The 288,358-nt window shown below is 43.1% G+C and overlaps 2 protein-coding genes and 2 long non-coding RNA genes across 6 annotated transcripts; 1 reads left to right on the top strand and 3 right to left on the bottom strand.

The window, feature by feature from the left end:
- Positions 1 to 88,533: 88,533 nt before the first annotated feature.
- LOC139187296 (uncharacterized) lies at positions 88,534 to 114,256 on the bottom strand. Its single transcript, XR_011570841.1, has 2 exons — positions 109,760 to 114,256; positions 88,534 to 90,264 (listed from the first exon to the last, which is right to left on the bottom strand). It is a non-coding gene; the product is annotated as an uncharacterized lncRNA (long non-coding RNA).
- Positions 114,257 to 124,402: 10,146 nt separating this feature from the next.
- On the bottom strand, positions 124,403 to 136,425 carry SC5D (sterol-C5-desaturase). 3 transcript variants are annotated; one of them, XM_019975346.2, is made up of 5 exons: positions 136,285 to 136,425; positions 130,007 to 130,223; positions 129,109 to 129,241; positions 126,897 to 126,997; positions 124,403 to 126,564 (listed from the first exon to the last, which is right to left on the bottom strand). In XM_019975346.2, exons 2-5 carry the CDS (start codon positions 130,214 to 130,216, stop codon positions 126,109 to 126,111), a joined length of 900 nt encoding a protein of 299 aa, XP_019830905.1. In that variant the 5' UTR covers positions 130,217 to 130,223; positions 136,285 to 136,425; the 3' UTR covers positions 124,403 to 126,108. The 3 variants fall into 3 exon arrangements, with proteins under 3 accessions (XP_019830905.1, XP_019830907.1, XP_019830908.1); XM_019975348.2 differs by lacking the exon at positions 136,285 to 136,425 and adding an exon at positions 136,004 to 136,160; XM_019975349.2 differs by lacking the exon at positions 136,285 to 136,425 and adding an exon at positions 135,770 to 135,922.
- A 29-nt stretch (positions 136,426 to 136,454) lies between these two features.
- LOC109569274 (uncharacterized) lies at positions 136,455 to 203,575 on the top strand. Its single transcript, XR_002182330.2, has 3 exons — positions 136,455 to 136,583; positions 198,830 to 199,014; positions 202,382 to 203,575. It is a non-coding gene; the product is annotated as an uncharacterized lncRNA (long non-coding RNA).
- Positions 203,576 to 203,885: 310 nt separating this feature from the next.
- TECTA (tectorin alpha) lies at positions 203,886 to 288,011 on the bottom strand. The gene is made up of 23 exons (XM_070803557.1): positions 287,605 to 288,011; positions 284,272 to 284,405; positions 281,328 to 281,615; positions 277,122 to 277,259; positions 276,609 to 276,774; positions 270,544 to 270,956; positions 263,690 to 264,260; positions 261,155 to 261,747; positions 259,283 to 259,856; positions 249,792 to 250,393; positions 239,996 to 240,557; positions 229,640 to 229,839; positions 225,093 to 225,476; positions 222,446 to 222,732; positions 220,126 to 220,406; positions 216,895 to 217,005; positions 215,491 to 215,693; positions 214,164 to 214,327; positions 212,995 to 213,243; positions 208,043 to 208,205; positions 206,302 to 206,389; positions 205,840 to 205,956; positions 203,886 to 204,818 (listed from the first exon to the last, which is right to left on the bottom strand). The coding sequence occupies exons 1-23, from the start codon at positions 287,666 to 287,668 to the stop codon at positions 204,718 to 204,720; spliced, it is 6,453 nt and encodes a 2,150-aa protein (XP_070659658.1). The 5' UTR covers positions 287,669 to 288,011; the 3' UTR covers positions 203,886 to 204,717.
- Between the last annotated feature and the right edge of the window lie 347 nt (positions 288,012 to 288,358).

Genomic DNA, 288,358 nt, shown 5'->3' with positions numbered 1-288,358 from the left:
CACCTTCTCTCGTCTGTATATGGATTGAGAATTTCATGAGTCTTGGGTTATGAGTGTACCTCCTGCTTTCCCAGGTGATGACTCTTGGGCAGGGATCTTCTTTTTTGTGTCTATATAATTATCCCTTTACTCTCCCCTCATCCCCAGACTGCTTTTGCTGTTGTTCAGTCGCTAAGGTGTGTCTGACTCTTTGATGAAGAACAGCTGTGACAGTGTGCGACTCCAAGGACTGTAGCATGCTAGGCTTCCCTGTCCTTCACTATCCCCAAAGTTTGCTCAAACTCATGTCCATTGAGTCGGTGATGCCATCCAACCATCTCATCCTCCTGCCCTCCATCTTTTCCAGTCAGCTGGCTCTTTGCATCAGGTGGCCAAAGTATTGGAGCTTCAGCTTCAGCATCAGTCCTTCCAATGAATATTCAGGGTTGATTTCCTTTAGAATTGACTAGTTTGATCTCCTTGCTGTCCAAGGAACTCTCTTTAAGCAAAGACAAATGAGGAATTTATTTGCTGGTGTAGTGAGAGATCCTGGGCTCTGAAAAATCGCAGAGGTAAAATTCCAGCTCTCCTATTCACAGCTGCGTGGGAGGAAAGGATCAATATTTAAAAGCTTAATTTTCTTCCATGAAAACATAAAACATGATAATAAATTATTGAGGGTTTGTGCGATAATTAAGTCAGATCTGTGTTCAAAAGCACTTAAGGATCCTTGAAGATCCTTCAAAAATTAGTGATAGGATTGCAGAAGCTGCTGAATCTATGAAATATCTTTCTCCTTTGTTGGTGGCTTTAAAAATTTTTTTCCAGAAGACAAAACCTTTTATACAAGATTAGAAAGAAGATGGAGGGAATTGCCCGATGGCCCAGTGGTTAGGAGTCTTCACTTTCACTGATAAAGGCTCAGGTTCATTCCCTCGTCGGGAAACGAAGATCCTGAAAGCTTTCAGGATCTTAAATAAATAAATAAGGTTGAAATTGTAAGTAAGCTTGAGGATAAGGAACAATCAAGTCAAATATATTCACTCTGCCACAAACCCCATGATGCTGAAGCTGAAGCCCCAATACTTTGGCCACCTGATGTGAAGAGCTGACACATTGAAAAAGACCCTGCTGCTGGGAAAGATTAAGGACAGGAGGAGAAATGGGCAACAGAGGATAGGATGGTTGGATGGCATCAACGCTTCACTGGACATGAGTTTAAGCAAACTCTGGGAGGTATGTGAAGGACAGGAAAGCCTGGTGTGCTGCAGTCTGTGGGGTCGCAAAACGTTGGGCACAAATTAGCAAATGAACAACAACAACCACGTCCTCCATCACTGCTCTTTCCCTAACCGTTGCTGGACACTGCATTGGTCAAAGCAGAGTATCCCATTCAATCTGTGATATTAATACATCTGAGAATTCTCAACAAAGGGCTCTAGACTGACACTGGCAACAAACTGGAGTTTGTCCACTCATGCTAACAAATACTACTGACACCAGGCTACTTTCAAAAGGGCAGGATTTGATTAGACACTTGGGGGACACTTGGAGGAAGAGAGTGAGGGGGCATTCATCACTGGATGTAGATGTGAAAACGGGAAAGGGAAAACAGAGGGAAAAAAGTGCAAGTTCTGCGGCCTGATATCTTTTGTTATCAGTACCGGTAGAGGTATTTCTCGGGGTCCGTTTGAAAGAATTGTTCCACAGACAACTAAATAAAATCATTGCCAGTTATGCAGTATTTATCTGGGTGGTGTGGTAGGAAATAGTGTGAGCAGTCCTGCTGCAGACAGACTGGTCCGTGGAGGCCCCTCTAAGAAGGAGTCACGGGGGCTGAGATGTAAACCATGGTCTTCAGGAACCAGCCCCACACAAAGGAGAGTTTCAGGCCAGGAGCAAGGAGCAAGGGGGGGTGGCAAAGGACAGTATAAAGGGGAGCAGTGCTGGGTCACACCTAATTCTGGGGCCTAAATAGGGAGTTTACATACATGCTAAAGGGCTTTTAGGGTCGTTACAAGATCTTAGGTAGACTTATTTTATCTTCTTTTTTAATGAATTAAAATTGCTTTACAATATTGTGTTAGCTTCTGCTGTACGACAAAGTGAATCAGCTATGTGTAAACACACATCCCCTCCCTCTTGAGCCTCCCTCCTACCCCACCCTCATCCCACCCCTCTAGGTTGTCACAGAGCACCCAGCGGAGCTTGCTGTGCTATGCGCAGCTTCCTGCTAGCTATCTATTTTATACATGGCAGTGTGTATATGTCAACGCTATTCTCCCAATCTGTCCCACCCTCCCCTCCTCTGTGACCACACGTCCGTTCTCTACATCCGCGTCTCTATTCCTGCCCTGCAAATAGGTTCATCTGTACCATTTTTTTTAATGTGTTAATATATGATATTTGTTTTTCTCTTTCTGACTTACTGCATTCTGTATGACAGACTCAAGGTCCACCCACATCACCACAAATGACCCAGTTTTGCTCCTTCTTATGACTGATTAGTATTCCTTTGTTTGTAAGTATGATCTTAGGCAGATTTTAAAAGCCCTCTCTGGTTACTGTGTACAAACCAGGTGGGAAGTGGAGATGGGTCAAGATTTGAAGAGAAGAGACAGATTAGGAGACTGAGTGAAAGAGGACCATGGTAGTATATATCATACATTCAGGGGACAGTGTCTGGGAGGTTGACACTCCAGGACTTGCTGATATGCTGAGAAGGGGGTAAGGAGAAAAGAGGAATCATGGGTGACTGCATTCTTGATGATGGTGCCTGTTATCCAGATAAGGGCCAATAGGAGGAGAAACTTAAGTGTGGAGAGTGGGAGGCAGTGATTTTCTTGCAGAACAAGCTGCATGTCATTCAGTAGCCACTTACTCTTATCTAGTGGGGAATTCTGGGCATGAAATCGAGAAAAAAAAAAAGAGAGCGAGAACAAGAGGAAATGTGTGCTCTTATGAAGATCATTCATTCACTCAACAGATATGTGTCATACGCCAGACCCTCTTCTAGGTTTTGTTGTTGTTTCGTTGCTTCAGTTGTATCTGACTCTTTTGTGACCCCATGGACTGTAGCCCACCAGACTCCTCTGTCCATGGGATCTCCCAGGCAAGAATACTGGAGAGGGTTCTCATTTCCTCCTCCAGGGGATCTTCCAGACCCAGAGACTGAACTCAAGTCTCCTGCATTGGCAGGTGGATTCTTTGCCGCTGAGCACCAGGAAAACACTCTCCTAGGTTTGGGGATTGCCAAAGTTCTCGGTCTCATGGAATTTCTATTCTACTGGGTATGGTGTATACATGTGTACACACAAAAAGTACATAATATACCAAATGGTAATGAGTACTATGAATAAAATGAAAAAATATAAAGGATAAAAAATTAAGTGTATCTATGCATATGGGAGAAGGCAATGGTAACCCACTCAGTTACCATTGAGTACCCACTCAGTACTCTTGCCTGGAAAATCCCATGGGCGGAGGAGCCTGGTAGGCTGCAGTCCATGGGGTCGCTAAGAGTCGGGCACGACTGAGCGATTTCACTTTCACTTTTCACTTTCATGCATTGAAGAAGGAAATGGCAACCCACTCCAGCATTCTTGCCTGGAAAATCCCGGAGATGGGGGAGCCTGGTGGGCTGCCATCTATGGGGTCGTACAGAGTCAGACACGGCTAAAGCGACTTAGCAGCAGCAGCAGCATATGTATGGGGAATGGTTTGCTGTTTGATATATGGTAGTGCCGTATATGTGACTCATATATGAGTGGTGGCTCAGATGGTAAAGCGTCTGTCTACAATGTGGGAGACCTGGGTTCAATCCCTGGGTTGGGAAGTTCCCTGGAGAAGGAAATGGCAACCCACTCCAGTACTCTTGCCTAGAAAATCCCATGGACGGAGGAGCCTGGTGTCCATGGGGTCGCAAAGAGTCAGACACGACTGAGCGACTTCACTATCTACTATCTAGTGCCATATATATAAAGCCTCTATAATAAGGTGACATTTGATTAGAAAACTGAAGGAGATGATGAAGGAAGCTACATGGATACCTGGGGGCATTTCAGGCAGAGGAAGGGGAAATGCAAAGGTCCAGGAGCTGAGAGGAGGCCTAAGTGACTGAGCAGAATGATGGAGGGAGACTGCAGTGAAAGAGGAAGGTGGAGAGATAGTGCGGTGGGGTTTTATATGGCTGGTCGTGGCCACTTTACGAACTTTGGACTTGACTGTGAGCCAGATGAGAGCCCCTACAGCATTTCTACCTTTACTGGAAGACACACTAAAGATTCCCATGTGTAGTCCTTATTCTTATTAAATAAGGAAACATTTTTTATATCTGGCCAGTTTGTGGTGAAGCATAAAAAACAGATCAAGAATAAAATGAGCATGGTGGTATCGTCTAGCAAAAATCACCTAGCCCAAAAAGCTATCAACATTTCTCTCACCCAGGCCATTTGTATCCCCTGAGCATGTGGGGATACAATCCTTGCAGCTTGCAAATTCTGCTGTAGGTGGGGCATGATTTAGGGAAAATAGGGAAGGGACACCCTTCTCACTCAAAACTTCTCAACTACCAAAAATCTTATCCATCCATCCAGCCAGTCAATATTTATTGATCTTGGTAGGATGGCATCACTGATTCAATGGACATGATCTTGGCTGAACTCCAGGAGATGGTGAGGGACAGAGGGGCCTGGTGTGCTGCAGCCCATGGGGTCTCAAAGAGTCGGACACAACTTAGCAACTGAACAACAGTAACAAATACTACATGTACAGTGGTGAACTGCTGCTGCTGCTGCTAAGTCACTTCAGTCGTGTCCGACTCTGTGCCACCTCATAGATGGCAGCCCACCAGGCTTCCCCATCCCTGGGCTTCTCCAGGCAAGAGCACTGGAGTGGGTTGCCATTTCCTTCTCCAATGCATGAAAGTGAAAAGTGAAAGTGAAGACGCTCAGTCGTGTCCGACTCTATCGACCCCATGGACTGCAGCCTACCAGGCTCCTCCATCCATGGGATTCTCCGGGCAAGAGCACTGGAGTGGGGTGCATTGCCCTCTCCGACAGTGGTGAACTAGGCACTATGAATACACACAGATGGATGACTCCCAAGATCTGTGTTTCCTCAGATTCTGTTTGTCTATTTGCATCCATTAATCACAGGGTCAAATTATAGCCAAAGTATTAATAGTTTATGTCTCTCTAGTGATCCAGCTTAAGTGGGTTCACAAAAATCACATTTAAAACTAACCAACCAATCCTGAGGCCATACTCCCAATCACCTTCTCTAACTCTCCCACATCAAACCGGCGTTTGCCCTGCCCTGAATCAATCAACACAAGGCCAGGGACCAGGAAACTAGGGCCCGTCCCTCTGCCCCAAAGCTTACAGGAATGATTCAAACTAGCCGAACCTCAACTGTTTTACCTTGTCCAACCCAATCTTTCCCACGGGAAAAGAGTGGAGCCTGTGCTTTCCTCTAAGTCCTATTTCTGCCTCATGACCGAATCTGGTGCTTCTCCATGTGGCCCTGTGTGGCACCAGTACCTCCTACTCGCAGGAATTTTAATTCCCAGGTGGCGCTAGTGGTAAAGAACCTGCCAGCCAATGCAGGAGATGTAAGAGACATTGGTTCAATCTCTGGGTGGGGAAGATCCCCTACAGAAGGAAATGGTAACCCACTCCAGTATTGTTGTCTGGAGAATCCCATGGACAGAGGAGCCTGGAGGGCTAGAGTTGGACATGGCTGAAATGACTTAGCATGCACATGTCTTTCAATAGCATTAACCTCTTCGTGTTGACACGCAGTCACCTTACAACTTCCTTCCTCTTCTCCCTCTCCTTTCTTTGAGTCAAGAAATCTCATCCTTCCCTTTGTCTCTTACCTAATTTCCTGTTCGCTTTGCTCAAGCAAAAGGTATGGTTGCTTTGCTCAAGCAAAAGGTATGGTTGCTTTGCTCAAGCAGACTGATCCATGTTCTTCCTGCCCTCTGAGACCTGGAACATGGGCACTGTGTGATTCTTGTTTCACTTAGGTTCACCTGGCCTCATCGCTTGTGGACAGCAGGCTCCCTCTTATTTGCCTTTTGACACTGCTTCAATGCCCCTTGCTCCTGATAGTCCTCAATGAAAATCTAGCATATCTTCAAGCCACTGCTCAGTCTTATAAATACATTTCTATTTAGTGCCTCTGAGAAGTTATCATGGTTAATGTCTGTGCTTTAATATTCCCTCTTGAGTGATGGTTCATCCAGCTAAGTCACACATTTGTTTTAATTACAAAAGAGGTGACCAACAAGGGGATTTGATTTGATGGCTTAGATTGGGAGAGCAATTTTTCTATTATTAACTTATATGACAAATCTAGAGGTACTCTTGGCTAGCATTCATTTAAGTGGGTGAGAGGTTGTGTTTTTCTGTTTAGTTGAGCTTGCTGACCTTTTTAAAGTCAGCGAAATCCAATAATATTGTTTAAGCATCCTTGTAGAATCTATGCTAAACACTAGCAATTGAGTTCAAGTGGATATAATTGGTGTCCTCTGAATATTTATATTCCAAAGCTGACATGAACACAAAACAGTTTAACACAGTACTGTGAAATATGCTCATGTGTCAAAATGATTAATACACAGTTGCTTCCTAGCTGAAGTTTGAACAACTAAATGCTGAGTCTCCCCTCCTACTAGATCTACTGAAATATGCTAGAGCTACCTGGTGCTCAGAACTGCCTGATCCCAATAACAGTAAGAACATTGAGTGAAAGCTTTTAAGCTTTCAACAGCAACAAAAATCTTAAAATTTGTTGTATTCCCCTCTCCCCAGGGGCACTAGTGGTAAAGAACGCACCTGCCAATTCAGGAGATTTGAGAGACGGAGGTTTGATCCCTGGTTGGGGAGGTCCCTGGAGAAGGAAATGGCAAAACACTCCAGTCTTCTTGCCTGGAGAATCTCATGAACAGCTGGCGGGCTACAGTCCATAGTGTCGCACAGAGTCACACATGACTGAAATGACTTAGCATGCACCTTCTCTCCAGAAAACATCTTAGGCTTTTTCCTCCTACTGCTTTTATTCTGAATTTCCCTCCTCAATGACTGGTGTTTTGATTCAATATTAAGTTTGAACTGACTAGAATGCATCAGGAAACTCCATTCTCCACAACATACATTTATTGAACACCCTATTCTTATTCTTCAGGCATCATTTAAGAGACCCTGCAGTGACATGGGAAGTCCATCTGTCTTTACAGCACAAATCTGAATGCACCTCTCCATCCCTCAGGAAAACTGTAACTCTCCATCTTTTCGTAAAGCCAGTGGGAGCAAATCTTGCTGCTGCTGCTGCTAAATCGCTTCAGTCATGTCGGACTCTGTGTGACCCCATAGACGGCAGCCCACCAGGCTCCCCCGTCCCTGGGATTCTCCAGGCAAGAACACTGGAGTGGGTTGCCATTTCCTTCTCCAATGCATGAAAGTGAAAAGTGAAAGTGAAGTCACTCAGTCGTGTCCGACTCTTAGCCACCCCATGGACTGCAGCCTACTAGGCTCCTCCATCCACGGGATTTTTCCAGGCTAGAGTACTGGAGTGGGGTGCCATTGCCTTCTCCGTGGAGCAAATCTTAACGACAACTTAATCCTGCATTTCACAGGTCAGCTGGCATTTATTGAGTAATTAACAAGCCCAGTTTCCTGCTGTGCTAAGAAGCTTTCAAAATCCTACAAAACTGGACCTGAAAATTCCTAAGCCCACAACCACACCCTGGCACAGAACTTGATGTCAGTCATTTTGTGTGAGATTATTCTTTAGAGTACAATAGGAAAATCATTCTGCACTTTGGGCAAGAAATCTCAAGACAAGAAACCGAGGTAGGGGGAGAGAGAGGTCCTTTGTGAATCTACTAAAGAAAAACCTCAGGCTGCCAACTTCAGCTCTGCAGGGAAATGGTGACTATGCCAAAGAGATGGATTTCAACCCTATGTCAGCTGAAATTTAAAATGCAGTCAGTTGTTTGAACTGTAGCTGCAAGTTAGTTCTATGTATTCGTAACTTTGAAAAGGCAATATAAATTGTGATGCTATTTCCCTTAGACTTGGGGCAAAAGGACTTGAGTGTAAGGTTCCAATTACTACAGCAACATTTGAAGGGGGGAGAAAGAACAGTACATTTCTCATTTGGAGATTTTATGTACGCCTCAAGACTGATCTTTCTTATTCCTTATGCAGTGGTCTTGCAAACTGGCCTTAAAAAAGAAAACCTCACTATGTCTTACAGTGCCATCAACTCACACTTTGAAAAGAGAAAAAGTGTCTTTACTAGTATGAAGTTAATTAATTAATTAATATATATATACACACACACACATACACATTGCTGTTCAGTCATTCAGTCGTGTCTGCCTCTTTGCATGGATTGCAGCACGCCAGGCTTCCCTGTCCTTCAGCATCTCCCTAAGCTTGCTCAAACTCATGTCCTTTGAGCTGGTGTTGCCATCCAACCATCTCATCCTCTATCATCCCCTTCTCCTCCTGCCTTCTATCTTTCCCAGCATCAGGGTCTTTTCTAAGGAGTCAGCTCTTCTCATCAGGTGGCCAAAGTATTGGAGCTTCAGCTTCAGCATCAGTCCTTCAAATGAATATTCAGGGTTGATTTCCTTTAGGATTGACTGGTTTCCTTTAGGATTGACTGGTTTGATCTCCTTGCTGTCCAAGGGACTCTCAAGAGTCTTCTCCAACACCACACTTCAAAAGCATCAATTCTTTGGTGCTCCCTTCTTTATGGTCCAGCTCTCATATCCATACATGACTACTGGAAAAACCATAGGTTTGACTAGACCTTTGTTGTCAAAGTAATGTCTCTGCTTTTTAATATGCTGTCTAGGTTGGTCATAATTTTTCTTCCAAGGAGCAAGCGTCTTTTAATTTCATGGCTGCAGTCACCATCTGCAGTGATTTGGGAGACCCCCAAAATAAAGTCTGTCACTGTTTCCATTGTTTCCCCATCTATTTGCCATGAAGTGATGGCACTGGATGCCATGATCTTCATTTTTTGAATGCTGAGTTTTAAGTCAGCTTTTTCACTCTCCTCTTTCACCATTATCAAGAGGTTCTTTCATTCCTCTTCGCTTTCTGCCATAAGGGTGGTGTCATCTGCACATCTGGGGTTATTAATATTTCTCCTGGCAATCTTGATTCCAGCTGGTGCTTCATCCAGCCCGGCATTTCACATGATGTACTCTGCATAGAAGTTAAATAATCAGGGTGACAACATGCAGCCTTGATGTACTCCTTTCATAATTTGAAACCAATCCACCATTTCATGTCTGGTTCTAACTGCTACTTCTTGACTTGCGTACGGGTTTCTCAGGAGGCAGGTAAGGTGGTCTGGTATTCCCATCTCTTTAAGAATTTTAAAGTTTGTTTTGATCCAAACAGTCAAAGGCTTTAGTGTAGTCAATAAAGCAGATGTTCTTTCTGGAATTCTCTTGCTTTTTCTATGATCTAACAGTTGGCAGTTTGATCTCTGGTTCCTCTGCATTTTCTAAATCCAGCTTGAACATCTGGAAGTTCTTGGTTCACGTACTCTTTAAGCCTCATTTGGAGAATTTTGAGTATTAATTTGCTAGTTTGTGAGATGAGTGCAATTGTGTGGTAGTTAGAACATGCTTTGGCATGCCCTTCTTTGGGATTGGAACGAAAACTGACTTTTTCCAGTCCTGTGGCCACTACTGAGTTATCCAAATTTTCTGACATATTTATTGCAGTACTTTAACAGCATCATCTTTTAGGATTTGAAATAGCTCAGCTGGAATTCCGTCACCTCCACTAGCTTTGTTCGTAGTGATGCTTCCTAAGGACCACTTGAATTTGCACTCCAGGCTGTCCGGCTCTAGGTGAGTGATCACACCATCATGGTTATCTGGGTCATGAAGGTCTTTTTTGTATAGGTCTCCTATATAATCTCATTACTTCTTTTTAATATCTTCTGCTTCTGTTAGGTCCATACTATTTCTCTCCTTTATTGTGCTCATCTTTGCATGAAATAGTCCCTTGCTATCTCTAATTTTCTTGAAGAGATCTCTAGTCTTTCCTATTCTATTGTTTTCCTCTATTTCTTTGCCTTGCTCACTGAGGAAGGCTTTCTTATCTCTCCTGTTACTCTTTGGAACTCTGCATTCAAATGCATTCAGATGGATATATCTTTCCTTTTCTCCTTTGACTTTCACTTCTCTTCTTTTCTGAACTATTTGTAAGGCCTCCTCAGACACCATTTTGCCTTTTTGCATTTCTTTTTCTTGGGGACGGTTTTGATCACCACCTCCTGTACAGTGTTACGAACCTCTGAACCTCCATTCATAGTTCTTCAGGCACTGTCTATCAGATCTAATCCCTTGAATCTATTTGTCACTTCCACTGTATAATCATAAGGGATTTGATTTCAGTCATACCTGAATGGTCTAGTGGTTTTCCCTACTTTCTTCAATTTAAATCTGAATTTTGCAATAAGGAGTTCATTATCTGAGCCACAGTTAGCTCCTGGTCTTGTTTTTTCTGGCTGTATAGAGTTTCTCCATCTTCAGTTGTAAAGAAGATAAACAATCTGATTTTGGTATTGACCATCTGGTGATGTCCATGTGTAGTGTTTTCTCTTGTATTGTTGGAAGAGGGTGTTTGCTATGACCAGTGTGTTCTCTTGTCAAATCTCTGTAGTTTTTGCCCTGCTTCATTTTGTACTCCAAGGCCAAACTTGCCTGCTACTTCAGGTATCTCTTGACTTCCTACTTTTGCATTCTAGTCCCCTGTAATGAAAAGGACATCATTTTTTTGTGTTAGTTCTAGAAGGTCTTGTAGGTCCTCATAGAACCACTCAACTTCAGCTTCTTCAGCATTAATGGTTGGGGCATAGACTTGGATTACTGTGATACTAAATGGTTTGTTTGCCTTGGAAATGAACAGAGATCATTCCATCATTTTTGACATTGCATCTAAGTACTGCATTTCGGACTCTTTTGTTGACTATGAGGGCTACTCCATTTCTTCTAAAGATTCTTGTCCAGAGTAGTGGACATAATGGTCATCTGAATTAAATTTGCCCATTCCAGTCCATTTTAGTTCACTGATTCCTAAAATGTCGATGTTCACTCTTGCCATCTCCTGTTTGACCACTTCCAATTGCCTTGATTCATGGACCTAACATTCTAGGTTCCTATGCAATGTTGTTCTTTACAGCATCAGACTTAACTTTCACCACCAGACATCCACAACTGGGCATTATTTCCGCTTTGGCTCAACCTATTCATTCCTTCTTGAGCTTTTGGTCCACTCTTCTCCAGTAGCATATTGGGCACCCAGGGAGTGCCTACTGACCTGGGGAGTTCATCTTTCAGTGTCATATCTTTTTGTCTTTTCATACTGTTCATGGGGTTCTCAAGACAAGAATGCTGAAGTGGTTTTCCATCCCCTTCTCCAGTGGACCACATTTTGACAGAACTTTCGATGACCCATCTGTCTTGGATGGCCCTACACAGCATGGCTCATAGTTTCATTGAGTTAGACAAGGCTGTGATCCAATGTGATCAGTTTGGTTAATTGTCTGTTTGTGGTTTTCATTCTGTCTGCCCTCTGATGGATGAGAATAAGAGGCTTGTGGAAGCTTCCTGATGGAGGGGCTGACTGTGGGGGAAACTGGGTCTTGCTCTGGTGGATGGGGCCATGATTACTTCAGTTCAGTTGCTGAGTCATGTCCGACTCCTTAAGACCCCATGGACTGCAGCACGCCAGGCTTGCCTGTCCATCACCAACTCCCCGAGCTTGCTCAAACTCAGTCCATTGAATTGGATGCCATCCAACCATCTAATCCTCTGTTGTCCCCTTCTCCTCCTGCCTTCAATCTTTCCCAGCATCAGGGTCTTTTCCACTGAATCAGTTCTTTGCATCAGGTGGCCAAAGTGTTGGAGCTTCAGTTTCAGCATCAGTCCTTCCAATGACTATTCGGGACTGATTTCCTTTAGGATTGACTGGTTTGCTCTCCTTGCAGTCCAAGGCTCAGTAAATCATTTACAAGCCTTGCTCAGTAAATCTTTAATCCAATTTTTTGCTGATGGGTGGGGCTGTGTTCCCTCCCTGTCATTTGGCCTAAGGCCAAACTATGGCAGGGGTAGTGGCCACCCCCTTCAAAAGAACTTAGGCTGTGACTCCCAGGACTATTGTAGTCAGTGCCCCTGACCCCGCAGCAGGGGACTGTTGACCCACACCTCTGCTGGAGACTCTTGGACACTCACAGGCAAGTCTGGCTCAGTCTCCTGTGGGGTCACTGCTCCTTTCTCCTGGGTCCTGGTATGCACAAGGCTTTATTTGTGCACTCCAAGAGTTTGTTTCCCCAGTCCTGTGAAAGTTCTGCAATCAAATCCCATTGGCCTCCAAAGTCAAATTCCCTAGAAGTTCTCAGTCCTCTTGTCAGATCCTCAGGTTGGGAAATCTGTTGTGGGCCCTAGAACTTTTGCAACAGTGTGAGAGACCTATTCTCCAGTTAGTGGGTCATCTGCTTGGCAGCGCTATGGTAGTGCTAATGGTGATCTCCTCCAAAAGGACTTATGCCACCCACCGCCTCCCAGGTCTGCTGCAACCAGAGCCCCTGTCCCCATGGCAGGCCACTGATGACCTGTGCCTCACAGGAGACACTCAAACACTCAAAGTCAGGTCTGGCTTAGTCTCTAATGGGGGTCACCGCACCTTTCCCTAAGTCTTGGTGCTTACAAAGTTTTTGTTTGCACCCTCTGAGCATCTCTGGAGGGTCTGAAGTTTGATTCTAAATATGATTTCACTCCTCCTACATCTACTATATATATATATATATGTGTGTGTGTGTGTGTGTGTGTGTGTAATATGTATTATATATATATAGTTTTTGCTTAGAAACTAAGTCATGTCTGACTCTTTTGTAACCCCATGGACTGTAGCTTGCTAGGCTCCTCTGTCTGTAGAATTCCCCAGACAAGAATACTAGAGTGGGTTGCCATTTGCTCCTCCAGGGGATCTTTCCAACCCAGGGATTGAACTCGTGTCCCTTGCATTGAGATGAGGATTATTTACCACTGAGCCACCAGTTGTTGTTGTTCAGTTGCTAAGTCGTGTCCAACACTTTGCAACCCCATGAACTGCAGCACACCAGGCTGTCCTGTCTTTCACAGTCTCCTAGAGTTTGCCAAGTTCGTGTCCATTGAATTGGTGAAGGCATACAACCATCTCATCCTCTGTTGCTCACTTCTCCCACCTTCAATATTTCCCAGCATCAAGTTCTTTTCCAATGAGTTGGCTCTTTGTATCAAGTGGCAAAAATATTGGAGATTCAGCTTCAGCAACAGTCCTTCCAATTAATACTTATGGTTGATTTCCTTTAGGATTGACTGGTTTGATCTCTTGGCAGTCTAACAGACTCTGTCTTTCCAGCACCACAATTAGAAAGCATCAATTGTTCAGCACTTGCCTTCTTTATGGTCCAGCTCTCACATCTGTACATGATTACTGGAAAAACCATAGCTTTGATTATATGGACCTTTGTTAGCAAAGTGATGCCACCAGGGAAGCCCCTATATATATAGTATTGATAAATATGATAAATACAATCTCCCCAGTGGACTGTAGACTTGGGGAAAGGCAGTAATTCAGTATTAGTTAAAGCACTGCAGAAATAGTGCCCATCAGACTTGGCTGTCGCTCATCCCCATCTTGACCATTTCCCTTAAGTGTTTCTTTCAGTGATGGTGAATAATAATCACAATCCTTGGAAAGGTATGATCATAACTTCATGACTATATAGAAATAAATGTGTGGGTTTGTACATCCAGGGGCAGGATGATGAGGGAAAGCAGCCCCTCCATCATCAAAACAATTTGATAACACCTAACATATTCTAAATGTTCAAAACACAGCTAACAAAAATATCCCTGATATTTCTCTCCTTCAAGGTCAAATCCCTTGTTCTTCAATAAATACCATGACTCCCTTTCTTTTAAAATGCATACCTAGGACTTTCCTGGTTGTCCAGTGATTAAGAATCTGTCTGCCATTGCAGGGGACGTTGGTTTGATCCTTGGTCTGGGAAGATTCCATATGCCACGAGGCGACTAAGCCCAGCGCCACAACTACTGCAGCTCACTTACCTGGAGCCCGTGGTCTGCCACAAGAGAAGACCACTAGAAGACCACTAGAGCCCGTGGTCTGCCACAGAGAAGCCACTGCAGTGAGAAGACTGAGCACCACAAGTAGAGAGTAGCCCCTGTTAGCCACAACTAGAGAAAAACCCGTGCAGCAACGAAGACCCTGCACAGCCCCCAAAATAAGTAAATATAAAAAATAAAACGTATTCCTGAATCTTTCTTTAGACATAAACTTCATCTTGTTTATTACCCTCATTTTCAAAGTGCTGCTATTGCTTAACAGCAATAAGACATTTCCCACATTTTCTTTAGAACTTGTTCACAAGTCACCCCCAGAATCAGTTTGGATGTTTTATAATTATTCAGATCAGATCAGATCAGTCACACAGTCATGTCCGACTCTTTGCGACCCCATGAATCGCAGCACGCCAGGCCTCCCTGTCCATCACCAACTCCCAAAATTCACTCAGACTCACGTCCATCGAGTCAGTGATGCCATCCAGCCATCTCATCCTCTGTCGTCCCCTTCTCCTCCTGCCCTCAATCCCTCCCAGCATCAGAGTCTTTTCCAATGACTCAACTCTTCGCATGAGGTGGCCAAAGTACTGGAGTTTCAGCTTTAGCATCATTCCTTCCAAAGAAATCCCAGGGCTGATCTCCTTCAGAATGGACTGGTCGAATCTCCTTGCAGTCCAAGGGACTCTCAAGAGTCTTCTCCAACACCACAGTTCAAAAGCATCAATTCTTCAGCGCTCAGCCTTCTTCACAGTCCAACTCTCACATCCATACATGACCACAGGAAAAACCATAGCCTTGACTAGATGGACCTTTGTTGGCAAAGTAATGTCTCTGCTTTTGAATATGCTATCTAGGTTGGTCATAACTTTCCTTCCAAGGAGTAAGCGTCTTTTAATTTCATGGCTGCAGTCACCATCTGTAGTGATTTTGGAGCCCCAAAAAATAAACTCGGACACTGTTTCCACTGTTTCCCCATCTATTTCCCATGAAGTGATGGGACCGGATGCCGTGATCTTCGTTTTCTGAATGTTGAGCTTTAAGCCAACTTTTTCACTCTCCACTTTCACTTTCATCAGGAGGCTTTTTAGTTCCTCTTCACTTTCTGCCATAAGGGTGGTATCATCTGCATATCTGAGGTTGTTGATATTTCTCCCGGCAGTCTTGATTCCAGCTTGTGCTTCATCCAGCCCAGCGTTTCTCATGATGTACTCTGCATAGAAGTTAAATAAGCAGGGTGACAATATACAGCCTTGACGTACTCCTTTTCCTATTTGGAACCAGTCTGTTGTTCCATGTCCAGTTCTAACTGTTGCTTCCTGACCTGCATACAGATTTCTCAAGAGGCAGGTCAGGTGGTCTGGTATTCCCATCTCTTTCAGAATTTTCCACAGTTTATTGTGATCCACGCAGTCAAAGGCTTTGGCATAGTCAATAAAGCAGAAATAGATGTTTTTCTGGAACTCTCTTGCTTTTTCCATGATCCAGCGGATGTTGGCAATTTGATCTCTGGTACCTCTGCCTTTTCTAAAACCAGCTGGAACATCAGGAAGTTCATGGTTCACGTATTGCTGAAGCCTGGCTTGGAGAATTTTGAGCATTACTTTACTAGCGTGTGAGATGAGTGCAATTGTGCGGTAGTTTGAGCATTCTTTGGCATTGCCTTTCTTTGGGATTGGAATGAAAACTGACCTTTTCCAGTCCTGTGGCCACTGCTGAGTCTTCCAAATTTGCTGGCATATTGAGTGCAGCACTTTCATAGCATCATCTTTCAGGATTTGAAATAGCTCAACTGGAATTCCATCACCTCCACTAGCTTTGTTCGTAGTGATGCTTTCTAAGGCCCACTGGACCTCACATTCCAGGATGTCTGGCTCTAGGTCAGTGATCACACCATCGTGATTATCTGGGTCGTGAAGATCTTTTCTGTACAGTTCTTCTGTGTATTCTTGCCATCTCTTCTTAATATTTTCTGCTTCTGTTAGGTCCATACCATTTCTGTCCTTTATTGTGCCCATCTTTGCATGAAATGTTCCCTTGGTATCTCTAATTTTCTTGAAGAGATCTCTAGTCTTTCCCATTCTGTTGTTTTCCTCTATTGCTTTGCATTGATCGCTGAAGAAGGCTTTCTTATCTCTTCTTGCTCTTCTTTGGAACTCTGCATTCAGATGCTTATATCTTTCCTTTGCTCCTTTGCTTTTCGCTTCTCTTCTTTTCACAGCTATTTGTAAGGCCTCCCCAGACAGCATATGGTAGCTGATTGCTAAATATTTGCTGACTGATTTTAGAATGCCCACAGAGTTCCCTTTAGAAAGTAACATATCAAAAGTTTCAACCCTTCAACCTTAAAGTTTTTTCTCATTTTGTATAAACACCCACAGCCCCCTAAGAGAACGTGACAAGCTCTAAAAGTGCCCCACGTCACATTTATCTACCAGACAGCCACACTGGTCTTCTTTCATCTCATGGGACTCCCCTCGGAGTAATCACTCTGTAGCCTTGGAGAGGCAGGGTACCTTTTGTGTTGGGCCTGTGCAAGCAGTTGTTTGGCCAATGCGTTATGTCTCCATGAGAAACAGTCCCAGGAGGCAAGCTTTCTCTTGGCAAGGGGCTCCCCGCCTCCTTGCTGGCACATGTTTTCAGAAAGTTGACTGGCCTAGATCCAGTATTGGCTAACTTCCCCTCACTTGCTCCCTGTACACAGATCCAGGCCCACGTGGTCAGCTTTGGGCTGTTAACAGACTGCAGCCACTCTGTGGCAACTAGAAGCACTCTGTGGCCCTGCTTGCTGACATTTTAGATGCCTTTATTGGCCCCCAGGAGCCACTAATGCACATGTGCCTGTGGTCTGTGGGCTCCAGGGGGGCACTCAGTGAAAACCCATCTTAGTTGGACAAATGAAATGCTCTTCTTCCAGCTTTCCTGGCGCTCAAGAAAGCAGAGTATTAGAAATGCAGGCTGAGCGTACGCCCACAGCGCATGCTCCGTGTGCCTCTTCCCCGGGAGCCGTGCCAAGGGCGGAGAATGACAGGTTCTTTCCGTCGGGTTCTACTGCCTTCAGTGGTTGGCTCTTTTCCACTTTCATGTGGTTATAAGTCATTTTGGTTTTAGATTTCAAAGCATTTTCATACAAGTATTAACTCATATCATAAGCACAGGTTTTAGAACCTAATGTAAAATATATTTAAATGAGTATATTTCCTTTCCACCAAATTTCATTTCAGTAGACATCAATTTAAAAATTAATATAAAAAAATAAAAAATTAATATGTTCAACATTTATTGTTTGCTCATTATACATTGCTCCCTTAAAAAAAAAAACAAAAACCCAAAACACAGCTATATATGTAAGGGAGATTGAGAGGTACAGACTTCCGGTTCCAGACTTTCAGCAAAATAAATGAGTCACAGGTACAAAGGCACAGTGTGTGGAATGTAGTCGTAACCTGGGTAATATCTTTGTATGTGATTGATTTACAACACTACGTTAGTTCCACTGTGGTTCAACGTTTCCATGTTTCAAAGTGATCAGATTGTGATTCCTTATCATGGTCATCATTTTGAAATATATAAAAATATTGAATTACTATGGAACTAACATAATGTTGTAAATCAACATTTTACACTTACACTTACACTTCAGATTCCTTACAAACCCTTACACTTCAGAAAGGAATAAGCAGACTTATAGAAAAAAAAAAAAAAGATTCGTGGTTTCCAGAGGTAGGGAGTGAAGGGAGGAAGAACTGAATGAAGGCAAGTCAAAAGGTACCAACTCCCAGTTATGAGATAAATAAGTACTAGAGATCTAATGTAAATGGTAAATATAATTAACACTGCTGTATGTTATAAATGAAAGTTGTTTAAGAGTAAATCCTAAGAGCTATCATCACAAGCAAAAATAACTTTTTTTCATACTTCTTTAATTTTGTGTGTATATGAGATGGATGTTTACTAAATTTACTGTGATAATCATTTCATGATGTATGTAAGTCCAATCATTATGCTGTACACCTTAAACTTATACAGGGATATATGTCAATATATCTCAGTAAAACTGGAAGAAAAAAAGCTATGTATGTTCAGTTCAGTCACTCAGTCATGTCTGACTCTTTGCGACCCCATGAATCTCAGCACACCAGGCCTCCCTGTTTATCACCAACTCCTGGAGTTTACTCAAACTCACGTCCATCGAGTAGGTGATGCCATCCAGCCATCTCATCCTCTGTCATCCCCTTCTCCTCCTGCCCCCAATCCCTCCCAGCATCAGGGTCTTTTCCAGTGAGTCAACTCTTCACATGAGGTGGCCAAAGTATTGGAGTTTCAGCTTTAGCATCATTCCTTCCAATGAACACCCAGGACTGATCTCCTTTAGGATGGACTGGTTGGATCGCCTTTCAGTCCAAGGGACTCTCAAGCATCTTCTCCAACACCACAGTTCAAAAGCATCAATTCTTCAGCACTCAGCTTTCTTCACATGTTACTCATTAGCTAATTAAAATTTTTTTCCCAGTGTTGTTGCTTTCTTATTTACTCTATCCTTAGAATATTGTTACTGTCTCTCCTCTTCCTTTCAGTATTAATCCTTAATACCTTTCTTTGACTGTCTGGTCCATCCACTGTAGGGCACATCTATTCTTATTTACAGCACCCTCCCTTCCGAAAAGAGCGCTCACCACACACCCTTGTTCCTCCAACCAAGACATCTCAGAAGAACTTTTCTCTTCTTACTCAGCTCTGACTGGCTGACACAGGGATGGACAACGACACAATTTAACCAATCACAGACCTTTCCTGGAACTATTCCAATTGAATTGATAGGGAAGTGGGCTCTTTGCTCTCTGATCAAAATGTTCTCATGTTTGCTTAAGCAAGTCCCAGATGGGTACTGTCATTTGCAACCAAAAGCTTTAACTTATGTATCTACTCTTTTCCTATAATCTTGGCCGCAGTCTTTCTGGTTGTATAAATTTTTTTTTTTTTAACTGAGTTTGAAGTCTGCAAATTAAAATAAAACACATACTGTAATACTTTTGCACTGTCCTATTTTCTTTTAGTAACCTAAGGATTTTGTAATTGCTTTAAGGATTCCAACAGAGAAGACGTAAATATAGGAAGGTGTTTAGAAACCACATCACTATGGAACATTGCAAACAACTGAGTGTTCAACTAAGAATACAAACAAACAGCCTCTGGGGAAGAGGTGGTGGAAGTAAAGCCGTTTGCAATTATTTGAAAAGCTGTTATGCAGAGAAGGAAGTAAAGTCATTGCTTGTCATTTTTATAGAGGCATCAATCCCCACAATTGAAATTAGCAGTCTGATTACTGTTCTTTATAAAAAGAAAGTACTTTCTAATAACCAAAGGGTACCAAAAATGAAACAGGCCTCCACTCAAAAAGTAAGATTTCCAGAGACTTAGAAGTGACTTTTTTTAATTTGTCTGAGCCTTGCAGCTTGTGGGATCTTATTAGTTGCCCACCTCCACCACCAGGTATAGAAACTGGGTCCTGCAGTAAAAGCGCTGAGTCCTAACTACTGGATTGCCAGGAAATTCCCCCCACTCCATATATATATGGAGTATAGGGCTTCCTGGATGGCTCAATGGTAAAGAATCAGCCTGCATTGGAGTATAGGTGATTTACAATGCTGTGTTAATTTCAGTTGTACAGCAAAGTGGTTCAGTTATACATATACACATATCTATTCTTTTTCAATTTCTTTTCCCATATGGGTTATTATAGAGTATTGAGTAGAGTTCCATGTGTAGGTCCTTGTTGATTATCTATTTTCTATATGGTAGTATGTATATGTTAATCCTGATCTTCTAATTTATCCCTCAGCTACCCACCTTTTCCCTTGGGTAACTATAAATTTGTTTTCTATGTCTGTGAGTCTCTGTTTTGTAAATAAGTTTATTTATATCATTTTTAAGATTTCACATATAAGTGATATCATAAGATATCTGTCTTTCTCTGTCTGACTTACTTCATTTAGTGTTGTAGTCTCAAGGTCCATGCAGTTCAGTTCAGTTCAGTTCAGTCGCTCAGTCGTGCCTGACTCTTTGAGACCCCATGAATCGTAGCACGCCAGGCCTCCCTGTTCATCATCAACTCCCGGAGTTTACTCAAACTCATGTCCATCGAGTCGGTGATGCCATCCAGCCATCTCATCCTCTGTTGTCCCCTTCTCCTCCTGCCCCCAATCCCTCCCAGCATCAGAGTCTTTTCCAATGACTCAGCTCTTTGCATGAGGTGGCCAAAGTACTGGAGTTTCAGCTTTAGCATCAGTCCTTCCAAAGAACACCCAGGACTGATCTTCTTTAGGATGGACTGATAAGATCTCCTTGCAGTCCAAGGGACTCTCAAGAGTCTTTTCTAACACCACAGTTCAAAAGCATCAGTTCTTCGGTGCTCAGCTTTCTTCACAGTCCATCTTTCACATCCATACATGACCACAGGAAAAACCATAGCCTTGACTAGACAGACCTTTGTTGACAAAGTGATGTCTCTGCTTTTTAATATGCTATCTAGGTTGGTCAGAACTTTCCTTCCAAGGTCCATTCATGTTGCTGCAAATGGCATTCTATCATTCTTTTTTATGGCTGAGTAATAGTCCATGGTATGCACCGCATCTTTATCCATTCATTTGTCAATGGGCATCTAGATTGCTCCCATGCCTTGGCTATTGTCAGTAGTGCTGCAATGAACATTGGGGTGCGTCTGTCCTTTTGGATTATGGTTTTCCTCAGATAGGTGCCCAGGAGTGGGATTGCAAGATCATGGAGCCTGGTGGGCTAGTCCATGGGGTTGTGAAGAGTCGGACACAACTGAGCGACTTCACTTTCACTTTCCACTTTCATGGGCTGGAGAAGGAAATGGCAACCCACTCCAGTTTTCTTGCCTGGAGAATCCCACGGATGAGGGAGCCTGGTGGGCTGCCGTCTATGGGGTTGCACAGAGTCGGACACGACTGAAGCAACTTAGTAGTAGTGGTGGTGTAGAGGTGATGGTTTAAGGCTTCCTGAGTGAGACATACTACTTGGTGCTAAAGTGGAGATGGATGTGGAGATACTGCCAGAGAGAGAGGTCAAGAGCTCAGAGTTCTGCCTAGGATTAGGCCCTGGCTTCCTCTGAGACAGGAACAGGTTCTCATCCTGTACCCCATCATGCTGGAGTGATGAATCATTAACATCCCTGATTGCCTTCATTTAAATTATTTGAATGGTAACTGGGATATCTGGCCTCTCTGGATCTTGGTTTTTCTCAAATTGGAAATGGGAAACTTGGACTGGCTTAAAAGTCTCCAGATTTTCTTGTTAGGGATCAGACAGGGAGGACTGAGAGGGAATCCTAAAGGTTGGAGAGGTGAGGTGATGCAAACTCCAGTGTTCCGCATACAACGCTCCCTCATTCTCTCTAGGCATTGAAGTTGCCTTATGGCTGGAGAAGGCGATGGCACCCCACTCCAGTACTCTTGCCTGGAAAATCCCATGGACGGAGGAGCCTGGTAGGCTGCAGTCTATGGGGTCGCGAAGAGTCGGACATGACTGAGCGACTTCCCTTTCCCTGTGGCTGGAGAGGTACCTGGAGGGAGGGGATGATGGAGAATGAGTGGGTATATGCAGGACTGGTGACATAATCTGCAGGGCCCTGCATAAAGTGAAAATTCAGACCCCTTGTTAAGAATTTCAAGATGGCAACAACAGAGCATTAAACAAAGTGCAGAGTCCTAAGTGTGGGGCCTGTGTAACTAACTGCACAGGTTGTGTGTCAGTGAAGCCAGCCCTGGGTATATGACAACACCTGAATCAACTGGACCAATTTTACTCAAGGCTCTTTGCCTTGATAATTTCAAAACTCTCCTTTGGCTATAATGGGGATATTTCAATCAACAAATCCATTGAAAGCTTCACTGATCATCTATACACTAAAAAATTGACAATTCTTTAATTAAACAATAGAAGGAACAAATAAATGCCCCACAATTACTAAATTTCTGTGAATTCTCTAAAATTGGAATGATTGTGGCTTTGGCTCATTATGGCAATCTGTCTCCAAATAGGCCTGCCGATTAAGGGGATTTGTCTGCATTGTATACCATGCATTTTTATCCCCATCTGTCTTTATTCAGAATCAAGTGCATGCATTTATCCTCTCCTCTGGGATGTGTGTCAGTGAGCTACGTTTCTTCTCTTATTTATTCAGCAACTACTTTCTACACTTCCTGAACTTTATGTGGCCCATGCTGTGCTAAGTATTATAACCACTAGGGACCAATCCACAGATGAGGATGACTGCCGTGCTGGGATGAAGGGGCATCCAAAAGAAGACAATATTATGAGCCAAGGCATGAAAGTCAAAATCTTAAATTGGTAATTTGGTGTTCAATCCCTGTGTGACTCACCACTACTACCACCAAAAAAAAAGCTCATTTGGTGACCTTTCCAAGTTGTTGGATGTAGGGTTTGAAGTTACCCGAGCCATTGTTTCTGCACAGAGATGTTTCAAAACCTTATTAAAAATGTTTGGGAAATTCCCAGGCAGCCTGCTGGTTAGGACTCCGTGTTCTCACTGCCAAGGGCCTAGGCTCAATTCCTGGTCAGGGAACTAAGATCCCACAGTCATGTGGCATGCCCCTCCTCCAAAAATTTTGGATTCCCAGAAAGCCCTATTATATTTAAGTTTACCAGAAGATTGGGGAGGGGTGGGGTTGATGGGCTTCATTGTTTATAATACCAGAAGTGCTGGTGAAAAGAAGTAAAGTTTTGAGTCCTACAGACACAGAAAGTAAATATATGGATGCCAAGGAGGGAAGGGTACGGGGTGGGATGAACTGGGAGATTGGGATTAACATACACACTATTGATACTATGTCTAAAATAGATAACTCTTGAGAACCTACTCTATGGTACAAGGAACTCTACTCAGTGCTCTGTGGTGACCTAAATGCGAAGGAAATCCAAAGAAGAGGGGACATATGTGTAGGTGTGGCTGATTCTATTCGCTGTACAGGAGAAACTAACACAACAATGTAAAGCAATTATTTGCACGTGCATGCTAAGTCGCTCAGTCACGGCCAACTCTTTGCAACCCAATAGACTATGGCCCACCAGGCTCCTCTGTCCATGGGATTTTTCCAGGCAAGAATACTGGAGTAGGTTGCCATGCCCTCTTCCAGGGCTCTTCCTGACCCAGGGATCAAGCCCACACCTCTTAACTCTGTTGCATTGGCAGATGGGTTCTTTACCACTAGCGCCACCTGGGAAGCCTACGCCAGTGAAAAGAATGAAAGAAAATTTTGAGTCCTGATTCTGCTCATGGTCATCATTAACCAGCTTTACTTGGAGCACACATCAGATGGAATATCAGTCTGGCTGTAAATTTAAGAAAGCTCTTTTAGATGGGAACATGAAATATCACTATACACGTGGCATGAAGAAATGTACCTGTAATATGCAAAAAAAAAATTTTAATTGGACAATGGCAAAGAATCCAGTGTTGTTGAAATGTAGGAGGTGTGTGGGGGATAACTGGGGAGATGAATATAGAAAGGAAGCTTGGAATCAATGGTGGAAGGCCAGGGAATGCCAGAGGAGTTTGTCACTGATTCCATGAACAGAAGGAGTTTCTGAGCAGGGAAGTGCCAAGATCAGAGCTGTCCTTTAAGGAATTTAATTTGTCCGTCACAACTGGCACTCATAAGTGGTAGCAATTATTATTATCTTATTATGTAATAGTTTAAGCAGTATGTATTTAGAAAAAGTAACCATCAACCATGTACAGAAATGCCATTTCCCCACAGTCTCCATAATCTGGTGAATTATCAACTGTCATAGTCTATCTCTCTAATGTATTTAGGCTTTTTTCAATTTCTCAGTAGTTCTCAATCTTCATTCATTAAATTCATCCCCAAGGATTTTTCTTAATATTATTAGTGGAATTCCCCAGGCAAGAATACTGGAATGGGTAGCCATTCCCTTCTCCAAGGGATATTCCCAACCCAGGTATTGAACCTGGGTCTCCTGCATTGCAGGAAGATTCTTTACTGTTTGAGCCACAAGGGAAACCCATTATAATTAATACTTTAAAATTATTTCTAATGGTTTATTGCTGGCATATAGAAATATAATTGACTTTTTATGTTGAAATTATATACTGTGACCTGGATAAATTCAGTTATTTCTATCAAGTTTGGGTTTTGGGGTAGATTTTTAGAATGATTTTCCAAGTACACTATCATATTGTCTATGAATGGAGTTCTTTTTATCTTCCTTTATTATCTGTAGGTCTTTTATTTCTTTTCCATGTCTTTTTTGCTGGCTAATACTAATAGAATTGTCAGAATAGATATTCTTGCCTTGTTTCCAGGCTAAGGGGAAAGGCTTTAGCCCTTTAACGTTAAATATGGGTGAACTATGGATTTTGTAGATGCCCTTTCTCAGACTGCTCTTCTTTCTCTAGTTTGCTGAGAGATTAGTTGGATTTTGTCAAATTCTTTTGCTGCATCTATTAAGGTAATCTTGTGACTTTCTCCTTTATTCTTTTAATGTAGTGAACTATGACTGATTTTTATTATTGAACTAACTTTGCATTCTTGCCTACAAACTGTTGACCATGATATACTATCCTTATATTCCATACATTGCTGAATTCAGTATGCTAACATTTTGTTAAATACTTTTTCTTTTATGTCTATGAAGGTTGTTATTGTTGTTTAGTTGCTAAGTCATGTTGGACTCTTTTGTAATCCCATGAATTGTAGTTCATCAGGCTCCACTGTCCATGGGATTTCCCAGGCAAGAATAATGGAGTGGGTTGCCATTTCCTTCTGCAAGGATCTTCCCAACTCAGGGATTGAACCTGAGTCTCCTGCATCTCCTGCATTGGCATGTGGGTTCTTTACCACTGAGCCACCTGGGAAGCCCTATAAAGGTTACTTATCCAAAATTACCTCTTACTGTAATGTCCTTGTCTTATTTCGATAACAGGGTAATTCTGGCCTTGTGAAATTAAGTGGTAAGTGCTCTTTTCTTTTTTCCCTAAAAGTATATGCACAAACTGAGTACTGTTTCTTGTTTAAATATTTAGACCACCTGATGTTGTCTCATAATGAAACACCAAGGTTCTTTTCATTTTATTTTCACTCTTTTTATCTCTTTATGTCCAGTTTGTTTAATTTTCATTGCCCCATCTTTCAGACTACTAATCTTTTCCCACTAAAGTATCCAATATTATGTAAATATGCAAAAATCCAGTGATTATTTTCATTTTGAATATTGTAGTTTTCATTGTTGTTTCACTATTATTTTCATTCGCTTTTAAAACATAATTCTCATTTCTCTGTTGAGCTCCCTCTGTATTCCCTCATTGTATTGGTTTCCTGCAGTTGCCATGATAAATTACTACACACTGGGTTCCTATTGTTGTTCAGTTGTGCAGTCTTGTCTGACTCTTTGTGACCCCATGGACTGCATCACACTAGGCTTCCCTGTCCTTCACCATCTCCTGGAGCTTGCTCAAACTCATGTCCATTGAGTCAATGATGCCATGTATTCAACGGGTTTATATGGCATATATATGACAGCATATAATGGGTTTCTATAAACAACAGAAAAAGTTTTCCTTCACTGTTCAGGAGGCCAAAAGTCTGAAATCAGTATTACTGAAGTACAGGTATCAAAGGGGGTCACCCTCTCTAAGATTCTAGAGAGAATCTGTTGCATGCCTCTTCCAGCTTCTGGGGACTACCAAAATTTCTTGGCTTGTCGTCATATCACTCTAGTCTTTAGGGTCCACACCTTCAAATCTCTCCCTGCTCCGTCTTCTCTTCTGTGTGTGTGTTTGAAGGGGAGGTTTAAATCTCCTTCTGCCTTCCTCTTGTAAGGGTACATGTGATTGTACTTCAGGCCCACTCAGATAAACTCCTTTTGGCTAAGATCATAGGGGCTTCCCTGGTATCTCAGTGGTAAAGAACCCACCTGCAAATGCAGGAGATTCAAGAGCACAGGTTGCATCCCTAGGTTGGGAAGATCCCCTGGAGTAGGAAAAGGCAACTTGTTCCAGTATTCTTGCCTCCAAATTTCCGTGGACAGAGGAGCCTTGTGGACTACAGTACATGGGATTGTAAAGAGATGGACATGACTCAGCAACTGACCACACACACACACACATAACTCCCATCTCAAGATTCTTAACCACATCCATAAAAACTTTGCCTCATAAGGTAATATTCACAGGATTCAGGATTAGGATGCAAAATCTTTGGGGAAGCTATTTTTCAATCTATCATACTCATTATATTCATTTTTCATTTAAATTTTCTAACATATTTATAATAACTCTTTTTAAAGTCTTTGCCAATTCCATCATTTCTTTTTCTATGGACTTTTTTCCTTCCAGCTATAAGTTATATTTTTCTTCTTTTTCATATGCTGAGTTATTTCTGATTGTCTGTTGGGCACTGTAAATTTTTCCTTTTTTGGAAGGTAGATTTTGCTTTCTTTTTTCAAAAAGTCTTGAAATTTCTGTTCTGACAGGTTATTCATCTGTTGAGGGGTCTACTTTTTCTTGTTCAGACTTTTTTTAAAGTTTTATTAAAATGGATCTAACTCTGGGCAAGAGTAGTCTTACTCTTAAGGCATGAGTTTACTGTGGTCTTAAGAGTTGTTGAGTAACACTACGGTTGTTCAGCAAGATTTCTGTATTCTGGTTGGTTGGAATTCCAATATTTCCCAGTACTGTGTGACTACCAAAGCCTCAGATGATCTCACTGATCCCCTAGTAGCTATTTTGGCCAGGCCTACATTTGTCTTGGAACGTACATATTTAACTTTGTATTTAACCAAAGACTCAAGGTTACCCTAGGCTAATTTCTGGAGGTCTTTCTTTGCATGGCTTGCTGCCCTCTAATGCTCCACTCTGCTTATTTAACTTATATGCAGAGTACATCATGAGAAACGCTGGACTGGAGGAAGCACAAGCTGGAATCAAGATTGCCAGGAGAAATATCAATAACCTCAGATATGCAGATGACACCACCCTTATGGCAGAAAGTGAAGAGGAACTAAAAAGCCTCTTGATGAAAGTGAAAGAGGAGAGTGAAAAAGTTGGCTTAAAGCTCAACAGTCAGAAAACTAAGATTGTGGCATCTGGTTCCATCACTTCATGGTAAATAGATGGGGAAGCAATGGGAACAGTGACAGACTTTATTTGGCGGGGGGGGGCTCCAAAATCACTGCAGATGGTGATTGCAGCCATGAAATTAAAAGACGCTTGCTCCTTGGAAGAAAAGTTATGATCAACCTAGACAGCATATTAAAAAGCAGGGACATTACTTTGCCTACCATCTAATCCAAGCTATGATTTTTCCAGTAGTCATGTATGGATGTGAGAGCTGGACTATAAAGAAAGCTGAGCGCTGAAGAATTGATGCTTTTGAACTGTGGTGTTGGAGAAGACTCTTGAGAGTCCCTTGGACTGCCAGGAGATCCAACCAGTCCATCCTAAGGGAAATCAGTCCTGAATATTTATTTGAAGGACTGATGCTGAAGCTGAAGCTCCAATACTTTGGCCACCTGATACGAAGAGCCAACTCATTGGAAAAGACCCCGATGCTGGGAAAGATTGAAGGCGGGAGGAGAAGGGGACAGCAGAGGACAAGATGGTTGGATGGCATCACCAACTAAATGGACATGAATTTGAGTAAACTTCGAGACTTGGTGATGGACAGGGACGCCTGGCGTGGTGCAGTCCATGGGGTCACAAAGAGTCAGACACGACTGAGCGACTGAACTGAACTGAACTGCAAAATCTGGCTGCCTTCATGGCACCTTAAAAATAACTCCCAGGCAGAAAGATGTGATGCATGGGGAGTCCATCTAAAGTTTTTAATTTTTAAAGGATAAAATCCTTCCTACATCTTTGTGTAAAGCTTGAACATAACTTTTCAAACTCAGAAAATGGAACACGATTTTTAAACCTTGAATGTAACACAACAGTTATACAATCATTTACAATATAAAAATAAATTTGAAGGCTTCCCTGGAGGTGCAATGGTTAAAAGTCTGCCTGCTGATACAGGGGACATCCTTGGTCCGGGAAGATGCCACATGCTGTGGACCAACTAAACCTGTGCATCACAGCTACTGAGCTGGCACTCTAGAGCCCACCAAGTGCAACTACTGAAGTCTGAGCACTCTAGGGCCCATGCCCTGCAACAAGAGAAGCCATTGCAATGAGAAACCGTGCACTACAATGAAGAGTAGCCCTTGCTCACAGCAACTAGAGAAAGCCTGCGTGCAGCAACAAAGACCCAGTGCAGCCAAGAAGGAAAAAAAAAAGATCAAATAAATAGGTAAATAATTTTAAAAATAAATTTGAGATCTATTTCCCATCACGGTAAAATCCCAAGTCCATCCTGAGAAAACCATAATTTAAAAAGATATATGTACCCCAGTGTTCATTGTCGCTAGGTTTAGCCAAGACAGGGAAGCAAACTAAATACCCATTAACAGATGAATGGATGGAGAAGATGTGGTACATATATACAATGGAACATTTGCTCAGCTATACAAGAATGAAAAAATGCCGTTTGCAGTGACATGGATGAACCTAGACATTACACCGTCGCAGAAACCAGTACTCGAGAAACCAAGCACCACACTCGGAGAACTGGAGAACTCAGGTTTATTATGCTGCTGGGCCCAGAGGAGTTAACACTCCAAGCTCTGAGCGCCGAACAAGGGGATTACAGAGTTTTCATAGACAGACTGTAGTGGGCAACTCTAACTGTTAATAGGCTAGTTTAAACTAAGGGGAATCACTCGAGGGAACAGCAGTCAAGATGGGGAGGGGGACGTCTGGCCTGGACAGGTGTAATTAAGCAGGTTTGTAGGGGCTGGGTGATTGCAAAGAGCAGGACAAGGGTGAGTGAGATAAACTCCAGTTCCTAGTATTGCAAGTCCCCACTTTCTGAGACCTACGTGATGTAGACTTTGTAAGGGGCAAGCTGAGTTACAGAGGTAGAAGGAGAAGGAGGTTATGTAAAATTTTAACTTTTCCTCTTCAACACTTGATGCTTTTGAACTGTGGTGTTGGAGAAGACTCTTGAGAGTCCCTTGGACCGCAAGGAGATCCAACCAGTCCATTCTGAAAGACATCAGCCCTGGGATTTCTTTGGAAGGAATGATGCTAAAGCTGAAACTCCAGTACTTTGGCCTCCTCATGCGAAGAGTTGATTCATTGGAAGAGACTGATGCTGGGAGGGATTGGGGGCAGGAGGAGAAGGGGACGACAGAGGATGAGATGGCTGGATGGCATCACTGACTCGATGGATGTGAGTCTGGGTGAACTCCGGGAGTTGGTGATGGACAGGGAGGCCTGGCGTGCTGCGATTCATGGGGTCACAAAGAGTCGGACACGACTGAGCGACTGAACTGAACTGAACTGAACTGAAGTTCAACACTAAGTGAATAAGTCAGAGAAAGACAAATATCATATGATATCGTTTATATGTGGAATCCAAAAAAAATAGTACAAGTGGACTTATTGACAAAACAGAAATAGAATCCCAGGTATAGAAAACAAACTTATGGTTACCAAAGGCAAAGGGTGGGAGGAGGATAAATTAGGAGATTGGGATTAATATATATACACTACTATATATATATATATATATATATATATATATATGGATTTACTGTATAGCACATGGAACTCTACTCAATATTCTGTAATAGCCTATATGGGAAAAGAATCTAAAATAGAATGGATATATGTGTATGTATAACTGATTCACTTTGTTTTATAACTGAAACTAATACAACATTGTATATCAACTATACTCTGAAAAATAAAGTTTTAACTAAAGGTCAAGTCCAATATTACTATTTTTTTCCCTGGCCACATTGTGCAGCCCAGTTTCCTGACCAGGAGTGGAACCCTAGCCCCTAGCAGTGGAATTGCAAAGTCCTAACCACTAGACCACCAGGGAATTCCCTTACTATGATTTTAAAGCTTGCTTTCCCTGGGTTGGGAAGATGACCAGGCAGCGGAAATGACAGCCCACTCCAGTAATCTTGCTTGGAAAATTCTGTGGACAGAGGAGCCTGGCAGGCTACAGTCCACGAAATCACGAAGGGTTGGACATGACTGACAGAGCACGCCCATACAGTTACTGAGCATTTGTGTGGAAGGCTAAACACTTTACATGCATTTCTCATGTAACTGTGAAACAACTCTATGTGGTATATACTGTTTTGTAGTTGGGTAAATAAGATTTGTGGAGGTGTAAGTAACTTTCCCAAAGTCACAGTCTTTGTAGGTGGCATATTCAAGGTTTGAATTCATCTCTATCTGATGAAAAACCCAAGTTCTGTTTTTGTGTGTGCGTGTATGGTTTTCTTTGCTTTGTTTTGTTTTAAAGCTGAGTTCTTAAGCATTACATAATACAGTACACTTAAGAACACCAAGACCCATATCTGGCAATATAGTTGAAACAGGTGAAATTCAATGACTCAGTAAGGCAGGCTTATTCAAGTTTCTAGTAATGCAACTGAACAAATGCTTTAGCGTAGCTGGCTATGCATTTGCCTGTTTGATTTTACCTACTTCTCCATTTTTCTCTTTGTTGTTCATTATTGCAGGAAACCACATTTTTGCCCATCAGAATTTCTCCTCTTTGGATTCAAGGAATAATAAAAGAAAAAAAAAAGACATAACCAAGGGATTTCTTCAGAATTAAAGCAAGTGACCCCAAGAAACAATTCAAATCCACATAGTAAAAACAAAGAGCACCAGTAAAGATAATAATGTAATTTAAAAAGACCGTGTAAATGTCTTTGTGTTCTTTCATCTCTTAACTGATTTAAGAGACAATTGTGTGGTTGGGCTTAGAGCGTATAGAAATAAGTGGGATATTGTGATTTAAAAGAAGAAGTGTATGCTTGGTCTTCATCCCTATTCCTGGCACGTAGCTCTCAGAACCCTAGGAATTTCCCAAGCTGGAAAAGTAATGGGAGCATCTTTTGCTGCAGTATTTGATCATTTGTCCTTGGCTCCTGAAACAGCTCCAGAGCCAGAAAGGTCAGAGGAATGTCTTGTTATTTGTAACAAACCCCTTTTGGTCATGCCTGATTTTATGAGTTTAATCACCTAAGGCCAATGATTTAATCAATCATGTCTATGTAATGAAGGCTCCTTAAAAACACAAAAGCGCAGGGTTCAGAGGGCTTCTGAGTTGGTGAAAACATGGAGGTGCTGGAAGGGTGGCGTGCTCAGAGAGAGCCTGGGAACGCCACACCGCTTTCCCTATACCTTGCCCTAAGCATTTCTTTCTTCCATCAGGTTGTACATCTGTTACATCTATATCCTTTTTTTTTGTTTTGGAAGAGCACGTTAGTTCCCCTACTGGGGACTGAACCTGGTCCCTTGGCAGTGACAGCTCAGAGTCCTGACCGCTGGACAGCCAGGTGTCCAGGGTGTCCTTGTGTCCTTCATAACATCTTTTACAATAAACCGGTAAATGTAAGCAAATGTTTCTCTGAGTTCTGTGAACCACTCTAGCAAACTCATTGAACCTAAGGAGAGGTTTGTGGGAATCTCCCATCTATAGCCCACAGGTCAGAAGTACAAGTAAGAGCCTGGACTTGTGATGGGCATCTAAAGGGAGCAGAAGGGACAGTCTTTAGGGCTGAGTCCTTAAGCTGTGGGATCTGATGTTAACTTCAGGAAGAGAATGTCAGAAATGATTTAATTTCTTGGGTGTTGGAAAAAACAGTGGAATAAAAGGAAGGGATGAGTCAAGGATGACCTCCTGAAGACCAGTATTTGGAAGGCATCTCCATTATTTTAATATACAATTTATGACTAGTATCACAAAGATCCAAACATGTGGCTTAACCAGGCAGAAAATTTAACTGGATAGTTTCTCTCTTAGTTAACAGTTTGTGTAGTTCAAGCCGAGAGAGGAGTGTTGGATATTGGTACTGGGAACTCAAGCTCCTTCCATCTTGTTGCTTTGCAGTTTCTAGGTTTGTCCAGAGGATCAAAGATTTCTCATGACCACATTCCAGACTGTAGGGAGAGTGAGAGTGAAAGAAGAAATGTGTGCATGCATGCGTGCTCAGTTGGGTCCAACTCTTTGCAACCCCATGGACTGAGCCCACCAGGTTCCTCTGTCAGTGGAATTCTCCAGGCAAGAATATCGGAGTAGCTTGCCACTTCCTCCTCCAGGGGGTCTTTCCAACCTGGGGATTAAACCTGTGTTTCCTTCATTGGCTGGTGCATTCTCAACCACTAAGCCACCTGGGAAGCCCGGGAAGAGGGACTGCTCCTTTTCTATGAAGTGTACGAGCAAGTGGATCATTTCTGTTTACACCCCACTGGCCCGAACCTAATTTCATAGCCATACCAAGGAAGAGTAGGAAACGAGTCTTCAGTGGGTCAGCCAAGGGTCCAGCATAAAGTGCTATCACCAGCAAAGCAAAGAGGAGATTGGATGGTGGAAGGGAAAGGCAGGGTCCACCACAGATGTGAGTAGATCCCAGTTGTTAGAAAGTTCTGTGCTCCCTAAACTGAGTCTGCCTCTCTGACATTCACCTGTTGGTCCTACATCTGCCCGCACTCAGGGAGCATAAATCTATCTCACTTTTTACACAATAGCTTTTCAAATATTTGAAGACAATTAGCAAAACTAATACAATTATATAAAGTTTAAAAATAAAAAAATAAAAAAAAAAGAAATGTGAAGACAATTGTAACTTCTCCCTAAGACATTTCAAGGTTAAATGTCCTGTCAATTTCCTTCAACTATTTCTCATAGGACGTATTCTTCAGATTCTCATAACATTGGCTGATGTATGCTGGTTATTGTTTTATGAATTTTGCATTTCTTAAAATGTGGAACCAGAATAGATTGCTTATGTAACATGGATAGACTAGAATTACCATCTGTTCTGGAGAGTATATTTTAGTTAATATAGCCTAAGATTGTATTTTAACAACTGAATTATACTATTGACTTATGTGGAATCTGAGATCAGTAAAAGAACACAGCTCTCTCTTTCAGATCCTGAGTCTTCGCATTCAGTTCAGTTCAGTTTAGTTCAGTTGCTCAGTCGTGTCCAACTCTTTGTGACCCCATGAATCGCAGCACACCAGGCCTCCCTGTCCATCACCAACTCCCGGAGTTCACTCAGACTCACATCCATCGAGTCAGCGATGCCATCCAGCCATCTCATCCTCTGTCGTCCCCTTCTCCTCCTGCCCCCAATCCCTCCCAGCATCAGAGTCTTTTCCAATGAGTCAACTCTTCGCATGAGGTGGCCAAAGTACTGGAGTTTCAGCTTCAGCATCATTCCTTCCAAAGAAATCCCAGGGTTGATCTCCTTCAGAATGGACTGGTTGGATCTCCTTGCAGTCCAAGGGACTCTCAAGAGTCTTCTCCAACACCACAGTTCAAAAGCATCAATTCTTTGGCGCTCAGCCTTCTTCACAGTCCAACTCTCACATCCATACACGACCACAGGAAAAACCATAGCCTTGACTAGACGAACCTTTGTTGGCAAAGTAATGTCTCTGCTTTTGAATATGCTATCTAGGTTGGTCATAACTTTCCTTCCAAGGAGTAAGAGTCTTTTAATTTCATGGCTGCAGTCACCATCTGCAGTGATTTTGGAGCCCAGAAAAATAAACTCTGACACTGTTTCCACTGTTTCCCCATCTATTTCCCGTGAAGTGGTGGGACCAGATGCCATGATCTTCGTTTTCTGAATGTTGAGCTTTAAGCCAACTTTTTCACTCTCCACTTTCACTTTCATCAAGAGGCTTTTTAGTTCCTCTTCACTTTCTGCCATAAGGGTGGTGTCATCTGCATATCTGAGGTGATTGATACTTCTCCCAGCAATCTTCATTCCAGCTTGTGTTTCTTCCAGTCCAGCGTTTCTCATGATATCTTCGCTTTATAGTCATGCAAATGACTTCATAAACTTAAAAGTGCTACTTTACCCCTACGACTTTTTCTCCTATTACTTTTACCCTAAGGTTCTAAGATATCAATAGGATTTCATCATCTGATCTACTATTACCTATAACTTTCTGAATAGATTTTAAAAATTTAAACAATAAAAAACCAAAATAATTATTATCTCTAGGAAAAAACATTATACAACAAGGGAAACAATAATAACATATGACTCAATTTTTACTAGTATACTACCAATATAATACTCCAATGAATAGTAATAAATGTTATTTATACAGGTATACTAATGTAAGTATTGAATATGGATTTAACAAAAATTGAGATTAACAGTAAAGAAAGAGATGAAAAAAAAGAGGTATAAGAGCAAGAAATCCTCATTTCCTGAAATATAAAAATGAATAGATATTACCTAAAATTGTTGAACAAGACATATTAATATAAGCAAGTTATTTACAAGTACAGAAATAAATACCAGAAGAAATAGCTTAAACATTGAAAGTCAGCGCATCTGAGGAGTGGGGCTATTGACAAGAGATATGCAGGCAGGATTTGATTTAGGTCATACCTGAATGGCCTAGTGGTTTTTCCCTACTTTCTGTAATTTAAGCCTGAATTTTGCAATCAGGATCTCACAATCTGAGCCACTGTCAGCTCCTGGTCTTGTTTTTGCTGACTGTATAGAGTTTCTCCATCTTTTGTTGCAAAGAACATAATCAATCTGATTTCAGTATTGACCATCTGGTGATGTCCATATGTAGAGTCTTCTCTTGTGTTGTTGGAAGAAGGTGTTTGCTATGACCAGTGTGTTCTCTTGACAAAACTCTGTTAGCCTTTGCCCTGCTTCATTTTGTAAGCCAAGGCCAAATTTGCCTGTCATTCCAGGTATCTCTTGACCTCCAACTTTTGCATTCCAATCCCCTATAATGAAAAGGACATCTTTTTTTTGTTGTTGTTGTTGTTAGTTCTAGAAGTTCTTGTAGGTCTTTATAAAATGGGTCAGCTTCAGCTTCTTCATCATCAGTGTTTGGGGCATAGACTTGGATAACTGTGATGTTGAATGGTTTGCCTTGGAAAAGAACCAAGATTATTCTGTCATTTTTGAAACTGCACCCAATTTCAGACTCTTTTGTTAATTATGAGGGCTACTCCATTTCTTCTAAAGGATTCTTGCCCACAGTTCAGTTCAGTTCAGTCGCTCAGTCATGTCTGACTCTTTGCAACCCCCTGGACTGCAGCACACCAGGCCTCTCTATCCATCCCCAACTCCTGCAGCATGCTCAAACTCATGTCCATCGAGGCAGTGACGCCATCCAACTGTCTTAGCCTCTGTTATCCCCTTCTCCTCCTGCCTTCAATCTTTCCCAGAATCAGAGTCTTTTCTAACGAGTCAGATCTTTGCATCAGGTGGCCAAAGTATTGGAGCTTCAGCTTCAGCAGCAGTCCCTCCAATGAATATTCAGGACTGATTTCCTTTAGGATGGACTGGTTGGATGTCCTTGCAGTCCAAGGGACTCTCAAGAGTCTTCTCCAACACCACAATTCAGAAGCATCAATTCTTCAGCACTCAGCTTTCTTTGTAGTCCAACTCTCACATCCATACATGACTTCTGGAAAAACTATAGCTTTGACTAGACTACACAGTAGTAGATATAATGGTAATCTGTGTTAAATTTGCCCATTCCCATCCATTTTAGTTCACTGACTCCTGGGATGTTGATGTTCTCTCTTGCCATCTCCTGCATGACCACATCCAATTTACCTTGATTCACAGATCTAATATTCCACGTTCCTGTGCATGCCAAGTTGCTTCAGTCATGTCCAGGTCTTTGTGACCTTATGGACTGTAGCCTTCCAGATTCCTCTATCCATGGGATTCTCCAGGCAAGAATACTGCAGCAGGTTGCCATGCCCTCCTCCAGGGGATCTTTCCAACCCAGAGATCAACCGGAGTCTCTTATGCCTCCTGCATTAGCAGGTGGTTTCTTTACCACTAGTGCCACCTGGGAAGCAATGCTGTCCTTTATAGTGTTGGCCTTTACTTTTACCACCAGACGCATCCACAGCTGAGCATCCTTTCTGCTCTGGCCCAGACACTTCATCCTTACTGGAGCTATTACTAATTTTCCTCCAGCCTTCCCCAGTAGCATTGCGGACACTTCCTGACCTGGGGGACTCATCTTCCGGTGTCATATTTTTTTGCCTTTTCATACTCTCTCTGGGGTTCTCCAGACAAGAATACTGAAATGGGTTGCCATTTCCTTCTCCAGTGACCCATGTTTGGTCAGAACTCTTCACTATTACCTGCCCGTCTTCTGTGGCCATGCAGGGCATGGCTCACAGCTCCATTGAGTTATCCAAGCCCCTTCATCATGACAAGGCCATTCAGGAGGTGACAAATAGATTCAAGGGATTATATCTGGTAGACAGAGTGCTTGAAGAACTATGGACAGAAGTTCATAACGTTGTATAAGAGGCAGTGACCAAAACCATCCCAAAGAAAAAGAAATGCAAGAAGATAAAGTGATTGTCTGAGGAGAATTTACAAATAGCTGAGAAGAGAAGAGAAATAAAAGGCAAGGGAGAAAGAAGAAGATATACCCAACTGAATGCAGAGTTCCAAAGAACAGCAAAGAGAGATAAGAAGGCCTTCTTAGATGAACAATGCAAAGAAATAGAGGAAAACAATAGAATAGGAAAGGTTACAGATCTCGTCAAGAAAATTGGAGATATCAAGGAAACACTTCATGCAAGGTGGGTGTGATGAAGGATAGAAATGGCAAGGATCTAACAGAAGCAGAAGAGATTAAGAAGAGGTGGCAAGAATACACAGAAGAACTGTACAAAAAGATCTTAATGACCCAGGTAACTATGATTGTATGGTCACTCACTCACCTAGAGCTGAATATCCTGGAGTGTGAAGTCAAGTGGACCTTAGGAAGCATTACTACAAACAGAGATAGTGGAGGTGATGGAATTCCAGCTGAGCTATTTAAAATCCTAAAAAATGATGATGTTAAAGTGCTGCAGCAAATTTGGAAAACTCAGCAGTTGGCCATAGGACTGGTAAAGGTGTTTTCATTCCAATCAAAAGAAAAGCAAGGCCAAAGAGTATTCAAACTATCACACAATTGCACTCATTTCACATGCTAACAAGGTAATGCTCATAATTCTTCAAGCTAGGCTTCAACAGTACAGGAACTGAGAACTTCCAGATGTACAAGCTGGATTTAGAAAAGGTAGAGGAACCAGAGATCAAATTGTCAACATCCGTTGGATCATAGAGAAAGCAAGGGAATTTCAGAAAAACATCTACTTCTGCTTCATTGACTATGCTAAAGCCTTTGACTGTGTGGGTCACAACAAACTGTGGAAGATTCTTAAAGAGATGAACTACCAGACCGCCTTACCTGTCTCCTGAGAAAATGGTATTCAGGTCAAGAAGGAACAGTTAGAACCAGACATGGAACAATGGACTGGTTCAACACTGGGAAAGGAGTATGTCAAGGCTTTATATTGTCACCCTGATTATTTAACTTTTATGCAGAGTATATCATGTGGAATGCCATGCTAGATGAATCCCAAGGTAGCATCACAATTCCCAAGAGAAATATCAATAACTACAGATATGCAGAAGATACCACTCTAGTGGTAGAAAGGAAAGAGGAGTTAAAGAGCTCCTTGATGAAAGTGAAAGAGGAGAATGAAAAAGCTGGCTTAAAACTCAATATTCAAAAAAATAAGATCATGGTATCTGGTCCATTACTTCACAGCAAATAGAAAGGGAAAAAGTGGAAGCAGTAACAGATTTTATGTTCTTGGCCATGAAAATCACTGTGGATGGTGACTGCAGCCACTAAATTAAATGACACTCTTTGGAAGGAAAGCTACGACAAACCTAGACAGCATATTAAAAACAGAGATATCACTTTGCCAAGAAAGATCCATATAGTCAAAGCTAAGTTTTTTCCAGCAGTCATGTACAGATGTGAGTGTTGGACCATAAAGAAGACTGAGTGCCAAAGAATTGATATTTTCGAATGGTGGTGCTGGAGAAGACTCTTGAGAGTCTCTTGGACAGCAAGGAGATCAAACCAGTTAGTCCTACAGGAAATCAACCTTCAATATTGTTGAGTCAGGACTGTTGCTGAAGCTGAAGCTCCAATACATTGGCCATCTGATGCGAAGAACCAACTTGTAGGAAAAGACCCTGATGCTAGGATAGATAAAAAGCAAAAGAAAAGGGGGCGACACAGGACAACGAGATTGAAAGGTAGCATCGCCGACTCAACGGAATGAATTTGAGCAAACTCTGGGAGATTCTGAAGGGCAGAATGGCCTGGCAGGCTACAGTCCATGAGGTTGCAAAGAGTTGGACAAAACTTTGCAACTGAACAACAATGAAAGCAAGAAAAACCAAGTTTTCTTCTGTCTCTTCAGTGCCACTTGACTTTTTTTCTATTTTACTGTGTACATTTATTACTGTGTTAAAAATAAACGTAATTTAAAAAATAAACTCAGTTTAATTTGAGCTGTTCAGTAAGCTGAAGTTTAGGAATCTTTTTATGTGTCATTTCTTCACAGTTTAGACCAGGAAAGGCAAAGATGCCTTTTTCTACACAATAAAACACTGCATCTGGTATGGAGTTATCTCTTGTGTCAGGGAGTTAAATTTAATCACCCTTTTGCTGTCCTCTTGTTATGAAGTGACAAAATTAATGCAATTTATTCAGTATTATATTCTATTATTAATGTGTCACTCAGAGTAAGGCTCTAATTTTGTGAAATAATTTTTGTTCTGGGTTTAAAAATCATCACTTCTGTCAGTTTGCTTGCAAAAAAAAAATCAGAAATTTGAATGAGACATAGTTCAGATCCAATTCCCTGAATTATTTTAATTCAGGGAGAAAATTTTTTCTTGGTGAGAAAATTTGTTACTTTTCCCCTAAAAACGTGACAGAAACCTTAGTGGATACCTAGTCTAGACTCTTAAGAAATATAAACACAGGCAGTGAGGAAGGTCAGAATTATGCGAGTATTGTGACGATGCTAAAGTAACCGGTTCTTTTAATGACACAGTTTTCTAACTAACCAGTCCTATTTCTGTGCTTTGTATTTTGGCTCAGGTGGAAAGAGAACCTGGATCCTGTCCTTTGTTGTGCTCCACATGCCATGGGTGTCCAGTCAACTTTCATTATTTAGCAAATATTTACTTGGCTTCTCTAGTACGTGAAGACGGTGGATTGAGTAAGCAGCCTGGTTCTCCCTTTTGAGAAAGAGAACACAGGGGTTTAATAAGACCTTTACTCTTCTGCTGCCCTTGGCAGGGTGGACAAATACTCCATGTGCCTGGGCAGAGACTGAGTGTTCATAGCAATTCATACCTGCCCATCAGCCCCTGGAGGGAGGACAGCAATTCTTTAGAAAAACAATGGACTGTTGTCCCCTGGATGAACTCCCTTTTGTTCAAAGCGTGGTTGCAGCCGCTTGTGGGGGAGGCATGGGGTTTTGCACAAAGTACCAGACACGTGGAGGTAAGCGTGTGCCCTGGGGTCTTTGTAGTTCGGTATGTTGCTGCTGCTGCTAAGTTGCTTCAGTTGCGTCCGACTCTGTGCGACCCCATAGACAGCAGCCCACCAGGCTCCCCTGCCCCAGGGATTCTCCAGTTCTGTATGTGTGCCTGCCAATGGGCCAAGGCCAACTACCTGATGTAAACCCTCTCCCAGGCATTTTGGTTTGCAGAAGCAAAAGGGGGTAAAAATGATTACACAGACAATAATGCCTTGCCTACTGTGAAGAATTGCAAGGAACTCCTGTTCAGATCTCTGTCCCTCTGCATTTTGACTGTGTGACTGGGGAAACATCTTGGGAAGAGCACAGGCAAACCTGGGTTCAGACCCCAGTTCACACCTTATCCCAGATGACACTGCACAGGTCACTTACTGACTGTGAGCTGCAGGTTCTCCTACTTTGAGACATAACGTGTTGTGTAGAAAGCTCCTGAAACACAGCAGGTATCCAATTAAAATTATTAAAGCTATTAAAGTTATGTTTGTGGAACACCAGCAGGATTCAATATAAAACTTGCAGGCTGGAAAAGTGTCATCAAGACACTTGACATATTTTTTTTCTGAAGAGATGATCATTTTCCCAACTCTTGTGAGCTCTGGCTCCTGACTATATGCAGATGCAGTGCAGATTTCTGGCAGAGACCTCTGTGTAGTCATTGTCAATAAGAGATCATGTCCCATTTTAGCATCCTTCCCCAGACTTCTATCAACTAAACAAATGGATACCCCCATAAGCTGGAAACCAAGAGGGAGTCAATCCTCTTTCTGCCTGGGAAGTACTTTTTGATTGTCACTAATTGGTATTTATCCCAAGCCATCTTACAGCATCTTTCAGTCTGCATCTTTTGCACAGGCTGAAACTCATCCTTACCATAGGAGAGAGTAACTATACCCAGGAAGCAGGAAGAAGGCTGAGGGCCCTCCAGGCAGGAAGAGAGATGCAAACTGGTTCTAAAGGTGGAAAGGGCTAGAGGACAAAGGAAGTTGCTGTTCAACTGGTTTACTGAATGGAAACTCCTCTGAACTTTCCTAAGAATTCTGCATGGAAAGAGAAAGAAAGCAGACAGTTTCTTCAGAGCCTATCCATAAAGGGAAACTTGAAAAATATCTAAGTTTATCGACATTGTGGCTTGGACTTCCCTGGTGGCTCAGACGGTAAAGCGTCTGTCTACAATGTGGGAGACCTGGGTTCGATCCCCGGGTCGGGAAGTTCCCTGGAGAAGGAAATGGCAACCCACTCCAGTACTCTTGCCTAGAAAATCCCATGGACAGAGGAGCCTGGTGTCCATGGGGTCGCAAAGAGTCGGACACGACTGAGGGACTTCACTTTCACTTTCCCGTTGTGGCTACGTCAAGGCTGGCCAAATGCCTCTATTTCTAAGAACCCATGATATCCCAATGTTATGCGCTCATATGCAACAGGGATATTCATTCCTTGCAGCCCCAGCTCAGAGTGTGCTAATACGGTGGCCATCAACTCTTGTGGCACTCTGGTGTTCTTGAGCGTCCCGGGGAATTGTGGGTTGGCAGGTGAGCACAGACAGGGCCAGCATCCCGCTTATGCCCTGATAAAGGGTTTCTAGGTTGAGATTCTGGGGTTCACAGCTCCTAGACACACACAGGACTCTCATGCATTTCCTTGGGATCCATTTCCCCTGGCACTCTGGGGGCAATGAGCCAACCTGATCCAACTCTCAGGAGTAGACGCCCCCAGACTCAGAGCCCCTTTCCTTATTTCCTCTTCAACTCCACCCCCCACCCCCATTTTCTTTTTTGGCCTCACTCTCAAAAACCCCTATTCTTCTAATTCATTTTGTTTTTTAAACCATAAAAGGGCTTAACAGTTCCTCTAAAGAGCCTGATGGTTGATAATGGACTGGAAAATTTGTCCAACCCTTTATGGGACAACCTAAAACTTGTTTGCCCTCATGTAGGGGCAGAGGGAACTCAATTCCTAGAAACAGATGTTGATTTTTTCCCAGAATAAAACAATGTTTCCCGTCCTTTCTGATGAATCATCATCTATCAGAGATGGACAAAGGGACTCTTTGCTAGAGTTAACAAGGCATAAACAAAATAGAAAGCCCCAGTAAAATAAGTTCTTAATGGTCTAGCCTGCAAGCTAAGTTGTGAGTTACCTTGTACACATTTATGTAAATGTCCCCTGGCCCCTGTGAGAAGAGGAGCAAGTATGTATCCTTCTCACCTTTTTTTCTGCCCCATGTCACTTGGCATGTCACTTGTGCCTTACAGCAGCAAATAAAGGGTCCTCTCATATCTTTATTGCTGCTCCTTCAACTCTTTCTTATATGATCTGAACTCAAGTGCCTCCACCATTTCGTTACCGTTTCTGACATACTGTTTTGTATCTACAGCCCTCTACAAGTGAGGCCTTTGGAAGAAAATTAAGCATTTCAGCTGTGCTCTGTCCTGTCCAGAGCATGGACAAGGCCATAACATTAAAACCTCTGCAGAGATTAATACCAATCTGTTCATCTCTATCCTTACAATCACTCAAGCAGTTATACCACCTAATTATGGCTTTAATCCATATTTCTCCAGCTTGAGTATATTGAAATCATAGGAGATTTTGATAAATGTTGCTAAAGTACCAAAATACTAAAAATTATAGCCCCTTGGTCTTTTAGAATCATGTATTATCAGGTATGAGTCTATCTGCAAGAGTTAAATAAAACAGGAATTTATTTTGCTCTTATGTAAAAGTTCAAGTTGGTATACTAGCTTTGCTCCAAGGGATTGTCAGGGATATAGGCTCTTGTTGCTGACCCACATTTACATACTGACCTCATCTGCCTCGTCCAAAAGGACCCACCCATCCCCATTTTAGCAAATAACATGCATCTCTGTTTGGGGGCATGACTCAGAAAAGGTGTACTTTGCTTTTGCTCACAGCCATTGGGCACAACTTGGTCACATGTTCTAAACCTAGCTGCAAGTGAGGCTAGGAAATTTATTTTTTTTAAGGTAAGTTGAATAAAGTCCGTTACTCTCAAGATGCCCATGTCCTAATCCATGGGACCTGTGAATATGTTACCTTATGTAGCAAAAGGACTTTGTAGATATGATTAAGTTAAGGAAGGTGAGATGTGAAGATTATTACTGATTATACAGGTAAGTCCAATGTATTAAAAAGCAGTCTTTAAAATTTTTTTTTAAATTTTATATTGGACTGTAGTTGACTTTGAAAAAAAAATGGCAACTCAATCCAGTATTCTTGCCTGGGAAATCCCATGGACAGAGGAGCCTAGTTGGCTACAGTCCATAGGGTCACAAAGAGTAGGACATGACTTAGTGACTAAACCATCACCACATACTTGACTTACAATGTTGTTTTAGTTTCAGGTGTGCAGCAAGTGATACAGTTATACATATACATATATCTATTCTTTTCCAGATTTTTTTCCCATACAGGTTACTACAGAGTACTGAGTAGAGTTTCCTGTGCTATACAGTAGGTCCTTATTGTTTATCTGTCTTAAGTGCATGCATGTGTGCTAAGTCACTTCAGGTGTGTCCAACTCTTTTCGACCCCATAGACTGTAGCCTGCCAGGCTCCTCTGCCCATGGAGTACTCCAGGCAAGAATACTGGGGTGCGTTGCTGTGCTCTCCTCCAGGGAATCTTCCAGACCCAGGGATCGAATCCACATCTCTTATGTCTTCTGCATTGAAAGGCAGGTTCTTCACCACTAGCACCATCTGGGAAGCCCCTATCTTAAGTATAGCAGTGTGTGTATACCAATCCTAATTTCCCCAAAAGGTCCTTTTAAGAGAGATGCAGGCAAGTCAGAAGGCAGAGGATGAAAGCAGAGGTCACTGATTGGGAGAAAGAGAGATTTAAAGATGTTATGCTGGTAGTTTTGAAGATGAAGGAAGGGGCCACAAGCCCAAGAATGCAGGCAGCCTGTAGAAGCTAGAAAAGGCATGAAAGAGAAAGTGTTAGTTGCTCAGCCGTGTCTTTGCTACCCCAGGGACTATAGCCTGCAAGGCTCCTTTGTCCATGGAATTCTCCAGACAAAGTACAGTAATGGGTTGCCATTCCCTTCTGCAGCAGATCTTTCCAACCCAGGGATCAAATCCAGGTCTTCTGCATTGCAGGCAGATTCTTTACCATCTGAGCCACTAGGGAAGCGGAAAAGGCATAGCAATAGATTATCTCCTAGAACTCCCAGAAGAAATGCAGCTCCGCTGATCCATTTAAACTTCTGGCCTCCAGAATAGAATAAGTTTGTGTTGATTTAGACCACTAAATTTGTGACAGTTTGTTATCGTGGCAACAAGAAACTAACATAGTATCTATTTGCTCTGCTGAAATTCTGTTACTTTGGAAAAAGGAAAGACTGGATATTGGGAGATAACTAGAAGTCTCTACAGCAACTTTTTTCAGGGGGCTGGGGTGGGGTGACAATCTTAATCCTAGTCCTAAAATTCACTTCTTTCTCTTCCAGTAGTCCACAAACATTGTTTTGACAATCCCATTGTTTACCTTGCTTGGGCTCACTGTTAAACTCAGAGGCTGTATGTAGTTCTAGGAATCCTTTCCGTTTCTGAAAATAATTTCGCCTTTCAGTCCTCTTTTATTGTCCCTGATGCATCAGAGATAACCAACTAGAGTTCAACTACTTACCTGTTCTTTTGGTGTAAGTTGCAGGAGCTCAAGATCTGAAGTCAATTAAACCATTAGGGTGCTCATGCACCTTGGAGCACTTATCCCCACCTAGGAATGGTCATTCACCCTTTCAGTAGGGGGATCATCTTGTTGAGACAGAATTCAGAAACAACATAGGTGCTGAGCAGTTCTGCTTGCTTTATGTCATCTCCCAGCAGTATACCTTCAGCATTCTGCAACAAACTTTGAAGTTCTGGCTTAAATTGCCTGTGGTGATGTTACATCACCTCCACAGGTTTATGAAGGCCTGAGCCATTGCTGCTCTGTATTGCCCAACTGAAAAAATGCAAAGGATTCAGATTTCTCCAATGGCTGTCTTAGCAATTGCTTGACTGCTTTTCAAGAGAGATCAAGTGCTCATGTTTCCGGGCCTCCAGCCCTGTTAGGCCTCCGCTCCCTATTCCAGCAATAGTTCCAGGGTTGCTAAAACTGATGCACTGCTTACCTTGGCTCACCCAAGATCTGCTGTTTCTTCTAAGAGCCATTTGCTCTCAGAGAAACAACCTATGGGATGACAGCCAGGATAATAGGGGAATCAAATAATTCTAAGGCTTAAGGTTTCCAACAGATGAGCACATCTCTGTTTTTTCTCCTCACCTGCTCCGTATTCTCTTTGCCAACCCTCCCTCTGCCCCAGATTCATTGGCAGTCAAGGCAGGAGCCAACTGCCTACCGAGTGTCCTCATTAAAATGCACCACTCTTGCTAATTAGGAGCCAAGGTTCTCCCACGGTGGGCTTGGCCTGAGTATTGCCATTATCTTCATAAATAGACTCTTTACTTTGCAAATGGTGCTGTCATAGCCAGGCATTCCCGACCTGGCAAATGCTCTGTGCATTCTTAAGTGGAGCAGGGAATGTGTTAGCAAGAGAAGGCAGAGGCATTCACGCTGAAACAGGGGCTCTGTCCTGACTTCACCCTGCTGTCTGGGCAGCAGGCAGCCAACACAAGGGCTGAAACTGTGTAGACAACCACGGTGTGCAGGAACCATATGGCCCAGATTTTCTGGGCGATCTTATTTCTCATCATTTTAACCTTTATAGTAAAGGCAACTTTTTAAATGCATAAATATATATATTTTAAGTTATCCAATGGCTTTACCTTTTAAAAGACCATTCCTATCAATACATTCACAAATGGGGGAGGGGTAAATCAGAATGACTTCTTGGTCTCCCCAAAATGCCTTATGCAATCTTCTGAGAATGTGTTTACTTATTTATTTTCTTTCACCTTTACAATCTCTCTCTGGGAGGACTTTCCTGGTGGTCCAGTGGTTAAGAATATGCCTTCCGAAGCAGGGGACGTGGGTTCGATCCCTGGTCAGGGAACTAGATCCCACATGCCACAATTAAAGATCCCCCATGACTCAATGAAGACTGAAGATCCTGTATGCTGCAATTAAGACCTGTCACAGCCAAGTAAATAAATAAAAATAAATATTTTTTTAAAGAAGAATTTCAGTTTAAAAATATAAAATGACGATTTTGCAGCCTATCTGAGGCTTCCCTGTCATTTCTAGTGCTAGTTCTTTTGCGAGGCCTGTCTTGACTCCCTCAGTGAAATGTGACTTCTCCTTTTTTCTGTAGCATCAGCATATTTGTTTCTCTCCCTTTTGTGCCATCTATTTCTGAAATGCCAACACTGTGCCAGGTCTCATCTTGAGCACTTTATACCTGACACCTCTAATCCTTACAATGAACTTGCATTATGAACCAATTATGTGTTATACCTATTTTTTTGTATGAGAAAACCGAGGCTCACTGACATCAAGAAACTTGTCCAGGGATAGCCCTTAGCAAGGAGCAGAGCAAGGCATGAAGCTGAGTTGCAGTTCATAGTGACCTAGGTTGCAGACTCTGAAATGAAAGATTCTGTCTCTATCATATCAGCATTATCTTTCTGCCTGAGGCACTTAAGAGTCATGAATTGAGGAAATATAGTCCTTGATTATAACCTAATTAGGGAGATAAAAACATGTCTTCAAGAAAAATAGCTATATTAATAGTTGTTGTTTAGTTGTTAAGCCCGACTTTTTGTGACTGGATGGACTGTAGCTCACCAGGCTCCTCTGTCCATGAGATTTCCCAGGCAAGAATACTGGAGTGGGTTGCCATTTCCTTCTCCAAAGTATCTTCCTGACCCAGGGATTGAACCCATGTCTCCTGCAATGGCAGGAGCCACCTGGGAATCCCCTATTATTAAGAAGATAGTCTAAAATGCAGCTGGTACAAGCATTATACGTTCTGCAGGTGAACTTACATTCTGCAAAGTTTATTATTAAACGGTTTGTGTGATTGATTCAGTTATAGGGCAAGTTGTTAGCCTTCCTCCTGATACCACAGTATTGTGTTAATTTCAGGTGGGAAGCATAATGATTCAATATTTTACAGATTATATTCATTATAGGTTATTACAAGATAATGGGTATAATTCCCTGTGTGTGTGAACCACCTCAACATCTTGTTAGAATGAAGATTCTGATGCACGTCGGGGATGGGACCTAAATCCGCATTTAAAACAAGCTCCCAGGTGATGTTACAGCTGCTGGTCTGCTGGTCACACTTTGAATATCAAGACTGTAAGAGATTCTAATAAGAAACTATAATCAGAAGACCATGGGAAAAAAAAGAAGAAGTGGTAGGAGGGGCCTGGGGGATGGTGGTGGAGATTAGAAACCAGGAAGGATTAGAAATGGGAGAAAAGTGCAGGGAACATTTCACTGCTGGTTGGTGTCTCTCACACACAGGTCCCCATGCTTTTCCCTGGGTTGAACTCTGCCTGCAAATTTCAGAGACACACTTTTGTTTATCCTTTAAAATAGCTCAGAGGTCACTTCCAGAAAACTCTGCTGAGTGTCCAGGCTGAGCTAGTGCTCCTCCCACGTAAGTTCATAATGGTCAGCGCACACCTCCTCCTGTCTATCTGCTTCCCCACCTGCTGTCAATCCCTGGAAGTCAAGGAGTGTGTATTAAAGATCTGACACATGGTGGATGATGGATGCTCTCTAATAAGGGAGTTTATGAATGGAGACCTAGGGGTGGGTAGTGAGAAGGCAGTAGTATAGCACTAGAGAGAGGAAAGAAACAAAGCTAGGGCAGGGAAGGAGTTCTGTTTCCGTCATCTGTCGCCACAATAAGATTATGTAAGAAACAATCCCCAAACCCAGTAACTTACACTATGAGAAACAGTAAGGAGTTTCCTTAAAAAGCTAAACTTAAAGTTACCATGTGATACAGCAGTCCCACTCCTGGGCCATATATCCAGAAAAAGCAAGAACTCTAATTTGAAATGATAACACACACACCCCAGTGTTCATTCCAGTACTATTTACAGCGTCCAAGGCATGGAAACAAACTAAGTGTCCATCAACAGATGAATGGGTCGAGAAGATGTGGTACATGGATACAGTGGAATATTACTCAGCCACGAAAAAGGTAAAAGAATGCCATTGGCAGAAACATGAGTGGACCTACAGACTATCATCCTAAGTGAAGTAAATCAGACAGAGAAAGACAAATATCATGAGGTGTCACTTATATGTGGAGTCTAAAAAATAGTACAAATAAACTTATTTACAAAAGAGAAATAGACTCACAGACAGAATACAAACATGGTTACCAAAAGGGAAAGGAGAGGGGGATAAATTAGGAGTTTGTGATTAGCAAGCTTGGGATTACATGCTATTAACATGCAAAATAGATAAACAACAAGGATTTACTGTGTAGCACAGGAAACTATATTCAATATCTTGTAATAAGTAATAAAAAATACATATAAAGCCATCTGGCCCCTATAAGAGAAAAGAATCTGAAAGAATATGCATTATTTTTCAGATTGTTTCATATATTCAGTTATATATATCTAACTGGATGGATATGTATCTGGCTGGATGGCATCACCGAAGCAATGAACATGAACTTGGGCAAACTTTGGGAGATGATGAGGGACAAGGAGGCTTGGCGTGCTGCAGTCCATGCGGTTGCAAAGAGTCACACATGACTGGATGACTGAACAACATAACATAACTGAATATATATATAAAACTGAATAACTTTGCTGTACACCTGAAATGAACAACACATTGTAAATTAACTATAGTTTAGTTAAAAAAAAAAAAAAAAACCCAGTGGGTTAAAACAATAAGCCTCTATTTAAGTCATGAGTGAACAGGTCAGCTGGACTATTCTGATCCCAAAGAGGTGCTCAAGTGTCAGCGCTCAGCCGACAGGCAGACTGTCTCCCACAGTGGGGACCTCAGCCCAGGTCCATGTGGCCTCATCACAGCAGTTAACCCATATTTGGGCTCAAGTCCAAGGCAAGGTTCCAAGAGAGGAAAAGAAGTGTGCAAGGCCTCTTGATTTTTTAGGCCTGGACATGGGGTATGACTACTTTTGCTTCATTTTATTGGCCAAAGCCAGTCAAAAGGCCAGTTCTGAGTCGAGAAGTTGGGCAGTAGACTCTACCTCTCGATAAGACGAGCTGCAAGTTAAAGAGTAAGGGTGTGACAACATGAAGAGGAGTAATTGGGGGTCATTTGGGGGATCAACCGTCATCATTTTAAATTGACTCACACGCTTTGACTATTTGTAAGAATATGCAGATTCCAGGGCACCCTAGCAGTGGGTCTTGACCTTCACACTGTCACCATCAGGAGAGAGCAGGGCTGAAAACGTAGCCAGTCTCCATTATTTGCACATCAGTCACTCAAGGCAAATGTTCTTTCCCAGAATGGATTCTTAACTGCTTCCTCCTACTGTCCAGCTGGTGTGTATGTTCATATAATTCAGATTTGGCCTAAAATTAGGGTGAGCAAAATACGATTAGAGAGGCAAATTTTTTTTGGAAAAAAAAAAATGAAACCAAACTAAAACTAAATATAAATACTTCAATGTTTAGCTTCATTTGGATTACATGTATTCCCTCAATGCACAGTTGTTAGTGTACATATATATTTTAATTCGATGTTTTGACCAGGTAACCCATAAACTAAAGTATAAAAGGCTATAGGTGAATTCTCCCTCATACCTTATATACCCATGTGTGTTTGCACGTGGGTATTCACACACACACACCACCAAATAGTGTTTTTTCAGAAGCAAACAATGTTATTATTTAAAGATGTCCTTTCTGGAGTGCACATGTAATCAGATATAAACAAATGCATACATATGTCATTTCCTTGATTCTGCATTTTGCTTTAATTTTTCAATTAACATCACATTTATAAACATTTTTGCCAAATCAGGACACACAAACTTTTCCTTTTTTAGGACTGCATCATTTTCCACTGTATCCTTTCTCATGTAATCAGCCCTTCATTGACAGGCATTTGATTTGTTTCCATTCTTTTTCTCTCACAGAATTAAATCTTGAGATGATTTGTGTTAGGACAGCAATGAATTCCAAAATTTGGCCTTATGAATGGATAGATGACAATGACTGCTCTCTTTCTCTGTTCTGATGGGAATCTTTGTCTTGGTTTGTAACCTTGCAACATTTGAAAACAAACAGAAAATCCCATAAAGACGCTGGTTTGGGCCTGTGCCCAGGATTTTTTGAACCTGATGTTCGAAGTGACCTGTAGAGGTAAGGCATGGGGGATCGTGAGGAGAGAGTGAGTGAGCTGAATATGATTAAAAATACAGTCAGTTCTGTTGCATTTTTAAAGGGCTGTTGAGAACTGTTTAGGGGAAACGCCAGTTTGTTCAAGCGTCTCTTTGTGCTTAAGAGCTTTTCCACATTAGCCAGCTCTGCTTTCTCCAGTCAGCATTTTCTGTGCCAGAGGGTGAATTGGAGATGTGCAGAGCTGATGTCCTGAAAAAACTATGGTATGGCTTTGCGAGCTGGACTCTTATGGGTCCCTGAACAACTCAGAACAGTCCAAGTGCCACAGTCCCCATCTAAGGTCAGCTCATCTCGCTGATTGATCCAGTCGTGACATACGCCCATTGTTTCCAAATGTCAGCCTGGTGCACCTGCTGCCTCAGAGTTACTCCAGATGTGTTGTGAAGAACAGATTCCTGGGCTCCAGCTCATCAGACCATGGAACCAGCCCCTCTGGAATCCCTAATAAGCTCCCTAGGTAACTCAGAAGCATCATCAGGCCTGGGAAGTCTACCAAGGCAACAGTGCAGATAAACATTTCTGCATTTAGAAACTAGGAAGCTCAGGCCTTGCAGACTCTATATGTGGGACACACCAAATGTTCTGTGCTCCATCAGCCTCATGCTCAGGCGTGGAAAAGGCTTACCGTTCCCTCTGGCTTCAAAGGGATCAAATGTGAAGTTCTGGCCCTACCTAGGTCCTCGTCAGTCATGACGAGGACCCTGAACGGGACTCTGAAATGGTGATTTATGGGGAAACATGCTGTAAGGCACTGCTGACTCAAGTGCCAGCCCAATTCTCCCCACTTTGCCTTGTGTTAATAGACACGAGCCCTTCAGAGTAAGCAAGCAGTGGTCTCCTTGATGGAAAGGGGGTTAGATCAGGTGCTGGGGCCGGTCAGGCTGGCAATGAAGCTAATCTGAAGAAGCTAGATAAGGTTTGGCAGAGAGGTGGCCCTGCCCAAGGAAGAGCAGCTGCTTTGTCAAAGAAGAGACTTAGGACTTTGGGTAGTGGTAGAGGAGGGGAGGAAAGGAGACTTGCGTTCCCTCCCCCAACACATACTCGCACTCCAGGGAGAACTGTCTGGTCTTAAAGTTCAGAGTCTATTTAGGAAGCTCTGGGACTTCTATGGGGGTCAAGTGGTTAAGACTTTGCCTTCTAATGCAGGGGTCTTCCAGAGAAGGCAATGGCACCCCACTCCAGTACTCTTGCCTGGAAAATCCCATGGATGGAGGAGCCTGGTAAGGCTGCAGTCCATGAGGTCTCGAAGAGTCGGGCACGACTGAGCGACTTCACTTTCACTTTTCACTTTCCTGCATTGGAGAAGGAAATGGCAACCCACTCCAGTGTTCTTGCCTGGAGAATCCCAGGGACGGCAGAGCCTGGTGGGCTGCCGTCTATGGGGTCGCACAGAGTCGGTCACGACTGGTGATTTAGCAGCAGCAACAGCAGCAGCAGGGGTCTTCCCAGGTGGTGCTAGTGGTAAAGAATCTGCCTGACAATGCAGGAGACATAAGAGCTGCGGGTTCAGTCCCTGGAATGGGAAGATCCCATGGAGGAGGGTATGGCAACCCACTCTGGTATTCATGCCTGGAGAAGCCCACGGACAGAGGAGCCTGGTGGGATACAGTCCATAAAGTCACAAAGAGTTGGACACAACTGAAGCAACTTAGCACACACACACACACGCAGGGGTGGCAGGTGTGATCCCTGCTTGGGGAGCTAAGATCCCCCATGCCTTGTGACCAAAAAACCAAAACATAAAACAGAAGCAATATTGCAACAAATAAAGGCTTTAAAAATGGTCCACATAAAAAAGTCTTTTAAAAAAGGGAAAAAGAAGCTCTGCTTTCCTAGAGGGAGATAGGCCATACGTGTGTCCAGCCTTGAAAGGGAACCGTTCTCTTTGGGGGTGAACTGTCAGGGATGGCCATTCTCCCTTACTTGAGTCTTCATGTAGGTGAGACAGACCTTCCCACTTCTGCTTGAATGCACTAAGGGTTTAATTTCCGAGCTCCAACCAGGACTCTGGAGAAGCAGGCATTAATACTTTGCTATTTCAGGATGGAGCTGTGCAAACAAAGCTTCTAACAGTCAAAAGCAGTTTCTCAAAGTTTTATTTGTGCTCTGCTTATAGTTGCTTCTCAATAAATATCTGGCAAATTAATGACAGCAGATCAAGTAAAGTAAGTGATACCTAGATATAGAAATATACCCCCTCCTATGATGAAGACATGGTAATGTTCTTATATTTTTAAATATCCTGAATCCACAATGATTTGCAGTAATCCTTGGTGCTTTGAAAATATTCCACTTCTGTGAAGGAAAAAATGGATAAAGGATTCATTGAAAATGTCTTCATGGATTAAGGAATTTTAGGTAAGTACTTCAGAAAGACTAAGAGAACATATTCTAAACCCTGTTTCTCTGAGCATCAAACTCTGGTTAAGCCCAAAGCAACTAGGATTGCCTTGACTCTACAGTGCCTTATAGTTCATATCTAGGGCTTAGGTACGGAGAAGGCAATGGCACCCCACTCCAGTACTCTTGCCTGGAAAATCCCATGGACAGAGGAGCCTGGTAGGCTGCAGTCCATGGGGTCGCTAAGAGTCAGACACTACTGAGCGACTTCACTTTCACTTTTCACTTTCATGCATTGGAGAAGGAAATGGCAGCCCACTCCAGTGTTCTTGCCTGGAGAATCCCAGGGATGGAGGAGCCTGGTGGGCTGCCATCTATGGGGTCGCACAGAGTCGGACACGACTGACGCAGCGGCAGCAGCAAGGCTTAGGTAACTGACAGTAACAATTTGGACTAATGACAAATTTTTGTCTTACTGAGTTGGATATGAAAGGGGATTTGGGGAGATGTGGAAAAGGGGAAAAGGAGGAAAAAGACAAAGGCATTCCAAAGAGAAAAGGCTGTATACACAGGGAGAGCATGGGAGGGAGGAATGGAGTAATTAACACAAGAAATGGGGCTTCAAGGGGCTGAGGTTGTGGGGATGGGCAGATAAAGACAAAGAGAGTTATCAGTGTAACTGATCTTTTTAAGGAAACAACTTTTGGTTTCTCTCTATTGGTTTTTTGTTTTCAATGTAATTGATTTCTGCTCTTATCTTTATTAGTTCCTGTTGTGGCCTTTCTCTTAAGTTGCTCCCAGGATTTTTTCTCTTGTTTCAGCAATTGTGATGCATCTTGGTATGGATGACTTCGGATTTTTACTTTTGTGAGTTTGCTGAACTGCTTGATTTTATACATTAATGTTGTTTTGTTGTTTAGTCTCTAAGTTGTGTCTGACTCTTTGCGACCCCATGGGCAGAGGAGCCTGGTGGGCTCCTCTGTCCATGGGATTTCCCAGGCAAGAATACTGGAGTGGGTTGCCATTTCCTTCTCCAGGAGATCTTCCCAATCCAGGGATTGAATCCAGTCTCAAGCATTGGCAGGTGGATTCTTTATCACTGAGCCACCAGAAAAGCCCCTATACATTTATTTGCTGTTCAGTCACTAAGTCGTGTCCGACTCTTTGTCAAACTATGAACTGCAGCATGCCAGGCTTCCCTGCCCTTTTTATCTCCTGGAGTTTACTCAGACTCATGTCCATTGAGTCGGTGATGCCATCCAACCATCTCATCCTTCTTCTCCTGCCTTCAATCTTTCCCAGCATCAGGGTCTTTTCCAATGAGTTGGCTTTTTGCATTATTGGCCAAAGTATTGGAGCTTCAGCTTCAGCATCAATCCTTCCAGTGAATATTCAGGGTTGATTTCCTTTAGGATTGACTGGTTTGATCTCCTTGCTGTCTAAGGAACTCTCAAGAGTTTTCTGCAGCACCACAATTCGAAAGCACTACAATTAATATCTTTCACCAAATTAGGAAATTTTGGGCCATTATTTCCTCAAATGACTTTTGCGCACTGCATTCTTTCTAGGACTCCAGTGACATCAATATTAGACCTAAAAATGTCCAGTGACATTTGGCAATGTCCCATATGTCCCTGAGGAACTGCTGTTCTGTTTACTTTTTCCAATTTTTTTCTTTACTGTTATTGAGATTGGGTGATTTCTACTATTTTCCAGTTCATTGATTCTTCCCTCTAACATCTCCATTCTTCTATTTTAAAATATAATAAATAAAATGTACCCCATCCGTGCATTAAAAAAATTAGTTATTATATTATCTAGTTCTAAAATTACCATTTGGTTCTTTATTTAATATCTTCTATTTCTTTATTGAGACTTTCTCTGTTTCCGTTTGGTTCAAGAATATTCAACCTTCTTGGAGGATTTTTTATAATAGTTGCTTTAAGTCTTTGATTATTCCAACATCTGTATCATCTTACTGTTGACATGTTGATTTCCTTTTTTTTGTGCAATTTGAGATTTTTCTGATTCATTGTATGCCAAGTAATTTTAGATTATTCTGGACATTTTCAATATTCTTCTATGAGATCCTGGGTCTTATTTATATCCTGTGAAGAGTATTGATACTTCTGTTTTAGTAGTGACCAACTTGGCTGGGCTCAGGACATAGGTTCCAACTATATACTTCTGTGTGTGTGGTTCCAATGTCAGTTCCATTTTCAAAGCCTTTGCCGTGTTACTCAGATTACTCAGTGTCCTCCTGTGGTCAGTCTGGGATGGGGGCAGTGGTCTCTCCCATAGTTCAGTTTTCAAAGTCTTTAGTATGTTGCTTAGGGTCATATTCATGCATGTCAACCTTATGGATGAGCTCAGGAATTCATCAACAATGTCCCTAGGTCCTCCTTCTCCATAATCTCCTCAGTACTTTCTGGGGCTCCCCTTCTCATTCCTTTAGTCAGAAAGTTGGGGCTTTAATTTCCTTGGTCTGCTGTGTACTTTCACAAGGGCACCTAAATCTGGGTCCAGGCAGCAGGAGAACAAGAGAGATAGTAATAGCAATGGGAGGAGCACCCCCTGGAGACCACAGCTTCTCCAATCAGAGTGGGAAGTTCCTCTTCTCATGATTTTAGATGCCCAGGGGCCCCTCTGCTGCCATGCCACCACCACCTCAGGATCTTCTGGGGCCTGGGGCAAAAAAAGAAGAGAGAGGAGGAAAAATGGACCATTTTCTCTACTCTCCCTAAGCATTAAGGAGTCTCCTTTCTGTTTGTTGAGCTGGAAGTGGAGGCTTCTCCTGGAACTCTAACCATGTCTTGTTCTCACTTCCAGTTTTCAGACTGCCTTGAGTCCAGCCAGCAGACACCAAGGGGAACAAGTGGGAGGAGGAGATTCATTGCTGGTTCTGCGGTACTTCAAATCCTGGTCTCCTTTTCCAAGCCACCTGCCATCATCTTTTCAGCTGCCCCATGCATTCTTTCCAGTTTTTATAGCTGCCTTCAGTGGGAGAGATGAGGTAGAGTATGCTCGCTCCATCTTCATGCTTCTGTTTTGCTTTGCAAGGACTCTACCTAACTCTGCTCGGCAACTTATAAACTAACGAAGGAGGTTTTTAACTTTTACTTTATTTCATTCTGAGATGAGTGTACGAAAACCAAAATCACTACAGAAGAAGGTTATCATTAAGGAAAGCAACATATGTTTGACTTCTTAACTTTTTACATTACTTTGTTTCCTCCTTAAGATCATTGGCAAGAGAAATCAAAGATAGATCCTGGTTCCTATGCAATTTACATAGTTGCTGAGAAAACTGTCTGTGATGCCTTCAGGTGCTTATAGCAGGAAGTAAGCCTAGGACTTGACCTCAGAATTGTGGTTTAGGAAAATAGCTTATTGTCCAAACAGAGAAGTCTTTCATAAATGCCTCGGGATTTAACTGCACTTCACAGAAAAACCCTAATGATCTTGCTTTCTCATAACTTTTTGAAAAGACACAGTAAATTGCCAAGACCAGTACGTTCTTCATCAAGGACTTCCGAGGAGATAAGATGTAATTTGCTCTTTTGTTGGCCTTACTGGGGAGGGTGAATTCCAGGGAGTGATGTATGTTTCCTGTAAATTCAGCAAGCCATTGTGGAACAGAATTTCTTCAGATATTGTCAGTGGGAACATAATTTGGGTCAATGAATCATAGACTCTATTTGGTAGTCTATTGCAGAGAACACTAAGAACGCTATCCCGGTGGGAAAAACTAGAAAGAGACACTCATAGCTAAACAGCATGAGGGCAGGAGGGGAGGAGAAGTGGGACAATCTGCCCAATAGACTGAAGACTTGATTTCAGCCAGTGAGTCACTGAGCAGGGAGGGTTGCTGTTCTTTCCCTCCAGATGGTGAGAGTAACTGTGAAGCCAGAACACAGACTGCACAGCCACAAACAGAAACGTGACCCTTGAGGTAAGTCCCCTAAGCCCCTCAGACGACCACCTCTGTTCCGTTTTTCAACACCTAGACTTGTCCCTTGGAACAAATCTATGGATATTAAATGCAACAGTCTCATACTGTCCTTGTCATCCTATTTTCTGCTACAGAGAAGAGCCAGTTCATATGCTGGCTTTATTTGCCCTTCTTTTTGCTTCACAAAATTCAGGTGAAGCTATTGGTGGTGGTGGTGGAAGTTGGGGGAGGCCCAGAGCGGTAAAATAAGTGCAAATAAGGATGATTCATTCCTTGTTATCAGTGCTGTTTAGTCACTAAGTCGCGTTCAACTCTGTGAGCCCATGGACTGTAGCCCACCAGGCTCCTCTGTCCATGGGATTTCCCAAACAATACTAGAGTGGGTTGCCATTTCCTACTCCAGGGGATCTTCCTGACCCAGAGATCAAACCCATGTCTCCTGCATTGGCAGGTGGATTCTTTACCACTGGGCCACCAGGAATGCCCTGATTTGTTCCTTAGATGAGGCCTTCCCTCAAAACAATGTTATCCCCTCTATAAGTGAAGAGACATAATGAACAATAACAACCCCAAGTCACAGTTACTCATTCCAGGAGTGAAACTTAGGAGCCTTCACTTGAATGACCTTCTGTTTAGCTCATTAGGGTCCCGGAGGAAGAGAAGAATTTCACCTGAGGGCTTACACAAAACCAAGGTCAGACAGTTCTGTCTTTACCCTCTGCCACCAGCCTCTCCACCAGCTAGTCCTCGGGAGATCTGTACAAGGGGAACAGCGGTTCTTTGTTTCAGACAAGGACAGACAGGAAAACTGCCGTTTCACTGCAGCGGGAGGGGTTTGGAATACATGTGAGAAAGAACTGTTAGACTCCAAGTATCGTGAGATGGAGGAATAAGGGACAGGGGAGGGCAGCAGGCTTCTTTCTAGATTTTAGAGATAGCTCTCCTTATGGGGCTGAAGAAGGCGATGGCACCCCACTCCAGTACTCTTGCCTGGAAAATCCCATGGACAGAGGAGCCTGGTAGGCTGCAGTCCATGGGGTCACGAAGAGTCGGACACGACTGAAGCAACTTTGCAGCAGCAGCAGCAGCTCCTTATGGGGTGGCTGACAACAGTCCTTACCAGAGGACAAACTACCAGAATCCAGGCTTCCAGTGTCCCTGGTGGCTCAGTGGTAAAGAATCCACCTGCCAGTGCAAGAGAAATGGGTTCGCTCCCTGGTCCAGGAAGATCCCACATGCTGAGCAGCGTGTGCACCACAACTGTTAAGCCCATGCTCTAGAGCCCGGAAGTCGCAACTACTGAGCCCACGTGCTGTCACTACTGAAGCCCATGTGCCCTCGCGTCCATCCTCCACAATAAGAGAAGCCACTGCAATTAGAGGGCCAAACATGGCAACTAAAGGGTAGCCCCTACCTGCCGCAACTAGAGAAAAGCCCAGGCAGCAACGAAAACACAGTACAGCCCAAGGCGAAAAAAAAGAATCCAGGTCTCTGATTCCACCCTTTCTATTCTCATTCTTCTGACTATAGAGAGGGTTCTGATTCTGGCCCTCGATGCAGTTTCTCCACCAGGACTGCTGAGGCAGAGAGCTTTTGTCTGGAGGGCCTCTGCTCTCATGAGATCCCAGCACATAGGGATTCTCTGGTCCACGTGGGGAGGGAAAGAGAAACAACTTTTTCTCAATATGAGCAATTGCTTCCTTCTCATCAGAGAAGAGTTACTTAGGTTTCTCCAGGAGGAAAGAAACACCACTTTCCCAAATTTAAAAGACATTCTTAGCACCAGACCAGCAGCAATATCCTAGGGTTGGGCTTCCTAAACATGGTCACCCATTAGAATCCCTGGGGACTTTGGGCAAGCTCCTAACTCAGTTAAGCCAGAAATTCTGGTTGGTAGGGCAGAGCTGTGGGGTTTTTTTGTTTTTTTTTTTTTAAGCTCTTGGAAAGAGCATCCAGGGTTGAAAAACACCATTCAAGGAGTACAGTTAACACCCAGTGGAGATGGGGGCAACAGAGGATGAGATGATTGGATGGCATCATTGACTCAATGGGCATGAGTTTGAGAAAACGCTGGGAGACAGTGAAGGACAGGGAAGCTTGGCGTTTTGCAGTTCATGGGTTCACAAAGAGCTGGACATAACTGAGTGACTGAACAAACTAGCAGTTCAAACATATGATGCTGGACCAAGGGAGGGGAGTACCAAATGTCCCACGCGTCGCCGCAGTTTACTGCCATTCAGCGGCTCTGTGGGAGGATTAGAGCCCCGGGCATTATACTGTGGAGACAGGTGGCTGGCTGGCTGGCTGGCAGGCAGCCCCGTCCATAGCCCTGTTTCAGGAGCCTAGGAAGGCAGACTCCTAGAACAAAGTCTTGAAGGCTCCCCACAGGGAGCAGGAAGACGTGAGTCTATTCTGAGGGTAGGTGGCTCCGTGCCGCTACTCACAAGCTGCTCCTCCATCTCCAGCCCTCAAAGGGAAGAATGTGTAACAGTTGTCCTCTGTAAAAAAGAGACATGGTATCTGTGAAGACTTAGTGGCTGGGAACTTGTAGGGGCAGCCAAGTGCAGGAGTTAGGAATTACAGTTCTGGATCTGGACCAACCTAAGGTCAAAGTCCTACCATGGCCTAGCTTCATGCTTGCAGGCATATTTCTTAATTGCTTTTAGTTTTGATTTTCTTATCTATAAAAGTGAAAGACAGTGAAGTCGCTCAGTCATGTCCTACTCTTTGTGACCCCATGGACTGTAGCCTACCAGGCTCCTCCATCAATGGGATTTTCCAGGCAATAGTACTGGAGTGGGGTGCCATTTCCTTCTCCAGGGGATCTTCCCAACCCAGGGATGGAACCCGGGTCTCCTGCATTGGAGACAGACACTTTACAGTCTTAGCCACCAGGGAAGTCCTTTCTTATCTATAAAATGAGGATAATAATAGTGACTATCTCGTATGGTTGTGATGATTCAGGGGAAAAATGAATGTAATACTTGGGATAAGGCATTCAATAGAAAGTACCTGTATTTCCCTTGTTGGGGTGGGCATTGCAGTGGAGGTGGTAATGGTGGTGGAGGAGGGGAGGTTTCCTCCACAACAGGGTGGTGACACAGGGCATGAAGGAGGAGGTGGGAGGGAAAGGCATTGGCCAGGACACCAGGCGGGCGCTGACGGTCTCTGCCCAAGTCAAGGGGCATGCTCATTGGGCCTTCACAGCTCCTGCATTTTTTTTTTTTCCAGTTGCACCAGGCATGTGTGATCTTAGCTGCCTTACCAGGGGTTGGACCAAGCCTCCTGTAACAGAAGCATGGAGTCTTAACCACTGGACCACCAGGGAAGTCCCACAGCCCCTGCAGTTGATAGGGAAGGAGGACACCCCTCTGTGTGGGGGCTTCAAGCAGCCCAAGTCTAGATGCTCAACCTTAAGAGCTAGTGCGGAGAAGGCAATGGCGCCCCACTCCAGTACTCTTGCCTGGAAAATCCCATGGACGGAGGAGCCTGGTGGGCTGCAGTTCATGGGGTCGCTAAGAGTCAGATGTGACTGAGCGACTTCACTTTCACTTTTCACTTTCATGCATTGGAGAAGGAAATGGCAACCCACTCCAGTATTCTTGCCTGGAGAGTCCCAGGGACGGGGGAGCCTGATGGCCTGCCGTCTATGGGGTTGCACAGAGTCAGACACGACTGAAGCGACTTAGCAGCAGCAGCAACAAGAGCTAGTGACGTTATCACCCAGGTGCTTGTCCTCTTCATTAGCCCTGGAGATTCTGAGACAGAAAGTTCATGGTGGAGCCAAGGAATCTGTTTCTTTTTGAGTTCTCTGGATGACTTCTCTGCACAGACAAGTTTGAGAACCACAGTGCAGCCTGCTCAACTCAATGAAAAGGGGTCACAAAGGCATTTCTACTTGAACTCATGGGCTCCCTCTGTGTCTCACTGCCAGAGATCAGCAGTCCCAGAATCTTAAATTACCAAGTCTTTTCTTTTAAACACACTTGGGCCTTGATGGGACACTACAGAGTCCTACTGCTCAACATCAATGGGACAAGTACATGAAATTCCAAAGAGGTGGAGAGAGGTAAGAGGTGATTTGGGGATGGGTGTGGTGTGGGAATGAGAAGGCTCAGGTCAAGTGTAGTTCCTTTCAGCTTTCCAGGACTGCCCATGTGGGTGTGTGTGTGGGGGGGTCCTTCTGTTGGTGGGGAGTCCCTGACCTTCAGCAGCCAATGGACACACTCAGCGTGTCATTCTGCCCCCATCTTACATCCTTCTCCAGGGGAGACAGTCCTAGCTGAAGCTGCTCAGGCTTTGAACCTACCACCCAACACGGTCTTTCTTATTACTTTTTCCACCAGATGCCCTATGTTTCAGTGATATAAATGACTTATCATTTCACTCACTTGCACTGGAATCCACAGTCTTCCAAAACCCCATCTACCTTTCTCTTCCTGATTGTTATACACAAAGGAAAACCCAGCCTACTGCAACTACTGCTACACCACAGCTGACATTTGCTTAGCACTTAGTGAGATTAACTTACTGTGTCTTCATAATAATGTTCTACAATAGGCACATTATCCTTACTCTAAATACAAGGAAGCTGGGGCCGTCTGGTTCCAAACTTTGTGCTCCTAACCATCGTGTTATGCTGTTTTTTTAGTGAACAATCTCTGAATGGAAAGACGATGGCCTTTGAGGTTGGAAATACCATTGGCTTTGACATGTATTAGTTGAAACATCTTGAGCAGATTACTTAACTTTCCTGAGCCTCCATTTTATTATCTGTAAAAGAAGCATAATTCCAACACATAGTAATGGATAAATAAGGAAATTGAAGGATCTCATGTCTTGGTCTCTTTAGTCAACTCCGGAGGTTTGTTCCTCAATATCTAGCCTCTACATCTTCTGGACCCTTTCTTGCACTGCTAGCAATAAGGCTGTTTCACTTTCTTATCATTCATGTGTTCACTGCAGCAACACTTACCATTTTCTTCGAGAACTTTTCCTTTGGACTTCCTTGGTGGCTCAGTGGATAAGAATCCACCTGCCCATGCAGGTGACATGGGTTGGATCCCGGATCTGGGAAGATCTCACATCCACGGGGCAACTAAGTCCGTGCATCACAACTGCTGAGCCTGCGCTCTAGAGCCTGTGCTGTGCGACAAGAGAAGCCACCAAAATGAGAAGTCTGACAATGCAACGATGAGTGCCCTCTGCTTCCCACAACTAGAGAAAGAAAACGAAAAAAAGGCTGTGCAGCAATGGAGATCCAGCATAGCTATATATATATATATATATATATATATATATATATATACAGACAACTGAAATTTGCATTCACACCTTGGCAAACTTTGGCACAAGAAGCCTAGTTTTGGCTCATCTTGGCTTCCAATGTAACTTCCTCACTAAGCTGAATCATTTGTAAATCATTTTTACTTAAAGTGAGAGACATGTGACTCTTCCTTTTGCTTGAACACTTGGAGGTCATTGTAGGTTTTTTTTTTCCTTTATATTTGGCTGTGCTTCGTGGCATTCAGAATCTTAGTTACCCAACCAGGGATTGGACCCATACCCTCTGCAGTGGAAGCATGGAGTCTTAACTGTGGGACAACCAGGGAAGTCCCCATAGGGTTATTAATTGGCCTAATTTCAATACTTTTATGTGTCTGGGAATAAGGAGGTCTGAGGAGAGGGAAGAAGGGGCAACAGCTGGTTGATGGAGCATTCAGAGCACATTAACATCTAGTGATTAAGTTCCCTGTCTTACATGGTGAGGCTACTGGTGGTGCCTCAAGACAGTTACAACAGTAACATCAAAGATCACTGACCACAGATCGCCATAACAAATATAATCAGAGTGAAAAAGTTTGAAATATTGTGAGAATTATCAAAATATGACACAAAAGACGTGAAATGAGCCAACGCTGTTGGCCAAGGGCACTTATATAACAACTCAGGGTTGCCACAAACCTTTGATTTGTTAAAACAAACAAACACACAGAAAAACACTCTAAACGATAAAAACAACTCAGTATCTGCAAAGTGCAATACAATGCAGTGTGCCTACACTGAAGATGCAGTTGACTCCCTCTCTACACGCCCACCTGTGGTTATAGTTCCGTGTGTCCTATGCCCCGAAAAGGCCCCCTGAAGGCAGTTCCCATGGAAGGGTGTGACTGGATGCAACCAACTGTTCCGTCACCCTGTGTATTCAAGTTCCTGGCAGTAAGGTGCTCAAAAAGGTTTTATTGAACAAAGAACAGTTGCTCCTTATTTTTGGCTACAGGTTCTGCTAATGTGTTGAGTCTGCTCAATTCCAATACCAACTCGGTATTGCAAATACACAAAACAGTAATATTGAAAACCTAGTATTTGTGAGGTCCCAGGCTACCATGAATCATCTCATTTGATCCCCAAAATGACTGTGAAGAAGGACTATCATTGTCATTTTATGGATGAGGAGGAGGCCTGAGTTTAGGGGAAGAATGAACGTGTTCAATATGAAAAGAAATCATTGGAAGAGCCCACACTCAACCTCTATCAACACCAGAGCGTTGTAAAGCCTTTTTATTATCTCCCTCCCTCCTTATTAAAGGCTGTTTTCAGGACTTCCCTGGTGGTCCAGTGGCTAAGACTCCATGCAGGGGGCCCAGGTTCCATCCCTGGTCAGGGAACTAGATCCTACATACTGCAATTAAAAAAAGAGTCCCTCATGCCACAACAAAGATTGAAGATCCCGAATGCCACAACTAAGACCCATCACAGCCAAACAAAATAAATAAAATTTTTTTTCAAAAATTAAAAAGAATAAAATGAAAGGCTGTTTTCGTCTGGATAACCCCACTCACTGTGACTTTCTCCAGGGCTCTCTAGCAAGAGCTCTCATTCCCAGGCCTCTTCAAAATCCTTGCAGGTCTGGCTAGGTGCCCCCACCAGCATCACCTACCTAGACTCTCAACTCTGTCCCCCATCCCTCCCCCTTCCCTGCCTGGCTCCTCTCCCTCCTCCTTGAGTTCCCAGTGGCCCTGCCTGGTGGTCTTGAGAAGGTGTTGGTCAAGTGAGCTTGGTGGTAATGGAAGCATGACCCACCCCACTGCTTTATTTCCCTCCTGCATCCCCATGGGCCTTGGTTCTCTCCCCTGCCCCCAAATACCATCAGCTGGTGACAGAGAAGAAAAAAGGGCCATCTTCTGCTGGAGCTTAACTTTTTAATTAATTCTCAATTTAGTGACCATGTAAAGTTAGTTTCTTATCATGCCTCCTTTTTCAAGTATTTTATTGACTTGCATTTGCTATCACAGAGAACACCCTTTCCCTCCCCCTCTCCCCCAACTTTACACAACTTCCCTATGGATCTTCAGGGTCTGTAAGATAGATTGTTCATCTCAAAATCAACTCCCTCCATTGGACCTGGTGAGAGTCCCTGGCTGCGCTGGTGCTCCGAGGTCAGGCTGAGTCTCTTCTGTGCTGCTTGAAGAAGGGCTCTGTCCCATGGCCTTTCTTTGAGAGCATCAGTCTAACCTGAATGCCAGCTGCACTGCCAGCTCAGTCCTTAGGTTCTGTCACCTGAAAAGGCAAAGAGCCAGCTCTTACAGACAGTGGGGAAGCCTGGATGACAACTGAACTGATGAGGCTGAAGTCAGAGGCTGTGAGCTCAGCTCTAGCCATGCTTGAGAAATGGCATCGTTACACCACAGAGAGTCAGGAGTTGTCAATGGGCTTTAGAAAGCAGAATGATGTGTCTGGCTGGGGAGAGATGAGACAATGGGTATAGTCAAGGTGCTGAGTTTCTCTTACTACTCTGCCTTTGACATGTGCCCTGTCAGTCACTCAGTCAAACACTTAGTAGATGTCTATTCGAAGTGCCTGGGGACATCACCATGGAGACAGAAGGGTCCTGGGCCTCATGGAGTCAAGAATGAGTGGACACTGACTGTCTCTTTGTCCCTGTTGCCTCCTGAAAATGAAGCTGAATGACAAAAAGCCTAATGACTGGCTTTTTCTAAGATATTTTGAGTACCTGGAGGATAAACTGCCATTTTGTTCCATCAATTATTCCCTATAATTCCCTTTGGGGTTGGGATAGCACAATGAGGAGATGGAATGGAAATGGGAAAGAAGATAAGCAGGGAAAGAGTAGGACCCACTTGTCCCAGACGATTGTTGTCATAACCTTCCTGAGCCGTGCCAATCTCAGGGCACACACCTTATTCATTCATCGGTTCGATCATTTATCAAACATTTACTGTATGCCTCCTGTATACCAGGCACAGAACTAACTGCAGAGAGCTCAAAGTCAAATGAGACATAAACCTTGAATTCAATAAGCTTTAGTCCAGGATTAAGATTGTTTGGAGGCACATATGCTATCTTGAAGGTGTGTATAGGATATACTGGGGAACCAAAGAGAGATGGGTCAGTACCCCTTGAGTTGAGTTGTTTTTTTTTTAGATCAGTAAGTCGTGTCTGACTCTTTTGCAACCCCATGGACTATAGCCTGCCAGACTCCTCTGTCCATGGGATTCTCCAGGCAAGAATACTGGAGTGGGTTGCCATTTCCTTCTCTGGGGGGTCCTCCAGACCCACGGATCAAACCCAGATCTCCTGCATCTCCTGCATTGCAGTCAGATTCTTTACCACTGCACCCCTGGGGAAACTCTTTAGCTGAGTTTTGAAGGATGGGTGTGAGTTCACCAGGCAGCCAAGTAGCAATGACAGGGTATGTATGCAAACAGCAAAGCATGGTAAAGAAGTGGTCAGTTTGTTTGCAAAGCTGGAGTGTAGCCTATGAAGTGATGGCAGTGCTTAGGGGCATAAGGAAGGAAAGGGAAGTAGTGATTAGAAGTGAGAATGCAGAAATAGTCAGCCATCAGACCATAGGAGACTAATATGTTATGATAAGGAGTTTCGAGTTTATCCTTATCTCAGATACAGAAATCAGTGATATTTCTGAGATAAGGAAATCAGTGATATTTCTGAGATAAGGAGATAACACAACCATATTTGTATTAATATTTTATACATCTTTTATAAATCATAATATATTTTAGAAAGTTAACTCTGGTAGAATCAGGGAGAACAGATTGAAGGAGGTAGTGGTGAGATGAGAAGCAGGGACACCGTCTAGACGTCCAGATGTGTATTTGTCAACTCTTCATTTAAAACACAAATCCAATTCAAACTAACTTCAGATAAATAGAGAGAGAGACACACAGAATCATAGAGCAGGGTGTAAAGGCACCACTGGATCCAGGAATGTAAAAAAGGTTGTCAGATCTCTCTCCATCTCCCTCTCTCTCTTTTTAATTTGGCCACACCGGGCCTTCATTGTGGTAAGTGGGATCTAGCTCCCTGACCTAGGATCTACCTTGAGCCCCTGTATTGCGAGGGCAGAGTCTTAACCACTGGACCACCAGGTAAGTCCCTGTCTCCATCTCTCGACTCTGCTAGTTTTCTCTTTTCTTTATGTGTTATAGCCTCTCATCCTACAGACAGGTTATGTCCACAGGGCAGGAACAATGGTTGCTGAAAACTTCAAGACTATATCCTTATAACTTTTGATTCAGAAGTGAAAGAGGAACTTCCCTGGTGATCTAGTGGCTAAGACTCTGTGTTCCCAATGCCGGGGACCTAGGATTCTATCCCTGGTGAAGGAACTAGATTCCACATGCTGCAATGGTCAGTATGCCGTAACGAGGGCTGAAGATCTTGCATGCCGCAGTTAAGACCCAACACAGCTAAATATTAAAAATATTTTTTTAAAAGAATCAAAAGAGACCTTCTTCGTCCCTGAAACTTCATATCAAATTTCACAGACGTGCTCTGATTGGCTCTGCATGGAACACATCCTCCTTGCGGGCAGGTGTGTTGGGCACTAGCACTCCCCGGGGCACAGTGCCAGGCCCACCCCTGTAGACTGGATAAAGGACCCTTCCCCAGGGATAAGCTGGTATAGATACCAAAACAAGAAGGAACTGAGGACATATAGGACAGATACAGCTATTAATACATCTGCCACGATCAACTTCACTGAGGTCAAAATTAAGGAAGAATTGGGCTTGAGGAGGAAGGGATAGATTCAATAACTTTAAAAAAGGAACTTGGTGAGAGATAAGAAATGGGAAAGAGAGGAGGGAAGGGAGGGGAAAGCTTTAATAAATGCCTGGTGATTGACCGAATGCATGGCTGAAGCTGAACGACTTCCTCCTGTTGGCATCACACGCTCGGCATGGAACAGCTAGTGTGCTGAGTGCAGGATGCTCGTGCAGCTCCTGCACACTACAGTTTCTGTGCAAAGAATACTACTACTGGCTGCTAGAGCTCAGGGGACTTGGTGCCCTGAGGACCGTGAGAGCCCCTTGTAGTTCAGGCTGCTGGGCAGAGCAGTTGTCCGGGGCAGCTCGTTGCTCAGAGGTGCTGATTTCTGGAGAGCAGCTTTCTCGCCAGGCTTGTTGGCAGAGAACACGAGGATGATGGCCGTCCACCCCCTGCCGCCCCGGGTCTGGGGAAAGACTGGTTGGCAGGGCTACAGGAGGCTCCCAGCTGCTAAAACTCTCTCAGCTGGCTTCTCAGGCTGGGAGAGGGGCAGTGGGGGCTGCCAAGGACGTGACATTTCTCATGCTAATTAGGAAGGGAGGCAGCATCCACAACTCACTGATTTATGTTTTTATGCTGCACGTCAGCCTTATCTAAGGCTAGGTGAGAGCAAGGGCCTCTGCTTTGGAACCGTTCCCACGTTTATGCTCCCAGAGCTTTCATGTCCATGGTCCTGAATTTCTATGGCTACAGAGAGTGCCTGATCTCAGCCTCTTCTCATGCTGCCTCCAGCAGGATCACCCTCTCGCCTTTCTGAGCCTGGTCTGGTATCTAGAGAGGAGCAGAGCTGAGACTGGGAGCACCAATGGGAGTCATGGAGAAAATTCATCCTCTTGCTTTTCTTAGTTCAATTCAGCCCTGACGCTGAACTTCTTGAACTCTGTGGGCATTTTGGGGGGAGGAAGCTTCTGTTTGCAAGGGATCCAGATGCTGTGGGAACATGTGAATGAGCGTGATCACACGAGCACAGAGGGTTTATATGGCCTTGGAAACAAGTCCACAGTATGTTGTTAAATGAAAACAACAACAACAGTATTCAAACAGTAGATATAGCAGGAACCTGGTGTCACAAAATCTACTATGAATACCTGTGAGTGAGTAAAGTCGCTCAGTCATGTCCAACTCTTTGAGAGTCCATGGACTGTAGTCCACCAGGTTCCTCAATCCATGGAATTTTCCAGGCAAGAATACTGGAGTGGTTGCCATTTCCTTCTCCAGAGGAATCTTCCCAACCCAGGGATTGAACCTCGGTCTCCCGCATTGCAGGCAGACGCTTTACCATCTGAGCCACCAGGGAACACAATTACTTACAGAGAAAGTTTGGGGAAATATACAGTAAAATGTTAGTACTGGTTTTCCTTGTATTATAAGATCTGGCATGGTTTGTGTATATGTGTGTTTAGAATTTTGCCTTCTCTGATTTATTTTTCTTTTCTGATTTTTCTTTAATGAATATATATTAATTATAGCAAGGACTTCCCAGGTGGCACTAGTGATAAAGAACACATCAGCTAATGCAGGAGACATAAGAGATGTGAGTTTGTGCCCTGAGTCGGGAAGATCCCCTGAAGGAGGGCATGGCAACCCATTCCAGTACTCTTGCCCGGAGAACCCCATGGACAGAGGAGCTTGGCTGGCTACGGTCCACAGGACTGCAAAGAGTCAGACATGACCGAAACGACCTAGCACGCAGGCAAATAATAATAAACAATACTACTACTACCAAACATATGGCAACAAGAGACTTAAATGACCTGCTACTATTTTGATACCCTTTCAACACAAGTCCTGAAAGACAGTCAGGAAGGATCTAAGAGAAACCAAGACCATTGCAATGGACTGAATCATTTTGTTCCCCAGATTCATATGTTGAACTCCTACCGCCCCCATGTGATGGTATTAGAAGGTGCGGCCATAGGTAGGTAATTAGGACATGAGGGTGGGTCCTGAAGAGGATTAGTGCCCTTGTAAGAGAGACCCCAGAGAGTGCCCTTCCCCCTCCGCCACATGAGACACAGTGAGATGACAGCTATGGACCAGGAAGTGGGCACTCACCAGACTCTGAATCTTGGACTTCCCAGGTGCCAGAACTGCGAGAAGTAAATGTCTGTCATTTATAAGCCACCCCATCCTTGATATTCTGTTATAGCAGCCCCAATGGACAGAGAAAACCTTGGATCTAAAAAGATTCGGAGGACTCCGCCCCTCAGTCCTATTTAGTTCAGCTCAGTATGGTCGCTCATTCGTGTCCAGTTCTTTGTGACCCCATGAACACCAGGCCTCCCTGTCCATCACTAACTCCCGGAGCCTACCCAAACTCATGTCCATTGAGTCAGTGATGCCATCCAACTATCTCATCCTCTGTCGTCCCCTTCTCCTCCTGCCCTCAATCTTTCCCAGCATCAGGATCTTTTCAAATGAGTCAGCTCTTTGCATCAGCTGGCCAAAGTATTGGAGTTTCAGCTTCAATATCAGTCCTTCCAATGAATACCCAGGACTGATTTTCTTTAGGATGGACTGGTTGGATCTCCTTGCAGTCCAGGGGATTCTCAAGAGTCTTCTCCAACACCACAGTTCAAAAGCATCAATTCTTCAGTGCTCAGCTTTCTTTATAGTCCAACTCTCACATCTATACATGACTACTGGAAAAACCATAGCCTTGACTAGACAGACCTTTCTTGACAAAGTAATGTCTCTGCTTTTTAATATGCTGTCTACATTGGTCATAACTTTCCTTTCAAGGAGTGTCTTTTAATTTCATGGCTGTGATCACCATCTGCAGTGATTTTGGGGCCCCCCAAAATAGTCAGCCACTGTTTCCCCATCTATTTGCCATGAAGTGATGTTAGATGTTAGATGTTATGTAACATCTTACATAAAAAACCCGAATGAACTTTTTGGCCAACCCAACGCTTGGGCTCTTCTGTATGGACATCTGTATCTAATATGTAAAAAATTCCAAGTGTGTCAACCCACCTCAGAGACTGGTGTTCCCTGGGCTTATTCTGCAGGGAGCAAGAGACACAGCTAATTAAACTGATGCAGGATGTGATGTAAGGGTGGGGCATGTGTGGACAGGTAAATATGAGAAGAACTTCTGCTGAGTGCATTGGTTAACTGTAATTTCTGCTGTGGAATTACCCATGAATGATGTTTCTATGATGCTTGAGTGAAGCAAGTGGAACTCATTCCAATAAAAAAAAAAATTTTTTTTTAACCCTTCCTATTTTACCCATCCACCTCCCCAACCCCTACTCCAGGATCATAAACTTCATTGCAAAATTGGAGCCGCTGAGTTTTTTGGAGTCTGACACAGTTGCAAGTGTGAAATGCAGCCATCTGGCAGGCCAGAAAGCAAGTGGTTTGAAATATTTATTTCCGTGAAGCATTAGCTATGATTTTTAACCATGTGTTGGAAGTTCTGAGCAGAAGCACAGTTTGAGGCTCTGGTCAGCCAACAAAGGCTCTTTTTTAAATTTTATTTGATTAAAGTATAGTTGATATACAATGTTGTGCTAGTTTTAGGTATAAACAAAGCGATTCAGTTATACATATATTCTTTTTTTTTTTTTTGGCTGCGCTGGGTCTTCGTTGCTGCATGCAGGCTTTTTCTAGTTGCAGTGCTTGGGTTTCTCATTGCTGTGGCTTCTCTTTGCGGAGCACAGACTCCAGAGTGTGGCTCAGTAATTGTGGTGCACAAACTTTGTTGTCCCACGGCATGTGGCATTCTCCCAGATCAGGGATCAAACCCATGTCCTCCTCACTGGCAGGTGGATTCTTAACCAGTGGACCACCAGGGAAGTCCTACATATTCTTTTTCACATTTTTTTCCGTGTGGTTTATCACAGGATATTGAATAAAGTTCCCTGGGCTATACAGTGGGACCTTGTTGTTTATCCCCAAGATTTATTGGCTGGGCTATTTTCCCCTAGGATAAAGCAGGTAACTGGCCTAAAGAGAAAAAGCAATGACTTCCTTTCTGTAGTTTTGTGGGGTTTTTGTAGGAATCTTAATCGAGAGAGAAGGGTTCTAATGCTGAGATTAACAACCAGGAGAATTCTCAGAGACTCTGTGAGCTTTAAAAACATTTTACAGAGCTGGGTGAATAAAAGGAGGCAGGGAGAGTCCATCTTGGTAGCATGAGTTTGAATTTGGGGATCCCTGGCAAAGTACCTGCAAGGGCCATTACCTTTCATTAATCACACAATGAACAACTCAGAGTGCAGGGCCACTGGCTGCAAGAAGCAGGGGAGGGATGGCAGCTTAGATGCCCTGTGGGTGACGGTCGCAGCCTGGACCAGGCAGACAAAACTCCCTTCTGCACCTGCCTGCAGAGAAGCTCATTTCTGAATGGACCAGCCCTTTCCTAGGGCAGGAGATGGGGCCCCTCATCTACATAGGGTGAAATCATTACATGCTATTCCTTGGTCTGCTATTGTCAGGAAAATGGGAGGAGCAAAGACTGAAAGAACAAAGATTTTTTTTTTTTCTTCACATTTCCAGCTGAAGCAGTGAATATTGGATCATATGGAAGATGTTCTTGGGACTTTTCCAGATTATTTTAAGAAGGCAGGCATTTTCTGAGAACGGGCATTCTGCTTTTGGGTTAATTTTTTGAAGGCCATCTGTGATTGATTTACTAGAGAGCTAATAATATTTTGCTTTCCTCTGTTTTCTCTCCAAAGCATCCCAAATTTCTTCTCCAATTCCATATACCCAGCCCAGATGTAGAGAGGCCAACATCACAGGCTAAATAGGCTCTCTGGTATTTATAGCTTAATGGGAACGCTAACTTATGGGCTGGTAATTTTTCTGGTAACCCTAAGACTATGCAGGGGATCTTCTGTTTAAAATAAAACTGCACCCATCCCAAGGTTCATAGCAGCACTGTTTACAATAGCCAAGAATTGGAAGCAACCTAAGGATTCATTGATAGATTATGGGTAAAGAAGATGTGGTATATATACACAATGGAATATTATTCAGCCATAAAAAAGAATGAGAGAATGCCGTTTGCTGCAATATAGATGGACCTAGAGATTATCATATTGAGTGAAGTCATACAAAGACAAATCTCATGTATCACTTATATATGGAATCCTTAAAAAAGAATATAAATGAACTTATTTACAAAACAGAAATAGACTCAGATGTAGAAAACAAATTTATAGTTACCAGAGGGGATAATGATGGAGAGTTGGAGCAGTTGGGAGATAAATTAGGAGTTTGGAATTAACATAACCACACTACTCTGTATAAACTAAACAAGGACCTTCTGTATAGCATAGGGAACCATATTCAGTGTCTTGTAATAAACCTATAGTGGAAAAGAATTTGAAAAGGATATATATGTGTGTATATAAATGGTGGTGGTGGTTTAGTCACCAAGTCATGTCCAACTCTTGTGACCCCATGGACTGTAGCCTGCCAGTCTCCTCTGTCTGTGGGATTTCCCAGGCAAGAATACTGAAGTGGGTTGCCATTTCCTTCTCTAGGGGATCTTCCCCATCCAGGAATCAAACTCAGGTTTCCTGCATTGCAGGTAGATTCTTTACTGAGTGAGTAACCAGGGAAGCCGTATACACACACACACACACACACACACACACACACACAACTTTGCTGTACACACAACATTGTAAATTAACTATGAGGAAGTGAAGTGAAGTTGTTCAGTCATGTCCGACTCTTCCGACTCTTCGCTGCCCCATGGACTGAAGCCTACAAGGCTCCTCTGTCCATGGAATTTTCCAGGCAAGAGTACTTGAGTGGGTTGCCATTTCCTTCTCCAGGGGATCTTCCCGAGCCAGGGAATGAACCCAGGTCTCCCGCATTGCAGGCAGATGCTCTACCATTTGAGCCATCAGGGAAGCCCCAAAAATGGTTTAAAAAATTAGGCTCTTGTTTTTGGATAAATGCTGTGACTTTTCCATAAAAAAAATCTAAAACAAAACAAAAGAGAATTGCACCTAAGATTTGAGGATTTGTGTTATGGATACCTTCTGTACCACAGAAATTAAAAATCATAGAAGAGAGGACTGAGCTGAGAGGACATAGAAGAGAGGGCTGCAGAGAAGTCAAAAAAGAGGTACTACGTCAAATATGGCTATAACATTAATAGCTGCTGATGAGTATTGTCAGTCACTGAGCTGATTGCTTATAATGAATAATCTCATTTAATCCTTAATAGGTCTGTGAAGAAGGTACTATTATGACCACAGCACAGATAATTTAGAAATATTAAGTACCATCCAATCTTTTTTTGAATTCTAATTTTTGAATTGAGGTACCATTGACAAATAAAATGGTATATATTTAAAGTGTACAACATGATGATTCATGTACATATACACTGTTAAATGATTACCACAATCAAGTTAATTAATACATTCATCACCTTTTTTTGGAGAGATGGCAAGAATGCTTAAGAGCTACTCTCTTGGGACTTCCTTGTGGTCCGGTGGCTAAGACTTGGCACTCCCAATACAGGGGGCCCAGGTTCAATTCCTGGTCAGGGAGCTAGACCTCATGTGCTAGCACAGTCAAATAAATAAATATTAAAAATAAACAAATTAAAAATATTTTAATCTATTCTGTCAGCAAACTTCAAGTATACAACACAGTAATATTAACCATAGTCACCATACTGTACATTAGAGCCTCAGAACTTACTCATTAGAAATGTTATTAGTGTATTAGTTGCTCAGTCATGTCTGACTCTTTGCAACCCCGTGGATTGTAGCCCACTAGGCTCCTCTGTCGGAGAAGGCAATGGCACCCCACTCCAGTACTCTTGCCTGGAAAATCCCATGGATGGAGGAGCCTGGTGGACTGCAGTCCATGGAGTCGCTAGGAGTCAGATACGACTGAGCAACTTCACTTTCACTTTTCACTTTCATGCATTGGAGAAGGAAATGGCAACCCATTCCAGTATTCTTGCCTGGAGAATCCCAGGGTCGGGGGAGCCTGGTGGGCTGCCGTCTATGGGGTTGCACAGAGTTGGACACAACTAAAGCGACTTAGCAGCAGCAGCAGCAGCAGCAGGCTCCTCTGTCCATGGAATTATCCAGGTAAGAATACTGGAGCAGGTAGCCATTTCCTTCTCCAGGGGATCTTCCTGACCCAGGGATTGAATTCTGGTCTCCTGCATTGCAGGCAGATTCTTTACCATTTGTACCACCAAAGAAGCCCAACAAGAATTTATTCACCTCATAACTAAAAGTCTGTACATTTGACTAACATATTCCCATTTCCCTCACCCCTCAGCCTCTGACAACCACTATTCCACTCCTGTTTCAGAGTTCCCCGCTTTTTGTTAGATTTCACATGTAAATGATACCACACAGTATTCATCCTTCTCTGTTGCCCATGTCTTAATGAGGGTTTAGGAAACAGGACTGAACCAGATTATCCTCTACAGTAACTTGTGTTTCTGCACCCAACACTGTATTCTCGAGAAGGTAAGGAGGAGGTGTTTGGCAATGAACTCATCCTCCTAAAAATCATCCTGAGTAAGAACCATTTCCTGTCTCTAACCTGGCTCGTTCCTTGGCTCCAGATATAGAGCCCATGCTCTGTGGCCTAGAGGATATTTTACTCTCTTTGCACTGCACCTCGCTGGTGTTAACAGAACTCATTTGCTTAAAGGACTGAGGTGTCTCCTGCCAGAGAATACATCCTGAGAGAAAGAGCTGCCAGCAGAGGGGTAATTCGGTACAATTTAATACAGCATGGCGTGAGTTACTGGGATTTGTCCCTTCATCCCACCTCTGAGTCCTACTGAGAACAAGGAGGGGGCTGATTAGCTGGCCTATTTCTAGTCTTCTCCTGACAATACCATTTTGTTTGTGTGGCTGGCTAGAGAACCTTCTCGGGGCATCATGGTGAAAGACATCATTAGGATTGCTTGCCCAGCCAGCCCATCTTCCTTGACACTGCGGTTTACAGCTATGGGGGTTGACTCTTGGTTCTAGCTTTGTGGGGCTGCCTCTTCCTTGCTTTACCCCATGACCGCTACACCTGACTGATGCAGCAGTGGGCTCTTATTCACAGCTGGGCCAATCAGAGCCCCTTCCCAAGAATTAGGAATTGGGACTGAGAGAAAGTGAATGGTTAGCCCTGTAACGTGAATTTAGGAGCCGCTTCCACCAAGTAGGCGAATGCACGGAGGAAGGTGGTCCTCTGATAGAAAATCAACTATAGAGAGGTGAGCAGAGACAAGTGGAGAACAAATACAGATGGACTTCCTGCTCTTCTTTCAGTCCTCTCCTGTGACCCGTTGCTCTGGGCACACCTAGTTTTTTTTTGTTTCTGTTTTTTTTTTTTTAATATATAATAAATTATTTTTTCCCCTTACACCAGCTTAAGATGGGGACTTCTCTCATAGCTCAGTCAGTAAAGAGTCTGACTGCAGTGCAGGAGACCCCAGGTTCAATCCCTGGATTGGGAAAATCCCCTGGAGAAGGAAATGACAACCCACTCCAGTATTCTTGCCTGGAGAATCCCATGGTCAGAAAAGCCTGGCAGGCTACAGTACTTGGGGCTGCACAGAATCAGACATGACTTGGCGACTACACCCCCACAGCTTGAGATGGTTTCTAAACTTGCAATGAAGAATTCTAATTTTTCTGAGTTTTACGAGTTAGTGTAACATATAATCTGTTAAGTCATGCTGTGATGATAGGTACATTTCCCTGTAGGTAAATTAATTTTGCTTAGTCCTAAAGCAACAGTTTTAGGTTTTACAACAGTTTCTCCTTATCTGTTCTCACAAGGTATGAGTCGGGGTATGGATCAGCATCACTGGTAGACAAGCAGTTTAAAAGCAAATGTACTTTTGATAGTGAGCATGTTTTATCTTGGAATATGATTGACAGCATATTATCTTTTTCTTCTTCATGTAACCTTCAACCCCAAAGATTGCCAGGAGGACAAATCTTATACACAAAACCACTTTCTTTTCTTTTCTTTCTTTTTGGCTGTGCTGGGTCTTCATTGCTGTACTCGGGCTCTTCTCTAGTGGCTGTGAGCAGGGGCTGTTCTCTCGTTGTGGTGCGTGGGCTTTTCATTGCAGTGGCTTCTCTTGTGGAGCATGGGGCTCATGGGTGCATGGGCTTCAGTAGTTCAGGCACCTGGGTTCAGTAGTTTTGGTTCCTGGGCTCTAGGGCACAGACAAGCTCAATAGTTGTGCATGGGCTCACTTGCCCTGAGGCATGTGGGATCTTCCCAGACCTGGGTTTGAACCTGTGTCTCTTGCATTGGCAAACAGATTCTTTACCATGGAGCCACCAGGGAAGCCCTGCTTTTCTTTAATGTGTTAGCCACTCAGTTGTGTCTGACTGTTTGTGACCCCATGGACTGTAGCCTGCCAAGTTCCTCTGTCCATGGCATTTCACAAGCAAGAATACTGGAGTGGGTTGCCATTCCCTTCTCCAGGGGATCTTCCCAACCCAGGGATCAAACCTGTGTCTCCTGCATTGCAGATGGATTCTTTACCATCTGAGCCATCAGGGAAGCCCAGGTTTTCTTTATGTTCTAAAATGTGAGCAAGGAAGACAAAGTTTTTACTTTTGGGAAGCCAACAAAGGTCTCACTAGCCTGCCATGGGAAAGGGAGTGAGCAAGAGCGAGGGTCAGGTGGCCCTGGGGATAAATAATGCAGTTGTAGGGTAAAAGGACTAAAGTCAGACACACAGTTTTATGAAGAGCAAAACCATAGGCTCCCTTCTTGCTTTGAATTCCTGGGAGGAAGAACCTAGAGAGTAACATGGCATCTATATTAGCCTTCTACGGCTACCATAACCAAGTCCCACAAACGAGGTGGCTAACACCAAAGAAACACTGTCTCATGGTTCTGGAAGCTATAGGTCTGAAATCGGCATCTTGGCAGGGCCACATTCACTGTCAGACCTGTAGGGGAGGATTCTTCCATGCCTCTTCCAGATTCCGGTGGCCCCAGGCATTCTTCGGCTTGTGGCAGCATCACTCCAATCTGCCTCCCAGCAGCCTGGGTTTGTGTGCTTGGATTAAGAAAAGGCTGATACAAAGGATCGCTCATAGTTAGATACTGGATCTACATCAGCTTGATTACTAGAATTTCTTATCTGCCTCTCCACCTGAAGGAGTAGGGATTATGTCCTTCATATCTTTATTCCCATCATAGTATAATATAGGGCATGTTTTAAACCAAGGGCTCAATGAATAGCTGTTAAATGAAGGAATGCATGCAAGCACAACTCGCTCAGGGTTGGCTCAGAAGTAGGGCAGGGCTGGGACTTCTCTGGAGGTCCAGTGGTGCTTCCACTGCAGGGCCGTGGGTTCAATCCCTGGCTAGGGAACTAAGGTCCTGTATGCCATGCAGCGTGGCCAAATAAATAGAAACCAAACAAACCAGAAGGAAGTAGGGCAGGGCTGAAGTTACATAATTAGACACTACAGTTGAGAGAGGCTGAGGGGCAGGCACTGCCATGTTCTGCCTTAGCATTTATGCTATCTATCCTTGGATGGGGTGAGGAGGAGGAAGAGAAAGAGGAAAATGAGGTGGAAAGAAGAGGAGGGGAAGCTGGAAAGCACTGTCACTCCTGCTGAGCTGGTGCTTGCTAATTAAGTTGCATTACCAGGTTTGTAATATATCAGTAGGTGTTCCATATTCAAATGTGAAAATTTATTATCTTCTAACTGAGAGATGAATTTGAATTATCCTTGTCATTGTTCCTTTCTGCTCTTTAATTGGTTCTATTGATTTCTTCTTCTGGGAAATATATCAGAACCAAGGCATAATTACCATGAAGAAGCCTTATTCCTGTTAAAGTACTAGTAAAGTATTCTGGGAGGGTTAAAACTCCACTGGTGCCTGGATCCTTATTGTTTCAGTCCATGAGTCCACCAGGTCACTAGTGCTAAGGCCAGAGAATCTGTGGGACATTTAGTTAAAAGGTCAGAGACTTTGGAGGTAATGTCAGAGAGATTTTTTAACTCAAAGTAATTCCCAACAAAGAAACTTCCACTAAATTTACTGAAATCTGATCATCTAGCCTCTTCTCAAACATGTCTAGTGATGTGTTTGTTAGAATCAATGCTGTGTTTTAGTTTATTTGGTAGTAGGTTTTTTCCTTCAGTTCAGTTCAGTTCAGTTGCTCAGTTGTGTCCAACTCTTTGCAGCCCCATGAATCGCAGCACACCAGGCCTCCCTGTCCGTCACCAACTCCCAGAGTTCACTCAGACTCACGTCCATCGAGTCAGTAATGCCATGCAGCCATCTCATCCTCTGTTGTCCCCTTCTCCTCCTGCTCCCAATCCCTCCCAGCATCAGGGTCTTTTCCAATGAGTCAACTCTTCGCATGAGGTGGCCAAAGTACTGGAGTTTCAGCTTTAGCATCATTCCTTCCAAAGAAATCCAGGGCTAATCTCCTTTAGAATGGACTGGTTGGATCTCCTTGCAGTCCAAGGGACTCTCAAGAGTCTTCTCCAACACCACAATTTAAAAGCATCAATTCTTTGGTGCTCAGCTTTCTTCACAGTCCAACACTCACATCCATACATGACCACTGGGAAAAACAATAGCCTTCACTAGACAGACCTTTGTTGGCAAAGTAATGTCTCTGCTTTTGAATATGCTATCTAGGTTGGTCATAACTTTCCTTCCAAGGAGTAAGTGTCTTTTAATTTCATGGCTGCAATCACCATCGGCAGTGATTTTGGAGCCCCCCAAAATAAAGTCTGACACTGTTTCCACTGTTTCCCCATCTATTTCCCATGAAGTGATAGGACCAGATGCCATGATGTTCATTTTCTGAATGTTGAGCTTTAAGCCAACTTTTTCACTCTCCTCTTTCACCTCCATCAAGAGGGTTTTTAGTTCCTCTTCACTTTCTGCCATAAGGGTGGTGTCATCTGCATATCTGAGGTTATTGATATTTCTCCTGGCAATCTTGATTCCAGCTTGTGCTTCTACCAGCCCAGCATTTCTCATGATGTACTCTGCATGTAAGTTAAATAAGCAGGGTGACAATATACAGCCTTGACGTTCTCCTTTTCCTATTTGGAACCAGTCTGTTGTTCCATGTCCAGTTCTAACTGTTGCTTCCTGACCTGCATACAGATTTCTCAAGAGGCAGGTCAGGTGGTCTGGTATTCCCATCTCTTTCAGAATTTCCCACAGTTTCTTGTGATCCATACAGTCAAAGGCTTTGGCATAGTCAACAAAGCAGAAACAAAATAATGCAACATTTACAATAGGTGGTGACTTAGATTTAGTGAAATCCAGTCATTTGAACTTACTTTCCCTCTTTCTTTATGAAAGCAGTTTATCCTGGTGACCTCAAACATCCCTGGGGCTTGACTCTTTAACTGACTTTGGATTTGCTCTGAATAAATGACAGCTTTTGTCGAATGTTCGGATGAAAGGAAAGACAAAGCATTTCCAAGAGCTACCAACCTAGTGACTATTTTTTAATAAAAGCAGATCATTAACTCAATCAGCAACTTTTTACTGAGCACCTATTATGTATCAGCTATGGTTCCAAATTTGGATATATATTTACAGTAAACAACACAGATATGTTCTTTCTTCTTAAGCCTTTTCTTTCCTTACTAGATCATCACATATCTTCACTGTTGTTTTTCTTTCTCTTGTGCTCTTCTTTTTAGTTTGAAGTTCTCACTTGATGGCTAAGACATAATATTTACAAGAGCAACTGAACTGATTCTGCTTTCCACTGGTTGTTAAAACTGTACCATTTTCCCTACCTTCTTTTTTGTTCTGAATGTGCTAATCTTGGTTCAATTTTTCACATGAATTTTAGCTCATATCTTGTATTGCTTTCTAAATATTGGTGTTCACATGACCTCATTGTCGTTTATGTTTTTAACAGTTGATGGTGGTAATCATCTTTCTCCCAGGTCCCCAAACAACAGGGCATTTTGACTCTTCAGTTTTCCTTATGTCAAACACTTGGCCACCAGTCCTTCTGCTTAGGACTCTCTGTTGAAAGTTGGAGAACAATAACCCAATTGATTTATGTCAAAGAAAATAGACCAACTCATATGATTGGGAAGTTCACTGATTTTCACTATGGTAGGACCTAAAGTCCCAAAGATATTAATAGGACTCTGTCTTTTTGCTTTGTTTTTTTCTATTTGTTTTCATTCGTGGAAAGCTCTTTAGCTTGGTTACCACCCCGCCCCCCCCCAAAAAAAATCTCTTTTCTGATAGCACCAGTCCTCAAGAAGATATAATGTTTTCATCGGCCAAGTTTGGGGTATGTGCCCACTCAAGCCATATGGCCTGAAATGGTAACAGGTGTCTCCTCAAGGGAAGATCCATCAGAGCTGTTATGAAAAGAGAGGATGGATACTAGGAAAGTGAAAACTAATCTATCTCCCCACAGTCTCACGTCTTACATGTCTCCCTCTATAGTGTTGTTTGTATTTGTTCTCCTTTCCCCATTTGCCTCTGTCTTAGCTGAGTTACGTTAGAGCTTCTCCTAGACTGTTGAAAAGGATTCTTAACTAGTCTTCCAGGTTTTGGTTTCATCAGCACAGCCATGTCACACAATTTCATGGACACAGATTGTATAAAGGTCTATATGCAAACACTGTGGAACACCCTGGACTAGACTCTCTTCCCATCTGCACTCCCTCCCATGTGAAATTCCCAGAGGAATCTTCCAAAGTGTAATTCTGAATGTGTCATAATCTTCAAAAGACCACCAGTCTAGGAAAAGAGTCAAAAAAGTCATTATGTAGAGGTGACAGAGAGATACCATATTTAAAAGGCGGAGACTGAAATTGATAGAACAATGAGAAAAAATGACTCTACTATGTAGCACTAACTAACTGATGAAAGAAACACGAAGGCTGCTTTGTGTCTGTGCTCAGTCGGGTCCCACTCTTTGCAACCTATGGACTGTAGCCTGCCAGGCTCCTCTGTCCATGGAATTTTCCAGGCAAGAATACTGGAGCAGGTTGCCAAAACACAAAGCAATACAAGAGATGTCCACTAATCACAAAGAATTCTTGCAAGACGATAAAAATGGGAACCTTACAAATATCAGTACTATATACCATTGTGTAGGAAGGGCCATATGAGGTCCTGTCCATATTTAATAGATAACTTGTGGCTGGAATGATGAGGGACAGCATCATGATAGAGGTGGTCTTTGAATTGGCCCTTGACAAACAGGAGCAGGGGGTTTACTGGCTAAGAAGAGGTGAGGAAGGGGCATGACTGGCAAAGCAAATGGCTCAAGCAAAGACACGGCAAGTTTGATAGAAGGTTGGAGAATGGGCACTTTCCCAGACTGGCTGTGTCCTAGTAGCTGGAGACGATTTTGAGACTAAGTTCATGCTAAATTGTTGAAAGTATTGGATTTGGGGGATGATGGAGAAGTGTCATGTACTGAAAAAAGAAGTAAAATAAAAAAGAATGCAGCAATAGTAATGACGGCAAATATATTTTGTTGGGTTGGATTAATTTGAGGGGGCTTCTTTTTTAGTTAGTATCTACAGAAGCTGGAATCAAGATTGCTGGGAGTAATATCAATAACCTCAAATATGCAGATGATACCACCTTTATGGCAGAAGGTGAAGAGGAACTAAACAACCTCTTGATGAAGGTGAAAGAGGAGTGTGAAAATTTGGCTTAAAACTCAACATTCCGAAAACTAAGATCATGGCATCCAGTCCCATCACTTCATGGCAAGTAGATGGGGAAACAATGGAAACAGTGAGAGACTTTATTTTGGGGGGCTCCAAAATCACTGCAGACAATGACTGCAGCTATGAAATTAAAAGATGCTCGCTCCTTGGAAGGAAAGCTATGACAAACCTAGACAGCAAATTAAAAAGCAAAAAAGCTTACTTTGCTGACAAAGGTCCATATAGTCAAAGTTATGTTTTTTCCAGTAATCATGTATGGATGTGAGAGTTGGACCATAAAGAAGACTGAGCACCAAAGAATTGATGCTTTTGAACTGTGGTGTTGGAGAAGACTCTTGAGAGTCCCTTGGATTGCAAGGATATCAAACTAGTCAATCCTAAAGGAAATCAGTCCTGAATATTCATTGGAAGGACTGATGCTGAAGCTGAAGCTTCAAAACTCTGGTCACCTGATTCAAAGAGTCAACACATTATAAAAGAGCCTGATGCTGGGAAAGATTGAAGGCAGGAGAAGGGGACAACAGAAGACGAGATTGTTGGATGGCATCACCGACTCAATGGACATGAGTTTGAGCAAGCTCGGGGAGATTGTGAAAGACAGGGAAGCCTGGCGTGCTGCAGTCCACGAGGTTGCAAAGACTCTGACATGACTGAACGACTGAATAACAACAACAAAGAAAGGATATTCTTGATTGTAAGCTGAGGTGACTAAGTGGTCTACTTTATCCTAGTATTGTCCTTGTATCTTTTTAGAGTATAGTCTAATCAGATTTGTTTTGTGAATTAATTCTTGTTTAATAGAAAACTAATTGAGTAGTTATGTATTGCCTTTGCTTTAATGTGATATTGTTTCCATGTATTTATGCAAACACATGGCATTCAATATACTTTGCTATAAAAATTCTTACCACAGTTTTAGAAGCATTCTCAAGTAAAGATGTGGTAATCTGAACAGGAAAAGAAGAAGTGCAATCTGAAGGGCAAGCAGACATTTATCAGGTGGTCTGTAGGGTCATTTGCACTTTCTATGCTTTTAAGAGAGTGAGTAGGAAAGTGGTCTGAGCTCTTGAGGTCCAGCATGGGGAGCACATTTTCCACTTCTGTGCAGCCCGCATCCTCCTGCCTTCTGTGGGATGGAGTGGGTCTGTGCCTTAGCTACCAGGGCTCATGCCTCCAGAATAGAATCAGCACATGGGTCCCTGGGGCCAGCCTGATATTGAATCTTATTCTTGGCTCCATCTTTGCTCCTACTTACCCCCCAGCCAGGCTGTATTTGTTTGGGATTCTGTGCTGCAACTGAGGTGGGCCCAGGCGGGCTATGCAAGGTCATGGAGCAGCTGCAGAGAGAGTAGCAGAGAGATACAGTGTGGGCCCTTTTTGCATGCTCAGTGTGGGGGATAACTTCCCAGCTAGCCTCAAAGGTCAGCCAGGGGATCTCGTTTGTGAAAATATAAAGGAGCATAAGTTGCTGGCTGTTTCTTTCTTCATTTTCTCTCTCCCTTTTACCCTGGGACTGGGAGTTGGGTTATACTACTTGCCAGGATTGTTCCTTCCTTGTCAACTGACTGCCTCTCTTTCTTCCCTTCTCAAAAGAAAGGATGGGTTTCTTGGCTGGATTTCTGATAGCTTCTGAAAGGCCTTCCATTCCCTGCTGACAGAGGCTGGCTTCAGTGCGACTGGTGCAACATGCCACGATATGTCAGGACTTGGCACCAACGTGTCCCGGGAAACACACTTCAGAAAGGCAGTCCTGCAATCACTGCAATGGGGAAGGATGTGGTGGTGGACTTAGAATGCATCTGTGTGAGGTGGGCTCCATGGCCAATTTGGGCGGCTTCCCGTTCCCCATCATGGCAGGCCACCAGGATGAGGTCACAGATGCCTGCTCTCTGATCCAGATTAGTTCAGAAAGTGCTGGGCAACACACAGATGCCCAGATATCCTGAGGGGAAGATTTATCTCTATAAGACCTTTTCCAGCTCCCAGACTGTATTTCAACAATAGCCTGCTCCTGTTTTTCCTTATGTTCTATTAATAGTGGTAGGATTAGGAACAGACCTTACTAAACCAAAATGTAGATGCCTCTACCCAAGTTCAGCAGAAAAACAGATATTTATATGTTGGTTAGAAATATTTCTGGACTTTGGTTGTAAGATGCTAGAGTGGCTAGATACCCCCGTGACCTGCATGAAGGAAGACCACCCTTGACCCTTTGTAAGAAGGAAGTACCCATTGCAGGTTAAGAAAGTCTGATAAATGGTCAATAGGTACATGAAAAGATGCTCAATTCTGCTAGTTGTTAGAGAAATACAAATCAAAACAACAAGGGGGTATCACTTCATACCAGTCAGAATGGCCATCATCAAAAAGTCTATAGAATACAAACTCTGGAGAGGATGTGGGGAAAAGGGAACCCTCCTACACTGTTGGTTGGAATGTAAATTGGTGCAGTTACTATGGAAAACAGTATGAAGTTTCCTTAAAAAACTAAATATAGAGCTACCATATGATCCAGCAACCTCACTCACGGATATATATCTGAAAAAAAAAGAAAATTCTAATTGAAAAAGATACACTCACCCCAACATGCTCACAGCAACACTATGTACCCATAGCTGAGATATGGAACCAAACTAAATGTCCATCAGCAGGTGAGTGGATAAAGAAGTTGTGTTTAATATATATATATTCGTCTTTAAGGCCGAGAAGGAATCAAATATTGCTATCGGCAGCAATATGGATGGACCTAGAGAATACTAAGCTTAGCGAAATAAGTCAGAGAAAGACCAACGCTGTAAGGTATCACTTATGAATAGAATCTAAAAAAATAATAGAAATGACTCTGTAAGCAAAACGAAACAGACTCACAGGCATAGAAAACAAATTTATGGTTATCAAAGGGGAGACAGAGGGGAGGAGGGATAAATTAGGAGCATGGGATTAACAAAGTACCATACAGAAAATAGATAAGCAACAAGGATTTACTGTATAGCACAGGGAATTATATTCAATATCTTTTAATAACCTATAATGGAATATAATCTGCAAAAAAAAAAAAAAACATCAAACAACTGAATCACTATGCCGTATGCCTGAAACTAGTGCAATATTGTAAATCACTATAATTTTAATAAGTAAAAAAATACTAGTACTGCTCACCTTGCAGTGGTGTGAGGACTAATCAAGGTATGCACACAAAGGGTTTAGCACAGAGCTTGGCGTTTAGTGAGCACTCAAGAAGTGGTAGATACAGTGATTATTAAGGCAGCAGTTCTGCCTTTATGGTTTGGCCCTGATTAACCAAAGGAGGAAGAATGGGGCTCCACACACATCCAGCCGCTGTTGATCCCACAAGCAGTCCTGGCAGCTCTTAACCAAACAGCACTTACAGAGGGGGCTAATTTAACACAGTATTAATTTTAAGATGCAGCTGGGTCATCCCCAGGCTCCCATGCCTTCCCACTCCTGTCTGGCACACTGCCCTGGAGAGACAGTCCTCTCTGTGCTGTCCAGATGGACCTCAGGAGGGTATTTGTGACTCAGCGATCAAAGGGTTGTTAATTTTACACCCATATCACATTAACACACGTTTTAAATGGTCTCATTAGTTTTTCTGCTGATATCCAGCTTTGAAATTATTGCTTTGCCTGCAGAGCCCCCGCGGACATGAGCTCTCATTTTTAGGACTAACACCCCCGCACATCCATAAATCTAGGATGGCTGCCATTTGGGCTTTCTCTGTGTTTCAACTGGTCTGTGAGATTGGAGAAGTGGGAAGTCAGAAACCACTACTCTGATGTCAGGTTGGGATAAATGCAGGTAGAGCCACTCCTCTGCACAAATGCAAGGGGAGAGTTGATGAAAAGAATCAGACGCTATCCGTGGACCACAAGCTTGCGGGCAGTCAGCAGGGCACCTTAGTTCAAGTGCCTGATACAGATGATGTTAAGTGTATGGGTGTCTGTCCCTATGCTCAGCCTGGTAATCAATCCCCCTCAAAGAAGAAACATTTGACAAAATAGGGACTCAGTACATCTTACAAGACTTTAAAGGAGGTTTTACTTAAGATCGGCTCTGGAGAATATCTCTACGACAGCCCTTCTGGCAAAGACTGCCAGGATGTTACATTTTTTATTTAGTCTCTCTGCAAACCTCAGAACCTTTACTTCTCGGGGATTCCTTTAAAATATGTTAAAAATTACTTCCTCAAGCTTTCGTTGTTGAAATAGCTAGCTCTGTGTGGTACTGTGTTGAGCCCCTTTCAAAGGAAAAAAAACAACAAGTGGGACTGGGTAGCCTAAAAAGTGTTCCTCTCCCCTCTTTTGGGCTGGTGCCTGGAGCAGTGTCCAGCTCCTTCCGACAGGGCATGAGTGACAGGTGCTGAGAACACAGGGCCGTTTGTCAGAATCGGGCCTCCCGTCAGCACACAGGAGACTGAGGCTCATGCCTCAGTTTTGCCACAGCTGTCCTTCATGAACTGGAACCCTCAGCCAAGCATAATCTAGCCCGAGGGAGGACGGCAGTGCACACCCTCTGGGTGTGTCTCACCAGCAAACTCGATCACAATAAACTTCAGCTGTGGGGCCCTTCTGCGGGTAACTGCCGATTCAGAGCCAGCACTAAGCCAGCATGTACGGGCACTCACCAGATGCCGTTGCCCTTCCTGGGTACTGCCCTCATAGCAATTCTGTGAGGTAGATGTCAAGATTCCCATTTTACAGATGAGGAAACAGAATTTGAGAGGGAAGCAAGCTGTTGCCTTGGGTCTATCCACTAAATGACAGGATCAGGATTCAAGCCCCGATTCCTTCCAAGTGTGTGTTCAGTCACCTGGCTCCTCTGTCCATGATATTATTCAGGCAAGAATACTGGGGTGGGTTGTCATTTCCTTCTCCTAGGGATCTTCCTGACCCAGGGATCAAACCCACGTTTCTTGTGTCTCCTGCATTGGCAGGCAGATTCTTTACCATTAGTGTCACCTAGGGAGCCAGATTCTCTCCAAAGCCAGTCCTAATCATCTGAGGAGACCCAGGTAGGATCTGACACATGGAGAGGTGAATCTGGGCAACACTCTGCAAACCCACAGATCCTTAGGAAGTAGGGCCACTGCCAGATTTATTAGCAACTGTCTGATACAGTCTAGCCTTTTTTTCTTTTTCATATTTAAGCATTGTTGAAAACAAGTCATTAAAAACATTTGAATATGGTTTTAAAGATGGTACATCTTAAAATAAATCAATTTGTTTGATAGATCCTTATTACAGAAAATTTAGATATAGAAAAGAGAAGAAATTATCAGTCATTGGTAATCCCACCATCATTAGCATTCTGGCCTTTTTTCATTCTATGTGCATATAAATGCATGACAAAATCCAAACTGGAGTATAAATAAAATCTTTTTTACTTCCATTTCCCTCTCAACCTTACATAATAAGCATTTCCCATAATTTACATATTCTTTGAGAATAATATTTCAAAAGCTTTGAACAGGTTCTAGAACTTATATAGTAAGTGCTTAACAAATGGTAACTATTCCTATTTATCATAAAATATCTCACTGAATGAAAGGACTGTAATTTATTTTACCTTTCTGATTGTGATGAAAATTTAGTTTGCTTCCCCCTCATTATTATAAGAAATTGTACCAAGAACTTTTTGTAACTAAAGTTTCACATTAATTTCTCAGGATAGATTCTTGCTAAGGAATTTCTGGATCAAAGCTTAGGCCATTTTAAGCTTGTTATTTCAAATGCAAGCTTATTTGTATTTCAAATACAAGGGCTTCTCTGGTGGCTCAGATGGTAAGACTCCACCTGCCATGCAGGAGAGCTGGGTTTACTCCCCCGGTTGTGACGATCCCCTGGAGGAAGGCATGGCAACCCACTCCAGTATTCTTGCCTGGAGAATCCCTATGGACAGAGAAGCTTAGGGGGCTACAGCCCATGGAGTCGAAAAGAGTCAGACATGACTGAGTGACTGAACACATTTCAAATACATGTCACTAAATTGCTTTCCTAGAATGGGTGTACCTGTTTAAATTCTTACAGTGGTGTAGGAGAGGGTCCATTTCTTCCCACACTGAACTTGGGTGATCCTTTGACTTTGGCAAGCAGCGTTTTATTTAAAACACAGCCTGAATGACCCAGGAGCTTCTCATGCATGGAAAGACTCAGCAGGAAGGCAACTTGGCCTTGACATAATGTCAGTGAGATCTGGGAATTACCTCTTCGGGTACACAGTTCTGAGCTACCACCATCCTGCCCTAATCTGGTGCTTGTTCTATATCCCTGAGAACGCTTGCACTTCTCTTTATGTAATTTTCACCCCACTGGTGAGGGCTCATTTAGCGTCCATCCTCCCTGCTGGACTGTAAGCTTCATGAGACCAGCTCTCTTTCATAACATTAAGGTCTAGCCCAGAACCTGGTCCCTGACACACAGTCAGTATTTGTGAATGGATGAACTGCAGCTGTACGTCAGCATGCCCTAAATTAAGAGCTCTGAGCTGAATCATCCTCTTGTGGCTGTCTGTGTTTAAAAATGGAAAAAGCATTTCTTATATATGGTTAAACAAAAAAGCAAGTTGCAAACATTGTGTGCTTTATGATATATCAGTTTTGTAGGATGGAGGAAGAAGTAGGGAGAGACAGAGATGAAGAGATCTTCAGAGGAGGGGAGACCCAGAGTGTTACCAAAAGTGGGGTCCAGCTGCTCACCATGCTAGAGCCAATAAAATGCCCAAGTGACACTCAGCGCCCACAAATGGTCCTCAAGGTCAGACAACATCAGAACCAACTGGCAAGAATGCCTAATAGTACTTTGTGCTCAAAAGAGAGGTTTCCCTGAGTGCACATCCAAGGACTTACTCAGTCCTGGAGCTCATCAGCTTGTCCAGATTCATGTTTCCATTCCACCAAGGAAAAGCATACATTGGCAGCCACTGCTCAGCAGGGGAGAAACAGACAATCCCCGAAACAAATGGTTTTGGCAGCTGCTAGGAATGTCCCCCGGGAGAAGGCAATGGCAACCCACTCCAGTACTCTTGCCTGGAAAATCCCATGGACAGAGGAGCTGGTAGGCTGCAATCCATGGGGTCGTGAAGAGTCGGACATGACTGAGCGACTCCACTTTTCACTTTCATGTATTGGAGAAGGAAATGGCAAGCCACTCCAGTGTTCTTGCCTGGAGAATCCCAGGGGCGGGGGAGTCTGGTGGGCTGCCATCTATGGGGTCACACAGAGGAGGACACGACTGAAGCGACTTAGCAGCAGTAGCAGGAATGTCCCCCAAATCCCCCTCTCGAGGCCAGAGAAGCACAAACAGCAGGATCATCACCACCATCCCCGCACATCACCATGGCCAATGGCTCTTCTTGGGCAAATCCCGGGATCCAGCTGTCTCGAGAGGGCAGCCTCACGCTGGGCACCAAAAACCTGTTAGCAAAAGTGGAGTCCAGCTGCTCCCTGTTCTAAAGCCAATAAAGAGGCCAAGCTGGTGGAAAGAAAGGTTGGCTTTATTTCAGAGGCCAGCAATGAAGTGGGGCAGACTCCTGTCCAAAGGCTGGCTCCCCCCGCTGACAATCAGTGGGCAAGGACTTTCATAGATGGAGGGAGTGGGCTACGTGCAGAAACAGCACAAGCAGATCTGACAGTCATCATGAAACTGGTCATCGGTAGTCTGATCAGTATCATCCTGATTGTTTTAAGTACAGTTAGTCTTCAGTTTCCTGAGAAGGCAATGGCACCCCACTCCAGTAGTCTTGCCTGGAAAATCCCATGGAAGGAGGAGTCTGGAAGGCCGTCCATGAGGTCGCTGAGGGTTGGACACGACTGAACGACTTCACTTTCACTTTTCACTTTCATGCATTGGAGAAGGAAATGGCAACCCACTCCAGTGTTCTTGCCTGGAGAATCCCAGGGACGGGGGATCCCCTGGTGGGCTGCTGTCTATGGGGTCGCACAGAGTTGGACACAACTGAAGTGACTTAGCAGCAGCAGCAGCAGTCTTCAGTTCCAGGGTCGGTTTGTTTCCATTTCTGTGAGACCAGTTCTTGGAATTGTGGCAGCTGACATCATGGCTAATCTGGTCACCTTGTAATTAACTTCTTCACCTGGTGGGGGTTTCAGTATCTATGAAGTGAAGTCGATCAGTCGTGTCCGACTCTTTGCGACCCCATGGACTGTAGCCTACCAGGCTCATCTGTCCATGGGATTTTCCAGGCAATAGTACTGGAGTGGATTGCCATTTCCTTCGCCAGGGGATCTTCCCGACCCAGGGATCGAACTTGGGTCTCCCGCATTGTAGACAAATGCTTTACCGTCTGAGCCACCAGGGAAGTCCTTCAGTATCTATAAGACAGCTCAATGGATAGGGCTCAGAGTATTACCTGTAGCCTTTGAGGAGGAACTAAAGGTTTTTGACTTTGCAAATAAAGTATTATTTGGTCTCATTTGACTGTTTTCTTTCTTTTCTCACTTCTCTGATTAAATTTATTCTTTGAATAAAATTTTTCTACAGACAAAAGTCAGGCTGAGGACATGAGGGAGCAAAGACCATAAGGTCCTGCTCCTTTTCAAGAGAAAGACTGAATCCTGAAATATTAATCATGGTCATTGCAGCCTAGTAACAAGATTTTCTTTTTTGTATTTCTGTTTTCCAAAAATGTTTATTATGCCCATGAATTGGAAATGTTTTTTAATTAAAATTATCAGGTGTCAAATACTTTGAAATCTGTGTGGTATTATTGTGACTTGGCAAATTTCACCTTATTTATAGAGTTCCTTTCATCAGCCAGAGTCACCTTATTTATGTATGCTTTTTTCTTCCCAGGGCTGTAATTTTTATTTTAACTTAAAGAACTGGGGTGAAGAGGAGAAAGAAAAGTTTACAAAGCTCCTAGCAATCTAGAAGCTGATTTTTTCCAAGCCAGCAAATCTCTTTGGAGAGGTGAGAAATGATTTTGCTGAATGAAGAGGGGATCTAAGATCAGCACTAAATAGATGTGTTGCTTTTCCCAGAGTTGGCTGAAAAGATCAAATGACTTCTTCCACTGAGAAGTTACAATTAGATGATTAACAGAATTTCCTCACCACTTTAAGGGCTTCAATTCTTATTCCCCCAATTGCTTGGCCTTGGTGCCTTCTCTCTTCTCCAGGGACCAGCACTCGGAGATCCCAGACCCCAGGGAGGAATGGCAGAGTCGTAGTTTCCAGGGCGAGATTCCGCACTAAAGGGGAAGCATAGGAGAGGAGGCTGGGGGTGAGGAAAAAGTAGTCTCTAATCCACAGGGGCTTATAATTTATTCAATGTGGCTTTTACTGTTAGAAAATTTCTCTTTCCACTGTCACCCCCGCCCCCAGCCCCCAGGGAATGTAGGATCCTATAGCTATAAATGCGTAGTCCCTGAAACGACATACTCCCTGAATTTTCTGAAATCATATAAAAGAAAATATATAACTCTCTTCATCAGACATGAGTTAGAACATGTGTTTCTCTTTCTGCCTTAATTTCTGGCATTTGTGAATTAAACTCATTGCTTCAGTGCAGTGACTATGTCATCCTGGATGCTTTTGCTTATTACCCTTATCTCCTGGTGGGTAATGTCTTATTTATTTGGTCCATCTTTATGTGTACTTGTAATTCACCTCGTAAATTATTCTAATCCACCATAGATGCCCTTTGGTATTAAAGTGTGATATATACGCATTTATTCATTTATTTATTCTATGGGATGGGTTAAGGATAAGCTGCTGTAATAAAAGTGAAGCCCCGTTCTTTCTTATACACACTCCCGCTGTGAGTGGCCCAGGCTGGCAGGTGAGCAGGGGCCATGGGTGTGGCCACGAGTCGGGCTCTCAGGGTCTCCATGACCTGTCATATAATGGAATGACATCATTGAATGATCAAGGGTGAGCCATAAGAACATCTGTATCTCAGCCTATGGGAAGTTGAGAGAGAAAACTTCAGGGCAACCTGCTAATCTTTTTTAAAAATTAATAACTTTATTTTTTAGTTATTTTAGGTTTACAGTAAAATTGGTCAGAGTACAGAAAACTCCCATATCCACTCCCCCACCCATTCCCATTTATGAGCATACTTCCCACTTATGTACAACATGGATACATCATTATCAACCAAAGACCATGGTTTACACTAGGGTTCACTGGTGGTGGTGTACGTTCTATGGGTTTGGACAAATGTATCTACCACTGTAGAATTATAGGGAATAGCTGGCCTAATCCTCTGTGCTCTGCCTACTTCTTCCTTCCACCACCCCTTGGCAACTACTGATCTTTTTTTCTGGCAGCACCAGCATGTGGGATCTTAGTTCCCTGACCAGGGACCAAACCTGTGCCCCCTGTGTTGGAAGCTCAGAGTCTTAACCACTAGATTGTCAGGGAAGTCCAACCGCAGATCTTTCTACCGTCTTCATGGCTTTCCCTTTCCCAGAACCTCAAATAATCAGAATCTACAGTATGTAGCATTTCATACTTTGCAGTATTCAGCCTTTTCAGATTGTCTTTTTTCACTTAATAATATGCATTTTGGCTTCTTCCATGTCTTTTCATGGTTTTGTAGCATTGAGTAATATTCCATTGTCTGATACACCATAGTTATTCTTCTCAACTACCAAAGGATATCTTCACTGCTTTCAAATTTTGGCAATTATGAATAAAGCTGCTATAAATATTTGTGTACAGGTTTGTTTGGGTTTTTTTTGGTCTGGGCATAAGTTTTTCTATTTTGTATATCTTTAAAAACCAGCTCTTAATTTCATTCATTTATTTATTTGATTGCACTTGGTCTTGGTTGTGGCACAAGGAATCTTTAGTTGCAGCATGTGGGATCTGGTTACCCGACCAGGGTTCGAACCCAGGTGCCCTACATTGGGAGCATGGAGTCTCAGCCACTGGACGACCAGGGAAGTCCCCTCATTGATCTTTTCTGTGGTCTTTTTAGTCTCTATTTTATTTATTTCCACTCTGATCTTTGTAATTTCCTTCCTTCTAACTTTGGGCTGGGCTTCCCTAGTGGCTCAGATGATAAAGAATCTGCCCACAATGCAGGAGACCCAGGTTGGATTCCTGGGTCGGGAAGATCTCCTGGAGAAGGGAATGGCAACCCACTCCAGTATTCTTGCCTGGAGAATTCCATGGACAGAGGAGCTTGGCAGGTTGCAGTCCATTGGGTTGCAAAGAGTAAGACACAACTGAGTGACTACCACACACACACAAATTTGGGCTTCTTTAGTTCTTCTTTTTCTAGTTCCTTGAGGAGTTAAAGTAGGTTGCTTATTCAAGATCTTTCTGTTTTTCTTAATGCAGGCATGGATCTCTATTAACTTCCCTCTTAGAATTATTTTTGCTACATCCCATAGGTCTTTAAATGTTGTATTTCTATTTTCACATCTCTCAAGATATTTTTAAATTTCTTTTTATTTTTTTCTCTGACCCATTAGTTTTTTGGTAACATGTCATTTAATTTCCACATATTTGTGAATTTTCCAGTTCTTTTCTTGTCACTGATGTCTAGTTTATTATCATCGTGGTCAGAAAAGATGCTTGATACACTTTCAGTCTGCTTAAATGTATTAAGACGGGTTTTGCGGCCTCACATATGATCTATCCTGGAGAATGTTTCATGTGCTCTTGAGAAGAATATGTACTGTGCTGATGTTGTGGCTCTCTGTATCTGCCCATGCCTGCCTGCCTACCTGTTAAGCCACTTCAGCCATGTCTGACTCTTTGCAATCCTATGGACTGTAGCCCACCAGGCTCTCCTCTGTCCATAGGATTCTCCAAGTAAGAACACTGGAGTGTGTTGCCATGCCCTCTTCTAGGGGATCTTCCCAACCCAGGGATCAAACCTGTGTCTCTTATGTCTCCTGCATTGGCAGGCAGGTTCTTTATCTTCCTGTCCTTCTTTCCAGTTTTAGGGGCAGTGGTTTGCCTTGTGATCTAACTTCTTCAACAGACCCAAGAAGAGTTATTGATTTTCCTGTTTGTTTAGTTTTTTACTTGTTAGGCTGGAGTGGTGACTTCCAAGCTCCTTACATGCTGGACTAAAAAGCTGCTTATCTTTCAAATTAGAGATAAAGTAGAAGTTGTGTTCATCACTTCTGTTTGCACCCATGGCCCAGACTTACCCACAGAGCCACCTAAGCTGCAAGGGAGATTGGAAAATGTAATCTCTATCACATATAAAATATTTTTGTTTATCCACTATATGTTAGACATTGTTCTGGGCACTAGGGATACAGCAGTATTTGTCTGTTCAGGTTAGAGAGGGATAAACTTATGAATGAATGAATGACTAAATTAACTACTTAATAGGTGATTTGTCAGTTGGTGATATATATGTGATAGAAAGGAACAAAAGGCAGGGCAGTGGGGACAGGGAGAGTGGAGAGTAGAAACCTCAATTTAAAATATAACAGTTGGGGATGGCCTACTTAAAAGGTGACATTTCAGCGCAGGCCTGATGGAGGTGTGGGAGTGATTCATGGCTATACCTGAGGTGAAGAATGTTCCAAGCATAGAGAGTAACTTAGTCCAGAGGCTCTGGGGAGTGGGGGGTGGGGGTGGGGTGCTGGCATAGAATGAGGAGCAGCCAGAGGGGCCGTTAAACAGAATGGATGGTAGGGCTGAAGGTGAGGATTCAAAGCAATGAGGTGAGTCCTCGGACTGTACTGTGTAAATAATGATCAAAATCTTTTCAATTTATTTCGAAAGTAGTTATCAAGGACCCATTTTTTCATTTATTTATTTATTCATTAAATAAAACTATTGTGCTTCTCTTATCTGCCAGGCCCATTATACATGTGGGCAATATAATAATAGGTTAGATAAAGACTTGCTGTGAATCATTAAGGAGAGACAAGGCCGTGTCCACACAGAGACTAGATTCCCTCTGGTGATAAAGTTTATCTTTTAAAAAGAGAAAACGTTATCCAGTGTGATAGGTAATCTTATGCGTCAGCTTGGCTGGGGCATGGGATGCCCACATATCTGGTTAAGCGTTATTTCTGGATACATGTATTTGTATGGCTAAGTCCCTTCACTGTTCAGCTGAAACTATCACAATGTTGTTAATTGGCTATACCCCAATACAAAATGCTTTTGGTGTTAAAAAAATAAAAAATATGCACAAGAAAGCAAATATAAGAGAATACTTTAAAATATTAATTTGAGATATTACATTAAAGGTATAGAGTTAAGTGATTTCTGTTTTTATACCTTTATTTGCAAACTCCTATTATACAGATCTATTCTATAAGGAAAAAACTGAAGTCACAAATACAAAACAAAATAATTTGCAAAAGATAATCATTTGTCACCGAATTTGTCTAATATTTGGCATGAGAAGTATATTACCTAAATAGATACAAAAATTATTACACCAAAAAAAAAAAAAAAAAGACGTTTCTGGCACTAAGGTGAGTGCTCTGAGAGATGTGAACCCAGAGGAGAGTCACGTTCTGGGGATTCACAGAGGGTTTCTGAAGGAGATCAAGTCGGACCTGAGTCTTGGAGGATGAGTGCAAGGGAAGTAGATGGAAAGTGGGGGATAGTATTCTAGGGAGTCAAACAGAATGAGAAAAGGCACACAATGTGAGGTGACATGAAGGGGACACTCCTTCTCCATTCCTGTGGCTTCTTCCTGCCTGGAGGAAGCGCCCCTGTCTCACCCTGTCCACTCTCTCTCTCTTTACTTCTCTTCCAGAGAAGTGAATTCTCTATTTTGTTTTGTTGTTTTGCTTCGGCCACACCATGTGGTATATGGGATCTCCCCTGACCAGGGATCAAACCTGTGCCTCCTGTACTGGAAGCTCGGAGTCTTAACCACTGGACCACCACAGAGGTCCTGGAGAAGTAAGCTCTGATTGGAGAATTCTGAAACTGGAGTGAATTCTGATGAGTAAATCTGAGAACTCTGTGAGTGTGCTTGGTTAACTCTCTTCTCTTCCTGATAGGAGTGAGCTGTAGATAGTGGGCACAAGGCTGTCTTTCTGGGGTTCACTCACCTCAAGGAAGGCCCCTCATCTACACAGGAGTCGCCTTCTCCAGCATGGACTTTGTCAGTGCCAAAGGGGGTGTCTTGGTCTTTCACATGTGGTCTCCTTGTTGTATGACTCAACTGATCCAGCAGGGATCAGAGCTCTAGCAAGGAAGGCAGGTGCTATTAGTGGGTCTTCTGGAACCCATATAAAGGGGATGTAAGGTGTGACGTAGTGAGGGCAGAGAAGAGGGTCAACAGATTTGGAAGAGCTGGGTCATAGGATGCCTTTGTCTTAACAGCCGTGTGTGGGATCCACTGAATTTGGTTTTAAACTGGGGACTAACCTGCTTAGAATCGCTTTCTATTCCGTGTCCCTCTGGCAATAGTATGATTTTGGGGATGACAGAAATCAGATCAAAGGCAGGTAGGCCAATCTAAAATGTATATTTGGAAGGTGAGAGTCCCATGTAGCCGCAACATCATCCACTGTGGCTGTGATGGTCTCTGGGCAGCTCCCGTGATGATTGGCTGGCCACCATGGTGTTCCCACAATGCAATGCACAGCACACGTGCATTGGGACCATCAAGACTGCACTGATGTTACCTGATAACTGGGCTCACCTCTCAGAGGATGTTGAGCCAAAAGACACAACTAAGGTAAAGAGTGGGAGAAGGAAGGATTTGTTACTTGCAGTCTTTGATTACTTAAGGAAATTACTCCTCCCTACTCAGAGAGCTAAGTTTTGGAGAGGGAGACAAGATGGCAGAGTAGAAGGACCTTGAGCTCACCTCCTCTCACAGGCACACCAGAATCACAACTATTTGCTGAACCACCATTGACAAAAAAGACTGGAAGCTACCCCCCCAAAATATTCTACATCCAAAGATGTAAGGAAACCACGAGACAGTAGAAGGGGTGCACTCGAGATACAATCAAATTCCATACCGTCCAGGTGGGTGACCCACAAACTGGAGAATACTTATATGATAGAAGTTCTCTCACAGGAGTAAAAGCTCTAAACCCCACGTCAGGCTTCCCAGCCTGGAGGTCTGGGATTGAGAGGAGGAGCCTGGGGAGCAGGAGAAGGGAGCACTTGACATCAGTAGCCAGTGGGGCTTGATTATAGGAGTTCCACACGGTTGGGAGAAACAGAGACTCCATTCTTAGAAAGAAAAAAGTGAAAGTGAAAGTCGCTCAGTTGTGTCTGACTTTTTGCTACCCTAGGCTCCTCTGACCATAAAATTCTCCAGGCAAGGATACTGGAGTGGGTTGCCATTTCCTTCTCCAGGGGATCTTAATGACCCAGGGATTGAACCTGAGTCTCCTGCATTGCAGGCAGACTCTTTACCATCTGAGCCAAGCTCACAGGGTGCACACAAAGTCTCATGTGCACTGGGACACAGAGCAACAGCAGTGACTTCACAGGAACCTGGGCCAGACCTACCTACTGGTCTTGGGAGTGTCTCCTGGAGAGATAGCTGGCAACAGTGGCCCTCTCTGAGGTCATAAAAGCTGGTGGTGGATTTATTAGGAGTATTCATCTTCAAGCCCCTCGCTGAAGCCAGACATATTGCTTCGGTAATTAGCATGGAGACCTGGTGCCACCCAATATCCTCTGACCTCTGATGCTGATGCTGAGATGCCTCAAACCAAACAACAAACAGGGCTGGACACATCTCCACCCTTCAGCAGACAGGCTACCCAAAACTCCCTGAGCCCACAGCCACCTCTGCACCCCTGCGTGGACACAGCCCTGATCCCCAGAGGTCCAAGATCCAGCTCCACCCACCAGTGGGCAGGCACAAGCCCCTCCCACCAGGAAGCCTGCACAAGCCTCTGGACTAGCCTCTCCCACTAGGGGGCAGACACCAGAAGCAAGAAAACTACTATATTGCAGCCTGGGAGCTGAGTCTGCAAACACAGCTCAGAACCTACGCTGGGATCAACTGGTTGCTGGCCCTTGGGAACGTATTTCTGGGACAAATAGAACATCCTCTACAAAGAGCCAATTCTTCAAGGTCTAGAAACATAACTAAGCCATTCCCTTTTCCAGGGGGTCTTTCTGGCCCAGGGATTGAACCCAGGTCTCCTGCATTGCAGGCGGATTGTCTGAGCCACCAGGGAAGCCCTAACTAAGCTACTGCATACATAAACATATAGATAGAAATGTAAACAACATAAGACAGCAAAGAAATACGTTCCAGATTAAGGGACAAGATGAAACCCCAGAAGAACAACTAAGTTGAGAAAGGCAATCTGCCCGAGAAACGAGAGTCCTGAGCTACTTCGGAAAAAAGTGCAGAGGGGAGTCTGACCCAGCAAATGTCTAGAAGACCCTATAAATAAGACTGAATGATTGGCCAGTTGTAATGCCATGAATTAGTGGGAGTAATTTGTGATGTGTCCCAACTCTCTGACTTCAGTAGCCAAGTGGTTTGTAATTTCAGTTACCACGAAAGTAAACACAAGAAAAGGATCCAACCTGGGGCAGGTGAGGCAATAATGAATTTAGTTTGGACCACATTGATTTTCGTGTCTGAGATCTCCAGGTGAGATGTCTACAGACTGGAGTTGGCTATGAGTCTCAAGTTGAGCAGTGATGTCGGTATTGGAGATTTGAATTTGGAAGTCACCAGCAAAGGAAAGGGAACATTAAAATCATGCCTGTGTTGAATAGTGTAAGAAAATGAAAGAGTAGGACAGAAAGCAACATCCCACTTGTGGGGAGTGGGGGTCCAAAAGTTTAAGAAGTTGGCAGACAAGGAAGACTGTGAAACAGGATAAAAAGCAATGATAGAGGTGTAGGAGGAGACTCATAAGAGATGTCAAAGAAGTAGAGAATTTCAGCAAGAATTGAATGAGAAATAGTGTCAAACACAGTAGAATGGCCCAAGTAGACTTAGACGGGGAGTATCCAGTGGCATTGGCAATTTGGAGGTGATGCTTTTTGAGGTTTTTTTGTTGTTGTTGTTTTCCCTTTTTAAAAACAATTAATTAATTTATTTGGCTGCATCAGGTCTTAGTTGCGGCATGCAGAATCTAGCTCCCTGACCAGGAATCAAACCCAGATTCCCTGCATTGGGAGCAAGGAATCTCAGCCACTGGACTACTAGGGAATTCCCCGGAGGTGATGTTTTTGAAAGTGGTTTGAATTGAATGGTCGGTCAGAAGTCAGGTGGCAGTGGGTGAAGAAGTGAAGACCCCAATTACTGGGGCTATTTCCAGGATGCCTGACTGAGAGGTCAAGGGGGTGTCAAGAGAGACTTTCTCCTCAAAAGGTGAATCTTGATGCATTTACAGGCTGAGGGCAATGAACTAATAGGACACAAGAGAGTGAATTTATAAAACAAAGGGGAGTATGGATGGAACAAGATGCCCAAGGGTAAAGGAGATCCTGAATACAAAGCTGGGATGGGAGTAGGGAGAAGTGTGTGTGTGTGCCCGCACCAACAGAGGGGGGTGGGGATTATCTTGAACTCGAGATGAATTATCTATTTTCCTGAGACCTGAAAAAGAGTGAAAGGTATTTCTTTCTTTAATATTTACTTTATTTGGCTGCACCAGGTCTTAGCTGCAGCATGCAGGATCTAGTTTCTTAACCAGGGATTGAACCCTGGACCCCCTGCATTGGGAGTGAGGAGTCTTAACCATCAGGCCACCAGACAAGTTTGAAGCAAAGGGTATTTCTAAATGAGATAAGCGTTGTTTCATTGTTGCTATTTGGGTGGAGTTTGGAGATGGAGGAAGCAGAAGTTCATGCTGGCGGCCTCAGTTTTCTCAATTAAATAGAAAGCAAGGTCATGTGCTGAGAAAATGTTGGGGCTTGAGAAGGGAGTGAAGGTCTGACATGAACACCAGGCAGAATGGGGGGTGAGGGGAGACAGTAACGATGGAAATGTTGATCTCCTCTGAAGCTGGCTGGGTTAGAGAGGAGAGAGGGAGGACTGGAGGCTCCTGCAGACTGAGTGGAAATGGAAAGAGCAAGAAGTGCAGTGGCCCATGAAATACTAGCGATGATAATGAGGGCATGAAAGAGAAGTGTTCGGCAGCAGATAGCAGTGCTTTTCAACGACTTAGTTCTAAAACAATAACTAACACGTGAACAGCTCTCCACATTTTAGGACATGTTTTTGCAGACCTATTTCATTTGTTTCCATAGCAGCACTATGAGGCATATGTTATTATTTTCCTGTTCCCCAGAGATGAAGTGAGACAGAGAAAGTGACTTCCTCAAGGTCAGACAAGTAGTAAAAACAGGACTTCAAACTAGATATTTGGTCTCCAAGCTTCACACAGATAGGACTGGATATTTAAGGACATGGATGGTCCAAGTCACGGATAAAATATATGCGTTGGGTTGATTTTTCTAGGAGGAAGGGTGCGTCTTCTCTACTTGTGCGCGGGGGCAGCCGGCTGGCTCGCTGGCATGAGGTTTACATCACGGTAAATCTTGGCTTTAGTAGGCTAACTGACCCTCAGAGCCTACAGAGGTCCATGCACGCCCTGTCCTAATCCACACCCCCATGCTTTTGTACTTGTTGCCCTTCCATCTAAAATAGCCTCCCTGTGGTTGTCTCCTAGCTAACTCCCATATCTTTCAAAGCTCCCCAACCACCTTTCCTGCAGGTTGAGCCCAAAGCCCTATTTTGTGCTCTTCATCATACCCTGGGCTCTTCTTTAGTCCATCACATTGAACTTGTCACCTGTGCACCTGTCTCCCTCACTTGACTAAGAGCACTTTGAGGCCAAGAACTGTGTCTTATGTCTCTGCATCTTTGTACAAAGTGCCCGGCACAGTACATGGTGCAAATAAGGGTCAGTCACCTGCATGTATGGAAAATATGACCCTTTAGTGCAACTAAAAGCATGTGTTAATCCATCCCATGGTCAGTCTGAACACAGCCTCGCTCTTCTTTGTGGAGATGACAAGATCTGGCAGCTCATTAGCAAGAGCTTTCCTCTCTTCCACTGACTTGTCTGAGACTTGTCTTCTGTTTTACCTTGAAAGGTCTAGAAAGTATCCAGAAATAGATTACTTTCTCCCACTTCTACTACTACTACTGCTGGTCCACGTCAATATCATCTTTTTTTTTTTTTAATGTTAATTTGTTTCCTTATTTGGCTGAGCTGAGTCTTACTTGCCACACTCAGGATCCTCCATTTTCATCGCAGCATTCAGGATCTTTAGTTGCAGCATGTAAACTCAGCTGTAACTCAGTTCCCTAACCAGGGATAGAACCCAGGCACTCTGCCTTGGGAGCGTGGAGCCTTACCCACTGGACCACCAGGGAAGTCCCTGAACAGCATCCCTTGCTTGGATTATTGCAACAGTGTCCTAACCGCTCTCCCTGCTTTGCCCTTCCCAGGGTGCAACCCATTCCTAGCACAGTGCTGGAATGATCCTGTCAGCATGCAGGTCAGATGATGTTCCTTCTCTGCTCAGTGTCTCCCAGCTCACCCAACATGAAAGCCCAAATCTTTTCAAGTCCACTCAGTGCCCTACGTGATCTAGCCCCTGTGAGCTTCTGATTCCACCCTCTACTCAACTACACTGGTGTCCTCACTGTTTTTTACACACCAGGTCCACTCACCCCAGGACCGTGCATTGCCATGCCCTTCCCTGGAGTCCTCCACCAGATTTCATCATCACCCTCTCCTTTCCACCCTCAGCTCTCTTACTCAGCTACATCCCCCTTTATAACCCTTCTTATAACCCTTTTATTTTTATTTTTGGCTGTACCACGCGACTTGCCGGATCTTAGTTTCCTGTCTGGGGATGGAGCCTGTGCCCCTGGCAGTGGAAGCATGGAGTTCTGACCACTAGATTGCCAGGGAATTCCCTCCCTACTTTATTTTTTACTTAGACCTCAAATGCTGACTAGAATACTAGATATCTTACTTATTCATCTTGTTTCTTTTCTGTCTCCCCCAGTAGAGTAGTGAATTAGAACCGCCTGGGTCATTTCTGTATCCCTCATTCCTGGACGGTGTCTGGTATAGAGGAGATGATGAACATATGCTGAGTGAAGGAGTTCTAATTCAAGGCTGACCTCTTCACCTCCTGGTTAAAAATGACCAGTTCTCAAATTGGTTTCATATGTGTTAATTTGGTTTGTTTAACTGCAGTATGTTCTTTTCGAAAGTAGAGAGCTGGTGTACACTTTATGCCTGTTGATTAATGCAAAGTGATGGCCCTCATAATTCAACCACATCTGTCTTTTGCCCCATCCTCCCACTCCCTTCCCATGCCTGGATCAGCTTGTGCCTTCTAGACCACTGTTTTCCTTTTTACTCCCTCTCTTCTCCTGTTTCCTTGTATCACGGAAACCTCATCACTCCTGGAGAAGAATCTTCCTTTCCATTGCTTCTGCTGATTTAATCTTTGCTTTTTAATCAGATACAAAGAGGTGGGGGTGAGAGTGGGGAATATACTCAGACCATCATACATCATTTTATGGAAGGAAAAAACCTGACATTTTCATTGGCAAATAAATTCTGGAGCTCCGGGACTGGAGAGGACCTACGAGGCCGGCTCATTCATCTTCACACCTCTGTGTCCTTTTGTGTTGAAAAATCATTCCCCAAATGCAACTGTCTAGCCTTTTCTCTGACTGTGCTCTGAAGACGCTATTAATACTTCCCTAACCTCCTTAGGGGTTTTAGTGTCTTAGTGGAAAATACGAATGTATTATTAAAGCACCTGAAGTGCAGCAGTTACGGAATTGGAGCACTGTAAATGTAGAAATATACACTCAGTGAATGATTCTTCTGTTCTGCCTTTCTCCCATTCCTCTCTCCACACGACCCAGGTGCATTTCATGTTTAATAAACTAAGTCTTCACTATAGAATTTTCAAATCCAAGAGAAACTTTCAACTTGATGATTTCTCCTAATCTCTTTTTAAGACTGTCCCTAAATCGTTCCCACCTGAACATAACTGTAGTTGACTTAGAAGACAGACTGCACCATCTACGGAGATTGGGTTTGAATCCAGTTCTAAAATGAATCAGTAGGGTGAGTTTGGGCACTTGACTTCTCACTGTCTTTGTTTCCTCGTCTGTAAAATAGATGTAAAATTGCCAAGATATGGAAGCAATCTAAGTATCCATCAACAGATTTACGGATTAAAAAAGATGTGGTAAATATACACAATGGAATATTAATAAAAAAGAATTACATTTTATGATTTGCAGCAACATGGACTTCGAAGGCATTATAAGTGAAATAAACCAGAGAAATACTGTATGATATCACTTATCAAATACTGTATGATATGATCACTTATATACGGAACTTAAAAAAATATGACAAACTAGTGATTATACCAAAAAGAGAAGCAGACTCACAGATATAGAGAACAAACTGGTGGTTACTATTAGGGAGAGGGAAGGGGGAAAGCAAAATAGATGCCGGGGATTAAGAGATACAGACTACTAGGTATGAACTAAGCTACAAGGATATATTATACAACATGGGGAGTACAGCCAGTATTTTATAATTACTACAAATGGAGTATTGGGCTTCCCAGATGGCACAGTGGGAAAGAATCCACCTATCAATACAGGAGACACAAGAGACTTGGGTTTGACCCCTGGGTCAGGAAGATCCCTTAGAGTAGGAAATAGCAACCTGCTCCAGTATTCTTGCCTGGAAAAATTTATAGACAGGGAAGCCTGGAAGGCTACAGTCCATGAGGTCACAAAGAATCAGACATGACTGAGCAATTGAGCACATAAATGGAGTATAATCTTTAAATATTGTGAATCACTATATTGTACACCTGTAATTTATACAATATTATATATCAACTATATATCAATTTAAAAAAAATACTCAACTTTTAAAAAAATAATTAAAACAGGTATAAAGTCCATTCTGTGACATTCTTGCAACCATTAAATAAGATTTAGCTTTGAAAGGATTCATATACCACCCTGAAACTTGGTGTGTTAATCCATGAGAATGATGATAATGATAATAGGTAATACTTAATATATATCACCCACTGAATATATACCAGGCATTAAGAAGTATTTTATATATGTTAGTTCATTTAATAGTAAATCATGGAGGAGGTTATTCCTTTCATTATCATTATGATGATCTTTTCTCATTATTTATTTATATATATATATATACATTTTTTTGGCCACATGGCATTTGGGATCTTAGTTCCCTGAGCAGGGATCGAACCCACACCCCCGGTAGAGGAAACACAGAGTCCCAACCACTGGTCCCACAGAGATCGTTTTAAAGGCCTATGAAAGAAGGTGAGCAGGTGCTTTTTTTCTTGAAGGATCTGTTATTTGTTGAATGGTTAAAGTTCACACAACTAAAGAGAAAGGAGAAATGGACTGAGAGAGGAAGGATGGGGGGGCAGCGAGTGAGGGAGGCTGTTTCCTGTGTTGTGGCTCAGGCCTGAGTGCAGCAGACTCGTCCTCCGCAGGGCAGTGGCGTGGGCAGGGAGGGGCATCAGGGGCGGTGTGCAACTTTGGGGTCATGTCGCTCAGTTTCCGTGATTTGTGACAGCCCATCTCTCTGGAAGTGAATGCAGAAGGGAGGGAGAGGGGTGTGTTTTCAAGCTGCAAAAACCTCACAACAGGTCAAACTGACCCAACCAAGAAGAAGCTTGATTAGAGCCTAACAATGGCATTAATAGTCTTGTCAGAGTGCTCCGAAAATATTTGCATTTAGCTCGCAGATGGTTTTTTTCATTGTAAAAAAAAAATGTGCAATGATGATTCTCAAAGACACTAAAGAAAATTGAAGAGAAGAAAATTTTGGAAACACGACTATATTGCAACTCATCGTAAAAGAGAAATCTGCTCCATGATAAGGCTGTAGTGGGTGCAAATCCAGATGGTTCCTGACACAAAAGGATGTGAGGTGTAATCGTTTTTGTACTAGAAATTGGAGATGGACCATTGAAAGTAATAACGCAATTCCTGTTACCAGTTCAGGTTCCCAAGCCCTAAATGTCTTTTCATAAGTTGTGATGCTCTATTGAAACTTCCGATTTGTTTTAATAACATACTAATAATTTTTAACTTGTGAAATATGTAGGTAGGTGCTGAGAACATTTTTTCTTTTTGGAATGGCAACCCACCCCAGTGTTCTAACCTGGAGAATCCCAGGGACGGGGGAGCCTGGTGAGCTGCCATCTGTGGGGTTGCACAGAGTCGGACACGACTGAAGCGACTTAAGCAGCAGCAGCAGCAGTTGATTTACAATACTTAAATTGTATTTAACTTAAATTGTTAGCTTCTGGTGTTCAGCAACATGATTTGGTTTTATATATATATATATTCTTTTAAAAATTCTATTCCATTAGTATATTACAAAATATTGGACATAGTTTCCTGTGCTATTCAGTAAATCCTTGTTGTTTATCTATTTTATATATAATTGTATCTTTTCATCCCACACTCCTAATATATCCCTCCGTCCTCTTCTCCTCTTGTACCATAAGTTTGTTTTCTATGTCTGTTTCTGTTTTGCAAATAAGTTCATTTGTACTATTTTTTAGATCCCACATATAAGTGATATCTTATATGTCCTTGTGTGACTTACTTTACTTAGTATGATAATCTCTAGGCCCATCCATGTTGCTGCACATGGCATTATTTCATTCTTCTTATGGCTGAATAATATTCCTTTGTATATATGTACCACATCTTCTTCACCAGCTCATCAGTCAGTGGGCACTTAGGCTGCTCCCATGTCTTGGCTATCATAAATAGCGCTGCTAAGAACAATGGAGTGCATGTATCTTTTCAAATTAGAGCTTTCATCTTTTTCAGATATATGCCCAAGAATGGGATTGCTGGATCACATGGTAGTCCTATTTTTAGCTTTTTAAGGAATCTTCATTCTATTTTCCATAATGGCTGTACCAATTTACATTCGCACCAATAGTGTGGGAGGGTCCCCCTTTCTCCACACCCTCTCCAGCATTTATTTATATACTTTTTGATGATGGACATTCTGACTGGAACAAGCTGATACCTCACGGTAGTTTTGATTTGCATTTCACTGAGAGCATTTTTGAATGGGTTTCTGAAATACTCAGGGAGGCAACAGGAGGAACAGGATTACCTTCTGAGAAAGTCCTCCCACTTCCAGCTCTCGACAATTTTATTCCTTCAGCTCCTAAAGCCACACCTAAAATTTTCTAACCATTATTCCTTCCACCTGATGCTTCCTGTTTTTTGGAGGGATGGTGCTACATGGCATGTGGGATCTTAGTTCCCCAGTTGGGAATCAAACTCATGCCCCCTGTACTGGGAGCACAAGGTCTTAATCACTGGACCATCAGAGAAGTCCTGCTGTTTCCTCTTTAGGTGACAGTTTCTCCCTTCCCATCCTCTTGGTGGTTGGCTTCTTATCCTTTAAGTTCAGGATTAACTATCACCCTTCTACAGGCCTTTACTGACCAGCATGAAACCCCTACTATGACTCCAGCTTACAGTGGGCTGGTTGTTCTGTGGCCACAACAGCTTCTTTTATTTGTTTGTTTTCTTGTCAATGGGATCTCCTACAACTCTAGGGTCCACAAGAGCAGGTGAACAGGGCCATCCTGGCACTAGCATCCATCACAGTGATCATCACCTCATTCAAAGAAGCCCAAGAAACATTGGTTAAGTGAGAGGAACGAAAGTTGCTGCTTCCCTTTTCCCCTGTTTTTTCTTTCTTTCTTCTTCTTTTTTTTTTTTTTTTTTCCCATTGGAAAAATTGCTTTGGGCTTCCCTGGTGCCTCAGTGGTAAAGAATCCACCTGCCAAGGGAGGAGACTCAGGTTTGATCTCTGGGTCAGGAAAATCCCTGGAGACGGAAATGGCAACCCAATCCAGTATTCTTGCCTGGGAAATCCCATGGACAGAGGACCCTGATGGGCTACAATCCATGGAGTCACAAAAGAGTTGGACATGACTTAGTGACTAAACAACAACAAAATTGCTTTACAATGCTGTGTTAGCTTCTGCTGTACAACAAAGTGAATCAGCTGTATGTATACATATATCCCCTCATTCCCACCCACCCCATCCCATGTTTCCTTTTTATTTATCATGCACTCATGGAAAATATACTAAGCATGAGCCCTTCTTTAGCTATGTCCTAAGATCTCTGTAGGAAATTTTCACAGCTTATTTAGCTCAGAATGGGTGCCATTTGACCTTGGGCTACTGAAGACTCAGAATAGGACTGTCACGATGTATTATTATTCAAGTTAATACAGTTTGATGTAAGGCTCATCTCCATTTGAGTAGTCGGTGATTTTTCTTCTTACCTTTCAAGAGAAATGAAAATGCCCTCACCTGGCCCCTTAGTATCTACAAAGCAATACCTTATTCAGCACGGGGACCAAAAAAACCACAGTCCCTTTCCTTTCTTTACAAAATTGTGAATGGTAAAGGTCAAATCTCAGACTTCTTTTCAACTTGGAGTATAGTTGCTTTATAGTTGTGTTGTTTCTGCTTTACAACAAAGTGAATCAGCTACGTGTATACATACATCCCCTCCCGCCAGGACCTCCCTCCCACCCCACCCCCGTCGCACCCCTCTAGGTCATCACAGAGCACTGAGCTGCACTCCCGGTGCTATTCACCAAGTTCCCACCAGCTATGCATTTTACACATGGTAATGTATGTATGTCAACCCCAATCTCCCAATTCACCCCACTCCCCGTTCCCCTTCCATCTTTACATGTCTGTTCTCTATGTCTGCATCTCTATTTTTGCCCTCCGAATAAGTTCATCTGTACCATTTTTCTAATTCCACATATATGTATTAATATACAATATTTGTTTTTCTCTTTCTGACTTACTTCACTCTGTGTAACAGACTCTACATCCATCCACAAAATCTCAGACTCTTAATAACAGCGGGATTATTGTGTCTGTGGATACCCTACAGTAGTACTTGCCATAATGATTCTCATTTTCATATTGATGAAATGACACCCAGAGAAGCTAAATAACTTTCCCCAGGCTCCAAACTTAGCAAGTGACAAGCGGCAGGATTCAAAGCCATGTCTGTTCAATGCTGAGACTCACGTACTCGACCCTATTACAAATAAACACTCTGATTGTGAATAGCATTGTCTGAGCCTGCACTACCCAGAACCAGGAGTAAGCATCCTAGGAAACAAGAAAAGAAAAAGAGGGACTTCCCCGGTGGTCCAGTGGCTAAGACTCCACACTCCCAGTGCAGGGGGCCCAGTTTGACCCCTGGTCAGGGAACTAGATCCCACATGCCACAACTAAAGATCCTGCACGCTACAGCTAAGACCGGGTGCAGCCAAATAAATATTAAAATTTAAAAAGAGCTGCCCAGGATCCCTTCCTTAGAACACATCATCACAACATATACAAAATATCCCTAAATGCACCAAGCTAGGACAGACCTGACACTTCCTACTGGTGACCTTCTTAGCGGACAGGAGAATGAAATGACAGGGGTAGGTGGGGCTAATTGGAGAGACTTTCTAGAAGGTACATGTCATTCACTAGATTTTAAAAGAGAGAGAGGGATGAAGGAAGGAAGCATACTAGCGGGGCTTCCTTAGTGATCACTCCTACTAGCTGTATGGCCTTGGGGTCCGGGCCTGAAATACAGCCAGGAAGGATGGGAAGGATGACCAAGATATTAATTACTTGTCTTGGCACAGCACTATTGGCCTAGGGATTCGAGGCACCTTCAGGCTTCAAGATTCTTGAGGAATGAGGGTGGTGAGTTTCAGGAAAAGAGTGAATCTTAGTCTCCTCTGCTGTTGTGAATCACTCACTCCAGTGCGGCCAAGGGACAGGAGGCTGACATCAGCAGTTCCTGGCACTTTCGCTGGAGTAGGACCTGTGGGAGAATGGCTTCCAGTACGGCTGTACCAAATCTGAAGTCATAAATATATTTTGAGTGGGGCAGGGAGCTTCTGTGCTTTCGTACAACTGGATTTCAAGTTAGCCTTCCCACTTTATTATAGAGGACAATGAATACCTGGTTACTTTTTGTAGAGAAGAGATTCAAGATGCTCAGATCGGAAGAAATATCATAATGATTACTTGGGGGAATTTTCCTGTCTATATACCTGAGTTGAAGACAGATAAAATTGTAGGTTTCGTTATAACAAAAGGAACGTTGGTTCCTGCTCTTCAGGGGACCTCCTAATGTTTTGTAGGTCCTTTCTAGAGGACAAGGGCTTCCTTCTCTCAAAATTGATACCATAAAGATCTCAGCTTCAGTTAGGACAATTAACTCTTTAATGGCTTGGAACAGTGGATTCTGCAAAATGATAAGACAAGGAAGCAACAAATTTTCAAGGCCTCCCTATATAGCCTCCCTCCCTCCCCCAGGGTGGGCTCCATATGAATAAAAGTATAAATCATTTATTCTAATTTCTTCAAACTTCACTGACTCTGTGTGTGTATACTCTTCCTGGACTGTGCTGTGCTATTTAGTATGCACTTAAAGTGCATTTTAGTGGATATTAAAGAAGGCACTTGCTTATTGCCAGCATTTTCTATGAGTATCTAATTAAGTTCAGGTTCTTGTGTTAATTATCCAGTTCTGTAACGTTTATTAAGCTATCTGATTTTAATATAATCCTACTGCAAGCAGTGATTATGTAGTCATTCAACTGCTCAGAGAAAACGCATTAAATCCCAGATGTGTAAGGTGAATTGCTTGAATGCAACTGGCCATTAGGTTTGATCATAAAACGTTTATTACAGGAAGAGACACCATTTTAGTTTGACTTCATATCTTTAGTGCACCCACCATCAACTGATATAAGCAGAATTTCACAGTGTTTCTTAGTTTCAAACTCGGTCTCGACTGTGAATTACATTTGTCTCAATTTGTTTTTAAAAATACAATACTAAATAAATAATACTGTTTGTTTTTTAAGTATTTTCTCTCTCTCAACTTCAATAATACCTTTTGTTTTTAGGGATACTTTTTAAAAAACACCCTCTTCATGGGAATTCCCTGGTGGTCCGGTGGTTAAGACTTTAAACGCTCACTACCAGGGGTCCAGGTTCAATCCCTGGTGGATCCCACAAGCCCCACAGCATGGCAAAAACAAAACAAACAAACAAAAAAAGTCCTCTTCAGCTAGGATTTTAAACTTGCACAACAGGTATATCAAAAAAGGTACCCTTAGTCCTTTTTTCCCTCACAGAGAAAATGACTCACCCGACTCGAACACTCTCAAATTCTTGTCATGGAACCCACAAACATCCCAGGTCCAAGCCCATTGGCCACTCCTTTGACCTCCTGTGACAGCAGAGGGGGCTTCCTCCTCCCACTCTCAGCTTCTGTCCTACTTGTCCCCTAACGTCAGCCTCTCCAGCCTTGTAAGTAAGCTCCAGCCTGGACCTTCTTTAATCCCATCAGTCCATTAGTCACTTCCTTTAGTACTTAAATACCCTCCAAATTACTCATATTTATAAACCACCCCCAACCTTGACCCAACCCCCTACCATCCACTACTGGCTCCAGTTCTCCCCCCAAATTTGGAGCTTCACTTCCTGAAGTGCATGTCCTTCCCAACTGTTCATTTTGTACCTACATTCATCTAGCTTCCGCTCCCACCATCCTTCATCCATTGGCCGCTGTGAACTTGCCTACGACCTCCCTGTGCTAAATGCCCCTCAGTCCTTACTGTGCTTGGCTGCTGGGTAGCATTCATCACCAGCTTTGGTTCCCTCCTTTTTGAAGCAGTCTCTTACCCTGGCTCCTGCAAAGCAACGTTCTCCTGGATAACCTCGTGTCTCTGGCTCCTTCCGAGTTCCTTTGTTAGTGGTCATCCTCCTCTGCTCCTCCTCCCCTTCTTCCTCCCTTTGCCTTTTCACTTCCTTCTCCTCGTCTCCTCCTCCCCTGCCTCTTCCTCCTCTTTCTCCTCCTCCCCTTCCTCCTCCTTCAGCTCCCATTCCCAGTTCTTCTTCTTCCTCTTCTTCTTTGACTTGTCCTTCAAATATCCTTCAGGATTCTGTTCTTGGCTATTTCTGACTCAGCACCCACTCTCTGGGCCACCTCTTTCATGGCTTTTATGAGCATCTATATGCTGCTTTCAAATCTATATCTCCCCGCCGCCCATTCATTCACACAGCAGGCAGCATGATATTTTGTCACACACAGATCTGTCACTTCACTGAATGCACTCATCCATATGTTCCTTTACTTTTAGGATAAAACCAAACCTCTTTGCTGATAAAATTTTTAAAAGCCCACCCCCACCCCTGCTCGAGAGGATTTGGTCTTACCTGGCACTCCAGCCTCAGCCTCTTTCCAGTCTCCTTCTGGAATTCTACATTCTAGCCCTACTAAGACCCTCACTTCTCTCATGGTCCATGCTCTTTCAACTCTTAACTTCCCTCTATCAATTCTTTCTACCTGGAGTCCTCCTCTAATGGGCCACTCATATGTCACCTTCAGGCCTCTGGTCAAGAATAGCATCCTTCAAGAGAGCTGTCCTCACCCCCAGGTTAGGTCCTGCTGATTTCTGCACATTTCCTATGAAAATATTCACTACACCTTTTTGATATTCATGTTTAATTGTTCATTGTTTTCTCCCAGCTCCTAGCCCAACACCCAGTATGCATTAGGTGCTCACAGCTATGTTATAGTTGAATGAACAAGTTTATCTAAATGATAATAGCATTATCCCTACATATTTGAGAATTTCCACAACCCTTCAGGAAGATGGTCCTTGTGTTCTCCCATCTGTGAATCAAACTGTGCTTCCAAACCAACCTGTTCATGCAAAATAATTGTTCATGCAAAATAATTAAGCATTTGTGTAAAACTGGGGTGGAAGAGGCAGCAACACCAAAGGCAGCTGAGCTACTCTTCTGCTGCAGAAAAGTGGGTGAGAGTTTAAATGGGAAGGTGTCTAACATCTGGCTTTCTTTCTTAAATCCTGGCTTTCTTTCCCTTACTGGGAGGTTTGCACATATGCTCTGTAACCTACTTGCAACATTATGATTAATAGCGATCATGACAACATTGTCCTTTAAATATTTAAAAGATATTTAGGTCCTAAAAAATACCTGGTCCAGTGGCACAGATTCCATTCTCCCAATATAGGTGGCCCAGGTTCAATCCCTGGTCAGGGCACGAGAACCCACATGCTGCAACCAAGAGTTCTTGAGCCACAACTAAAGATCCTGCAGGCTGCAACTAAGAGCCAGCACAGCCAAATACATAAATATTTTTAAAAATATTTAATATGTCCTTAAATGTGGCTGGATTAACTGTGAGACCTAGATTTTTTCAAAGCAGGGGAAACACTGTGATTTCTAATGGAGACACAGGATTAGGTATGTAGACATTAACATTGTAGAAAAACTTCTAGGATACCTTTTGTTGTTCAGTCACTAAGTTGTGTCCGACTGTTTGTGACCCCGTGAACTGCAGTGTGCCAGGCTTCCCTGTCCTTCACTATCTCCCGGAGTTTGCTCAAACTCATGTCCATTGAGTCAGTGATGCTATCCAGTCATCTTGTCCTCTGCCCATGTTCCTTTTGCCTGCAATCTTTCCCAGGATCAGAGTCGTCTCCAATGAGTCAGGTCTCTGCATCGGGTGGTCAAAATATTAGAGTGCCAGCTTCAGCATCCGTCCTTCCCATGAACATTCAGGGTTAATATATACGAGTTTCATATAACTGAAAAAAATCTTTTCATGTACCTACTTCTGGATGAGCAACAGGTGATGGGATGCGGTTTTCCTGGGGCCACAGGGATGCAGCTTCTGTCCGGGTCCTGTCATTTTGTAAATATATTTGCCTGAATTAAATATATATAAATACATATATTTGCTTGATGTTTTCCCTGTCTATAGCAGGACCCCAAATACTGAGAAATCTGCCTAAGATAAAGAAAATGTTTGGTAAGAGTCCAGAGATGACATTTCCTGAACCATCAGAGTGTAGAGAACCACCCTGATCTCCAGCAGCACACGTTGGGTAAATATATATATATAAATAATATCTATTTATTATTATTCACTCATATATAAACCTACAGTGTTTGGTGTATTTCATTGTTGATTCTAAAATACGTGCCCAGGGACGGAACAGTGGAGCTTTAAAGGCAGTTAAAAGCAAAGTAGCAGGGAGGGTACATCGTCGCCAGCCTGGCTGAGCAGCAAGATTTTCTAAAGACACAAGAGGGAGTAGATGACCTTTCCAGAGCCCTCTCGTCCAAAGATTTTATGATTGCATGCACGTCCTCTGTCTAGACACGAAGGGTGGGTGCTCCTGCTTTTTCTGTGGTAGCATGGGGAAAAGTGTGATTGCTCCACCTACAGTCACATCGCAGAAACTACTCAACCTCAGCCAGAAAAATCAACAAAATCACAAACAAAACAGGGGAGAAAAAACCCACCGAGAACACAATTCCAGAGTCTGTTACAAATAATATTCTCCCCAAATTATATTTGCATTTAGTCCAGGCTTTCAGAGAGACAGTAACTTCCATATTCTGTGTTTTGCACAGTTATCAAGATTCATTCATATACTTAATGCCTAATATGGAAGACCATTTCACGAGAAAAGGAAGAGATTGAAAGTTTGGCCCTTCCTTTGACAAGTGAGGAACAAAGACCTGGACAGGTAAGTTAGATGACCATGGTTTTTCAGTGACTAAATGAAGACACAGGTGTTTGACTACTGATAGGACAGTGGTGTGAAGATTTCTCTACTTCTGAGACTGATCCAATGCTGCAGTGCTGTCATCAAACATACCTCAGATTCTTTCTCCTTTCATTCTTAGGCGCTGGTCCTCACGCCTCTGTATTTCAGGCCACCTGCAGGCACCTTGTCCCTCCTCTGGCCTCCTCACTTCCTTACCTCTGCCCTAATAAACTCCCATGCAATTCCATAAACTTGTCAGCTCTTACCAGGCTCAGGTCACACTAAAGACCTGCCCTGAACACTCTTCTCCAGACACCACATGACTTTGCTATTTCTCTCTCTCTCTCCACTCAGGTCTCTTCAAATGTGTTAGGTAGTTAGAATAGGAAAAAGGAGTCCAAGATGGCAGTGGCTGAAAGACAAAGAAAGAGAAAAGCCTGTGAAAATGGAACAAAAGAAAATCCGTGGACTGAAGTGAGAACTTTAGGTGAAACAAATATGCCCCCTTCTTGGCTAGCCCAATTTGCGTAAGGCAGGCTCAGAAGGGAGGAGACAAAATGTATAAAAAGAGGATTGAGGCCTTTCCTTTGGGGTCAGCCCGCCCTCATGCCTTGAGGGTGTACTATCCTTTGTTTGCCGAATAAAACTCTGAGCTGTAACCGAGCTGTGACACTGGTCCACCATTTCAAATATTTGCTGTGGCAAAACAGAACTATGGAAATTACACACTCCCCCGACAGTCACTCCTTGCTGAGACCTTCCTTAACCACACTCCCTAAAATAGTGAGTTCTTCATTCATTTTATTTTTAAACCATCAGTCAAATATACTTTGAAACTTTACTTTGAAATAAAATGCATATATTGAAACTTACAGGAACCACAAAGCACTCCTTAAACTTCTGGAACTCCAGCACCTACAACCAGACTGTCTCTGACATGCAATCTTCCCTCCTTGACCCTACCTGATGGTGGCAAGACTGAACTGCTGAGAAAGGGGACAAGGAAGAGAGAAAATCCTTCCCTTCAAAGAGAATATCCCTTTGATTCCTCATCCTTCATCCTGACCAAGTTCTAAGGTTGGGCCCTACATCTTACATGTTTCTCTATCAAGAAGCACCTAATTTTCTTTTCTTCCCCCTATTCCATTTTATTTTTTGAATTTTTATTTATTTATTTTTGTTGTTTTGCAGAGGCTAAGTTGTGACTGACTCTTTGCTACCCCATGGACTGCAGCACTCCAGGCTCCTCTGTCCTCCACTATCTCCCAGAGTTTGCTAAAATTCATGTCCATTGAGTTGGTGATGCCATCCAACCATCTCATCCTCTGCTGCCCCTTTTTCCTTTTGCCTTCAATCTTTCCCAGCATCAGGGTCTTTTCCAATGAGTCAGCTCTTTGCATCAGGTATAGTTGATTCACATTGCTTTAATTTTTTCTGTACAGAAAAATGATTCAGTTATATATTCGTTTTCATATTTTTTCCATTATGGTTTATCACAGGATATTGAATATATCAATAATTCCCTGTGCTACACAGTGGGACCTTGTTATTTATCTATCCTATATATACAAGTTCGCATCTGCCAACCCCAGACTCCTACTCCATCCCTCCCTCCCCACTGGCAACCATATATGCTCTCTCTGTCTGTGAGTCTGCCTGTTTCATAGGTAAGTTCATTTGCATCATATTTTAGATTCCACACATAAGTGACATCATATGCTATCTGTCTTATCTGACTGACTTAATATGATAATCTCTAGGTCCATCCACGTTGCAGCAAATGTCATTGTTTCATCCATTTTTATGGCTGAGTAATATTCCACCGAGTGTAGGTACCACATCTTCTTCATCCATTCATCTGTTGATGGACATTTAGGTTGCTTCCACGTCCTGGCTATTGTGAGTAGTGCTGCTATGGACACAGGAGAAGCAGCACCTAATTTCTAATTGTGACTCAAGTAGCTGGAAACCTAGCACCCCAAAGAAGGTGGAAACTTCCCAGGCCAGCTCTTAATCAGAACTCTGATGAGCAAATGCCTTAATTTCCTATAGGATGGGACTTCAAATGATGGAATTTTGTAAGAATTATGCGTAACTGCCCAATAAATACATCAAGGCATTATTTTTTCTACAACTTCAGCACCACACAAAAACGTTTACAATTGGAGTGATATCTCTAGTATAGTTGCTTTAGAGAGAATCTGAATATCCAATTTATGATATTTTGTCTCTCTCTTAACATTCTCACCCAAGTTATCATTCCAGCCTACAAACTCTCAGCGTGACTGAGTGTAACTCAGTGTGACTCAGTGTAAATTGAATAATTTACATTTTTGTATTTTTGTTATTTTCTAGATGTGACCTTTTATTTTCCACTTAGGTAAGTCCCTTTAACATTTCTTGCAGAGCTGGTTGATGGTGCTGACCTCTTAGCTTTTGCTTATCTGTAAAACCTTTGATCTCTCTTTCTAATCTGATGGAAAGCCTTGCCAAGTAGAGTATTATTGGTTGTAGGTTTTTCCTTGTTATCACTTTAAATATAAGCTGCCACTCCCTTGTGGCCTCCAGAATTCCTGCTGAAAAGTCAGCTGATAGCCCTATGGGTGTTTCCTTGTTTGTAACTTGTTGCTTTCCCCTTTGCTGCTTATACTATTTTCTCTTTAGCTTTACTTTTTGCCCTTTTAATTACAGTGTGTCTTGATGTGGTCGTCTTTGGGGTGATCCTGCGTAGGACTTTCTGTGCTTCCTGGACCTGGATGTTTCCTTTCCCAGGTAAGGCAAGTCTTCAATGTATGTTCTCTGGGACTTCCCTGGTGATTCAGTGGCTAAGAATCCACCTGCCAATGCACGGGACATGGTTCAATCCCTGGTCCAGGAAGTAAGGTCCCACAGGCTGTAAGGCAACTAATCCTGTGTACCACAACCACTGAGCTTGTACTCTAGAGCCCATGAGGCACAACTACTGAAGCCAGCATGCCCTTGAACCCATGCTCCACAAGAGAAGCCACCACAATGAGTCCAAGCGCCGTAACTAGAGAGAAGGCCCTGCTCACTGCAACTGGAGAAAGTCCTCATCCAGCAACGAGGACCCAGCACAGCCAAAAATAAATAAAATAAAATTTTAAAGAATAAGTCTTATGTACCAGTTCAGTTCAGTCACTCAGTCATGTCCAACTCTTTGTGACCCCCATGGACTGCAGCACGCCAGGCTTCCCTGTCCATCACCAACTCCCAGAGCTTACTCAAACTCTCATGTCCATTGAGTCAGTGATGCCATCCAATCCTCTCATGCTCTGTCATCCCCTTCTCCTGCCTCCAATCTTTTCCAGCATCAGGGTATTTTCCAATGAGTCAGTTCTTAGCATCACGTGGCAAAAGTATTGGAGTTTCAGCTTCAGCATCAGTCCTTCCTATGAACACTCAGGACTGATTTTCCTTAGGATTGACTGGTTGGACCTCCTTGCAGTCCAAGGGACGCTCAAGAGTCTTCTCCAACACCACAGTTCAAAAGCGTCAATTCTTCGGTGCTCAGCTTTCTTGATAGTCCAACTCTCACATCCATATATGACTACTAGAAAAACCATAGCTTTGACTAGATGGCCCTTTGCTGGCAAAGTAATATCTCTGTTTTTAAATACGCTACCTAGATTGGTCATAATTTTTCTTCCAAGGAGCAAGTGTCTTTTAATTTCATGGCTGCATCACCATCCACAGTGATTTTGGAGTCCAAGAAAATATCTATCACTGTTTCCATTGTTTCCCCATCTACTTGCTATGAAGTGATTGGACCGGATGCCATGATCAACATTTTTGAATGTTGAGTTTTAAGCCAACTTCTTCACTCTTCTCTTTCACTTTCATCAAGAGGCTTAGTTCTTCTTCAGTTTCTGCCATAAGGGTGATGTCATCTGCATATCTGAGGTTATTGATATTTCTCCCGGCAATCTTGATTCCAGCTTGTGCTTCCTCCAGCCCAGCATTTCACATGATGTACTCTGCACATAAGTTAAATAAACAGGGTGACAATAGCCTTGTCGTACTCCTTTCCCAACGTGGAACCAGTCTGTTGTTCTATGTCCAGTTCTAACTGTTGCTTCTTGACCTGCATACAGATTTCTCAGGAGGCAGGTCAGGTGTTATATGTGTACACACACACACGCACACACACACACATTCTCTGCCCCTTTCTTCTCCTTCTGGATCCCTATAATGTGAATGTTCATAAACTTGATGTTGTCCTTTTCTCGTATTAGACTTTCCTCAAGTTTTAAAATTCTATTTCCTTTCTTATGTTTAGCTTCAGTGATTTTCACTTGTCTGTCTTCCAGTTCACTGATCCATTCCTCTGTATCATCTAATCTAGGGTTGACTCCTTCTAGTGTATTTTTAATTCCAGTTATTGTTCAGTTCGGCAACTTCCCTGGTGGCTTAAGAGGGTAAAGCATCTGCTTGCAATGTGGGAGACTCGGGTTTGATCCCTGGGTTGGGAAGATCCCCTGGAGAAGGAAATGGCACCCCACTCCGGTACTTTTGCCTGGAAAACTCCATGGACGGAGGAGCCTGGTAGGCTACAGTCCATGGGGTTGCAAAGAGTTGGATACAACTGAGTGACTTCACTTCATTGTTCAGTTCTGTCTGGGTCTTCTTTATATTTTCTAACTTTTTGTTAAAAACTTCTAACTTCCATCCTGTTGATACATTCATCTCCCCCCCCCCGACCCCCACCCTGCCACCCCAGTTCTTTGAGCATTTTATGATTAGTATCTATCAGGTAGATTGCTTACCTTTGCTTCACCGAGTTCTTCTGTGGTTTTCTTTTGTTCCTTTGTTTGCTACATATTTGTCTGTCACTACATTTTGCCTAACTCACTGTCTTTACTTGTAGGTGGGCTGTATTTCCCCAATCTTGGAGAAGTGACATCTGTAGGGAATGTCCTGTGGGGTCCAGCAGTGTGTCCCCTCTGGTCACCCAAGCTATGTGCTTTACAGGCGCCTTCTGTGTGGGCTGCGTGGGTTCTGCCCTTGTGACTGGCTGCCTACTGTAGGCACGCTGGCAGGTGTAGCAGGTCCCTGATCTGGTTGGGCTGCTGGTCTCTGCTGGGCAGGGCCAGATCCTGGTAGCTATGGCTGCACAGCTGAAGGAATCCCACTTTTGTTGCTGGTTTGCTGTTGGCTGGGTCTGATTCTTAATTAACAAGACTGCTGTAGTGCCATGATAGTTCTGCATCTGGTGGGTGGGGTGAGACCCACATGGTCCTGAGGCTGGTACCCACCCACTAGTGGGCAAGTTCAAGGGTCCAGAACTGGGTCCTGGGGTCTTTGGCTGCTGGGTGGGGGCGCTCAGAGCTAGTGTCCATCCACTGGGGCCCAAGGGGACACAGGGTTAGCACTGACCCCCTGGCGGGTGGAGCCAGTTCCCAGTCTCTAGCAGCAGGACCCTGGGGTTCTGGGGTTGGAGCTGGCTGCAGTTGGGCAGGGCTAGGGCCCAGGAAGTCCTGGGACTGGTGCCCCACTGGTGAATACATTGGGGCCTAACAAAGCTGGACAGAGCCACGACGGTCCCAGGGCTGATGTCAGCCCACTCCTTGTTGGGGGGCTGGGAGAGAGGAGGCTGTGGCCCAGGGGCTTCTGGTGATGGTGTCCACTCACTGGTGGTTGAGTTTGGGTCCTAGGGCTAGTGTTGGCTTGCTGGTGGTTGGGGCCAGGTCCTGGGCCCCATGGTGGTCTGGGCTGAGTCCCAGGGCAACTGGAGGTTCAAAGGATTCTAAGGCAGCTGGGCTGCTGGGAGGTGGCGTCATGTCCCCACCCAGCTAGCTGCTTGGCCGGTGGCATCTGGGAATGGTACCAATCGGGCAAAAATTAAACTAGATAATGCGTTTAAAGGGCTGTGTACTAGGAATTGACAAAGTCGTTACTCATTCTCCCTGAAAATAGAAAATACTTTGAACTGAGTAATAATGAAAACAGTCTTTTGAAATTTGTGTGATACAGTCATAGCAGGCCTTAGATGGAATTTTGTGGCTTTAAATGTTTGTATTTGTAAAGAAGAAGAAGAAAAAAAATCAATGACATGAGTTTTTACCTTAAGAAGTTAGGGGGCAAAAAAGAGATAAACCCCAAACCAACAAAAGGGAATAAAAAGAAGCAGAAATTAATGACATGGAAGACAATCCATATCATAGAGATATGATAGAGAAAAACCAACAAAGTCAGAAGTCGGTTCTTTTTCTTGAAAATGGTATATTAAAATTGACATAGGAAGAATGAAAAACTTCTATCTATTAAGCATCTGAATTAAGCTGAGAAAGACTGAAGGCAAAATATGTGAAAGGTCATCCTAGGTATAATGACAACAATCATCGAACCCAGAAAGAGGCATTCAGCACAATTTACATGAATAATAGGCTCTGCTAACATTTAATTGAGTGTTTCTAACTTGTTTAATTGTATTAGGTAGGCAGTACTTTCATCAACCAAGGTCATACAATCTGCACATGGCAGACAGGACTCAAACTATTTAACTCAGAAGCTCAGATCGTCTATTAAAATTTCTCTGAGATGAATTACACTCTAGCTGAAGCTAATATCCTCTTAGGTTTGCTGCTTCTTGGTGTGAAGTGAAAGTTGCTCAGTTGTGTCCAACTCTTTGCAACCCCACGGACTATACAGTCCATGGAATTCTCTAGGCCAGAATATTGGACTGGGTAGCCTTTCCTTTCTCCAGGGGATCTTCCCAACCCAGGGATCAAACCCAGGTCTCCCTCACTGCAGGCAATTCTTTACCAGCTGAGCCACCAGAGAAGCCCAAGAATCTGGGGTGGGTAGCCTATCCCTTCTCTAGCAGATCTTCCCGACCCAGGAATGGAATCAAGGTCTCCTGCATTGCAAGCAGATTCTTTACCAACTGAGCTATCAGGGAATATAATTTTGAAGAATTTTTCTTTTACTTGTATTCAGAGCACACTGTTATGTAGTAATGCCACAGAGTCATTCAACCTCCTAATTGGTATTCATATTACCAACTCATGTAGGGTCAGAATCCAGGGTACTGGTGGGTTTTGCTTCCAGTGGAAGGTATGACTGAGTGAGAAAGAAAGGAGCAAATTTATCCTTGATGTGGGGACCATTTTTGATTCCTTTCTACTTCTGACTTCTGCAAGGCACTCACCAAATGTCAGCTAATGAATAAATGAGAAATAAGTGGTTGGCTAAAATGTCAACATTTAAGATCCTGCAGATTAAATATTTGTACCTAATGCCGTGTTTGGCACCTAGTAGGGGTTCATTAATTATTGAAGAGGATGACATTTCCACCATTTTATTAGTTCATTCAGCAAAGTATTTATCAAACCTCAGCCAGGTCTTGGGCATTCAATAAGGACATATGATTTAATATAAGGATAAATCACACGTGGTTTCTACTTTATGTAAGAATCTAGGTGGAGTCTACAATAAATTAGGGCAAAGAGTAACAGAGTTTTGCCAAGAGAACGCACTGGTCATAGCAAACACCGTCTTCCAACAACACAAGAGAAGACTCTACACATGGACATCACCAGATGGTCAACACTGAAATCAGATTGATTATATTCTTTGCAGCCAAAGATGGAGAAGCTCTATACAGTCAGCAAAAACAAGACCAGAAGCTGACTGTGGCTCAGATCATGAACTCCTTATTGCCAAATTCAGACTGAAATTGAGGAAAGTAGGGGAAACCACTAGACCATTCAGGTATGACCTAAATCAAATCCCTTATGATTATACAGTGGAAGTGAGAAATAGATTTAAGGGACTAGATCTGATAGATAACGGTGCCTGATGAACTATGGACTGAGGTTCGTGGCATTGTACAGGAGACAGGGATCAAGACCATCCCCATGGAAAAGAAATGCAAAAAAGCAAAATGGCTGTCTGGGGAGGCCTTACAAATAGCTGTGAAAAGAAGAGAAGCGAAAAGCAAAGGAGAAAAGGAAAGATACAAGCATCTGAATGCAGAGTTCCAAAGAAGAGCAAGAAGAGATAAGAAAGCCTTCGTCAGCGATCAATGCAAAGAAATAGAGGAAAACAACAGAATGGGAAAGACTAGAGATCTCTTCAAGAAAATTAGAGATACCAAGGGAACATTTCATGCAAAGATGGGCTCGATAAAGGACAGAAATGGTATGGACCTAACAGAAGCAGAAGATCTTAAGAAGAGGTAGCAAGAATACACAGAAGAACTGTATGAAAAAGATCTTCACGACCAAGATAATTACGATGGTATGATCACTCACCTAGAGCCAGACATCCTGGAATGTGAAGTCAAGTGGGCCTTAGAAAGCATCACTATGAACAAAGCTAGTGGAGGTGATAGAATTCCAGTTGAGCTCTTTCAAATCTTGAAAGATGATGCTGTGAAAGTGCTGCACACAATATGCCAGCAAATTTGGAAGACTCAGCAGTGGCCACAGGACTGGAAAAGGTCAGTTTTCATTCCAATCCCAAAGAAAGGCAATGCCAAAGAATGCTCAAACTACCGCACAATTGCACTCATCTCACACGCTAGTAAAGTAATGCTCAAAATTCTCCAAGCCAGGCTTCAGCAGTATGTGAATTGTGAACTTCCAGATGTTCAAGCTGGTTTTAGAAAAGGCAGAGGAACCAGAGATCAAATTGCCAACATCCGAAGGATCATGGAAAAAGCAAGAGTTCCAGAAAAACATCTATTTCTGCCTTATTGACTATGCCAAAGCCTTTGACTATGTGGATCATAAGAAACTGTGGAAAATTCTGAGATGGGAATACCAGACCACCTGACCTGCCTCTTGAGAAACCTATATGCAGGTCAGGAAGCAACAGTTAGAACTGGACATGGAACAACAGACTGGTTCCAAATAGGAAAAGGAGTACGTCGAGTCTGTATATTGTCACCCTGCTTATTTAACTTTTATGCAGAGTACATCCTGAGAAACAGTGGACTGGAAGAAACATAAGCTGGAATCAAGATTGCTGAGAGAAATATCAATAACCTCAGATATGCAGATGACACTACCTTTATGGCAGAAAGTGAAGGAACTAAAAAGCCTCTTGATGAAAGTGAAGAGGAGAGTGAAAAAGTTGGCTTAAAGTTCAACATTCAGAAAACGAAGATCACGGCATCCAGTCCCATCACTTCATGGGAAATAGATGGGGAAACAGTGGAAACAGTGTCAGACTTTATTTTTGGGGGCTCTAAAATTACTGCATATGGTGACTGCAACCATGAAATTAAAAGACACTTACTCCTTGGAAGGAAAGTTATGACCAACCTAGATAGCATATTCAAAAGCAGAGACATTACTTTGCCAACAAAGGTCCGTCTAGTCAAGGCTTTGGTTTTTCCAGTGGTCATGTGTGGATGTGAGAGTTGGACTGTGAAGAAAGCTGAACGCCGAAGAATTGATGCTTTTGAACTGTGGTGTTGGAGAAGACTCTTGAGAGTCCCTTGGACTGCAAGGAGATCCAACCAGTCCATTCTGAAGGAGATTAGCCCTGGGTGTTCTTTGGAAGGAATGATGCTAAAGCTGCAACTCCAGTATTTTGGCCACCTCATGCGAAGAGCTGACTCACTGGAAAAGACTCTGATGCTGGGAGGGATTGGGGGCAGGAGAAGGGGACAACAGAGAATGAGATGGCTGGATGGCGTCACTGACTGATGGACGTGAGTTTGAGTGAACTATAGGAGTTGGTGATGGACAGGGAGGCCTGGCGTGCTGCAATTCATGGGGTCGCGAAGAGTCGGACATGACTGAGCGACTGAACTGAACAATGACAGATGATAGAAAGCAGTAAATGCTGATATGACTGCCACTCAAGTGTTTTGAGTCTGAAGCTAGGAAGACAAAGGAAGCTCTTTCCCCCTCAAACTGGTTTCTCCGGATTTCCCTTTGTCATGTTCTACTTAGCAACCTCATAGCCTCAAACTTCTCCTCACTGAATTTATCCCAAATCTTTGTTCTAATTTGTCTCCCTATCTCCGTCTTCTCAGGCATTCTCTGTTGAAATAATCTGCCTGCACTGGAAACTCTGCATGTCCAAAGCAGAACTCATAATTCGCTGCCAGTCTATCGTTGCCTTTTTGAAGATGAGAGAGGAAAAGAAAACACACACACAATACAGGGCAGTGAGGAACAGGGAAATGACGGCATTCAGAGACGAGGAGATAAGGACAATGACTCGGTATGTCTTCAGGTTTTGCAATGTGCTCTATACTGTCTCCATCTATTTCCCAGTTCCTACCATAAAAGGGGGAAATGTGATCCTTTAAAAAAAAAAAAAATTCACTTATTCATTCATTTGGCTGCACCCAGGCTTAGTTGTGATATGCAGGATATTTGATTGTGGCATGTAGGCTCTAGTTCCCTGAGAGGGATTGAAATCTGTGTCCCCTGCATTGGGATTGTGGAGTCTAAGCCACCGGACCACCAAGGAAGTCTGTTGATTTTCTATCTTATAACCACAAAAAGTTTCAAAGGCAAGTCTCTCACTTAATATTCATGTGGGAAGGAATTTAAATTCTCACGTCCATGAGCAACATCTGAACTCCTCTAAAGTCTTTCACTTGATATTGCTGTGGGAAGGAATTTAGATCCTCCCTTCCATGAGCAATTTCTGAACACCTCTAAAGGAAAACAGCATGATGTGGTGACTGTGCACAAAAAACAGTGTTTGTATTACTTAACATAACACTGCTTAATGAGATTAGAACTTGAGAGAGGAGGCAGGGCAGAGACTAGTTTACTACTAAGATCTTTGCGGAAACTTACCTCATAAATTATATTCTTTCTTTTCTATTAGGTATACAGTATTAAGAATCTAGAGGAAACTTTAACACTCATAATTGAAGTTACGAAATTAAGAGCACTAAGACATCCAGTGAATGGATAATCTGAAATAATTTTGAGCTCATTCATCCCCTCAATACCTTTATTGGGATCCTCAAAAAGAGGAAAATAAATCACATGGGCGTGGCAAAATGGCTAGCTGGTCAACAACTGGCGACCCTGTCCTCCCAGGGACACAGCTGGACACATTTCCCAGAATCCTTTCCAGTTAGATGGGCCACATGATTAAGTTTTATCCAAAGCAACATGGGCACTCTACCCTCTTCCCCTGCTGGCTCCTTCAACAGAGAAGACTTTGTAAACCAGGAGAATAGCAGAGCCCAGAGATGGAAGGAGCCTGGGTCTCAGGTAACTGTGGAAATCTGTTCACCAACCAGAAACACCCATGCTGGACTTTACATGAGAAGAGAAATAACCTCAGGAAAGTTACCAGCTGGGTTCCAGTGTCCTTACATCAAGGACTTTTACCTGATTAAGAATAAAATTTCAATAAATATTAGCTTTCATCATTTGGGGAAACAAAGTTTACTTCTTAATTCCTTTTTTTCCCTCAGGCAGAGAGGAAAACAGGGAGCATGGGGATTAGTGAAAAGCATTTAGATGCACTGACCAGTTACAAAATACGAAATGGTATACTGGGATGCTTAAGCAACACCGTGACAATAACTTAAACAGAAAGGGAAAAAACCAAACATTTTCTTCTGGATCCAAAGCATTAAATTTTATGACTGGTGTCTTGCTAAAAGAATCTAATAAAAGATATGAAATATAAAAAGAAAGTGGCACTCCCTTCTCTCTTTCTCCCCTTGATAGCAAGCATTTGGAGATACTCTAGAAGTTTTGACAATCCACATCACTTCTGAAGTTTCACATTGATATAAAATTTGTACAAAGAGTATTTTATTCTTATATAATATTTAACTGATACACTTTAATAACAGTCATATCAACTTTTATTGTTTACATAAATAGATTACACAATACCTTTGCAAACCATGTTTTCCCAATATACTTATATTACAACACATGACATTTCTTAATGAAAGTTATCTGTTACTTTTCACAGAGGGAGTGGGAAGAAGTAAAGAAACAGGAGGGTGTTGAAATAAGATTTCTAAACTAATCTTCAGTGAAAGGCCTAAACCATTTGGCAATTATTTCCTTTTATAGAAATCACAGGATTGTAAGTTTGAAACATATCAAAAGTGCAGTGCATCAATTTAATTAAAAACACCAGTAGCGTTAAATGTATTACCTGGGCATCAAATTTCCCTTTCTACATATATTCAGAGTCACATCATTTTACATCTATTAAATAACAATTGAAAACAATAAACATCAAAATTTTTAATCCCGGATCTGGATTAAATCATGGCAGTACTAAAGTTTTCTAAAATTCCAATGTATCTGTTCATCAGTAAAATGTAACAGTTGACGATGTCACCAGAGTAAGTTTTCTATGTTTGGAAAGACAATAATAACCTGCTATTAATCAGGTTACTGAGCTGATAATACATTATGAATTTTTTTCAAACCTACGTTTCTACTTAACAAAGCACAAGTTACCATACAAACACAGTAAGTCCCCTACACACGAACCTTCACGTTTCTAACCTTCAAAGATGAGGACATGCGCTCGCGTGTCCAATCACGTAGGTTCACATGTCTAGTGTACGCTGTCACACGCGTGCATCCTGTACACGTGGCTGTGCTTTTGTGCACTTTACTGTACAGTGCTGCAGAGTACAGTGTGTTTATTTCAAGCCCAGGATGTCTGAAGCAAACATAAAGCAGTGGTGATGCAGCTGGTATCCCCTATTGCTGATGGTCTGAAGCTCCTCCATCTCCCACCTCCTTGAGTCAGTAACTCTCCTCGCCTGTTCACTCGATGACAGCCCATGTGCCATCTGCTATACTATACTACTGTACTTTTCAAGGTACTGTACTGTACGAGTAAAGATGTTTATTTTTTGTGTTTACATATTATTTGCGTGAAAAGACTTATAAATCTATTACAGAACAGTACTATTTAGCCAATTGTGCTGGTTGGGTAGATGAACTAACTTTGTTGGACTTATAAACAAATTTGACTGACGAACTTGGCTCTCAGAACGGAACTTGTTTTTACATAGGGAACTTACTGTACCAAATACTTAATCATTCCTGATACGAGGAATCATCTTCATATTAGTACTTCTTTGTTATGCCGTTTAGTCTTGATATCATTAAGCACAATGAATTTTACTTTAATGAATATGCACAAATTAAGGCAAAAGGACATAGCCCAGTCCCCTCAATAATCTATCCTCTATCTTTAAAAAACTGCTGTTGAGGCTATACAAATTACAGATCTGCTGGCTAGAAAGACACAACTTGTCCCTTAGAGCAACATCCAGTATTTGGAGCACGAGGTTAAAATCGTGGTACACATGGCATGTTCCCTTGATCTACCAATATGAGCATTCTTCAGCTATACCCACAATACTGATTTTTCAAATGATACTGTTCACTTGCTATGCCTCCTCATGGTAACATATGTAATTATTTTTCCTTGATTAAAAATTTTTAATAATTGGGAAATAATCTACTCAGTCTTTGTACACTCTCCATTGAATAATTTTTCATTTTTATAACCATTTCCTCCATGGCTATTGTGCTTTTCTTCTGCCATTTTCTTCACATAATTAAGAGGTCCATTCCCCTCAAAGGAGGAGGGATTTCTGAATGAGCCTCCAATTCTATCCCACAAGGTGAAATACTGTCCATAATTATAGTCAAAGAGCATATGGTGGTCTGTGTGATGAGCCGAGCCATTAATAAAAGGCTTTAAGAGCTGGGGAACACGAAAATCACCATCATGAATGGAAATTGTCCAGATATTGACCAAGATGTACAAGCTTAAATAAACTACCTTGTGTAACGGGAAGATAAAAGGATATATGTGGTAAGGCAGACTCTGAAGGAAGCCGTCCAGAGGATGAAAAGCGTGACTCGCAAATGGAGTTGGGATCTTCCAGATGTGATGAGGTTTGTGTAAGCGCTGTAGAAGAAAAGACCATGTTAATGCCACAGACTTTGCCCAGTGCAACATTCTACTTAGCTTTTCATGCTCATGGTGTGGGAAATGACCTATCTGAAAAAATCCTGTTGAATTTAGCAAATTACTTTAGAAAATCCCCAAGACAGTAAGATTTTTAGCACAGCCCTTGCAGATTCATAAAGAAGGATACAAACAAAATGTACCTGGTACCTATCATGACTAAGGCTACTTAGGTATTTAATAAGTTAGAGGAAATTCTTAAAAACGAGACAGGATTTATAGTTATCCACTGTATTTTCTCTCTTCCTCTACAAATGAGTCAAGCTTATTACCTTATATACAAGTTTATGATGAAGGCCTCTGTGAATCCAGTAGATCAGCATGTCAGTGAAGAAAAGAAAAGACAAGACACTAGCAACGAGTTGAAACCAGCCTACAAGAGACAAAAGGATATGGCAGAATCAAGATTCAGCTCCTAGGATCAGTTTACTTTCTCCCCCCCTTAATATATATTTTAACTTTGTATTGGGTTATAGACAATGAACAACGCTGTGATAGTTTCAGGTGAGCAGTGAAGGGACTCAGCCATATATACACATGTATCCATTCTTCTCCAAACTCCCCTCCCATCCAGGCTGCCACATAACACTGAACAGAGTTCCCTGTGCTAGACAGTAGGTCCTTGTTGGTTATCCATTTTAAATATAGCAGTGTGTACATGTTGATCCCAAACTGCCTAACTATCTGTCCTTCCTCCCCCAGCAACCATAAGTTCGTTCAGAGGTTACTTTTGACAGGTCCGTCTAAGGAGACAAAACAGGATACTAGACCCAAACACTGCCAACCATCTGCTTTGTTAATTCAATACATCACAACCTCCATTTCCCTTGACTCTGGGATCTGTTCATTTTCCTCTCATAAAAACTTGAAGTGTCCTACATAAAATATTTCTTAATTAAACTATGAAGATACTTACGAAACAGAAAGAGTATACTCCTATGGTATCTTTATTATTTAAATGCTGGAGAATAATGTTATTTGTTTTTCCTTTCATATTAATCTTCATAACACACATCTTTACATATTTTACCTCCTCTGCTTAGAATTTTATTTTCCACGAACTACCTTAAGCCATGGTAATATGAACATTTACTCTGTAACCCAACTCCTTCTGACCTTTCCAACCTCATCTACTCATGTACTAACCAGCCTGGTTCACTTAGCATCCTCCCAACATCTTCAGAGTCCTGCCTCTGTATCTTTACTCAAACCTCTCTCCTTTTACTTTGATTCATAACTCAGCCCACCTTCCAAGGCTGAGCCAATTTAGCACCCTGGAGTGTGACTTTTGTTCCCTCCTTTGAAAACTAAACTTTTACTAGGAGAGCAGGGGTGCTGATGCCAGGAAGCTTGGATTACAGTCCCAGATCCACCCCTTAGTTGTCAAGTGAGCTCAGCGAGTTACGGAAACTCTTCTGTACACTTAATTTACTCACCTTTAAAGGAGCATATAGTAGTACCTACCTCATAGGATTAGTGTAGAATAAGATGGAGTGATGATGTGAAAAGCTTAGAACTAAAGCTGGTACATATGAAGAACAAATTTTAACTCTGTATTATTCTTACTTCTAATACTAGATACTAGAAATGTACCTTGATGAAGTAATTCCAGAATTTCACAAAACTTTTAGTCACTGTAACACTGTTTATAATAGAAAAACAGGAAACAATCTAAAGATCTAAAAGTATGGATCATTTAAATAAAGTTTATTTAAATGGATATTTATGCAATGTAATTCTAAAACTAATTGGCATGAAAATATGGGCATAAACATTGGCAAGAAAAAAAAAATCAGAGTCCAAACCAGCATGCATAGCAAGGGTTTCAATTTTGTGATATAAATAATGATGGATTTTTTAAAAAAATAAGTGATGATGGATGTTTTTTTTTTAATTTGTCTTCTGATTTTTTTATAAGGATCGATCACTTGAGATTTATCTTTTTTGGGGGGCAATTCTTGAATTCAATATAGGTAATAGGAAACAAATTCAAGGCTCTAGCTCTGATGATGCCAATCTTCTCCTGGGCACAATCTCATCTACAAGAAAGACTTTAAAGTTGAGATGAAATTAAAGAAATGCACATATGTGGCAGGACATGAACGAATTAAAGTAGAATACTAAAAACAAACTGGGCTTCCCAGGTGGCACTAATGGGAACCTGCCTGCCAATGCAGGAAATGTAAGAGACATGGGTTAGATCCCTGGGTTGGGAAGATCCCCTGGAGGAGGCCATAGCAATCCACTCCAGTATTCTTGCCTGGAGAAACCCGTGGACAGAGAAGCCTGGTGGGCTACAGCCGATATGGTGGCAAAGAATCAGACACGACTGAAGCAACTAAGCATGCACACATAAAAACAAACTGAAGAATTTTTAATTATTTTGAAGAAAAGAAGGGGCAGATTTGACTCTTTCAAGAAACCCATCTGTGCCTGAAGTTTACACTATATACGGAAACTCTCACACCATATATGGAAACTCACCATATGGAAACTCTCCTATGCCGTCATAGAGTCTGCTGTAACCTCTCACCTCTAGCAGGAACAGTAAAACCGTGGGGATGCTCATCCATGGCATTGACTGGACAGAATGCGTAATCTCTCGAGAGACTTGATTCTGAAAATGAAGTTTCCAATACTTACAAAGCACAGAATCCATGTTAAACAAAACTAGCACACAATTGTTCCAGATTGGATTTTGAACGTCTCTTTTATATGAAGGCACTTACCTCCAAACCGCTTCTACTAAAATATTACTGTTTGGGCAGGGGTGTGTAAAAAAAAAACATTCCTTTTGTAGGAAGCAAATGCAACAAATATTTTAAATTCTAAAACTTCTTTTCCCCTTCTTACAAAATCTCTATTCCAAATTTCTATTTAAAGAATAATAATTTATTTCATAATTAACTTCCATCCCCAACCCTTTCTACAGTTTCCCCCCCACTCTTTTCGGTGACTGACAAATACAAGTAACTGGAACAGAAAAGTCACTAAACAGGTCTATATCTGCTGAGTTTGGATTATCTAGTCAAAAACTATATACGTAGTAAAAGCATATTTCAGCTTGTGAAAGTTTAATATTAAAACAATTATACAAATGTATACATTTATTTATTCATCACTATTAGCAAAGAAATTCTTGTCTATGTGTCTAGCAAGACCAGGCTTCCAGTTAAAAAAAAAAAGGTACAGTCTATTTATATGTTTAAATTAAGGAAAGGAGAGAGAGGACTAGTTCTTCCAAAAATATCCCATTTGGAGCTGGTTTTAGAAACTCTAAATGTTATAACCAGTTTAATCTGAAAATCTCACAAATATTGATACATCACATTGCTATTTTTACTGTAATAGTAATTAAACAAGAGATAAGAAAACCACCTACCTTTAAAAATTGTGGGTGTTTCATTAATAAATGATCATAGACAAAATAATAACTCAGTGTTGCAAAGAAGAAATACAGTATAAAAGCACCGAGATTTGTTACAATCAGGAGAGTGATAGCTTGTCGGAAGATGTTGTCCTCTGGCCATGTGGCTGGATATATGTACGGTGTAAAAAAATAATAATCTGCAATACTGAGTACAAGATCCATCTTAGCCCTAAAGGATAAACAGGTAACAACAATTACTTCCCCATGTCGACATTTCTCAAAGCAAAACTTTTTCAGAACAACTATATATGAGGTTCCTGCCTTCGTAAGCATATGAAGTACGAGTCTGCTGCTACTACAACCCTGCAAATGCCATCATTAGAGCCAGAAGGGGTCTTCAATGTCATCTCTGGACTAGGGCCCAGTCTCTTCATTTTATACGTGGGGACTCCAAAGCTCAGTGAGAGAAACAGGCCCACAAAACTTCTTCTCCAAGGCCAGGCTGAGGGCTGGCTGGTGTTAAGCCCAGATCTAATTGCATCTGAGTGTCTGCTTCACTATATCCTCTTGCCAGACGACAGGGTAATGGTTAGCATGCAAACAGTAAAGGTATTTAGGTAAATGGCTTTCTCGTTCCGCCACAAGTGTCAGCGGCATCTTTCTCCTAAAAGGATTCAGATTTCAGAGACTTATGCTTCAGTGCTGAGACTTCAGGTCAATTCCCTAAAAGGGGTCTATGTTGTGACCACAAGCATAAAAGTCAGAGACTATTTTCGTGACTGACCGGAACTCTCACTGATGGAACAAAAGATGTATTCTTGACACTGAAAACTAGAATACATTTATTCCCCCCACCCCCGCTGCTGGCTTCCCAGCACTCAGGGGTTGGCAAACTGTGGTCCCACAGGGCCTGAATCCAGTGCCTGTTTCTGTAAAGAAGCTTTGTTGAAACACAGCTATGTCCACATGTGTCTATTATATTGTCTGTAGCTGCTTCTCTATACTACCAAGTCAAGGTTGAGTCACTGTAACACACACAGCATGGCTCACAAATGTTTATTATCTAGCCCTCTGAAAGGAAAGTATGCCAGCTCCAGTTCCAGATGCTTAAACTTTGAAAAACTTCAGTTGAGTCTACATTCATGATCCTGCATATACTATTAGCAGGATAATTCACAGTCAGCTTTATGGGCTGATCAGTGACTCCGTCACTGACAATCTATTTTCTCATTCTTCACTGCACTGTTGGTAGTGAGAAATGTGCCCAGTATTCTAAACAGCCCTCATCTATAACTAAAACTTTTGAACAACAGCAACAATAAGAAAAACAAGTCCGAAAACTGTCATTGAGTTTCCAGTCTCTTAAAATCAAATTCTAGAAGTTCTTTATTTATTAGGGCATTTAGCTCCTTGTTTGTGATATGAGTTGTAAGCATTTTTTCTCACATTGACATGGAAGAAAATTTATAATCAATTGACATTTATCCTTCATCATATTGTTAATTCACTCAAACTACACCAGGTGATGAGCATACAAACATTAAAAAGATTCAGTCTAAATTGATCTTCAAAATAAGGCAGCTATAGGAAGGAATAGTTCTATCGATTCAAGTGCTACAATAAAGGTTGTTTAGTTGCTAAGCTGTGTCCCACTCCTTCGGGACCCCATGGACTGCAGCCTGCAGCTCCTCTGTCCATTGGATTTCCCAGGCAAGAATACTGGAGTGGGTTGCCATTTCCTTCTCCAGGGGATCTTCCCGACCCAGGGATTGAACCTGCATATCCTGCATTGGGAGGTGGATTCTTTACCACAGGGCTACCCAGAAGCCCTACAAAAAAGGTACATATATGCAAACTGTACAAAATTAGAAAAGACAACAGAACTATCTCCTCTTACAACAGAAGGCTGTACAGTGAAGTACTTTGATTTGGGCTTTGAAGGACATTACCAGGGAAAAAAAGGGTGGGGGAGATAATTATTTCAATTAGAAATAACAACTGCAAAGGCATGGAAAGGCCATGGTACATTCACAGCTCATGGGACGTGGCAAGGTGGATGCTTAAGAGCGTGACAAGGGTGAAGCAGAGGGGAAAAAACGGTGGAAGATGAACCTGGTAAAAGGAAACTGGTATCAGACTGCTTTTACTATTGGATCTGGTGCCCCGCTAAGGAATTTGAACTTTCCCTCACACATGACGGAGGAGATACGAAAGACTTTTGATGAGGAAAGAGGTATAAACAGACCCATATTTTAGAAAAACTGTTGCGTTAGGAATGTGTTGTACTGATGAGATGCAGGGAGACTGGCTGCTCCTAACTAGTGTGGTACACTAACCTAGGGAGGATGATTGCCTGACCTCAGACAACAGTTGTGAGAATAGACATATTCATCAGAAACTTAGAAGTATAATGCAAACTATTATACAGAAAGAATAAACAACAAGTCCTACTATATAGCACAGGGAACATATTCAATATCCTGTTATAAACCATAATAGAGAAAAATATGAAAACCTATCATCAGAAACTAATAAAATTTTGTAAATCAACTATACATCAGTTAAAAAAAATCTAAGATGATTGTGAGATTTTTACCTTGCCTGAATGGATGATGATGTTATCCAAATAGGGAATATTGTGGAGCTAGCATATTTGGGTGCAACAGGAACTTTTGGGGTATGAGGAATGATGGGTTCAGTTTGGATCTCAAGTCTAATTGCTGTGGCTCATCTGGACTCCTGGATAAAAGCAGTAGACTACACGCAAACATGAATCTGAAGATCAAAAGGAGCCTAGTTGCTGAAGCCATAAATTAGGACAGAGTCAAGTACATTAAGTAATATCCGAAACAAACATTTAAGAAGAACCTAACAACTGAAAAGAATATTGCTATACCACTGAAGGCTAGTTCCCTGGTGGCTCAGACGATAAAGAAACTGCCTGCAATGCAGGAGACCTGGGTTCGATCTGGGCTGGGAACATCACCTGGAGAAGGAAATACCAGAAATACCAGAAGTAAATACCAGAAATACTGGTGTGGAGAATACCATGCCAGTATTCTTGCCTGGAGCACCCTATGGACAGAGGAGCCCGGCAGGCTAGGTCCATAGGGTTGCACAGAGTCGGATATGACTAAAGCAAATTAGCATACACACACACACGCATTTTAAAGGTTGGCCTGAGTTGGTGAACCAGTATTGCATATTACCTATAATGCCAAACAGCCATAATTCCATATATAGTAAGTCCCCTACATAGGAATAAGTTCTGTTCCTAAGTCCAACAAAGTCAGCCCAAGTATCCAGTAACACAATTGGCTACATGGTACTGTTCTGTAATAGGTTTATAATGCTTTTCACAGAAAGAATACACAAAAAACAAACAAAAAATAAAACATTTTAAATTTTACCATACAATACCTTGAAAGGCACAGTAGTACAGTACAATAGCTGGCATACAGACAGGGGCTGGCATCGAGTGAACAGGCAAGAAGCCTTACTGACGAGAGGAAGGGACAGCAGGGGAGAGGAGGAGGGAGAGGGAAGAGCTGAAGGACTGTCAGCAACAGGAGACAGAGGCGAGGCTGCAATTTCACTGACACTGGCGGAATGGACATTCACACCTTTGAAAGTTCAAAATTTGAAGGTTCTTATGTAGAGGACTTAGTATAGTATCTGGAACAGTATCATGTAGCCAAAAATAACTCAAACATTAACCATGAGCGTTCTTCGTTTTTTATTTAACTTTTAATATCCAATGTAAGTAAAAACTTTAATAAGCTCTCAGTCCCTACCTATTAAAAAAAGCTCTTAACTGAAGACCATGCGAGTTGTATTGATTTGAGTATTCCCTGTATGTAACTGCTGTGATAGTAAACCAGTGCCTAGAGGGAAGGAGGAAATGTACCTCAGACCATCTGGAGGCAGCTGAGATACTGTGAGATGAAACCTGTTTTAAAGTGTTTCCAGAATGTGTGGGTTGTAGTAAATAGGTACTCACAAATATATTGCTGTAATTTCTGACAAGCAGTACGTTAAGGCTGTAAATTGTCACCCTGTTTATTTAACTTCTATGCAGAGTACATCATGAGAAATGCTGGGCTGGAGGAAGCACAAGCCAGAATCAAGATTGCCGGGAGAAATATCAATAACCTCAGATATGCAGATGACACCACCCTTATGGCAGAAAGTGAAGAAGAACTAAAGAGCCTCTTGATGAAAGTGAAAGAGGAGAGTGAAAAAGTTGGCTTAAAGCTCAACATTCAGAAAACTAAGATCATGGCATCCAGTCCTATCACTTCATGGCAAATAGATGGGGAAACAGTGGAAAGAATGGCTGACTTTATTTTTTGGGGCTCCAAAATCACTGCAGATGGTGATCGCAGCCATGAAATTAAAAGATGCTTCCTCCCTGGAAGAAAGTTATGACCAACCTAGACAGCATATTGAAAAGCAGAGACATTACTTTGTCGACAAAGGTCCGTCTAGTCAAGGCTATGGTTTTTCCAGTGGTCATGTATGGATGTGAGACTTGGACTATAAAGAAAGCTGAGCGCTGAAGAATTGATGCTTTTGAACTGTGGTGTTGGAGAAGACTCTTGAGAGCCCTTGGACTGCAAGGAGATCCGACCAGTCCATCCTAAAGGAAATCAGTCCTGGGTGTTCACTGGTAGGACTGATGTTGAAGCTGAAACTCCAGTACTTTGGCCACCTGATGCAAAGAGCTGGCTCATTTGAAAAGACCCTGATGCTGGGAAAGATTGAGGGCAAGAGGAGAAGGGGATGACAGAGGATGAGATAGTTGGATGGCATCACCGACTCAGTGGACACGGGTTTGGGTGGACTCCGGGAGTTGGTGATGGACAGGGAGGCCTGGCGTGCTGTGGTTCATGGGGTCGCAAAGAGTCAGACACAACTGAGCGACTGAACTGAGCTGAACAAAAAAAGTTTGAAATCACTAACAATTATGATCTCAAAACTGCAATTCAATTTTCAAGTTTATATTCAAACCCACATCTATGAAATGGAGAAAGCATATCTAGGTTAAGTTACAGAACTGTTCTAAGATTTAGAGATGAAGTATAGAGTGTGACATTATCTAACATGTGGAACCTCCTCAACAAACAGGAGCTATTATTACTACTGTTACAGGAAGCACAGCTGAGTCAAAATTACTCTAACCTAAGGCAGAAAAAAGTGTTATTTGATTTAAAAAATTGCTCATTTCTAATATCAACATTTACTATATATGAGGTACTGTAAATAGTAACTCATTTAACCCTTTCAAGATACACCCTAAAAGTTAGGTACTAGCATTACCCCAGAGTCGGACACGACTGAAGTGACTTAGCATAGCACAGCATTATCCTTATATGAAATCTGGACACAAAATTCCCAGAGTGATCAAGTAAACAAATCCTGGGGCTGGGATTCAATCACCCTCAGGCTGGTTGCAAAATCCACGGACTTTAACCAAGTTCTACTGCTTCTTCATCATTATCTCTTCTGCTCCTTAAATTTTTAAATTCTCAGTGAACTTACAAGCTCACATACTTTTGCATAGAATTTTAAAGTGTTAATACCCCTAAAGCCAGGGTCTCTATAGCCATCTTAATTACACGACAATAACTGGGGCTTGCACAAATAATCACCAGTTCTGCAGCCTAATTCCTTTGCCTCTTGAAGGGGAAAAAAACAAAACAAAACAAAACCAACTCAAGAACACAAAGAAATTCGTCGCAAAACGCTTTACCAGCGTTCAGTGGACTAACTTGCCTTGTAATAGATTTTCGCAATAGCCAACATCAAACATTTCATTTTCTTCAGGTCCATTCTCATGTTTTGTTTCTTTCACGTCCAAGCCTCCTCGTGCCATGAAATACGCGCTCTGGCCAGGCAGAGGCACCTAACCTGGAGGTCTCTGGCCGCAACTCACCTCCCGCCAGCCCCCGGCCAGCGCGCGTGCCCTGCGCCCTGCACTCGCCCCATCACAGCCCCCTACCCAGCTACCTGCTCGTCCCTGCCAATGGTCAGCGCAGGAGTCCTTGAGCCAAATTTCGCAGACAGAGCCCCAGCTCCTGCCCAGGGCCTTACGTCCAGGAACCAGTCAACAAACGCCAGTGGGATGGGGGAGGAAGGGGAGGGACAGACACGCTCTCAACTTCACTTCCTGGGTCTTGCCGGAGGTGAAGTCTCTCTACCTCACTCCCCCATCCCCCCTTTCTTCCTCTCCTCACGCATCCCGCTCAGGTGTATTCGGCCTCCTTTCTCAGCCCCCATGTCATCCTTACCTAGAAAGAATCGGCCTCCCGCTGACCAGCTGCCGACTTGGTTCCTCCCGAGCCCACGCAGTTCCAGACTGTGGATCGCGGCGGTCAGCCAAGCAGCCGAAGTCCGGAAGGGCGTAGCCTAACCTCACGCTCCGGGCGGCCGGCGCCGCCAGCCAACCAGAGGCTAGCGACATAAGCTGATATGACGGCAGATCGCGCGACTTGGCTGACGGCGGCTCTCCGCGGTCAAGTGGGCGCCGCGCGCTCCGACACGCCCCTTTCGCCCCTCTCCGGCTGAAGGGAGGCGGGACCCGATTTAGGTACTAAGGTGGCAGAGCGTGGGGGTTTAGGTTGGATTTTTGTTTGTTTTTTGCTTTCTCACTGGCGCTGACGTGTGTAACGCAGTCTTGTAGGAAGCAGGTTTCAGTTCAGTTCAGTCCAGCGCTCAGTTGTGTCCGACCCCATGGTCTGCAGCACGCCAGCCTGCCCTGTCCATCACCACCTCCCGGAGCTTGTTCAAACTCATGTCCATCCAGTGGGTGATGCTATCTAACCATCTCAACCTTTGTGGTCTTCTCCTCCCGCCTTCAGTTTTCCCAGCATCAGGGTCTTTTCCAATGAGTCAGTTCTTCACATCAGGTGGCCAAAGTATTGAAATTTCAGCTTCATTATCAGTCCTTCCAATGAACATTCAGGACGGATTTCCTTTAAGATGGACTGGTTGGATCTCCGTGCAGTCCAAGGGACTCTCAGGAGTCTTCTCCAACAAAGGTATCAATTCTTCCGTGCTCAGCTTTTTTTAGAGTCCAACTCTCACATCCACGCATGACTACTGGAAAAACTAGACGGACCTTTGTTGGGAAAGTAATGTCTTTGCTTTTTAATATGCTATCTAGGTTGGTCATAGCTTTTATTCCAAGGAGCAAGCGTCTCTTAATTTCATGGTTGCAGTCACCCAAGAAAATAGTCTGTCATTGTTTCCATTGTTTCCCCATCTATTTGCCACGAAGTGATGGAACCAGATGGCATGATCTTAGTTTTCTTAATGTTGAGTTTTAAGCCAATTTCTTCACTCTCCTCTTTCATCAAGAGGCTCTTTAGTTCTTCCTCGCTTTCTGTTATAAGGGTGGTATCGTGTGCATATATGAGGTTATTGATATTTCTCCTGGCCATCTTGATTCCAGCTTATGCTTCAGTCAGCCTGGCATTTAGCATGATGTACTCTGCATATCCAAAATCACTGCAGATGGTGGCTGCAGCCATGAAATTAAAATACGCTTACTCCTTGGAAGAAAAGTTATGACCAAACTAGATAGCATATTGAAAAGCAGAGACACTACTTTGCCAACAAAGGTCCATCTAGTCAAGGCTATGGTTTTTCCAGTAGTCATGTATGGATGTGAGAGTTGGACTGTGAAGAAAGCTGAGCACTAAAGAATTGATACCTTTGTTGGAGAAGACTCCTGAGAGTCCCTTGGACTGCACGGAGATCCAACCAGTCCATTCTGAAGGAGATCAGCCCTGGGATTTCTTTGGAGGGAATGATGCTGAAGCTGAAACTCCAATACTTTGGCCACCTCCTGCGAAGAGTTGACTCATTGGAAAAGACTGTGATGCTGGGAGGGATTGGGGGCAGGAGGAGAAGGGGACAACAGAGGATGAGATGGCTGGATGGCATCACTGACTTGGATGTGAGTCTGGGTGAACTCCGGGAGTTGGTGATGGACAGGGAAGCCTGGCGTGCTGCGATTAATGGGGTCACAAAGAGTCGGACATGACTGAGCAACTGAACTGGAACTGGACTGGACTCTGCATATAAGTTAAATAAGCAGGGTGACAATATTTAGCCTTCATGTACTCCTTTCCCAATTTGGAACCAGTCTATTGTTCCATGCCCAGTTCTAACTGTTGCTTCTTGACTTGCATACAGATTTCTCAGGAGGCAGGTAAGGTGGTCTGGTATCCCCATCTCTTTAAGAATCTTCCACAGTTTGTTGTGATCCACACAGTCAAAGGCTTTGGCATAGTCAATAAAGCTGAAGTAGATGTTTTTCTGGAACTGTCTTGCTTTTTCAGTGAGCCAACAGATGTTGGCAATTTGATCTCTGGTTCCTCTGCCTTTTCTAAATCCAGCTTGAACATCTGGAAGTTCACAGTTCACGTACTGTTGAAGCCTGGCTTGGAGAGTTTTGAGCATTACTTTGCTAGCATGTGAGATGAGTGAATTGTGTGGTAGTTTGAACATTCATTGGCATTGCCTTTCTTTGAGGTTGGAATGAAAACTGACCTTTTCCAGTCCTGTGGCAGGTTTATAGTTGGAAAAAGTCCTTACTGTGCCTTGCTGCTGCTGCTGCTGCTGCTGCTAAGTCATTTCAGTCATGTCCGACTCTGTGCGACCCCATAGATGGCAGCCCACCAGGCTCCCCCGTCCCTGAGATTCTCCAGGCAAGAGCACTGGAGTGGGTTGCCATTTCCTTCTCCAGTGCATGAAAGTGAAAAGTGAAAGTGAAGTCACTTAGTCATGTCCGACTCTTAGTGACCCCATGGACTGCAGCCCACCAGGCTTCTCTGTCCATGGGATTTTCCAGGCAAGAGTACTGGAGTGGGGTGCCATTGTCTTCTCTGACTGTGCTTTGAGGGAAGTAGGTAACTTACTTTGATGTGTGTGTTGGAAGCATTTTGAACTTAACAAGGGGTAAGTTGTTTGTCACTCTGCTAGCACCTGTTTCTCAATCTGGGGTATACTCTTTTCTATAAAATTAAGTGGTTTGAATCTGGCCAAACCAGTTTAGGTAGTGTTGAAATGCGAGAAATCTTTTTGTAATACAGATTAAGCAGATTTATACAAGCTAATTAATAAATCTGTAGCTCCCTAGATGTTTGCTTTTGAATGGGAATGTGTAGTTTTTATTTTTGTAGTTATTAGCTTTTCTAAATATGAATTGCTGTGATCACTCTTGTGAATAGACCTTCCTGGAAACCACAGTGGAGTGGTTAGCAAAGTCCAACCAGCACTATCCAACCACTTTAGAGTTTCCTGGAAATAAAGAAGCCACACCAGACCTGCTAGATCAGGAACTCTGGGAAGACCTAAAGAATCTGGATTTAACAAACTGAGTTGATTCCAGTGTTTGATGAAGTTTGGGCACCACTGCTCTAGTGAATAAACTTTAATGATAAAGTTTGGATCACAAAAGTAGGAAGACAAGAGATACCTGGCGTAACAGACAAGTTTGGCATTGGATTACAAAATGAAGCAGGGCAAAGGCTAACAGAGTTTTGCCAAGAGAATGCACTGGTCATAGAAAACATCCTCTTCCAACAACACAAGAGAAGACTTTACATGTGGACATCACCAGGTGGTTAATACTGAAACCAGATTGATTATATTATTTGCAGCCAAAGATGGAGAAGTTCTATACAGTCAGCAAAAAAACGACCTGGAGATGACTGTAGCTCAGATCATGAACTCCTTATTGCAAAATTCAGACTTAAATTGAAGAAAGTAGGGAAACCACTAGACCATTCAGGTATGACCTAAATCAAATCCCTTACAATTATACAGTGGAAGTGACAGATAGATTCAAGGGATTAGATATGATAGACAGAGTGCCTGAAGAACTATGGAGGGAGGTTCATGACACTGTACAGGAGGCAGTGATCAAGACCATCCCCAAGAAAAAGAAATGCAAAAAGGCAAAAATTGTTTGAGGAGGCATTACAAATAGCTGAGAAAAGAAGCGAAGTGAAAGGCAAAAGGAGAAAAGATATGCCCATTTGAATGCAGAATTCCAAAGAATAGTAAGGTGAAATAAGAAAGCCTTCCTCAGTGATCAGTGAAAAGAAATAAACAATAGAATGGAAAAGACTAGTGATCTCTTCAAAAAGCTTAGAGATACCAAGGGAACATTTCATGCAAAGGTGAGCACAGCAAAGGACACAAATGCTATGGACCTAACAGAAGCTGAAGGTATCATAAAGATGTGACAAGAATACTCACAAGAACTGTACCCAAAAAATGTTTATGATGCAGATAACCAGGATGGTGTGGTCACTCACCTAGAGCCAGACATCCTGGAGTGCGAAGTGAGGTGGGCCTTTGGCAACATCATCACACACAAAGCTAGTGGAGGTGATGGAATTCCAGTTGAGCTCTTTCAAATTCTAAAAGATGATGCTGTTAAAATACTGCACTCAATATGCCAGCAAATTTGGAAAACCCAACAGTGGCCACAGGACAGGAAAAAGTCAGTTTTCATTCCAATCCCAAAAAAGGCAATGCCAAAGCATGTTTAAACTGCTGCACGATTGCACTCATCTCACATGCTAGCAAAGTATTGCTCAAAATTCTTCAAGCTAGGCTTCAAAATGTGAACTGTGAACTTCCAGAAGTTCAAGCTGGTTTTAGAAAAGGCAGAGGAACCTGAGATCAAATTGCCAAGATCTGTTGGATCATTGTAAAAACAAGAGAGTTCCAGAAAAACATCTACCTCAGTTTATTGACTATGCCAAAGCCTTTGACTGTGTGGATCACAACAAACTGTGGAAGATTCTTAAAGAGATGGGGATACCAGACCACCTTACCTGCCTCCTGAGAAATCTGTATGCAAGTCAAGAAGCAACAGTTAGAACTGGACATGGAACAATAGACTGGTTCCAAATTGGGAAAGGAGTATATGAAGGCTATATATTGTCACCCTGCTTGTTTAACTTATATGTAGAGTACATCATGAGAAACGCTGGGCTGGAAGAAGCACAAGCTGGAATCAAGATTGCCAGGAGAAAGATCAATAACCTCAGATATGCAGATGATACCACCCTTATTGCAGAAAGTGAAGAAAAACTAAAGAGCCTTTTAATGAAAGTGAAAGAGGAGAGTGAAAAAAATTGGCTTAAAACTCAACATTCAAAAAACTAAGATCATGGATACTTACGTTATCATATGTAAAATACATAGCCAGTGGGAATTTGCTGTATGGCTCAGGAAACTCAAACAGGGGCTGTGTATCAACTTAGATGGGTGGGATGGGGAGGAAGATGGGAGGGACACTCAAAAGGGATGGGATATATGTATAACTATGGCTGATTCATGTTGAGGTTTGACAGAAAACAACAAAATTCTGTAAAGCAATTATCCTTCAATTAAAAAAATTAATTAAAAAAAAAAAAAAACTAAGATCATGGCATCTGGTCCCATCACTTCATGGCAAATAGATGGGGAAACAATGGAAACACTGACAGACTTTATTTTCTTGGGCTCCAAAATCACTGCAGATGGTGATTGCAGCCATGAAATTAAAAGATGCTTACTCCTTGGAAGGAAAGTTATGACCAACCTAGATAGCATATTGAAAAGCAGAGACATTACTTTGCCAACAGATGTCCGTCTAGTCGAGGCTATGGTTTTTCCAGTGGTCATGTATGGATATGAGAGTTGGACTGTCAAGAAAGCTGAGCACCAAAGAATTGATGCTTTTAAACTGTGGTGTTGGAGAAGACTCTTGAGAGTCCCTTGGACTGCAAGGAGATCCAACCAGTCCATTCTAAAGGAGACCAGTCCTGGGTGTTCATTGGAAGGACTGATGCTAAAGCTGAAACTCTAGTACTTTGGCCACCTCATGAGAAGAGTTGACTCATTGGAAAAGACCCTGATGCTTGGAAAGAAGGGGATGACAGAGGATGAGATGGCTGGATGGCATCACTGACTTGATGGATGTGAGTCTGAGTGAACTCTAGGAGTTGGTGATGGACAGGGAGGCCTGGTGTGCTGTGATTCATGGGGTTGCAAAGAGTTGAGTGACTGAACTGAACTGAGTATCCCAATGTGTGTGTGTGTGTGTGTGTGTGTGTGTGTGTGTGCGCGGACGCACATCATATCTTCTTTATCCATTCATCTGTTAATGGACATTTAGGTTGCTTCCATATCTTGGTTATTGTAAATACTGCTTCTGTGAACACTGATACACATGTATCTTTTTGAATTAGTGTTTTTGTCTTCTTCAGATTTATATCCAGGAGTGGAATGGCCATTTTATTTTTAGCTTTTTGGGGAACCTCTACACTGTTTTCCAAGTAGCTGCATCAATTTACGTTTCTACCAGCTGTGGTTAAGAGTTCCCTTTCTCTACTTTCTTGTGAACATTTGTTTTTTTGTGGTCTTTTTGATGATAGCCATTCTGACAGGTATGAGATGGTATCTCATTGTTGTTTTGATATGCATTGGAGAGGGGAAATGACAACCCACTCCAGTATTCTTGCCTTGACAGAGGAGCCTGGGGGGCTATATGAGGTTACACAAATGAGCGACTTCTCTTTTCTTTGATAGGCATTTCTCTGATGATTAGCGCTGTTAAGCATTTTTTCATGTGCCTCTTGGCTATCTGTATGCCTTTTTAGAAAAAAGTGTATTCAGGGTCTTTTGCCTGATTTTAACCAGGTTCCTTGTTTTTGATATTGAGTTGTCTGAACCGTATATATTTTAGATATTACCCCCGTATTGGTTGTATTCTTTGCAAATGTGTTCTCCCATTCAATAGGTTGTCTTTTCATTTTGTTGATAGTTTTCTTTGCTGTGCAAAATCGTTTAAGTTTAATTAGGTCCTATTTATTTCTGCTTTTGTTTCCTTTGCCTTGGGAGAAAGATCCAAAAAATATATTGCTATGACTTATGTCAAAGAGTGTTCTAGCAATGTTTTCTCCTAGAAATTTTATGATTTCTGGTCTTACATGTAGGGATTTAATTCATTTTGAGGTTTTTTGTTTTTTTTTTTTTTGTATAAGGCATTAGAGAATATTCTAATTTCACTCTTTCACATGTAGCTGTCCAGTTTTTCCAGCACCACTTATTGAAGAGGCTATCTTTCCTCCATTGTATGTTCTTTTCTCCTTTGTCGTATATTAATTGACCATTGGAGTGTGGGTTTATTTCTGGGCTCGCTATTTTGTTCCATTGATCTGTGTGCCCTCCTCTTTTTTATGCCAGTGCTATAAGGGTTTTGTTTGTTTGTTTTTGGCTGCACATGGCTTGCAGGATCTTAGTTCCCTGACCAGGGATGGAACCCATGGCTTTCAGTCAAAGTTGCAGAGTCTTAACCACTGGACTGCTAGGGAAATCCCCTATATTGTTTTGATTACTGCAGATTTGTAGTGTAGCCTGAAGTCAAGGAGCATGATACCTCCAGATTGTTCTTTCTCAAGATGGTTTTACCTATTTGGGATCTTTTGTGTTTCTACACAAATTTTAAATTACTTGTTCTAGTTCTTTGAAAAATACCATTAGTATTTTGAAAGAGATTGCATTGAATCTATAGATTGCTTTGAGTAGTATGATTGTTTTAACAATATTAATTCTTCTAGTCCATTAACACTGTGTGTCTTTCTTTCTGTTTGTCGTCTTTAATTTCTTTTATCAGTGTCTTATAGTTTTCTGAGTACAGGTCTTTTACCTCCTTAATTAGATTTATTCCTAGGTGTTTTATTCTTTTTGATGCAATTGTAAATGGGATTGTTTCCTTGATTTCTCTTTCTGATAGTTCATTGTTAGTGTATAGAGATGCAACAGATTTCTGTCTATTAATTTTGTATTCTGAAACTTAACCAAATTCATTGATGAGCAGACTGCAGTTCAGTTGCTCAGTCGTGTCTGACTCTTTGTAACCCCATGGACTGCAGCATGCCAGGCTTCCCTGGCCATGGAATTATCCAGGCAAGAATACTGGAGTGGGTTGCCATTTCCTTCTGCAGAGGATCTTCCCAACCCAGGGACTGAACCCAGGTCTCCTGCATTGCAGGCATATTCTTTACCTTCTGAGTAACCAGGGAAACCCAGAGAAGTGTTTTAGAGCCCTCAAATCTAGGAGGAGTCTGCATTCAATCTGCTTTATAAGTGTCTTCATTTGTCTCAACTTTGAACAAACTGAAGCAGGAAATCCAATGCAAAGCACTAGAGGTACAGTATATATAAGAAAGACTGCTCAGAACTCCAATCAGATTTATACTTAAAGTCCTTAATGAATGGGGAATAAATATTTACAATATAAAGTTAACTATGCTCATTAACACCTTTGTGTGAAAGGAAAATAAACTTTTCTCTTGACTAAATCTCTAATATTTTGTGTGTCTGTAACATGAACCCTTGGAGAAGGCAATGGCACCCCACTCCAGTACTTTTGCCTAGAAAATCCCATGGACGGAGGAACCTGGTAGGCTGCAGTCCATGGGGTCGCTAAGAGTCGGATACGACTGAGCGTCTTCACTTTCACTTTTCACTTTCATGCATTGGAGAAGGAAATGGCAACCCACTCCAGTGTTCTTGCCTGGAGAATCCCAGGGCCGGGGGAGCCTGGTGGGCTGCCGTCTATGGGGTCGCACAGAGTCGGACACGACTGATTCGACTTAGCAGCAGCAGCAGCCACAGGTAATTACAGAACAATTAATCTGTGACATATGAACTACTCATGTTGAGGCGTTAGCGTTCATCCATGTCTGGACTGCTGGGGCCTGAAGATATCTGAGTTGCAAATATAAATTTTGACTAAAATAGAATTGGAGCACAGAGAGAACACCGACTTACTGTTTAAGGAATGCAATGCAGTTTATGGGAGTTCGCCAGTGCCAGGTGGTGGATGCGCCTAGAAAGAGAAGGGAGCGGCCTCTGCAATGGATGACAAATCACAGCATGCAGCATGTTCTGGGATGAAAAGTGGGACGACCATGTGGCTGAAGCTGAGAATCTTTTTCTTTTTGGCTGTGCTGGGTCTTCATTGTGGCACCAGGCTTAGATGCCCTGGGGCATGTGGGATCTTAGTTCACTGACCAGAGGTCGAACCTGAGTCCCTAACATTGGAAGGCAGACTATTTACTCCTCGACCACGAGGGGAGTCCTGAGAATTGTCTTAAAACAAGACAGAAGGAGGATGGACTGATCATTTGAGTTCTGTTTGTTGGAATTCTTTGAGGTCTGGGATGAATTTTACTGTGGGGGAGTTTAATTTGCTTCTGTCAGGCTTCTGGGGATTCTACTAATCCAAGATCACTCTAATTGAAACTCTCATTTTGAGGTGTTTAAGACCACCAAGATGACAAGACATTGGCCTGAGACCTGCCTTTCAGTTCTAAATTCTCATTGGCAATATCTTCCCTTTTTGCTGCTGCTGCTGCTGCTGCTAAGTCGCTTCAGTGTCCGACTCTGTGCGACCCCATAGACGGCAGCCCACCAGGCTCCCCCGTCCCTGGGATTCTCCAGGCAAGAACACTGGAGTGGGCTGCCATTTCCTTCTCCAATGCGTGAAAGTGAAAAGTGAAAGTGAAGTCACTCAGTCGTGTCTGACTCTTAGCAACCCCATGGACTGCAGCCTACCAGGCTCCTCCGTCCATGGGATTTTCCAGGCAAGAGTACTGGAGTCGAGTGCCATTGCCTTCTCCATCCCTTTTTGCTAGTATATTTAATTCCTTTGGAGTCTACTGGAGTAGGGTGGGGAGAGAAATTTTTATGAAAAAGTAGATATCCAGATACCTATATCACCAAGTAATCAGAAACAGAATGAAAATTACCTTTCTGATGAAAGAGGCTGGCATTTTATTTACTGGCATTTTTACATAATGAATAAGCTATTTCCAAATGTCTTTGCTTTAGAAAATGTTGGGGAAAGTAAAGAAATAGAACGACCGGTCCAAATGTCAGAGAGCTGGACTTTATCCCCCAAACATCTTTTATTTACTCATTGCCTTGCTTGTCACCAGTGGACTTTGTTTGTTTTTATTTTTTGGCTGTGCTGGGTCAGAGTTGCTGCACAAGGGCTTTCTCTAGTTGTGGGGAGAGGGGGCTACTCTCTAGTTGCAGTGCACGGGCTTCTCATTGCAGTGGCTTCTCTTTTTGTGGTTCAAGGGCTCCAGAGTTCGGGCTCAGTAGTTGTGACCCACAGGCTTAGTTGCCCAGCGACATGTGGAATCCTCCTGGACGAGGGATCCAACCTGTGTCCCCTGCATTGAAAGGCAGAGTCTTAGCCGCTGGACCACCAGGGAAGTCCCACCAATGAATAGACTTTAAATGCCAGAGCTAATTTTTAGTCTGGCCCCTAGTGCATGCATGCTAAGTGGCTTCAGTAGTGTTAGACTCTGTGACTCTGGACGGCAGCCTACCAGGCTCCACACTATTGTAAAGTAATTATCCTCCAATTAAAATAAATGAATAAAATTTAAAAAAAAAGAAAAGAAACATACTATATATATATTGGGGAGAAAAAAAATAATAATACTGGAATGGGTTGCCATGCCCTCCTCCAGGGAGTTTTTCCCAACCCAGGGATCAAACCTGTGTCTCTTACGTCTACCTGTGTTGGCAGGCGGGTTCTTTACCACTAGTGCCAGCTGGGAACCCCCCTGGCCCCTAGTTTAGTGACATAGATTTCAGTTGCCTCCCATGTGAAAACAGAATACTGATTGACACTGTGTTCATTTTCTATGCCTGCCCTAACAAAGTACCAGACATTGGGTGGCTTAAAACAATAGAAATGTATTGTCTAACAGTTCTGGAGGCTGGAAGTCCAAAAATCAAGGTGCTGGCAGAGCCACATGCCTTCTGCAACCTCTAGGGAAGAGCTTTCATGCCTCTTCCTAGCTTCAGGTAAAGGCCATCAATCCTTGGTGTTGCTTGCTTTGCAAGCACCCTCAGTCTCTGGTATTACACAATGTTCTCCTCTGTGTCTGCCCCAATTCCCCTCTTCTTATTAAGGGACATCGGCCCTACGGAATTAAGGGTCCCCCCTACCCCATCATGACCTCATTTTAGTTAATATTTATCCACAACAACCCTATTTCCAAATAAGGTCACATTCTTTTTTAAATTAATTATTTCTGGCTGCGCTGGGTCGTTGTTGCTGCTCACAGGCTTTCTCTAGTTGCGGTGAGTGTGGGCTACTCTCCAGCTGAGGTGCGCCGATTTTCACTGCACTGGCTTCTCTTGTGGAGCGCAGGCTCTAGAGCGCTGGCTCAGTGGGTGTGGCACATGGGCTTAGTTGCTCCAGGTCACGTAGGATCTCCCCAGATCAGGAATTGAACCGGCATTCCCTGCACTGTCAGGTGGGTTCTTCACCACTGAATCACAAGGGAAGTCCCTAAGGTCACATGCTGAAGTTCTAGGTGTTAAGATCAACATATTTTTTTCTGGAACTCAATTCAGCTTGTAAGACCTACCTTTCAGGTTGCTCCCTTCTGTCTTCCTCAATGTATATCATGCATGTCTTATCCATCTCAGCCATAGCACTTGTCATTGTTGAAAATACACTATTTTTGGTATATAGCACACATAGAGATGAAAACATACACATGGCAAATGTATATGTTGAGGAATAATCACAAAATTAACACACATGTTGCCATCACTCAGTTAAAAAAGAGGACATTACTAGAGCCCTAGAACCCTCCTCATACCCACTCTGAGTTACACTCCTTCCTAAGCAAACGTAGTCACCATTCTCATTTCTAATAGGTTTGTTTTGCCTGGTTTTGAAGTTTATATGATTAGAATAATTCTGTTCCTATTCTTTTGTCTTTTGTGTCATTTATTTGCTAGTCTGTGAGTTGATGCAAATTATCAATGTAGCAATTCCTTATTTTCTTTTCTGCTTAGTTGTCCACTGTATGACTATATTGTGTTTATTTATCCATGGCACCATCAATAAATATTTAGCTTGTTTTCAGTTTGTGCTCTTACAAATAGTGTCATCAAGGGCTTTCTGACATACATTGTTGATAAATGTGAAGTACGCATCTATGTTTTGTGTATCTTTAGGAGTAAGTAGCCAGATCTTAGGTTTTACACACGTTTATTAGCTTGAATACATTGCTATCAAACCGGTTTTCAGTGTGTGAACTAATTTTCATTCCCTTCCAGAGGTATACATTTGTCTATCCTCTGCCAACAACAGCAGCATATGCGTTTCAGTTGCTTTAGATTCTTTTGAAATACCAAGTGCGGGTATTATCAGTCTATTAAATTATAACTATCCTGTGGGTATGTAATGATATTTTACACAGATACTGGTGTTCATTTAAATTGGTTCATTGACTAATGTTTTCATGCTTATTGGTCATTTTTGAATATCTACTTTGTTGATGTGCCTATTCTGACATTTTGCCCCTATATTTGCTACTGAATTGTCTACATTAAAAATATTACTCTGTAGCCTATGTTTATATATTCTGGATATATAATGTTCCAATGTATTGGTAATATTTCCTCTCAAACTGTAGTTTGAATTTTATTTGTATTAATGACATCTTTTTTTTTTCCCTGTGCTGGGTCTATGTTGCTGCACATGGGTTCTCTCTAGTTGTGGTTAGCGGAAGCTACTCTCTAGTTGGGGTGCCTGGACTTTTCATTTCAGTGGTTTCTCTTGTGTAGCACAGGTGTCAGGGCACGTGGGCTTCAGTAGTTGTGGCACACAGGCTGTAGAGGGAAGGCTCAGTAGTTGTGGCACATGGGCTTAGTTGCCCCATGGCACGTGGAATCTTCCCAGAGCAGGGATCAAACCCAAGTCCTCTGGATTGACAGGCAGATTCTTGATGACTGGATGACAAGGGAAGTCCAATATCTTTGATATACATATTTTGTTCAATTTATTTCTAGGTATTTGATGATTGTTGTGCTCTTTCAAATGAGATGATTCTCAGGATTTGGTTTTTTCTCTTTTTTTAAAATTGTCGTTGATTTATAAAAAAATTCTCTTCCTTATAGTTTGTTGTTAGTGTATAGAAATGTAACTGATTTCTGTATATTAATCCTATATCCTGCAACTTTGCTGAATTTATTTATTGTATTTAATAGCTTTTTGGAGGCATCTTTAGGATTTTCATGTATTGTATCATGTCACCTGTAACCAGGGATGACTTTACTTTTTCCTTTCCAATTTTGATGTCACTAATTTGTTTTCCTCTTTTGGTTGCTATGGCTAGGACTTCCAATACCATGTTGAATAAAGGTGGTGAGAGTGGACATTCTTTTCTTGTTCCTGATCTTAGAGGAAATGGTTTCAGCTTTTGATGGTTGAATATGGTATTAGCTGTGGGCTTGTCATATATGGTTTTTATTGTTGAGGTAGGTTCCCTAGAGATTTTATAATAAATGGACATTGAAATTTGTCAAAGGTTTTTTCTATTGAGATGATCACATGATTTTTATTCTTCCATTCATTCATGTGGTGTATCACGTTTGATTGATTTGCAAATATTCAGCCATCGCTGTATCCCTGGGATAAATCCCAGTTGACCATGGTGAATAACCCCTTCAGTGTGTTGGTGAAGTTTTTTCTAATATTTTGTTGAGGATTTCTTTGTGCACCTTTGTCCATCAGTGATATTGGCCTGAAATTTTTCTTTTGTGGAGTCCTTGTCTGGTTTTGGTATCCAGGTGATGCTGTCTTTATGGTGTTACTATCAGTTTCCCCCTCTATGTTTATTAATATTTGCTGTATGTATTTACATGTTCATAGGTTGGGTATACTTATGTTTACAGTTATGTATTCTGGCTGGCTTGATCCCTTTAGCATAATGTAATGTCCTTTTTTGTCTCTTGTTACAGTCTCCCTTTGAGAGTCTATTTTGTCTGATGTAAGTGTTGCTACCCCAGCTGTTTTTCTGTTTCCATTTGCATGGATACTTTTTTCCATCCCCCCACTTTCAGTTTTTCTCTGCATCTCAAGTGAGTTTCTTATATGCAGTCTATATATGGGTGTTGTTTTTTATTCATTCACTCCATGCATTTTAACTGGAGCTTTTGGTCAATTTACATTTAGAGTAACCATTGATATGTATGTACTTATTACCATTTTGTTCATTGTTTTCTGGTTGTTTTATAGTTTTTCTGTTCCTTTTTTCTTCTTTTGTTCTTTTCTTTTGTGATCTGATGACCATCTTTAGTTTTATGTTTGGGTTCCTCTTTCTTTTTTTGTCTGTGTATATATACATATATATATATTTGGTTTGTGGTTACCATGAGGTTTATAACAAGAGTTTTTTTAAGTTGATGATTTCTTAAATTCAAATTAATTTTTTAAAAAAACCTGCAAGCTTACTTTCCCTCTCATGTTTAATGTTTTTGACTTCATATTTTGCATCTTTTAATTCTGTGTATCTCTTAGCTATTTATTGTGGAGGTAGATGATTTACTACTTTTATCTTTTAATTTTTATTTTAACCTTTAAGCTTTAAAAGTGGCTAATCTATTACCATTACCAATGTTTTTACCAATGAAATTTTCCTTTTTGTAATGTTCATATTTCTAGCTGTGGTCTTTTCTTGTCCACTTAGAGAAGTCCCTTTAACATTTCTTGTAAAGTCAATTTAGTGGTGCTTTTGCTTGTCTGTAGAACTCTTTCCACCTGATTGATAGCCTTGGTGGTTATTCTTGGTTGTAGGTTTTTCCCTTTCATCACTATGATTATATCATGTGAATCTCTTCTGACCTGCCAAGTTTCTACTGGAACTGTCCACTGACAGTCAGTTGATAGTCTTATGAAAGTTCCCTTTTATGCAACTAGTTGCTTTTCCCTTACTGCTTTTAAGGGTCTTCAAGTGTTACCATTTCAATTACAATGTGTCTTGGTGCATTCCCTTCTGGGTTAATTTTGTTTGGGATTGTACTTCCTGGATCTGGATGTCTGTTTCCTTTGTCAGGATAGGGAAGTTTTAAGTTTTTATCTCTTCAAATAAATTCTCTGCCCCTTTCTCTTGCTCTTTTGCTTCTGGGAGCTTGTTACTGTTAGCGTGCTTGATTCTGTCAAGGAAGTCTTTTAAATTACTCTCATTTAGAACACTTTTTTCATCTTTTTTCTGCTGAGCTTGGGTAATTTTGACTCTACTATCTTCCAGTTCACTGGTTTGTTCCTCTGTATCATCTAATTTAGTCAAGGCTATGGTTTTTTCTGTGGTCATGAATGGATGTAAGAGTTGGACTGTGAAGAAGGCTGAGTGCTGAAGAATTGATGCTTTTGAACTGTGGTGTTGGAGAAGACTCTTGAGAGTCCCTTGGACTGCAAGGAGATCCAACCAGTCCATTCTGAAGGAGATCAGCCCTGGGATTTCTTTGGAAGGAATGATGCTAAAGCTGAAACTCCAGTACTTGGGCCACCTCATGCGAAGAGTTGAGTCATTGGAAAAGACTCTGATGCTGGGAGGGATTGGGGGCAAGAGGAGAAGGGGACGACAGAGGATGAGATGGCTGGATGGCATCACTGACTCGATGGACATGAGTCTCAGTGAACTCTGGGAGTTGGTGATGGACAGGGAGGCCTGGCGTGCTGCGATGCATGGGTTCGCAAAGAGTCGGACACGACTGAGCGACTGATCTGATCTGATCATCTAATTTGTTGATTCCTTCTGGTGTAATTTTTCAGACATTGTACTCTTCAGCTCTGTTTGGATCTTCTTGTTCATATTTTCTAAGTCTTTGTGAAACTTCTCACTGTGTACATTTTTTTCTTCTCCTAGGCTTGTTGAACAAACATCTTTATGATCATTACCTTGAACTCTTTATTAGGTAAATTGTTTATCTTCACTTTGTTTAGTTCATCTTCTGGAATTGTATCTGATTCTTTTGTTTGCAACATACTCCTATGTAGCCTCATTTAACCTAATTCTCCAAGTTTATGTGTGTATATTGAATAGATTTGTTGCGTGCATGTGTGCCCAGTCGCTTCAGTCGTGTCTGACTCTTTGTGACCTCGTGGACTGTAGCCCGCTAGGCTCCTCTGTCCATGGGATTCTCTAGGCAAGAATACTGCCATTCCCTCCTCCAGGGATCTTCCTGACTCAAGGATCAAACTTGCATCTTCCTTGTCTCCTGCTTTGCAGGCCGATTCTTTACCAGTAAGCCACTGGGAAAGCCCAAATAGGTTGGTTACATTTCCTGATCATGGAGAAGTGAGTTTATGTAGGGGACAGCCTATGGCGTCCAGCAGCACACTCCCCACTGTTTCCTTGAGCTTTATGCTCTAAAAGTACCCCCTGTGTGGGCTGCTCATGCCCTTCTGTTGCGATGGGGCCAACTACTGTGGACACACTGGTAAGTGGGGCTGCTCCCTGGCCCCATTGGCTGCCAGGGTCTGCCTGGTTTGGAGCCTGCGAGCTGCTGATGGGTGAGGCCAGGCCTCAGGGTGGCTGGTTGTACAGCCTGGGTGTGTCCTAGTACTGGTGCTGACTGTCTGGTGGGCAGGCAATCCCTGGTGCTAAGGCTAGAGGGGGGACTCCACAATAGCACTTGCCAGCACCTGTGTCCTTGTGGTAGAATGGCCTCTCAAAAAAAAAAGACTGCTTCCAGGATCTGTGTCCCCAGGGGAAACCCTGGTTGTCTTCTGTTTCCCCAGGAAGCTCTCCATGATCAATAAGTGGGTCTAACCTAGGAGCTTTCAACTAACTGCAGATCCCATAACTCTGTATGGGATCTCAGAGTACATGAGTTTTTGCATGAGCCATTTAAGAATGGAATCTCTTTTTCTTATAGCCCTCCAGCTCTTCTCTATAAGCCTTCAAAGTCAGATGTTCTGGGAGCTCCTCTTCCCTATGAAGGACCTCAGCTTGCCCTGGATACTCAATTTCTGCATATATAGTCACCCCAGGTTCTACTAGTCCCCAACACACTGCTACCTGACAATGAGTTGAACAGTCTGCTGAGGATCTTGGGGGTTAGGGGTACTCTGTCTACCTCCAGACCCTGAACCAGCCTGGCCACTGCACCCAGCCCCCACTCATCATCCACTGACCCACTCATTGCTCCACAGCTGATCCAGGCCTTTCTACTGTTTTATTATTTTTTTTTTTTTGAAAAAAAAATTTCAAGTTTTATTTTATTCATTGGCTATGCTGGGTCTTCACTGCTGCACGTGGGTTTTCTCTAGTTGGGGCAAGTGGGGGCTCCTCTTGCTTGCAGTGAACAGGCTTCTCATTGCAGTAGTTTCTCTTGTTGCAGAGCACAGGCTCTAGAGTGCAGACTCAGTAGTCGTGGTGCACAGGCTGAGTTGCCTCCCGGCATGTGGAATCTTCCCGGACCAGGGCTCGAAGTTGTGCCCCCTGTCTTGGCAGGTGGATTCTTAATCACTGGACTGCTCGGGAAGCCTTACCCTTTTACAAAGTGAGCTGGATATTCTTTGAAATTCCATCTTACCTCCTCTAGCTATTCCTATTTGAGGAATTTTTAAGTGATGTTTTAAAAATTACAATATATATCTTTAACTTATCATAGTTTATTTTCAAATAGTAGTATACTACTTTGTGAGCTATATAAGAACCTTACAATAATACGGTTCTATTTGTCCCTCTTCTTTCATCTTCTGTTGTGTACTTTACCTCTCTCTACACATGCTGTAAACACCACAAAACATCGCTACTGTTTCCGCTTTACATAGTCGATAGTGTTTTAAAGCCATTTAGATATAAGTGGATGTCTAACTTTTAAACATAATGAAATTGGTTTTTTTTAATCTACCCACCTATTTTCTTGTGTTCTGCATTCCTTGTCTCAGCTCTAAATTTTCGTCTGGCGTTTTTCCTTTTAGCCCGAGTAACTCTCTTGGCATTTCTTGTAGTGTCTCTTTTGGAGGTGAAATGGCTTCACTTGTGTCTATCTGAAAATGTCTTTATTTCACCTGTGCTTTTGCAGGATATATTTTGCCATATGTAGAATGGTAGGTTGTCTTTTTTTTTCCCTTCAAGTGCTTAAAAGTTGTCTTCTCATTGTCTCTGGCCCACCTTGTTTCTAATAAGAAGCAGCAATAATTCTTATTGTTGTTTCCTTGTATGTAACTTCCCTGGTGGCTCAGACAGTAAAGAATCTGCCTGCAGTGCAGGAGACCCGAGTTCAATCCCCTAGTCAGGAAGGTACCCTGGAGAAGAGAAAGACAGTCTACTCCAGTGTTCTTCCCTGGAGAATTCCATGGACAGAGGCTATATGTAGGCCATGGGGCTGCAAAGAGTCAGCTGCTTTTAAGATTTCCTCTTTATCTTGGTTTTCAGCAATTTGAGTCTGATGTGTCTAGGTGTGCTGTGTTCTGTGTATGTGTGTGTTGTGTGTGTGTGGCCACACACACGTGCCTCTTTTGCTCAGAGTTTGCTAATCAAAATCTTTCAAAGGTTTTGGAAAGTTCTCAGCCATTATCTCTTCCACAATTTCTTCTGTGCCATTCTCTCTCATACTCTAATGATTATATCTATGTGTCCTGTAGATCTCAGATATTTTATTGTATTTTCTGTTGTTTTTATTCTTGCATTTCAGTTGATATAATTTCTATTGCCTTTAAGTGTATATATCTTTTTATTCCTCTGTGTCCAGGCTGCTTCTAATCCAATCAAATAAATTCTGCACTTATGATATGTTTTTCATTTCTAGCACTTCCATGTGATCCGTTTTTATCATTTCCATCTCTCTGCTGACATTCCCCATATGTTTGCGAATGTCCAAACTTTTCCACTTCTCCAGCTTTCCCACTAGGTCCTTTAACACATTTTCATAGTTATTTTTAAGTCCCCATCTCATAATTCCTATATCTGGTACATTTCCCAGTCTGATTCCTTCCTCCCATGATCATGATTTCCACTTCCTTGGTTCTTTGTTTGTCTCATAGTTTGCCTTGTACATTGGACATAGTGTATAAAAGAATAGTCGTGGCTAAAGTAAATAATATTTCCCCCAGAAAATTGCTCAGCCCTACTTCTGTCAGGATGCTAAGAATCTCTAGCTCTGCAGAAGCACCAAGTAAGTACCAGTAAGATATCAGAAGTTTCTTTACTTGTTTCCATCTTTCTGAATCATGAGAGATTCGTTTCTGTTTCATAGCCTGGACTCTAGCTTTTCGAGTTGCTGGAAATACCTCTTTGTCCTTCAGTTCCATCCCTACCTTTTTGTACCTAAGAAGATCTCTCTATGTTCTACTATCCTGGAGTGGGTTTCAGTCTGGAAGTCACTGCTTTGCACTCAGAACAAGCCCAAGTGCTGCAGAAAGATTTGTCTTCTCCTGTTTCTGCATTGCCTCTTCTCTGCAGTGGGCCATTGTCTCAACTTGGAAAAGGTCTGAGCACCTTATACAGGATCTTAGGAAGCTGTTCTGCTCTCTTCCCGGCCTTTGGCATCCTATCTGTGTGCCCTTGATGAAGGCCTGTGGGAGACAGTTGGCAGCTAGGTGCATACATTTTCTATGGTTGGGTTTCCATGGGATTCTAATGCATCTTGCAGCTCACATGTGGTCTTTATAAATTCATTAAAATATGGCTAGTTTCTCCTTATTATCTACTAGCATGCATTCTTTCCTCTTTCAGGTGCTCTGCTAGAATAAAAATAGGTCTCTACTCTTAAGGTCTCTACTCTTAAAGGAAGGCTTCTTCACATTCTAGATTGTCACCTAGTTAGATTTAACTCTATTCCCAGATCTCTGGTGGGCTTAAAATACTATGGTTTTGTAGCTTCTCTGATTTGTTGTTATTGTTAGGGTAGTAGCGACTGCCCTTGTTACTTGAACTTAGAAGGCCTTGAAATTTAATGGCCTCTAATGAATAGGAGACAAAGTCTGGATCCAAAAAAGGATGGGAAGTAAAATCCAAGATTCTAGCATAAGCCAGAACTCTAGGAAGGGTTGATGTAGAAAATGATGTTTCCAAAGGAGGTGTGTGTGTTTGGCCTTTGCTCTAGGGAAAGAAAGGAAGAAAGAAAGGAATGAGGAAAAGAAGAAAGAAAGAAGAGAAGGAACAAAGAAAAGAGGAAAGAAGGGAGGAAGAAAGGAAAGAAAGAATGAATGAAATAAAGAGGGATTTCCCTGGTGGTTCCGTGGTTAAGACTGTGCTTCCAATGCAAGGGACATGGGTTTGATACCTGGTTGGGAAATTAAGATCTTATATGCTATGTGGTGTGGCCAAAAATTAAAATAAAATGAAAGAAAGAAAGAAAAGATCTTCTTTGAGAATTTTGAACCATAAGCCCACACTCATGCTGATTTGGAGACATAATTCATGCTACCTACACAGTCTTGAAGTACTTGGGTGCAATCTCAAAAACAACAGAATGACCTCTGTTCATTTCCAAGGCAAACCATTCAATATCACAGTAATCTAAATCTATGCCCCAATCACTAAAGCCAAAGAAGCTGAAGTTGAATGCCTCTACAAAGACCTGCAAGACATTCTAGAACTAACACCCCAAAAAGATGTCCTTTTCATCATAGGGAACTGGAATGCAGAAGTAGGAAGTCAAGAGATACCTGGAATAACAGGCAAGTTTAGCCTTGCAGTACAAAACGAAGCAGGGCAAAGGCTAACAGAGTTTTGCCAAGAGAACACACTGCTCATAGCAAATACTCTCTTCCAACAGCACAAGAGATGACTCTACACAGGGACATCACCAGATGGTCAATACTAAAATAAGATTGATTATATTCTTTGCAGCCAAAGATGGAAAAGCTCTATATAGTCAGCAAAAACAAGACCAGGAGCTGACTGTGGCTCTGATCATGAACTCCTTATTGCCTAATTCAGACTTTAATTGAAGAAAGTAGGGAAGACCACTTGACCATTCAGGTATGACCTAAATCAAATCCCTTACAAATTATACAGTGGAAGTGACAAATAGATTCAAGGGATTAGATCTGATAGACAGAGTACCTGAAGAACTATGGATGGAAGTTTGTGACATTGTACAAGAGGTGGTGATTAAATCCATTCCCAAGAAGAAAAAATGTGAAAAAGGCAAAATGGTTGTCTTAGGAGGCTTTACAAATAGCTGAGAAAAGAACAGAAGTGAAAGGCAAAGGAGAAAAGGAAAGATATGCCCATTTGCATGCAGAGTTTCAAAGAATAGCAAGGAGAGATAGGAAAGCCTTCCTCAGTGATCAATGCAAAGAAATAGAGGAAAATGATAGAATGGGAAAGACTAGAGATCTCTTCAAGAAATCAGAGATACCAAGGGAACATTTCATGCAAAGATGGGCACAATGAAGGACAGAAATGGTATGGACCTAACAGAAGTAGACAATACTAAGACGAGGTGGCAAGAATAAACAGAAGAACTCTACAAAAAAAATCTTAACGACCCAGATAACCACAATGATGTGATCACTCACTTAGAGCCAGACATCCTGGACTGTGAAGTGAGGTTGGACTCAGGAAGCATCACTATGAACAAAGCTAGAGGAGGTGATGGAATTCTAGCTGAACTATTTAAAATCCTAAAAGATGATGCTGTGAAAGTGCTGCACTCAATATGCCAGCAAATTTGGAAAACTCAGCAGTGGCCACAAGACTGGAAAAGGTCAGTTTTCATTCCAATCCCAAAGAAAGGCAATGTCAAAGAATGTTTAAACTGCCACACAATTGCACTCATCTCACATGCTAGCAAAGTAATGCTCAAAATTTCCCAAGCTAGACTTCAACAATACATGAACTAAGAACTTCCAGATGTTCAAACTGGATTTAGAAAAGGCAGAGGAACCAGAGATCAAATTGCCAACATCCATTGGATCATGGAAAAAGGAAGAGAGTTCCAGAAAGACATCTATTTCTGCTTCATTGACTATGCTAAAGCCTTTTGACTATGTGGACGACAACAAACTGGAAAATTCTTAAAGAGATTACCTGCCTCCTGAGAAATCTGTATGCAGGTCAAGAAGCAACAGTTAGAACCGAACATGGGACAATAGACTGGTTCCAATTTGGGAAAGGAGTACGTCAAGGCTGTATATTGTCACCCTGCTTATTTAACATATATGCAGAGTACATCACAAGAAATGCCAGACTGGGTGAAGCATAAGCTGGAATCAAGATTGCCGGGAGAAATATCAATAACCTCAGATGTGCAGTTGACACCACCCTAATGGCAGAAAGTGAAGAGGAACTAAAGATCCTCTTGATGAAAGTGAAAGAGGAGAGTAAAAAAGTTGGCTTGAAACTCAACATTGAAAAAGCAAAGATCATGGCATCTGATCCCATCACTTAATGGCAAATAGATGGGGAAACAGTGGAAACAGTGAGATACTTTATTTTCTTGGGCTCCAAAATCACTGCAGATGGTGACTGCAGCCATGAAATTAAAAAATGCTTGCTGCTTAGAAGAAAAGCTGTGACAAACCTAGACAGCATACTAAAGAGCAGAGACATTCCTTTGCCAACAAAGGTTTGTCTAGTTAAAGCTATGGTTTTTCCAGTAGTCATGTATGGATGTGAGAGTTGGACTATAAAGAAAGCTGAGCACCGAAGAATTGATGCTTTTGAACTGTGGTGTTGGAGAAGACTCTTGAGAGTCCCTTGGACTGCAAGGAACTTAGTCCTGAATATTCATTGGAAGGACTGATGCTGAAGCTGAAACTCCAATACTTTGGCCACCTGATGTGAACAACTGACTCATTTAAAAGACCCTGATGCTGGGAAAGATTGAAGGCAGGAGGAGAAGGGAATGACAGAGGATAAGATGGTTGGATGGCATCACCGACTTGATAGACATGAGTTTGAGCAAGCTCCAGAAGTTGGTGATGGACAGAGAAACCTGGCATGTTGCAGTCCATGGGGTTGTAAAGAGTTGGACATGACTGAGTGACTGAACTGAATTGAACTGATCTGCATAGTCTGAATGACATCAGATCCAGATTTCATTTTAAAGTAGCCATAAGCTGATATTACAGTAGATGCCTGACAGAAGCAAAGAAAATCTTCCCTGCGTAATTCATGTAAAACATTGATTTCAGCTCTTCCTGTGCCTAGTATTGTCATGACTCCTGGTCCTGAAGTACACAGCAGCTCCAAACCCCTTGATCCTGGACATCCTAACTGATGTTTTTGCCTTCATGCATCCACTGGGCCCTCTCATCCTTTTACTAAGGAACAGACTCAGATGTGTCAGAGCAGGACAGAAAGTAAAGACGATCTGCCCACATGGTTCCTTAAGATTGAGGACAGGCTGCATTCTGACGTAAGGTACCCTGCCAGTTCCATGGATGTCATTGACATTGACAAGAGTGGTGGGAATTTCCATTTGATCTGTGACCCAAATTGTTCATCATATTGGGCCTGAGGAGGCCACATATAAGTTCTGTGAAACGAGGAGGATCTTTTTGAATATCTTCTGAATTGATTTGCAGTTCAACCAAATCAATTTGCTATTTCATCAAGTTAGGCTAGCCTATGTATGTTGACAGGGAGTGCTAATCTGGGACAAGTTGATGGCATCACCTGTACACACACGCACACATGTACACACAAAGAGAGAAAGAACCTGACTCAAATGACTCGTGTGTAAGAAGCCAACAGCAGTAGTTTTATCAAAAAGCAATAACTTTCCCAACATATTCATCATTGGAGGAAAGAGCAAACCATGGACTTCCCTGTGCCTAAGAAAGAGTACTTGCCTCATCATGGCTGAAGACAGAAACTATTAGCCAAACAGAGCAATGGGTGAAATGATTTCCAGAGCAGAGAAGTGGAGAGCTCCTTGTGGCTAATTAAAGATGCATTAGCCTGGAGGAGAAAACAAAAATAAACCTTTATTTTCAGGGAATTTCCACCAAAGGGGCATGCAGTCACGATTTTTAAAAAATTACTAAGACACATGAAGAAACAAGCCCAAATAAACAAAAGGCACCAGGAAAAAAATGTAAAGAACTGAAGTCTCAGACTCCCAAGATGGATATTAGAATTATTAGACTACAAAACAAGAATATTTATCTATTTAAACTTAAGCTCCTTGAATGAAAATGAGGATCTTAAAATCACAGTGTTGAACAACAACAACAAAAAGCAAGTCCCAAATCAGTAAAATAGATAAATTAATTTTAATCTACTTATACCACAAATATCATAGAGCAATTTAAAAAATGAATTAGAGATATGCATATAAAGATGGGGGAATCTCAGAAATGGAATGATGAGTGAGAAAAACTTTAAAAAATACATATGAGTTCTTTTATATAAGTTCCAAGACCTGGAAAAATTAAATAATTAAATATTCTATTATTTAGAGATACAGTATGTATTATAATGGAGAAGGAAATGGCAACCCACTACAGTACTCTTGCCTGGAAATTCCTATGGACAGAAGAGCCTGGTAGGCTATAGTCCATGGGGTTGCAAAGAGTCGGACACAACTGAGCGACTTCACTTTCTTTTCACCCTGTATATATGGAGAAGGGAATGGCAATCCACTCCAGTATTCTTGCCTGGAGAATTCCAAGGACAGTGAAGCCTGGCAGGTTACAGTCCATGGGGTCACAAAGAGTCAGACATGAGTGAGCGACTAACACACACACATATATTATAAAACTATTTTTTAAAGTAGCTGGTAATTTATAATCCAGAATGTTGGTTTCATATAGATGGAAAGGAGAGGTAAAAGCTCAGAGAAGGGGCACAGTGGCTTAGAAGATTTTGGGGTTGTGTTTTATTTCTTATGGAGAAGGGAAAGGCTACCCACTCCAGTGTTCAGGCCTGGAGAAGTCCATGGACTATATAGTCCATGGGGTCACAAAGAGTCAGACACGACTGAGCGACTTTCACTTCACTTCACTTATTTCTTAAGCCAGGAGGTTTAACATATTTGGTTTTATTAACATTATTTAAGTATATGAGTATAGTTTATTCATTATTTTGTATGAATGAATTTTTTTAAATTAAAAAAATATTAAAAAAAAGATTTATTTGAATTTCTTGTGGACTAAATCACAACATTGTAAAGCAATTATAAGCCAATAAAAAAAAAAAAAAAAGGTATCAGAACAACTGGAAAAAAAATCCTTGCTATAAGGACTGCACAGAAAAAAAACCATTCTGTTTCTGGAAAGACAAAATATCAAATAGGTCCATCTAGTGGTGAATTAGAGAATCTCAAATATAAGGGTATTCCAGCTGAAGAAATACACTGGAGATAAGGCTTTTACTCAAAAATGTCATTCGAAAACCATGTACACAAGTAGAAAAAAAAATTATTAAGTGAGTAAATAACTCTGACTTCAGATGCATGGTAAAATTCTTTGGTTTGTCTCTAACTGGTTGAAAGATTAAAAATCAAGCTTAGGTAATTTGCAAGGCCCCAGCCTCCTTTAAGCTTCCTGAAGGAGGAAAGGGCAGCCCACTCCAGTATTCATGCCTGGGAAATCCCATGGACAGAGGAGCCTGGTGGGCTCAATCCATGGGGTCGCAGTCAGACATGACTGAGCCGACGTGACATGGCACACCTACGGCCTCCTTTGTGTGTATTACGTTTGCCCCTTGTGGGCATCTTTCCCCCCTCACTGCAGGTGCTTTCCTCCCCAGGTCTCCTGCACTGCAGATGGATTCTTCACCATCTGAGCCACCAGGGAAGCCCACTTATATGTGTGAATACTTCATTAAATAAAAATGAGCAGGGGACAGAAATATGCTCACATTCGTATTTTTAAAAGGATGTATATGTTGTTTTATATATATATATATAGACTATCTGGGGAAGGACAGGCAAGAAACTGACAAACCTCTAGGGAGGGGGACTCTGGGGAAATTAAGTGATAAAGAAACTTAATTTGGTTGTTTACTGTCTGTTTATTGATACTGATTCAGTTTTGTTACAATGTGCTTGTATGACTTCCTCATACCAATTTTAAAGAGAAAAGAGTGTGTGTTCTATATGTGGAGATGCTGTGCTTAGTCGCTCAGTCGTGTCCGAGTCTTTGCTACCCTGTGGATTGTAGCCCACAAAGGTTCCTCTGTCTACGGGAATTCTCCAGACAAGAATGCTGGAATGGGTCGCCATTCCCTCGCCTTCAAAGGATCTGCCCAACCCAGGGATCGAACCCAGGTCTCCGTCGTTGCCGGTGGATTCTTTACCGTCTGAGCCACCAGGGAAGCCCTATGGAGATGTTACACACTGATAAATAACTTCATACAGATAAACAGCATTGATGCTTTCTAATGAATGTTATGTGTTAGTGGTTATGCACCAATGCTGTGGGGTAAGGCAGCTTTAATTTCTCAGGGGAATGGGCTTACCTGGATGGAAGAAAAATCTCTCCTGCCTGTCTTTGGACATATTCATTGCCCATAATGTTTAGCTACAGGCTTTAGCTGTAAATGATTTATCTGACAACTGACATATTTTCCCAATTATGTTGAAAAAAATCAGTTTGTACTTTTTCTGCATGGATGTTCAAGCCTCAATACTCTATAAACTGCCTGAAATCTAACAATGATCTCAGACTGGTACTTGACCTTTGCAAAGATCTACTTTGGACACTAATTGGGAGAAACACTGTAACTCATTTTGTATAGCAAACTCCCAAATGAACGTGCAGTCAAGTATCACTTCAGCCAAAGCACGAGTGTTTTCTGAGCAGATCTCTTCTAGTGGATGCAAGGCTTGTTTCCTCAGCACTCACTCTCCTTTCCCATTGTGTGGCAGCAGTGAGCTTTGAGGAACTGACCCGAGTTCCGTTGATGGGCTCTGGTTAGGAATCCCGGGGTTGCTTCAAGGACTTACCATTGCACGAGGGGATGTAAATTGGCCCCCAGAGACTGAAAAGAAAGACTCTCCATGGGTTGGCTTAGGGAGAGGCAATTTCTGTCATCTGCTGGATGTAAATAAAGAAATCAGTGGGTCTTACTGTAACCAGCAGCTGTCTCACGACCCAGAGAGGGAACCAGACGTAGAATGATACAGACCCTGTGCTTAGAGTAAAGAGAAAGAACCTATATTCTTGATGACACAAGTGAGTCACTTAAACAGCCAACCCTGGAGCCTGCCCCATCTCTAGACTTGCTGTAAATGCCAACTGGTCAGTTTTTCATTCCTTGAATCAAATGGGGTGGGTTGGTTTCTCTATTACTTTCAATTGGAAGTGTCGTAGTATGTATTTCAGTAGAACAGTAAGAAAACCCCTCCATATAGAAATTACAGTATCTAGGATAGATCTTGAATATCCTTCTCAGGATGAATTTCTTGAATATTTCAATTATAGAAGTGTAAAAGGACTACCCTGGTGGTCCAGTGGTTAAGAATCCACCTTGCAAGGCAGTGGACATGGATTCGATTTCTGGTTTAGAAGGATCCCACATGCCAGGAGCAACTAAGCCCGTGCACCACAACTACTGAGCCCATATGCTGCGAGTACTGAAGCTCGCATGCCTAGAGCCTGTGCTCCTCAACAAGAGAAGCCACTGCAATGAGAAGCCCGAGCGCCTCAACTAGAGAGCAGCCCCCACACTCTGCAACTAGAGAAAAGACCACGCAGCAGCAAAGACCCAGCACAGCCAAAAATATAAAAAATAATTGAATCATTTAAAAAAAACCACTAAAGTTTGATGTCTGTGTATCACCATTTATTGAGCAGACTTCACTTTCACTTTTCACTTTCATGCATTGGAGACGGAAATGGCAACCCACTCCAGTGTTCTTGCCTGGAGAACCCCAGGGACAGAGGAGCCTGGTGGGCTGCCGTCTATGGGGTCACGCAGAGCCAGATACGACTGAAGTGACTTAGCAGCAGCAGCAGCTATGAAGCAGACACTTTATTTCCGAATCTCATAATCATTCTGCAAGTTAAGTACTTTTCAGTTTCGAGAATCTGGGTTCAGATGCTCGCTGAGATGAAGTCACTTATTCAAGGCAGCATAGCCAGTGAGTGATGGAGCTGAGCCTTGACCTTCTCCTGGTACTGTGCCTGCCACACCCAGGGCCTGCCTGGTCAAACAGAAAAGCCTTTGCTATCACATTCTGTGATTTCCGCATCTTTACCTCAACTGCCCCGGGTACCACCACCAGGGCTGGGGGTCTCCAGGTCCAAGGGCTTCCCATCCGAAGTCAGGCTAGTAGCTTATGATGTGGTCTGTCATGGAAAGCTCTGCTAGAGAAGAGACGAATGATCTAAATTCTCACTCTTATTTGTTTCATTTTAGAAATAGTGAGCAAACCAGGCAGTTGTTAGGCAAAGAGGCTGGGAGAATGTGAGACAAAGCTGGAGGGCATTTAATTATACTCTTAAGAACATGCGAACTAGGTAAGACAGAACTAGACTGCTAGGTCACCCATGCCAGAAAGACTGAAGTGGATTCAATTCAGAAAAAAAAATCAAAATCTGAAGTAAAGGAAAATAGCTGTCACTAGAAAAACCACACTAAATTCTGCAAACAGTGCCTGTATCTGCAAAATCATGCTCATCATGTCCTCTAGTCCTTCATGATCTGCAGGCTCCTCCCTTAACTGCAGCCAAGCAAACAATTTGTGTGTATGGGTACACTGTGCTGGTGATCCTTTCAGCTTCAAATTCAGCCTTTTGCCTGAACACATAAGTCCATGATGCTGTCCCCTTCTTGGAAAGCATTTTCGCTTGTCCAGCTTATTCCTTTGCACCCTAAAAAATGATGCAAGAGAAAATTCCTCTGAGAAACTTCTAATGATCTTCTCCATTGAACTGTGCCCACATGAGCACAGCTCCAGGGAAACCCTCTTGGCTACATAACAGCTTTATATCAGGAGAAGTTAGTCTGAGTAATGATCAGATGTGAAGTGAACAGAAAACCGAAGAGAGAATAAGTAGCAGGTGTAACAAGGACTGACTCAGGAGTCAAACTAGCACCAACCCCTAAATATGCTAGAGGGAAATGCTCCCTCAAGAAAGGGAGGCATTAGCAGATGCAGACTAGCAGACTACAAGGTCCGGCTGTAATGTACAGGGAACTATATTCAATAGCCTGTGATCTACAGTTACCAGGACGTGGAAGCAACCTAGATGTCCATCGATAGAGGGGTGGGTGAAAACGGTGTGGTGCATACACACAATGGAATATTACTCGGCCCTAAAAAGGAATGGATTTGAGTCAGTTCTAGCGAGGTGGATGAACCTAGAGCCCGTTATACAGAGTGAAGTAAGTCAGAAAGAGAAAAGCAAATATCATATATTTACACATATATATGGAATCTAGAAAAAATGGTACTGATGAACGTATTTGGAGGGGAGGAATGGAGACACAGACATGGAGAGTGGACTTGTGGACACAGTAGGGGAAGCAGAAGGCGGGATGAATTAAGAAAGTAGCATTGACATGTGTACATTACCATATGTAAAGCAGATAGCTAGTGGCAAGCTGCTATATAACACAGGGAGAGCAGCCTGGTGCTCTGTGTTGACCTAGATGGGTGGCCTGGGGAAGGGGAGGGAGGCGCACCAGGGAGGGGAGATATATATATAATTATGGTTGATTCACACTGTTGTATGGCAGAAACCAATACAGCATTGTAGAGCAATTTTTTTCCCCAATTAAAAAAAAAAACTATGTATTTGAAATAAACAAAATAGCAGTGTTATTAAACTATTATTTTAAGTAAAAAAAAAAAATTCTGTGATAAACCATAATGGAAAAGAATATATAAAAAAGAATGTATGTATATGTATAACTGAATCACTTTGCTGTACAACAGAAATTAATGCAACTTCATAAATCAACTATAGTTCAATCAAAAAAATAAATTAAAAAAATAAAAAGAGAGCCAGACAAGTGGATAAAATCATTCACACAGGGACTTCCCTGGTGATCCAGTGGCTAAGACTTCATCCTTCCAATGTAGAGGGCCTGGGTTCAATCCCTGGTCAGGAACTGGATCCCACATGTCGCAGCTAAGACCTAGCACAGCTAAATAAATAAAATAAGCAAATACATGTTTAAAAAAAATCCTTATTAAAAAAAAATTCACATATCCTAATCCTACCTCCTGAGTTAGATATATTTATACATATATATTTATAACATTATTATATTTTCATTGTATTATGTTTTATATCATATACATTATTTTACTTTATTCCATATATTATATTTTCATATATATGTATATATAATTGAAAGTTTGAAACTGACAGACTTTTTATTCACTTGTAACTAAGGTAAAATGGATCTGATTCTAAATTAATGAGAATGATACACTATAATAGCAATTTGTATTACAAACTGTTCTTGAGGCAACCATCTGTACTACACAAATAAATTTGTCTCCAAAACTGCAAGGCAACACTTTCCCAGAGTCCTACAGAGAATCCAGATGCAAATTTTCCTGGCTCGCTGCCTTTGCTTTATCTATTTGGCCTACCAGTTTGTGAACAAATTTATATATAAAATTTTAAAAGCTGGCTCAGGCCCCAAGAGTGAGGTGAAACAATAACAACAGTGATTTGTATTTGTGTAAGTAGAACATTTATCCTCAATGATCAGATCATTTCAAAACACCCTCCCATTCACTTATACCCATTTATCCAAAGCAGGGAAAGTATAAATAAATATTTTAATAGCATCATTTGGTAAGAAGTATGCCAGTGATCTACATTGGTTTGAACCAGACATGGGTGTTGTATGATTTGTATGTCCCTAGGGAATAGTACTCTTGCCTGGAAAATCCTACGGACAGAGGAGCCTGGTGGGCTGCAGTCCATGGGGTCGCTAAGAGTTGGACACGACTGACTGACTTCACTTTCACTTTTCACTTTCACACATTGGAGAAGGAAATGGCAACCCACTCCAGTGTTCTTGCCTGGAGAATCCCAGGGACTGGGGAGCCTGGTGGGCTGCGGTCTCTGGGGTCGCCCCGACACGACTGAAGCGACTTAGCAGCAGCAGCAGGGAATAGTACTTTAAATTCAGAAACGTTGTTTAATACTGACATTAGGGGATTTGGGAATGAGATCCTATTAAGTTGTATTTCTTCATCTACTATGCCTAAGGTCTATGAAACACTGATCTCAGAACTAGAAATAAAATCATAAGGCTCAAACTTCATAATTTAAGAAATTTACAGTTTAATTATTCTCCTGGTGACTCAGTTGGTTAAGAATATGCCTACAATGCAGGAGACTCAGGTTTAATCCCCTGGGGAAGGAAATGACAACCCACTCTAGTATTCTTGCCTGGGAAATACAATGAACAGAGGAGCCTGGAGGGCTACACTTCATGGGGTCACAAGAGTCAGACTTGACTTGGAGATTAAACCACCACCACCACCACCCAGGTTTATTGAGATATAACTGACACATAACATTGTGTAAATTTAAGGTATACAATGTCATGATTTGATGCGCATATATATTGCAAAATGTTAACCACAATAAGGTTAAGTACTCTTGTCTGAAAAATCCCGTGGATGGAGGAGCCTCATAAGCTGCAGTCCATGGGGTTGCTAAGAGTCGGACACGACTGAGCGACTTCACTTTCACTTTTCACTTTTGTGCATTGGAGAAGCAAATGGCAACCCACTCCAGTGTTCTTGCCTGGAGAATCCCAGGGACGGAGGAGCCTGGTGGGCTGCCGTCTCTGGGGTCACACAGAGTCGGAAACGACTGATTCGACTTAGCAGCAGCAGCAGCAGCACATCCTTCACCTCACACAATTACCACTGCTGTTTTTGTGAAAACATTTAAAATCTAACCTTCACTTCTCCCTTTCAAGTATACAATACAATGTTGTTAACTCTAGTCACCACACTGTTCATTAACTCTCTCAAACTTATTTCTCTTATGAAGTTTGTACTCAAATTTCTGAATTTGAAGTTAGTACTCTTTGACCAACATCTCTTTCCCCATCCCCAGCTCCTGGAAATAGTTCTATCCTTTGTGTCTATGAGTTCAGCTTTTTTAGAGTTAACTATTAATATAAGTGAGATCATATAGCATTTGACTTCCTCTATTTTATTTATCACAATGCCCCCAAAGTCCATTTATGTTGTCAAGAATGGCAAGCATTCCTTCTTTTTAAAGGCTGAATAAACATTCTGTGTGTGTATCTATTGTTGTTGTTGCTCAGTCGTTAAGTTGTGTCTGACTCTTTGGGACCCTGTGGACTGCAGCCAGATTGTCCTGTCCTCCATTCCCTCCTGAAGTTTGCTTAAATTCCTATCCATTGAGTCAGTGATGCCATCCAACCATCTCATCTTTTGTCGAATATTGATTCCATCTTCACTTGTTAGAGAACATTTTTTTTTTGCTTCTCCCCCGCCCTTATAAAAAATACCATCCAGTCTCTATTTGATTTATTTAGCTGTGCTGGGCCTTACTCGTGGCACGTGGGATCTTCAGTCTTCGATGTGGTGTGTGAAATCTTTAGTTGTGGTGTGCAATCTTTTATTTGCAGAATGTGGGATCTAGTTCCCTGACCAGGGATTAAACCCAGGCCCCCTGCATTCGGAGCGTGGAGTCTTAGCCACTGGACCATCAGGGAATGCCCCCGCTTTACAGGGCAGTGTTAGTTTCTGCTACACAGCGAAGTGAATCAGCTGTACATATGCATATACCCCTTCTTTTTTGGATTTCCTTCCCATTCAGGTCACCACAGAGCACTGAGTTGAGTTCCCAGTGCTATACAGTACCTTCTCTTTAGTTATCTATTTTACCCATAGAATCAGTGGTGTATATGCATCAATCCCAATCACCTGATTCTTCCCACCCCCACCCCCATGGTTTTTTATGAAGTTATTTCTAAGAACTCCAGCAGGAGTAAGCATGGGTGGGGATTTCTGTCCCAGACTCCCTCTGACTTCTCTGAGGGATTGCCCTCCCCACTTTGCCATAGCCACCTCTCCCCCATGGTCTGCCCACCCCCCACATTCCACTCCACACGGCGGGAAACAGAGCACCAGCTCTTGGATTTGACAAGTATATCTTTCTAATAGGAGAGGCCCAACTCTTCCTCAGCTTCAGTGCTAAAAGCCCCTGGGTTGGGACTTTTCATGCAGATTGGGTAGAGACTCCTGAAAAGATGAGGCATAGCCCACAGCAGGCAGTAAGAGGATAGGAGCGCGTCCACAGTGTGAGGAGCGTTGTGTCCAAACATGGAGAGAGGGACACGGAGAGGATGGTAGACCAAGCACGGTTTATTTGTCAAGTGTGTTAGCATTTGGGGAATCTGGGAAGAGGCATAAGATTTATCTCCTAAGGCATCAGAGAATTTTTTGAACTATTTTTAAACCTTTTTGTAAGTCTGAAATTATTCCAAAACAAATGTTTAGCAGATTTTGTGATATGTGGTTTGTTTTTTTTTCCACCAGAATAAAAATGTAAAATAAAATGTTTTGAAAGTGGCATCTGAAGCCTGTAAGCTTCGGTTTCCTTGGGGCACGTCACTCCCACGGCCTGCACTTGACTTTGCACACGGATGTTGATGAGCCAGCCTCCCACAGGTTTTTCAGACTGGGGAGGATATTGAGCACAGGGTCTAGGGATTTGATGTTATTTTAAATCAACAAGCAGGTCATTGGAGGTTTTGAACAGTGCAGCAATATTATTTTGAAAAAGAACTCTATGTGGAGGACAATTTGGAAGGAGAATGACTCTAGGGAGATTTAACTAAGGATCATGGAAAGGAGAAACATGAGCTAAATTTTAATGGAAGAATCAACAAATTTGGCTACTGCTGGTGATACCATTAATGCAAACAGAAGAGACACTGGATGTGTTTGGAGATGTGTAAACATAGAGAGCTACTGAGTGTTATAAACAGTGCCAGAGAGAAAGTAGAATCATTTTATGGAAAAAGGCATGAATAAAATCATAGATTTTATGAGTAACTATGTAAGGGAGGATTTCTAAACATGACATCAGAGAAACCTCGGACAACCAAATTTTAAATTGTGTAGATTTTTAAAACCTTCTCACACAAATTAAAAAGTGAATAACCTGAGAATAAACTTTGCAATGTACATGTATATATATTTAAGATAAATCCTCAATATCTTATAAATCCATAGTAAAAGACAAACTCCCAATTACAAAATTAATTGATAGCCGATTCACGGAGAAAACATACCTATGGCTGAAAGAAGGAAGGAAGTTCAGCCTCATTAATAATCAGACAAATTAAATTAGAAGAATTTGTGTTCCACCCATGAAATTGCAAAGATTCAAAAATGATGTAAGGGGCTTCCCTGGTGGTTCAGTGGTACAGAATCTGCCTGCCAATGCAGGAGACACAAGTTCGACCCCTAACCCAGGAAGATCCCACAGGCTGCAACCAGGCCCGTGTACCACAACGATTGAGCCTGTGCTCCAGACCCTTGGAGCCGCAACCACTGAGCCCATGTGCTGCAATTACTGAAGCCCATGCACCCGAGGGCCCGTGCTCTGCAACAAGAGGAGCCCACGCACCACAACCAGGGAGTACCCCCACTCTCTGCAACTTGATAAAAACCCGCTCAGCAGTGAAGACCCAGCACAGCCGAAAATAAAATAGAATTAAATAAAATTACTTTAAAAAATGATAGTAATCCAGGGAGTTTGAGAAGTAATGTGAAGAAACAGACGGTCACATACATGATTGGTGGGAGAAGAAATCTTTTTGGAGGAAATGTACATATCTGTTATCCAGCACCTTCCTTTCTAGGAATCAATCCAGAGTATGTAATCTTGAGTATACAGTAATTTATCTACAAGAATATTCATTAAAGTGTTGAAAATAATACAATTTAAAGCAACCTAAATGTATAAATTAGGAGATTGCTTAAATAAATTGTGGTAATAAAATGCTCAGTAGCCATTACAAATATTATTTTGGATGTATGTCATGAGGACAAAGAGTTATTCAGTAAAGAAAAAACCCCAAACTCATGTATATTGTAATTATATTAAAATTTTTAATATCATTGAGGTAAATGTATATTGTAATCTTATTAAAAATTGAAAGATAAAACTCTGGAAATACACATATCAAAATATTAATAGAATTGTTTGTAAAGGTCAGGTATGGATATTATATTTTTCCTTCTTGTTTTCTTACTATATTTTCTAATGTTGTACAAATGGTTTTTTTCAAGTCACCTGTTGAAAGTGTACAATCCAGTAGTTTTCAACATATTCACAGAGTTGTGCAGTCCTCACCACAATTTCGATTTTCATCACTTCAAGTTCAAACCCACTGGCAATCACTCTCCATTTTCCCTCAGCCTCACCAACCATTACTCTACTTTTTGTCTCTGTAGATTTGATTATTCTGGACATTTCCTATTAAAGGAATTATATAGTATGTAGACTTTTGTGACTCATGATGTTTTCAGGGTTTGTTCATGTTTTAGCATGCTTAAGTACTTCATTCCTTTCAAATACTGAATAATATTTCATTGTAGGGACATATCATATTTTATTTTTCTATTCATCAGTGGAAAGACATTTGGATTGTTTCCATTTTTTTTTTGGCTATTATGAATAACACTGCTATAAACATTAGTGAACAGAGTTTTGTGTGGACACGTGTTTCCAACCCTTTTGGATGTATACCTAGGAGCAGAATTGCTGGGTCATATGTTAGTTCTGTGTTTAACATTTTGAGGAACTGCCAGAATGTTTTCCAAAGGTGCTACACCATTTTACATTCCCACAGTAGTGTATGAGTTTTCCAATTTTTCTTTTAATATAAATATATTTATTTTAATTGGAGGCTAATTACTTTACAATATTGTATTGGTTTTGCTATACATTGACATGAATCCGCCACAGGTGTACCTGTGTTCCCCATCCTGAACCCCCCTCCCACCTCCCTCCCCATACCATCCCTCTGGGTCATCCCAGTGCACCAGCCCCAAGCATCCTGTATCATGCATTGAACCTGGACTGGCGATTCGTTTCTTATATGATATTATACATGTTTCAAGGCCATTCTCCCAAATCATCCCACCCTCACCCTCTCCCACAGAGTCCAAAAGACTGTTCTATACATCTGTGTCTCTTTTGCTGTCTCGCATACAGGGTTATCGTTACCATCTTTCTAAATTCCATGTATATGCGGTAGTATATTGTATTGGTGTTTTTCTTTCTGGCTCTGTATAATAGGCTCCAGTTTCATCCACCTCATTAGAACTGATTCAAATGTATTCTTTTTAATGGCTGAGTAATACTCCATTGTGTATATGTACCACAGCTTTCTTATCCATTCATCTGCTGATGGACATCTAGGTTGCTTCCATGTCCTGGCTATTATAAACAGTGCTGCAATGAACATTGGGGTACACGTGTCTCTTTCAATTCTGGTTTCCTCAGTGTGTATGCCCAGCAGTGGGATTTCTGGATCATATGGCAGTTCTATTTCCAGTTTTTTAAGGAATCTCCGGTGTTCTCTGTAGTGGCTGAACTAGTTTGCATTTCCACCAAGAGTGTAAGAGGGTTCCAATTTTTTAATATATTTCTTAGCAATACTTGTTAAATTCTGTCTTTTTTATTCTAAGCATCTTAGTGGAGAAGTAACATGTTTACCCCATTGTGGTTTGTATTTGCATTTTCCCGAGGACTCATGACACTGAGTATATGTATATATATTTTTGGCCCTGCTGGTGGCATGCAGGATCTTAGTCCTCCAACCAGAGATGGAACCTGTGCCCCCTGCAGTGGAAGCTACAAGGGCAGTCCCAATGCAGAACATCTTTGCAAGTCCTTATGGTCATTTGTATATCTTCTTTGGAAAAATATCTCTTCAGATAATTTCCCATTGAAAAATTGGATTTTTTAAAAGTTATTGAGTTGTTAGGGTTCATTACATATTCTAGACACAAGTCCTTTATCAGACGTATGAGTTGCAAATACCTTCTCCTATTTTGTGGGTTGTTTTTTTACCTTTTTAATGGTGTCATTTCAGAGCAAAAGTTTTTAATTTTAAATCAAATTTATCTATATTTTACTTTTAGTGTCATAGCTAAGAAACCATTGCCTAATCTAAAGGAATAAATATTTATGTAAGAGTTTATCCAACCAGTCCATTCTGAAGGAGATCAGCCCTGGGATTTCTTTGGAAGGAATGATGCTAAAGATGAAACTCCAGTACTTTGGCCACCTCCTGCAAAGAGTTGACTCATTGGAAAAGACTCTAATGCTGAGAGGGATTGGGGCAGGAGGAGAAGGGGACGACAGAGGATGAGTTGGCGGGATGGCATCACTGACTTGATGGACGTAAGTCTGAGTGAACTCCAGGAGTTGGTGATGGACAGGGAGGCCTGGCGTGCTGCGATTCATGGGGTCGCAAAGAGTTGGACACGACTGAGCGATTGAACTGAACTGAACTGACTGAACTTACTCAAGAAATGTGAATTTTAGCTTTTTAGGTTTACGATTCATTTTGAATTAATTTTTGTGTATAGTAGGAGGGAAGGACCAACTTCACTGTTTTGCATGTGGATATCTAGTTGCCCCAGACCCATTTGTTGAAATGACTATTCTTTTCGCAGTGACTCGTCTCGACCCCTCTGCCAAAAATCAATAAACTATGAATGTATGGGTTTATTTCTGGACTCTCAACTCTATTCCCTTAATCTATTTGTCTATTTGTATGCCAGTACCATATTCAAAATGCCGGGCTGAATGAAGCATAAGCTGGGATGAAGATTCCCAGGAGAAATATCAATAACCTCAGATACACAGATGGTACCACCCTTATGGCAGAGAATGAAGAGGAACTAAAGAGTCTCTTGATGAAAATGAAAGGGGAGAGTGAAAAAGCTGGCTTAAAACTCAACATTCCAAAAACTAAGATCATGGCATCTGGTCCCATGACTTCATGGCAAATAGATGGGGAAACAATGGAAACAATCACAGACTTTATTTTCTTGGGCTCTAAAATCACTGCAGATGATGACTACAGCCATGAAATTAAGACACTTGCTCCTTAGAAGAAAAGCTATGATTCACCAAGACAGCATATTAAAAAGCAGAGACATTGCTTTGCTGACAAAGGTTTGTCTAGTCAAAGCCATGGTTTTTCCAGTAGTCATGTATGGATGTGAGAGTTGGACTATAAAGAAAGCTGAACGCCAAAGAATTGATGCTTTTGAAGTGTGGTGTTGGAGAAGACTCTTGAGAGTCCCTTGGACTGCAAGGAGATCAAACCAGTCCATCCTAAAGGAAATCAGTCCTGAATATTCATTGGAAGGACTGATGCTGAAGTTGAGACTTCAATATTTTGGCTACTTGATGGGAAGAACTGACTCATTGGAAAAGACCCTGATGCTAGGAATGATTGAAGGCAGGAGGAGACGGGGACGACAGAGCATGAGATGGTTGGATGGCATTACCGGCTCGATGGGCATAAGTTTGAGCAAGCTCTGGGAGTTGGTGATAGGGAAGCCTGGCATGCTATAGTCTATGGGGTCACAAAGAGTCAGACATGACTGAGTGACTGAACTGAACTGAATTGAACCATATAGTTTTAATTACTGTAGCTTTATATTGAGCTTTTTAAAGCTTTATATTAAGTATATATTATAAAAAACTTTATATCAAGTCAACCCTAAAGGAAATCAGTCCTGAATATTAATTGAAGGGACTGAAGCTGAAGCTGAAATACTTTTGACACCTGATGCGAAGAGCCGACTCATTGGAAAAGACCCTGATGCTGGGAAAGATTGAAGGCAGGAGGAGAAGGAGACAACAGAGGATGAAATGATTGGATGGCATCGCCGACTTGATGGACATGAGTTTGAGCAAGCTCTGGGAGTTGGTGATGGACAGGGAACCCTGGTGTGCTGCAGTCCATGGGGTTGCAAAGAGTCGGACATGACTGAGAGACTAAAGTGAACTTATATTAAGCTTTGAACTTGGAGAATGTAAGCCATCCAACTTTGTTATTTTTTGTCGGATCGTTTTGGCAGTCTAGGTCCCTTGCGTATTCTTATGTATCAGTACTTTAGGATCAACCTCTCAATTTCTTGGGGGGAAAGGGCAGCTGGAATTTTGAAAAGGATTGCATTTTGATTCCGTGGATCAATTTGGAAAATCCTTCCATCTGTAGTGGATTGAATGGTGGTCCCAAAAGGATATATTACGTCCTAAACTCTGGAACCTGTGAATGTGAATTTTTTCTGGAAGTTGACTCTTTATAGATGTAATTGTTTCAAAATAAGATCATCCTGGATTTACAGTAAGCCCTAAATCCAATGACAGTTGTTCTTATAAAATAAAGGTAGAGGGAGATTTTAAGACTTAGACACACAGAGGAGAAGTCCATATAAAGATGGAGGCAGAGATGGGAATCATGAAACCCAAATCAACAGGTGCCTGCAGCCACCAGAGGCTGGAACAGGCAAGGAAAGATTCTGAGGGAGCACATCCTTGATGACACCTTGAGTTCGGACTCCTGACCTTCACTACTGTGGGAGAGAATAGATTTCTGTTGTTTTAGGCTACCCACTCTGTGGTCATCTGTTACAGCAGCTGTGAGAAACTCTAGTTAATCTGTGTGCTGTGCTCAGTCAAGTATGACTCTTTGTGACCCCATGGACTGTAGCCCACCAGGCTCCTCTGTCCATGGGGTTTCCCAGGCAAGAATACTGGAGTGGGTTGCCATTCCCTTCTCCAGGGGATCTTCCCAACACAGGGACGGAACCTGTGGTCTCCTGCATCTCCTGCATTGGCAGGTGGGTTATTTTACCACTAGCGCCACCTGGGAAATGCATACACAATCTAAACATCATTAAATCTTCCAACCCATGAACCTGGTTTGTGTTTCCGTTTATTTAGATCCTTAATTTCACTCAATAATGTTTTATAATTTTCAGTGTATTTGTCTTTCACTTCTTTTGTTAAATTTATTCCTAAGGCTTTTGTTCTATTGATGCTATTGTAAATAAACTTTAAAATTTTTTATTCTTGGATTGTATGGAAATACAGTTGTTTTTCATGTCTACAGCCTTGTTGAACCTGATTACTAGCTCCAATTGGTTTTCTGTATATATGGATTTCTTATAAATCCATAAGGTTTTATAAATATAAAATCATGACATCTGCAAATAGAAATACTTTTGCTTCTTCCTTTCTTGCTGGGGGCCTTCCTTACAATGGTACATAGAAGTGGTCAGAACATATGCACTACTTATGCTCTATTATGCAGAAGGCAATGGCACCCCACTCCAGTACTCTTGCCTGGAAAATCCCATGGATGGAGGAGCCTGTTAGGCTGCAGTCCATGGGGTCGCTGAGAGTCGGACACGACTGAGCGACTTCACTTTCACTTTCCACTTTCATGTGTTGGAGAAGGAAATGGCAACCCACTCCAGTGTTCTTGCCTGGAGAATCCCAGGGACGGGGGAGCCTGGTGAGCTGCTGTCTATGGGGTCTCACAGAGTCGGACACGACTGAAGCGACTTAGCAGCACATGGCTCTCTAGATTCCCACGAATATGTCCGATAATTCCAAAGCCCCACATAAATATCTTATTCCTTAACTTTTTATTTACCCCCAGGTTTTGGTTATCCTATTGCATCTTGCATGAATATCAGCCCCTTTTGCTACTTTCAGTGGTTGCCAGGCTGCTGTGTGTGTTTTTTTCCTAATATTTTGGTTGTTGTTAAATATTTATTCTATTTATTTATTTGTTTGGCTGTGCTGGGTCTTAGTTGCTGCATGTGGGATCTTCGATCTTCACTGAAGCATATAGGATCTTGTTCCCTGACCAGAGATCAAACCCAGGCCCCCTGCATTGGGAGTGTGGAGTCTTAGCCATTGGACCACCAGGGAATTTCCCCAGGCTGCAGTTTTTAACTGTGATTGTGGGCTATTGATATTCGTGATTATCATAGAGTGAGAGGAGGGATGAGAATAGGGCAAATTAAAAATGCCACAAGGCTCATTGTTCTTTACCAAACTCAGCCTTTTTTTCTTGAAAAAAATGTTCCCTGACAGCTTATAGCCTTTGATTAATTTCCAGGGTTCCAAAAAGTTGATCGTGACAGTTTTTTCCAGCCTCATTTCTTTATAGAGTAGAGAATTTTTAGAGGTCCTGAGCCTGGCGGGCTACAGTCTGTGGAGTCGCAAAGAGTCAGACACGACTGAAGAGACAGCATGCATGCGTGCGTTCTGTATTTTTATTAGTATCACCCTTATAGTCTTCTTAAGCTTAGATTTTAAAACTTAACTCCTAACAATATTTCCAGTGTTTTGTTAATAAATCTCGAGGAAAATGAATAATTTATTTCTAGATTTAATTCATTTCATACATAAATAAAGCTCTCCTCAAGTTGATAGTGACATGCAGCCACATTGTTGCTCATTGTCAAATGTGTTTTAAGTACTGAGAAAAAGGTCTATATACAAAGTACTGAGAAAGAGTACACTGTATACAAAGAACGTGGATGTAGATGTTCCAACAGCCAAATATTTTGTGCAATGAAATGCTGATGGAAAGGCAGTGAGGTTACGATGAATTTGACTTGCATCCTGATTCTGTAAGTGACCTTTATGGCTAGGTTCTGCGTGTAAATATCAGCTTGAGGAGAGGTTTATTTATGCATTAAATGAATTAACTCAAGAAATAAATTACCCACCTTCCTCAAGATTTATTAATAAAACATTGGGAATATTGTTAGGAATTGAGGTGGCTTGGATGGCTATGCTAAAGATGATTGAGGAATATTTATTTTGCTCTGGGAAATTCAGCTCCCAGCTCCCCGAAGCATTTGAAGTCCACCTCTCAGTACTTTTTATATAGTGAAAAGTTTTATATTTGGAATTAGCCAGCTGGACTCAGTTTAGATGATCCTAATTTTGTTGGCAACATCCAAAGCGTCATAGTCAGGAGCCAGTTGCACATATGCCTTCTTCTCTCCATCAGTCCTGATCAGGGTGTCGACCTTTGTCATGTCAAGGTCATTGCTGTTGTTCTGTCGCAAAGCTGTGTCTGACTCTTTGCAGCCCTGTGGACTGCAGCACACCAGGCTCAATGGCGTAGAGCTTCTTTTAAAAGTATTTCTTAATTGGTGGAAAATTGCTTTACAATATTGTGTTGGTTTCTGCCACACAACAATGCAAATCAGTCATGATTATATATGTATCGTCCCCGTCTTGAGCCTCACTCCCCTCCCCCGTCCACCCCTCTAGGTCATCACAGAGTGCCAGGCTGGGCTCCCTGTGCTGTACAGCAACTTTCCGCTAATGAACCCCTAGAGAACAGACTTGCGGACTCAGCTGAGGGTGAGACAAACTGAGAAAGTAGCACTGACATACAGACACTAGCACGCACACAGTAGGTGGCATAGAGCTTCTCCACAGCCTGACTAGTTTGGTGCTTGTTGGCTCTGACGTCCACAATGAACACCAGTGTGGTGTTGTCTTCTCTGCTCCTCGTGGCTGACTCAGTGGTGAGGGGGACTTCATGATGGCAGTGATCAAGCTGGTTTCTCCCAGGGGTGCTCTTCCAAGGATATGTGGCCTGCCTCCTGAGCCACAGTGCTCTGGGCCACTGGAAGGTGGGTGATGCTCAGATCTTCTTTTTCTGTGGTTGTGGACATCTTTCCAAAGCAGTCTGTGGACGGCTTTACTGGCCTTCCAAGCCTTTGCTTTGGCTTTGACTCTGGAAGGGCATCAGCTTCCTTCTTTGCCTTTGGCCCCAACTTCATGAAAAACAGTCTCTTGCTTTTTAATTGTTGTGTTTTCTTGCTTTTCCAACAAATGACTTTACCACTCATACAACCAAATCTCTCAGACATTTATGTCTCTTTGCCAGACTATGAGCTTTCAGATATTTTAGATTCTTTAAAAGGTGTACTAGGTCACACCATCCCCTGGCCAGTAGATAATTAAAATCAGCACCGAACAGCAATATACACCGTCTAAAGCAACGATCAGTTCTCAGCCTTTATGCTGCCGTGACACGCTTGATGAATGATTTTCTTATGTGGGAAACATTCTCAAGGGCACATTCATATTTGGACAAACATCTCAAATCTGGAAGTCGTGCGTTGTGGTAATTTGTAATCATCAGAACAGTTAACTGCCCATCTGTAGCGGAGGCTCTTTGTGACCCACGGCAGAGATAAACTTGGGCTGTAAGGCAGGACAGTCCCAGCATTCTGGCTACAATGTCACTCCCTTGTCTCCCAGAATTCATAGATGTATATATTTATAGGAATATATACACACGTGTGTGTGTATTAGTTGCTCAGTTGTGTCCAACTCTTTGCAACCCCATGGGCTGTAGCCTGCCAGGCTTCTCTGTCCATGGGATTCTCCAGGCAAGAATACTGGAGTGGGTAGCCTATCCCCTCTCCAATATACACACATACATACATATTAAAGTAAACCTTTTGGAAATTTCAGTACTTTAGCTAAAAACAACTTAACATCTTGTTTTGGTTCATAGTCTGTGCAGCCAGATTGTGTAGGATAGAATCTGATTTCATTATGTGCTAGCAGTGTGATCCTCTGGCAAGCTAACCTCTGTCCTTCAGCATCGTCATCCATCAAGTGGACATAATGGTGCCTGTGTCATAAGGCCACTGTGAAGACACCTGAGATCATGTATATAAAGGACCAAATCTACTTCTTATAGTGGACACTCTTTTGTTTGCAACAGATCACTCTGACTCACCTTGCACTTGATTGCTTAAAATGATTTAGAGTTACATAAATCAGAGTTATGTAACTCTTAAAAGGTTTAGAGTTACATAAATAAAACTACTGGGCTTCCCAGATGGGTCAGCGGTAAAGAATCCGCCTGCAAAGCAGGAGACGCAGGTTCGATCTCTGGGTCAGGAAGATCCTCTGGAGAAGGAAATGACAGCTCCTATCAGTATTCTTGCCTGAGAAATCCCACGGACAGAGGAGCCTGACGGGTTACAGCCCATGGGGGTCACAAAAGAGTCAGACACAACTTAACGACTAAACAACAACAAATTCTAAACATTGAGTAAGTTTTTCTACTCATTCAGGACGTGTCAGTATCTGGAAGCCTTTTTGGTCTTAGAGATGGAATCCTTTCTCACATGAAATCATATGAAGAACCCCAGTGCAGAAACCAGTAACAAACAGATACTCTATTTGCACTGGGAGGTCTGTGCAAATAGATGGGAGGTCAGATGGGAGGTTAGACAGGAGGTCAGACAGGGGGTCAGATGGGGGGTCTGTAACCCCATCTCTTCTGTCTGCGGCAGCACTTGCAGAGTCATAAGGAATTCTAGGCATCCAAGGAAGACAGCTGGAAATCCTGTAGTCTGGTCATGCTCTTGCAATACCAGTGTTCTCTTTGTTGGCAACATGTGAGCAAGTAAAATGAAGTCCAATGTCCAACCTAGCTTGTATGTCACTTTTCCTTTTTAATTTGTTGATTTTTTTTGGCTGCACTGGGCCTTAGTTGCGGCATGCGGTGTTCTTCTGTTGTGGTTTGGGGATCTGTTAGTTGCGGCATGTGGGATTTAGTACCAGGTGGCTCAGGGGTTCCCTGGTGGCTCAGAGGATAAAGCATCTGCCTGCCATGTGAGAGACTCGGGTTCGATCCCTGGGTTGGGAAGATCCCCTGGAGAAGGAAATGGCAACCCGTTCCAGTATTCTTGCCAGGAGAATCCCGTGGACAGAGGAGCCTGGCGGGCTACAGTTCATGGGGTCGCAAAGAGTCGGGCACGACTGAGCGAGTTCACTGTTCACCAGGGATCGAACCCAGGGTTCCTGCAGTGCGAGCACAGATTATTAGCCACTGGATCAGGGAAGTTCCTACCTTGTATATCTTGAAAAAAAATCAGCCTAGAAGGTGACCCTTCTGCATTATGAAAGGCTGTGAGCTTAATTAGCAATTTCATCAGTGTATGTGTTTAGGAAATTATCTGCCTTGGGAGTTCAGCACACCCATTTGGAGAGTAAAACCTTATAGAGTGGTGACTTTCAAGCTTTAAAAAACATCAGCATTACCTGAAGGCCTCATTAAATCACAGATTTCTGGGCCCCACTACCAGAGTTTCTGATTTGGTAGGACTTGGATAGCATCTGAAAATGTGCTGTTATTTTTTTTTTAACAGTTTGATATAATTCAGATACCATATTATGAATCCTTTCAAAGTGGACCATTCAATGGTTTTTAGTATATCTATAGAGTTTTGCAACCATCACCACAATCAATTTTAGAATCAATTTTTATCACCCCCAAAGAAACCTTATATCCATTAGCAGTCACTCCCAGTCTCCTTCCAACCCTCAGCCCTAGGCAACCACAAATTTGCTTTGTCTCTACAGATTTGTCTGTTTGGGACATTTCATATAATATGTGGTCTCTTTCAAAAAAAGTTTTATTATAGTTGAGTTACAATATTATGTTCATTTCTACTGTATAGCAAAGTTATTGTTATTTATATATATGTATGTGTGTATATACGTGCACACACATTCTTTTTCATATCCTTTTCCATTATAGTTCATCACAGGATAATTCTCTGTGCTATACAGTAGGACCTTGTTGTTTATCCATTCTGTGTATACCAGGTTGCATCTGCTAATCTCAGACTCCCAATGTAACCCTATCCTATACTCTCCCCCTTGGCAACCACCAGTCTATCTCTGTGCCCCTAATTCTGCTTCTGTTTCATTTGTGTCATATTTTGGATTCCACATATAAGTGATACCATATGGTATTTGTCTTTCTCTTTCTGACTTACTGCAGTTAGTGTGACAGTCTCTAGGTTCATCCATGTTGCTGCAAAACGGCATTATTTCATTCTTTTCCATGGTTGAGTAGTATTCTCTCTCTGTACATATGATGTATTTATATATATATATATGCTTCCCAGGTGGCTCAGTGATAAAGAATCTGCCTGCCAATGCAGGAGACGCATATATATATATATGAAAAAGTGAAACTGTTAGTTGCTCAGTTATGTCCAGCTCTTGGCAACCCACATGGACTGTAGCCTGCCAGACTCCACTATCCATGGAATTCTCCAGGCAAGAATACTGGAGTGGGTAGCCATTCTCTTCTCTAGGGGATCTTTCCTACCCAGAAGTCAAATCCAGGTCTCCCACATTGCAGGCAGATTCTTGACCATCTGAGCCACCAGGGAAGCCATGTACATATATGGTATTCTGGTGTGTGTGTATATATATATATATATGTATGTATATATATACCATGACTTCTTTATTCATTTGTTGATGGACATTTCAGTTGCTTGCATGTCTTGGCTATTACCAGTAGTGCTACAGTGAACATCGACGTACATGTATCTTTTTGAATTATAGTTTTCTCTGGATATATGCCCAAGAGTGGGATTGCTGGATCAGAACGTCCATACTGCTCTCCATAGTGGCTGCACCAACTTACATTCCTACTAACAGCTTAGGAAGGTTGCCTTGAAAATGTGCATTTCTAACAAGTTCTGGGTGATGCTGCGGCTGGTCTGGGGCTACTTTGAAAACCACTATTATTAGAGAGGAGAATAAGTGGAGTGGTTGGTTACTCCACAACACCAGGGATTCATCATTGATGAAACAATCTATATTCACTGCCATCTTGTGAAATTTTGAGATTTAATTTAACATTTATTTACTGAATTTCTACTATGGACCAAACAAACACTATGCTAAATGTTGAGAGTAAAATAGCTTAACTGTACTGTATCTTCTTGAGAAGAATTACATTTAAGTGCAGGACAGACCAATAAGCAGGCAATTATAATATAGTATGAAAAGCCCTCTAATAGAGCTAAGTACGAGGTGCTAGGGAACCTGCCACATCTTTGGGCTCAGAGAAGGCTTTCTCAAGAAGACAACACCTATATTCGAAATAAAAAACACACTCTTACTTAGAAGACAAGCTAAGGACGGTTTGGTAGGTTTTAGGTTGTATTTGCTTGTGCTTAACTTTTGTTATTGCTTTGTGGTTAACTTTTATATAACAAAATAATCTTGTCATTGAGTCTAAAGTTCAGTTCTGTCTTTTTATATTTACTATTCCAAGAACTAAGACAAATTTCTGGCAAGCCATGGAAGCATGACCTTTTGTACAAGCAGATGTGGAAAGGAGAATTCTTGTTTCCAATGCTTGAGCAGCAAGAACAGTAATGAGAGAAGTTCCTATAAGTGGGTTTTCATTTCTGTTCTTTTTAAAGTGTAATTAGAATGACTGGCCTATTGTGTGGGTTATGATATTTGCTCGTAAACAACTTATTGATATGTTTCTTTTGAAATACTTGGTAAGAGTGATTAAAATGCATGAGACTATGTTTTCTGCAATGAATCATTCAGGCATTATTTTTCACTGGTGAGCACTGAATTAGAAAAGTGAGAGCTTGCGTAACTTAAATATATTTATATGTATTTTATATGGTATTTCTTTCTGTAAGAGGATTTTTTTTCATGCCTCATAAACCTTTTCTAACACCAATAATTTAAATTATTTTATATGACATTCATTTTAGAGAATGAGGTACAGAAAATTAAGCCATTTCTTGGTCAGTGCCTCCTGACCCTTGGGGTGTCACTGTGTCCTCGGCTTCCTCAAACCCTTTCTCAATTTTTAATTTAGATGGAAAAAGAATAGAGCAAGGGAGATTTGGGAACTGTAGTGGAGAAGGGAAGTATCATGGCCAGTGTGTACTGAGAATATATATTATAGGACTTATTCTCAGCTCAAATATGTGTAAAAGTCATTTTTCTCTTTCTGCTTGGCAACCAACCCTTGCTGACCTCCAGATATCTACCAGACAGTATCTGTCAATAGTTCTGTAGGGAGAAAGCACTTTTGCAGAGCAGAGACAAAAGGTACATAGTCTAATCATTTTTCAAAGCAGATCAATGTTTTCTAATCTTTTTGATACCAAGGCCTCCTATGATAAAGATGAAAAGAAAATCTCTCTGTCCTCCCAGAGACTGTAATGTGCATTCCCTTGAGGATCACAGCATTTTTTTGCAAATTTTCACCAGCAGAGATATCAATCTTTTGCGTGGTTTGTATTATAAAAGAAATAGATGCTTTTGTTGTTTTCCAAATATGTAAGTGTAATATAATTTTAAATATGCTTTTTTATTCCACAAACATATTGTTTCCCCTAGAAGACTGATACATCTCCATTGGAAGATTAGGTCCTGCTCATATCTCCCAGGGATGAGAATTATATCTCCAGACGTGTGTTGGTGAGGTGGGGGAGAAAACATGAAAGTTATATTTATATGACTATTTCTAGTTACCAAGACAAACACATTACACCTTAGTAACAATGAATGAGTTAGTTAATACTGATACCACTGATGCCGTCACTTGATTTCTGAGTCAGTTACCTGAGTGTTCTGAGGAGAGATTGGGACTGTCACAATGTGGACAGCATCACCGTGGTTCTTCCACTTGTCATCTTTCTTCATATTGTGACTTAGGCCATTTACACCAGGTTTAAGTGGAATTTATGCATTTCGGATGAACATAGCCTACAAAAAAGACTCCTACAAAAAAATCATAGCTAAAATATAACAACAACTTTGTAAACATAAGCACACACAGTAATTAGATTAAAAGCAAGCATCTATACTATGAAAACGTCCATACAATTTTAAGTGAACTTTGGAGTCATGCAATATTCTGCACAGTTTATAACATTTCACTGAACACTTAACACTAAATGTTTCAGTACACATTAGAAAATATTTTAAAGAAGTGACAATAAAAATACATGTAAAAATTTTAGAATCAAACCAACATAATTCTTATAAAGAAATTTGTAACTTTAAATGCTCCATGGAAAGAGGAACCTGGTGGGCTACAGTCCATGGGGTCGCAAAGAGTCGGACACAACTGAGCGACAAACACACTTTGTCAAGACTGATTAAGTGGAAATAGAAAAGGCGCAAATGATCAGTACTAGGAATGAAAACAGGAAGTGAGGGGATTACTGGAGATGTTACAGGTATCAGAAAGATAATAAATAATCAACTTAATGCCAATAACATTTAAAATTTAAATAGACTGGAAAAAAATCCCTGAAAAAATGTAACTGCTAAAACCTGGTTTTATTAAATATATTCATAATTATTTACTTTATAATTTATAAAGTTTTATTAAAATATTTTATTAAAAATAAAACTGGATCAAAGAATAGAGAACCACAATAGTGAGGAATTGTTAAGGGAATTGAGTCAGTGGTTAAATATTGTTCCATAGAGAAAACTCTGGGGCTACATGTGTTTTACAAAACACCCAAAGAAAAAGCAACTCTAGCTTCCAAAAACAATTGCAAAGAATTTTTAAAATAAGAAATATTCTGGAACTAATTTTATGAATATAGCATAATTTTGGTATAAAATTCCAATAAGGTCAGCATAAGAAAAAAACTATAGGCCAATATAAACTAATTAATAGCATTTCAACAATGCACAAAAGGTTGATATTTCACAAGCAAGTTGTATATATCCTAGGAATGCAAGGTATTATCTTTTCAGTATTAGAAAATCAATTAAGCAATTCATGTTCATAAATTAAAGGAGAAAAAAATCATACTCAGCTCCGTAGATGCTGGGAAAGCATTTGAGAAAATACAGCATCCATTCATAGTGAAAACTATTAACAAAGTAAAAATAGAAGGGAGCTTTCATAAACTTATAAAGAACATTCACAAAAAGTTCGAAAGAAAAGATAATACCTAGTGGAGACACATTGAAAATTTTTGTTTGTGATCAGTATTAAGACAAAAGCAGCTACCATCATTCATATTAAAGAAAGTCCCTGATATCCTACCAACAGTAAGAAAAGAAAAAGGTGGACTTCCTCGGTGGTCCCGTAGTTAAGACTCTGTGCTCCCAGTTCAGGAGACACAGGTTTGATCCCTGGTCAGGGAAGATTCCACCTGTGGCATGGAACTGAAGTGAAAGACGCTCAGTCGTGTCCAGCTCTTTGCGACTCTATGGGCTACACAGCCCACGGAATTCTCTAGGCCAGAATACTGAAGGGGGTAGCCTTTCCCTTCTCCAGGGGATCTTCCCAACCCAGGGGTCGATCACAGGTCTCCCGCAATGTCTTATGGAGTGGCCAAAAAAAAAAAAGAAAAAAGTAAAAGATATGGAAATGGAAAGAACAAAATTATTGTTTTCAGATTGTATGCTATATATGTGGAACACCCAAAGACTCTACAGATAAATGATCAGAGTTATTTAGGGAGCTTCTAGAAATCACTAGGAGAAACTCAGTATAGAAAAGGCAATTGTGTTTCAACACATCAGCACCAGTTAGATAATATATTCAGAAACAAATACTATTTACTTAACAACAGTAACCAAATACCTAGGAATATTTTTTTAAAAATATATAAAACTTTGGGAAGAAAAATTGCAAATATTTGGAATTATTAAAAATGTAAATGGACAATAATTAGGAAATCTCAACGTTATAAAGATGTTAGTTCGCAAATGGATTTTTGGATTCAGTGCAATCCCAATCAAAACACCAATAGGTTTTTTTGGTGTGCTGTTTTATGTTGGGAAATTTGTAACTTTTGTTCGTGTGAATTTATATGGAATATTATATTATATAATATTATAATATATTATGCTGAAATTTACATGAAAGAGTAAAGGCCTAAGAATAGCCGTCATTCTTTTTTTCATTATTTATTTAATTTTATTGAATCAATTTTTTAAATTGGAGGATAATTGCTTTACAATGGTGTGTTGGTTTCTGCTGTACATCAACGTGAATCGGCGGTAAGTATACATATATCTTCTCCCTCATCCTTCTTGATAAAAAAACAAAATAGAAGAATGTGTCCTTCTAAGTATCAAGATATAAAGCCACAAGTAATCAAGATAGTGCGGTTTTAGGTCAGGGATAAACAGATTGGCCAATGGATAACGCAGAGAGAGCTCAGAAATAATCCGTACACACAAAGCAGGCACTGAGAAATAATTATCTGAAGGATAATTCTACAAATGGTGCTTGGGCTATTTGTTACCAAACAAAAAGAAGAAGTGCACCCCAATCTCACATAAAAATCATCCTAGTAGATTAAAGACCTAAAAATGGAAAATTTTGAAATGAAATTAAAATTGAAATTTTAAAACTTTTAGGAAAAGAGCGTTATGAACTTGAGGTAGGAAGGGATTTTTAAAAACACACATAGGCATATGCCACTTATCACTGATTGATAAGTCAACTATATTAAAATTAAGAATGCGTATTCCTCACAAAAAAAAATAGAGAGTAAAAACAGATCACGAATTGGGAGAAGATATTTTCAACATATGTAATCATAAAGATGAGCGTCCAGAATGCAAAAGAATTCTATGAATCAGTAAAAATGACAATTTATCAGAAAAACATGAGCAAAAGACATAAACAGATGGCATGGAAGAAACAAAAATGACTCATAAATCCATGTAAAGATTCTTAACCTTAACAGTCATCTGGAAAATTTAAGTCAAAAATATAATATACGGTTTCACACTCAACAGATTGGCAAAAATAAAAAAAGCTTTACAAAACCAAATTTGGGCCAGGATGCCAAGCAATGGCAACTCTCATGCATGAGGTTGAGAGAACAAATAGGTACAATTACTTTGGGAAACTGTTAGCATTGCTTTGTAAAGTTGAATATCCCTCAGTACCCAGCAAATTCACTCCTGGATATATACCTTGGGGAGCAAAAATGTACATGGTACCACTGTTAGTAATAACAGTAAAAGAAACATGATTCAATTCAAATGTCCTTCTGTAATATAATCATAAATAAATTGCAGCTTATTCCTATAGTGGAGTACTACCATTGGCCCTGTGTATCCTTGGCTACTATAATAAATCAATCACAGATTGAAAATATTTGGGGAAAAAATTCCAGAAGTTCCAAAAGGCAAAACTTGAATTTTCTGTGGGCTGACAACTGTTTACACAGCATTTACATTTTATTAGGTATCATAAGTAACCTATAAATGATTTAAAGTACACGGAGGGTGGGGGAAGAATGTGTGTAGGTTATACGCAAATACTGTACCATTTTATATAAGGGACTTGAGCTTCTATGGATTTTTGTATCTGAAAGGAGTCCTGTAACCAATTCTCTGAGGATTTCAAGGATGACTGTACACAGAAGTAGAAATGAATGAACTGGAGCTACTCATGTTGTTGTTTTTGTTCAGTTCCTAAGTCATGTCCAACTCTTTGCGACCCCATGGACTGCAGTATGTCAGGCTTTCCTGTCCTTCACTATCTCCCAGAGTTTGCTCAGATTCATATCCATTGAGTTGGTGATGCCATCCAACCATCTCATCCTCTGTTGCCCTCTTCTCCTGCCTTCAGTTTTTCCTAGCATCAGTCTTTTCCAATCAGTCAGCTCTTTGCATCACGTGGCTAAAGTGTTGGGGCTTCAGCTTCAGCATCAGTCCTTCCAATGAATATTCAGAGTTGATTTCTTTTAGGACTGACTAGTTTGATCTCCTTGCAGTCCAAGAGACTCTCAAGAGTCTTCTCTAGCACCACAGTTTGAAAGCATCAATTCTTCAGAGCTCAGCCTTCTTTATGGTCCAGCTTTCACATCCATACATGACTATTGGAAAAATCATAGCTTTGACTACACAGACCTTTGTTGGCAAAGTGTGTCTCTGCTTTTTAATATGTTGTCTAGGTTTGTCATAGCTTTTCTTCCAAGGAGCAAGCATCTTTAATCACGTTAGCATGGATGAATCTCAAAATGATGGTGCTGAATGAAAAAAAGCATACATACATACACTATGATCTATTTTATACACAATTTGAACAAAGGAAAAGGGAAGCAACATATTGTTTGGGGCTACATATACATGTGGGCTTCCCTAGTGATTCAAATGGTAAAGAATCTGCCTGCAGTGCTGGAGACCCTCGATCCTCAGGCCAAGAAGATTCCCTGGAGAAGGCAATGGCTACCCACTCCAGTATTCTCGCCTGGAGAATTCCATGGACATAGGAGCCTGGTGGGCTATAGTCCATGGGGTTGCAAAGAGTCAGACATGACTGAGCGACTAACACACACACACACACACACACACACAGAGTATATGTGGTAAAATTAAAAGAAGAAAAAGATGAGTGATTTCAAAGATAATGGTTACTTTGAGAAGGGTTATGTGTATAGATTTGGTTGGGGAGTCATGCAAGGAGGTTTCAAGGTATGTACTGGTAACATTCTATTTTCTGACCAATGAGGTTGGCATGTGAGTGAGTGTTCAGCTTATCATGATTGTCTGTTTATCTTTATACACTCTCTTGTATATATAATCTATTTCACAACAAAAATTTTAATTAAACATTTACCGTTCTGCAGAGTGAATATTTGGACATTTTCTTTGACTATTTATAAACATATGACTCAAAGCTTTTTAATAAAGTAGAAATCACATTTGTAAGCAAAAATAGCATTAACACTAGAAAACCCAATTAATTTGCTGATATGTGCCTGATGATTATAGAATTCTGGGTAAGTATCAACATTTTTCAAAAATAACAAAACTTACTCTATACTTTGCTCCTACTAAGATATTCCTACATAATGATTATATAAAACCTGATCTTTAAAAATATATGTATGTGCTTTATAATCTACATAATATATTAGTAAACTAGTACCGATACCTAACTTGTGCATGCGTGCGTGCTCAGTCGTGTCCCACTCTGTGCAAGCCCAAGGACTGTAGCCCTCCAGGCTCCTCTGTCCATGGGATTTCCAAGGCAAAAATAGTGGAAAGGATTACCATTTCCTCTTCCAGGATATCTTCCCTACCCAGGGATCAAACCCACGTCTCCTGCATCTCCTGCATTGGCAGGCAGATTCTTTTACTACTGAGCCACCTGGTAAAACAATCTGGGAAGTTGGATATCGAACTTGTGCATAGGCATAAATATTATACTGGGCATGCTCAAAATTTTTCTTACTTAGTATGTAATGAAAACATTTGGAGACCACTGCTCAAGAAACCATTTGGCAACACCTCTGTAACCAAGGGTGCCTTAGAGTCACCCGGGCACGTGTTTAAAATGCTGTCTCCTGGACGTACCCTCAGGATTCTGTTAAGTTAGTATGGAGAGGGCCCAGGAACATTCATTTTTAACACGTGCTCCAGGATGTTTGGCTTCCCAGGTGGTCATCTGCAAGGTAAAGAACCCATCTGCCAATGCAGGAAATGTAAGAGATGCAAATTCGATCCCCAGGTCCGGAAGATCCCCTGGAGAAGCACATGGCAACCCACTCCAGGATTCTTGCCTGGAGAATCCCGTGGGCAAAGGAGACTGGCAGGCTATAGTCCATGGGGTCACAAAGAGTCAGACATGACTGAAGCGACTTAGAAGGTGGTTCTGATATTAGTTCACCTGCCACAATTTTGCTCTAAGTTTAGACAACAATCCAACCACATCTTTAGGAAGCTATGTCCTGAGACTGTGCAGAGTGGCTTTGACAGAATTGAACTTTGGCGTGATGCCATGGAGGGATTCTGTCAGAAGGAAATGGCCCTTTTAAATTCATGCCAACACCTGGGATGATGCTGTAATTGATGTTATAGTGTATGGAGGGGGCAGATCATAAAGCCCAGTACAGCGTGCATACTCAATAAATGGTGACTTCTTATGTTGTAATTCTGTATTATGTGTTAATTCTCCTTATGAGAGCGCTTAGGAGCGAGTTCTTTCTGCTCTAAGTATAGGGAATAATTATGCTATTCTTTATAATAAAGCAATTTGACAGTCTGCTTCTTAGTTCAATTTATTTTGATACTGGGTTAAATGGCTGTCATAGCTGACAAAAGATACCTCCCACGAATGTATAGATTCCAACAGAGAAGTGAGTCATTGGTTGGACTTACAAAATGATTATATCTATTTTTCCTCTCTCACTTACCACTTATCTTAAGCAGTCTGTTTTTATTCTATAGACACTCCCTTGAGTGACTTTGTGTTGTTTCCCAGGCAGCTGAGAATCAAATTAGTGGCTCTTCCTTAGTATCTGTACAGAATTTCTTGATAGGCAAAAAAGCATGTACTTTTTTTTTTTTTTTTTTTTTACACTAAACACCATTCATTTTTATTAACTGTGTGCTTAGTCGCTCAGTTGTGTCTGAGTCTTTGCGACCCCATGGACTGTAGCCTGCCAGGCTCTTCTGTCCATGGGGATTCTCCAGGGAAAAATACTGGAGTAGGTTGCCATTTCCTTCTCCAAGCATGTAAGTTTTTATACTACTTTATGTTCTTACCTGTTTTTCTTACCTGCCTCTAAATAATGCAGCTTGGGGGTTATTTCTATATCCTTGTTATTGCCTTAAAGAGATGTTGGAATAGAGCAAGAGGAAGGGAAAGAAGAGGGAATGAGTGAGTAGGAACACAGATGAGAAGAGGAAAAAACTGAGTAACTAGAATAAGCTCAAGCTTATTCATGCCCTGGAGCAATAATCAGAATTAGTATTCCCAGATGGCTCAGCGGGTAAAGAATTCACCTGCAACGCAGGAGATGTGGGTTTAATCTCTGGGTAGGGAAGATCCCCTGGAGGAGAAAATGGCAACTCACTCCAATATTCTTGCCTGAGAAATCCCATGGACAGAGGAGCCTGGTAGGCTGCAGTCCATGGGGGTAGCAAAGAGTAGGACACAACTGAGCACTGGGCAGCACTCAAGTATCCAATTAATATTATGTGGATATTTCTCTTTCTCTTTCATGGATATTTATCCACTAATTCTATATTGGGTAAATACTAACAAATTAATCAGTTCTTTTATTGGGAATTATTGGTTATTTTTGCTTATCGACTGGTCTCCATTGTATCATACAAGGTTTGGGATGCATCTTTATTAATTGGGGAAACTTTCCAAATGTTCGACTTAGAGAATGATAGAGGAGCAATCCTTCTTCAATTTCTCTTGTATTCTTAGAAGATTTATTCCAAGCTTTAAATTTTCATTGGTTAAATTTTCATAGACTCATGGAATTGTTATCAGTCTAACTAGTCTTAGTAGGACTTTGCAAGGATCGAGATTGTGAGAAGTTTCTATTTTTAAGTGCTAGTTAAGAACAATTTTTCATCTTCTGTTTCTACCTGCTGATAACATTTAGGAAAAATATCCAAGTGCAATAATAATGGATCTGAAATGAGTGTGTTTACATAATTTTTAATAAATGAAAGCTGCTCATTTTCTTTTCATTAATGCTTCACTATTTTTAATAGCTTTTAATGTCTCATGCCTTTTTGGAAAGCCTGCATGCTTGATAATTTTCCTTTTTAGACAGTAGTTCAGCATTCAGAAATGCCAGCAAGCTTTTTAGAGAATATTCCCATAAGGGATATCTATATGAATGCTTTTACAGTAAGTGGGCTAGTATTCTTAAGATGTTAATAACATTGCTGATTGGTCCCTGTGCAAGTTGCAGTTAAAATTAATTGGGGGAAAAAGATACTCATACTTTACAGGGCAGCGAAAAGATATTAGAGAATGGTAAACAAGTAAAACAAGTTTTGAACTAATTAATGGCATATTCTCTCACTGATGCTGAAAAGCAGTGTTTTACTACAAGAAGAAATTTATTCTTATACCTTTTTAATGATCTGTAATGTCAATAAGGAAAGAGAAATACTAAAAGCTAGTTTAATTGGCAGTCTTATAAACACAGTCCTCAACTAATTTCTCTTCCACACAACACAACAATAATAGATAACACTGAGATAATGAAGATTGAAAAAACAAACCTACTGTACACTATTTATATACAGAGCCCCATACTAAGTAGCTTAGATTTGTCATTTCACTAAGTTCTCTGAGCAAGTAGAGGGAATAAGTAATATTATTCCTATTTTATAGATTTTGTAGGTCAGAAGGGGCTTCCCAGGTGGCACAGTGGTAAAGAATCTGCCCAGCAATGCAGGAGATGCAAAAGACATGGGTTTGATCCCTGGGTTGGGAAGATCCCCTGGATAGGAAAGGTATTCTTGCTCTGGTATTCTTGCCAGGACAGAGGAGCCTGGCAGTCCACAGTCCATGGAGTTGCAAAAAGTTGGACGCAACTGAACACACACACACACAGCTTCTGAGAAAGATTCAGTAACTTGCTTAACATCTTCTTACTCTCAACACAATTGGCCACTCTATCCTGCTTGAAATCTTCTCTTTCTATGGTATCCAGTCCCCCTTCCTCCTGAGTTTTCCTTGGCTTTTTCAGGCTATTCCTCGGTTTCCTTTGGTCACATCTGCCTCTCTTCCTAATTTCTAGATTTTGATCCTGCAGATTCTCAGGTCCCCTGAGAGTGGGACCCCTTCTCTCTCTCAAACTCTGTCCTCTGCTTAAATGCCGTCTAAATGTATAAGATTCCTATATATGGCTTATCACCACCCCAGTCTAGTCTGACAAGCTCCTGTCGTATATCTTCTGCCTACTTGACACCTCTGCTTGGATCTCTTACAGACATTGCTTACTCAATGTGTACCAAACTCAACAGTTGATTTTCTCCCTGAAACTATTTCTCACTTTTTTCCGTCTTAGTAAGTGACATCATCATCCATCCTGTTGTACAAATCAGAAACAGTTTTGATTTCTATCTTTCCCCTATCTTCAAACCCAATGGATGACTTAGTCCCAAAGCATCTTCCTCCAAAATATAGCTCAAAGTCATCTGTTTCTTCCCATAGGCTCCGTCCCTGGGCTTTTGCCAACCACCCAGCACTGTACAAGAATCACTAATTCTTCCTGCTTCCTCACTTGTTCTTTACAAATCCATTCTCTATATAGTATTTGGAGTTATTATTTTAATGTAAATTGGTGGAAGTAAGCAGGCAGAGCACAGAGGATTTTTAGGGCAATAAAAGTATTCTGTGTGATACTATAGATATAATGGGTATGTGTGACCACACTTTTGCCAAAAATGTATACCACCAAGGATGAACCCTCATGTAAATGGACTCTGCATGGTGATGTGTCATTGTAGGTTCACTGATTGTAACAAATGTATCAGTACCACGTCCTGTGAGATGTTGATTGTGGGGAAAGTTATACATGTGTGTGGGCAGGGGATATTTGAGAAATCTGTGTAGATTCTGCTCAATTTTGCTGTAAATCAAAAACTGCTCTAAAAAATAAGTTCTTCTTAAAAAGTAAATTGGATGATACCACTCTCTTACTTAAAATCTTTTAGTGGCTTACTATTACTCTTAACATAAAATTCAGATGCCTTCTCCTGGTTGACAAGACCACTGTCTACCTCCCCAGGCCTAGCATGTAGCACCCTAGCTCCTCCTTATCCCTGCAAATGGCATTCTCAAGCCTCAAGACCTTGCCCGAAAGGTCTTGAATCTCCCCTTTGTTCAAAAAGCCTCCCCAGACATGCCCTCCTTCACGCCCACTTGGTTCCTTCTTTTCCCTCAAATCTCAGCTGAAAGAAGGCCTACCTGACCACTGTATCTAAATGAGTTTTCCACCCTCATTTCCTCCCATAACGTCCTGTTTGCTTTTTCCATAGGACTTTTCTCCATTGGAAATTACATCTTTATCAGTTCTCATTTACCACCATAGACCAACACCGACTACAAGGAAAGTGTGTGAAAGTGTGTGTTAATTGCTCTTGTGTCCAACTCTTTGTGACTTCCATGGACGGTAGCCCTCCAGGCTCCTCTGTCCATGGGATTTCTCAGGAAGGAAAACTGGAGTGGGTTGCCATTCCCTTCTCCAGGGGGTCTTGCTGACCCAGGGATTGAACCCAGATCTCCTCCACTGCAGCCAGATTCTTTACCATCTGAGCCACCATGGAAGCCCTGGTACAAGGAAAACAGTTGATAAATATTTGAAAAAATAATTGAATAAATGAAATACATCTGGTTAGTAAGTGGTGAAACCAGGACTCAAACCCAGAGCCTGTCTGACTCTAGAATCTGTGTTCTGAACTCTCATGCTAGGAGTAAAATCAGCTCATGTTCAGTGGAATTTTAGTGTAAAATTTCATTTTAGCACAAAAAATCTGAAATTCTTTTAAAATTTGATCATCCACATGACAACCCTGCAAGGAAAATAGAGTACTTGATTGACCTGTATCTAAGTGATGCTGGATAACATAAAGTATACCTGTCATATTTGGCATTTTGCTTACTAAGATGCCAGACAAGATCCCTTGCAATAACTCTTTCAATTCTGTCAAATATTTTGAAAATCAAATAACATGACTTTGGGCAAGTTGCTTAACCTCTCTAGACCAGCATCTATAAAACAGAAAAATAATGATTTCACAGGCTCATTTAGGAGGAATAAAGGAAATAGATGAAAAACCCTCACCACAGGGTTGATATGCGGTTAGTAAATAATAACTGTGTTTCTTTAAAAAAAAAGTCTTACTTCTTCCGTTAAGTGAAAAACTCTAATCTTCAGGGTTAACTAAACAAGATTCCTTTTTGTTTTTTTTTTTTTTGGATGAGCTGGATTGACACGCCAAGTGATCAAAGACTAATAATAGCTGGAGAAAATTGGCAAGAGAACTGCCTCTTCAGGGGGACCCAAGAAATCCACAGGAAGCTTCTAAATCTCCATGAACTGGCTTCTAAATTTCCACTGAGTTTACACTTGATGGCAAAGGACAGCGACAGTCCCAGTTTTGAAGTCAGTGCCATTCTTGGAAGTTGTGTTTGGTTCACGGGCTTACATTTCCCACAAAGCTTTGAGGAATATGCCGGAAGAGAGCAACATATATGTTTTTTTCCAAACTACAATAATTTTATTTATGTATTCATTTATTTTTGGCTGTGCTGGGTCTTTGTTGCTATGTGGGCTTTTCTCTAGTTGCAGCGAGCAGGGGCTAGTCTCTAGTTGCGGTGCTCGGGCTTCTCATTGCAGTGGCTTCTCTTGTCATGGAGCGCAGGACTCACGCATTTCAGTAGTTGTGGGACTGGGGCTCAGTAGTTGTGGCCCACGGCCTTAGTTGCTCTGTGGCATGTGGGATCTTCCCAGGTCAGGGATCAAACCCATGACTCCTGCATTGGCAGGGGGATTCTTTACCACTGAGCCCCCAGGAAAGCCCCCAAATTATTTTTAAAGAGATATTTGAGTTGGTTCATTGATTCTGCCTAGAACAACAAACAGACACACACTGATATTTAGGAACAGGAATTTTTCTTTTCTTCCCTCTTTTCCTTTTTATAGGCGTCAGAGGGCTTTGCTTTCCAGTATTTGCCAACTGCTCTATTTCATGTTTTAATGAAAGTCTTGGGTCTCATTTTTCTTTGAGATCAGTTTGAGAGGACTATATTTCTTTCAGAAGAAAAAAAAGCTCAGAATTTCTTTTCAGTCTCTCAGGTTTTGGATGTCATTATGACAAAACTCGACAAGCTGGCAGAGGGAGCCACAGAATGTTTTGAGAATCTGAAAACATAGCAAATGCAGTTGAATGAATTTTGAATGACAGATTCCTTATCTAACTCAGGAGAAATTAAATAGAACTTTTGCTAAATACTTTTTTAAAAACTCATGGGACTTCCCTGGAGATCCAGCAGTTAAGGATCCGTGCTTCCACTGCAAAGGGCACAGGTGTGATCCCTGATCAGAGAACGAAGATCCCATATGCTGCTCAGTGTGGGGAGAAAAAAAAAAAAAAAAAGCAAAAGCTCAGTGCTAAATACTACAAATTTTAAGATTCACCATGAGAGTCTTTCCTTACAACTCACTGGAGTCTTACATTTACACACACACACACACACACACATAACTGTAGAAATAAATGGAACCTTAGCTATCTTAATGGCTGAGACTTGGACAAAAGAGATCGGCCAAGGAAATATTATTAGTTTTACAATGTCCAAGGGGGAAGTTATTGGTATTTCTTGTGTATCTTATGGATTGGGCTTTAAATTTATTTACTTGCTGTTCAATCAGTTTAGTGTTGTTTTAAAATATGCATTTGTTCCAAAGGTAATTGTATCTAGACACTTTTTTCTTTTCCTTACATTGCTTAGTTTCTACAAGGAATATTTTATTCAATTCATACTTTCTTCCTCAGGGTAATCTTGTCTCTCCATTTCATTTCTTGGATCTGGGTTCCATTAGATTTTTACCCACGGAATTAAATGTGAGGGAGTCTCAGTTATCCTTCTTAGGGTATTTCTAAATATCTCAGAAAGAAAATTAAGATAATTTTCTCCTACCTTTTAATGAAATCTGCTTAGGAGTTTTACTAAAAGTGAACTTTCCTTTTTGTGACATTTTTGAAAGGGGACATGAGTTACCTTTGATGATGGTCCAGTCAACTTGGTTCTCTGGAGGTCCCATGAGAAGGGCCAAGCCTGATCCATCTGTGTTCTCTCTACCATCCTCAGCTGCACCTTCTTATATTTTGAAGTGAAATCTCCTTGTCCTACCTTTGAAAACTGAAGGATTATGCCACTCTCATTTTCCCAGCCTATGTGCAGTCACATAGCACTTCCCAGGCGGCGCTAGTGGCAAAGAACCCGACTGCCAATGCAGGAGACACAAGAGATTCGGGTTTGATCCCTGGGTCAGAAAGATCCCCTGCAGGAGGCCTTAACAATCCATTCCAGTATTCTCGAGGGGAGAATCCCATGGACAGAGAAGCCTGGCGGGCTACAGTCCATAGGGTCACAAAAAGTTGGACATGACTGAAGCGACTTAGCCTGCATGCATGCAGTGAGAAGGAAAAACCCAGAATAGGATTGGAATAATTAATGTAGGAATTGGTGAAAATGCTTGCATTTTCAAGTTGTTTATAAAAACAAAACTGCCATAGGAGCATGCTTTGGAGGTGGCATTTGAGGGACCTACTTCTAAGCTTAGACTAAAAGATGAGGCATTTTGTCATTTTTGTAATATCTGAGCACCTCAAAATGACACTTTTTGGTAGAAGACTTAGAAATACACCCATACATTTTGCAACACTTAATTATGGAAAATTTCTAGTCACCATCCAAGTTTTAAGTTCTATAGTTTCAAGACCCCATGAATTGTAGCCTGTCAGGCTCTTCTGTCCATGGAATTCTCCAGGCAAGAATACTGCAGTGGGTTGCCATTCCCTTCTCCAGGGGATCTTCCCAACCCAGGGATTGAACTTTAACTTGGGTCTCCTGTACTGCAGACAGATTCTTTATCATCTGAGCCACCAGGGAAGCCCATAGTTTCAAGCTACCAACACAGTATGGGAAACTCCAGGGCAGAGAAGATATGAGGAGTTCATACTGATGTAGCTGTGAGGTCTCTTGGCTTCTAGGAGTCACAGATGGAGATTTACCAGGAAAATGACGTTTATGAATCTGTTTCTGGAGCGTAACACCTGGAATTTCACAAGTCCTCATTTGTTGTGACTGTCGTAAACTGCTTTTCCTAAAATTAAAAGTATTTAGAGTTATATGTGAAGACGTGTTTCTCTAGGATTTAGGCAGCCTGTGTTTTCAGGGCAATTTGTCTAAATAGTGTGCATTTAAACTGATTGCAATCACTTGCTAAATTGTTCACTGTGGCCCAAGGTGGTGGTGGGTTTTTAAGATAAGGGAGATAAGATTTCTCTCCCTCTGTTGACTTAGTTCTTGATTTCCACTTAAAGTTAACTAATGAAAGGAATTGTTTATGAAAAGGATCAAAAGGGCAAAAGTGCAATTAGTAAATGTTAGCGTATGGGAGATGTGAATAAAATCTACAGGGGCCGCATCTCTAGATCCTGCTAATCTGGAATTAAAATTTAGAATGTTTCCACTTCTACTTTGGAGATTAACGGTAAGTACTTAGGATCTGGGGCTTTGTTACAAGAAAAAAAAAAATGTGTTCTGTGCCATCCACAATGCTTCTCATTTTATGCCTTGACTATTCTGCTACGACACCTAGACACTTCTGCATTATATGTCCCATCATTTTCCCTCATGGAATTACTTTGCCAAATTCCTTTCTGAGCAGGACTCTTCAAGAGAGCAGACTCCCTCCTTTGCAAGGATGCGGCATTCTGCAGTCATGAACTCTGGGACTCAGGAAGAACATCATTGAATATGCACTTGTAACTCCTTGATCTGAATGATCCACGTAGAAAGTAGACTACATTCAAGGACCAGGACTGCAGGCTGTACTGAGAATTCTCATGTCCGGTAAGAGGAAAACACTAGGAGCCATGCATTCTTGTCTTTGATTAGCATATAATTAACTTAATAGCATATGACTGCAAATAGTGCTAAAATAGGAAAAATTCTGTGAGTTCTACATAAATTCAATGTAAATGTTTGTCAAGCTCTAAGGTAATTACATTATCTTTTTCAGTAAAATCATATATTTTTGCCCAATTAAAAATAGGGTGATACCAGTGGATTTTTGTACCCTGAACTATTCCACAAAGAAATTCAAGAGTCAGGGGGAGAAATCAAGAACTGTGTATCATAGTTAGTTTCTTCTTAAAAGGCTGAAAAAAACTGCTATCATTCTCATATGTCTCATCAGAAGTTGGAAATGACTAGATAAACCTACAAGCACACATATACGAGTGGGCTTGCATTTTCCTTTAGCTGGTACTTAATGCAATTATAACTTCAATCTAGTGCTTTCCCTCTGATTTCTCTGTCAAAATGCTGCATGATTTAGGATTGAGTAATAGTAAATACAGGTGGGAAAGCATTCGTGATGAAGGATGCCCCATGAGCACAAGGTACTGTTATTTCACTTAATGAGAGAATGTCTGAGTTTTAAAACTGTCTCATCATCAATATTTTATGCTAATGAATAAAACAGTAGCTGACCCAGAGGCCACATGCAAACAGAAACACACAGCAAAATGTACAGTGAACATTTTTCCTCCATTTGTTTTCTTAACAAACAGAATTTGATCGCCGAGTTATACATGAAACGATGAGTGTTTTGTGTTTTATTTCTATCAATAGACACAGAGATCTGTCCCTCTGCCACGAAGACGTTGTCTTATATGAGAGTCATATTTCAGCAAACATAATTAAACCATCACAAACAGAGACTTCCATTAGTCAGACCAGAGTTATGGCTGTTGTGCTTTAGACGCATAAGAAAGTATTTCACAGTCTGCTGTGGGGAAAGAAAGACCACTAAATATTTCATGGCTTTTTCCAGATCAGACTGTTTATTTCTCAACATTTTAAAGAGATACTTAATTTTTCTCGACAGCTATTTTTGTGAACACGTTAAGAGAAATGGATATTAAGGACAAAATTTGCATGGGATGCCCAGAGCTGCTATTTTTTTCTCTGGAACTATGCTTCCTGGGTGCATAAGAATAAATATCGTACTGTTCTCAGAAATGTCCTTGGCATTTGGTGTGTTCTCTAAAGCTACATTCTGGTAACGCTCCACGTCTGAGGTTTCACGGAGAGGGAGAAATCATATTTTGACTGGTGTAGTTCAAGGCACGTTCGTGTTTCATGCGAAAATAAAAGCGGACACTAGAGGGTGCTGTTTGATTTTCTTTTTCACTGAGTTGTGCCGCAGATGCCCGTGATTCAGGGCACTGAAAAATGCCATCGTGTTCTCCTAGCCAGGACCAAATTGCAGTGCAACACAAGATGTAGACATCCCTGAGTTCAAGGAGAGAGGCCGGAAGGTTCAGAATGGTGTAGATGCTAAATTAATTCAGAATTAGTAAAGAAGTAATGCTTTATTACTCTAACCCGGTATGATTGTCATTTTTTTTTTTAATAATTACTTAATATTCTTGGTTGAAAGAAATTTTATTAGACTTCAAGCTCTCACTAAATGTCAAATGGTTCTAAAGATAGCTAGAATATTAGACAATGTGAAACAATTCGTGCTCTCAAGGTTTGGCACTAGGATTTTGAATAGAGCCCATACTTAACTACTGGTTAAGAAACTAATTATGGAATTCCCAGTTGGCAGAAATGCCAGACCCCAGGATGTTGCTTCTTTTGATATCGGAGAAATACCAAGTTAATAAGATTCCTAATTAGCTCCGCTTTTCACCTTTGCTAAGCATGTGCTTTCTCTCACCCCCCTTTCTTAAGGCAAATCGTTTTGAGCAGCAGGAGAAGACAATGTTCTGGAGTTCTCTAAATATATGCTCTCATACGGTTTACGTTTGTATCCTGTCATTTTCTAACCTAAGAATATTTTAAAAGAAGCTTAAAGTTCTCATTTTATAGAGAGGAAAGTTAAGGTATTGTGATCTGGAATGATTTGTTTCAAGCAGACAATTAAATTAGCATTGTAGAAGGGTCAGGACCATCTCCCGGTTCTTCTTACAGACAGTCAGCTAAGGGACCTGTTCATTTTCAGTTCCATAGATAAATGTTTCTCTTTAATACAGATAGGCATGACTGGTTCAAAGGCTACTTGGCAGCCATCACCACAGATTTCCGGTTCTTCTCCCTCCCAGGCTACAGGAAGTTCACAACGCCCTCTCTCTGAACGTTAGTTCTGGCCATGTAACTTGCTTTGGTCAGTGAAATGGGAATAGATATGTTGTGTCTCTTATGAGGTGTGGTTCCCTACACTCTCTCCCCTTGCGGAGGTGAGCCCCAAAGTCTCCTATGGAGCTGGCAGCGACAAAAGGTAATAAAATATCAAGAAATAACAAGTGTTGGCAAGGACGTGGGGAAAAGGGAACCCCTGGCTGTTAGGAATGTAAATTGGTGTAGCCACTCTGGAAAATAGTATGGTGATTCCTCCGTAAACTGAAAATAGAACCACCACACGATCCAGCAATTCCACTTCTGGGCATTTATCCAAAGGAGATGAAAAGACTAACTTGAAAAGATATCTGCACCCCTGTACTCATTGCAGCATTATTTACAATAGCCACGATATGGAAACAACTAAATACCCATCAGTGGCAGGATGGATAAAGAAGATGTGGTTGGACCCGAATGATGACTGAATACATACATGCATACAACGGAATATTATTCAGCTATAGGAAAGGAAGAAATCCTGCCACTTGCAATCACATGGATAGACCTTGAGGGATTATGCTAAATGAAATAAGTCAGACAGTGAAGGACAAATACATTGGGTTAGCCGAAAAGTACATTTTCCATAACATTTTATGGAAAACTGGAAAGAACTTTTTGGACAACCAATAGTATGGTCTCATTTATTGGGGAATCTAAAAAACAAAACAAAAAACCATAGAACAGACGGGTGGTTCCTAGAGACAGAGTGAAATGGGTGAAGAGGGTCAAAACATACAAACTTCCAGTTACAAAATAATTGTGTCCTGGGGAAGTAATGTACATCATGGCAACTATATGAATATATGTTACATGAATAACTGTATTCTGTATTTGGAAGTTAGAAGAGTAGATCTTAAAAGTTCTCATCACAAGATAAAAATTGTAACTATGAATGGCGATGGATGTTAACTAGACTTAGTGATGATCATTTCCTGGTATATACATATATTGAATCATTACATTGTATACCTGAAACTAACATAATGTTGGATGTCAATTATATCTCCATAAAAATGTGATTCTGACACAGGAACAGAAGAAGAACCCATGGAAGAGAATCAGGAGCTCACAGAACCACAGAGACTGAAGCTGATTTGTGCTAAAGGTGGTACTGCAGTCCTATGAAGAAAGAATACATTGCTCAGTAAAAATGAGAGAAAAACAAGCTAATGAAGTCTCCATCCACCACCACCCCCCAGGATGCAAGTAAGGATCAGAGCCGCCTGACTTGAGCAAAAGAGAAACCTCTGTTGTGTAAGCCACTTCGATTCTGGGGTTTTCTATTGGGCCTCTATACCTACCTTATCCTGATGACAGGTGAGGGTGTCAACCCTCTGAGAAAACCAGAGGCCAAGAATCAAAGTGTAGCCAGAAAGGATTTAATTAAAAAATATAAAAAAAACAATTATAGTCTTTAATTTAGAAATTTATAATGACTTTGATATGAAGATCAATAAAGAGAAGTTATGACATGGGAAAACATTTCCTCCTTATATGTCTTCAGTTTAAAATTTATCTAAGGAAATCATGGGTTAGTTTCTCTGTGTGTCTGACTCTTTGCGACCCCATGGACTGTAGCCCTCCAGGCATCTCTGTCCATGGCATTCCCCAGGCAAGAATACTGGAGTATTCTTGCTGTTCCCTTCTCCAGGGGATCTTCCTGACCCAGGGATCGAACCCCGTCTCCTGCAGTACAGATGGATTCTTTACTGTCTGAGCCACTAGGGAAGCCCAATCAGGTAGAAATTAATAAATAAATGTTACTGTGTTCAACTCAGAATCTGATTGTGAAAACCTATACCTTAGACTCCGGAAATGAGAATTGAACATTAGCTCTGAAGCTGCTGATCTTAAAGCGGGGGAAGTGTGGAGCTGGGGATTTTCATGTGGACAAAGAACATGTGCATAACATCAATTTCCATCACGGTGAGGAAGAAGTACTCTGCATCTCACCTCAAATGGGCAGTTTATTCCTTAATCCATCTCAATGTTCAGCATTTTCCCAAAAGATCCTAAAATGTCCAAGTTGAAGCAGACGCATATTTTTCTCCATCAATACCAGCTGTCTTCCTGGCTGCACAGCATCTATGGCTGCCAAGCTAGAGCCTGCAGACCCTCCCAGGGGCTGAGAGAACAAAGCCGCTCGGCCCAGACTCAGTCTACACACCACTTCTTCGGTCCAGAGACAGTGACAGCCTTTTATAGGCCAGACAACAGGAATCATCCTCACACTCAGAGTCAAGGACACTAGGGTCTCCACTCAGTGTTTCCCAGAGTTCCCAGGAAACAGCAGAAATACCCTCAGCTTCAATCCAGAAAAATGTCAAAATGAACTGGAAGTGGTGTTTACTTTGTTTTTAACCTTAAAAAGAGAGGCACCCCAGGGATGTATTTACCAGGCCCTCCGTTTTGTAGTTAATTAGAGTAAATGTGGGTTTTTATATCATGTACAAAAGAGGCCACTGCCTGCTTCTCTTCTTCTCAGCACCTTCCTAAATGCCCCGCTAATGCTCTGCCAGTACAAACAGCCACATAGCAAAATGCATATGAGCTCCAGCCAGCAGGGCCTACCTGCTCCAGTTGCTGCTGCTCTAGCTGCTTCTTTGTTTATATCAGAGGATGCTATTTGGTGTGCAAAGCTGGATACAAATGATTCTGGCCACCGAATAATGAGAATAATTGAACACAGAGTTTATTTAAGCATAAAACATATTAAAAATTATTCGGTTGATTTGTAAAAGAGAAGAGTTTGGGTCTGAAGGGAAGGATGGGGGGTGGGGTTCCCCAGGTCAGCAAACAATATGCGAGGTGGACACTTGGCCCTGGCAGGACCGGCGGACATGAGGGCAGGAGGAGGAGAACGCTGGTGAATCAGAGGTTGGACACTTCCAAACATCGGAGAGACCCCTGAGAGGGAGTCAAGCCTTCCAATCACTGCTTCTCCGTATTCACTCTCACTCCACCAGGCCCTCCCTCTGTAAAACTTTGATCCAGACACGGCGCTGGATCTACTGGTGGGGTAGATTTCTCTGGTTAGATTTCCAGGTAGACTTGTCTCACCAGAATTTTTTCCTTTATTGGTTTTTCCTGTGAGCCCAATGTTCCTAGTGACAATTGTTTGGAAATGTTAGGCAAGATACATGTTTTCCACAAGCAACTTTTAGAAGCAGGTTTGCAGACTCTGAAAGGGGGTAGTGGTGGCGTGGCTTTTCCCTCTTTTCTGGAACTCTGACCATACGGGGGAGATGGCATCACTTTGAGACTGTGGACAATTTTAAATAGGTTCTGACTTAAGGGCACACACCTTATCGCCTACAGGGGGTCAAAGTAAGTAAATTACAGTACTTTATAATAACCTTGAGTGAATTATGAGGTCATGCCTGACTTATAGACAAAATGCCATAGTGAAATCTGGGTCATGACGAGAAGCAGCATCCAAACTTGAAGTTCGATGGAAGAATTAGAGGCTGTGAACAGAAAGAGCGACATGGTAAGTCCTATGAAAAAATGTACTGCTTGACATGGATCAGCCATCCTGGTGGATTCAAACAAACGCACCTGCTTTTTTCAATGCCAAGAACCCACCTTCTCCAAGTGGACTTGACTGTGGCAGTGAGGAAGTGAAATTAACTCAACCTCTAGATGAATCCTGCTAACTTAAAGGGTGCCAGGGAAACCTGGTAGCTAAGGCTGCTGCAGGAAAGTGTGTTTGATGGATCACACACCCCAGTCCTAGACTTGGGGGCCAGATTAAAGGTCACCACTTGGTTCTTAAATGCCTGGATGTGTGTGTGTGCTCAGTTGCTCAGTTGTGGCCTGACTCCTTGCGACCCCATGGACTATAGCCCTCCAGGCTCCTCTGTGCATGGAATTTTCCAGGCAAGAATACTGAAGTGGGTTTCCATTTCCTTCTCCAGGGGATCTTCTTGACCCAGGGATCGAACCCTCGATTCCTGTGTCTCCTGCATTGGCAGGCGGAATCTTTACCACTAGCACAACCTGGGAAGCTCTATTAAATGGCTAGATAACTTTCTTTAAAAAAAAAAAATTCCATCTTTTAGATAAAAGACCAGGGACTCAAAGGTTTAAAAAACCAAAAAGATGCTAGTATTCCTTGAGTGGGCTTCCGTAGTGGCTCGGTGGTAAAGAATTCACTTGCCAATGCAGGAGACGTGGGTTCAATCCCTGGGTCAAAAAAATCCCCTGGAGAAGGAAATGGCAACCCATTCAGTATTCTTGCCTGGGAAATCCCACGGACAGAGGCGCCTGGAAGGCTACAGTCCATGGGGGTGCAAGAGAGTCAGACATGACTTAGTGATGCAACAAGAACAATAAGTTCTTTGGGTGTTTGCTTCGTCTTTCCTTCTTACTTTCTGGAAGTCTCATAGGTCAGCTGCTGACCCACTGGGCCTTGCATTGGAATGTCTCCTTCTGGGAGTCAAGAACTTCCTGTGCCCTTGGCTGCCCGCCCAGAGGCTGTGAGCTCACCTCGGCAGCTCTTGCCATCCTCCTGCAGGGTGCCCGTCACGCAGCTGCACAGAGGCCCGTCCACCCGGCTCGTGCAGATCTGCTCACATCCTCCATTGTCCTCACACCAGTCCAGCCCTGAAAGACAGCCCTGGACAAGTTACCTGCAGACAGTCTAGCTCTTCATCTCATATCTACGGGCAAGGCTTTAAAGAGAGGCGTGGCAAGGGAAAAGGCCTAGTACTCTCATGAGTTTTTAGTAGTCTGTGAAAGGATGTCATTATGGACACCTGTGATTATGGCAGGCTTCGCAAACTGGGGTCCCCAAGCAGGCGTCCTTTGCAAACTGGGGTCCCCAAGCAGGCGTCCTCAAGCTCCTGGTTCACCAGGTTCACATCGTAGGCACAACACACCCCAGAGTTAGCCTGAATCTTCAAATCCCATTGTTTTAATCATTTAGAGTGTTTTACGGAACATACATACTTTTTCTTCTAATAGGTCCCACTGAAATGATCTGTTCTTTAGGTTCCTTGGTATAATCTGTGGCAGTCCTGGAATTTTGAGGGCAAGTCTGAAAGACAGAACACCAAAGGGAACATTTCACACAATTAAGCTGATAACTTATTCTTCACCACATCCTCACCTCCAAAAGAGGCAGGGGTTCAGCCCGGAGCACTATTGCAGCTCAGATTAATTAGAAGCAATGTATTCTTGATCATTGAGCCCCCTGGGACTTGGGGCTTTATGTTGAACAGAATTTAATATATTCTCCACACTAGAATTAGATTCAAAGAGGCTCCCTTCCTAGGAAGGAGGATCCTGTATCAGATCAGATGGTAATGTATGGACCAGCATCGGTAAGCAGCTCGGGCCACTGCCCCATCTCAATTCTGCCAAAAATGTATTGTTCAGCCGCTCAGTCACATCTGACTCTTTTTTGCAGCCCTGTAGACTTTCAGGCTCCTCTGTCCATGGGATTTTTCAAGCAAGAACACTGGAGTGAATATCTTGCCATTTCCTCCTCCAGGGGATCTTCCCAACCCATGGATCAAACCCTGGTCTCCTGCATTGGCAGGCAGGTCTTTTACCACTGAGCCACCTGGGAGGCCATCTGTCAACATGCTGCTGCTGCTGCTGCTGAGTCGCTTCAGTTGTGTCCGACTCTGTGCGGCCCCATAGACGGCAGCCCACCAGGCTCCCCCGTCCCTGGGATTCTCCAGGCAAGAACACTGGAGTGGGTGGCCATTTCCTTCTCCAATGCATGAAAGTAAAAAGTGAAAGTGAAGTCGCTCAGTTGTCTCCGACTCTTCGCAATCCCATGGACTGCAGCCTACCAGGCTCCTCTGTCCATGGGATTTTCCAAGCAAGAGTACTGGAGTGGGGTGTCATTGCCTTCTCCGATCTGTCAACATGAGGTGAGGGTAAAGCTGCAATGTTAAGGGTTAGGGGCCAGGGACCGGCGCAGTAAAACCTTAGGGACATAGCTGTACATGGTGGAGATGTAAGCCTGGCGTGGACCAGATGATGAGTCTGTCATCTCATCTGCCAGCCCCTCAGAGCCCCAGGCCCAGAGCGTGGATGTGGATAATCTGTGGGATAGCCCCTGCCTAAAGGAGACCTGGATAAAGTACATACTGAGCTTGGCAGTTTGCTTCTAAGTGGAGGAGATCTTGGCCCCAGCCTTCACTTCAGAGGCAGGTGACCTGGCTTCTTGAGTAGTACTCAAGAAGTAGTACTCTGGCACAGTAGTTCTCAAACAGGGCCAATTTTTTCCCCCAGGGGACACTGGGCAATTCCAGGAGGCATTTCGGGTGTTGTAAGAGGGGAGGAGGTGCTGGCATCCAGTGGGTGGAGGTCAGAGATGTGCTGAACAGTCAACAGAGCATAGGGCAGCCCCACAGCAAAGAATCATTTGGTCCAAATGTCAGTAGCCCTGAGGTTTAAGAAACCCTGGTCTAGTGTTACACCAACAACAGTCTGGCATTTCAGAGATAGAGAAGAGTAAACGGTCATCATTCTGCCCTGCTCTCTTATTGTTCTGGCACAGATGACTATCACTCCTGGGCATCTGATGATGGTTGTTATTCAGCCACCGCCAGGTGCCTTGAACCCTAAAAAAAAACCTCTAAAGAGCCACCGAACTTGGCATTCACCATCCCCACGTGGGGAAACCTGAGGCCGTGAGAAACAAAGACGCGCATTGAATTTCCACACTCTCACTTACTATTTTGCAGGAGTACTTTTCTGAATCGCAGAGGGACACCGCACAGTGCAGGTGGACTTCATCATAATCCCCGATGAACTTAAAGACCGTGACGTGGAAGCGGCAGGTGAGGGAGACGCCGTTCTCCTCAATGCCAATGGTGTTGTCTTTAATGTTCTGACACCTGTTCAGAAAGAAAGGGACTCTGTGCTTCACACATTCATGTCCCACACCGAACCATCACGAACGGTAAAAATGCCTTTGTGTTTGAAAGTGACCTCTGGAGTGTGTGGGCTTGTCATTTGTTAGGACTCCCCTACAGTTTCATAGTTTGTTGGAAAAGCGTCAAATAGCGCCTCAAATTAGCATCTTAACTGCAGCTAAAGACAAAACAACCGGAGGGCCTGTACTCAATTTCCCTGCACGTCAGTATCTAATCCCTCTCCTTCAGAAAGCTGTGTTTTACGGATATCAGTTAAACAAACACAAGATGAGTCCCTAGGTCTTCTGTACTTTCTTCAGTTCATTAGCAATTTGGGGAGGGGCCCCTTTTTCAAGCTCTATTGGGAAGTCTCCCTATAAGTGAAAACACGTGGAAGCTGGAGAAGACAGACAAGCTGAAGGGACCCCCCTGCTCCCCTCTTTGCGGTACTGAGTCAATAGGCAAGGGGCGACGGTATCTGCCTCCACTTGTTGGCATTCCCCAAATGGCCTGCAGTCTCTTATGCCCCAGGGTCTTTTCACACACTGTTTCCCCACCTGGAAGCCTCTCTGCACATCTAACTAACCCTGCTCTTTCTCCAGTGCCCGTCTGTGGTTCCCCCTCCAATATAAATATGCCCTGATCACGCAGGAACAAGTGGCCTTGCCTGAAATTTGCCGACAACACCCTGCTGAGCCCCTGGGGAACATGAACCCAGGTGCAATCGTCACTGTGTCTCCAACACACTGATGGGCATGCAGTAAGTATTTCAAAAGAAGATGTGGTACATATATACAAGGGAATATTACTCAGACATTAAAAAGAATGAAATAATGCTATTTGCAGCAAATGGATGGACCTGGAGATTATCATACTAAATCAGTCAAAGAAAGACAAATATCATATGATATTGCTTATATGAAGAATCTTTAAGAAATGACGAGGAATCTAAAAAAAAAATGATACAAATGAATTTATTTACAAAACAGAAGTTGACTCACAGACTTAAAAAAAGAACTTACGGTTACCAGATAGGTAGGGTGGGGGAAAGGGAGAGATTGGGAGTTTGGGGTTGACATGTACACACTGCTATATTTAAAATACATAACCAACAAGGACCTACTGTAAAAAATAAATAAAATTTTTAAATAAAAAGGAATACTTAGATGCTGTGTAGTCAAATTCATACAAATATTTGCCTGACAAATAAAAGCTATGGCACTTCTTTTAACTCCAAGAGAATGTTTCTGTGTGTGTGTGTGTGTGTGTATACAATTATATATAAATTGTATTTTTACTTTTGGAACATTACAAACAGTATTAACTCTCAGAACTGTTTTCTTTGAAATGTGGTGTTAAAATTATACTTAACTTTTAGACCCACCAAACACTCTGGGAATAATCAGTGAGTGGATGAATGAATTGTGCTGCCATGGCCAAGGCTGGCCCATCACAGCCAAGGAGCTCTTTAAAAAAGACCTAATCAAGATAAAATGGGTGGCTCTTCTCCTATGTTTTCTTCCCCTGGCCCACGGAATTCAATAGTTTAGTGATAAGGAAAAATTTAAATTGATGTTATTGTTCAGGATCCCCACACCTGCTCAGTTTGGTAATTCAGTCTATAAGGCAATAGTTTCCTAAAAGCTTTGAAACAAAAACTTACTAGCCATACTTTTCCTTGTCACTGTAACTCATTTGAATACTCTAAATTGGTTTAAGGATTCTGCAGTGTTCTCAGCCCTCTGGTCTTCACGCAGCTCCTCCCTCCTTTTTTAAAAAAATATTTACTTATTTGGCTGTGTTAGGGCTTAGCTGCATCACGTGGGATCTTCTACCTTTCTTTCAGCATGCAGGATCTTTGGTTCCAGCATGTGAGATCTAGTTCCCCGACAAGGGGTGGAACCCAGGCCCCCTGCACTGAGAATGTGGAATCTTAGCCACTGGACCATCAGGAAAGTCCCCAAACCTTCCCTCTTAACTAGACCCCCAACTCCCAGAGAGATGATTTGAGATTTAAGTGTCAGAAAAACAGGAAGCAGAAGGAAGGGGCCTCAGGAAGCAGGGACAGTCTGTCTGGATGTCGCCTTAGGGGGCAAACAAACCGAACACCAGGATCCTTGTCCACAATCGGAAGGATGGTGTCCTTTCCTCCGTCTGGGCATACACAGAGAAGAGAGAAGTGACCTTTGTGTGCTCAGACCGTTGCATCACTGGTAAACGGCAGTGGCATCTCTGCCCCCTCCCCCACCCCGTGTAGCTGGAGAGAAGCAGCTCACCCCCCCCACCCCCAAATTCCAATGCAGAACCATTCTGCTCAGTCATTCCGCACTGAGCATCAGGTTTTCCATAAGCTCACTGGAAAAAAAAAAACAAAAACAATAACCATATTCCTCCAAGAAAGGTCAAAAGGACTCATGAATTAAAATTCTCTCACATGATGAAATTACTTCTCACCCAACAGCAGTTTATTTGAAGACCTTCATCCAGACCCTGGGGGAAGCTGAGATTTATGAACGTGCTCACTTACTCTCCCTCTCTGGGTCAACTCTATTAAATACTATTTTAAAAATGCTAAATGCCACAGTGTCCTTCAAAGGCAGCCCAAGCCCACCCACCAGGGTTTGTACAGTGGCTCAAATTGTAGCCCTTTTATTTTGGGAGAAAAGACCATGATGGGGTGGGGAGCAAGGGAACACATGGAGAAAGAGACCTGTTACATTAGCCTGACATCTGGATCTGCAAGATACCATGTAATCCTCGAGCCCTTCCCTCTGCCTCCAGGGAGGCTAAAAATCAACCCAGGAAGATAGTGCCTTCATGAGGCCTTTGTTGAAAATCCCATTCGACACCTCAGCAACCCAGGCCATAAGCCACACCTGGCCAGGTAGGGAGTTGATGTACTTTGGTACCTGAAAGATTTCTTCCTCTGCCCCTTGCTGGTTAGGTAGCCTCGGGTGAGCTGTATTCAGGCTCTGAGCCTGTTCATCTGCAAAATAGTGGATGTTGATTGTTTGTCTGCCTAGAAGCATAGTCTTCTTTGGGGGAACTATTCCTTCCCTCCCCAACTTGAAGGCTAATTATACCCTATCCATAGCACCCCAGGGAAGGATGCTGACTCAGGCCTGAGACAGGGTTCAAGAAACACTATTCCCAAATCTGGCACCTTGAATATTTTCAACTGAAGGAGTTTGAGAAAAATGACAGAATCAGGAAGGTCACTCTTCTCCCCTGAAAGAGGCCATAAAACTCTCCTGTGGGAGGTATACCAGAGGAAAGGCGCATTCTTATCTCCAAAGTCAAGGGGGCGCTGAGAAGAGTCTGAAGAGTCTGGCTAAGATTTCCCTCAGTTCACTATAGTGACCACACATCATGGACCTATCATATCCACAACTGTTCACTCTGTCAAATGGGGAAAACGATACTCAGTTTGAACGATTTCTTAGAGTCTCCATTTCCTTATGAAGACTCCCGTGTCATGTAAAATTTATATTAAATAAATGTGTATGCTTTTCTCCTGTTAATCTTTGTCCAAATAATTTTCAGACCCAGCCAGGAACCCTAACAGGGTCAAAAAAAACTGTCCTCCCCAACATCAGGCACTTTAATGTTGCATCTTCTCCAAACAAAGGAGAGGGAATCCATCCAAGAAAAGCTTATCATACTCCTTCCCAATTCCCTGAATTGGGATTAGAAGGAATGCTCATTCCTGGGGGTTACAATGCTGAAAAAATGCTGGTGTCTAATGAGGACAATGAGAAGACAGAGACAATGAGAGAAACAGAGAGACAAAGGATAGAGGGAGGGAGGGAGTGTTGACAGCAACTGGCCCCCTGAACCCAATTATTCCCAAAGCCACATCTACTTATGTGATTTGGTTTTGTAAACATTAAGTACTTTGTTTTTGCATAAACTTGTTTGAAATGGTCTCTACCACTTATAAAAGAAAGAATTTTGATAAATACAATCATCTGCTTTTAAGAATTCATGTACTGGGGTGATGGAAATGTTCCAAAATTAGATTATGATGATGGTTGCACTTCTCTGTAAATTTACCAAAAATTGTTGAATTTTACACTTAGAGCAAATGCATTTTATTGCACATAAATTATGTATGCAATAAACCTGTTAAGAAATTATTGTTGCTTGACAAAACCACTAAGTGTTTTTAAAAAATAAAGATAATTATCATGATTGTTGATTGGTTCACAGTCTTTTCTTCTTTTTCATTCACCTATTCCTTCATTCAATAATTTCGTTGCATAACCACTATTTTTCAGGAAATATACTAGGTGCTGGGCACATATTGGTGAGTAGAAAAACTCACCTACAGGCTATTATTCCAATTCCTTTTAAATTTTGATAGATCCATTATTCACCAACTTTAGTAATTCTCATTACCTCCTTTCATTTGTAGATAATCCACATTCAACTCAGATTGAAATTCAAAGTAGGTAGGACAGAATGCCCTGTTTGATCACATTGAGAATAGAGCATTTTATAGTTAATGCCACAGAAAACTGGTGATCTACCACTAAATTGTGTGTGACTTCAAGAATTGCTTGTTCTCACTAAGCCTGAGCCTTCTCGTCTATAAAAAAGGAGCTTATCACATTTACTTCATATGTAGTTATAAGGATTAGATAGTTCTTGGGTGCAAAATGCTGGTCCTGTAGGTAGTCAGCAAATGTTAGTTACCTTTCTCTTCCCTAGAAAAGATGTAGACAGATCTAACACTAAAGGCTCTGAGACCATCCTTCAAGAGGCTACCCACCCTCCTTCAATGATGAAGTATCGGAGCTTGTCGTTGCTGTCACGGGACGGGGTGGCGTAGCATTTGTTCAATGTCAGAATGAGATGTGTGGAGTCAGCTCCAACCACAAAGACCCCAACGTACAGCACATCTCGAGTTGTCAGTACAACTTCACCCTGGCGGTAAGGATGTTTGTAGGAGGCGTTTTTGTAGAGTGCCATCTTGGTGGTGAAGCTCCCTTCTTGAGTTGGAACCGTCAGGTTAATGACACTATAAGGGAAAAAGTTGTGGACTTAAAAAAATATTCACAACCTGAAAGTTGAGAGTTATGTTTTATTTGGTGGGAATTTGTAGGACTTCAAATGACCCTGACAGAACTGCTCCCAGAATGGGAGGGGAGGGGCCAGGTTATATAGAAGTTTTGCAACAAAGGGTAATCTGAACATCCAAAAATTATTGTTAATTAAAGAAAACCAGATATCCCAAGTTAAGGAATTTAGTGCTTTTCTATGCACGGGAAGATGCAAGAGTCTGGGCTCACTGAAATCATTCCTTGGATATGCACCTCAGCTATCTGGGGCCAGTATCCTGTTTTCACATCTTAAGCTTCTTTTTTTCAGGGCTCAATTTAGGGAGTGGCTACAGTCTGGTGGCTGCTAGATGGCAGGTGTTCTTTCCTTCCTGAGTTTCCTCAGGTCTCATCAGCTCACCATTCACGGTGGCTGCACTCCCTGATGACTGTGATATCCTTTGTTTACTGACATGGCAGCAAATATTCCGGTTCTCACAGTCATGAGTAGGGAACCCCAAACAATGCTATCTATCCAATCACCATTTTCCAAGCTGAAAATGCAGAGGGAAAGCCAGGCAGAGAGAAGTAAAGTCTACTAGGCTACATGTGGCCATTAAAATTAAACTAAAAATTCACTTCCTCAGTGCCCCGCTCCCCTGGCACATTTCAAGAGCTCAACGCTCACATACAGCTACTGCATTGGACAGCACAGATATGGGACATTTCCATCCCTGTAGAAAGTTCTATCGAACAGCACTGGTGTAAGACATCTGAGTTCAGAAAACATGAATTATTCTTTCCTAGTGCTTCAAAGACAGATGCTAGCAATTTTGATTATGCTAACCTTAACTGTCAAGGAAAAGACAGAGCGAAGTGCACAGCCCGTGAGATTCTCTACCTTAGCATAGGCTTCACAACAGAGTCCAAGGAGATCTTGATATCGAGCTCATAAGCACATGAAAATTCCACATTGATCGTCCTGTCCCTGGTGATGATGTTGCCAGTATTGTTGGCACTTTCGATCCAAATAGTGTTTTTATACATGATATGAGTGCCATTGGACTGCAGAGCAAAGGAAGGTCAGAAATCATTAAATCTGGGTGTGAGTATGTGGCTTGCATTTTAAATCCATGGGCCTGAAAGTAGAGAAATGGCTTCATTCCATACATAACCCAGAGGCCAGTATAAATCAGGATGGAGCCAGTCTCAGCATTTAGTAAGAAAAAAAAAAGTATTAAATGGATGGCAACAGCACCCTTCAGTCTGATAACTTTGAATGCCCACCAAGGTGATTTCATGTACCACTGAATTCTAAGTACTACCAGCCCCCAGTTACCTGTGGGAACCCAAGCTGGGGACAGCATAAAGTATTGCCATCCCAAGGTAAAATACATATCATCTTTCAATTCTTAATTCAAAATCCACCCCCTGTCAAATCTTGTACCAGGCATGCCCACAAGTACCCAAATGGATACATGCATGTTTTACCATCTTGCTCCTCTCCCTCGCTGATTAAAAAGTGTTAATGTACACAGTTAACAAAATATATATTACCATATGTAAAACAGATACCCAGTGGGAATTTGCTGTGTGACACAGGGAGCTCAACCCAGTGTTCTATGACAACCTGGAGGGGCAGGGAGTGGAAGGTGGGAGGGAGTTTCAAGAGGGAGGGGACATATGTATACCTGTGGCTGATTCATGTCGATGACTGGCAGAAACCAGCACAATATTGTAAAGCAAATATTTTGCAATAAAAAATTAAAAAAAAAAAAAGAAAGATGGCAGGAAGGCACAGGAAGAAGAGAAGTGAGATGCTTTGCTAACCTAGAAATTAGATAGCCCAAGACAAAAAGTTGTGACCTTGCTATATTTCTGCAGCCAACTGTTAAATGATGTCTGGATCACCCTTACCCCTCGAAATAGCTGAACCCAGCTGTCTTTATCTGGAAGAACAATAAAAGCACGAAAGAGATAAAAACATGTGTCAACATTCAGGGCAAAGGATGACAGCAGACAGGGCAAAGCAGGGAAGGAAGTATGTCACTTATCTTGCTTTCAGCTCAATCAATCACTTAGCACTCAATGATGGGTGTCTTTTGCTGTTTTCCAAGGAGCATGTTTCTAAGTTAGGTCCCTGAAGTTGGCTTAAGGACGATCAGTGTGCAAACGTCCAGAGCTGTCCCCACCAAGGCCGGGTGCTCTTTCTGGCCTCTGTTGCTCACCTGCACAATGTTTCCACAGTTCCCTTTGGTGTTGTTGATCTGAAAGGAGATAAAGTCCTCGCCCTCAATGCCGGTGCACTGCCTGTCATTGACCCGCACGCCCTCCCTCTCGAAGCCGAGCTGGAAGAGCTTGCACTTAGATATGGACACTTCCATCTGAGCCGCCTTGCAGGTCACCTCTGCATCAATGATGTCGTGGGAGTCTGTGGGGACACAGGTATGAAAGGCGAGTCACTGGGAGCTGCCCTTGCTGCGGGAGTGGGCATGGTACCCTGTCCTCTTCAGAAGAGGCTGATGATCTTCACACAGAGGCTCTGGCATACCTAACAAAGCTCTGATCAATCTCAATGAGTATATGAAGCCATTCAAAGCAATAACCTGAGCAATGCCAGAGCCTTTTTTTAAAAGATGAAAATGCTATACAAAGCATCTTTGCTCTTTTCTTCTGAAACCCAGGATTCCTGCCCCATTCTGGTAGGACCTACTCTTGTAAGCTCCATACCGTGTCTGGCTTGCTGTGGCCTGGCTAAAAAACATGATTCAAGTGAGGGCAGCCCTGGGCTGGTACCCAGGCCAGCACTAGGAGCTCCTGTTTTCTGTCATGGGATGCACCAGTGGACATTTTCCATGAGTACACAAACACAGGCTAATGAGCCCTAAAGAAGCAGAGAGAAACACTTTTATCTGCTTTGGTGAAGCCTTTGAACAGCTCATGTGGTCCCCTCCTGTGGAGCCTTCTGGTCAACCAGGCATTCATTTGATGATGCTAAACGTAGCACATGCCTCCTGAGTTCCCTGGTTCAACCAAGGGCGTGGAGTTGGGAAGCATAGCAGCTCCCCTTCAAGCTGACAAAATGGGTGTGCTCTGGGCCAGGGACAAGGTCACTGCTACTTTAAGGGGGCTGTGGTTAAGAACAGGACCTGGAGTCCTAATTGCTTGCAGTTTGCTTCAACATTTCAGTATTCTTCCGGACCTGCTGAAAAGCTTCGGGGAAGATAAAGCTGGCTTTAAACATGTCTTTAAGCACCTGGCACTCTCGTCCTGATTGTTTCAAGTTTTTGCCAAACCACCCTATCTCCCTGTGAGTCTAAAAGATCAATTTGGATCTCTCTGATGCTGAACGTGGCCTCAGATGGAGCTGACTGATTCTATGAATGTACAAATTTACGTTTATCATTTATTGAAGAAAGGGATGTAGCTACAAGGAAATGAACATTAGCCTACTTTGAAGAGGTCGGGTTCCTTTCTTGTTCTGCTTAAATGCTCATGAAAACTTCATTATTTGGGTTTCTAACCCACAGTGTGGGACATATGGTGTCCCACCTGGGAGCTTTCCTACCAGGCTGCCAGGCGTCTCCCACTGGGCCTGTCTTGGAGGAGGGGGGGCGGCAGGTGCCACTCACTGTTTCCATAGGGAGGGGGTTCAATGCAGCCACACAGCTCCCCTCCATTTTCCAGCTCACAGGTTCGGTTGGGACAGTCCACCCCCACACAAGGATCTTCAACCACTCCTGCTAAAAAGGAAAACAAACAGAAACACACACAACTTGATTTTCACACCAGTGCCCGGCAGCATGTGGTCACACTCTGAACTTGCCACTTCAATGGACCTGGTGGTGGTCAGATGGCAGATACAAATTAACAGACAGGGCAGCCTTCCAGGAAGTAATGACGATAGCTAATAACTGGGTCTTTGCTATGTGTTTCATGCATTGGTGGCATTATCTCTTCCAACCCTTACAATCTCTGCCAGCTAAGTATTGTAACTTGGCATCACAGCTGAAATGTACCCAAAGTCACGCACAGGTGAAGGTAAGTGAGGAGGATGGAAGAACAAACAAGCTGACTGCCAGCACGTCCCGAGATTCCTGCACTTACTGCTCTGTACCACCATCATGTGCATCAAAATCTTTATATTTATATAAGCTGTAGAGTTCAAACTATTTATCTCTATATTGCCAATACCTGGCCACCTCACAGTAGATACTCAACAAGTAGTTGTCAAGAATGAAGATTTCAGGGCCAGTAAGGTCCCAGAGAGGTCCCTTAAACCAGGCCTTCTTGAGTCTTTTTTTTTGATTCATGGTCCACATGCTTCTACTTAATTTTGTAAAAATAGACAAACCAAAATCTACACACAACTCGTCAGCATTGACTGAGATTAATGGCACTTTTTTGCCAAAACAGGGAAAACTCTAAGTAAAATACAAATGTATGTGAAGTGTCATCACCAACAGATTACAAACAATATTTCTGTAGCAGATGAGCCCATAGGCCACCTGCAAGCTCATTAACGTCTCAGTTTGAGAACCACTAATGGAAAACACTTTCTTTTAGACACTCATTTCTTTATTTAAAGACTCTCTTTCCCTATCCAGGTGTAATAATCTTCCTCGTTGTCATGGTTTCTAACAGTAAGTGTTAAAGAAACAGCCATGATTCAACTCCAGCATGAGCCAAGTTAGCTTCAAGAGTTTAAAAACAAAACAAAACAAACCCCTCAAGCTGTCCCGTAACTGCAGATACTTCTCCTGACCTTCTGCTAAATAACCATTATAACAGGTGAGAGGACAGGAATGGAGTCGCATCAGTCTGTCTTAATTCCTAGAAAGATGACTAAAGTAGAGCCCTCACCATCAGCTAAATACACTTACTTATTATTTTTGCAGTTTAAACTTTTTATTTTATATTGGGGAATAGCCAATTAACAGTGTTGTGATAGCTTCAGGTGAACAGTGAAGGGACCCAGCCATACATATACCTGTATCCATTCTCCCCCGAACTCCCCTCCCACCCAGGCTGCCACGTAACATTGAGCAGAGTCCCCTGGGCTATACAGTAGTCCTTTGTTGCTTTTCTATTTTACATATAGCAGTGTGTACATGACCATTCCAAATTCCCTAACCATCCCTTCTCCCATCCTTCCTCCTTGCAACCATAAGTTTGTGCTCTAAACAGTGAAGCTCTTTCTGTTTTGTAAATAAGTTCATTTGTATAATTTCTTTTCCGATTCCACACATAAGGGATGCCATAGGATATCACTTATCCTCTATCTGACTTACTTCACTCAGTATGACACTCTCTAGGTCAGAGAAGGAAATGGCAACCCACTCCAGTGTTCTTGCCTGGAGAACCCCAGGGACGGGGGAGCCTGGTGGGCTGCCGTCTATGGGGTCACACAGAGTCAGACGTGATTGAAGCGACTGAGCAGCAGCAGCAGCAGCAGATCCACCCTTGTTGCTACAAATGGCATTATTTCTTTTTAATAGCCAAGTAATATTCCACCAAATATACTTATTTCTTAAAAGCTTCTTTTTCTAAAGACCCATTTATTGCCTAGTGCGTTCAGCACCCAAGACAGTGCTAAGCACACAGCAGCCACCCAATGAATGTGCTGGTTGATGAACACAATATGCAAACCACCGAGGAGAATAGGAGGAAAAAAGTGTGGAGGTTACAGCTCCCAAGAAGACAAAAACCTCACTTACAATCAGAGTGGGCCATTTACTACTTGGCAGATACAACATGCCCAATACAGAGGTTAAGTTTTGAGGTTAAAAACAAAAACTGATATATTTTTTTAAAATTCCAGACAATTTCTGAAGTTCAAGACAGTTTAGGCTCTTTAAAGTATTGCTTATCAACAGAAGAGGGTAAAATATTAAAGTTACCAAACAAAACATTTCTATTGATTGCCAACAGAAACTACTCCATTTGCTTAAGAGTTTCTGAAATTACTGAGTGCATATTTTAATTAGCGACATTGTTTTCAGGTTCTGAATTGTGTATCCCTACTCTTGTCAGGTGTGGTGTGCAGACTTACTGACGAGAACACTCCGTCTTGAAACAAACAGGGCCAGTTTGCACGGCGGTACCGGTATGTACACGGGGCTGCTGTTGTGCCTCGAGGGACAAGCACACATTCTGATGGACGTAGTGTCACACTGCATTCATGGGACAGAGTGACCATTTATGTACATGGACACACATATACGGATATGACAAATTTATGCGTGTTTAGGCACACACTTACTTGCTCCATCTATCTGATTAACATGGCAAGAAAACAAATAAAGAGAATAATAGATAATGGACATCAAAGTAGTTATCTCACTACAGAAAAAAAAATTCAAGAGTCTATAGATTTTTATTTCATCAATAGCACACGTATAATCCCTTTATAAATCTAATCATGGCTTCCTTGCAACCAGGCAGATACAGCCAGCTCAGTCTGCCATTTGCCACCTGCCTTCTCTTTGTGATCTGGGCTCTGACTCTTGTGAAAGGAGCTTTTGGAGAGCTGAATTGGGGGCACTGAAATCAATTAGGAGTCCCATGCTCTGTCCTGCTGTCTTAGAAGTCACTACACTGGTGCTCTTCCAACCCAGAGAACCCCACCTTCCTCCGCTGATATTCTGAATTCCATAACTGGACCTAGGGGGGAGTCAAGAGCCACTGAAAGTGCCCCCTCACAGAATCTCCTGCAGCCCACACCTCTCTATCCTTCAACCCCCAAAGCAGATCTACAGGTTGAGATGGAGACCAGTGGCTAGCCCCGGACAAAGTGACGCCACTGGCCAAGCTGTGCTTTCTAACTCAGAGAAGAGTCTGCAGAAATAAAATAATTCTCTTACAGCAATTCTCCTTCTCAATCCACTCAGTGCTGAGGATTCCCAAGGAGCGGCAGGACTCCCCGTAGGCGGCCAGGGAGCCACACAGCTGGAACTTCTTGTGGTTGTAGCAGCCGTCCAGGTAGCAGGACTCGTAGAAGGGGAGGGGGTCGAGCAGCCCGTAGCAGGGCTGGAAGAAGCCCTTCATGTCCGTGAGCTTCAGGCAGTAGCCGTCGCCCTGCATGTCCTGGATGTGCACGTTGTCGCACATGGCTGCGTACTGTGAGAACTGCAGCTCGTTGCAGCTGGGGGTGAAAGATGCAGTCAGACTAGGAGGCAACACCAGGCATCTGAGACGGCCAGTGCAGTGGGGGAGGGGAGACCACAGTGGTGACCTCTTCAGCTAACCCAGAAGTGAATGTGGGTGCTGATCCCAACCTTAACCCAGGCTAGGGTTCGAAAGTCAAGGTAGTTTCTACTGTTACAGCACTGGGATGAGCGAGGGTAAAATAAAATGATAGTAGCCAACGTGTCAGACAAGGGTAGATATTGATATAATAACCATTAACCTTTGATGTAGGCTTCCCTGGTGGCTCAGTGGTGAAAAAAAAAAAAAAAACCCACCTGCCAATGTAAGATATGCAGCTTCGACCCCTGGGTTGGGAAGATCCCCTAGGGAAGGAAATGTCAACCCACTCCAGTGTCCTTGCCTCCTGGAAAATCCCATGGACAGAGGAGCCTAGAGGGCTACAGTCTATGGGGTCACAAAGAGTTGGACACGATCAACTCTGTTCTTTAGTGACAACAACAACCTTTGATATAATTGACTGATATGATTGATACAATAACTATCAACAGATACGGATATAATAACCAATAACAATAATGATAATTACATTATTATTAATCAAAAATAAAAGTAATAACTGTTGGTAAAGTAAAAGATTTGAAAGGACATCCAGAAGCTTCTAAACCATTTCCAGTTTAGCTACCAGAGACCATAAGGAAAATCTTCACAAGAAAATTGGTGTCAGGCTACAACCATTTATAAGAGAAGAGAAAAAGGAAATAAGAAGGGAAAGGAAACTCAAACAGAATGATGATTCCTAAGGAGGAGCTGAATCTTGCTCATCTTTGGAAGCCCCAGAATAGTTTAATGTGCAAAGGAGTCATTTTTCTAACTGTGGGTCCCAGAAGTGACATTTTAGAGAAAGCATCACATTAGGAATTCTGAAATCTAATCTGGGCTTTGCCACTTACTGTGCCCCCTCATCTAAATCATTCCACTCTAGCCTCCATTGCACCTAGAAAAGGAAGACACTGGACCAGATTGTGCCCAAGGTTCTTTCCAGCTCTGGGTCCCACAATTCACAGGACGGTCTAATTTATGGCACATTTTTCAGTTTACACCTGCAGAAAAGTCAAAGAGGGTTGAGAACTTCATTCCCACATCTGGGAATTCAGCTGATGTTTGGCACGTTAAAGCTCAAGGGGAAAAAAAAAAAAAAGCTCAAGGGGACAGAATCATTGTACAAGCAAAGAAATGCCAAAAAAGAGAAGTGTAGCTCTAGAACCTCAGAGGAATTAACATGATTCGGCAGTCCGGAAGGACTCTTAAGTTAAACACCTTTGAAATAACTTGCTTAGTTCCTTCTATCTCAGTTGGCCAGAGAGGGGCCTGATAATAACCTCAGTGACTTCTACTTTCTTGGACTTTCTAGACTCCCACCAACTTCTGCCTACACAACCAAGCCTCTGGTAAGAGGTACAGATGGCACTAGTGGTAAAGTACCCGCCTGCCAATGCAGGAGACATAAGAGACACAGACTCAATCCTGGGACAATCCTGGAGGAGGGCATGGCAACCCACACCAGTATTCCTGCCTGGAGAATTCCATGGACAGAGGAGCCTGGCAGGCTGTATGACTGAAGTGACTTAGCATGCACAGACATGAAGTCTCAGCACTAGGGAGCAAGGAATAACCCTCTTCTCCTGGGTTAACTCTTAGTCCCACCCTCAGCAAGGATGCCCAGTCGCAGTTAAAGTTAAACTTGACCAGTTGGGCAGATGGTCAAGGCTTTAGAGTTCTAATCCTAGGAACACTCTTCTGTTTGGCCAAGGGCCGGATAACACCAAAATTCAGACTTATCATCTAAGCCTAGTTACTTCCTCTGCTGTTCAAGAAATTATTGTGCCTGTTTGTATGATGAAAACTCCAAAGATCTTGAGCTTAGCTCTTTGTAGGCGAGGAAGGGTGTTGCTATACGAAGTACCTCCCTCATCAACATCTGTCATAGACACGGGAGGACTGGGACCACTGAGTCTAGTGACTGGAAACTCTCACCTCTTCTGCATGCCATTGGTTTTCCAGCTCTGGGCCAGGACCACGCTGCTCACCACTGGCTTCCCCCGCAAGGTCACGTAATCATCAGTTAAGTCCCCATTGAAGTTGCCGCAAAGGCCACACACTTTGTTCTGCAGCCTCTCGCTGATGCTGATTTTTATGACGTTGTAGCCGTTGTAGTAGATTTGGATGTCGGGGCTGGTGTCAATCACCAGGAACCCCTCACTGCTGTAGATTTTGGTTGCCAGGCCGGTTATGAATGGAACATTCACTTGTGTGCCATTCACCTGTTAAAGGAGAAAGAAGAAGTAAATGACCCTCAAAGCAGAGATTGGCAAATATTTACTGTAAAAGTCCTGAGTAAACATTTTAGGCTTTGCAGCCCATATGATCTATCCTCGTGGCAAAAAAAAGCAGCCACAGACAAAAGTAACTAAATGAGCAAGGCTGTGTTCCACTAAAGCTTTATTTACAAGAATAGGCAGCAAGGAGATTTGACTGAATTTCGTATTTTGCTGATGCCTGCCCAGGAATCTGAGGGCTCGCTCATCTTACTGTCCACAGTTCCTCCCAAAGAAGCAAACTATGGTGGCAGAGAGATTAAAATAAAAATGATGGAAAGGTATAACGCACAACAAGTGGCTAGATTTTTGTATAAAACTTTCTCCAGCATAAACCAATTACTGAAAACAAAATCCCAATCCTGCGCTAAGGAGAGTCTAACACGGTTAAAATGAATCTGGGGATCATTGCTATGTTTATTGTTTTCTTATTTATAATGTTCGAACAGGAGATGCCCTCCCAGAGGCCCTATAGGCACAGTATTTTCTCCATTTGTCATTTTCTTGCTTTATAACAGTTTCTTTTCTTAGCCCTTAGGACAGAACATAACATGCCTTTTCTGTACTTACAAAAGAAATTGTTCTTTCCTCCCCCCTAGGTTATCAGTAACTTTTGTTGCTTAAAAAAACATAGCAGAAGCCTTAAAAAAATATGATTCTTTACTATTTTGGTGGCTGGGAGTATTTTATTCGGCACAATGTCAGTTTTGATCTCAGGTGATCCCTTTTTGCTTTCTTGCTGATATATTCTGGGCCTTCGCAGTCATGTCCATGTGGGCCAATTTGCAAAAGGAATTAGAGTGTCAAAAACAGTAGCAGATTAACTTTCATTGAAGTTAAAAACCAGTATTAAAATCCAGACTCTTCCTTTTAAGCTTGCAAAACCCTACCAGTCTTTTGCCTAATGCTGGATACTAAGCTATTCGATGACTCTTTAAATAGAGATACTTCCAGTGCATGATTATCTGAGCCAGTGGTGGAAAGCAGATACAATACCACTCAATTCCAAAAACATTAATATGCCTGTGCTGGCTCTCTCCTTGGCCCTCCCTAGCTGGAATTTGCAACACAGGGTGGGGTGAAGCAGGGCTGACTCCATGGTTCTAGTCCGCCTGCAGCCGACTGGTTTAGCTGAGTGACTGGGTGACCGGCAGTCACCACCACTACTTCAGAGCAGGTTATCTTCTCAGATGGAAGGATGGGAGGAATACAGGTCGGAGTGGTGCCTTAGTTTATTGGGGTGGGGGGCGGGGGTTGGAGATTCACATTTACTTATATGCCGTTGTAAGATTCACAAGAAACCCGGCAACTCTCCTAGAGAAGAGCCAACCCTAAGAGAAATCCACCATTTCTCTCGTCTGTGCTCTTTCCCTCGGCGTGTCATTAGGGGGCGCTCTCATAGTGAGGGACGATCCCTCCCACCCATTTTTATTTAGGTAGCTGTGTTTACAGGCAAAGACTTGCTGTCTTTCATTTTCTAGAAAGGATGGCAGAGATGAAAGAGTCGGTTTTCTTTCAGGTGGCAGAGCCAAGAATAATTTCAAGCTCTTATAAACAAATGAGAATCTTTTTGGAAATTAATTATGAGTAAAAGCTGACATCTACCATTACCTGAAGGTTTTTTTTTTAGATTTTTTTTTTTTTTTGATGCAGACCATTTTTAAAGCCTTTATTGAATTATTTACATTATTGCTCCCATTTTATGTTTTGGTTTTTTGGCTATATGGCATGTGGGATCTTAACCCCTGGCCAGGGATTGAACCTACACCCCCTACATCAGAAGGCGAAGTCCCAACCACTGGACCACCAGGGAAGTCCCTCACCTGAAGTTTTATTAGCATACATGCTGACCTTGTGCCCTTGAGATACTGTACATATCCTGCAAGGCCTTTGGAATCGTATGTGCTAAGTCATTTCAGTTGTGTCCAACTCTTTGTGACCCTATGGACCGTGGCCCACCAGGCTCCTCTGTCCATGGGATTCTCCAGGCAAGAATACTGGAGTGGGTTGCCTTGCTTTCCTCCAGGGGATCTTCCCTACCCTGGAATTGAACCCACATCTCTTATGTCTTCTGCACTGGCAGGTGGATTCTTTACCACTAGTAAGCGAAAGACTAAATGGGGCTCTTGCTTATGCCTGTAGAATCTTCACACTTTCAATTCTCTAAAACCTGGTTATCTGTGTATGGTATGTGTGAAACAGCCAGTTAAACTCATTATCCGGGAAAACCACAGTAAACAGCCCTCTAGATAGGCCCTCGTTCCAGGGCACATTTCTTAAGAATCAAGGACAGGCTCGTCCGTCACCTTGACTGTGTTCCGGTCGTTGATGAGAATTTGCTCTTCGTTAATGTAGAAATAGACGGGCGAAATGATGGTGAGATTGGGGGCCGACCACTTGTCGAAGTTGATGATGAGCTGGAAGGAGATGTCGGGGAGCTTGTGGCAGATAGTGGAGAGCACGAAGGCGCAGTTGGCTGGGAAGCGGAGGAAGGCGCCGTCGAAGGTGCGGAAGACGCCGCCGCCGGCCGCCAGGCAGTAGGAGGTCTTGGTGCTGAAGCAGCCGCGCACCCCGTTGCGCAGCGCGCACTCCTCATCCGACTTGCACTGGCGCGGGTCGCACTGGATTAGGTTGCGCCGGAAACAGCGGCACCGCCGCGTGCAGTCGCTGTTCCAGAACAGCTGCTTGGGCTGGAAGAGAGGCGCCCTTTGCATGAAACTCTGGTGGTGGTCAAGGTTGGGGACCCCAAAGCCCAGTTCGCCTAGACCCTTTCCGGGCTGGGCTGGCCTATCAGTAGCGGGGCTGGAATTTGCAACAAGGGAGGCTGGTTCAAGTCAAACAGTACCTGCCTTCCGGGTAACTCAGATGCCAAACAATATGTTACCTGGTCTCTACTGGTTTCAATCAAGAATCTGGGGATCTTCACAGTGGGTTGTAGAGCTAATCACAGCCAACCAACTAGAATGGGAAGCAGGTCAAGGAACTAGGCGAAGTGGAAAATACTTGGTAGGGAATTCATCTAACAAGTATCAGCTCTACTTGAAGGAACAAATTTAAATTCACTCAATAATGATAAAGCCCACCCTTCAATCTTAACTAGGCTAAAGAAAGACAGAACCAATTCCTATGCTGAACCATTTTTGTCACCTTAAAAAATGCACAATGTGAGAGTTGCAAGTTAAGTTTTATTTGGGGCAAAATAAGGGCTATAGCTCAGGAGACAGCATTTCAGATAGCTCTGAGAAACTGCTCCAAAGAGGCAAGCGGGAGGGTATGTATGTGATTTTGGTGAAGGGAGAATATATGCAATCAAGTACTTATTTTTTGCAGAAGGTTTCTGCTAGTCATGAGGAGCAGTCATGACCGTGAAGGATTTTTAGTGCTTTTCTAGATATAAGGAGCTACAAGAATTGGGCACATAAAATCGGCTCCTAAAAATACCTGTTTGAAGACCTATCCTGCCAGTTTTTCCCAGAGCACAGAATGCCTGATTTCTGCTCTTCACCCTGAACTCTTTTCAGGGAATGTTGAAAAATAAGCAGCTGAAGCAGCACATGTTTTAATCCCCGTAGAGGTAGATGGCAAGTGCGGATGGCAAGTGCCAATTTGTAGCTGACAGGTTCAACATTTCACAATACTCACTGTTCCAAACTTCTTTCCCTGTAAATAATCTAATTTACTTCTGTTGCAGATACCTCTATTTCTATATCCTGAAGCGAGAAATCTAGATAACAGTTAGGGTCCATGAAGGGAAAACTTTGGGATCAGACCACCTGGGTTTCAATCCCAGCTCTGCCACCCTACTCATGCCACCCTGAGAGGCTCTGCCAGCTTCCCAGAGTGTTGGTTTGCTTTCTCTAAATTGAAGTTAGTAATAATGTCTTGCAAGGCAGTTGTGAAGATTAAATTCAATAAGACGTGTGATGCACATTTCCCAGCTAAGAGTAGGTACTCAATAAATAATAGTTGCTGTTATTACCAGAGAAGAACCACTCATCCTCTTTCAGATAGTGGGGAATTATAAAAATTTATATTAAATACCTGCAACGAAGTGTATCATCAATTGGTGGCAGCTATTATTTTTCACTCTTTCTACAATCTGTAGACACAGCTATACTTGTAGAGTCTGTGCTCTTGATCTCGTACCTGTTCTAGACTAAGAATTCCAGGGAACTGTTTGAAATTGGTCATGACTGTTCAAGTGGAGTGTGGTCCCAATGAATGGTTTACTTCATAGAGATGAGGGCACTCAAGGCATTAATTCAATTTTCTAAAACAGTGCTTTCCAGAGAAGATGTTTTAATGGCACAAGAAGGGCCTGTTCTACTGTCTGGTCACAATTTTCTGCATTAACGATAGACTTATCAAAACCCTGGATATCAAAGAGAGACCTGACTTAGATCCAAGGGTAAGTAAGAAGAGGGTGAGATCTTCCAGGAAGAGTTTTCTCAAGAAAACCATTCCTGATTCTTTCACCCCTAAAATGGAGTATAAGTAGTTTCTGGAACCTCTTTCCAGACCCGTGAAATATTCTGGGTGCCAGCAGCTTCACAAATTGGCTTCCTTTCTCTTATCAGATTTGCAGAATAATTGAGTGGATGGTCTGGCCTCTCTCAGATAAGAAGTCAGACATTGCATGGGTGGAGAGAGAAAAATAACCTGATGTATGTGGATATGATCAAGGGTCCATAACTCATCCTACAGGAGAACTTGATCATGAAAGTAGCATCCCAGTAAAGAGACTGGCCCAGTGCTGCCTGCTCAACCTTAATTAGACCTGATGAGGACAGCCGGGTAATTACCCTACATGCTAATGGCTAGATGTGTTCTCTTTTTATTTCCAAAGAAATCTGTCGTATAAACAAGCCTCCAAGCTTGCTTGAACAGTGGCAAGTAGGTGTGGATTATTTGTTCTGTGAATTTGCTACTTCCCAGATATAAGCTGTTGTCAAAACCCACTGACTTTCTGATGAAAAGTGGATACTAATGTTGAGAGTGCTAATAGCTGCCGAGAGCTGTATTGTGCTTTTCCTGAGAGCTCCAAGGGCTTTTATATGCATCATTTCATTAACACGCCTGGATTTTTTTAATTTATAAAATGCCTCTTAAGAGAATTAACAAAACAATAAGCAGCTACCAATTATTGACCTGCTAGGTGCCAGGTACTAAGGCACCTGCATAGATTACACAACGCCCATATGAGTTGGTATGTTTTGGAGATAAGGTCACAGAAGCTCAGAGAAATAGCACAGTTTGTTCAGTGTCACATCACCAGTGTTGGTTCAGCTAGGATCAAGCCCAAATCTCAATCCATTATGTCACAGACACTCAGGATCTCTGTTGAGGGAAGCATGACACACTTGATAAGTGGATACATTTCAGTAAATCTCTGGACAGGGGAGCAGAGATTGAAATAGCGTTTTTCAGTTTTGAGCCTGGTTATCTCTTCTCCCAGATTGTAGGAAAATGGAATCTATTATTATTTTCTCCCACATGTTTTGCCTCTTCCTTTCAAATAATCAATATCTCTAAGAGCTAACTTCAAAACTCACCTCTGCCAAGAAGCCTTCTTTGATCAATTCTGCTATTTTACTCTACTTTCCCCCATCTTTCTAATACAACATTTATACAAATTTCCCTCTGAAAATGAGACTGAAGGTAACAGCCATATTCATCTCTTTCTATTTCTTCTCAAAGTAAAGTAACTTAGTTGTTCTTGAACAAGAACAATATTTCTTTACAGAAAGAAAGCAGTGTTTCTTTTTTGCCTAGTTTATTTTCAATTTAGACACTTCAATTAGTTTTTTTTTTAATGCTTCGATTCTTTTTCATTTTAAAATTGATTAGTTCTGTAGGGTATTATTTTTCACTTGTTGATATGTTATTTTGTAATTGTCCTCTTGTTTTTAAAGTGCATTTTTTTTCCTCTCCTGAATAGATTTTTAAGTTCCTTAAGGCAGGGAACATGCTTTATCATCCCCAACAATACCACTAGCACAGAGATCTGCAAATAGCAGCTATTGCACAGATGCTGTTGTTAACTGTCTACTCACCAATGTCAGGTATTGATATCGTTTAAACAGAATGGGCGAGAGGCAGAACCCAGGGCTAAATAACCTCTCCAGGCAAGATCTTTTTAAGAACATAAAGTATTCCAGCACATAAAGAAAGATTACAGGGTGGAAGTATAAATGATTTTGCATGCTCATATGTTTTACTCAGGGACATCTAAGAAGGGCATGTTCATCAGCTCTATGTGAAGCCCCCAAAGACAGAGAAGCAGAGGGTAGGATGTGGAAAACAGGACATTAAGCAGCCCAGACAGAACTCTCTGGGGACGGTCCTAGAGGGACAAATGACACATGAAGAGATGGCAGCCTTCACTCCCCTTCTCATGGAGCTGCAATAGACAGAAGAGAGAAAGCCACTCCTCCCAGCCTAGAGCTCCATATTTTCCAGTTAAAACTGCCCTTAGCTAAGACAGGTATAAATGTCAGATTCACTGCCTTCCTATTTCCAAACAGCAGCCACGTCAGAAGCTTTCAGACTAAGATTTACAGGAGAGGAAATCAGAAGGGCTTAGAGAAAGGCACGGAGGAGGGAGAGAGGCACACACAATGCTAGCGAGGAGGCAGGTAGAGTGAGACCCAAGCGCATGTCTAAATCCGGAGCCTCATCTGACCTGTCCGTGACCTCTCACCCCCCTCGTCCCCCTTCTCCGCCTCCCTGTGAATCCACAGCACCATCTTATCCTCATCAGAAGGGAAGATGGGTTCACCGTGACCCATCTTCCTCCTAGCGGGGAGAGTACTCCGCTGCCTCTCAAGGAAGAAGGGCGGGCCGGCGCCCCTACCTCGTAGTACTTGCCGTCGGAGTAGCAGCCGCAGCTGTGGGGCAGAATGCAGCTCTTGCCGTTGAGGACGTAGCCGGGGTCGCACTGGCAGCCCTCCACGCAGTAGTGGTTGCAGTCGCTCTTGAGGCGGATGGCGGCGCAGCGGGGCTGGCACACGCTCACGCAGCTCTCGTAGTGGCTGTTGGGAGGGCAGGCGACGGCTGCAAGGGGAGACACGGGTCAGGATGGGCCATCCCCAGGGCTGTCAACGCCTTCCTGCCGGCCTTCCCTCACCCGCTCGGGGAGATGGAGGCCTGGTGCGGAGGAAGCTTTGCCCCCGACCTCCCGGTTTCCTCCCCTCTCTGCTTATGAAACGCCTTTATGGGACTTAGCACTGCAGAAACAATGGACAGCAGAGCAGACGGAGGTTACCCGGCCCCTCACACCTCTTGCCCCTCTCCTCAGCCTTGCTTTCCCTGAGGTTCTCTCCAACCTGTTGCCTTAAACCCACTACCCAACACGCATCTTGACTACAGTGATTCACTGGATGGTCTCCCAGGTGTGCCCCACATTCATTCCTGCCTTTAGGTCCCCATCTGGTGTTCATCTCCCTTCCCCACCCACTTCTTCATCCTCCCAGTGTCTCCAAATTTATCTCCCATTTATCATTTTCTTACTGGAGTATAATGGCTTTACCATTTTGTGTTAGCTTCTGCTGGACAATGAAGTGAATCAGCTATACCTGTATGTATATCCCTTCCCTCTTGGACCTCCCTCCCACCCTCTTCCCCACCATCCCACCCATCTAGGTCATCACAGAGAACTGAGCTGAGCTCCCTGTACTTTATAGCAAGTTCCCACTACCTGTCTATCTTCCACATGGTGTATGTATGTGTTAGTTACTCAGTCGTGTCAGACTCTTTTTGACCCCGTGGACTGTAGCCTGCCAGGCTCCTCTGTCCGTGGAATTCTCCAGGCCAAGAATACTGGAATGGGTAGCTACTCCCTTCTTCAGGGGATCTTCCAGAACCAGTGATCGAATCCAGGTCTCTTGCATTGCAGGCAGATTCTTTACCATCTGAGCCAGCAGGGCAGCCCTTTACACATGGCAGTGTGGTGTATATATGTCAACCCTATTTTCCCAATTCATCCCACCCATCCCTTTGCTGCAGTGTCCACATGTCCATTTTCTACATATTCATCTCTATTCCTCCCCTGGCAATAGGTTCATCTGTACAATTTTTCTAGACTCCACATAATGTGTTAATATTTTATTTGTTTTACTCTTTTGGCCATGGTCCATGGCATGTGAGAGCTTAGTTCCCCTGGCCCAGTATTGGATTGTGTCCCCTGCATTGGCAATATGGAGTCTTAACCACTGGACCACCAAGGGGAGTCCCCAGATCCCTCCTTCTTCAAGCCCCAGGTAGAATCCAAACTTATCTGCAAAACTCCCTATTCTTTCACTAGCTCAGAACTTCCAGAACCCTTTTCCAAGCCAATAGTTTTTAACAGTAGGCCCTCGAACCCCTTGATTTCTGAGAAGCCAAACTTACATGGTGTGTGTGCCTGTGTATAGAGACCAATCCATGTCAACTATGTTCTGTGGCTTTTAAATGTATGTAGATGCTTTCCTGGAAGGCAACTGGGGTCCTGCTGAAGGGTGTGGGCTCTGGAATCAGCTCTAAGAGATTGGAGCCATTACCTAATCTCTCTGGGTTTCAGCTCCTTATCTGTATTATGCAGTTACCCAGGGCAGCACTTCATGGCTTTTTGGGAGGGAATGAGTGAGTCTGTGTACTTAGAACAGTGCCAAGCACCTAAGTGCTTGGCGTGCTGCAGTCTGTGGGGTTGCAAAGAGTCAGACATGACTTAGCGACGGAACAACAGCAACAACGAGCACCTAAGTGTTCAGCAAGTGGTAGTCAATCATTAAAGACAGGTTTGCTTAAATATTTTACAGAAACTAGTATTTAAGTCAACGTATACAAAAAAAAAGCGGTAAAGAACCTGCCTGCCAATGCAGGAGATGTGGGTTTAAACCCTGAGTTGGGAAGATCCCATGGAGAAGGAAACGGCAACCCGCTCCAGTGTTCTTGCCTGGGAAATGTCATGGACAGAGGAGCCTCATGGGCTGCAGTCCATCAGGTCGGAAAAGAATTGACATGACTTATCAACTAAACAACAAAAATAACGATACAAAAAAGTACAACTACTCTTATGTGGGAATTTCTACTCTACATCACTTACTCTACATCACTTAGGCTTGAATCATTGTTTTTGCACTGCTGTGTGTATTTTATGTGTTTATAATGATGCTACATCCTTGTACATTTATCCATGCCCTCATGAGTTAATGAATCTCTAAATTCCTGGAAGTGGAATAACTGGGTCAGAGGGTATGTGCATTTAAGCTTTTGATGGATGCAACTGAATTGGCCTTTAAAGAGGCTTTGTCTCTTTATCCTCCTACCAGGGCTATATGAGATTTATTTTTCCCTCATCCTCACTGATTGGTTGTTTATCCCCAAACTTTCTGGTTCTTGGAAAAAACTACATGCTATACCTATAAGGGATCACCATCCAGAATATGAAGGAACTTCTAAAATTCAACAACAACAAAAAAAACAAACAATCTGATACAAAAATGAGAGAGGAATTTGAATAGACCTTTCTGCAAAGAAGATATATGAATGGCCAAGAAGCATGTGAAAATCAACACCACTAATCATCAGGAAAATCAAAACTATAATGTGATATCACCTCATACCCACTAAGATGGCTACTATTAAAAAACACCCAGAAAATAACAAATATTGGTAAAGATGTGGAAAAATTGGAACCCTGTGCCCTGTTGGTAAGAATGTAAAATGGTACAGCTGCTGTGGGAAAGAGTAGGGTGGGTTCTCAAAGAATTGAAAATAGAATTACCCTATGGGCCCAGCAATTCCATTCCTGGGTGTATACTTAAAAACGTGAAAGAAATATCTCTAAGAGATATTTAGACACTGTTGTCATAGCAGCATTCTTCATTATAGCTAAATCATGGGAGCAATACAAGTGTCCACCAATGGATGAATGGATAAGCAAGATGTAGTCTATACATACAATGGAATATCACTTAGCCTGAAAAAGGAAGGAGATTCTGCAACTTGGATGAACCTTGAGACACTATGCTAAGTGAGATAAACCATCCACAAAAAGATGAATACCATATGATTCCACTTATGTGAGGTGTCTAAAGTAGTTAAGACAGGAAGTAGAACAGTGGTTTCAGGGGACTCTGGAAAGGGAGAGGAGTGGAGAGTTAGTGTTTAATGGGTACAGAGTTTCAGTTGAGCAAAATGAAAAGCATTCTGGAGGCAGAGGATGGTGGTTGCACAACAATATGAATGTACTTAGTGACACTGAACTACACCCTTAAAAATGGTTACAATAGCAATTGTTATGTGTATTTTACCACAATAAGAAATTAATGCTATATCCCTATTTCATTTGCATCCTTTGTGAGACTATTTGTATCTTTTTCCTTTGTTTATAATCTATTTGTATATCTTTTTCTGTGAATTGCCTTTGTTTATAATCTATTTGTATATCTTTTTCTGTGAATTGCCTTTTCACGTCCTTTACACATTTTGTTTGTTGAATTTTTTATTAAATTGTAAAAGCTCTTTGTAAACTGAAAATATACTTTTGTTTGTCACGCGTTAAAATATTTACCAATTGCTTTTTGACTTTGCTGCTTCTTCCTTTTTTTTTTGGTACATTGGTTTGTGATCTTGATGATGTTTTTCCCATATGGAAATATAAAAGTTTAAAGTAGTCCAATTTATCATGTTTTCCCTTGTGGTTTTGGGTGTTTTGCTTAGAAAGGCCCTCTTTACTCCTAGATTACAAAAAATATGCCTTTGTTCTCTTTTAGTAGTTTGTTTCGTTTTAAATTTATTTATTTTGGCTGTGCTGGGTCTTCGCTGCTGCATGGGCTTTTCTCTAGTTTTGGAGAGCAGGGGCTACTCACTAGTAGCAGTGCACGTGCTTCTCATTGCAGTGGCTTCTCAGTGCAGAGCACAGGCTCCAGGGTGCATGGGCTTCTGTAGTCGCAGCACATGGGCTCTGTAGCTTTGGCTCACAGGCTCGAGAGCACAGGCTCAATAACTGTGCACAGGCTTAGTTGCTCCATGGCATGTGGGATCTTCCCAGATCAGGGATCAAACCCATGTCTCCTGCACTGGCAAGTAGATGCTTTACCACTGAACCACCAGGGAAACCCTTCTGGTAGTTTTATGATTTCAATGTTCATGTTTAATCTTGGCTCTGTCTGGGTTTTATTTTTGAGTGAGGAAATGAAGGAAGGATTTAATTATTTTTCCCCCTGATAGTTTGTCCTTTATTGACTAATACACTTCCCCCAGTGATTGGAAATGCCAGCTTTACTATATACTAATTTCTCTTCGGTGTTTGGGCCTATTCTGGACTTTCTCCTCGGTCCACTGGTTGGTTTTTCTGTGCATGTGCCAGTATTGACTTGTCATCTGGCAAATCCCACGGACAAGGTACAGTCCACAGGGTAGAAAAGAGTCGGACACAACTGAAGCGACTGAGCACGCACGCACTGAAACTCTACAATATATTTTAATATCTAGGAAGACATAACTACCAATTTAGAAATGACTATTGTTGTTTCAAGTATACTGGTCCTATTTGCCCAAAAAGGCAACAAACTCCATATTTCATACTTCTGATTTTTTGTGGTCCCCCAAAGAGTGCTGCGGAGAAGGCAATGGCACCCCACTCCAGTACTCTTGCCTGGAAAATCCCCTGGATGGAGGAGCCTGGTGGGCTGCAGTCCATGGGGTCGAGAAGAGTCGGACACGACTGAGCGACTTCACTTTCGCTTCTCACTTTCGTGCATTGGAGAAAGAAATGGCAACCCACTCCAGTGTTCTTGCCTGGAGAATCCCAGGGATGGGGGAGCCTGGAGGGTTGCCATCTCTGGGGTCGCACAGAGTCGGACACGACTGAAGTGACTTAGCAGTAGCAGCAGCAAATAGTGCTGAGAATGTGACAAGTGATTAATAAATACTTGATTCTTGAAAACAATCTTCCAAATTCCTAATTCTGATTTTCTCCACCCAAATGCAATACGGAGAGCTGAAAGTGATGATGGTTCTACACCTGGATTTCTATTGTGGTCACAAATGTGTCTCTTGCTGTGGCCAGTGGACTGATACGCCTTTGTGCCCTCGGTGGGCAGGATGCGTGGGAAGAGCAATGCAGCAAGGAAATGGAACTGGTAAAGGCTCTGAAGTCAGGCTGACCTGGCTCGAGTCTTGGCCTCTGTGACTAACTAGCAGTGTCACCTTGGGCAGGTTATTTACTCTCTCTAAACCTTGGCTCCTCTGCTTCCTCATCTGTAAAACGGAGATAATAACATCTCCCTCATCAAATATTAATCATTGTTAACATAAAATGAAGTGCAATTTTGTACAGTGCCAGGTGTTTCAATGAAAGTTTCTGTTACTAACAGTAGGAACAGTTGTAGTAGTAACAATAGGAATTTTTTAAGTTATTCAACTACAATTTTTTTTTTTTTGATCGGGCTGGGTCTTTGTTATAGCTCAGGCTCTTCCGTGCGGCTTCGCTGGTTATGGTGCAAGGCTTCTAGAGAGTGTGGGCTCAGTAGCTGCAGCACGTGGCCCAGTTGGCCCTTGGGATGTGGGCTCTTAGTTTCCCTGACAGGGATCAAACCTGTGTCCCATGCCATTGCAAAGTGGATTCTTAACCACTGGACCACCAGGGGAGTCCCTCAATTAGAATTATTGAGTTTGCAGAGAAAGATATAGGAAAACGCCTAATTATCAGACTTTTGACCAAGAGCTTTGAAGTAGCAAAATCTGCCTCTGAAAAAAGAGAAAATGATACTCAACGTTGGCTGATCAGGCACCAGACAGCCTTGTGTATGAGCCGTCATCACATTTAATTCTCACGATGGCCCGCTGAGGTTGGAAGGTGCCTCCCCAGACCTGGTTCTACAGAGCTCTGCATCCTCTGTGGTACCCAGGCGCTCCCGACCCCCCAGGGCTTCCTGGCCTGACCAGATAAGAGGAGCAGCATACCACAGCCAGAGAGCACTGTCTCTGGAGCCACCTTCCAATTTACCCAAGCCAATTTCCTTGGGAAAGTCTCTGAATTACTCTGAGCTTTGGTTTCCTCCTCTAGAAAGTGGGACTATTAATATGGCAGAAACCAACACAATATTGTATAGCAATTATCTTCCAATTAAAAATAAATAAATTTTTTAAAACAGGGCGTACTTTACAGGGTTGCTGTAAAGTTATAGGAGTCAATGACTGAGGACTCAGCACTGAGAAGAGTGCCTGGCACATGGTCAAAGCTAAGTACCTGCAATGAATTTATTATTTTCTTCTCTTACTGTATCCTCACCATCAAGTGCTCTAATTTAAGTTCTCCATTAAAGAATTGAAAGAATGACAGATGCAGCTTAAAGAATTTTAAGAAGGGGTTCGCAATAAAGACAAATGGCCTCCCCTCCCTGCTCTAAGCCTATTTGTTCAACTTGGGTGAAGGAGTTTTCCAATGCTTTTGCAAAAAGAGTAATTCAGTAATAAATTATCCCATTGATAGGAACAGCCAATATTATTGATAACCAACAGCATCCTACCTTGTTACCAATCAAGCATATATTTAATGGGCAATTCTGGCTTAACCCTTTTTCTCCTGAAAACAGCATTCTCATTTCTCAACATGTGAGTGTTGAAATGGATGAATTCTTAGTGGAAGAGAGGAGTGGGACATGCATGTGTGCTAAATCACTCAGTCATGTCCAACTCTTTGCAACACTATAGACTACAGCCCATCAGGTCTTATGTCCATGGGAATTCTCCAGGCAAGAATACTGGAGTGGGTTGCCCTGTCCTCCTGCAGGGGATCTTCCTGACCCAGGGATCAAACCCATGTCTCATGTCTCCTTCACTGGCAGGCGCTTTCTTTACCACTAGTGCCACCTGGGAAACCCCAGGGAGGGAGACAAGGGGATGCTATTCCTGCCCTCATGTCTCAGAGGTTAACACTATGTCAGATTTGGTTGTTGTTTAGTTGCTAAGTTGTGTCCAACTCTTTTGTGACACCATGGACTGTAGCCCACCATGCTCCTCTGTCCATAGAATTTCCCAGGTAAGAATACTAGCGTGAGTTGTCATTTCCTTCTCCAGGGGATCTTCCAACCCAGGGATCAAACACACATCTCCTGCATTGGCAGGAGACTTCTTTACCACTGAGCCACCAGGCAAGCCCCAAACTTGGTTACAAACAATCATATTCAAGCCAGCCTGTGTTCACTGATCTTTCAGATTGAATGGCTGAGTTAGGACTCAGGCTCCCGCGGCTTTTCTCTGCTTCTGAAATTCAAAATGGAAAACTAAGCTGCCTCCAACTGTGTCCGCACACCCTCCATCTCCACCCACACACCGTCTCTAAAGTGTAATTTTTTTTTTCTCTTATTTTAGCTTTTCTTTTTTGCCAGTCACCACCACCACCTCTTCAGGAGCTTTCTTTTAGATCTTGGCCCCTGTCCTGAAATGCCAAGGTGAGGGAAGGACTATCCCCACTGCGGTGAGCTGGCCTAGGCCTTGCTGGCAGGCAGCGGTCCAGGCAGGGATGGGTCAAGGGTGGTCAGGTCATGGTCAAGGGTGGGCAGGACAGACTCTGCTCTGACTTGTATGGAGCTCCCTGTGACTATGCATAGAGGACGCCACCAATGTCTGGACAGCACTCTGAGCAGGGGAGAGGAAAGAATGCTGGTTGAGGGGACAGGAGGACAAGAAAAATAGTCTTCATAGCCTTTAGGAATGGTCTCCCTTTTCCAAACCATTTCCCCATCCTGCACCAGTTTCAGCCCTATGGGTCCAAACTCCCTAGAAGAAGGGGACCTTTATCCTCAAAGGTAAGGCCATGAGTGTGTGCTAACTTGCTTCTTTTTCTTTCCCATGAATGACAACATTTGATACCCATAATTTCAGGTGAGAGCTCCTGGTATTAGCCTTCTTTAAAAACAATTCTTCACTGCTCATTGCAGCTAGAGGTAATGGATGTGGGCAGACACTATTCTCTGCCCCACATCCCAGCGACACCAGACAAAACGGCGACCACCGCGGCATGGCTACGGGAAAAGAGGGCCGGCTCTGCAGCAGGTCTCAAGAGGCAGCAGGCAGGGTCTCCTTCCTAAAACTCTCTCCCCATCCTGCACCACGTCTAGGCCCCTGGCTTCAGAGGCTGGTCTTCTGATTTAGGGGAAGGTAAGCTCTCTTGTGGGTTTCCCAGTGGTAAAGAATCCGCCTGCCAGGGTTCGATCCCTGGTCAGGAAGATACCTTGGAGGAGGAAATGGCAACTACTCTAGTATTCTTGCCTGGGAAACCCCATGAACAGAGGAGTCTGGAGGGCTATGGTCTGTGGGGTCACAAAGAGTCCAATACGACTGAGCAACTGAGAATGCTGACAACGAAGCACTCTCGCCCCAGTGAGCTCCCCTCAGTGGATCCAGAGTAGTTCTGGAGGTTTATCCGCAGTCTGACTTTTTCATAGGCCTACTTATTTCATTAAAGTCACCAGAGGCCCCTACTGGCATTGCTCCCTGTAACCCCTCACTCAGGGACTGAGCCTGGCTGACATGGCATCTTCTCCCTCCCCCTCCCCCCTTCCTCCCACCCTCCCCTCCTAATCTACATGAATCCAATTATGTGGAATGTAAACGAACTGTGTGAGCATTAAACGACAATACTGTTTTTGGTTTTTCATCCAAATCTCCCTTTACCAGGATGAAAAGGGATTTTATTCTCCAGGACCCCTGCTGTATCACTTATTTGGAGCTCTTTGCATTCAGCATTCATTGGTAGCCTTTCTCATACAGTTAGGCCTAAAAGAAATTTGCTGTCGCTAATGAGATTGAGATGGGAAAACAGACCCAGGCAGTTTGGCCAAAGACCAATAGCAGTTTCTCTTCCCCATTTTTTCCTATTGTGATGTGCTAAATGCAGACAAATTATTCCACTATGTAGTGTATGGGCTGAGAGCTGGAGCTTTGAGGCTGGAAGGTCAAACCCTGACTTTGCCACTGAGATTGTAGGACCTTAGGCAAGTTACTTAACTCCTGTGAGTCTCAGTTTCTCCCTGACTAATTGGGTGATTGAGGAGATAATGTTGATAAAGTGTTTAGCACTGGACTTGGCTCAAAGCGAGCCAGGAATGTAACAACACCACCACTTAACATGCATGGAGTGCACTAGGCTTTCAATTATCTAATTTGATCCTCCTGACGTTTCTGTAGCATAAAGAGTGTAGGCAGCAGCATTATTGGGGAGTGGGGGGGACAAATGACCAGGGAGGACAAGTGAAATGCGTCAAGGTCACAACCATCCTTACGGACAGAGCAAGGCAAGAATCCAGGCGCTCTAGTTCTGCTTTTTTCTTTCTTTTTTCATTGACATATAATCGATGTGCAATATTAATGTTAATCTCAGGTGTATCTAATTCTTTTTCCAATGTTTTCAACATTCTGTCCAATGCTTTCAACATTCTGCTATATTTCATCAATGCAAAAACTGATACACGACATGTGTGCGTGCTAAATCGCTTCAGTCGCGTCTGACTCTTTGTGACCTATGAAATGTAGCCCGCCAGGCTCCTCTGTCCACTTCCTGATCCAGGGATTGAAGCTGGGTTTCTTACATGTCCTGCATTGGTAAAGCAGGTTCTTTACCAATAAATGACATATATGAGTCAAATAGAAAAATATATTAGGTGAAAGCATATAAATTATCAGTACAGTGATGAGTCAGTGAGGTTCTAGAACTATGAACTAAGCAACCTACTATCTCATTCTCCCCCCATTTGTCTTTTGTTAGAATCCTACTGTGTCCTTGCTGAGCCCAAATGTCATGTGGGCTGCTCTCTGCTTTATGTACATTTTGATTCATCTTCAGAGGAATATAAAGGAAGTAAGTGGTATTAATCCCATTTTATAGATAAGAACACAGAGGTTCTTGGAGGTTTGAGCTCTTGCTTCAGATAGCAAACTCAATTCCAAAGGGTAGATCTCCTTACCCCCAAAAAGTGCATATCCTGAGACATCCCTGGTGGTCCAGCAGTTAAGACTCCATGCTTCCACTGCTAGGGGCCTAGGTTCAATTGCTGGGTCAGGGAACTAAGATCCTGCAGGCCACGTGGCACGGCCAAAAACCCCCACCAAAACCGGAGTGCATGTCCTGAAATGGCCCCACTGGATTTGCTCTGACTCCTACTGGGTGACTGGCCCGCCCACACCAATCAAAATGCAAGGAGAGCCCACAGGAAGGACTCACAGCAGGACGTGTAGTTCCTCCAGCCGGTCACCGCGATCCCCTGGGTCTGGCAGGTGCTGGCATAGTTCTGCAGCCAGCTGCAGGCGGTCTGCACAGCGCCCCCATCGATGCAAGAGTCGAAGAGGCAGTTCTTATAGAAGAAAGTGGGGTTGACCTTGCTGTGGCACTTGGTGAAGCCCGCATTCTGGTTGGGGATCAGGCTGCAGAGCTGCTGCACTTTGGAGAAACCTTCCACCTTGGCACAGGATGGGCAGCGGTCACCACAGCCAATCTGGCAGAAGGTGTCCCTCTTCACCCAGCTCTGTCCAAACTCATTGACGCTGGAGGCCAGCAGACCCATGGGCATCTCCAGGTCGTCGTCGGGGTTGCCGTTGTAGCGGCCACACAGGCCGTAGGTGCTGTTCTGCATGCTCCGAGGGACCGTGACGGACAGGAAGGTCTTCCAGTCGTAGACCACCTTTAGCCCAAAGTCAGTTTCCACCACCACATGGAAACCAAAAGAAAAGATGTTTATCTTCCCTTGTCCCAACTTCAGGGGCAGATAGAGCCGTTCATTGTTGACCTGCAAGAGGAAGCAGGTTGACATAGACAAATCCAGGTGACCCAGACATTCCCCTACCCCGCCCGCCACCGCTCTTTTAATGATTAGTCTCTGAGAGGCAGCCCCAGAGGGGGGTGGAAGCAGGTTGAATCCAATCTTTGTATTTAGTGTCGTTTCTGTCACTCAACTATTATTATTAGGATTTGAACAGACTTAAATGACTATCCTTTGTACATTAATACACCTATTTATTTCAGTGCCTTCTGTTTATAGCGTTATTTCCCCCAGGAGTTCAAATTGTTTTCTCCAAGGTAATGAGAGGGTAATAAGAATTCAATTAAAGTTTAGACTAAAATATCCAAACCTAGAACTCTTATGTTGCTATTTCCAGCTCTTCCATGGATTTATCTTAGACAAGCCTCAATTTATTAAATCCTTCAGGATCTTCTTTTTCCTGAAGAATGACTTGACTCTGCTGGTCCCTCTGCCAAGGATGCTATTCTTTACCCATCAACATCCTTCTCATCCCCCAGACCCTGCTCAAATGCCAGCTCTTCTATAAGGCAAGATTTTTGGAGCCTGTGGTCAGAATGAATCACTCCCTCGTCTGGGCAACCAGAACAAGTTATTTATACTTCTCTCCTGTTCTTCTGCACCTTTGGCCAAGATCAGGCACGCGTACCTGTTACTGAAGCGCATATGACATCAGCCTCTGTCTACAGCTGGCTGTCTACACCTCTGTCTCATCTACAGGATTAGGAGCGACTTGAGAGGAGGGACCACACTTTATTGATCTATGCATCCACCTCCCCCCTCGTTCCCCGCTGGGCGCCCACCACAATGCCTCACGTGGAGAGGGTACTTGACACATGTTTCCTCCTGTATATTTTAAGTTGAGAAAACAAGGAAATCTCTGAGCTTCAAACTCCAGAACGGTATGGCCCTTGCACCACTTTGATTCAGATCAGTCAAATCCTGCAGCTTGTGGCTGGGTGAGTGCATGCTGGAAAACAAAGACTGTTGTGAGGGCTAAGAGAGAGCTGATCTTCCTGGTGGAGAGGAAGGTGGCTGCCCTTTGGGGTGGTCTGAGGTTGCTCTCTGACCGGAAATACCTCCCCTTCTGACCTCCTTAATCTCTTTCTCATCTGACACTCCCACCCCCAGCCCAACCACCTTAATTCAGACTCTCATCACCTTCCAACCTTCCACCTCCACTCTTAAACACACCCACTACTCCTCTCCCTGCCCTGGTCCTCCCCTCTCCTTCATTCACTCTTCACTGCCTCTCCAATATTTTTTAATGCAATTAATACTTAAAACCCTCTCTGCAGTGTGAATGAAATGAGGGATAGGCTTAGCACATCCGACAGGGCTCTCCAGGAGCTGGCCCTGCCTCTCAGGCCCAACCCACTCATTTCCTGCACCCCAGCCACACCCAGCACTTCACTGCTCCCCAAACGGACTGAGTTGCACCACTCCACATGCTACTCCCTTTGCTGTGAGTGTGGTGGTGCTTTCTGGGTCCCTCCAGGGGACCCATTCTCAGCAGTTGTGAATGTGGGCTAGTGATAACTCACAGTTGGTCTTGGCCACAGGGAAGCCAGCTGGCCCAGGAGGTTATGACCTCCTATTCCAGCCCTGACCTCACCCTAAGGGCAGCCATTGGTCAATGACTGACCAACACAGGGGATCGATTCTGTGTGTGGGTCACGCACCAGAGTTTCCGGTGACTGTAACTAGTGTCCAGCTTAGACCACATCCTCTCTGAGCTCCCTGCTCCTGGTGTTTCCCGCATTTCCAGGCACCGCTTTCTCAGACTCTGCCTCTAGGCGATCAAACCTGAGACAGCACTGATGCTCCTCGCCCATCCCCCATTCTCTGGGGCAATATTCACCCTTCAAATTTCAACTCAGCTATCTCCTTGTCTGTGAATATTTGTCCAGGCAGGACTCACTCACTCATCCAGTAGGCATCAGTCTGGCACTACTGTGCACCAGCCACCGTGCTAAATGCTAGGATAAAGCACAAGGCTCTTTCCCTAGGAGCTCACAGGCATGTGGTCAAGACAAGTACATAAGCAGGTCTGATTGTCTGATAAAAGTTAACAGTAGAGATAAATAGATGCACAGGAACCAGACTCAGCCTGGGAACAGAATCAAGGATACCTACAGAAGATGGTGCCCACACCCAGCTCTGAATGGTGAGTAGTGCTGGCCAGTCAAGACAAGTGAAGAGTTTGGGATTAAAATATACACATACTAGATAACTAGTTAGGATCTACTGTTTAGCACAGAGAACTCTACTCAATACTCTGTAATGGCCTATATGGGAAAAGAATTTACAAAAGAGTGGATATATGTACATGTATAACTGAGCCACTTTGCTGTGCACCTGAAGCTAACACCATTGTAAATCAACTATACCCCAATAAAATTTTTAAAAAATACTACTATAGATAAAATAGCTAACCAACAAGAATCTACTTGTATCACAGAGAATTATACTCAATATTCTATAATATACAGAATAACCATACTCAATATTCTATAATGGAAGAGAATGTAAGAAATATATATGTGTGTGTATATATCTATATACACATGTATGTATAACTGAATCACTTCACTATATACCTAAAACTATCGGAGAAGGCAATGGCACCCCACTCCAGTACTCTTGCCTGGAAAATCCCATGGACAGAGGAGCCTGGTAGGCTGCCATCCACGGAGTCGCTAAAAGTCGGATATGACTGAGCAACCTCACTTTCACTTTTCACTTTCATGCATTGGAGAAGGAAATAGCAACCCACTCCAATGTTCTTGCCTGGAGAATCCCAGGGACCGGGGAGCCTGGTGGGCTGCTGTCTATGGGGTCTCACAGAGTCAGACACGACTGAAGTGACTTAGCAGCAGAAACACAACATTATAAGTCAACTACATTTCAATAAAAATTAAAAGCAGAACAAAACAACAAAAAAGAAGGAAAGTGAAGAAAAGGGAATCCCAAGAAGAGAGCATAGCCCACGTCAAAGCCAAGAGGAGAGAAACAACCTCATAAATATGAGAAATTACAGCAATATAATGATGCTGGAGCACAAAATATGACCTTGGGAATGATGGGAGATGAAGATGGAGAGATGGGAGGTTCCTGGACCATGGGGGGCCACGTATGTAATGTCCCATGAGATCAAACTTGAAAGGGACTCATTTTGCAAAAAACTCACCAGTGATCTTAGTAAAAGAACTTCAGTAGCATGATGAAACCAGAGGTTAGACTGGAGAAGTTAAACAGCAGACAGGGGATGTGGAAGCAGAGATGACTCCAGGAGTTTGGTAAGAAAAGGGAGCAGAGGGATTAGATAGAAGAGGGATTGGGTTGAACTGGGGTCAAGGTTTGTCTTAGAATAAATACGTTTATAGGTTGAAGAGAAGGACCTAAGACACAGGAGAGAGAGGAGATGACAAATGGGCAAGAGCCTGAGAAGGCAAGATAGAGATGGTGCAGGTGGGTAGTGGCCATGGAGTGGGAAGAGATGCCTCATTCTCTGGAACAAGGAGAGGAGGTGAAGACGACGTGGTGATGGGTCATTTTGGTGACAGGGTGGAGGAGGGAAGTGGAGGAGGGAGATCACATCTGGCAGGCACAATTCTCTCAATAAGAAGGCCCAGAGCTCAAGTGACATAGGTTCCATGTAGACCCATAATACAGGTGCTCAAGGTCACTGAGACACGGAGGCTGAAGGGCCTCCCACCAGCCTTGACAACACATGTGAATAAATGAAAGGCTGTGCACCAAATGGCTCACGTGCGCCGGCTGGCGTTTCTCCACATTCTCTGCTCCTGGCTACTGGATGTCAAGCAGGAGGCGACACCTTGGGGAGGTCTCGTACCTGGATTACAACTGAGAGGCTTCGAGAACCTGGGAAAGCAAGGCCTCAACATAAACAGGCCGGCTTGGCCTCTTCCATCTCCGAAGCCCCGGGAATCCCGCCTCCATCCCTACATCCCTGCCCTGTCTGCCCTTGCGAGTGAGAATGGAGGGAAGGTGGGAGGCCGAGGAAGGAAGGGGTCAGTAAGGAAGCGGTGCCTGATGGATGGAGGACGTGGGCACAGAGGAGGAAGAGGAGGACACAGGGATCAGTGTGGGGCTATTTGTTTCTAATCTGAGTATCGGAAATAAGGCCACAAACTTGCTTTTCAGTGGAGAGCTTTCCTTTAAATAGATGGCCCAGACCTGCTGCCGCCTCTTCAGCTGTTCTGAGGTCCCCTCACAGCCCCCTACCTTGCTGCCCCTCTGGGTCTCCACGGACGATTCCTGGTCCTCCTTCTGGGCCTGGCCAATGGACACCTTCAGGGCTCAGCTCCGGGTCATCTCTTCCAGAAAGCCTTCCTTCTCCACCCCGAGGTAGCTCAGGCAACCTGTTCTCTCATGACACCCACCTTCCGCCCACACATCACATTTTTCTGGGATTTCACATCATGTTAAAGTTACCTGTGAACACATCTGTCTCACCTACCAGACCCTGAGTTCCCTTAGCACAGGAGCCCTGTTTGACTCGTGTTTCTACCCTCAGGGTTTGGCACTGGACAGACATCAATACAAGCCTGTCAAACACAACTGAGCCAGAGTGATGTTCAAAGGTCCTCTCTTCTCTGCTGCCCATAGGATGAGCAGTCAGTGATAAAGACACTGGCTGTGAGGCTCCTGAAAGCCTTCCCCTTAGCCTGGACCACTCAGGACCTGGCTGTGTTGAGCCTAGGGGAGACGGAGGACAGGGGCCATCTCTGTGGAGCTCAGGCTGTGGATGGCTGATGCTTGGGCTGTGCAATGCCTGGGAGAGGCTCCCCTCTCCTGCTCACCCCACACCCTGCCTGGTACACACACAGCATGTTTATTTCTAGTTTTCCTCGGCTTAGTGGATTTCCCCATATCCTCAGTACTGCAGGGAAGGAGAGTCACAGAGGGACCTGGCGTCCCAAGGAGTCCCCTCCAGGTCCCCTCTGGTTTTGTGTGACCAGCAGTGACCCGGCTCTGTTGCTGTGTTTTGCCCGGCGCTTGACTGTGCGCTGTCATTATGATGGCCGTTATTCTTCTCAGGGAGAGATGGTGACTAATAATAACATCATGGGAAAAACAAATGCAAATCATTGAACAAGCAGATCCTGTAGTGCATGTTAATAATTCAAAGTAAATGCTAAATCCCCCAGGCCCCCAAAGGAAAGAACCTTCAAGCATCCTGAACTTGGTCTTCCTGTCAGAGATTGGAAAGCTATATACTCTGTTCCCAGCTTGGGCATCTTAGGATATCCAGGGACATAGAAAGGCAGGCCGTGGAAAGTGTCCCCTCACCCCGTTAATCAATTCCTCCTTGCTGCCCATGACTTTCTAATTAGTCCCTGTTGTAGACTGAGTTGTGTCCCCCCAAAAGATACACTGAAGTCTTAACCCCCAGGACGTGTGAATGTGGTCTTGCTCGGAAATAGGGTCTTTGCAGATCTTAATTAAGTTAAGATCAGATCACGCTGTGAAAGGGTGGACCCTAAATCCAACGACGAGTGGTCTTAAAAGGAGAGAGATTTGGCGCAGGGGGAAGAAGGTCATGAAAAGATGGAGGCAGAGACTGGAGGTATGAGGCCCCAAGGCAAAGGTCACCTACAACCACCAGAAGCTGGGAGAAAGCCTGGAATAGATGCTTTCCTAGGACCCCAGAGGGACCATGGCCCTACCAACACCTTGATTTCAGACTCCTGGCCTCCAGAGCTGTAAGAGAGTAAGTTTCCGCTGTTTTAGGCCACCTGGTCTATGATGCTTTGTGATGGGAGCCCTAAGAACTAACATACTCTCCCCTCTCCATCTCTTTCTGAGAAGAAGAGACCAGCAGTGTGGTTCTCAAGGCTCTTGACTTTTTAGCCATGAGTGCATCTCAAGAGACATGTGCCTGGAAGGTGAGCTGACCCAAAGAGAGGGAAACACCCAGTGAGAGCGGGGAATCAGACTCGGGAGGAGAGAAGGGAGAGCAGAAAAAAAAACAAGTGTCCATGAGGATCTGGTGTACATATGTGAAGGTAACTGGGTCAGAAAACACAGGTAACCTCAGATGTCTACTTAACTAAACCTTGAGAGTGTGTAATGCAAGGCAGAAAATACAATTTCATAGTACACTGGATGAGACAGGGCTTACGAGCAGATTGCATTTTAAAAGAAGAGAACAACCTGAAAAGTAGAAAGGTGGGAGAGCATTAAATGTCACAGGGAGAAGGAATGACATCAAAATTTATAAATCTAAGGGTAGAAAAATATCAGAGGAGGAGCAAAGTACAAATAGGAGGCAGCCACATGGACAAAATGATTGATGTCTTTGTTTTAACACAATTGATGGAAGTGAAGGAGAGAAGTTATTGTAATGAGTGACTTTGACTATCCGGACATCTGTTGGAAAACTTATGTGGCGAAAAGCAAGGCACCTGATATATTCCTAACTTGTCCGGGTGGCAATTCAATCTTCCCAATTGCTGAAGAAGTGACCAGCGGCAAAATGAAAGTCGTAGGAACCTTGGAAGAAAGGGCTTATTATGTCATCTGTTTCCTTTATTTGACAAACGTTTTGAGTGTCATGGCATGCAGTATATTCATTTAACATAAAGATGGATTAGGTGTGGTTCCCACCCTCAAGAGGCCCACAATGAGTATTGAGTGAGCCAGATACAAACATCATGGAAAAATGCACTATGATTAATGCCTTCAATGACTGAGGGACCAACTGTTAGAAGGAAACACATAGGGAAACAGTAGGGGGTTTGGGTAAAATATCCGAGAAAGAGAAGAGGAATGTCCATAGTGAGACTTTCATCTTAGGTGCTAAAAAGGCACATTTTCCAGTAAACGTGAAAAAGAAGACAGTTTAAGGAGCAGATGGCTGGTGAGAGCCTATTGTAAAGCACAGGGGGAAAAAAAAGGTACAATCTGTTTTTAGGACATATATTAAGTTAACCTTAAGAATGCATTCCAATATACAGAGGGTACAGACAAATATGTGCTTCCCTGGTGGCTCAGTGCTAAAGAATCTGTCTGCCAATGCAGAAGACTTGAGTTTGATCCCTGGGTTGGGAAAATCCCCTGGAGAAGAGAATGGCAACCCTCTCCAGTATTTTGAGCTTCCTAGGTGGCTCAGTGGTAAAGAATCCACCTACAGTTCAGGAGCTGCAGGAGACACAGGTTCAATCCCTGGGTCAGGAAGATCCCCTGGAGGCAGAAATGGCGACCCATTCCAGTATTCTTGCCTGGGAAATCCCATGGACAGAGGAGCCTGGCAAGCAACAGTCCATGGGATCGCAAAGAGTCAGACACGACTGAGCGGCTAAGCGCAAAGACAAATAGTACTTGATTCCACTTACACGAGGAACCTAGAACAGTGAAATTCAGAGTCAGAAAGCACACTGGTAGATGCCAGAGGCTGGGGTCGGGAGGGGAGATGGCGAGTTAGTGTTTCAAGGGGCAGAGTTTTGGTTTAGGAAGGTGAAAAATTTGGGAGTGGAAAGTGATGAGAGTTGCTCAACAACATGAATGCGCTTGGTGCCACTGAACTGTACAGTTTGTATCGTTAGTCACCCAGGTGTGTCTGATTCTTCACAACCCCATGGACTGTAGCCCACCAGGCTCCTCTGTCCATGGGATTCTCCCGGCAAGAATCTTGGAGTAGGTTCCCATTTCCTACTCCAGAGGATCTTCCCGACCCAGCAATCAAACCTGAGTCTCCTCCATTGCAGGCAGATTCTTTACCGTATGAACTACAGGGAAGTCTCAAATTGTACAGTTAAGTATGCTTAGAATAGTATGTTTTACGTTATGTGACTTTTATGGCAATAAAAAAAAAAGCTCATAAATCTCTGTTTGTCAGAGAAGAGGGTTAAAGGAAATACTAAGAAAAGAAAGATATCAGCAGAGCTGCCCAAGGAACTCTTTAAGTCAGTATTTGAAAGAGAACATATACAAGAGGAAGAAGCATCTCCTTAGAGATATATTACACCACAGACCTGGGAAGATAGTGTTAGAAGGCTGACATCCTAAGTCAGCCCCTCCAAAATGCTAAAGTAATGGCTTGTTAGTGTCTCAAGTTCTACTTAGGGTGGGCCCTTGAAGAAGGGGTGGCCGGGCTCTTGCTGGGGCCGATGTCCACAGGCTGGACTTTGGAATGCACAAACCTCCTCAACCCCTACCTGCTCCTGTCTTCAAGGTCAATGGACAGAAAATGTGGGGAAAAGTAAGATTATAAGGGAGCCCCTAAGTGCTCCAAATGTGGGCAAGACTCTTGAACTCCCGGGTTCCCCGGGAACCAAAGGGAGACTGGAAGAGGCAGAAGGAGGCCCAAGCAGGCAAATGTTTTTATCTCAAAGAAGAGAAGGAGGGGCTTCTCTGATGGTCCAGTGGTTATGAATTCACCTGTCAATGCAGGAAACACTGGTTTGATCCCTGGTCTGGAAAGATACCACCTGCCGTGGGGCAACTAAGCTCATGAACCACAAGTACTGAGCCCGTGCACCCTAGCACCCTAGGGTGCTCCAGAAGAAGAGAAGCCAGCACAACGAGCAAGCTGTGCAACGCAACTGGGGAGTAGCCCCCACTTGCCACAACTAGAGAAAGCCTGCGCACAGCAATGAAGACCCAGTGCAGCCAAAAACAAATAAAATAGAAGGCAAAGAGATGGATTAAACAACAGTACACTTGCAGATGCCTAGCCTGTACTACGGAGAAGGCAATGGCACCCCACTCCAGTGCTCTTGCCTGGAGAATCCCATGGGCAGAGGAGCCTGGTGGGCTGCAGTCCATGGGGTCGCACAGAGTCGGACACGACTCAAGCGACTTAGCAGCAGCAGCAGCAGCAGCCTGTACTAGGCGTGCCTTCTCCTACATAGACAGCCACTGCCTGAGGCCATATGACAGTGGTCGAGCTGGGACTCCATCTAGGTCTGTGCCGTCCCCAGCACGCTCTGCTGTGACATGAAAGGCTGAGTTCCTAGAGCTGGCTCTGTCCCTAATTTGGTTCCGGGGACCTGGGTATTTTCCTGTCTGAGGGCTCCATTCCTTATCTGTAAGATAAAGTGACAGGAAATCTGCAGGGCCCTTCTCTGCCCTGACATCCTCTGCTGTTCCTTAGATCCTGGGCCTGCCTGGTTCAGCTGCAGCCTGGCTTGCTGGCCCGGGAGCCCTGTCCTCACATCCCCACGGCTCCCCTGCTGGGGCCCTGCACCCACTCACCAGCACCGTGTGCTTGTAGGCCCTGTGAATCACGATGCTGTAGCCCCACACGGTCACCTCCACCTGCTTGACCCACAGCGCCAGCGATGGATCTCGATCCTCGTTCTTGGCTGTGACGACGAACTTGGGGAACGTGTCTGAGTTCGGCCTGCTTCCTGTGGTGCACAGGATGAGCGGGCAGCTGGTCTGGAAGTCAAAGGGGTAGCCGTCAAAGGTCAGGTAGTGGCCGTAGCCCGAGACGACGCAGGAGGCGTCAGTGCGGGCCTGGCAGTAGTAGAGGCCGCCTTCCTCCATGCAGTACTCGTCGTCCTTGCAGGGGATGGTCTCACAGTGGACGCTGTTGTCCGTGCCATTGCAGTAGCAGAAGATCTGGCAGTCCAGGTCCACCCAGAAGGTCTCATTGGTGGCAAGCTGGTGCCCTTCGAAGTTGCAGCCACACTCGCTCCGGGTGACGCACTGGCTGCCTTGCAGGGCATAGCCCTCGTCACACTGACACCCCTCGGAGCAGGTGTCCACACAGATGGGGCCCAGGGCCAGGGTCTCACAGGTCTCCGTACACGTCATGCACTCCTCGAAATGGCTGTTCTCCGGGCACTCCAGAGCTGAGGGTGGGCAAGGAGAAGAGGGGCTTGAGAAAGGGACAGAGAGTAGAGACAGAGTTTGTGTACACTCATCAGCATGCACGGTGCATGTGCATTCACGGGTGTATGCACATGTATATGTGCATGTGTGTGCATGCGTGGGTGTGTGCAATGCACGTGTGTGCCTGTGTGTGCACGCATGTGTATATGCTGCACGTGACTCTTATTTGTCCAGCACAGTGGGCTCAGCGAATGCCATGTGATCAGCACGCCGCCAGCGTCACTGGGGGTGATCCATCCGAGACTCCGTGAGCCTCGGTCACGCGCCCCTAGTGCACTTGATTTTTCACACAGAAGATTCTGGGAGGACAGGCCTCTTCTGAGCACCTGCAACATGCCAGGCACTGTTCTAGGCATTTTAGTGTGACTTTTCCAACAACCTGGACGGTAAGGAAAGTCAAATCACAGTTGTCTTACAGGTGAGGAAACTGAAGTTTAGTGACTTCACTCCGCTGGTAAGTACTGGAGAGAGATTCGAAACTGTGTCTCCTGAATCTAAGTCTCTGAACTCAAAGACTCTGGAAAGAGAGTCCTGGAAGGAACAAATGCTTTGAGGCCACAGAGACCTGGAGGTACCGTCTCTGAGCTTCAGTTTCTTCTTTTATTTTTATTTTATTTATTTATTTTTTCTTCCTTTTTTTTTCTAATTTTATTTTATTTTTAAACTTTACATAATTGTATTAGTTTTGCCAAATATCAAAATGAATCCGCCACAGGTATACATGTGTTCCCCATCCCGAACCCTCCTCCCTCCTCCCTCCCCATACCATCCCTCTGGGCCGTCCCAGTGCACCAGCCCCAAGCATCCAGCATCGTGCATCGAACCTGGACTGGCAACTCGTTTCCTACATGATATTTTACATGTTTCATTGCCATTCTCCCAAATCTTCCCACCCTCTCCCTCTCCCACAGAGTCCATAAGACTGTTCTATACATCAGTGTCTCTTTTGCTGTCTCGTATACAGAGTTATTGTTACCATCTTTCTAAATTCCATATATATGCGTTAGTATACTGTATTTATGTTTTTCCTTCTGGCTTACTTCACTCTGTATAATAGGCTCCAGTTTCATCCACCTCATTAGAACTGATTCAAATGTATTCTTTTTAATGGCTGAGTAATACTCCATTGTGTATATGTACCACAGCTATCTTATCCATTCATCTGCTGATGGACATCTCGATTGCTTCCATGTCCTGGCTATTATAAACAGTGCTGCGATGAACATTGGGGTACACGTGTCTCTTTCCCTTCTGGTTTCCTCAGTGTGTATGCCCAGCAGTGGGATTGCTGGATCATAAGGCAGTTCTATTTCCAGTTTTTTAAGGAATCTCCACACTGTTCTCCATAGTGGCTGTACTAGTTTGCATTCCCACCAACAGTGTAAGAGGGTTCCCTTTTCTCCACACCCTCTCCAGCATTTATTACTTGTAGACTTTTGGATCACAGCCATTCTGACTGGTGTGAAATGGTATTTTTATTTTATTTTTTTACTGAGAAAACCACCTGTAAATCACTATTTCTTTTTTTTTAATTTAAATTTATTTATTTTAATTAGGGACTAATTACTTTACAATACTGTATTGGTTTTGCCATACATCAACATGAATCCGCCACGGGTGTACACATGTTCCCAATCCTGAACCCTCTTCTTTTATTAAATAAGGACAACGTTTAACTAGGACCGCTGTTCTAATATGCCAAGTCCACAGTAGAGGTCAGTAAACGCTGTGCTCTTCCCCCTCTTATACTCCCCTCCATCACATACAGGCTTCAGGGAGGTGCCACCAGTCTACAAACTGGACTCACCCTGGGTCTTTCGTCTCTCTGCTCCTGTGCCCTCTGACCCCTTCCGCCTCCTCACTGACTTCAGAAATGGTCACCCCCACCTCCTCTGTTCATGTCCTTGGCCCCACAGGCATGGCCCTCACCAAGCAAAATGCTACCCATCTTCCAACTTCCCTTCAAGTTGTGCTTCGTCTAGAAGCCTTCCTTGATGGATTAAGTCTCTGAGTCACTAAGCACAGCATATAAAAGAAAAGCATACATGGCTCACCATGGGGTTCTGTGTAGCCTTCCCATTTCTCTTTATTATTTTTGTCTGTCAGAATTTGATAAGAGCCGGGGTGAGTCCAGGAGCAGAGAAGAAATCTACCTACAGGTCTGTGTTGTCTGAAGATCTGTGAAGGTCCTCACCCACCATCTCCTGGGAGTTTAAGATCTGGCCTTTAAGGCTCTCTTTAGGTATTATGTACACTATCACTCCTTAAGAGGGTTTTATAATCCAAGGACACAAAGCACACTATAGAGAAATAAAGCGCCTGGCAGTAATAGATCTGCTGATGAGCACCAACTCAACAGTTCTGCACTGCTTACTGAAAGCCAATCTTTTTTTCCCCTCTGGGCTAAGGGGTTGTCTCCACTTCCATTGACCAGTTGAAGGCTAGTTCAGCACTGATAAAATATGTCTGTAGAGAGGGATTTTCACATTTGTCTTTAAATTATGAATGTTCTAACACTGACTGCAGGTTTATGGTGATAGCAAATAACATGACTTATTTAAATGGCTCCCGTTTTATGACTTATTGTGTTGTCTGAATGTGTCTGAAAGTCTGGCATATACAGAAACAAAGTAATAAAACTTATCCTGGCCCACAAAATGCCTCTGAAATTACTTAATTGGGCAGTCTGACTCTGCCAGTGAGTGCTGGTTAAAAAAATATCCAAACACAGAAGCAGTGGTTGTCTCTCTCCAGGCCCAAAGGAGATTGTGTTCCTGATTTGCAGTTGTCACGCAATCCAATCCCCACTCTGCAAGACCCCGGCCAGATTAACCTCTTAGTACCCAGAGACTTGATTATAAAGTGTGTGTGCTCTGGACTGCCTCACCAGACCCATCCACACATTTTAGGGTATTCTCAAGTGTGTGCTGTGACCCTCCACCCAAGGAAGCCAGGCTCCATGTGGTTGCTGCTGTCCACATGCCTCCCTCTAAAAGAGGTACTTAAAAGCACTTGCTCCAGCTCTGCAGGCCCTGATGAAGGATTCAGTTCAGTTCAGTTGCTCAGTCATGTCCAAATCTTTGCGACCCCATGGACTGCAGCAAGCCAAGCTCCCTATCCATACCAACTCCCAGAGCGTGCTCAAACTCGTGTCCATCGAGTCGGTAATGCCATCCAACCATCTCATCCTTTGTCATCCCTTTGTATTCCCCTTAAATCTTTTCCAGCATCAGGGTCTTTTCCAGTGAGTCAATTCTTTGCATCAGGTGGCCAAAGTATTGGAGCTTCAGCTTCAGCTTCAGCATCAGTCCTTCCAATGAATATTCAGGACTGATTCCTTTTAGGATTGACTGGTTTGATCTCCTTGCAGTCCAAGGGACTCTCAAGAATCTTCTCCAACACTACAGTTCAAAATCATCAATTCTTCGGTGCTCAGCTTTCTTTATAGTCCAGCTCTCACATCCATACATGACTACAGGAAAAACCATAGCTTTGACTATATGGATCTTTGTCATCAATATAATGTCTCTGCTTTTTAATATGCTGTCTAGGTTGGTCATAGCTTTTCTTCCAAGGAGCAAGTGTCTTTGGAGCCCAAGAAAATAGTCTCTCACTGTTTCCCCATCAATTTGCCAAGAAGTGATGTGACAGGATGCCATGATCTTAGTTTTTTGAATGATGAGTTTTAAGCCAGCTTTTTCACTCTCATCTTTAACTTTCATCAAGAGACTCTTCAGTTCCTCTTTACTTTCTGCCATAAGGGTGATGTCATCTGCATATCTGAGGTTATTGATATTTCTCCTGGCAATCTTGATTCCAGCTTGTGCTTCATCCAGTCTGGCATTTCACATAATGTACTCTGCATATAAGTTAAATAAACTGGGCGACAATATACAGCCTTGACGTATTCCTTTCCCAATCTGGAACCAGTCAGTTGTTCCATGTCCGGTTCTAACTGTTGCTTCTTGACCTGCATACAGATCTCTCAGGAGGCAGGTAAGTTGGTCTGGTATTCCCATCTCTTTAAGAATTTTCCAGAGTTTGTTTTGATCCACACAGTCAAAGTCTTTGGCGTAGTCAATATAGCAGGAGTTAGATGCTTTTCTGGAACTCTCTTGCTTTTTCAATGATCCAACAGATTTGGAAATTTGATCTCTGGTTCCTCTGCCTTTTCTAAATCCAGCTTGAACATCTGGAAGTTCTCAGTTCATGTACTGTCTGAAGCCTGGCTTGGGGAATTTTGAGCATAACTTTGCTAGTGTGTGAGATGAGTGCAATTGTGTGGTAGTTTGAGCATTCTTTGGCATTGTCTTTCTTTTGGGATTGGAATGAAAACTGACCTTTTCCAATCCTGTGGCCACTGCTGAGTTTTCCAAATTTGCTGACATATTGAGTGCAGCACTTTCACAACATCATCTTTTAGGATTTGAAATAGTTCAACTGGAATTCCATCACCTCTGCTAGCTTTGTTCATAGTGATGCTTCCTAAGGCCCACTTCACTTCGCATTCCAGGATGTCTGGCTCTAGGTGAGTGATCACACCATTGTGGTTATCTGGGTCATTAAGATCACAGTTCTGTGTATTCTTGCCACCTCTTCTTAATATCTTCTGCTCTGTAAGGTCCATACCATTTCTGTCCTTTATTGTGTCCATCATTGCATGAAGTGTTCTCTTGATATCTGTAATTTTCTTGAAGACATCTTCAGTCTTTCCCATTCTATTTCTATTCTATTCTATATAGTCTTTCCCCCTCTATTTCTTTGCATTGATCACTGAGGAAGGCTTTCTTATTTATCTCTTCTTGCTATTCTTTGGAACTCTGCATTCAAATGGTATATCTTTCCTTTTGTTCTTGGCCATTAGCTTCTCTTCTTTTCTCAGCTATTTGTAAGGCCTCCTCAGACAACCATTTTGCCTTTTTGCATTTCTTGCTCTTGGGGATGGTCTTGATCACCACCTCCTGTACAATGTCACAAATCTCTGTGCATAGTTCTTCAGGCACTCTGTCTGTCAGATATAATCCCTTGAATCTATTTCTCACTTCCACTGTATAATCATAAGGGATTGATTTAGGTCATACCTGAATGGTCTAGTGGTTTTCCCTACTTTCTTCAATTTAAGTCTGAATTTGGCAATAAGGAGTTCATGATCTGAGCCACAATCAGCTCCCGGTCTTGTTTTTGCTGACTGTATAGAGCTTCTCCATCTTCAGCTGCAAAGAATATAATCAATCTGATTTCAGTATTGACCATCTGGTGATGTTCATGTATAGAGTCTTCTCTTGTGTTGTTGGAAGAGGGTATTTTCTATGACCAGTGTGTTCTCTTGGCAAAACTCTGTTAGCTTTTGCCCTACTTCATTTTGTACTCCAAGGCCAAACTTGCCTCCAGGTATCTCTTGATTTCCTACTTTTGCATTCCTGTCCTGTATGAGGAAAAGGGCATTTTTTTTTTTTTTTTGGTGTTAGTTCTAGGTCTTACAGGTCTTCATAGAACTGTTGGTGAAGGATGGGGAGAAGCAATTCTCAGCAGGTACTGCAACCAGGAAAAGAAAGCATCATTGCCATGGCCCCACACTTATTTCCCATGAACAATGCCACCAAACTGCTTGGTGCAGTACAAAAACAATCCAATGACACTTCCCGCTAGGCAGGAGCTCATAGTCTAAAAGGATGACACAGATACAGTCTGGCAACAACATGGATTGGGTATAGGCAGACTCTGTAATCCTGTAACATGAATGAACTACAACTACAAAGCTGAGTGCAGGGGGAGGGACGGAGATCATTGCAGACAAGCTGGAGGTAGGGCAGAAGAGGATGTGGGAGGTGGGTAAATAAGAAGGCCTTGGGAAGGCATTCTGAGGTCCCAGTAGGTATGGTGGTCAGTAGAAACCTTGGAGCCTCCCTCCCTTTAGGTGAATTTCTGAAAAGAGCGTTCCCAGAATTCCAGCTCCAGGATTGACAGATTCTGCAATTAAACCCTCCCCAGTGTGGTCAGGGTCACCACAGACAAAACTGCCTATCTTTGGGATGACACTCCTTTGGACTTTTGATGCTCAGAAACAAGGGCATTATTATAAAGTAAAGGTGAGTGTGTGTGTGTGTGTGTGTGTGTGTGTGTGTCTTAGTTCTGTCTAAGAATTTTCTACTGAAAAGGCCTAGAGGCAAAGTAAGGATACTCCAGTAGTGATAGGTAAGCCTCACGCAGACCTTGGTTTCTTCTTCTTTTTTTAAACCTTTGGGCCCTGTTGCAATGCCTCTTAGTTTTCTGAGCAGGGATCGAATCCATGTCCCCTGCATTGGAAGCATGGAGTCCTAACCAGCGGACCACCAGGGAAGTACCCAGACCTTAACTGCTAATAACATTCTCCACCAAAAGGAACCGGGGCTTCTTGGAGTAATGGTTGATTCCAGGCTAGGGAAGGGAAGGCTAAAAGATGACATGGAGCATCTTGTTAATCTAGAAAGTAAGAAAATGGGTGAGAGGGAGGTTCAAGAAGGAGAGGACATGTGTATACTTGTGGCTGACCTATATTAATGTAAAGCAGAAACCAACACAGCATTGTAAAGCAATTATCCTCCAATTAAAAATAAATTAATTTTTAAAAAAGAAAGAAAATGACAGAAGCCTATGAAAAGGAGGTAGGAGGCAACTTGAAGGGGCTCCCACGGGCCAAATCTGAAACAATTTTAATGCCAAAATAATTAACAAATGTAATATATCCCCAGTGGTTCAGTGGTAAAGAATCTGCCTGCCAAGCAGGACCTGTGGGTTTGATCTCTGGGTCAGGAAGAACCCTTGGAGGAGGAAATGGCAACCTATTGCAGTATTCTTGCCTGGGAAATCCCATGGACAGAGGAGTCTGGCTACAGTCCATGGGGTCAAAAAGAATTGGACATGACTTAGTGACTGAGCATGAGCGTGAGAAATAGGAAACACAAATAACTGAAAAAAAACAGGAATCCACGTGTCAATATTGAGAAGATAGATGAAGGACTTCCCTGGAGGTACAGTGGTTAGGTCTCCACATTTCCAAAGCAGGGGGCATAGGTTTGACCCTTGGTCAGGGAACTAGATCCCACAAGCTGCAAGGTGTGCTCCCTCAAAAGATAGATAGATGATTGAGATAAATAAATAGGTGAATGGATGGATAAGTGATAGATAGGTGACAGGCAGACAGAAGAGAAGTGAGGGCTCAGTAAAATAACAGCTGCTGACGGGCACTAGGGGAGAGAGTACAGGCGCTGGAAACTGTCAGCCTGTAATCATCATGCTGAAGATCAATACGAGCATAAGTCATCGGTGGGCACTAAATCGAGGAGGAGGACTCAGGACAAGCAGGACACTGCATGGTCTTAAAGTATTTCCCCACACAGTGGTCATTAGTTGCATGGGAGAAACCCCAGAATGACACAGAGTGAAGACATTTGACACCTCCTGACCAGGGGATCAACATGCCCATCCCTGATGAGAGGAGGCGCTACATGGTGTGCCACCCATGTGACCTGATGCCAGGAGGAAAACAGGCATCTCCTAAGCAGGAAGCTTGGTGCCGTGTACAGTGTTACGCCGTCATGGGGATACACCCAACCCAAATGGGGGGCCGTTCTATCTCAAAAGGGGGGAGACTCTATTCTTTAAAAATGACAAGATCATTAGAGACAAAGAAAGCTAAAGAATTGTTCCAGGTTTAAGGAGACCAAAGAGACATGACGACTAAACGCCACGTGGGATCCTAAGACTAGATCCATATTGAGAGGGGGCTAAAGCCATTAAGGACATTACTGGGTCAGCTGGCAAAACTGAAATACAAATGTTAAGTTATCACATCAGTGTTAAGTTTCCTAAGGTCAGTAACTGTACTATGCTCTGAATGAGTGTCCTGATTATAAGGCAATACAGACTTACGTATTTAGGGGCAAAGGGATATGAGCTCTGCAACTTCTTCTCAAACAGAGAGACAGTGAGAGGGAATGACAAGGCCAGTGGGGCAAAATGCTAGCAGTAGATTCATCTGGGTGAAAGCTATATAGATAGGCTTGTACCTTCCCTGTAACTTTCAAGTTATTTCAAAGTAAAAAGTTAAATAGGAAGAAATACAATGGGAGAGAGAGAATCAGACGTGAGGGAAGGAATTCTCAATGGTGGAGCTGGTCTTGGTGAGGTCTGACCTTCTTGGTAGGGAAGAGATATGGAGATGCAGTCCAGATGGGTCAGTCCTGGTTCCAGGCCTGGGTCCCACCTCCTCAGCCACCCCTCCTTCTACCTTCCCACTTACTCCTCCCTCTGGGCTCTCCCCTAGCTGAGGAGGTTCTCTATCTCCTCTTCCCAGCAATTATTCTCATTACTACCAGTAGTGCCAAGAGGGGTGAAATATTCTGTGGACAAAATGAAAAACCAGCTACATGGGGCTCTTCATAACCATTGTCAAGTTGTCCTTGGGAATAGGGCTAATCTCTACTCAGGAGAAGGTACCCTGACTGATCACATTCTGTTGAAATGAATGGGGTCCTGCTGCCAAGAGAGAAGGCACCCACTGAGCTGTCACAAAGATTTCTGGTGCTTTGACATGATGTGTTTCCTCCACTAGATAAAACCAAGGGTCAAGAGCTAACTGTTCTACAGCGAAGAGGGACTGTGTGATGAGAAACAAAAATAAAGGTGAGAAACGGTCTGGTCTTGGGGGATAGGCCTTCCAGAGGACACCCAGGGAAAGTCTACAAGGTAATTAGATTGTCCTTGAGTGTGGGATTCCACCAGGAAGAGAAGACGATCCACTGGGATGTCTCAGCTCTTGCCCCGCCCATCATCCGGCTGGCCTCCCCCATAACGCAGCCCCAACTCACGGCAGAAGTCGTGGGTTCTCCAGGGGCCCACCTCCACATCGGCGTTCTTGCAGGCACTTGCGTACCGGGCCACGGAGTCACACAGCTCCGACTCGTTGCCCCCGCTCTGACACAGGCGGAAGAGGCAGGTGCGGTAGTAAGCGGTGACGTTGACCACACTGTGACACTCCAGGAAGGAGCTGTTGGAGGGGTCGTTGATGATGCCGCACCTGGAACGGCTGCGGTAGAACTTCAGCAGCTCCGAGTCGTTGTTGCAGGCCTTCAGCAGGTCCCCGCACTCCCCATTGCAGATCTCCTCGAAAGTGGTCCAGCTCTCCAGGAACACTGCCAGGTTGTCCGTGCACTTGCCAGTGGGGAGACAGAACTCGTCGCTGGCGTTGGCATTGAAGAAGCCACACAACCCCCCAGTGCAGTTAAAGTAGGCTGTGGAGAGTCGGATGTAGAGCAGACCCACGTCTGAGTACTGCACGGTCAGCACACCCCTGGACTCCACCGTCGTGCTGCTTTTGTTTCGATAGATTTCCAGCTTCCCCGAAGGATGGAAAAAAGGCAGTTCCACTTCCTGACCGTTCACCTGAAAAATTAAATCACCGTGATTCATCCCAGATATGCACAGAGTGCCCACAGTTTCCTAGGCTGTGAATAAAGATGTGGTTCTGCCCCATGACTAGCCCTTGGAAAAATGTCGAGAAGCTGACAGTGTGTGGAAACCACACAGACGTCAACTGTTTGTTCATGGGCATCTTTGCTGCTTTTTTTCCAGGCTCCTCTGATCCAACACATTTGCTGTTTGTGTGTGTGTGTGTGTGTGTGAGAGAGAGAGACCCTGAGCTAGTTCCAAACACTGAAGTGTGGGCAGCAGTCATTGTACATATGTGACTTACCTGTCCCCGACCTCCTACCTCCTTCCTCTCCCTTCCTCCCTCTTCAAATCTTACTCTTCTGGGTCTCAGCCCCTTGGAAGCACACAGTATATATATCTAATTATCCAGCTGTCCATCTGCCTATCTACCTAACACTAGTTCAATAAATTAATTTCTGCCAGCATGTCAGTGGGTATAAAAACACAGCCCTTTCAGTTTGTGGATGGATGTTTTATTTACTGCATTGACTTTTGCTTTCTAGATTAGATGTCGTGTGATATTATGAAATGCATGTACCATTGGAAGGAGGGTGAACCGCCCCTCCCCCACCCTCCCTCATCTCAGTTCTGCCACCACCCAAGTGTCAGGCCCAGGGCCCTCACTTAGCCTTTTGGGGATTCTCCTATGAAAATGAGGAGTTGCACTAGATGATTTCCAAAAATTCCTTCTAGAACTAATTATCTATGAGCTTGTATGTGTAGTATTGGGTATTTTAGACCAGAACAGAGGGACGGGAGGCACCCTGGCAGGCACCCTAGTGTCACATCAATTTCCATCTATAAATAGAAGATCCAACATAGTGCAGGGTAAAGAGCACAGACTCTGGAGCCAGCTGACCCAGCCTTGAATCTCATTTTAGGGCTGTGTGTCTTTGGGGAAGTCACTTAACCTTTCTGTGTGTCAGTTTTCTCATCTGTAAAATGAGAATAGTTATCTACAGCCTAGGATGAAATGCCATACTGCTTAGGATAGTGCTTGGCACATAGTAGGCGTCCTGCAAGTATTTGCTATTCTGGGGAGCTGGTCCTCCCCTCATTTGAGGAATCCCAGCTTCACTCCATGTCTCCACTCGATGTATACTTGGTGTTGACAGTCAGAAAGCTCTCCCATTTCAGAGTCATTGCGGTCCTAGAATCCGCTCACGGTCAGAGGCCTCGAGGCAAGCCCGAAGAACACGGCTCCACCGCGGGACTCATCAGAAAACTCTCCAAGGCCACAGGAGTCTTACCTTGACCTCCGAAGCCCCAATGCCTCCTATCTTGACCTCTTGGTCGGCCACCAGGATCCGGACACCCCGCAGCCAGGCGGGCCCCGCCTCGGGCTTCTTCTTGTTGATGTCGATTTCCAAGTACTCCGGCCGCTCGGGGCAGGTCTTGAGGAGCGTGTAGGAGAACTCGGCGGGGAAGGCGTAGGCGGCGCCGTCGAAGGTGTGCAGTACCTGGCTCTGGCTGAGCAGGCACACGGTCTCCCGCTTGGGGAAGCAGCCCTGATAGCCGTCCTCCACGGCGCACACCTCCCCGCCACGGCACGTCTTGTTGAAGCAGTACACGTCGCCGCCCTCCTCGCACAGGCACTGTACCGTGCAGTTAGCCGTGGCCCAGAAGAACTCGCCCATGGCGTAGTAGTGGCCGTCGAAGTCACAGCCGCACTTGTGCAGCGGGACGCACTGGCTGGTGCTGAGAACAAAGCCTTCGTTGCATTCGCAGCCCTCCGTGCAGGGCGTGACGCAGTTCTGCGAGGCCGTCAGATCCGAGCACGTGTCTGGGCAGCTGCTGGTGCACACGGAGTAGTGGCTGAAGCTCGGGCACTGCACGGTGGACACTGACGTAGGGGAGAGGAGAGAGTGTGACAAGGTGAATGACCCGGGGGCTAACCGGAGGGTCGGGGGCGAGGGGGGTTGCCTGGAGGAAGAACGCCCCTTCCGGACCCGTTGGTTCCTGGAGGAGAGTCTAGCCGGCACTGGCTGGGGGAAGGGAGACTGAGATTGTGTCTATAGTGAGGAGCTCAAATCCTTTGGTAATAACTACTGAGTAGCGAGAAGGGTTAGAACCTCATTTGATCATCTTGGAAGAAAGATGGAAGAAAGACTGGAAGAAAACTTCAGGTTACTATCCTAACTAGATTTCACCGATTATTCAATACAGGTTTAGTATTGAGTGATCTACAACCAGGGAGATGGTTTAAGATATTCACCTGATGGGCGTATAAGTTGGTCTGATTTTAAAGAGCATGCCCCATTCTTAGAAGGAAATACATCCAACTTGCAGGAGAAATGAAAAAGGTAACTCTTAGAGGAGGAATTTGAAAAAGTGAATTTTCGAACAGGGACCAAAGGAGACGGAAAATGAATTCTCTGGGATTTGAAAAATAAGAAAGAACCTTGGCTATCTGAAAAGAACCTGTGTGCCCGTTCCCCCAGGAGACTGGATTGGAACTAGATGCCTTCCAAAGCCCCTTTTTGCCTTGGAAGCATTCAGTTCTTATTTTAAAAACATCTGAGTCTGGTTTGGGTCTGGTTGAATCCTACAGGCGGGTGCTCAAGAGCCTGGTAGACTAGTTCTCTGAATTAAATCTAATTCATCCCACTGAAGTGAAAGAGAGAGAGAGAGAGTAATGTGGAGGGTAGGAAAGCAGTACCACTAGAAAAAATTAGCCATGATAGGCAAAAATTTAGGCAACTGGATGCTCTTAGATTATACAAGGATTGAAGAGAAGTCACAGTCAGTCGTAGCTTGAATCAGCATTTGGATATTTCAGGCGTGATAGAGGCTGGCCAGTCCCCACAGCAAAAAAATAAAAAACAAAAATATATTGTCTTTTAATAGCTTGATTAATTCTGAAAGAATTGATTCTGATGCATATTAATTTCTATGAAGCCAATTTAAACTGATAGAAAAAAATTGCCCTCTGGCCTTGGAACTGAAAGAAACTTCAAAAATCTCACCTCCACTGCGCTCTCAAATGCATGGGGTATAATTTTCTGTTTACTCTTGTGGAGAAAACCAAAGACCAGGAAAGAAACAAAATTCCAACAGGTGATTTGGCTTTTCTGTTTGCTGGTTTTTAACATTTATATTACTTGGAAGAGTAGTTATGGAGAGAAAGTTGCATAGGAGGAAACCATAAAACAGCTACATGGTTCCAAACACTCAATCCAAAAGTGTAATTCCAAGGGGACAGGTGGGTTTCCCACACTACTGGGGCTTTTCCTCACCACCCAGCATTTTAGAAAGCCTCTACCTGCCCTGTCTACTGCCCCTTCTCTGACCAGCTGAAATGCTCCAAAGCAGGAGTCATAGAACCTGGAGGGACTGCAAGTGAAGAAGAAAGACCCAAGGACAAAAATGCCATGGGTTCTATATAAATATCTGGATGGTGAATACTTTTCCCAAAATCTGGTCTTGATTCCCCAGGCCAGCGTCCACATTTCCGCAATGGCCTCAGAGATAGACACCTCCAGCTTGGACCGCCCCCCTCAACCTTGGCTTGGCCACCACTGTTAATGGCCCTACTCTGGCCACACATTCCATGTCTCCAGACCACAGATGCTCATTAGTGGTTTCTTGTTTTCTGATCACCATTTTGGCTGGGGAGAAAGGTCAAGATCCTTTTATAGTTCATTCTTTATCATTTGTGATACTTCAACCTCACCCTGACCCTCAGGTAATGTGTCTTAACAGGGAGCTCTCTGAGGAGCCTGGAAACCCTCTCCCAGCCCCCCTGCATACTAGTGGCTTTCTGTGTGGACGGGATGCCAGCTTACCACACCCAGTCTGGATGCGCCAGTCTCCAATCGGAATGCCCAAGCCTTGGCACACAAGGGCATAGGCCTGGATGGCCTGACACAGGAGGGTCCCATTGTCCCTCACACTGCACAAGTCATACACGCAGCTGTGCATGAAGGCCGTGGGGTCCATAACAGTGCCACACTCCCACAGGGGACCGTCCGTCCTGTTGAGGAAGCCACAGTAGTCGGGACCAAAGTAGAGGGCCTCGGTGGCCGTGTCACACTGAGTGCAGTTGTCCACGCAGCCCGAGTCGCACTTCCACTCCATGTGGTAGACCCGCCAGCTCTCTCCCAGGTCCAGGACTGACATGGCCGGCCTGCCGTCAGGGCGCAGGAAGTCATCCAGAGGGTTTTTGTTGTAGTTCCCGCAGAGTCCACACGTGGAATTGATGTAGGAGCCTGGGATGGAGATGGAGGCGTAGTGCTGGCCGTCAAATGTCACTAAGAGCCCAAAATCCGTTTCCACGGCAGTAGACATGCCACTCTGGTAGATTTTCACCGCCCCCAATTCTAAGGTGACGGGCAAAGAAGCCACTAGGTCATTAACCTGCCAACAACAGCAATAGTGAAAAGGCAGGTGAGCAGAGGCCAGGGTAGTGGGTCCAGCCGAGGTCAGGAAAAGGAGGAGGAGCAACTCAGTGACCCAGAGTGCATGGCCCCAAAGCTGCTCAGGTCACCGGAGGGCGGGGCTTGCCTTCCAGGAAGGCAGAGGCCCCCGGGACCCTTGAGAGCAGGCTGGCATTTGAGTTGTGACAGATATGCATTGCTTAGTGCCACTCTAGACCCCTCTGGGGACCAGGTAGTGGTCAACACTTCCTGCCTGGCTCTCAAGGCATGTGTGCATGCTCAGTCACGTCCAACTCTTCGCAACCCCGTGGACTATAGCCCACCAGGCTCCTCTGTCCATGGGATTTTCCAGGCAAGAATACTGGAGTGGGTTGCCATTTCCTCCTCCAGGGGATCTTCCAGACCCAGGGATCAAACCCACGTCTCCTGTATCTCCTGCATGGGCAGGCAGATTCTTTACCACTGTACCCCCTGGGAAGCCTGGCTCTCAGGCCAGCTTCAAGTCTTTTCTCGAAAGACTAGTTACCTGGCTTTTCCTCTTTTCTCCTCGAAATCCATTCTTTAAGTCTCAGCTCAAGTCACATACTTTCCATGATCCCCAAGCTGCCCTTGGCACCCCTGGACACTCCTCCCAGCAGGCAGGGGCACTATAAACCATCCCACACCATCAAGCTTTGAGGCTGCCTTGGTGTTATTCTCTGAGTATTTCACCCTGTCACTTCCTGATACCAGGACTTTGTCACGTCATCATTCAACACAACAAATTTGAATACCTACTAGGTACCAAGCACTATGTTAGGTGTTGAGAAAAAGAATTTTAAAAAAAGTAATTGTCCCTGCCCCTGAATTCTTGGTCTACTGAGGAAGAGAGACACAAATATCAATGTACCAGTTAAAATATGCATTCATAGGTGATGCAGTGATCCAGTGGGAGAAAGGTACCTGACCACTGTTCCAGCCTGGGGAGGGGGCATTCATATCAGCTTTTTAGGGGCAATCAAGTCTGACCTGAGTCTTCTGAGATAAGCAGAAGTGGCTGAAGGAAGAGTAGGGGTCAGAGAATTCCAGGACAAGCGAATGAAGTTGCACGGTTAGATAGAGCTATATGAATATGAGGATAGTCATCGGGTGTTGCTGGACTGCAGAGGGAAGGGGTGGCTGGAGATGAAGGTGGAGACACAAGCAGGGTCCATTCATTCAACAAATGTCAACAACGTAGCCCTTTCTGTGTGTCCAGCTCTGTTCTAAGAGTTGGGGACAAAAATGTGCTTCTTGAAACATCTGTTTCCCTTCAGGAGACCAACAATAAACAAAACCAATAAGGAAAATAGGTAACAACACCAGGAAACTGTTCTGCAGGAAAATAAAGCTGGGAATGTGGGTCCAAAGTGCTAGAGAGTTTGCAATTTTAAATAGGGCCAGGGAAGGCCCCACGGGGAAGGAGACCTTTGAGATGAGGAGGAATCCATGCCATTGCCTGGGGTGAGAGTGGCTTGGGCAGAGAGTGCAGCGAGGCCCTGGGGTGGAGCGTGCTGGGCACACTGGGGGCACATGGGCCATGTGGCCGGAGTGGAGAGCCAGCAGAGGGCATGGTCAGTGAGGTCACAGAGATAAGGGCAGCCAGAACAGGCAGGGCCTTGTTGGCCATTGTAAAGACTCTGGCGGTGACTCTGAGGGAAGCCGAGAGGGCACGCAGAGCAAAAGATGGACAAGATCTGACTTCCGTTTTGGGAGAATTGCTTTGGCTTCTGTGTTGGGAACAGATCTCAGAAAAAAGTCTGTTTTTAGGACAAAATGAAACCCCACTAAAACAAAAAACAACTTGGATTTCTCTTCTATAGCAAGAGCTCTGAAAAGTTTTAAGCAAGGGAGTGCCATGGTCAGACTTGTGTTTGAGGAAGTCCATTCTGGCCAGTGGGAAGGATGTATTGAAGTAGGTAGAGATGGCGTGCTTGCTCAGTTGCTCAGTTGAGTCCTACTCTTTGCGACCCTGTGGACTGTAGCCCACCAGGCTCCTCTGTCCATGGAATTTTCCAGGCAAGAATACTGGAGTGGGTTGCCATTTCCTTCTCCAGGGGATCTTCCCAACCCAGGGATTGAACCCACATCTCTTGGAGGTGGATTCTTTACTATTGAGCCACGTGGGAAGCCCAAGTGGAGATTAAAAACAGAGAAATCAGGCAGGTAACTGGTGTTGGAGGCTGGGGGCAATGGAGGGCAAGGCCTGACCTGCCCACAGACGTGGAGAAGGGCCAGCTGGTAGAGGATACTCCACAGGGCCTGGGGCTTTTTGCAGGGTGTGTGTGTGGGGTGGGTGAAAAATGGGCAAAGAATCAAGGGTGAATCCCATGAGTAAGTGGCTTGATAAGCCTTCAATAGAGTTTGTTTTCTTCTTTCTCACACTTGCCCTGCCTGGCACCTCTGGACATCACTTTCTGAGGGCTGGAATAGATGGTTAGTCCTAGAGCAGTCCTGGGTGGGCTGACTGTAACTGCTTGTCCAGGCTGCCCTGACCTGTCCTGCTTTCTGGCACATGAAAACATCAGGGTCTTTAGTGCCACCATTGCCGCTACTCTCTGGGTTGTCTAGGATTTGAGACAACAAACTGACTGAGCGTTGCTCCCAAGGTTTACCAGGCCAATGCCAATTGCAATTCTCTGTCCTCAGAGATTAGTAAGATTTAATGGGGGGAGGGGACCAAAAAAAAAAAAAAAAAACAGGCTTGAGATGAAAGCTATCCGATGAGAGTTAGAATTAGGAAAAAAAATCCCCTAGAGTTGACTGATTCATCCCTATCTCCCAGGTAGCAAGTTAGCCTGCAAAGATGAGAAGAGCCATGCTCTAAGGGAGGTCAGCCAGCAAGAGTGCTGGGTGATTATTGTGTATTGTTCTGTGCTGAGATGTAGGGAGGGACATCTCCTCCAAGGTGGTATAATTGTAAATGCCAAATACCTCCCTCGCTGAATGTCCTCCTCTCCTCTCACTCAGCTCCTGCTAAAAAAAGGACCGTTGTTGCATCTCAGAGCAGAAGCCACAGAGCGGGGACTGTGCCTGGATGTTGCTACTGGCCCCTGCTTTCTCTGCAGCTGATCTTGTCCTACTCAGAACGCCTGTGTCCCTATGCTGACCATTATTGTTGCCCAAGGTATTTTTCCTGACACAGTGGTCATTGTGCCCGCTTCCTCTCTCGTACTTGTCTCAGTTTCAACCACATGTTAGAGTCCTATGCTGTACCCCACAGAGCTCGGGGTAGGAGCTCTGGGGACTCTTACTATCACATGGCTTCTTATTTCATTCCTGGTGTCCCAGTCCTCAGCTTCCGATGAGCCGATGTTGATGAGTCTCCCTGTTTGTGTCTCCTCCTCTCCCTGTGTTCCAGGCAACCCTCCCCCAGAACGATATTTCTCCCAGAAGAGGAGTGAGAAGTAGCGTCATAGGACAGGTCTTAGAATAAGAAAAAATTTTGGTGGGAATGGCAGCATGGGAACAAGTGTATATTGAGTGCCTACTGTTTGCCAGGCTCTGTACCAGCTGTCACACATGTGGCTGTCCTGTTTCATCCTCAGAAAAATCTAATAAGGTCTTTATAATCTCCCCGCTTTGCAGATGGAGAAACTGAGGTTCGAGGCTTGCATAATTTGTGGGTGACAGGACCCTCCCACTTTCCACCGTTCCCTGCTGCTTCTGTCTGGGGCTAAATAGAGGGAGTCAAGTCCAAACTATAGCCAAGAGCCCTCCCTTCCAGACACAACACAATGACCCCATTTTATAGATGGACATAGGTTCAAAGAGGCCTCTCAACTGGCGTGGTGGCACAGGGCTTGAGTAGATCTGACCTCAGAGTCTGATCTCTTTGAGCTATTTGGCATTGGCCCTCTTTTCCCTGATGCACCCTAAACTACACAGTTTTATCCGAGGGAAAAAGATGAAAACTGATAAGTATTAGCTAGAAGGAGACATTTTCTATATATGGGTGCTAGCTGGGCTTTTCCCACTCCAGTACTCTTGCCTGGAAAATCCCATGGACAGAGGGGCCTGGTAGGCTGCAGTCCATGGGGTCGCTAAGAGTTGGACACGACTAAGTGACTTCACTTTCACTTTTCACTTTCATGCATTGGAGAAGGAAATGGCAACCCACTCCAGTGTTCTTGCTTGGAGAATCCCAGGGACGGAGAAGCCTGGTGGGCAGCCGTCTATTGGGTCTCACAGTCGGACACAACTGAAGCAACTTAGCAGCAGCAGCAACAGCAGCTGGGTTTTTTTTGTGTTTTTTCCCCCCTATTAACATATACAATCCTAAATTGTTTATTTTGTCACTTAAGAACATTTCCAAGGGGGAAAATGCATATTCAGAACCCAGTTCCTAACCCCAGCATACGGAGAAAGGCGATCCGTTCCTAAGATCTGTTTGCCGGCCTGGCATGCCTGGAAGTCAGCTGCCTCGCAGGCAAATCAGGCTCCTTCTTGCCTCACAACCCCTCCTCGCCTGTCCCCACGTCACCCTGGGTGGGGGCTCTGCCATCCACGGAGCCGCCCTCCCCCGGCAGAGCAGGTGTATTCAGAGACACTTGGAAGCCATTTGGCAAAAGGAAAAGGGAGCCATTGTTCACTTGCAGTTGGAATCACATAACCTTTTCTTTCTGAAACATTTACATTCACATCCACACCTCCCTGTCGCTACAGAAAATTGAGGAATCCGTGCCCTCCGCTCGGACGATGGAAGACAGCCACGCAAAATTAGCAGAGCTGCTGGGCCCGAAAGCACTGGCGGTGCCCCTTTCCTTCTTAAAAAAAAAGAGTCTGACTGTGAGGGGAAAAGAATTTTTAATCAAAATGGAAAATAGGAATAAAGCATGAAGCTTTCTTTTTCAACTACAGATATTGTACACATGATCCCCACAAGACAAGGGGGTAGGGGAGAGCTAGTGAGCATTTTTCTAGCTGGAAATGTTAGCATCTATCCGCAAGGACAAATGTCCTGCTCGACAGCACAAGAGAAATTTAAAAGGGAAAAATTCCAAACTTCCGCAGCTGAATTCTTACCTTTGATTTGATTTACAGACCTGTCTCTAGGGAGACTAACCAAATAACAAGCAAATTGGCATTTCAACCACAGTAATAGCCCACTTTTCTAATTATGACACTGATACGCTGCACAGACCTAGGAAGGGCAGAGCCAGAAAAAGTGAAATTGGTTCCTCGGTCCTGCCTTTCGTTGGCCACACTGCACCAATTAAAACTACAAAACGTATTTTAAAATAAAAAGAAAGACCTCCCTGTGTTGGCATCTGTTCTGGTTTGTAATCTCTGTGATGACCTCGTGCTTGGGGATTAAGGACTCCATGGGGTTGCAGCAATCAGCCCCTTGTGGTCCTGGTTATTACTGCTTGAATAAATGCACGGCTGCCACAGGGTCTTCATTAATATCATGAAAACTGGGGCCTCCACAAATTGAGTAATTGCTAGTGGCTTTTTTTCTCTCTCTTTTGTCAGTGCCCTATCCTGATATCCAGGTGGACGGGGACGAGAATCATTTGCATAGGTTAAACGAACCAAACCGAACCAAACCAAATCATAGAGATCCGTGTTCTCTCACATTACAAGCAGGAGTCGGGGGTTGGGGGGGGGGTTGTGTTAAAGGAGCATTCGGGCAATTACTGTAACTTTCCATCCAGGTTTCACTAAAGAAGTCACCCAGCCCACTCTAGCTGCCTGGACAGACAGTGCTTATGGACACATCAATCAATTTAGGGGTTTCTCTGAGAATGAAGCCACAGCTCTTTGGCAAACAGAATGAGTGGGTGGGGTGAGGATTATTAATCAAAGACTGTAGTGAATTATGGGTTTGTATTTTGTGTTTACATTGACTCCAGGGCATGGCCATGTGGCTACCACTGTTTCAAGCTAGGTCTATGAGAAACTAAATTTACCTCTGTTCCCAGTTACTTCTGAGGTTGGGTGTACATGTGCGTGTGTGTGTGTGTGTGTGCGTGTGTGTGTGTGTGTGTGTATGAGGGAACTAAGAACCTAAATGTACATTAAGATACCCAGCAGATAGATGTGTCAAAGAGAAAGCTTAGCTCTTGCACAAACAGACTTTAGCCTCATGGACAATTTTACAAGGCATTTGCAAGGCAGGAAGAGCCATGCAAGTCTTTGGTACCAACAGCAAACAGCAGAACTAGTAGATCTGGGAAGGTCTTCCCCAGGATGAAGCATCTCCAGCTTCCCCATCACCCCATGGAGGATGGAGAGGGTCTCACCTTGACTTTTCCATAGCTTCCTTTGGGGATGAGAATCTTGTAACCATTCACCTCCACCGAGAGCTCCTTCACCCAGGAGACGGCTGAGCCCCCCCGGTGCTCATTCTTGGCCTCCACGCTGAAGAAGGGGAGACTGGAAGTCTGCAAACACTGTCGGGCCAATAGGTAGGCACAAGAGCCTTGAAAGTGGAAGAGGAAGCCATCAAACGTGTGGTAGTGCGGCTCCCCGAACACCACACACGTGCTGGTCTCCACCGGGCTGCAGTAGAAGAATCTGCCTTTGGGTTCGCACAGCTCGTAGGGGCTGCAGGAGGCATCCTGGCAGTAGATCTCGTTGTTGAAATCCAGACAGCGGCACTTGATGGTGCAGTTCAGGTCATCCCAGAACACCTCCCCTCGCCGAAGGAACTGTCCTGGGGAGGAAGGACAGCAGAGCTAACATTTATTGAGCATTTACCTTCTGTGCCGGGCATCGGGCTAAAAGCTTTACTTGCCTCATACCATTTAACCCACAACAGAAACCCCTGTTAGATACGAAGTGCTGCCTTCTGTTGTCAAGTGAGGAAACTGAGGCTGAAGAGTAGTTAGACGATTCATCTCAGTCGCTTAGCAACTCAATGGCGAAGCTGGGATTCCAAGCCAAATGTGTGTGAATCCAGCCTAAGCTCTTGGCAACACTGTCTCCGCCGCTGGTGAGCTCACTCCCGTTCAAGGAAAGACACGTTGCTTTGCTCCACGGGAAAGGCCAGGACACACAGCTGCCCTCGCCTTCCTTTTGACATCAAGAGGAAGGGTATTCAGAAAGAAGCCCCCTCAGGTAACTCGGCAACACTGTTGGTTCATTTGCCAATGTGTTCTTTCATTCACTCATCCGCTCACTCAACAAGCAGTTGTTGGGGCTCAGTATGAAATGGAGCAGAACCCTATCATCCTTGCCCCCAGTCTACCATGTCTCCTGCCTGCCTTTTGTCTGTAGAAAACTGCAGTCAAACAATGAGTTTAATCAGAGAAGTGAGAAATGTGGAAACAAAGGAAAACAGTCAAAGGAGACTAAGTAATAATAATGTAGTCATTAAGCATAATCAAAGACCTTTAGTTCTTTCTCAAGGGTTATAGATAATATTCTGAGTCATATCCTGTGAGTTTTCTTATAGATACTAAAACAGCAGGTGGAAAAGTTAACTATATGATGACCAGATTGTACCAGGACATGAGTTGTGACAGTTCCAAGAACTGACCCCCTCCCCCGGCCCACGACCGACTCTGTCATTAAGAGCTCTCACCCCCTGCTTGTCGGCAGCAGGGAGGAGGGGGGTATCAGTCTTTGGACAGATGTCTACCATCCTCCCCCCTCCCCCCAGTTGCTGGCATCTGAAATAAAGCAAACTTTTCTTTCTACCCACCTGGCCTGTCTATTGGCTTTTGAGCAGTGAGCAGCCAGACACACATATACATACCTTTCGGTAACAAGTAGGTGCCAGAAAAGAATCAGGAGTCAGACCCACAAAATTAAATCCCAGGCTCCCTGAGAAGATGTTGGAAAAGGCTGATCTCTGACTTGGCACCATTGTGGGCTCACAAATCCTGCAGACACTACTCAAGCAGGACTTACACCTACATGAGTTACCTCTGCTTTTTGCTCCATACTCGGTCATGTACCTCTCTTCACAACCCATGGACCACAGCCCACCAGGCTCCTCTGTCCATGGGATTTCCAAGACTGGAGTGGGTTGCCATTTCCTTCTCTAGAAGATCTTCCTGGCCCACCCCAGGCCCTGTGTAAGTCTAGCCCTCCTCACTCTTTATCCACTGGACAGAATTTCTTGACAAAATCTGGGTCAGGAGGAGAATGAGGTGGGGAGGGGAATGGTTCTAAGCAATGTGCTAAGTTTTTTTCTAGTTTTTTAAAAAAATTAATAAACTTTATTTTTAGAGCAGTTTTAAGTTCACAGAAAAATTGAGTGCAAAGTACTGAGAGTTTCCATATACTTCCCATCCTGACACAACTGGGAAGTGCTAATTTTTAAAATACTTACTTCTCTTTATTTGGAAGGTGCTTAGTCTTTAAAACTGTTTCCCTAAATGAATGATTTCCCCCCACCAAAACCCTTGAAATCTGCGAGTTCTTCATAGCAACCTTCAGTGGACATGGGAGCTGGGCTGGGGGTTGTGATCCAGTCCTTGGTCAGGGGTCAGAGTCAAGAGAACCAAGCAGTGGCCACAAGTCTGCCATCCACGGCCAAGGCCGCCGCCCTAACTTCCTCCTGTCTCAGTCCTCCACCCTGCAGAAAGTGGACAAGACTATGTTCTCATCTCTGCCTCCTGGGGAACAGAGACACTAGAAAACACTGGCCCAGCTTGATAAGGTAGAAACATCTGTACACTGAGAATGTCTGAAAAGGAAAATATCAAAGATGCAATGTTAAGTGTAAACAAGATCATACGTCAGGAATAACTATAGCTTGAAACTGTAGTTGGAAAAGGTTTTTCAAATTTTTATAAAACTGAATACCTAGGGACTTCACTGGTGGGTCAGTGGTTAAGAATCCATCTTCAAATGCAGGGGGATATGGGTTCAACCCCTGGTTGGTGAATGAAGATCCCACATGCCACAGAGCAACTGAGCCTCTGCAGCTCAACTAGACAGAAGGTCGTAAACTACAATGAAAGATCCCACATTCTGCAACTGAGACCTGGCTCTGTCCAAAATAAATAAATAAATTAATTAATTTATTAAAAAAAACCCCGAATACCTAATGCAGAGCACAAGGCTGCCAGGTGAGCCGAGGCAGAGGGCAGGCCTGCCCTGGTGACAGTCCTTTCAGTATCTGCCCAACAGGAACAATTAGGTCTCAGCGGGCAGTTCTGTTTCATACCTGTTGGGAACAGGGCCCCTGAATGACATAATAGACGTATTCACATTCCCAGTAGGTCATATGCATCAGCCTTGAAAACAGGCCCTTCCAACCTCAGTGCTCTTTGGCACTAACCCAGGCTGCATATATTGTTAACAGCCTCCACTCGGCATAATTTCCAGTTTCTGCTTTCTCAGCCTTCCAATAAATGAGGGGTAAATGCCTTTGAATAGAGGAGGTTTGGCCCAAAAGGTAGACTCTCTGAGATAATTTTGTTTGCAAAATGATGATATAATAAACCCGCTCTATGCAACACTTCCCCTGTTATCACCCAGGCCAAATCCCCATCTCATTAGATTGATATATGTCCAGTGGCACATTAAAATGCACAGCAGTCTGTATAAGGAGATTGGATTTGTCCTGTAGATGAAACCCACAGCCATCACTCAGTGGGAGAAAGAATGAAGTCAAAGTGAGGACTTTGTGCATGGCTGGCATCTGGCCAACCCCACAGCTCTGTGAGTCTGTAGTTTTCCATTATCACAGCATTTCACTCCCGGGACCCGAGGAGAGGCTGCCACCAGGCCCTTAGGTAGCATGGCCACAGCCAGTCATCTCTATGACACTTGGACAAACGGGAGCGGCATTGGGTAGGTCCCCAGCCCAGGCCACAAAGGCGAGAGAGAGAGAATGGGGCAGTGGTTTGGTGTCTTTCTCAGGCCTCAGATGAAGCTGTGTTTACACTGTGTAAGGGAGGACAGCGCAGTCTTTGAAATCCTGGTGGGCTTTGGAGTTAGGTTCTTTTCTGTCCAGTTTAATACTGGCTTAGCTCTAAGCATTATTTGCTATTCAGAACGTGGAGGACTTGACGGCGTCCACAGAGGCAAGGATGCCCAGGCAGGCCACTTTCACCAACGACCTTCCCTCAGAGCAAAGGCAGAGGTTTGAGAAGTGTGACTGCAGTGTAGGGGAGGCGGGCAGAGGGTGTGGGCGTTTCAGGCCACGTGAAAATGAAAGCGCAAGTGCAGGTCACTCAGTCGTGTCTGACACTTTGCGACCCCATGGACGACACAGTCCCTGGATTCTCCAGGCCAGAATCCTGGAGTGGGTAGCTGTTCCCTTCTCCAGGGGAACCTACCAACCCAGGGATCGAACCAAGGTCTCCCGCATCGCAGGAGGATTCTTTGTCATCAGAGCTACAGGGAAGCCCAAGAACACTGGAGTGGGTAGCCTATGCCTTCTCCAGTGGATCTTCCCAACCCAGGAATTGAACTGGGGTTTCTTGGGAAATAGATGGAGAAACAGTGGAAACAGTGTCAGACTTTATTTTTTGGGGCTCCAAAATCACTGCAGATGGTGACTGCAGCCATGAAATTAAAAGATGCTTACTCCTTGGAAGGAAAGTTATGACCAGTCTAGGTAGCATATTAAAAAGCAGAGACATTACTTTGCCAACAAAGGTCCATCTAGTCAAGGCTGTGGTTTTTCCTGTGGTCATGTATGGATGTGAGAGTTGGACTGTGAAGAAAGCTGAGCACCAAAGAATTGGTGCTTTTGAACTGTGGTGTTGGAGAAGACTCTGAGAGTCCCTTGGACTGTAAGGAGGTCCAACCAGTCCATCCTAAAGGAGATCAGTCCTGGGTGTTCATTGGAAGGACTGATGCTGAAGCTGAAACTCCAATACTTTGGCCACCTCATGTGAATTGTTAACTCATTGGAAAAGACTCTGATGCTGGGAGGGATTGGGGGCAGGAGGAGAAGGGGACGACAGAGGATGAGATGGGTGGATGGCATCACCAACTTGATGGACATGAGTTTGAGTAAACTCCGGGAGTTGGTGATGGACTGGGAGGCCTGGCATGATGTGATTCATGGGGTCACAAAGAGTCGGACACTACTGAGCGACTGAACTGACTGACTGACTCCTGCATTGCAGGAGGATTCTTTACCAGCTGAGCTACCAGGGAAGGTGGCTATAGCTCTTCTGATTATTACACAAATTGAAGCTCCCAGGGCTGCAGAGACATACAGGTCCCCAGACCATGCTTTCAATGGAAGGACAGAAAGAGACCTCCTGAAAGCTCCATCCCAAACTGTAACTTTCTTATGCATCTGGATGCATTTCCCTGGATCATCTGTGTTTACACAGTACCCTGCACCCGCATCTCTTGTGATAGGTTTTGCACTGTTTCATCACCGATCCCACAGCTGTCTTCTCTACTGTAGGGTCAGAGGAGTCCAGAGCAACTTCATCTTCAGCACCTAAGAGAATGGCTAGCGTCTCATTTGGAAAGATGTAGTGGTTGGATGGCTGAATGGATGGATGGATAGTTGGGTGGATAGGTGAGTGGGTAAGTGGATGGGTAGAGAGATGGATGGCTGACTTACTAATTCTGGTTGCTATAGCCTCCATTTCTAGAAGCAGAAATATGAACAGAAATCCTGTTTTCTGAATACTTTTAGACATGTAAGAAGCAGAAATCTATAAACCAGGACATTCCTATGAGAGTCCTGGGCTGTTTTGCACATCCAAAGAGGTTTTGATATTTCAGAGAAGGCTCCAAACTTCGGATGCCAAGGTAAAGGAAACCCACCGAGGTTCATTTATAGCTTGTTCACACAGATGTAAAGCCAGCTTTGATTCTCCCTAAAATCCTGAATGTTTTGCCACTGCTTTGAGGCTTTTAGGAGAAGCTACCCTAAAGACAATGACATTTTTTTCCCCTTTGTTTCTAATCATACTAGGAAGCACTGATTTACTCTCGTAGAGACTTGGCGAGGCTTCAAGCTCGCCCACTCCCGTGGATCTACAAAGTGCATATGGCAGAGCAGGAGTAAAGATGAGAAGGAAAATTTAAAGGGGGAAATGGCAACAACAACAACAAAAATAATGTTAAACAGGAGGGCTCCCTTCTGTCCCTCTGGCTGAGAAATCCTTCAAGAGCCTCATAAACTTTGCAGTAGTTCCCGATGGGGAGCTGTGTTCACACCCCAGGCAAAGACTTCAGAAATCGCAGTATGGCTAGTGCAGGCTTCAGCTCCTGGAGTGATGAATGTGCATACTAAAATTACCTTGATCTCCATTATCCAGCCGAGCGGTGTCAAGAGTAAGGCATCAGCAATGAGTCTGCCCCCGTGGCTTAAAAGCCTGCCTGTCAGTCTAAACTAAACAAACCCTGCTCTGCCTCAGAGAAGAGGAAATGCCTTTACCTCTGGAGGTGCAGCCATTGGCTGGGTCAATTTCCTTCCCGTCAACTTTAAATGCCCAGCGACCTGGCACATTGACGTTTGTTGTCTCTTGGATGTTGACAATATCAGGGGTTCTTGACCCCGGCAGGCTGAAGAAATTGGTGAGGTTTCCACCATTAAATCCCGCCTAGAGCACAGAAGAAAGAGCAGACTTTTGAGCATACACACCATCCCCTTTTGGTTTACTTGTCCAATGTCTTGTTCTCAGAGCCCAGCACAACCTGAAATCAAGAGACAAACTTTTAACTTTTCCCAGAGCCCCCGGGGCCACCATTCCAGGTGACAAAGGCCCACTAGTTCATGCCACACCTGGATCAAGATAGCAAGGTAGGCGAGACTAGTCCCTCAGTCCACCTGCTGGACCAGATGTGCTTCTCCAGTTCAAAGCAAGATCCCCCTGGGGATGCTGAGAGTGTAGGCAGAGAGTGCAGGGCTTCAGAAACACACAGGAGAATGACCCAGAGTACCACCTACCTGCGCCATCACTCCCCCAAGGCCCGTCAGGGGATCACCACCACTCGCGGTCCCAGTGGTCCAGTTGATCTCGTAATAATTGAAGAGCGTGAATGTGTAGGAGCCATCAGATACCAGGACGGCCTGGAAGGTATTCACCTACAGGATGAGAATGGGTGGGTGCGGGGGTCTCATGACTCGCATTCCCCATCATCTCCCCAGTAGCTTCCTTTACCCTGCCCTCTGCCACCCCCGCCAAGCTGCCCAGAGCTGCTCCCAGGCCACCTCTTGCTCTGCCTTCTCTCCGAATATGTTCTCGCCTCCAGTGGGAAAAGCAAGTTATGTGGGGTTGTGCATCCAGAAGAGAAATTGCCTGAGAATTACCTAGAGGCTGACTCAGCGCCCCTCTTAACATCTCTGAATGGTACCAGAAGGGAAAGTCAGAGGCTGGCTCAGGGTGTGATAATCCTGAGTACCTATAGATGGCAGCATGAGAATAAACTATAGGAAGCCGTCAGGTCGGGGAGAGGGCTGTGAGCACCTGTTCCCAGAACTGTGGGGTGGAGTGGGGGAGGGGGAACAGGGCACACAAATGCCCGTCGGTGTCACTCCAGTGGTGGCGTGGGCCGTGCTCTCTGGCTTCCTAGAAAACACGGCTAACCTTGGTGAGATGTCTTCCCCTCTCTTAGGTGAAGCTTGGAAAGTGCTTTTTAAAAAGCACATTGTGGGGAGAAATTGCTCCTCTAATGGAACATTCATGCATCACTTTATATCTGCAAAATTCTCTCCATGCTCCCCTCTCATCTGTACCTCAACCAATGTTAAGATGGGCAGTTTTTTGGCCCATTCACATCTCAGAAGCTAAGAAAACTGAGGGCTGGGACTTCCCTTGTGGTCCAGTAGCTAAGAATCCACCTTCCAAGGCAGGGTACCCGGGTTCAGCCCCCAGTTGAGGAACTAAGATCCCACATGTCGCATTGAAACTAAGCCCTGCAGCTACAATTACTGAGCCTGTGCATGCTGCAATGAAGACCCAGTGCAGCCAAAACAATTTTTTTTTAAAGAAGGAAAACTGAGGGCTAAAGGAAACAAATTGCTGGACATGCCACAATGATCCAACAACAGAAAATGGACTGGACAGAGCTCCCAGTCTGATCTCCGAGTGCACCGTCATTACACAATACCTTAATTTTCAACTTTTAAGGACAGAGATGTTATACAAATTCAAACCAGCCCTGCGAACAGTTTCCAGAAAGAAGCTGTAGCAAACTTTGTCCTTTACTCTTTTCCTTTGCTAATCCCTACCCCTTGATGTGTGTTTTCAGGAAATTCAAGTAAAACTAGAGTTAAAAGGAGAGACTGCTTTGACCTTTCCCGTTCAAACCCAGCATTTTCCCAGCTGCCTGATACCATCCTGGTTAACATTCTGTCAGACGCAGAGGAACACCCACATCCTTATCCTGTGTAATCAAACTGGGCTAGAGGATCTTGGAAGCCCCAAATCTCCTATCCTGGACAGTCCCAGGGAAGGAGAAGAGGTGCAAGTAAAGAAAAGCCCTTTTTGTAACCAAGAACTTTCTCCTTGAGCTCTGCGCTTGCCACGGCCGATGGCGCTTACGATAGAGCCGCACAGGTATATGCCTCCTTCTCTGGCCTCGCACAACAAAAGAGCAAAGTGGGGCACAGGGGGGACCAGCAGTCAGCCTCATGGCCGCTGCGGGGTCAGGTTCAAGAGACAGGCATAAAATCAAGGTCATGCAAGGACCGAAGCTAAACCCTCCTTCAGACCAGGATGCTCCTTCAGGATGTGAATTCCTTCTGAAATGAATTTGGAAATATCTTTGATCCAAGCAGGTCTTGAAAGCAACGCATGTCTGACCCCAGAAGTCAGCTCATCACCAACTAATCATCCTTAAGAACGTTCCAGAAGCTGGCTCACCCTCAGGCAACTTCTCACTTACTCTCACACGTACCCCTCCCGCCAACACACACACATAGGTCATTCTACAACCTGAGTTTAAGACTCCTCTGGATTTGTTTTTGTAAAACCATGTTTTCAATTCTTGAAAAGCCCTTTTGTGCTATTTCGTGCTCGCGCTAAGTCGCTTCAGTTATGTCCGACTCTTTGTGACCCCATGGACTGTAGCCTGCCAGGCTCCTCTGTCCGTGGGATTTTCCAGGCAAGAATACTGGAGTGGGTTGACATTTCCTCCTCCAGGGGATCTTCCTGACCTAGGGATTGAACCTGCATCTCCTGCATTGGCAGGCATATGCTTTACCACTGAGTCACCAGGGAAGCCCCTATGATACTTCAGAGGACTTTTAATGCTACATAGCGGGGGCAACAGAGGAAAGAGGTTAGGATTCAGAGATAGGAGACTTGGTTTGCATCCTGCTCTGCCTCGTATAAGGTTCAAATCCCTTTTTTTGACCCTTGGGGAAGTTACTTAACCTCTCTGGGCCTGTTCCCTCACCTTTAAAGTGGAAGGCGAGCTTCCACGGGTCAATGATTTGCAGAGACAGGGCTAAATGATTTGCAGACATAGCCTAATACAGCCCAGGGTTCATGATCAGCCTCAATAAATATCGGTTTTCCTTTCTTAAAGTAAACAGGTCTCTATCCCCTTGACTTTCTATTGGACTTCTAAAAGATCTCTCATGCCCTATGTTTAATTGGCCTATTGATATGTGTTATTCTAAAGAAGTGGAGGCCTGGGATAAGGGTAAACAGGAGAGGGGGCAGATTTCAAAGACAAGGATGGATAGACACTCCTGCAGCTCTGGAGGATTTTTATCATCTTTCTCTCCCAGGAGCTCAAAGCACTTAGATGTTACCTTATTCATCCTCATGGAAAGAGTCCTCACCTAGTCTAGAAATTTACTCCAGAGTACAGACCAGAAAGTATCTAAATTATCTTGCCGTTTTTACTGCCAATGGAAGTTGTTTTTTTTTTTTTAAAAAAGGTGGTCAGCATTTGATGGGCATTTTTTTCTCTCACTGACACTAAAATTTATTGATCGCTGGCATCCTGCTTCTAACACTGTAAGGTATGAGACTTGAGGACATAAAACATCACCTGAGAAGTTGTTAGCAATCCATAACATGACAGAGGGAAATGTATGCTTCTTTAGAGGTTATTTCTAGCCAACGCATCCCTTGTTTAAACTTGTTTCTTTCTGTGGCCCAGGACATCTTAGTGATACAGTGCATCTCGATGCTCCAGTCAGGAGGTGCAAAGAGACAGGGTGCTCACTGCCTGGCAGCTACGAACTGCAAACACAGCACTTTTTCACCTCTCTCTCTCTCTCTCAACTCAGTAGTTTCTGTTCCACCCTTAAACAACTGACTCATCGCCAAGGAAATTGGAAAACAGATGGAATTGGAAACAATCCTAAGAAAGCGAAGGGCAGATTTTTGAGTGTCTTTGCTTACTGGAAATTATACATCGAAGACCCATCTGCTACTTCAAAGATCTCCATTGCCAAAGTCACCCAAACAAATGGCAAGCTTTCCTGAAAACTCTGTTCTGTCCTTTTATATAGAAAGTTGATTATCTCTATAATAATGCCAGTGATAATCTTTCTGATTTGACTTTTATTTGATTGCTCACTTGGGATTTCTGAGCAGATGTTGAAACTTTATTCATGAAAACGCTTTAACTGCCCACTCCAATTAGCATCAAAGATGAATAATTCTAGCCCCAGTCACAATTTTTTTTTTAAAAAAAAGGTCATAACATAATAAAATAAGCCAGATCATTTGGCCCAAAACTGACACCCTATTTTCCTTTTCCTACCAGGTTTTGTGAAAAAAGGGTAAAAAAAGGAAATTAGCTGATGGAGAAAGGCTTTTGTGCCTCTGGTAAGAGAAAGGGACCTTTGGTTTCCTGATTGTTCCCTAATCATCAGGGGTGTCAGTGCCTCAATCACTCTCCTGCAAAACAGAAATGCTACCCACTACAAGGAAAGTGAGGAGGGGTTCTTTTTAGACATTTGTGATGATTCGTGACAGAGATGACACAGCTTCTGAAATATTACAGCTGACCAGACTGGTTAGGTGTGATAGCTCCCTCTGTTTCCTAAAAAGTGAGTTGGCAAGACTCCTCAGTTAACTCAAGGAAACTGACGTTCTTCAGCTCTAACAATTAGGCTCCTTCAGAGTAGTTAAGATGGATAAGAATTAGATGTCAGGATATGAAGTGGAAAATGGAAAATATGAATGATTACAGGCGTGGTGCTGCTCCCTCCGTAAAATGTGACTTCCTCCCAGGTCACAATGAAAACCCAAGAGGCAGAGAAGGTTGCCATGTCTTTGAAGTACTTCCTGATGTCCTTGGTGGCTCTTTTCAAGATGACAGGGTCCATGGTCTCTCTGTAATAGATCTCGCCTCGAATCCCATTGTGCACATCTGCCCAAAAGGGAGCAATGAAGGCCCTCCCGTCCGTCAGGGGAAAAGATTCAGGTGTGAACTGGCTCACGAGCACGTTGAAGGAAACAACTCCGTTGTTATTGACCTACAAAGACAGGAGAGGTTTTGCACAGTGGATCCAAGACTGTGACACTTTCAGAGTCATAAACCAAAACAGACGTTCACCTAATCATATGAATGGAAACAACTTTTAAACCACTGAATTAGAACCTCCAGACAGCAGCTTCCATTGCTCAACTAGGAGGTTCGTTTGCTTCCAGACAAACTCATCAGTTTCCTTTCACTTTCAATTTGTAGTCAGCTTCATTTCTTAAATAATCAGCCTCATTTTCATGTTCTCTATCCTGTCTTTGTTTATTCTTATCAAACGCTACTGGATTATGTGTGTGTGTGTGTGTGTGTGTGTGTATGTGTTGAGTTAGGCAGTGGCTTATGTGGACAATAAAGAAGGTCTGGAGTTACAGATGCAAAATAGACAGAAAAAAACCAATGTGGAAACAAAAAGTTAAAATAAAAAATTAAGGAACTCTGTATTAGACCTTGATTCCTATTATATGACGAGAGAGGAGTGCCAGTAAAAGATAGATCAAATACTCCATCATCAAACTCAGATCTCAGATGAACCACATCCCACTCTGAGACATTTAAAGGAATTCTATTGATGTCACAACCACTCTGTACCCAGAAAAGGGACAAAGTAATAATCTACAGATGAGCCCAATTCCATTATAGCTCTTGTAGTCTGGGGACTTCTTTGTGTAATCTCTGCACAAAATGGAGACATGAAAGCTTTACATTGAATATGTAAATGACTATCTTACAATGATTTCTTCATGATTTGTAAATGGCTTACTAAGCTTACTAAATTACTCAACCTTATGCAAGTAACAAGCCAATATGCATACTCATAAACAGGATCTGTAAAAAATTTTCCTCTGCTGTGTCTGCAGCTCAATAAGTTGGTCCATGAAGCTCATTTAACTCTAGGGCTTGTACAGTTTCAACAGCAGGAATGTCAGTAATGGGAATCCTTCCAATTCCTCAATACAGAAATATTCTATTGTTAGGTTCATATTAATTAGAAATATTGTGGACATTAATGGTGATCCAGATCCCAGAGGTTAGTTATCAGTATCTGAGCCACGGGTACGTCACCCTATTTTGGAAGCAAGGGTGTGTGGTTTGAAAAGGAAGCTGGAGACCTAACTACAAAGACATTGAGAGTCTACTGCCTGCAATCAGTGAACAAACCAGAATCTTGAGCAAGACTGTATGACTCTGGAAACTCAGGGAACAATTTGCCCTCAAATAAGTCTGCCCCAAATTAAGGACCCTCCTTCTTCAAAAGCAAGAATTTTTCAGAATCCATGTCACCCAATACAGTGAAGGAGAAAGAGGAGCTTAACTAAATACACGTGTTTTGGCTAGTGGTCTAGGAGACCAAGGCTTCCAGAATGGGAGCCCTGAGAATACTCTCATCTCCAAAATCAGGTCAATATATTCAGAAACTTGCCATCACCTGTTACAGACCGAGGAGGCTATACAGTAAGTAGAGCATAAAAGGCATTCCAAGATGCCAGAGCAATGAGTTTTCTAGGAAATAATGGTGTAATTAAAACACACAAACTAGCAGAGGAAGTTTATGATGACTCAGATGTGTTGTGATTATCTTCTATAGTTAAAGGCAGTGGTTCTCAAACTTTTGCGGGCATCAGAATCCCCTGGAGGGCTAGTTAAAACACAGATTGCTGCCCACCTCCCAGATTCCATAGGTCTGGGGTGGGGCCTGATAAGTGACATTTCTAGCAAGTGCCCAGGTGGTGCTAGAGCTGCAAGTTCAAGCAGCTCTAGTGATGTAATGGAAGAGGAAACTGTTTTCTGGTGGGACTCAGCTCTGAGCTATCAATAAAAAGCAGAGAAGACAGAGGTCCCAGACACAGAGATGACCAGAGATAGAGGTGTTCAGAGTTTGATTTCTTCCTCCAGGGCATAACATAGGAAAAATTGGAATGTAATATAATCTTCATTTTCTTCATTCAATTCTTTAAGGCCAAAGATGAAGACAGGTTTGATTGCTCTGAACCTTTTCGTCAATGTGCAGTAGCCTCACTAGCAGCAATTCCAATGGTAAAAAATAAAAAATAATCTGAGAACACGGGCCCAGGAGAGCTCTGACAGCAAATGATCATTTCTTCACGCAGCTTTGACAATGAGACCCTATGGCGGATCTCAGACCCTTTGAGGGTGGCCGATTCTGCAAACAACGTGTAAATAATAGTTGATTACCCCTCTTCTCTGCTTGAACTCTGCTCAAAATTGGTAGGAAGTCTAAGATGAGCAGATACCTAAACGAGCAGACGCCTAAACTCTTCACACCCCCAGAAGGGAAAGAAAAATGAGATTACTCCTATTGGTGGTTCACAGTATCTTTTTATCTTGTCTAGTGGCAGAAATAATGTTCCTGGCATTGGGGCCTCTGCTTCTCTTCGGTGTTTAATCACCCACAAAAGCAATTTATTGCCCTGTATACTCCTCTACTATGAACATTAGCCATTAAATATACCTTTGACTTCCTTAATCATAAAACCTATCAGCTCATGAAATCTCAGAACTCGTCATCTGGGCTGCCAATAAATCCTCCATTCCCAGAGCCCTGGAAAAAGGTATTTAAAATACTTTTGCTTAATGACAAACAAGGTGGGGAGGGCGGTAGAGCCACAGCTAAGTCATTTCTCACTTACATAGACAGTACGGTAAGGAACACCGAAGAAGAAGACGGGAATGGCTAGCTTAATCTCAGATGAGCTTCCATCGTCCACTTTAGGGGTTTTGGTGTCATTCTGCCAAAATGGATACATGAGTTCCCTGGGCTGAACTGTCAAGAGAGAGGGTGGTTAGGTAGACAGCAGATCCCCCCTCCATTAGGCAAGCTGCTTCCTTCCCACCCACTAGATCCAGCTTCTTCCAGTAAGTTACAAATGGCACACACATCAGGTGGGCTTTTTATTTATCCTAAACCTCAGCTGGACACAGTGCATGATCTTCTGCCTCCGGAAAGAGGAGCATGGAAGTGATGATGTTTCTCCTTAAGAGAAATCACTTCCTGCTTCATTCTATATTTTCATACATTTAGGAGACAGCAATGGGCACCATTGGCTGGAAGGTTGTGAAATTGACCCTGCCCAGAGCTCTCAGAGCACTGAGAGGGGCCTCTGGGTCTGGCGGGGCTTAGCTGGCTTGATCCTTGATCAGAAGGCAGCATACAGAGAATGTGGCCGGTGGCTCTGAAATTCCCTCCTAGCTCAAGAATTCTACTATCAAGGCTTTTCCTGAAAGGAGTCCCCTTCTTCCTACTGCACAATAGGAGAAGATAGCAGATCCCAGAGGAAACAGACAATAGTTGGATCTGGGACAAGGGTGGGAGGAGAGGGTTTGTAGTAAGTGGCCCGTGAATGACCTTGATTGAGCTCCAGCCCCGTGAGAAGGCTCCCTGCCCGGCTCCTGTTTACAAAGCCAGACACGGGATACTCTGGGGCACAGAAGGTTGGGCCTCTGTGAGCTCTTTGGAGAGGAGGCTGGGGGATCTGACTTATCACCCTGGTCAAAGGTGAGAGTCACCACACAGACACATACACCTCACCTCCTGCAACCCTGTCACCACCTCTCTTGGCAACTTGGCTTATTTCTCAAGTTTCTCATCCAAACTCTTGCAAAAGGTGGCCCAGCTAATAGAAATTAGCTTCTCTAGGGTCTTCATTACCAATGATCAGGTCCAGTGGCTTGTGTGAACTAATCTACATTCAGGATTACATTACATTAATTAATTACATTCCACTGATACTTTTTCTCTGCCTGTGTCCCTTCTCTTCTTGGGTGAAAATAGAGCAATAGGACATCATCTTTTCTTCCATGTTCTAAAACTGTGTGTTAGTTTCCAGGGACAGCAGTGCATCCATTTGGGGCTTCTGCTGACAGTTCATGAGGTACCTGATGGCCACAGTCCAGAGGCTGACACCCCATCCTCAGGTTGGGTGGAGGGGGGCCTCCTTAGAAAAGTCCCTGCTCTGTGTTGATAGAGTCGATAGGCTAACGAGCAATTGGCCAGTGGTTGCCCTGCTCCTCTGGGAGTCTTAGTGAGCAGATAGCAGTTCATGGAAGAGAGAAACAGAGTGACCAGAAAGCCACTCAGCAGGGCCAGGTGCCAGCTTCTCTCCTCCTGAAGAAGGGAATTCCAGGAGGTCTGCCTGGAGGAAGAGCTCCTCTGTTGCCAAGGATTAATATAAGAGGAAAACGGGGAAAAGGAGTCTGGTCTTTAGTGAACAAGCCAGCCTGCAGAAGTTGCTGCAAAGCTAGCCAAAGGAAGGAGCTTTCAGAGGTGCTATAATTAATTTCATCACAGGAGCTCTCAGCCCACGTGCTTTATTTAGTGTCACGATCAGTAGACAAGAAAGGATTCTTTTCTAACAGTCATAATTACATAGACGTAACAAACTCCAAATTCTTAGAAGGGAGGAATTTTTTAAAAATTTCTTTGTGATCCTTATCATGGTATTCTATATAGGTACTTATTAAATTTGAAGGGTAATGAGCTTTCTCAAATTAATAATAATAATAAATCAAATCTTGCTATGGATTTATCCTTCATGGGAAACTTTTTAGGAGTGATGCCCAAGTGTAAATAAGGGCCTGATTCACGCTGAATTGTAATCATTTGAATGGAAAGAGTAATTTGTATTCAGGGCAGCGCTGGCCGAGCTGCCAAGGAAATGGAAACTCCTCACCCCTCTTGGAGGAGACAGAAAACTATGGTCAGAGAGACTGTCTCTAACTTCTCTCTCTGCTCCAAAGGCAATGCAAATTTGCAAGAGTCCTTTCTTCATGAGTGATCCTAATTAGTTCATGATTTTGGACAGGAAAAGAATGGACAATTAAAAAATTTCCATATAAGAATACAAAGAATCAGGATATCTAATATTGCAAGTACGTAGCAAATACTTGTTGAATGAAAAAAAAAAAGGTGTTTAATAAAAGATAAAAGAGAGTATGTTTAAACTATAGTAATTTCCACTTTAGAAGTCATTACCATTATAAAAATATGACTTGTTAACAACATGGCTTGTTGATAGCATCAGGGTTAATAAAAGAAAACTCCTTATTCATAGGATCTTAAGCAGGGAATTTACAGTAAACATAACTATGTTTCCAGGAATTTTTTCCCCCAACAAATAAGACATACTTTGTGCAGCAGTAGGTGAGGGGCAGAGGGACTCATTATTGTGGGGTTTCACACCATGGCCTGCCCGATATAGCTGCTTAAATTTATCCAACCCTAGGAAAATGGTAGGGCTCCACACACCTCATACACCTGTTCCCTCAGACTTGTGATCATGTGTCTGTTCAACTAAACAAACAAAACCAAGACAGATGCTCTAGAATTTTAGCCAGGAAAGTTTCAAATCAATATAAACTTTCCTATGTTTCTAGTCTAAAATCCAAAAACTGTAGAAAGAAATCCATGCAATCTTTTACCTACCCCAGGCAATGCTACATAGAGAAAAAAGAGAAATCACGGAGGGGAATAATTTTCTTATTTCACTTGCAGTTTTAGATTTTTGGCCATTGTAAATGGTCACTGAGACTCAAGTCACTGACATTAATGTCATTGAACCTTCCTGATTTTGGCTTAAATAAGTGTATTTTTTTTTTTAAGTTTGTGCCACCAGTTCAATGCCTTCATTGAAATCAGTCATCTGGGACAGGGTGCACATGCACCAAGCCTGTATACTTTTAATGAAAATAATTTGCATTATCTTAAAGACCAACTCCATTTACATGGGGCAACCTGGTATAAGCAATTGTGTTCCAAGTAAAATAAGAAAAAGTAGGGATGTAAGTGAACATCATTCAAAGTTAATATATTTTGCCCTTGACAACAGAATTTAATTTACATTTTTCTTGTTATAACAGTAGACACATGTACACCTGCCCTGACAATTATGGCTCCAACAAAAGCGTCTCTTTATAAATTCAAGAGAGTGCTAATCACGAGCTTTATGGAATTTTGTAGTACTCACCTTGGTGCCATACAAGTGCGAAGATGAAAGAGACCCAAATTCTAAGTAATGATGAATAATTCATCCTGGAATTTTAAAAAGAAAAAGAAAAAAATCCCCAGCTTGCCAGAGTAAACAGAACACCAGGTGCATTTGGTGGCAAATCCCAAGACACATCACAACCGTCATAGAGCATTCACATAACAGCAGCAGCAGTTCTGAGTCAGGCTGAAGTGCCCTGGATGATGGTGGGGCTTCTTAAGTTCAGTACTTTGTGGACAAATTAGATTCCCCCATGAGAAGCAGTTTGGAAGTGTAATGAATCACTTAAATTGTCAGGAAATTATATAGAATCAATGAGCAAACAACCAGTCAAGGAAAGGCATCTCCGCTCCAGCTACTAGAGCCCTGAAAACCAGCACCTCACTCTAAAGATGCCCGGTGAGTCTCTAGAACAGACATCCATCCTCTGTGAGACCAGGCTATCGAATTTTCACAACAGCTTTCATTCAAGATCCAATAAAAGTCAGTTAAAGTACAGGTGGTCCTATAGGTAGGAGGATTTAGAGTTTGCTGTCCCCTCCTCTAAGGGTGGCTCAGTGGTAAAGGATCCACCTGCCAATGCAAGAGACGCCACAGACTCAGGTTTGACCCCTGGGTTGGGAAGATCCCCGGAGGAGAAAATGGCAACCCACTCCAGTATTCTTGCCTGGAAAATTCCATGGACAGAGGCGCCTGGAGAGCTATAGTCCATGGGGTTGCAAAGAATCAGACA

This window comes from Bos indicus, chromosome 15 (assembly GCF_029378745.1).
Source record: "Bos indicus isolate NIAB-ARS_2022 breed Sahiwal x Tharparkar chromosome 15, NIAB-ARS_B.indTharparkar_mat_pri_1.0, whole genome shotgun sequence".
NCBI classification, from domain to species: Eukaryota; Metazoa; Chordata; class Mammalia; order Artiodactyla; family Bovidae; genus Bos; species Bos indicus.
The sequence above is the reverse complement of the archived record's forward strand: the minus strand, read 5'-3'. Positions and strand labels throughout refer to the sequence as shown.

Coding starts and splice junctions, on each gene's coding strand:
- SC5D (XM_019975346.2), bottom strand. CDS start 130,216: ATGGATCTTGTACTCAGTATTGCAGATTATTATTTTTTTACACCGTAC. Junction 129,242..130,006: donor AACACCCACAATTTTTAAAG/GTAGGTGGTTTT, acceptor CTTCATTTTCAG/AATCAAGTCTCTCGAGAGAT. Junction 126,565..126,896: donor ATCATAAACTTGTATATAAG/GTAATAAGCTTG, acceptor TTTCTTCTACAG/CGCTTACACAAACCTCATCA.
- TECTA (XM_070803557.1), bottom strand. CDS start 287,668: ATGAATTATTCATCATTACTTAGAATTTGGGTCTCTTTCATCTTCGCA. Junction 270,957..276,608: donor CAATGGCTGCACCTCCAGAG/GTAAAGGCATTT, acceptor CTTCCTCCCCAG/GACAGTTCCTTCGGCGAGGG. Junction 206,390..208,042: donor AAAAGTACTCCTGCAAAATA/GTAAGTGAGAGT, acceptor TCTGTCTTTCAG/ACTTGCCCTCAAAATTCCAG.